The 260,909-nt window shown below is 45.0% G+C and overlaps 2 protein-coding genes and 2 long non-coding RNA genes across 17 annotated transcripts; 3 read left to right on the forward strand and 1 right to left on the reverse strand.

The window, feature by feature from the left end:
- Nucleotides 1-30,981: 30,981 nt before the first annotated feature.
- On the forward strand, nucleotides 30,982-183,892 carry MAP4K4 (mitogen-activated protein kinase kinase kinase kinase 4). 13 transcript variants are annotated; one of them, XM_035316117.1, is made up of 33 exons: nucleotides 30,982-31,420; nucleotides 31,781-31,846; nucleotides 100,458-100,514; nucleotides 125,935-126,060; nucleotides 126,852-126,962; nucleotides 129,895-129,985; nucleotides 131,560-131,690; nucleotides 134,070-134,124; nucleotides 136,006-136,084; nucleotides 138,085-138,260; nucleotides 138,949-139,021; nucleotides 139,490-139,700; nucleotides 146,937-147,098; nucleotides 149,216-149,302; nucleotides 149,977-150,219; nucleotides 153,510-153,671; nucleotides 155,681-155,911; nucleotides 156,828-156,934; nucleotides 157,873-158,024; nucleotides 158,722-158,819; nucleotides 159,159-159,167; nucleotides 160,137-160,312; nucleotides 160,778-160,898; nucleotides 162,101-162,292; nucleotides 164,649-164,766; nucleotides 165,044-165,211; nucleotides 168,956-169,099; nucleotides 173,570-173,704; nucleotides 177,130-177,230; nucleotides 177,969-178,118; nucleotides 178,411-178,570; nucleotides 180,347-180,486; nucleotides 180,633-183,892. In XM_035316117.1, the coding sequence occupies exons 1-33, from the start codon at nucleotides 31,364-31,366 to the stop codon at nucleotides 180,714-180,716; spliced, it is 4,173 nt and encodes a 1,390-aa protein (XP_035172008.1). In that variant the 5' UTR covers nucleotides 30,982-31,363; the 3' UTR covers nucleotides 180,717-183,892. The 13 variants fall into 13 exon arrangements, with proteins under 13 accessions (XP_035172008.1, XP_035172003.1, XP_035172016.1 ...); XM_035316112.1 differs by having other exon boundaries at nucleotides 30,983-31,420; nucleotides 165,041-165,211; XM_035316125.1 differs by having other exon boundaries at nucleotides 30,983-31,420; nucleotides 155,687-155,911; nucleotides 165,041-165,211.
- LOC118161269 lies at nucleotides 171,682-172,873 on the reverse strand. Its single transcript, XR_004747923.1, has 2 exons — nucleotides 172,763-172,873; nucleotides 171,682-171,975 (listed from the first exon to the last, which is right to left on the reverse strand). It is a non-coding gene; the product is annotated as an uncharacterized LOC118161269 (long non-coding RNA).
- Nucleotides 183,893-205,982: 22,090 nt separating the features above from the next.
- On the forward strand, nucleotides 205,983-218,495 carry IL1R2 (interleukin 1 receptor type 2). 2 transcript variants are annotated; one of them, XM_035316397.1, is made up of 9 exons: nucleotides 205,983-206,004; nucleotides 207,732-207,862; nucleotides 207,987-208,245; nucleotides 210,571-210,745; nucleotides 211,805-211,979; nucleotides 212,610-212,675; nucleotides 213,760-213,895; nucleotides 216,042-216,187; nucleotides 217,510-218,495. In XM_035316397.1, the coding sequence occupies exons 2-9, from the start codon at nucleotides 207,784-207,786 to the stop codon at nucleotides 217,635-217,637; spliced, it is 1,164 nt and encodes a 387-aa protein (XP_035172288.1). In that variant the 5' UTR covers nucleotides 205,983-206,004; nucleotides 207,732-207,783; the 3' UTR covers nucleotides 217,638-218,495. The 2 variants fall into 2 exon arrangements, with proteins under 2 accessions (XP_035172288.1, XP_035172278.1); XM_035316387.1 differs by lacking the exon at nucleotides 205,983-206,004 and adding an exon at nucleotides 206,022-206,168.
- Nucleotides 218,496-233,927: 15,432 nt separating this feature from the next.
- Nucleotides 233,928-253,756, forward strand: LOC118161274. The gene is made up of 3 exons (XR_004747924.1): nucleotides 233,928-234,081; nucleotides 234,433-234,591; nucleotides 253,231-253,756. It is a non-coding gene; the product is annotated as an uncharacterized LOC118161274 (long non-coding RNA).
- The last annotated feature ends 7,153 nt before the right edge of the window (nucleotides 253,757-260,909 follow it).

Below are 260,909 nucleotides of genomic sequence, written 5' to 3' on the forward strand. Positions count from 1 at the left end.
CACAGTCGGTGTAAAAATGAAACTTGACCGAGTGAAAATAATAAATAAATAATACGTCGAGTTGATCTCACTTCTGTATTACTTGTCAATGCAACACCCACTGCATACCTAAGCCCTACATATTGTTTTCCACACAGTTAATACTTACCCATGTCAAATGGGAAGGATCTCCAGCTGCAATCCGACTCCATGCTGGAACAAGATCTGGGGGGGATGTATCAGCATCCCTTTATTTTCTCCCTATCTGTGTAGGGAAGATGAGCAGGCAGAAGATGGGCAGGAGTGGTGTACCCTAGCAGCTGAACAGCTAAGGGACCACCATATCCCTTGCAGTTGTGCCTCAGATGCTCTCGACGAGTGAATGTTCACAACGTTTTCTCCCCTGACCCTTGGCTCACTCTGATGGGTTCTTTCATTTTAATTTTAATGGGAGGTCATGTTGAAGGGGGATCTCCACCCCACTTTTTCTGAAGTAATCTCCCACCTCTGAAACCTTCCACCATTGGGTGGACAAGTGGATGAGGGTTTGGAGCCTTAAATGGATCCGAATGGATGGAGTGGATCCTTGCCAATGGTTTGAATGGGTCCTTGCCATTTCTTTTTCCTCTTCCCCATTCCATCTTGGAAGGTGAAGCTCCCTTTCCTGAAGGTTGTTGAAGCCTGGCTGGGAATGTCCAGGAGCTTCCAGTTCTGCCAAGAAACTCCCATGAACAGGTGTCCTGCCTGATCAAGGCTCTGAAACATCACGGTAAACCACAACAGCAGCCATTGGCAAAGCTTTGTAGTGTTCTGCCTTGTACATCAGCTCCTTCACTGGGCTAAATGTGTGCCAACAATGGTCTGAGGAACATCATATTTTAGCAGGTAAAAAATGAAGGCCTATCTGTGGATTTAATTTTAATTTAATGCTTATATCTACATAAAAAGTCTTTGTTTTGTTTGCTTTTTAGTCTTGTGATTAATTATTATTGAAATTCTAACTTTCTTTGGGCCAAATTCTACTTTGAAAACAAAATTTAATCAAGAGTTACTTTGCTTAGTATTACTCTGCAGAGGTTTTATTGATCGATTCATTTTTTTCTTACGCAACAAATGAATGAAATAAGGGATGACTCTTAAATTAAAGAGTGGGTTATCACCTTCAGGGAGAAGTCAAAGGAATTAAGAAGAACTTCAAAAAAGGGATGGACGAACACATTTATGACAGAGGGGTTAGTGTTCACTGTCTGCTAGTTTGAAAGAAAGAAAGATCCTTTGTGTGACAAAGCTTTTTTGCTCTCCCAAAGCCCAATTTGTTAGCTATTAGTGCATGCTAGAAAACCTTAGTCCTTTGATAAAAGGGTGGGAAAGAGGCCATGCATGGTTAATCCTGAAATAATTTTTCATTATTAGTATTTTTTTATTTATAGCATTTAATAGTATTAAACGTGGTATTTTGCCCTGTCTGTTTTTGTTGGGTAGGTAGCTGCTCGTGTTCTGCCAGTTAATCCTGTTCTTTAGTGCATTTTAATTATAAAACAGCTAATACCGTGGGTGACTGCTCCTAATAAATTAAAAATATCTGGATAAATAGAGAGGTGGTGTTGTCTATTAGGTGCAATATCCGGGTTTGGTTGAAAACAGGAAAGTCTGCTCGAACTCCTAAAGCAGAAAGACTTTCCTGCAGTTCAATGAGAGTGGAAAGGACATGCCGTCAGCTCTAGCCGATATGCCTGAAGTATAAGGACATGGGGAGTTTTGTTCGGGGACAGGGGTAGTCAGCACACACAGCCTCATATTTTGTCTGTTTGGTCCTCATAAACACTGCCGTTAATTCTATGTGTGAAAAGCATTTTTCAGGCTTGCAAGAATTTACATTTTCAGCTCAGTGTGGTCTAAACACAGGCTCGGAGAAGAACAACCTATTTGTGCATTTCCCCAAAAGCGATGGTTCATGTGCCTCTGAAGCAGAACAGACAAAATGCCTAAGCTGTGTCCAGATTCAATGCTTGCCTCATCAGTGCTGCTGCTAGTCATACTGCCAAGTCACTGTGGCTTTTGATCCCTGCTGTTTGCACCAACTTCTGATACTCTGAAACAGAAGGGACCCGCCATGGTTTTTTAATCAGGCCCTTGCATTTGCCCTTTTGTTAGTATGTAGGACTCAGCAGCTCTCAGAGACAGATTTGAGCCAGTCTTTCTGGATGAAGTCTCTGCAAAATTTGGATTGCTTCACGTAGGAGCCTCCATGGAAACTGAGCTCTTTTGCAAGCCTGATCATCATTGTCTTGGCGCGACTTGATCTTTCTGCATCAGCGTAACCTTCCTCGGGACCTCTTCATTGGAGAGAGCACTGAGCTGAGGGGAAAAAAGGATCAGGACAAAATGTACTATAGTAACCCTTATTAATGAATGAATGCATACTCATGCATACTTCAGATATCCGCTTTGATATCCAAATACAATAGAGCTATAGACCAGGCTCAGATTTTGACCTTCAGTCTATTACCACTAGGGCATTTATTCATGAATTGGTTTCTTTAGCCTTCTGTTGTTTTCCTAAGCTGAGCTGAAGCAGCGAAGAAGCCTGGTAACCCCTGCTGTGCTGGAGGAGATTGTCCCCAACCAGTGGCGATGGTGTGAGACTGGTGCATCTGAGCACAACATGTGGCAATGCTTCCTGCCATTCTTTCTTCATTAACAGAGCCCAAGCTTTACTAAAAAGCTTTGGTGTTGGGGTAATGTTTACTTTTGCTGGGAAAAGACTCATTTTCAAGGGCTATATGGGGGATCTAAATAACATCCAGCCCATCTTGGCCATGTAATATGATATTTTGTTATGAAGCACAGGTTGCAGCCGAGACTGCAACAATTGGTGCAGAGAGCTACAGAGCTACCCCTTGAAAAGCCATTTCTGCTCAAGTGCAAGTCCCTATCTGCCTTTTATATCCGGGTTTATCTTTTACATTATGAAGTATATCTTTCTGCATGGTGATCAGTGTTCAAAGATTATTTGAAGGGAATGACACTTGGTTGTGCCATTTTGTTTGCTCAAGCCTTCAGAGCTCTTGAAATGCGAAGGTTTGGTTTTGTTCTGTTTGTCTCTCTCACACATAAATATACATATATATCAACTTGGCTGATGAAAGTTACTAGTGTGGAGGAATCAGTCCTAGGAATAGTGTCTTCAGCTACACCCAGGCTTCAGGGAACCTTTGTCAAGATGTACAAACTATTTTATTTTATTTTATTTTATTTTATTTTATTTTACTTTACTTTATTTTACTTTATTTTACTTTATTTTATTTATGTGCATATGAAAATGGTTTTAATGCCCCTGATTGGGTTCTCCTTCCTGTAGCAATTTTCTTTAGATTGTAAGCGGTTACCTTTGGGCATGCTTCTTGGTGAAAACTAAATGCAGGAGGACAGGTGAAAAAAGCTTTGTTACTATACTTTAACATTACAAGTATGGATCAGAGCATCTGGGGTCTAAGTCAGAAAGGTTGCTGCCACCTGTGAGCACCAGGCTCTTACCTGCTTTTAGTCCACAGAGAGGCGGCTGGATGCTGAACATCTGCTGACCTCTGCCCACCTGAGACAATATTGGTACCAAATAACTTGAGCTTTCCATGTGGATAGGGCTGCCACTCATTTACTCACAGCAGATGAGAGATGAGAGGACCTACTTGGCCTACCGAAATAATCATTTGACCTTCAAGCATTCTCTCGAGTGACATGCTCTGTCCTCTATTCCTTCCCAGCATGAACCATAGAAGCACTGATGTTGGAAAAGCCCTCCAAGATCATCTGGTCCAACCATCCCCTACCACCAATGTCACCCACTAAACCATGTCCCTAAGCACCACGTCCAACCTTGCTTTGAACACCCCCAGGGACGGTGACGCCACCACCTCCCTGGGCAACCTGTCCCAATGCCTGACAGCTCTTATCTGAGAGGAAAGACGGCTGCTCCATCCCATCTGGCCTTACTGACAGAGAATGGTCCTAGGCAGGTGTTGCTCATTTACTAGACGTCTGGCTGCTTCCACCCGTTGATCCAGCTACCATATGATATATAAAGGCAAAATTATTGTCTGCTGTTCTGAGAACTGCCATTGGAGTTAGTCACCTCTGAAGGGGACGTGGAGGCTTGCAGCAGCCTTGATAGGTTTAAGTTTGGCCATTTTTCAGCATCAGGCTGAATCTGACCCTCAGTCATTGAATGCAATCGAAGGGCAAGCTGCAAAACAATCAGTTCTGGGTCTGGAAAAATACTTCCCCGAGCAATGTTTTGGAATCATTTTGGTGTGGTACTGCCATCTTTGTTGGTTAACACTGCCTTTTTTTTTTTTTTTTTTCCCAATGAAACTGCTTTGCTTTAAGTAGAATTCAGAATTTCTCTTCTTTCTTAGAGAAAAAAAAAAAAAAAAGCGCTGATTTGTATTTTTTCCTCATCCAGGCTGCATTTGTTTGCACACAAGATGCCAGTAATGAAGGAGCCTACAAAATTTAGTTGGTGAAATCCTATCAGAGCTTGCGAGAAACAAAACAAACAAAAACGTCCCATCCAGTAAAAATGGCTGACTGATGCAAAAGGAAACACAGATGGAGGTAATGGGGTTTCAAAAGAGGAATTAGAGAAGATCTGAACAGAGGCTCGTAAATCTAGAGCAGTTGCACTTTGCCAAGAACTGCGGTGGGAAATCCTCATTACGGGAGGTATTTCCGTGCTGTGCTCACCCATGGGAGCCTTGCTGGGGCAGCCATGGGGAAAGCATTATCTGGTGGTGACGGCAAGACCCGGCAATCAGCATTCCTGAATCCTGTTGGACCGCGGCTGCTGACTCACGCGGCGGCCTTGGCTTAGTCACACAGTGCCAGATGCTTCAACCTGACCTTGTCAAGGCGCCGCCAACAAGGAAGCAAAACACACTCACCTTGGGCAACTCTTGCAAACAGGTCTTATCCTGCCACGCTCCAGCTTCCCCCGTGCCACTGGACGAGCAGTGCGGGGAAGAAAGAAACCTTGGGCCATGCCAGGCTGTTTTTGGGACAGGGGGAGAAGAAAATCCTGTGGTTCAGCAGATACCATGGTAAAGATGGGTGAGAAAGGAGGACACCGAGCCCCAGGGAGGGAGCGCCCTGAGGGGATGAAATAGCCGAATGCCACCCTGGTGTGTGAGCCAGCTCAGCCGGAGCACTTGTCTCCCTCTAGATGGAAGCTGGGTTTCAGTGTTCTTCCGAAGGGGGAAGAAGATGAGTGAACCTGGCAGTGGGCTGATGAACCTAGGAGGGCTGGAAAATTTGGGGATTTTTCAGTTTTGTTCCAACAGTTTCCCACCAGCAGGCAATTCAGAGTTGGGTTTTTCCTGAGGATTTCTCTGTGTAGCATCCCTTGTACCACCACCCCCAAACACTAGCCCTGGGCTGGACTAACAGAGATTTGGCTTAAAGCTGACCAGCAGAGCCTAAAAATGGAGCTAAGACCTGACTGGTTCATGGCAAGGACTGCAAGATCAGGCATTGAAGTTGCTCTTCTTCCTTCCCGGGCCGCAGCTCCCCGCACATCCCTGCAGTGTCTCCGGGTCAGATTTCCTTGTTTCACCACAGGAGATAGAAATCCTTCAGGAAAGAGACCTTACCTTTCCTCGTGGCCAGGCCCACTCTGTTTTAGCTTGTGTCCGTTCCTAAGGTGTTTCTCACGCCAGGTTGAAATTTAGCTTAGCTAAGAATACGTATGCTCTTTCACAGACTTTTCTGGCTAAAGCCCATGGTAAATATTTCCTCATACATCATTGTCACTAATCACATTACTGCCTCCAATATTTGTGCATAGAAAATTCAGCCTGTATTCTGGATTATTGAGAATCGTTCCTCAGTGCCAGTGGTGGGCTAGTTTTTGACTGCAGCTGCCCATATCCCATTGCTAGTAGTGATTCCTACCTGTCAGCTGCTGGGGAAGAATTTCAAAGAGGGGCAAATGAGAGACCATGCTGTAAAGTTTTAATCTTGGGATTGGACTCGGGCCACATCTCGTGCAGGGCTGTGTATACCTGCCATTAAATCACCCTGGGAGCTTGGCTGAAATAAGCAGCACAGATGCAAATGCAGCTGGTGAACCCTGTCCTGAGCCCCCTCCAGCTCCTCACAAGCTCCTCAAGGGCTGGAAAACACTGGAGGGTTTGTGGCTGCCCTTCCAGGCAGAGGAGATTAAACCACCCTAAGTGAGCCTTATGGTCCTTACTTTCTATGACTGTGACCCTTCAGTGACATCCAAAAAGAGGCTGATCTCAGAAACCTTGCATTTACAAGGCACTGGTTGTGCTAGCGGGGCTGCAGGAAGAGGGGATTAGAAATCTTTGAGGTGCTGGCTCAGCCTGGCTGCATACCACATTAAGTTGTCTTGAACCATTGAAAGTAATCAAGTCAGATGTTTGTTTCAGAGGTAGGTCTGCACTGGTAGGTTGTATCCTGGGCTGCATCAAGGGATACAGCTGGTCAAAGGAGGAGATTTACCCCCACTGCTCTGCTCTCATGAGGCCCCACCAGGAGTGCTGCGTTCAGCTCAGGGGCCCCCAGCACAAGGACATGGACCTATCCATGGACCTAGAGCAAGTCCAGAGGGGGGCAGATGATGATCAGGGGGCTGGAGCACCTCTCCTATGAAGAGAGGCTGAGGGATTTGTAGTTGTTCAGCCTGGAGAAGGCCTGAGGGAGACCTTACAGTGGCCTTCAAGTGCCTAAAGTGGACCTACAGGAAAGGGGAGGGACTCTGTCAGGGGGTGTAGTGATAGGACAAGGGGGAATGCCTTTAAACTAAAAAAAAATGTAGATTTAGATTAGATATAATGAAGAAATTCTTCCCTATGAGGGTGGTGAGGCCCTGGAACAGGCTGCCCAGAGAAGCTGTGGATGCCCCATCCCTGGAGGTGTTCAAGGCCAGGCTGGTTGGGGCCTTGGGCAACCTGGTCTGTGGGAGGTGTCCCTGCCCATGGCAGGGGGTTGGAAATAGAATGATATTCAAGGTCACTTCCAACCCAAACCATGCAATGATTCTTTGGACTGCAGGGCCTCCTCTGCACCATGATGGGGAGATGTGTGCCGACATGGCTGCCCAGGGAAGCGGTGGGTGTCCCACCCGTGGGGTCTTGCATCCCCAGGTGCCCTGTAAGGAACAAATCTCAATCTACAGGGGGGGATGTGTCAGCGCAGTAAGTGTCTCTCTTATTTGTGCTCTGTGACTCTTGGAAAACCAAACTAGTGGAATACGTTTGCCAATTTTAATCCCCGGATAGCGCAGCAAGCCCTTATTCCTTTGTGCTGCTTCCAGGCACAGCATCGCTTTGCTAAACATATTAAGTGCTAGAATTTTTGTACTCTCATGGTAGAAACAGATAAAAATAATACTTCTTATGAAGCTGGCCCATTTGAGTTGGTGAAATGTTGAAAATTCCCAGTTTTCTTTGAATAGATATGTTTAAAAGTATTGCCTAAATACTTTGGAACAGTGTTCAAACCATAGCTTGTTTGTGAAATATTTTATTTGACGTTTGTAAACTTTTTGATATCTGCAAGCTATTGAATTTAACTCCCATCTCATGTGGAGTGCTAAGCAACATGCTCCATCGTGGCAGGACTGAAACTTCCCTGCTGGCAAAGGGTGAGTCTTGTACCTCTGTGCTTCTTTTTGACCTTTCTGCAGGTTATTCGTGGTAAGTTCCTGAAGTATTTGCAGAATGGCTTCTAATCACTGACAGATAAACCATCGTGTTATATCGGAAGTTAGAGTAAATTTAATTTTACAGTTTTATTTACCGCGCATCTTTTATTCACTCTTTGAAAGGACCTAAAAGCTAAATTCCCCCTTCTGAAACTCTTGATGTGCGCATCTTCTGTCCCAGCCGGAGCTGTGTGTGTGTTACATAACAAGCTGTGTGGTCGAGTTCCTTTGAGGACATTTTCGTTTGGTACCACGCGTGCAAATTCTGCTGGAGTCAGTGCAGTGCACATCTGAGAGCTGAGTTTTGTCTCTTGCTTCAAACTGCCCAGACTGTCAGATGACCAAACAGCGTGAAGGGAAAGATGTCAGCGGTAAGCTGCGGTGCCATAAACGCGCTGGTATGCTGGAATGTGCCCTTATGGACACACAGCCACTCTCCAGCGATGAGGAAAGCTAGGGAAAGTGAGGACATTGAGAGAGAAGCTGGGAAAGAGATGTAGCAACTGAGGCTAGTGGGAGAGCGTGACTGTATCCGCTGTCAGAGTTTCAGTGCACCAAAGCCAGCGTGCCTCACCCCATAATGACACAGCTAAATGGAAAGATTTTGTTTCTTTTGTGTCTCCACCCAGTTAGATAAAGGTATAGCTAATGAAAGCTGGGTCACACCTGTCTCCTGGCATCTTTTCCTCTCTCATTACGTGTGTTACCTTCACAGATAAATTTATCTCAGAATAGAGATAAAGGGGGTTCTTTTTGTTTGTTTTCTGTTTTCTCTTTAATTTTAGAGGAAATGCTTCATATCTGAAAGGTACAGATTACGGCTACCTTTACTCTCTCTGACCTCAACCCTGGTGGCAGGATGTGAGCAGCTGAATCTGTGGCATTTGAACCATTAGAGAATAAATATGTAATAAAAACCTGGGGCAGCATAGAATATGGCCCTCTGAAAATAATCCATTAAAAGTCATGAAATAAAACCAGGGACACTGTAATTAATTTAAAGTAATAGAAAGCACATATGTTTTTGTTTTGAATATTTTTACAAATCTTTTTTTATTTTCCATATTATTATTTGAAGGAATTTTGATTTGCCTCAAAACACTTGTTAAAGTCACGGAAACTCTTCAGCGTTCAGTGTAGCTGGTTCCAGACCTGCACCTTTGGCCGATACCTTCCCTAGTGAAAAGCTCATTATTTCTAGTAGAAGACCCAAATCAGGATAACAGAGTTTGACGTGCAGGGCATTAGGGATGCAGACATGGCTCAGCTCGTTAATGAAAACCCAGGTTTCAGTTAAGCCCGGAATTGTCTTGAAGCAAAAATCCTCCTTGAACATGCTGTGCATCCAGACAGAATATGTTTTCGACTTCAGGACTCCAGCTGAGTGATAAACGTCCTAATGCTGAAACATTTACAGGTGCTTCATGCAACAGTGAGTAAATTACTACAGAATGAGTTTGGCTGGGGAGAAGTGACAGTACCTCTCTTCATTGCACAAGCTCCTCCGTCAGTCTGTCTGCTCAGGTTTCTGGAAATCTCCATGGTCTGATTCACTATTTCCTTACTGTTTGTTCTGAGACTGGGAGTAACTATGCAAACACGATGTTGATGCAATATTGTAGGGAGTATCTAGGCTAATCCCTTGCATTCAACTTCTGAACATGTTTGTTGTGAGCAAGGACTTGGATTCCTTACTCTCTTCTATCTTGGGCTGCTGGTGACCCTATGCAAAATGGAGCTATGTCCATCCCATGAAAAGAGTTTTACGTTTCTTTTCTAGCTGTAAATCACTACACCATGCATGAGGCGGTGAAGGAGATAAGTTCTGGTGTACAGTGGGTATGTTTGGAGAATTGGCATAAGAACAGAAATGACAAATTGACGATTCCTGAGAAGTCATCTGTGTCTTCTTGTGTTATCATTGAAATCACCTTGGATAATCAAGCTAACACCTTGGTTTTGCTATTAAAGGACAGATGCTTTCAGGGAGTTAATAGAATTTGCTTCCTCCTGGATTTGTTGCAATATGTCAGGAGATTTAATTGTCCTAACAGGACTTCTCTGGTGACTCAGGTATAGTTTGAAGGCCAGCATAGGAGCAAGGAAGATACTTTTAGAGATCTGTGCCACCTTTTTATGTGCATTTCAAACAGCATCCATCTCAACTAACTCTCAGTACCTTCAGCATAGACATCTACATCTGAGCTGCTCCTCTATGTCACATCCTAGTAAGTGTGAGAATCATCCAATCCATTTTAGATGGCTACTTTGCAAGGAGAAGAATCGCAAGCTAGGAAAGCCTGTGCCCCTCCATCAGCTGTGAAGGGATCCAGGAAACATGCTCAGATGCAGCAGGTTACAGCCAGTTTGGCCATGGGGCATCCCACCCTTTGTGGCTGAGCGAGAAGCAGGGTCTGATAGAAGAAGTAGCTTATTTACAGTAGCAGAATGCATGAAGGAAGAAAAACAAGCAGACCTTCGAGACCTGTTTTCCAGTTCCTGATTCTGCAGGGAGTGTTATGTTGTTTTTGGAGACGTTTATTAGGGAGGAGGATTTAATTTTTCCTTTAAGGACTGAGAAGTTTCTAAGAGCAGGGTGGATGGTGCTTGCAAGCCTTTTTAGGAAAGAAAAGGCCGGCTTCTGTCTCTCTGCAAACACTGCTACTTTTGGTTGCAAAGCAGCAGTACGGAGATCAGAAAGGTTTTCTGTTCCACCTCCCAAGTTAGTTCTACAAAGATACCAAATATTCTCTAGGAAAACTAGAAGGAAAAGCTAGAAGGTTGCATTTCTTGGCACTGACTTTTTCATATCAAATTGTAAGTGGATGTAGTGTTTTGGTACTGTCAAATGTGCATGATATGACACCTGGCCTGAAGGTAGGCAGGACAGAAGTCCAAAAGACTTGTTGGGATGCATCTGAGGGTGCTGAGGGAATCATTGCAAGGTTACTTTCTGCTGTCTTTGAAAGGCTGTGGTCACTGGGGAGGGTCTCCAACGACTGGAAAAAGGCAAATGTCACACCTGAAGGATAAGAAATAATTCAGGGAACTGGAGGTTGGTTAGCCTAATTTCAGGACTATGAGCAAATCTTCTGGAAGCCATGACTAGCCACAGGAAGGACAGGAAGGTAACTGGGAACAGTCAGTATGGGTTCAGCGAGGATAAATCATGCCTGACCAGCCTGATTTCCTTCTGTGAGATGACTGGGTCCGTGAACAAGGGGAGAGAGATGCACTTTAACAAAGAAGTTAAACATTACAGGCTCCGGCACTGACCCCCGAGGGAGGCCACTAGCAACCAGCTGCTGGTTGGACTTTGTAATTCTGACCACAAAGCTTTAAGCCCAGTGCTCCAGCCAGCTTTCCACCCACCTTATAGTCCACTCATTCAGCACACATTTCAGCAGTTTGGCTTTAAGGATCCTATGAGAGACTACAGTGAAAGCCCAGCTCAAGTCAAGAAGAAACTGGCACAGCTCGCAACAAAGGAAATCCCGATCAGATAAGAGAAATAACAAGTCCCACAGGGAGGGTGGTAAGTGCTGGAGCAGGTTGCCTAGAGAGACTCTGGAATGCCCGTCCTTGGAGATGCCCACAACACAGCTAAACAAGGCCCTGAGCAACCTGATCTGAGACAGCCCTGTTCTAAGGAGGGGATGGACCAGATGGGTGAGAGGCACCCAAGCAGGCCATCTCCAATCAAATTATTTTATGATCTATTCTGTGGTGTATGTGTTTACATGTAGGTGTACAGGAGGCTTTCAGAACCATGCCTGGCCTTGTGTGGGAGGCTAGTTTGTACCTTAATTCAGAACAGTCCTGCCTAGCTTTCTCCAAGAGAAGAGACAGCCCTCTGAGAACTGATGTTTTCATTCCTCATTCTGTTAAGCAGGTGTCACCAAAGCCACCACCGCATGCAGGGCTAATTACCACCTATTTGAGAAAAGGAATATGCATAAGGCTGAATGATCCTCCTTCGAGGTCAGGTGTGGAAGCTGTCTGGGCAGTGGGAAGGTGCCTGAGCTATCTGACAGAGGAAGGGCTCCAGCACGGAGCCGTCAGTCTGCTGCTCATCACCCCCAATACACATCACCATTTTGTGTGTGTTTGTTGTTCCCCCCACCATGCCTCTAAAAGACATTAGGAAACTATGAAAAATATTTCAACATGGTCTTGCCATGTAGAGGCAGCTAAAGAGAAATGGAAGCAAGGACAGACAAAAAAGGGAACAGAGGTGAGTCACAGCCAAAACCTTCTCTGTCCTCGAAATAGGAAACAAAACCCTTAAGGACTCAGACAGACATTAAATATTGTCATGACATCATCAGTGTCCAATCTAAGAAATGTATGTTAATATTGTCTTCAACATCATGGTAGAGATGTGAGTGGATAGGAAGACTCCACATCACGGGGCTACACCCCTGTGTGCTTTTTGCCATGTGTGCCCACCCTGGCTGGCTCTTCCTAAAGATACGTCAGGCAGGGTTCCTCTGACCCATTTTACAGCACACCCATCTACGCTGAGATTCCCTTTGTGGTCAGAGATGTATGTATTCCTAGGGCATAATTTCTCTCCTTGGATGCCATACCTTCAGAACAGATAATACAACTTCCTCGCAGTGCCTGTGCTTTCCAGCTACTAGAAAGGAAGAATATGAAAGAAAGGGTGTCAGGCTCAAATGCAGATCTCTGCACTATAAACATCAAGGGTGAAGATTCACTTTCCCCTGATGTTTGGGTATTACGATCCTGTGTGTTCACAGGTTTTAACTGCCCCGATCTGCCTCCTACAGCACCCCCAGACACACAGCCCGTGCCCCTTGTCCCAGGTGCTGCATGTGGGCTCTGACCCTGGCACCCAGCTATGTTGTAGGTGTGCCAGTGCCCCCCACCCCATCCCTGCTGACCCTGGCTTGCACCCTGGACTTCCCAGGCTGACTTTGTACCCACTCCTTGCCTGCTGCTGCCTGCTGAAGGGCTTGATTCAGGCACCATTGGACCATGAGCTGCTGCTCCAGAAGTCTCCCACATGTCCTCCACCAGCTCACTGGGGATGTCACAGCTACTCAAAGGGGTCTGAAAGGTGTCAGACACCCGGGGGCAGGCAAATGGATGGTGCCCCAGGTGTCTAAAGCATAAGTGTCTGTACGGGAGCAAGGTGTCTAAGCTCCTGTTAACAGTCAGTAGGGATCTAGACCACACAGCCAGTGGAGTCTGGAGAGGAATCTGGCTGACGAGGTGTCGAAGTCTACTTCATGAATAGCAAAGGGCCTTGCTTAGCTCCACTGAGCCAAGGGCTCAGTCTCCCTTGGCTGCTGTAGCAGTTTAGGCAGTACCTCACATCCAGGTAGTAACACTTAGGCAAGCTAAGTCCCACCCATGGTGACTAAAAAAAAAAAAAAGAATAAATAATTTATGAGAGGAGTATGAAAATGATCTGTCTTTGTGCTAAACGTTATGATTTTCATCCAAAGAGTATAGAAAGGCAAAAGCCTTGTAGATTTGTAAGATTCAGTCTCTGTCTCTTTACTTGCAAACACGCACTCCTCTGTATCATACTGTATTATGCTATGTTACATACATTCTCACAAAACAGATGCTTTCTTTATAGTCATGTGTACCTTTAAACACTCTCTGGAAGATCACGGATATACTCGTTGTACAAAAGATATTTTTGCTACCGTGAACTATAAATGTGAAAATATAAACAATAATTCTGAATATTTGCCTATGGCTTTCTGTATTTTTTAAATTCATTTCTACAATGAGTAAATGAAAGTATCAATAGTGCATAATAATGATTTTTTTTTTCAGTCTCATCTGCTCGGTTCTACAGTATTGTTATATCCTTGTCTGTTGCCATAGAAATGATTGATATGTCCAATCACAGCATTCTTGCCATACCCTTGCCTCCATATATTGTGTATCTTGCTCTTTAAACCAGACTCTCGCTTGGCTTTCTAACATTTCTGTTGTGCTTTGCAGGAAAAATAAATAAATAAATAAAGGGAAACTTTGGCATTCTGAAGGCTGTACCTAATCCAAACTACAAAGTTACATATATGAATAGTGTAAATCTGCATGATTTTACTGTAATTCTTGTGATATTTGGTGCTTTTATTAACCCCTGACTCCGGCAAGCAATGACATTGGAGAATCTTAGCATCTTTTCATGCAAAACAAATGTTTCTATTGTTTAAAACTTCATAGCCATGGAACTTGAAAAGGCAAAATCAAATTTAAAGAACTGCCGTTTTGGGTGTGTACTCATTTTAGAGGGAATAAATTACAATTTTTGCAGATTTGAGTTTCTCTCAAGCAGGAGAGAAAAATAACCACTCGAGCTATTCCTTGACACGATGCAATGAGTAGTGGTCAGATTGACCAATTTAATTTTGCTTCCCATGTTTTGAAATTTAGTAATATAGGCTGGCTGCTTCCAGACTCAGATGTCCATTCCACAGCAGTTTATCACCCTAAAAAGTACCCTTGGGCTGCCTTTGCTCAGTTTCTGCACAACTTCCCCTTCCCCCACAGCCGAGCCTGAGGGGATATGGCACCAGACAGACCTTCCTTTTCCCCTGATGCAGGACAATAAGCCTTTTTTTTTTCTTTTTTCTTTTAATTCCTTTGCTAAGAGCCCCATAAAGGCCCCAACACAGTCCCCATGTCTCCATTATACAGGAGAGAGGACTTTCTGTTCATTAAGGCATTTGCAACACATAAGTGTCTTCAGCTCCAAGCAAAGGAAACCAACAGCAGCTGGGTCTTGGCAGAGGGGGGCTGCATGGGTTTGATGGGCTTGTACCCCGATATCTGCTCTTGCATCAACACTCAGCACTTGGTCCACGTCCCAATGGATGCTTTTGGGAACAGGAATCCAGCCAGCAATGAAAAAGGTTTTCCATGCAATTTGGCCAAGGCATGGATGGGCCACAACGCTACCGATAAACCTCTTTCCTCTTTCCCCACCTCCTGCCTTTGTGGGGGCTTGTAGCCTGATGTTGTCTATCTGTTAGACCTTTTTCTATCCAATGCCACTAGGTGGCTCAATACCGAACCCTCAGCAGGCAACAACTTTCAGTGGGATGTATGGTGGGGGGGAGGAGGAATTTGGGATTTATCCTTGGGCGGTGAGCACCACCCTCATCGCTTCTGTAATTTTCAGATCTTGGTTGCAGATGCAGGAGGAGGGAAAGGGGCATCCCAGCAAAAGAATGAAATGGGAACAAGCTCGTTCTCATTTCTCACGTGAAATGAAACACGGGGAGTTTTCTCTTGATTTATTCCTTGAGAATTGGGACAAGTGGTAGCCTGAAGCCTGGTAGTCTGTAGTCTTCCCTGGGATACCAGTCACACTTTTTTTTTTTTTTTTCCTGATAAAATAAAAATGTGTATCTTTTTTTTTCCTTTTTTTTTTTTTTTTTTTTATTTTCTTTTTTCTTTTAAGCTCTATCAAAGGCAACTGTTACCATCATTAAGGGCTTATTTTGACCTGAGTTTGCCTTGAGAACATGTCATTGATGAGAGGTCTGCCCAACATGCTGGGGAGAGAGCTTTCACCAGCCCAGCACATGACAAGGCTGATCCCCACAAGCTTTTATGACTGCCGCTCTCCTGACCTCTTTTCCACGGATGCCCTGAAGGAACTGCCAACTCTCTGTTTTCTCACTTCCCTCCACGCCAAATCTCTGTGTTTTCCTCTCATCCCCATTTCCCCTTCTTCCATGGTGCTCCTTAGGTTGTTCTTCCCTTCCTGTGCAGGGCTTTACATATTTTCCTGAACCAGGAGCTCTGCACCCATCTCTTTTCCTCCTGTCCCAGACAGGGCAATTCCACATCCTGGCACGACTGTGTCCCTCTCCCCATTGCTCGGCCATACACCAGACCCATGGCTTGGTGCAAGGTGGTGGTGACAGCCTGGGCATCTGCCACCGCTCCCTCCTGCCTTCCTCCTGAGCTGCTCCAGCTGGCCAGCATGGTGCCAGAGGCTGCTCGGGGCAAGAGCAAGGGAAGCTGGGTTTGTCAGGGTGTCAGCACCTCAAAGGCAACGAGGAGGAGGGGGAAAGGCGAGGTGGAGGCATGGTTGAGCAAGAAGATGCGAGTGGGTGCCATCAGGCAGTTGTTTGAACTATAAACAATTGCAGAGGTGCTGGAAGCTGTAGCTATGCTAAACAGCTGGCCCATCCCCCTCCTCTGGCGTTACCGTTCCCCTTTCCTTCCCCTGCAGTCAACAGGGTTTTGGCCAGCGATACCTTCCCTGACATTTGGGATTTGATTAGAAAGCAATGTATATCCTGTGACACGCTGGGTAGGCGAGCACAGAAATGCTATCAAGTCAAGCGTGTGGTCTCACAAGCCCTGACAACAAGTCAAATATCCTCCTTCCTCCCCTCCCCCTTTCAGAGGCCCGGAAATCTCCCTATTTAGGGCCAGAGACAGCAAACCCAAGCAGCACCAAAGCTCACCGGGGCGAGCACTTGCCAGGGTCTGTGGTGCAGCGTGGGGAGGCATTGTCTGGTTTCTGCAAATGGAGCTTCTGATAACCATTGACAAATTAGGTGCTTGTCTCAAAGTGTAAAAATGTACTTCTCCTGAACTTTGCTTTTATTTGGAGAAAAGGGATGAAAAAATAATTCATAAGCCCCACCTAAAGCCTCTTCCCCAGAGTTGGCTCTCCCTCAGCTCCGATCCCCACAAACACTGCCTGCCTTCCCCCCAGAGGGCTCCTCCTGTCTTCCTCGTTTTTAGGGTGGAGGCTAATGAGCCTCCCCAGCCCGGGTAAGTCAGGATTAATTAACCTGCAGATCCCTGCAGGCTCCCAACACCTGCTAACTGAGAGAATCCAGCCAGTCTCTCACGGTGCTTTTCTGCACACAACCAGCTTTAGCACCTGGGATAAGGGAGGGTTACAAGCTCTGGCTTTGCCCGGATGCTTTTATAATGAAAAAAAAAAAAAAAAAAAAAAAAAGGCAGTGTTATTATTATCCTTATTCTTTTAATTTAGATCAGCAACCTCTTCCGCATGGGAGGGGGGCATCTGCTAGCAGGCAGCTCCGTGTCTTGCCATCAGCACCTTCCTGGGGCTGGGGAGGCGCTTGTAGCCAAGTTCTGCCTCTCTGCTAATGGGCACCTCTCCGTCCTGGCTGGTGGCTGCCATCTGTGGCACACGTTGTAGAGCATGTAGCCACTCATCGCGGGATGCAGTTATCTGATGCAATGGCTCTCTAGGGACTGATTTAGGACCACTATAGTAAGGAGAGTTGGAGCTAATTGGATTTTTTATTTTTTTTTTTTCTGAGCCGTGTTTCCAGATGTGACAGGGCAGCGTTGCTTTATTAACCCAGCCGTGCTCACCCACACTCCCTGTTACAGAGGAAGGGATTTCTTTTTTCCCTCGGTGTTGAATCGCAGCTTAGTGGGGGTGTTTCCTGCCGGTTTCTGAGCGCCAGCCAAGCGGCCTTCCTCGCCTGCTGGAATTTTACAGCAGGCACCGAGCTGGGCTGCCACCCTGCTGAATGCTGGCATTTAGTATTTCAGTGAATACTTTCTGTTATCTCCACTCGTAACTGATTCATTTCGGCGGACTGGGCAAACTAGAAATAAAAATTCCCGGCAACATTCTTCAGTGACTCATTCAGGTGTACAAAGCCTTTTCAAACGCACCCCGCTCCCCCACAGCCTACGGGACACCGGCGACTCGGTTGTGTGCAGAAGCATTAAGGCCGGGTTTTGCTGGCTGCCATCCCACCAGGGCCTTGGCCCGGCTACTTGTGAACTGCCACCAGCCGGCCCTCCCCGCCTCCTGCTCTGCCACTGTGCCTCCCTGCAGCCATTTTGTCACCCTCGTCTGGCGCTAACATGGAGCTGGTTGCCACTGGTGCTTTGGCCCAACAGCCACCGGGCCACAAGGGAGGAGACGGGCCCACCTGGCTGGGAAGAGGTTAAATAGTTCACTGTGGGCTGCCGTGGAGCAGCAGCCTCGCTTCATCTGCCAGTGCCGCTCGCTGGCTGTTTGTTCCTTTCCGCAACACCTCTCTGAGAGAGATGAAAGATAAAGGCCCAAGGGGAGGCAACATGACCTGCTGAAGGTCGTAATAAGCAAGCCTAGCTTCTCTCACCAGTTTTGCTTCAATTTTCTACCAAAACATCAAAGAAATGACATGTGTGTTGCACTTGTTTAGATATTCCTATGTGTAGGTAGCACACAGTGTGATCCATACACATACAGGGCAAAGCAGTGAGTGTCAGAGAGCAGACATTGCTTCCTGTCACAGCCATCGATCCTTGGCATTCTTCTGTCTGCCAGAAATAAGCGTTGCATCTTTATCTGTCCTGAAGATCGTTTAGAGAGGCTGAAGGCTTGCTAGCACTGTGCACAATGCCACCTCAAAGCCAGGCTGGGGAGTGCCCTCCAGGTCAGCAGGTTAAGCCGTGCTCTTCACAGTCCAGGCAAGGTTGGTGGGGGCCCTTCAAAGCCAAGTGGCTCCAGCGGACTCTACAGCTACCTGCGATCAACCATGGCAGTGGCCGTGATAAATGCAGCAGGAAAGACCACATGTAATGCCATCCACATCATTGTCAGAGGCTTCATTCCCTTGGGGGACCTTACACCTGTGGACACACCTGCTTGTGCCTGGCCACCATTTTTTTTTCCCATTGCTCCCTTTCATACTTTACCCCTCTTCCTTTTTCTCCCATCTGCCAGTACCAGGACAAATCTCCTTTTGTATGGAGAGCTAGCTGGCACCTCTTTGCCCCACACCCCATCACCTAATGACAATGACACATATATTTCTTCCTTCAGTAGCAGCTAATGGCTAGTACCAAAATAGTGGCTGTCCTTATGACCTCCCCACCTGCCTTTCCACTTACAGTTTCCTATGAAGTGTCCTTGCTAGTATGCTGTACTTGGCTTGCCTAAAGGCTGCAGGTCTTTAACTAGAAGACACGCTTCTGGCATCCCTGGGAACTGAATTAAAGTCGTGCTGGCAGCTGCCCTCTGCCCTTGTCTACTGCAATATCTCAAGATGATGCCAGCAGCCCCGTGGGCTGCTTTACAAAGAGGGTTGCCCGCAGGTCGAGAGAGGTGACTATTCCCATCTGTTCAGCCCCGGTGAACATCTGGAGTTCTGGGTCCAGGTCTGGGCTCCTCACCCAGTGCAACAGAGACAGGGACAGCAAGCCATAAAGATGATGAAGAGATGGGAGCATCTGACATATGAACAAAGGCTGAGAGAACTGGCACTGTTCAGCCTGGAGAAAAGATTACTCAGGGAGGATCTTACCCATGTGTACAGATACCTGATGGAGTGACTAAAGAAAATGGAATCAGACTTTCAGTGGTACCCAGGAAAAGGTACTACTAAAAGGGTACTACTGAGATACCCTTTCAAACAAGAGAAAATTGGCAGAAATGGAACTATAAGAAATACCATTTCAACATTAAAAAAAAAAAAAAAAAAAAAGAAAGTAACACCCACCTTCTTTACTGGAAGGGTGATCACACAGACAGGTTTTGGAGTCACCAACCTTGGAGATACTCAGAACCTGAGTACACGGTCCTGAGCAACTTGCATTAGGTGGCCCTGCTCTGAGTAGGGGTCAGCCTAGACAATTCCCAGAGGCTCATTTCAGCCTCAGCTGTTCTGTGATCCTGCTTGCTGATCCTCATGCCCTGCGGTCAGGTCTCTCTCCTCTTACTTGTATCATCCCCCAACCATCTTGATGGCGTGCTGTTTGGCACTCCTAGGGGAAATGACAAATTAACTCCTCTACAGCAGGTACTCAGAGACACCCGAGCAGCTGACAAATGCACACCTGATTTAGGAGGAGGGGAGAAAAAATGTCTTTGCATAGGGTGTAAATACTGACAATGCACGTGGGATTCATCTCATCTAACTCTGGACATTTACAGTATAACCACTTATGTTTGAGTTATGTATCTCAAGTCCCTTTTGACTCAATAAGAGAAATAGGCATTTCTAGAAAGTTATTTCTGTGACCTGTTTTACATGAGATGAATCATGCACAAGAAGTGCCTTTCTTTCTCTGCCATCAGCAGAGAATATATGAAGGTTAGATTTGGACTTCTATGCTGTGGATATCTTATGGCATTTAGGATGATTCCTACCTTTAATATTTGTGCAGAAGTCTATCTGTTATTGCCTAGAGTAAATTTTTACATACCACAAAATGCAGTCAAATTTGATTAATATATCTTTGCTTCAAAATAGGACTAAACAAACAGACAACTAAACAGGACAGGCAACCCACAGAGTGCTGGAGATTAAAAATTCATACAAGCAACTTAGAGGCAGAAAGGAACCCTTTCTTATTCCAACAGTGAGCACTTCAGGGGTGCAGCTCAAGGGCACTTTGAGTAACGGGACCTTACCTACTACTCTGGGCCAAAGCCAAGAGCCCCAAACCCAACTCTAGAGATTCCTTGTGTGGCTGGGCTCCTTAGCCCATGGTAGCCTAGGGAACTGCTTAGTTGCTCAGTCCATGTTGTTGCCTCAGGGGTCCGCAAAGAAACTTGTTACAAACTGCACTCAGGACAAGGTGTCTTGGTGAGGAGGTATCTTAGATTGTCCTTTGCAATTGTTAGCCTCATTTTTTATTTTTATTTTTTGCATACTTCCATCGGCAGGATAGGATCTTACTGGGACAGAAGATCTTCACCCCATCATGTTGCTGATTGAACTTCTTACAAGGACAAGCAGCAAGAAGATAACGTGCGTCCTTGGCAGTGATAGGCCCCATGCTGGCCTGCCAAATAATTGAAGGGCAGTGATAGATCACACAGCTTGTCTTGTCTCAGCTTTTGATGTACGTTGAGGCAACAGAGCATACAACTGTTGTCTCCTTGTGCACTGGCTAGCACACATCGGAGGATCAGAAGACTGATCAAGCTTGGCAGAGGTGGTTTATCTATGCAGTATGATGACTGCCCACACTATAAAAAGGCAAATAGCATAAGCACACAATATGTAAGCTGAGGTGGCGGTGTGCTGTGTGTGCGTACAGTGTGATCCTGGCTGCCTTGGACAGTCAGAGTTTGACCTTGAAGTTGCTGCAAGGGTTCTGTAAGACAGCGTAGCTGCAGATTTCATTAGGCAAGTCCTCTTTGGGCAGGACACTTAGCCCCGGGAGGTTTCAAGGGAAGTCTCAACTTTGAGATATCTGTATGTATTTTCAGTTGTTAGGATTGTAGATTGAGAAAGACTACAAAGTCCACTGCCAAAAAAAACCAACACATACAAAGAGTCAACAAAAACATCAGTCTGTCTCAAGTTAGGTACCTAAAACTAGCCCCAGCTTTTTAAAAACTTGTGACCTGTGATTTCTCAGCATTTGGATAAAGACAACAATCTTTTCTCCCTGAAGTGCTCTGAGATGTCAGATAACTATATAAGATCTAAGTGATATTAAACATAGATATAATCTGTTGTTCTGTAAAATGGAGTACACAAACATGTTGGAAACTGCTGTGTGATGCAGGAGAAGGTTTGATATTTAATTATTATGGTATTACCTTGCCAGTGTAAAATTTCATCATGAAAAAATTTCATCATGAAAAAATTATGAAGTATTTCCATCCAACGTTATTTTGGTGGTGAGAGGAAAGCGGCTTGGAAAAAATGCTTGGAATGCCTGACTCTAAGGTACTTGGCCCTTATTTAAAACTCTGTAATTCCACTACCTACTTAGTATTGTATTTTTAATGGTATGAAAATACATCTACATGTTATTTCCCAGCAGAGCTGAATGAATAAACAGCAAGGCTGGGCCTTTTTTTTATATATATATTTTTGTTCTCTTCTGCACAAGTGTCCACCGTGGTGGAGATGCAGATGAACCAAAGGGCCACTTCTGGTGCTGGCATGATTCCACGGAGGTTAAGAGCAATCCCGCCGCAGATATTTTTACCCCCAGTCTTGTCAAGATTCAAGTGCAAGGTAAAACTAGTTTGGTGAGCTCACGGTCATCCTCACTGAGCAGAATTTCAGGGCATGACAGTAGTGCAAAGATGTCCTTAGTCTCCTGGAGGAAATCAAGGACTTGACCAGCAAAGGGACTGCAGGTAGGGTCTGAGTACTTGTGGCAGTGTCCTGGGGGACTCTGCAAAACATTCTTCCCAAGTACATGGGAACTGATCCGGGAAACGCCCTGTTCAGAAGAGCATATTTGCATGCCGTTAACCTCCCCTGCCCTCTGTCCTGAAGCTGTCTTCTGCATCAGCACTTTCTCCGGTGGGGTACACCTTCCTCTCATCATCTGTCCCCCTGCATTTACACCTAGCACAAGTAACAGCTCCAGTCTGGGCTTCCAAGAGTAGGGAACAATCACAATCAAAGCAGGATAAAAACTTTTCAAGTGCTGTTGGGAAATCATGTGCTATTTTTCTAGTCTTCCTATAAATTTTCCTGTTTTTTCCATTTCAGAGCTACTTGAGCAGAGGGCAAATTGCCTGCTCACCATTGCCTAACAACATACTTGCTTCTGATGATGAATGCTTGGAGTAAATACGCCAGTCTTAAATGGGAGAAGTTGGTCAACAGAGCTTCCATGCAATTTCACAACAAGAGCTACACTCATTTGCAGCAGTTAAGTATCTCTCCCCTTGACTTCACTTTGCTACTTAAATGGGTAAATTACTTCCCAATTACGCAGGACTGTGCAGCTGAAAATCTTAAAAACTGGCATTGCATGAAAGAGCACTGACCAGCTGCATGGGATTCGTCTCACTAGCCTGAGCTGTTTTCAGTGCAGACTCCAGCATCCAAACTCCCCCTCTTTGTAGTCAGTGCTCTGTTTATTTCTGTCAGCTGTCAAAGGAAGCTTAGGCAATCAGCTCTGATAGACATCCAAAAATGCCTACCACATGTGTTAGGTGAAGCCCACAAGTTTTGTCTTGAGATGACAGCTCTCTGTAGACCCTCTTTATTCAAAGTGGTTCTTTAACGACCAGAGGACCCCTAAAACCCTCCACATTTCAGAAGATAAAATGACTGCATTGGTTACAAAGTTCTTTGCTTACAGGTTCACTGAGGAGCTTTACCAAACTGCTGTGTCACAGCATCCCTGGTATTTGGCTTTCTTAAAAACAGATCGCAGAGGGTAAATGTATTTTACAAAAGAGACACCTGGTTAATCAACAAGATCCAGAAGAAAAGAAAATGAATGGAAAATGCCCTTTCAGGTTAAGCTCTAGCTAAAATACTTAGCCTCACATCAAAACCTAGCAATGCCCCATAACATCCAGCCTTTCGCTATATTTTGATGACAGCATTTTGTTTAAAAAAAGTAATACCTGGAGGATTACCCTGTGTCAACCACCGTCCCAAGGGTGACTAACACTTTTCATTTCAACCATCTATTATGACCAGTGGGTGTCTTTTGTCAAATTATATGCTGCACTGTGGGGCCTGAAGGCTTTTTCTCTTCCCACAGACCTTTTGCTGGCATTTCTATTGACATGTCAGCAGCAGCTTCGTGAGAGCTTGGCTTTGGTGTCAGAGCTAACTCACAAAGTTTCCAGTGCCATTTCACCATCTCAGCCTCGCAGCACCCACGTGCTCCTCTTCACCACCATGGCCTCCTTGGTGACACCACTGAGTTGTCTGGGGGACCACACCAGAAATCAGAACTGGTTGACACTGGAAATCACTTATTTTGGGGAGTGTTATTTCTAACCTGCCTAAAACCCCTGGGTTTGCAGGGCTGAGCCACATACCTTGTTCTGGCAACAGGAGATGCCCACAGGGAGGGCAGTGCTCTGCAGTGTGAGGCCAACTGTAAGGCACCAAGGAAGGGAGGAGGGAACATTTTAAGTTAGCTCCACTGATAAAGCCAGAGTTTCATGAAAATATGGACTCTGTGGACCTCACGCTGTATAAAATGAAAGGGAAGCTAAACCAATTAAGCCTGTGTATTAATTCTGGAAATCCTTAGGTTATCATTTTTGTTCTGTTCAAGTTTCCTTCAACAGCACTGGGGTTTGTAATTTTTCATTTGAAAGGACAGCCAATTCTTTTTCTTTTTTTTTTTCTTTTTTTTTTTTCTTTTCCTCTTTTGCATTTTGGTGATAATTCACTCTTCAGTTTTAGAGTTCCTTTCAAAACGTAACTCCCTACTCATTTTAAAATGTAACTCTAAATAAAGCCCCTTCAGTATTCAAATAAAAGTTACCTGGAAACTGAAGAAGAAAGCTTCTTCACAGGGCAGCCTTCAGTAGCCTTCGTATTTGTTCAGAATATACACTTTATACTTTAATTTCAATTTCTATCATTTACCTCACTTGAGCCGCAGTCCTCAAAGATTTATGAATCCACAGGGAGTCTGCACAATTCACAAAGTTAAACGCAGGGATAAATTTGTAGGACTGAAGGCAGCTGTACTCAGACCAGGGGCACTGTAGGAATTTATGTCCTGACAGGGCTGAAGCCTGGTGCTGGTAGAGGTGCATTGGCTTCATCTGATACCGTGATGGCTTCTCTGATAGAACAGTCATTATGAGATCTGTGGGCTTTATCAGGCCGACTTGCTCTGGAGCACCTGTAAGCATACAATATTCTTCTTTCCCTTCGGATAGCCCAATGTACATAAATATTTCTGTGCCAGCTTTATGCTTTTTTACTGAGTTTAGGCCAACTACCCGGGGACTGACAGTACCCGCTCCAACTTCTGTTCCCCATGTGGGACCACATGGCTCCGTCTGAAATTTCTGAAGACATTTGAACACAGTAAGCTCATACAGGTTCAGTGCTTTGCATCATGCCATTGTGGCATCTCTGACTCAGCACATGGCACCTAAAGACTGTTCAGGGCCATGTCAAAACAAGGCCTAAGTTTATGAGGATTAATCTCCACCTATCTCCTCATGAGCCCGGTAGACTTGCAAACTTGACTTGAACTATGTTTGCGTAAGCTAGAGGCTTATGAAAGAGCAACCCTATCACCTCCATGCTCTCTGCTTTGCTTGTTTCTGGTCTTTCACCACACTGTGAGCACAGCTGAGCTGGGTGAAACAAAACAAAATTGGAAAAAATGGGCTATTTCTAGCTGCGATCTGTCTGTTCACGTGGCTCAGCGCGTAACGGTACCAGCACCATCACAAAAACAGTGCAATGGCAGGAATCAAAGAACAGGAGAAAAACTGCATGTGTGCTTGGAGAGGGCTTGGGAGACCCTTACACAGGCTCTGCCCATAGATAAATCCCTGCAGAGCCACAGCCACCGTCACGTTGGTAGAGCAGCTTTTCCTATTCTGAGGCACAGAAGTGGGGTGAGCAGGTTCTCTCTGTGCTCATCATCCCAAAGCATGGGCCACATAAACTGCGGGTGAGTATCCCCAGGTGCCCCTGGGTGAGGTAAGGGACATCAAGACGAACGTGAGGAGGGACAATGCTCCCTGAAGGGTTCTGACTCAGGCAGAGAGAAGTTTGGTCAAAGCCGCTACAGATCTGGCTCAGGGCCCTGTATAGGAGGTGAAATAAGTGCCACAGCTGGGTCATGGGAAGATAACTACAAGCCAGCTTAGCTGCGAGCACAGATAGCCTAAGACAGCAGCCACGCGGGGTAATTGCATGCTTTGTGTGATAGATAGCAGGACCAGAAACAGCTAGCTGGTTGAAACCCAGAGCACAGCCAGTGTCCAAAAATACACCCGGGATCGTCTCAATTAGCCCAGGCATGCAGCGGTATTTTTATGCAAGGTTTATGCATTTTTGCCTGCTTTAAGCCTGGCTTCAGGACTGACAATTCCTGGTCTGAGGTGAAGCGTGAGATCCCGGGCTGTGCTGCGAAGTCAGCCTGGGTAGATCAGTGAGGGATGTGGAGTCAGCGAAAGACGGCGGCGGCACGAAATCGCCCCTCCTTGTCCTGTTCTGTTTGAGGGATGGGAGCAGCCTCCCCGCGGAGGCTGCGGCTCCACGGGGTGTAAATCCTGTGTGGGCATGTTCAGAACCAGATTCAAAATGCCCCAGCTATGTGATGCAAATTGCTGAACTTTACTCTGCTGGTTCAGATCTGCTCACTGATTTCTCTGGAAGCACAGCCCTCCTGACGAACTCCATACCACTTCAACTATCAGCTCCCCATATCCTGTAGCTTGGATGGATCTACAGCTATAGATGTCCTATAGCTGTAGATGGACCAGATACCATCTTTCTTCTTCACAGCCAGCAGAAAAATGATATAAACACTGTGTTATGAGCCCTGGTTATTTTCATAAGAACAATGTTATACGCTCATTTGTGATCTGGATCAAGTCAGAGCTGCTGGGTGCCCCAGTGCTGCCTGTTATAATATTAATTATAACAGGACCAAGGTTACCTTGTCTCCCCAGGCTATACTGCAATGCCATTTGAGGTAACATTTTCACCTGAAAATAACTTTTAGGGCATAGTTTCATGATACCTAGATCTCTGGCAGTAACAGCTCTAGGAATTCCTGCTTTCACCTTGCTGCCCACCACTCCTTCAAAGCAGGGAGTTCATAGGAGGTGAAGCAAAACCTATAAAACTAGAGAGGGTGTTTTCCTTTTCAGCTCGGATTGGTCTGGCTATCAGACCACAACAGAGGGGAGCTGCACGGGCACAGCTGAAAGAGACGTGGATCCTGGCAGGGGCTGGGGAAAGGTGGGCACGTACAAAGCGCTGATAACAGTGCTGAGAGCAGCGGGCCTTCCCACCCACACAGAGCGGCCGGGGAAAGTGCTCTGCCCCTCCTCGCCACTTTTCCTGTGCTATTGAGGCAGCAGCCCCTGTGCTTCAGGTGTTCGTTCAATACACTGCCCCACCTGCTAACACACTTCGGGAATTGGGGGGACAGTGGTCGTCTCGATGCGCACAGCCAGCGGAAATCTGCTCCTTTTGGGGCCTGCACAACTTGGTGTCACCGACAGCTATGTCTACACATGCTTCCTGGTGCAGCTGCCAAAGCCTTGCCTGCACTGAGGGCTGAGGGTAACGCAGCCGTGACCCTCTGCCACCAGTTCGGCAGGCGGTGTGGGAGCCTGGGGAGGTGGGAAGCAGCACGACTGGGTGACGGAGCTGCGGGAACATGTCTGCCCACACGGCGTTGGGAGGCAGCACAAAAGAGCCTGGGCATGTCGGCGGTGCTCACACGGAGCGGCCTTCGCGTGGACCGGCGAGATAGTGGCGGTGGAAGCAGCAGGGGAGGAGAGGAGGGTGAGCTGGAGGAAGGCTGATTGCCTGGCATCCTTCTGCACATGACCTGTTCGCAGCTGGAGAAGAGGCAGGCTCTGAGGCCTGCCAGCCGGCCTCTGGTTTTGGGAGCCCGGCTGCAGCAGGAGGGCTGGGCTGTGCAAAGCCTTGCTCGGTGTCACTTGCTGCCCTGTGCCCTGCTATTCCTCAGGCTGGCTTCAGCCTCCAGCACGGATGTTCCTGGCCGAGATGAGAGCCATTTCTCTAAACAGTACAAAGGGGTACATGTCTCACACTTCGTGCTGTCGAGCAGGTCAAAATCATTCCCGCTTCCCAAATAGTGAAAGGGAGGGGAGGCAGGAAATGAGATGCCCCAAGGCTACGGGGTGAATCAGTAGCAGAAACAAAATGAAAATTCAGAACTTCCTGTCTCTTTACTCATCTCCTTGAATACTGTTGATGATTAAGCTCTTAAAACGTTAATGTAGTTGGTGACCTCTGGATCTCTGATCAGCGATCAGGACCCCAGTGTATTAAATGCGGAAAAGAATAAAACAAAGGCAACTTCAAAGAATTGGAAAAAATAGATGGCAAGGAATTTGCTTTGTGGCCAGAACATAAATGTTGGGCTTCCATTACCCCACAGTGCCTCTTCCAGAAAGGAAGGAAGTTTCTCTCGCTCTACCCCAACAACTCCACTGAGAGTTTTAATCGGCCTAAGCCACAGCTACCACCAAGAGGCAATGTGATGGTCACACTTCCTCCCCTGCACGTATTTTCTGCCCCTGTGCTGCCCTCCCTCTAGTCAACAACCGTTCAAAGAAGCATGCGATGAACCCCCAGCCTGGGGAACCGCTCAATACTAATATTAAAAATTCTTTTCCTTTCCTGGGCCAGCTTGACTATGAGTAAGAAGCCACTGCACAGCTGCATGAACGCTTATGCTGACACAAGGCACGAGGTGCCAGAGGGTAGGAACAAATGGCCGAGGGAACGGGAGGCTCACACTCCCTCCTTCAGGGATGCTGAAAGTGCTCAGGAAACTATAGCTCCTCTGCTCCTCTGCTGCTGTGAGCACAGAGAGCAGGAACTGGTGCAACTCTCTGAGGGTCACAGAAAACAGCACACCAGCCCTGCAGCTTTCTCCTGCTTTGTTCCCAAACAGATGGAGCTGACTCAGAGTTTTTAATGCTTGTACTTAGTTTGTCATTAGAAGACGCAGTCATATACTGCTGTGCAGGGTGACTATCTGCAGGATTTCACCCCCATTATGATTTTTGACGGTCGTGTCACTTGCCTGCTTCTGTGATGCTGGTTTAACCTTGTGAAGAAAAGCTAAAACAGACTGCTCATCTTCTTTCCAGTGGTTTTAGGTCTGCTCTTTTAACCTTTAGACTTTCTACGCTGGGCAAGTCCACTGTGCTGGTGAAGAGCATGATGAACATGACAAACATGTGAACAGTGGTTTTGGCCCAGCCAAAGAGACTTCTTCCTCAAGAAAGCAACTCTTTAATCCCTCGGCTTGTGTAGGAAGGAAAAGGAAGGTGAGGCTGTGTGGTACTTCTCCCTGGGAACTAGCAGGAAGAAGTCCCGTGGCATTAACTGATTTATGGAAACTATTTTTTCACTAAACTTAGGGGTTGTGACAAGAATTCACAAACTTTTCACTAGCAGTTCTGCTTCTTTACCAGTGTTCTGGCAGAATATTAAAGCAAACTAGCAAACAAAAGTCACTATATTAAAATATAAACTCAAAGCAGCAAGGAGCCACTATGGTGGAGCCACATCAGAGCAGTATTACTGAAAATGTGTATTTTGGCTCAGCTCTGCAGAACTCTGGCTGTATTTTTCATGGGCATGAGAAAGGTGCTACATATTGGGTTTGGAATCCAGGAGCACACAGAGACAGTGACTGGGATAGGGTTAGCTGTAAGGAAAGAGACTGCGGAGTTACAATAGACAATTCCATGGAAATGTCATTTCCACTCTCAACAACAGTGAAAAAGGGGAGTGTTGGGAATTACGAGGGAAGGACTGGAAACTAGGACATTGCCATGGCACTGCATGGGGCACCCAACATCAAGAACAGGGTGTGGAGATCCATTCCTCTGCCTTAAGAAAGACGGCTTAAGAAGCAGAAGTGGTTCAATGAAGGGCCAGTTTGAAATGGATGTTGTTCATGGCATCAGTAAAAAGATCAGAATTTGCTATAGGGCAAAAACTGAGGAGGACCACACCGGAAGCCTATAAAAATGAATGCAAAGGAGAAAATAAATAGGAAACAATCACAATTTTTTTTCCAACACAAGAACCAGCAGGGATTTCTTGCAAACTAGTAGAGAATGGTTCAAAGCCTATAAACAAAGATGGTCTTCAACATACCAAGCAGTTCATCTGTGGAACTCACTGCCAGAGGACACTGTCATAGCCTAAAGCATGTACATGTACGAATTCGCTAAGTAAACGGGCGACTGAATGGAAGAAGAAAATCATCACGGACTACCGAGTGCAGGGGAACCAAAGGCTGAGGAAGTCCCTGAGCAGCAAGAGCTGGCAGCTGGGAGGACGCCCCAGGGAAGTATCGCTGGACGGTTAAACTATTCCTGTGATCTTCCCTCGGCATTCACCACCGGCTACATTTGGAGACAAGATGTTGGGCCAGACGGACAGTGGGTTCGACCTGCCAAGGCTGCTCTCATGCATAGAGAGGCTGAGTTAAAGAAGCCAAGTAACACAGAGCAAGCCGTTGACAATAAATCTCCGTGGAGATCTAATTTTAAAACTTACTGTGCATCTCGACCCCATCCCACCGCTGCGTGCACGCACTCGGACGGACACAGCCCATCCGAAACCATCTGCCTTCCTTTGATTTCCCCTACCGAGAAAAAAACAGTTGCACGGTCTGGGCCTGGGTTTGCTTTCTTTGCAGCTCCAAGTGAAAACGAAGCACACCATTAAACTGTTATGGTAATTTCTCCTCACACTTTCTGCTCAACAGGTTTGCTTTGTTTGAAAAGCGCGTTTCTGTGATACTTACAGCCATGTATATGTAATTTTGTGGTTAGAGCCGAAGAGACAGGAAAACCTTGGTTCCCACAGGAAACACAACCCGACCTCTCGCAAGCAGGTAACACTTTTGCCGTATCAGTGCGATAAAGCACTTCAAGGAGAGCCGGATCCTGCCAAGGTTTACACCTGCGTGCGACTGCCTGATGGGGCTGGCAGGAGAGAGGGAGGTTAATGAGATACTTCCACGTGACGTGGTTTCTGCTGGAGGATCCTAGGCCTAGGACAGCCTCGGTGGCAAGAAATGGGGGACACAACGCCCCGTGGAGGGCTCGCTGCCTCTGCCACCCGAGGCTGCCGTTCTCCTCTGTGTCCCCAAAGCCCCCCAGGAGGCGGGGAGGTTGCCCTGGGGGTCTGGGGGCTCAGAGGCCGCCTCGCTCGGCCGGGGGGCGCAGGGCAGCCCCAGGGACGGGCAGCCCCGTCCAGCCGCGGCACCCCACAGCCCCGCCGCGGACACCCGTGGGTCGCCCGTGGCTAGCGCTGGCCGGGGGGCAGCGGGGCCGTCCCGGGCCGTCCCTCGCCGCCTCTCCGGGCGAATTTACCCAGAAGTGCTTTGGTGCGGGCGCGTTTCCGCCGGTTTTTCCTGTTGGAGAAGGGAAGGGGGAGCTGTTTTCTCTCTCTCCCTCGTCTCACAGTGTATTTTGTAGCCCTTTTCCCCTCCTCCTTCTCCTCCTCCTCCTCCTCCTCCTCCTCCTCCGCCCCGGCTATCTTTGTCTGCCTCGCAGCAAACCCCTCTCCAGCCCCGCCGCGGCGCTGGGCGTCAGCCCCACATGCGACAGCGGGGCCGGGGCTGCCACCGCCTGCCGGCGTGACCGGGCCGTGCCGAGCCGAGCCGAGCCGTGCCGGGCCGTGCCGAGCCGTGCCGGGCCGTGCCGTGCCATGCCCGGGCGCTGGGAGCACCGCGAGGCTGCCACCAGAGGCTGCCGGCCCCGGCGCCGCTCCTCCTGCCGCCGCCGCCGCGACATGGTGTGAGCCCCGGGGACCCAGCGGGACCCGCAGCCGGGCACCCAGCGACCGAGGAGCCCCACCGGGAGGCACCCCCTTCCCCCCCCCCCCTTCGCTCCTTCCCTCCCTTCCTCCCTCCTTCCCTTCCCCGCCTGCCTTCACCTCCCTCTCCCCCTCCTCCTCCTCCCACCATCCATCTATCTATCCATCATCCCCCCGCCAACCCCTCCCAATGCTGAAGAGTTTCAACCCGGCGGGGCTGGGGTGAAGAAGAAGGGAAGGGCAGGAGATAAAAAAGAAACAAACAAAAAAAAAAAAAAAGGGAAAAAAAAAAAAGGAGGAGAGGAGCCCCGCGCCATTCACGGCTTTTTATTTTTTATTTTTATTTTTTTCGGGAAGGAAAGAAGGGAGGGGGGGCGTCGCTGTTATTTAACGCCGAAAGGAAAAAAATAAAAGAAAAGAAGGAAGAGACGGGAAAATGGCGAACGATTCTCCTGCGAAAAGTCTGGTGGATATCGACCTTTCCTCCCTGCGGGTGAGCTCCGGGGCTGGGGGGCGGGCAGCGGCCGGGGGGGTCCCCCCGGGGCCGGCGGGGCCGGGGTGGGCGCTGCGGGGAGCGGGGCCGGGGTCGGGCTGCGTGGTGGGGCCGGGTCGGCGTGTGGGGAGCCCCCCGGGGGGGTGGTGGAAGGGTTTGTGGGGGGGTGAGCTCGGCCCTGGGCTGCTTTCCTTTGTTTGCATGCGTTGGCATGTGCGGGGAAAAGCAGGGCGCAACAGCTGCACGCCGCCAGCAGCACGCCTCGCTGGGGCTGTGGCAGCAGCCATCGGCCGGCCGAAACGTAACCCCGCTTCTGTTTTGCCTTCTCTCTGTCCGTCCCCCCCCGCCCCCCTTTTCCAGGACCCCGCTGGGATTTTCGAGCTGGTGGAAGTGGTTGGCAATGGCACGTACGGGCAAGTCTACAAGGTTTGTGGCGGAATTTTGCTCCTCGCTTGCCGGGGCCGGGCTCCCAGGCGCTGCCCGGGGTCTCTGACAGAAGCCTTGGCCTTGGCGTTGCTGCTGCCCGTGACGAGTTGGTCGGCCCCTCGGCGCCTGCTTCTCAAAAAGGGGCTTGAACGCCTCGCCGGGCACGCCCCTGGAATGATGGAGCAGCCCTGGTTGCCCCCAGAGAAAAGGCCGAGCCAAGGGGCCGCTGTCAGAGCGTGGCCAAGCCCTAGAAATAGCTCCTTGGGCTTATCCGAAATCGCTCGGGGAGCCCTCATGGGAAGTCGCTGCTGCTGCTGCGGCTCGAAACAAAGGCACCGGCCTTCCCCGAGGCTGTCACCCGGCTCCCTCGCTGGGAAACCCTCGGAGCGCCGAGGCTGCAGGGTCCGGGGCGAGCGGTGCTGCGTCGGGGCCCGCTGCTGGGTCCGGCGGGGGGCACGCAGGGTGGCGATCAGATAAGCAGGGAAGATTGTTTTGTGAAAATGAGAATCCCCAGAATAACCTGTTCGGCAAGTGGATGACTTTAAAAAATAGAAACGGGAGAGTGCCCATGTGGGTGTGAAACTAGGCTGCTGCCTTCTTTTTTTTTTTTTTTCTTTTTCCTTTCCCCTTTCCAGTGTTCAGTCAGTGGAACAAACAAATCTCGAGATTGCATGACTTTGCAGCGAGTGGCAGCTACCAGGATGACTAATTATTCACACAGCCTTAATACTTACAGACGGAAGGATCTTGCCTTAAACTGTAGAAAAGCAAGGAGAATTTGCGGTGGGAAGGCGAGATAACTGAAAGTAGCTCGATATCCCTAGCTGCTTGTTTTTTTTTTTGTGCTGATAAACAAGGCGGTGTAATTTTTAAGGCTTCCCTGACGGTGAGATGCTGCAGGGGCCACTAGCCGAAGCACTTTGGTGGGTCTTCTGCGAATGAAACACATGCCAGTTTGTTTTGAGGGCGTGAACCTCAGCCTTCGGGATGCAGCAGCCCAGCTCCGCAGCATGCATCTGGGCTGGGAGGGCAATGGCCAGGCTGCCCCGCTTGGCAAAGGGCTGCAAAACCCTGCACAGCTCCGAAAGTGGGTTGGGAGCTGCACTTTGACACCGCCCGCACTCGGCCATTTAATCTTTATTTTTTTTTTTTTCCTGCAATCCTTCTGCTCCAGAGCTTGCGTCACCTGAACCCTTCATAGGAAAAATCGCAGGGTGTGAATGTGTGACTTTATCCTCTCCTGTTAATTATTGCAATTTGGCGCATTGTTTCACGGCTTAACTTGCTAATGCTTTGGCTTAAGTAGCAAAGTCCTGGTTGCTTTAACTGTCTTGAGCCTGGAAATTGTGAATTTCGTTTCCTTAATGTGTGGGGCAGCTCTCACGGTGATGTTGCTGGAGGAGCAAACCTCAGCACACGTGCTTGTCGATTTGGAAAGGGCCAGGAGGTTTTGGGGGCAGCGGTGGGCAGCTTCTGTCTGGCCTGTGCCACCAGGCTTCCCTGCCTTCCTCCCGGTTTCGAAAGTGGCAGCACTGTTTCCTCTCGCTTTGTGACTGAAGGCGGGGGTGAAGGAAATGGCTGAGTGCTGCTCTGCTGTGGAAGCTGGCAGACCTTCCTGGGGGGGCAGGTGCAAAAGTCAGGATGCGCGCGGCCGCTTGGTGCGCGTCTGTGTTTGCTGTGGATGTGTTTGTACGTGAGGTGTGGACACCTAGCCGGGCTGGACATAACTTTCTTCTCGTGATTCAAACTCGGTTTTATTCTTAAAAAAAAAAATGCAGCTCTGAAATGAAAATGCCAGTAGGCCCTGCAGTAGCGTTTGACTATTCTCAGCCACCGTGCTGCTAGGAAAAATAACTCCAGAGCCACCAAAAGCTGCATGTGTGCACTCTGGGGGCTTCTGGAGGAGCTGAGGGAAAAAGAGAAAGCAACGCTTAACCTGCGTGTGCTCGCTGCCTTCCTCCCTCTCCCTCAAGCCCCTTTCCCTGGCAGCTCCCAGCCCCTCTCCGAGCCCTCCCGGCGCGATGGGCTGCCACCGGCGGGCATCGGCATCGGTGTCGGCATCGCCGGCATCGCCGCTGATGTCACCCGGGCGCTGGCAGCAGGATTGGCTGGCTACCTGCCACCGCGGGGAGAGGGCATGACGTTATCTCTGTGCTTATCTCTTTGTCTCGCCGCTCGGCACCCCGGGGGTGGCCCTGGCAGTGCCCCGGCCCCGCCAGGGGTCTCCTTCCCGGCGGCGGGCAGTGGGCTGCCTGCCCCGAGGTGCTGGGAAGCAGCACGTGGGGGTGGTTTTGCCTTTCTTTGCCCTGGTTGTGCTCGCTGCAGGTGGCTCAGACGTGTCTAGCTGCGTGTTTCTGTGTAGTTGGTAGCCGTTTATTAACTATGTGTATGTCTAGCTGTATGTATACACCTGCACGCCCACAGCAGATAGGAGGGCAGTCCTCGGCTGCTGCCTGGCACCTGGATGCAAGCAGAGCTGCTCCCTGACACAGCTGGCTTCTGCCCCGTGGCCTGTGCGGTGCTGAAAAATACTTAGTTTTGGGCTGCTCTGCTTCAAGTCCACAGAGCTGACATAATTTTCATCTTCATAACCCTGCTCATGTGTAAAGGAGCCTGGTGCTCCGTGAAGAACTTGTTATACAGAGGTGAATCAGGGCAAAAATGAGCTCCACGTGCCCGCAGGACAGGAGCAGCCCTTACGCAGCGCGGGGCAAGGGGGATGCTCAGTGTGTCCGCGGGCAAAGCAGCTCTCCTCAGCCGATCATTTCAAGACCTCGGCACCGAAAGCCCAGCCTGGAAGTGGTTTGCCCTTTTGGAGCCGGCGCAACACCCAGGACTGACAGCACAAAAGGAAGAGGCAAGCTTTCCCAAGCAGCATTTGCTTTAAGTTAGCCAGCAAGCGGTTAAACGTCGTGGGCTGCAGCGAGCGGAGTTAGCTTGGAGCTGCTGCAGCAGGGACCGGCCACAGACCCCTGATACCTCTGTGGTTTCAAGCAGAGCCTGTTGTAAATGCCAGGCTCCAACATTTGCAGGAGCGTGGGGAATTCTCCCCTCCTGGCTGGTCTGAGCATGGCTGGGTGCTCGGGGGCTGCTGTGCTCTGGCTGCTGGGTGCAGCTCCCCTTATGTGCACACTGCTGAGCTGGTGAGGCTCAGAACAGTGGTGCCGTGCAGCTGGGCTCTTCGTGCCTGTTGCTGCCTTGTGGAACAAAGGCAGTGAGTGCCTGCAGCGTCCTTTCGCCCTGAAGTCAGTCCCGCTTCATCAGGGCACTTCAGCGTGACTGCAACTTGCAGCTTGCCAAACAACGGGCTCTCTCACGAGCCCCTTTTTTCCATCTTTTGCAAAGAGTGAAGGAGCATTTTTAGCATTGCTGTGGTTAAATTGTATTTTTTTTCTCATGCAGCAGTAAGCTTCGTTCCCACAAAATGAAAACAGGTCTGAATTTTGCCTTGAGATAAGGTTCAAGCTGGGTGTTTGCTTCACTTTTTCCGCGTGCAGAAACGACCTGTGAATTAAAGGCATCGACTGATATTTTGCAGACCTTAAAACCTGTACCATCTGATCGTTCCCAGAGGTGCAGAGCTTATTAATTTTGCTGTTGAGACCGAGCCGTGTTTGCTCGCTCAGTCACTTTCTCTCTCTATTTTTCTTAGCGCGTGCGTGTGTGTTTTTAAGGCGGCCGATGCTTTCGGGTAGCTGTTCCGGGTGCGCTGGTAGGGCTCCCAGATAGACTCCGTGATTCAGAAGTGACTTGGGGGGGAATGATGCCTACCAGAAAGCTCAGAATTAGGGACGATGCTCCCAGCTGCCCCTAACGCAGGCCGGGGTGGCTCCCTAGGAGCCTTGTAATAGTTAATTCGCACTGAAGGCTCCTTTTGTTGATTTATGTAGCAGCCTTCCAAAAGTGCATGTAAATGATGCATATTGTCTAGCTGCTGGCTCATAAAAGGAAATGATGTAAGATGTGATCGTTTAAATGCTGATTTGAAAATAAATTAAAACTCGGATAAATGTTTTCCCACGCTGAGGGTGCTCTGTTTTTGCCTTGCTGGGCTTTCTGTCCTGCAAGGTGGCTGTGTTGGGGGGCAGGAGGAGAGGCCAGTGCTTGGTATTCTGCACAAAGGCAGCAGGTATTTTTTTTTTGCTCCCCTCTCCCTTGCTTTCTCTGGCTACTAAACGGCCATCATTGTGGCTTGAAATGATTTTGTTAAACACGAATACAATTCCAGTCTTACCGCTGTAAAGGCAAGCTGTGCTGAGGATCACTGAGGTCACTGGCTTTCAGGAGCTGGTCCAGGCCAGCTCACCGAACTACCAGCTGCTTCCCTTTCTCCTCTTCTTTCTCGTGGATTCTCTCCCAAAGTGGGAATTTACTCTTGGAGAAACCGGGAAGGACCAGAGGGTGGTTGGAATGAGAATGGAGAGTGGCATTTCTCTGGGTCCTGTGGTTAGCTGCGGCCCTTAACCCTCCCCCCCCCCCAACCTTACCCCAAATTTGCTGAACTTTTGATCGGTTCTCTATCACTCAAATCCTTCTTAATTAAATATACATAAGCTAGGCAGGTGGCCAGTGGGGATTACTGATATTTATTTTTATTAAAAAGAAAAAGAGAAAAGAAAGCAACCTGCCAATTGTGGGTAACCACGTGTCCCTCTCGTTCATCCTCCCCCGGTCCATCTGTCTGTTTGTCAAAATGTCTTTTTCTTGCACCTTGTGCTAAATCCAGTGGCAGGCTCTTGGGGCAGAGACCCTCTATTAATGTCGTTAGAAGGGGCCCTGGCACTTCGGACCTGGATGTGTGCAGCACTTTGAGGTGATCAGACTCAGTCCAGAGTCTAATGCTGACTCCTAGGAATTTATTATTATTATTTTCTCCTGTAGGAAGATTTTTCAGCTGACCTGGAGAAAATCACAACTGAAATTGTATTTTTTTTTTTGCCTCTGAGATAACCCCCTTCTGTCCTAGGGGCTGTTGTAGAGGAGTGTCCCCAAAGGGGATCCCATATTAGAAGAGGTGTTAATTTCCCTGCTTTCACTGTGTACGTTTTTGGGTATAAAATCTTTGGACCAGAAGGCTAGCTGACTTTTCTCATGTGGTCTAGTGTGTGTCTGTGTATACACACATCGTGTTCCAGTCGTTTTCCTTTCAAATGGTGCTTTCTGTTGCAAGCCTGGTTTTAGCCTGGTAGTGCGTGTACGTACGCTCTCGGGATATGTTTTCCTTGGAGGAAAGTGGCATTTTTGTTTTTCCCGTTTCACATTTCTGACTACGCTCTGGCTCCTCCAGAAGTGTTTCTCCTTGCCTTTGGCTGACGTTGGTATTTAAGCTCAATAGCATCGACTTGCACAATGTGAGCCTGACTGTAGTCAGAAGTTACAGTAAGATCCTTATCTACAGCGTTATTTTAGGTCCCCGTCCAACTCCCACTGGACTTGGTGGAAAGAATTCAACTCACTTGAACGAGACGTGGACTTGGGAGGGGATCTCAAAGCTTTGCACAGGGGTTTTCTTATCAAATACCTTTGGTTTGTAGCATTATGGGTCCCTGATTGTTTCTCAGATCGGCACAGGCTCAAAAAAAAAGATGCTGTTGGTTCTAAAAGTAATCAGCTGCAGGAAGGGGGAGGGAAAGAAATCAACTGTGCAAACTGCTTGGGAATCTTGAGGTAACTTTGAATGTAGGAGATGTGGAGATTTTAACATTGCATCTCAATGTTACTGTCAAAGTGTATTTCCTACCTTGGATGCAGCGTGAAACACTCGCACAGAGGCACGAAGTACGGCACTGATCACCGTGCAGAGCACTGTTAGTGCGCTGTCGTGAATCTCATGATGCCTCTTCCAAAACCCTTGGTCCTGGTCTCTGTCCTTCCCCGCACAAGGCTTGGCGTATCTCCGGCCGGGTAGCAGGGTGGCTCCTCAGCAGCCAGAACCTCTGCAGTTATCTGTTTTCAGCGTGAGAGCAAGGACAGAGCAGCTTTCTGGACAAGGAGTGATTACAGACTGGAGACACGATAGCCCTGCAGACCGAGCGGTCCCTTTGCCCTCCCGGGCTTTGCTGTCCCGCGGCCAAGTGAGAGATGCAGTTCTGAATGTGATAAGAGCTGCGATTTGACCTCAATGGCGTTGGATTTAATTTGCTGCTGATTGGGAAGGCTGGGAAAAGCACCACTGAAGAAGCCTGAAGCCCCGGTGACCAAGGAACGGAGATGCCCACGCTTCCAGAGGACCTTGCATCGGGATCAGATGGACGTACAGATGGAGCGGGCTTCTCTCTGTTTTCTGACGGGCGTTGACTTCTCCTGAGGGTTTTCCCATGTCCTCCTCCTGCTTGATCTTGCGTCACGCTGACAAGTAGAAGACCAAACGCATGGGAAAATCTGGAGCTGGGAGGAGACGGTGACACAGCTCAGAGAAAAGCAGCCCGGTTGAAGGTGAATTTACAGCGGGAATTGGATGGTGATGAAGGAGATGCTGGCTTAAACGTTGAGGATTAGTAGACAATTCATAGTTGTGGGAAACAAATGCAGCATGGAGGAACGTGCTTAATATAAGAAAAAGACAGCTTTGTTGTCAGTAGAAAGACATTGTAAGTGTACGTACATTTATGTATTATGAAAGAGATCAGTCTTACCCATGGCGATCGAGGAGTCTTCTGCTTTTGCTAGCCAGCCAAGCTTTGGACTTCTGCACGCCAGGAGAAGGTTTATTTACACACGTTTTTGTGCTGACGAGACCTGCCTCACCCCACCTAGCTGCGCTGTGTCCGTGTGCCAGAAGAAGAGATGTCTTTTGGGGGAGATGGTTCAACGCTCCTGGCGAAATGGTTCTTTCCCATGCACGCTGCACCTCCCTGGGTTGCTCTGCCACCGTAGCTGCTGTCATTGCAGGCATTCAAACAGGACACTGCAAGTGCCAACAAGCCCTGGGCAGCCTGTCTTGTAATAAAACCAGCTAATGTGGTAAAGCTCCGAACGTGGATGCAGTCCTACAGGTATTGTAGCGCTTATCTGGTGTGCCTCAGTCACCTCCCTTTGGAGCTGCCCCATCGCCTGCTGATAAGAGCAGCTCTCCGCGTGGGGACCACGGTGACTCAGGGGTTCGTGCCGGTGCCTGGCGGAGCTGCACGGGCTGGAGACGCACGCATCCTGGAGGCAGGTAGTGCTGCTGCTGCTCGAGGGGGTCCATGCTGGGCTGGGATCAGCAGCGCGACTGCTGGGCTGATGGTGGTGAGCCCCGGCCGCTCGTCGCCTTCCTCCTCTGCCCCCACGTGTCTCGAGTGCCCCCGTAACCCCAGGGGGCTGCTGGCAAGGTCCTGTTACCGCGTTACCTTTACCGTATCACTTAAGTAGGTAAAACAATGGCAGCAGCTTGACGTTCTTGCAACAAATCTGATGATTGTTAATAATTCGGGTACTGCCACCACAGTAGTCCTGCTCCTGCTGGTTTACCTCAAAAGCTGACGCAGTTTCTTTGGGATTTTTGCATTTGGAGCTGTTAAAGATTACTTGAAATCTTAAAAACACAACAGACAATTTTAGTTAAGCTTTGGTCGTTTCAATAGCTTCTTCCTAGGATTTTGTGAGAGTAGCTGTGGGGGATGACAGTGGATAAAAGTTCACTGTTCCAATTTAGACAATAAGCTCAAAACAAAATAAACCTTCTTCAAACCTGCCCCCTGCATTTGGAGCCATCTAATGGTTTGGGGTTATTTTGTTTTCAAAACCAGGAAAGAAAAGCTCAAGGTCCTTTGACCTTAACGTGTTACAGTACAGTGTTCTACGCCGTGCTTGTTTTTGTGTATCTTAAAAAGTCCGGGGCCCCACAAACACGATAGTAACTCATTATTATTATTATTATTTTTCTGTGCTTCCCAAGGCAAACTCTTTTGAATACCTAAAAGGAAGCACAGCTGCGCCCATCTCGCGAGGCTGTTGTCGAGAGGAAATACTTGCAGCTGAGTTATAGACCCTTACAGGTAGGGGTACAAAAGGAAAATCAAAAAGCTGAGGGAGCCTTCGCTGTAGTGCCACTAGCCTATGCCGCTGCCATAATCCAACCAGTTCTCGGGGGAATTGGCGCAGTGGTGTCTCAATGTAATGACGAGGTATTTCCTGAGTGGAAGCTCTAATTGAATTTCTTTTGTGCTTCCCCACGAGCAGATAGCGCCATGTGTCTCCAGTCATTTTACTGATAGGCAAAAAACACATTCAGTAGCGAGAGCTGCAGATGCACGTGTCCCGTTGTTCATTTACAGCTTGTTTCTGTGCTCTGGGCTTGGATTGTGTTGTAAAAGGTGCTTACGTTGGTGGGCTGCCTACTGGCTCTTCAATGAGCGTCTTGTCTGAACCTGAGCAGCATGCTCTAGGACTCGTAGTGGAGAGAAATAGGTCAGGTGGATGGTCTCTGGAGATCACCGACGTTGGGATGAGGTAAATTGCTATTTACATGACTCTGCCTGTGCCTGTTCATTGTAATGGGAACCTAGGGTGAGCGTCTCATGTAGAACTTGTAGATGGCTGAGGCTGGACCGATTGACCCTGCTCTATGCCATGCACGTGGTGGCTCCTGCTGTCTGCCTTCTTTGTGGGCTGTGTACAGTAGGAGTGAAGATGCCTTTGTAAGTGGATGCAGGAAAGTGAATGAACTGTAACCCCTCTTTCCCATCACTGGAAGGGAAGTGTCCCTTTTCCCAAAGGACTCGTACATAAGTGACCTATTTTTACATGCATTTACCGAGATGTGGATGTGCTTTTCCTCAGTATCTCCACGCTCTTATATGAAGACTAGGAACTCGAATATAGGCAGGTTCAGAAGAAGAGTCAATGAAAAAAAGCGGGCAATGCTTCGTGTTTTTCTCTGTGCCCTCAACTGTAAGCACCAGGATCTTTTCCATTTGGATAAATTACATTGTGTCAGAGAATGCATTTATTCCAAGTTACTGTTTTACAGGACAGAATTACAGAAATACTTGAACTCTTTTGATGATGTTGATAAGGGTTGTAATTAAGTGCCTGACATCCAAGCAGTGTTTTTCAAAGGTGTGCTACTTCTCTAAGGTATCCTTTCCCATCAAACCTGTTTTTTTTTTCGAACCCCGTTGTTGTATTGCTTCTCTGTATCTGTAAGCTTGCCTAGCAGAATTCAATCTGGTTGTGAATCTTATTTTTAAATCCCAATCTGTTGTAAATCCGAGTATCTTTTCTCTAATTATCACTTTCTTTTGGAGGCAATATTCTTCATGTTCCTTCAGCAGCTGCAGCAGACAGTCCCAGACTGTTTGAAATTTCATATTCCGTACCATTTGTTAAATCAAACCGTCAATGGTATGGAAATCTCCGTTACAAACACAGCTCTCCTGTGCTTCTTCCCTGATTCTCAAATCATCCGCTGTGCCATGCTTCTGAATGAGGGTGTGGGAGAGAAGCACCATGGGGAACTGATGCTGTTTACTCCCGGGAAATATGTGGCCGAGGTAGGATCCAAATCTCTGGATGTGAAGTTCCTCGCTTTAATCAGAAACGATCCTTTCTTTGCCATAATGATAGCTGAGGTCAGCTTTGATGCTAGCCCTGGCCAAAGAGAGGGAGGACTCTGGGTGTTGGCATCCTGGTCTCTTAATACCCCCCCAAGGATGGGGCTACATGTTCTTGGGCATTGAGCAGCAGGACTTCATGCTGAGAGCCTCGTGGTCCCCCTGTGTGTTTTACCCACGTTTTGCAGTAGGATTGCTATGTGCCATCCTACAGACGATGGGTTTATAGGTTTAAAAGACTTTTTGCAGGAAGCCCTGAGCTGAATTGCTTCCATTTAACTGTGTTGATGTCTGGAAAGGAGGTGGGGCAGGTATTAGGATATTTTACCATGACTAAACATCAGCGTTAATACCTTTAAAATTGGCATATTGATGTTTATGAGCAGATACCGCATTACAGTGATAGCTTCAGGGGCCTTCTGCTGTTTATGAGAGCTCTTGGTTGATTTAGAAAGCAAATAAATACAATTTGAAAGCCACCCTAACACAATCACGCATGCTAAACTGAAAATGCAAGGTGATGCTACACCCTAAGCCTATCCCGCACTCATTATTTTAGCAGATTAAGCGCTTAGCTCCCTCCTTTCTTCCATGTGAAACAAAATAAAACTCTCTGATCTTACCTTGGGGGTCCTGGAGAAGTCTTTGTATGGTGTCCCGTGTCTTCTAAGGGTTAAATTTTCTGGAGCGATGACAAGTGGATATCGAGGACATGTTTGAAGTCATGTGAAAGAAATGTGAGTTTCTAAATAACTTGAGTGTTAAAAGAGGTGGATGGGAAAAGCCTTCCTGAGCCTTTGTGGAAGTCTTATATGGCAAGGAATGAAAATCTTTAATATTGACCTAATTTTATTTGTATTTAAGATCAAAGAGCTCGTGTGAATGAGTTGCTTGTTTTATATGTCACTGGCTTTATGTTTTTATGAATGGCTGGAGGCAGTAAATCAGTCCTGAGTAATGCAACCTTTCCTTAGGTTTCCTCTGAGGTAATGGAAGAGTGCTCTGGTTTCCTCCTCAGGAATAAAAATATATTAGTTATTGACCAGACCTCTTTCTGGTTAAGTTGCTGAGTTTGAGATGCTTCCTCACGCACTGGGTGTGGCGGTAGCACTTTCTATGTGGTTTTGGGAAAGGAAAAGAGAAGTGGGCAAGGGAACCAGCTGCAGATCTAAGGCCTTGCTGCCTTCAAGGTAGCATCCAGGATGTGACTTTGCAGTGTCTTCTTCTTTTGCTGCTCTGTTATCTCCTAGCTTTTGATAACCTGAGTGCACAGTCAGTGTGTATTCATGCTGTAAGGAAATAGATTTTGTGTACGTATGGTGTTGTTGCACTGGGCTGTGTGGGAAAGGGGAAGCTTAAGAGAGGAGTTTTACTTTGTGCTCCCCAGTGGTAGGATTTCCTATTGCAGAAAGGCGAAGGGAAGGTTAGGTAGATACCTCAAACACCTTGGGAGGTATCTGGTTACTTCCCAGGTTACAGAGAGAAGCTTGCATGGCACAGAGCTGTGCTGAAAGCACCCTGTCTCTGTAACTCAGGAGAAGATGGGAAAAGGAAATGTGAACTGTGTGTCTCTAAAGACAGCATCATCTCAGTTCAAAGCTCCTTGGGAGTTTAGAAATGAAGCGAGTAGCCTTGGGTATTGAAATGTCACAATACTGTTAATATCAGCTCACTCTGCTGGGTGGATACACGTAAGAGAGGAGGAGCTGAAACTCTTACTGTGGGTGCTGTTGGCTGGTCTGAAATGGCGCGTGGTGTTTGTCAGGCAGCAGTCTGCTTTGCAGAGCCCGTGTCGGTGCCTGAAGAGCCTTCCTCACCTCCTCTGCTTGTGGCCGGTGTGCCTCGTGAGAGTGGGGGGTACCCAGTAATCAGGGAGTCTCATAAAGCCACTTGCACTGCTGAACTTTGTCAGGAACTGGCTTTTTATCAAGGCTAGCTGAGAAGTTGAGAGTGCGTTTTCCTTCCAAGAACTCTTGGTTTAAAGCTCCATTAATTGTATGTCAGTTACCATATGTGTTATGATAATAACGAAGAGTGGAAAGGACTAGATTTATTTTGGTAAACATTTCACCTAGTAAAAATTTAATAGCTCGTCCACCTTCGAAGGCTGTTCCTTTTTTTTTTTTTTTTTCCTGTGCAGATTGTGCTCTGGGTATCCGGCAGTAGTTCTCAGCATTTCCCAGACAGCCCAGCTCATAACCTGACCTTGCCACGCTGCTCTTGCAGGAGAGGGATGGGGCTGTGGAGGAATGCTCGGTCCCGGGTTTCTTTGCAAAGCACAGACTGGGTTTGCCTCTGCTGTGCCGGAGTCTGTGGGTTTCCTTTAATAGTGCCTACGGACAGCTTTGAAAGATGATAAAAACAGCATGCTGAAATGACTAGGGACTTGGGTCTGAATCACAGCCATCAGCAAAACCACCTAGTTTCGGGAACCTTTCTGTACGATGTCAGAAAAAGTCTTGTGAGGGCCTGAGCCAGACTTCTCTTCCACAAATACTCGACTTCAAGATTTGGATGTTTTGAGGGAAGCATTTTGAATGTTTTTGCTGTCGTAGACCTGCAGGAATAATATTCTTAACCGATTATGCAGACTGCCTCTAAATTCATAATTTAATGGGCGTAAATGTCATTTGGGAGAAAAACAAGTGTGATGGAATAAGGGTATAGTAGAGGTAATCCTTCTTATTGCAGTGTTTAGGTGTGTAAAAAGTATTCTTTCTAGAAATACCACTTTTCAGTAGTGCCTCATGTCTTAAACATTTAATCTTGCCTCCTAGGATGAATTTTCTTTTCTCTGTTTGTCTCTTTTCAAGAGGTTTGTCTCTCTTCGTGTGGCTTGTTTTGTTCTTCTCACCCTTCCCTCATACTCATCTGATGTGGGTGAGTTCCTCCTGCAGTGCTCCCTTCCTCTAAACTCTACACTCATCCTTTGCATTTCATTTCTTCCTCTAGGCTTGTCTGTGGCTTTCTTCTCTTTTTTTTTTTTTTGGTAGAAAAGTAACTAGCAAATAGAAGGGGTATAGTTACAACCGTGTGACCTCTGGTACTGGCTGCAGTTGTGCCAATATGAGGTTTGTTTGTATTTTCATTAATGTGTTTCTCCACGTACATTCTGTACCTCCTTTAGATCTTTTTTTTTCTTGTGGTTTCTTTTTACCCTGGCTTTCTGAAGAAATGAGGCTCAGTCGCTTTTAGCCTGTCCTCAACAATTTTTCAACCTCTGGGCTGACTTGAGCTGGTGACTTGGTATGAGGCGAAGGCCTAAAATCCTTACAAGTTACACAAAAAATAGGTGACTAGCTAGAAAGGAGTGAGAGAGCCTGGCTGCTCTTCTCTTTCTTGTGCTTTCTCAGGGGGAAAAGCCCATTAAAACCCTTCTTTACTGGAGATTGGGAAAACCTGTGCCAGGCTTCAGGCCCACCCCGCTCTCAGCACTGTCAGCCTGTGAGGAGGGGCAGTGGGGTCACAGTTTTTGCCCGTCAGCTGAGCCAAAAAGTGAAGGAGCTCAGCCTTCTGCTCCACATGGGTCAGGTGGCAGTGGCTGTCACCGAATTTGGGCTGGGGGTGTCACTGCGGCCTTTGTCCTTGCTGCTGGAGGACACAGGCCTTGGGCTCAGGCCTTGGGCTCCACCGGTGAGGGGCGGCAGGCCGGGGATGGCGATGCTCTCGCCCAGGTCTTGAGGCTGAAGGTTTGTAGGTGCTAAATGAAGGGCATCGAAAGTCTTTGTCTAGACAAGTCAGGCTGCTCCTGGCACATGCTAAGTCCGTGCAGTTAAAGCCTCGAGCCCTGGGTGTGTGCTAACCTTGGGCCTTAAATCCAGGGCTCGACGAGCCCCCTGAGCTGGTGGGGGACGAGCTGGGGATTTCTTTGCATTAGTCCCTGCTGCCATCTCAGCTGGTGCCTGCCTGCAAAACTCTTAAGGAGCAGCTGTAAAACGTGGATGTTCTTTCTCTTGTCAGCTCCTGTTTGAATAGGGGCTTTTTCATGACACATGCTTGTTTACTCATGTTTCTCTTTTAAGGAAAGCAGTTAAACCAGGCAATAACCACCAGCAATTCAGTGCTCCGTTAAGCATGTAATAAACCAAACCCCAGATCCCTCGGTCTCGAGCTGTCCTTTGTTTCGCGATTTTGGGGGAGGAGGGGAGGAAAGGCGGCACAGCAGCAGGACAAAAGGCTTGCCTGCGATGCTGTGCGGCTCGCCTGCTACGGGCACCGCCGTCCTTCCCTGCCGAAAAACAAGCTCACCATCAAAACCTCACCTTTGCTCTGCACCCACGATGCAAACCATCGATGGATTGCGAAAAGGAATCGCAGCTCGTCGGGGCTGGTGCCAGACGAAGCGCCGGTGGGCGGTCGCGGCGTGGTACGGAGATCTCCACTGATCCTCCCGAGCACAGCACGCACCTTACATCGGCTGCAAGGCTTGCTGTCATCTTCTGAATGTTTTTAATCCAGGCAGTCCTGCAGGCTCAATTCGGCACCATTTGCATCCATTGCTGAAGTACAAGCTTCTGCTGAATCACCGAGTAGACTTTTGGGGATATTTATTTATTTATTTATTTAAACAAAGCTATCTGATAGTAGTGCTAGTGCAGAGTGGGAACAAAGGATTTTTTTAAACCAGTTTGTGGATGGGTGTTTAGGGCAGGTGTCTTACAGAGTTATGGGAAACTCTAGATGTGAAAACAAACTCCAAACACAGGACCTAGTTCAGCTCTGAACTGCCCCTTTCAGCCTCCACACCTACCTCTGCAAATCAGTCTGCTCGTTTACAGAGAGAAAGGCTTCATGCTACTTCTGCGTGCTTCTGCAAAAAGCATTTCTAGAGGGGAGCTTTCTTACGCATATGCAGAAGAAATTTTAGCAAAACATTTCACTTTCTTGTGTCTTCAGACTTATGAAAATGAACTCAGTCATGACTTTTCAAAGTGTGGGTTGAAGCAAAAGCTCTGAAGGCATTTCACTGCTGATTCTGATGCAGCTGTTTGTTTAAGGCATCTCTTTCTAAGCTGGAGGTGGCTGTTAATTTTATTCAGGAGAGGAAAACGTTTGCATTGCTGAGCTGGATCCTCTGTAGCTCAGCTGATTCTTGTTCTCAGGCTGGGTGTGGCAGGCGAAAAAGACATTCTGTTAGGAGGATAAAACCAGGGAGGACTGCTTTATATTTTAATGCAACTAATTTTGAATAACCTTATCTAAACTGTACTAAAGTGCAACACATGCACGTTACCGGTACCCCCTGCCCTGCTTCGACTGCTCTGTTTTAAACCATTTTGGTGCTTCTGGCTTTCCAAAATTTGATGCAACTTCTGAATGCTCAGCTCCTTTAGGTATAAGGAAGTGCCTGGTGGCTCTATAAGCCCTGAATTGCAGTGTGTAAGAATGTAACTGGTACACAAATAGTAGAAAGGGAGTAGGTTGCCCCTATGGGGCTGATGCCAGCTTGGTGGTGGGCAGCTTCCCTGTAGACTGTCATTGCGAGCTAGCCTGTGCCATCGTCCCCGTGAGACAGTGTGGGGATCATGTCCTGGAGAAACGGTCCATTTAATTCATTGGGATGATGATAATGCTTGCTGAAGGAGCTTTAGATGTGGAGTGATTGCCCCCAGAGCCTGCAGATTTGCTACTGTTGTCGTTGTTGGTTATGCTTGGCCCCACAAATGTGGGCAGGGCATCCCGAGGTGAGCGGCTGGCAGAGCTGCAGGCGATGCTGGGCTTCAGTACTCACAGGGCACCGGCCTGCTGGGTTTGCCAGGTGAAGTGAAATTAGTTATCCAGGTTTTCCTTGCATTGTGGATGGATTTAGGCACGTAGAAGGGTGTGAATGAGCTTGTGCCACATTGCAAGCAGTGGGGGATGAAGAACAATAAGCTGATGTCCATCCCCTCTCCAACACTATGTGTGCTAATTGCTATTGTATCTTTATTCAGTCCTTCCAGTGCTGGATAATATTGCAGAGGTCCCCCCTGATAGTGACCAGCAACAAATTATGAAGATCACAACTCTTACTCCATCGTCTGCAATTTTGAGTGTATTCATGTAGCCTTTTTTTTCAGGAAAAACACAATTGCATGTATTGCTCAAGCTGTTTTTTAAGATTACCTCCTTCCCCCCAGCCCTTGCTCTGCAAGGAGGTGACAGTTGTGGGCGGATTGAGCCAAGTCTGTTTTTTAGGTATTAGGAGGTACTTAGAAGAGTTTCTGTGGAGAGCACCATCTGGACACACAGATTCATTTGTTGAGGAGCTGTGCTGATCCCAGAGGAAAATCGTTTGGGTGTGGTGTGTGTCTGTACCCTGGTATAGGCTGAAAAGGCATTCATGGAAGATATAAGCTGTTAGGTGGCTGCTGTGGGACTTTGTGTTCCTTTTAGAATTAACTGGGTGAAAAATTGCAGGAAGTTCAGGCAAGCGGGTCTGGTGCTGACCTCTTTAAGGCACTAACTAGACAAAGGGTTCTAATCGTTGCTAATCATTCTAATCATTTTGCTCCTATATAACAAATTCAGCAGTAATATAGCTGCGTAGGTACTTGGGGTTCACTCCCCCCACTGATCTGGATCCTGCTTATGCACGAATTGCTGCAAACGGGTTACGTTCTTGGGAAGAGTTTACATTTGAAATGAAAAAGCACATTTCCAGCTCGACCCCTGTGTTTGGATTGCCAGAGCAAACTCAAAAGGGAGACGCTTTTGCCCTTGGACGGGGATCCTGTTTGTCCTGCTCTGCTGAATTTAACCTGCTGTGTTTGATGCTGTCGGTGAGGGGACTGATTGCGGATCAGAGCGGGGGGACAGGGCGTTGGGGGGCATTGCACTGCTGGAGGTTCACATGGAGGCACCAGAAGGATTAAAGGGCGCGCTCTGAAAAGAGGCGCTTCGTGTCACTGATAAGTGGTGCAGAGCAGGCTGGGGGAGAGAAGGTTAATGCCCCTCTTACCCAGGGTCTGTTTAAAGAAGCCAGTCATTTAGCTAAAACATACATCTACAGTTCATTTCTGTTTAAACTGAAATTACCGAGCAAAGAAATGCATCCTGGGAGCAGATTAAGCCATATGCTAGGAAAGAAGCACATCTCTCTCAAGCTCGGGTGACAGTGGCATGCTTAAGGGTTTTCTGCATTAAATGTTTGATAAATCTGTAGTAGACTCGAATTCCGCTCACTTTTAATTACTTTTCATTTTTAAGCCTTGAGGATCCCGACGTTTTTCTTCATCTTGCTTTTTTTCTGCCCCCCGCCCCCACGGTGATCCTGTTTCATCTGGGAGGGAGCCCTTGGTTATAATGGGACACAGCCACGTCCCGGTGATGGGCAGAGCAATCCCTGGGGAGCTGGCGATAAGGCTCAATTTCTGACTCGGGGAGGTCCGGTGCCACGGGTAGCTCTGCGCCTGAAATTTATTGCATCAGAAATATTTGATTAACTGTATTGTATTAGCACAGGTTTTATTGCTACTTCTTATATGTTATTAAAAATCCCTTATTAAAAGGGCAGGCGTGTGTATTTGCTTCTAAAGAACCATGTCTTGCTCTGCTGTTGGCAGCAATTTGCCCTGGTGGTGGGTGACAGCAGCCAGTGCATTGAGGATGGTAGGTGGGGAGGAGTGAATGTGGGGGGGGGGCATTTACTCTCCCCTAAAATCCCTTTTTCTTTGATAGTTAATTCTTTAATTACTAGTCAGAGAATATTTGGTGGTTATTTGATTTTTTTTCGGCTTTGAAAGAGTTTGATGCCCTTTTCAGCAGGGTTCTGGCTGCTCCTCTCCCACAGAGGTGTAGTTGGAGGGTGTTTGCATGTAGCTGCCGTGCCTGTTTGCTTTCTCCTCGGCTGCGGGCGGAGCAAAGGTTGCAGCTTTCACCTGCTCGGCGCTGAGCAGCCCGGTTGTGTTTCCAGCTTTGGCATCAGCTCATCTTTCCAGGGAGCCGTGCACTCAGGTGATTTCTGCTGAGCAGATGCACCCATGTTGTCCCCACTTTGTAATTCACGCCAGGCAACGTGGTGGTGTTCGCAATACGCTGAATGGAGAGGGAGGTCAAGGGGAAAAAAACAAACACCATAAGCAGTTGGTTGTTGCTGTTTTAGGCAGCCTATTCTTGCTGCTGCTTTAGCACTCGTGCTTTGGTCCAGCAGACTCTGGACTGTGGAGGGTAAAAATAAATGTTTTGTAAGCATTGGTGTGCTGGGCAGAAAGTTTTGTTGTGAGGAATCAGCATGTCCCTGTGCAGAGCAGGGCTGCTAAAAATACTTTCACCCAGCTAGGGGTGCAGGCCGGGGGCTAGCTTGCAGTCTTTCCCCTGTTTTAACCAGATCTGCGGTTTGTCTCCTGAGAGACCTTCCCGATACCCTGTTAAGACCCTCTCTGGAGATGTTTTCTGCAATTTTATTCCCCACAATGATATCTGAGCTTTGAATGCCCTGTCCTTCAGAATATCTGATACATGGGAAATTAATCTTTCCCCAGTCTGTTTTCCATAAGGTTATAGGTATTTAAGAAATGCTGGAGACAGCTGAAACAAAAGACCTTACCAGACAGAAAATATAATACCAGCCACCTGACTGGCTCAGTCTTTCCTAGCTGCCTGCTAACAGCCCTCATTCCCCCATGTCTTCGGGCCTGGGCGAAGTGTCTCCTCTCCGTTTGCCAAGAGCTCAGTTGCGTATTCATCAACCGTAATAAAAATGTGTGCTCAAGATCAGGCAAGTGCCTCACGATCCTGGCCCAGTCTGAACGTCTCCGTGGTCTCGGCAGCTCTTCCTGGTGGCAGTGGTGGCCGGAGCAGTGCTTACCCTGTGGGTTTGGTCACTGTGGTACGGTCACACAGCTGATAAGGTGGTATCTGTGGCAGATTTTAAGCTGGCCACAGGTGAGCCTTAGGCTGACGGCAGGTTGGGAAGCTTAAGCTCAGGTGGAAGAGCCTGGTGGTGCCACCTTCCTCCGTCACCTGCCGGAGCTTGTCAGAACCTTGGCGTTGCCCAATGCCGGTTTAACTCCTTGTCAATTCATCTTTGTTATACAAGTCATCTGCTGACAAAACAAAGATCTGGGTCACTGCTCTTAAAATAGATGCAGCATTAAGCAAATTGCTCAAGCAAGCTCTCCTTTGCTCTGAGAAGGCAATGTCAACCCAACCTCACAGGGATACCCCTAACAAGCACATCCTCCTCCTGTCGAGGCCCTGTCAATTCAGCTACACTCGCTTTTTAAATGCAGTGTCCAGCTGTTTGCATAATGGTTGACTTTTTCTTTATTTTAATGCAGACACATGCATCAGTGTGAGCTTTTTTTGCAGGTGGTCCTTGCAAATCTTGTGTTTGTTTGTGGTTTGGTGCCTGGAGGTGCTGTGATTGGCACATTTAACTTCCTTCTGCAAGAGCTGTGATAAATTATGCCCATGTGAGCCGATTGTTGCCCTTGCTTTTAGTCAGAGTTCAGCGGTGCCAATTTTATCTTGATAAGAGTCATCCAGCAACCGCTTTGACCACACTGTGCCAAGCCCATGTACGGGTGTGCAACCAGTCAAGGTTGAATTACTCATGAAATCCGTTTTTAAGGTCGCAGCCAGCGCTCTGTGGACTCTCTGATCCCGGGTTTCTGGGGCTTCCTGCCCGACGTGCCTCTCTGTCAAAGCCCCGCGGGCTGCCTGGGCCTGGGCTGCAAAATGGCCGCGTCGTCTTCTGCTGGTCCTGTGGGGATCTCTTACTCTGAAGCGGGCTTCTGGGAATGCTGCTGGAAAATAACACAGTTTGAAAAAAGGGGAACAGGAAACTAGGCCGCTGGGGGTTCTTGCTCATCAGGGCCCACCTCTGTCTGTGTGCACTGTGGGCATGGACAGCACAATAGCCGGTGGCGTGATAAATCGGGAAGTCCAGGGAGAGTTTCCAGTTATGAGGCAAGCAGAGAGAAATGTGGTTTGGTGTCCCAGGAGTGGGTTCCCTGCTCGACCCCATGCCAGCCTGGGCTGGCGGTAGCAGAAAAATCCCTCTAATGATGGGGGGAGGCGGCAGTTTTCTACTAATTATATCATAGAAAATAAGGTATGATTTGGAAGGAGGGGTGGTTAGGCAGGGTGAGCCCCCAAATTCTTTCCCTTCTCTTTTTGACGTTACGTGCTGCCTGCTCCGTTTTCGCTCCGGGCAGTGTTGCAGGTAGTGCCTTGCTATCTTCTGGGACCATCAGCACAAATCGTGCACGTCTCGACAGCCACCTGTGGGTCAAGTGAAATGCTGGTGAGAATTGTGTGCAACGGAGCTGTAACAGGAGCTGAAGGCGTACCTTTGGGCTACAGAAAATGCCTCCTCCTGTGAGGACTCCACAGCCACATGAACACACATGAAGTATGGGGGATGCTGGCGGTGTTTCTGTAGTGTGTTAGCTAGAGCTCTTGGCTGGCTGGAAACGGGTCTGAGCTCTTCCCCTGAGATGTGATCCCTTATCTCCTGCCCCCTGAAGGCTGCTCCATCATCTGCTGTGCTGTGGGAAGGTTTTGGTGGAACCGACCCTGCTCTCTTCCTGAAACTTTAATACTTGAATGAACAGAGGGGGAGACCAGGAAGCTGGCACCTATTTCAGCCCCTTCCCCAACAGTGTAATTTCAGGAAAAGAGTGCCTCAGTGGCAAGGGAGGACAGGCCTTGCTGAACAGAGACATTCCTGCTGGTAGGTGCCAGTTTACCCCCAGCAAAGGACTGAGGGACAGAAGGAGCCAAATTCTTCTGTAAATACCCTGCTCAATGACAACATAAAGCTTGTTTGCCTCCTTTATCAGGCTTGCCAGTAGGCTGCAAGTCCAAACCGTCTCTTGTATATCAGCTAAGAACAAAATCATTTCCTTTCACAGACAGAAGGAAAATCAAGGAACACTGTGGTAAGTGTTAGTGATATTTCTCTGCCTTCCCATCCTCAGAAGCACATCCCAGTGATGTTTTTGTTGCCTGCTTTACTTGGCTTATCGGGAACAGTTTAAGAGGTGTTTTTAGTTGGGCAAGAGCTGGGTGTGCCGTATTATGTGTATATGGTGATGAAGTGTTGCTTTGTTTCCTTTTTCCTTCTAAACTGTTGTACCTCAGAGGAAGCGATAATGAGAAAACAGAAATGCCAGGCACTGACTTTAAACTGCCTACTCCAAGGGAGATTGCTGCTTTGAAAATGAACTCCTTTACCTTGACGTGCTGCCATTGGGGTTAATCCTGACCTGGAGCCTCGCGCTTGCCTTTTCATCTCACGTTCTGCCCAACTTCCAAATCATGGATCTAATCACCTTAAACAGAAATTAAAAATGCTAAACTGGGAGAAGGCTTTGTAACTGTTTTCCTAACGAGGCTATTGCTCGCCCTGGCTTAGCCTTTGTTGGTGATGTGCTGGGACCAGAAAATGCTGAGTTGTTGTTGGCCTGAAATCCCTAAGTCAGGGATTGAGGACCAACAGTGGTTTCAGGTTATTTTCACTCTTTCTATTCCAGCTGTTCTCAAGTTTTGTTGGGCTGAGCCCAGGACCAGACCAGAGTGACCTTCAGTGGCTGCTGAACTTCAGTTAGGAGCCGAGCGCTGGGTTTTGGCTTTGTGCTTTAAAATTTGGTTCGGGAAGGTCAACAGTTGGTAGAGAAGATGTTTGCACCAGGATGGCTGGTGTGTGGGCCCACATTCATTCACACAACAGTACTGAAGTACTATGGTAGGGTTTTTCAGCAGGACAATGCTTAGTTGTTGTATACATCAGTTCCACACCATGTTTTCAGAAATTAGGTTTCCATGTTAAACTTTACTTTTACAAAATTGCAGTAAATTGGGCCCCAAACTGTTTCTTTTTCTAAATCGGGGTGGTGGTGGGGGGGGTGTAAATATTTATGTGGGCTAGAAAATAGCAAAAAGCAAATCAGAGTTTGCTGGAATGGTCTTGTTCGTGTGGTGCTTTTAGCTATTCTTCTCCTCTTTGCTGGAAATATTGAGCAGCATCTTACCAAGGGTTTGAATGGTGAAATCCTGTGAGGTGCTAACTTTCAGTAAAAGTTTGCCTCTCTGCAATAGGTAAGACAAAAAAAGGAAGCCAAAAATGGTAGAAAGGTGGATGTCATGCAAAGAGGTGCGATTACTGTGTGGAATTAAAGCCACGTGTGGAATATTCCTATTCAGGCGTTTCATGCAACTCCTAAGAGCTCTCACTGCTGCATTGCTGCTTGGTGTTTTCTGAGTAGTTATCATGAATTTTTCAGGGTATGAGAGAACTGTGTGTGTTTTGCACATCAGAATAATATAAACTATGCATGTTAACATATTAAAGAGAGAATGCTAACTGCTCTGGCAGGCTGCTAGCTGCTTTAAAATCAGGATTTTGACATTTTTGCCCTTCCTCTCGCTTGGACATTTATGTGCATGTATTCATTGCTGGTCCTTGTCTCAATCAGAAGGTTTATGCAAGGCTCAATCAGGTTGATAAAAGGTGAAAAAGGATCCTGTCTAATACAGCTTATGGTGAAAGTGGCACAGTAAGTTCCCGGTGCCTGAACAGCAGTCCCCTGCTGCATCAAGGAGACCTGATTATACAACAGAACTAATCAGCTCGGGATGCTGCCATGAATTATGGGTTGGCTTAAGTGCTGCGATACACATTTCTGCCTTTATTGACAGTGGAGGCAAAACAGAAAAACAGAACAGAAAGCCGAGACGTTGACAGGGCTTATCTTCTCTAGGTCTCTCTCAGGGTTAAAGAAGAGTTTTGCTAATGTAATTGTAACCTGCCTCTTCTATCCAGGCTAGCAAGAATAAACCAGGTTATACTGGAGCTCTGCTGCATGATGTTACACAACTGTGCTTATTTAAATGTGGCTATTTTTGTGATGTGCACTGTACCTTAATAGGAGTCACGGATACAGGTTTTTGACCCACTGAAACAGAGCTGAACACAGAGGTGCAGTGCTTGTGAAGTTCCAGTGAAATCTGATAGTTTCCCAAAGTGTTTGCACTTAGTGCAGAGAAAAGGTGGAAACGTAAGGAATATGGAAAAAAAAATAAATCATACCTGCCTGGCGTATTTGTATGCCTTTTCATCCTATGAAGAGCCAGTGGTCTATTTCCCCTGTCCGTCCTTTCTTTGAATCTTATCTTGCTAAGCATGATGGTGTCATTTCGGCACCTTAGGTGCAGATCCTTCTCACTTCTGAATGTCAGACATCTGCAATTAATGTCTAAGGCTCACCTATTTACTCAGACATTGTTCCACCTAGAGCTGAGAGGGATAAACACTTCAGGATGATTCATCTGACCCATCTTAGACCCTGATCAGAAGGTGACTGGCTGAAGTTAGATGCCCTGTATTAGGACAGATGTTGTCCCTCCCTCTCCCCCTGTAATTTCACCAGCTCAGGTGGCTTTGTGCAGACGAGGAGGAGGAGGATTTCACAGCTGGTAGGTGAGGTGCGAAGGGCACTGTGCTGGGTACATGCTGGTTCAGACCAACTGGCTCTGGGAGATACAGTACGATACCGACTCAGGTATTCAGCTGTTTCTTAGATATGCAAATCCTCTCCCGTCTCATTTGGCTGGGAGAGCCGGGCGTCTGGGTCTCGGTCTGATGAGATTGTTTGTTTGTTTATCTGTACAGGGTTTTCAGCATATAAACTCCAAGTATGATTATAATAATAGATTGCTTGGTTATTTCACAAACAGTGTGCCCTCTGCTGTGATCAGCTACTGCACTCAGAGCCTACGTGCCTGTCCACAGCTTCCTGTCCTCTCGCCGTCTTTACATTCCGGTTGTTCCAGCTTTCTCTTCCTTGAAAACAGCTGAAGTTTTCAAACGTGCAAAAACCCTACAGGAACGCTACGAACGTGATCTAGTAAGGATCAAATTATTAATGTGTTCCCAAGAAGCAGCACACTGTTACCTTATTTCCGTGCAGGCTTGGAGCCGTGGGTTACATAGCACCTAGGAGGTGCGACTGGGGAAGAAAGCTGGTACTTGCCTTGCAAATCGATGCAATCTGAACAGGCTTAGAAGAGGGCGGAGAAAATTCAGTTTGTGAGATATTCATTGCAAAATGAGGTTGCCTGCTCTTGGGCTCGTGTTTAGTTTTTCTTCTAAGGTTTTACCCTTGCAGGGTTCGAGCCGCAAGCAGCAGCCCGGGCTGGAGGGAGGAGGGATGCTGGGCTTGGCCCCGCTGTCGAAACAAGCACTTGGGAAACCGGGGCTGGAGATTGACAATTTGCGAAAGCTGGTTTTAGGGCCTTTTAATACCTCATTAGAAGTGCTGAGTCCTCGCAACGCGAACTCACTCTGCTGGTTCAAATGTGTGCTTTCTTTATGCATTTATTTATTACTTAGGAACAGGTTATCTTCCCACTGACGGGGCTCGGTGCCCGTTTGTGTATCCACCTCCTCCTGCAGCTCCGGCCAACATGGGGACACGCGGCCGCGCGCCGGTGCCCGGTCTGGGGTGGGAAGAGCGCAGGACCTTGGCTGTGCTGCGGGTGTTGAAGGGTGTCAGGGAAAGGGGATGGTGCCCAGCTGGCACGGGTGTGCTGGCAGAGCCGTGCAGGGCTCATATCTTGCCCGGGGCCAGCCCTGATGGCACGCGCCCAGCAGAAACGGGGCTCTGCCTGTGCAGCTCACCCGCCTCTGAGAGCACGTCGCGGGCCCAGCTGCCTTGGCGGGGTGCTCCGTGTGTGGACGTGGCCCTGAGCACCTTCTGCTGGGGCCTGCTGCCAGCTTTAAAGCTAGAAAATCCACGAAACCTTGTTAAAAACGTCAGGCCGAAGCGTGACTGCAGGGAAGTCCCTGCAGTTTCACCTGTGCCGACAAGATGAACATCTAGGCCTCGTTGCACAAAGGACTGCTCAGCCCAAAGAAATGGTTCTTGGGGTTGCGATCGCGAGCACCCTGCAGCGATCTCAGAGTTACAGAATCATCTAGGTTGTAAGAGACCTCCAAGATCACCGAGTCCAACCTCTGACCTAACGCTAACAAGTCCTCCACTAAGCCATATCCCTAAGCTCTACATCGAAACATCTTTTAAAGACCTCCAGGGATGGTGACTCAACCACTTCCCTGGGCAGCCTATTCCAGTGACTAACAACCCTTTCAGTAAAGAAGTTCTTCCTAATATTCAACCTAAAACTCCCCTGGCGCAACTTTAGCCCATTCCCCCTCGTCCTGTCACCAGGCACGTGGGAGAATAGACCAACCCCCACCTCGCTACAGCCTCCCTTCAGGTACCTGTAGAGTGCAATAAGGTCACCCCTGAGCCTCCTCTTCTCCAGGCTGAACAACCCCAGCTCCCTCAGCTGCTCCTCGTAAGATTTCTTCTCCAGACCCCTCACCAGCTTCGTTATCTCATCTCATCTCCCCCAGATCAGTTCACGCTTTGAGTTTCGTCTTGAAATGGAATGTTATTGTTCCATGGCACCCTAATGCTTCAGAGCAAACGCCGTGTAGGCCGTGCCAGAGTAAGGCCAACCCCAAATCTATCTAGGTGACACCTTCTCTGCCCCCTTCCAAGAGCACTAGGAAGATTTATCTGCTCCCTCTTCCCCATCCTGTCCTGTGTCTGTGGGGTAGCGGATGTCCCAGCCAGCTCAGTACCAAATTCACTTTTTTTTTTGGTTGTTATTGTTGTTGTTTCTCGATGGGAGATTAAATCAACATGCAAAACCCACATCAGAAAACTGGTACATAATTTCGCTTTACCCCAAGGCTGTAGTAAGGGCGTGCGACGTTCTTTATAGGTTTTTCACTGAGATTGTATTTTGGCCGCGGAGCCCTTTTATTTGTTTGAACTGGGGATGCTCCCTCTTTCTGTTTACTGTTTTTTCCCCCGTGCAAGCCAAACATCCCTCAGGTGCGCAGCTGAGCAAGTGGCAGGTGGGTGGGACTGAAGGCAAGAGGAGGACAAGCGTATGCAGGAAAGGGCATATTCTGGATTCCTGCTGTGGAGATGAGTAATCGCTGTAGGTTAAAGCAAAACAGGAAAGCTGCAGATACCGTTCTGGCTTTTTCTGACATCCCCTTTCGCCCACCCGAGAGCTGCGTACCTTTTTGTTATTTAAGTTCTAAGCAGGTGAGCTTCAGAGTTGCAGGAAAAGAGGTGGGTTGTGGTTTTTGACAGTATGGGAAAAACTTTACAAATTATCGAAGCATTTTGTCTGTTTTTACCATCAGCTTTGAAAACGTATTACATAGCCAAGTACCAGATGCTGGATTACGTACGAGAAGGATAGTGTAGTATTCATTAAACAGGAGGCAAAGGAGTTTGTGTACCGCCTGGGTGTGAGGATATAAAATTCCTAGTTCGTTTTTCTAGGATTAAATTTGACTATGTAGTGTTTTGGGGAGGACAAGGCATAAATGGAGACTACTAGCATGATTGCACAGCCTGGCAGTGGCAAAAGCTTTGTGTATGAGACCATGAACAATGGCAGCAAATGCGATGCTATCGATTTTCTTCCCCGCAGTGTTTCATAAATACTGTGCAGTTTAACTCCGCTTTTAACCTTGCACACAGGTTGAATGGTGAGGCTTCTCACCCGTGTCAGATGGCTCACCCAGTGGAAAAAAAAAATCACAACAACCCTCCAGCCCAAATCCCATCAGTACATGAAAACGTGCCCATTTGCAGCCTGATTCCCCATGGCAGCAGGCAAGGTCTGGGTAGACCCCCGGGGTAGTCCCTGGAAGGTCTCGCAAAGCTCAGGGAGAGGAGCACGAGGGCTACGGGCTCCTGACCACTGACCACAACTTGGTTTTCACCAAACAGTTGCTATTTCATTGAATACTGCATCGGATATTCAAGTGGGTGAGCTTCACTCTTTCTTCGTATTTTTGAGATGTTCCCATTTTGCTGGATGTGCAGGTGTCTCATTTACATTCCTAGAAACACAGCCTTCGTGTTTTCTTTAAAGTCAAGGTTTCTGATCTGTTGTACTGACTTAGCTTAAGGCATCCTTGGCATCACTTTTGGCTTGCCTCTCTCAGAAGTATCTTCTAGAGTGGATTGTTTCACAATGCAGTAACTGTAGACGGTGACGTAGCTGTGATACTACCAAAAGGAAAGCAGTCAAAAAAGTACCTGTTTGAGCGAGGTTTCTCCTGCAGTATGCCATTAGTGAGCGTGTGTGTGCTCTTGCACATGGGTTTCTGTCTCGGTGTATCTGATTGGCACCTGCGTGTTGTGATGTGCCTCTCTGATACCTGACCTTTGTGTCGTTTCTGCTCACAATTTCGCAAATCTGGATTTGGTTAAGCGCTGCCCTCCCCTACCTGACTTACTAATTGCCCTTTCATATGACAGATCGGTGAGTACTGCTGAATGATGTGCTTGAGAGTAATAGCGGGAGAAGAGCCCGCGCTGATCTTGTCTGTAGGAGGAATGACTACCCCTCGTAAATAAGGTGACTAACACCCATGCAGGCAGACACACACGCACCACAGAAAAAAATCAAAAAAATCCCCCCAAAATCCCAGAAAAAGTTTGGAAACGTTCCCTTTTCTTTTATACGTCACACAACTTGCTTAGGGCAATGACCTTGTGCTACAAGTTTCAGACGAGGGACTCCTAAAGAGGTGGAGACAAAGCAGCTGTTGGGAGTTTCTGGTTGCCACACCATCATCCTCCCTGCTCTTCACCTGCACCTCATCTGTTTAGCAGCCCACTGAGCTGGAAGTGCTGTCTGTGACATTTGCATGTAGGTGCACTAACCTAGCTCAGAGGTTGCCCCCAAAATGAATTAGGTGCTGGGCCAAGAGTGTAAATGCAAGCATAGTGTTTGTTTTCCAGAGTACTCTTCATCTGAACTTTGGTGAATGATAAAGAGTTTTGTAAAAGGGCTTGAAGGCTCTCACAAAGGTAGGAGAAGGAAGGTTTCATTGTAGGATCAGCTAAAGGCCAAACAGGATAACCTGGAGTTGGTTTAAACGTTAGCTAAAATTATGCTCTGGCAGTTTGCAAATAACTCCCCCAGGTGCAACACTGGAAGGGATAACGTTTTGAAAAAGAATGTTTAGGGTTGTTGAGTCCTGACCTAATCTCTAATTAGAGGTATCTCAAAACGGTACGCCTCAAAGTGTAATCAGGGCATGTATGTGGGGGGCAGTTGTGATATATAAGATCTGTGTGTCAGAAACAGAAATGAGGGGAAAAAAAAACCCACAATGTGCAATTTTATGTCTTTGCGTTTTACACACGTGCCTGCTTCTACTTCTGCTTAAGCTCAAGTTATCAACGCCAGTGTCTAATTGCTAAAAGACCCTGGTATTGAATGTAGCTTTTAAGGTTGAGCTCTTCCAGGAGCCAATCTATTTCATTTTATGGTGGAAACATTTTAAGCAAAGACAAGTGCTGTGTATCTCTGTGTCTCTTTTTTTTGGGGGGGGACATTTTAGAGAGAAACTCAGTGCTAAGGTGAGTTAATTGTACCCGTCAAGGCTCTGGCAGGTTGCCGCTCTGTACCCAGCCGTCACAGTGTTGATGTTGGGATCCTTACCAAGCAGAAGTTCTGTCCCCATGGCATGCAGGCACACAACTCGGCTATTTGCTGAAAAACTGCTTTATTGACCCCGCCCTGTGGAAAAATACAGTACGTGCATGTTCTTTAGGCGACTGTTTGCCTTGCAGAGGGTCAACTACAAAACCCTTTCTGAAGTTATTCTCCTCAACACCCGTTTTCTGAAAGCCTCCTGAAGAATGGTGGGCTCAAGCCGTAGGGGTCTTGGTTTGTTGACCCCTCTGTCCTGAAGGAAATCTAACTTTAGGAAAAATACAGCTTAAATGCCTCAGCTATTTATTTTGCCCTTCCATTACACAGGCCTCCCCTCCCTCCTTAGGCTGGGGGGTCAGGCTGTGTGTGTGTGGGGCTGTGCTCTCGGGGGAAGGAACCCTGCTGCACTGGCACTTGTGGGCCTCCTTTCGGCTCTGCCCCCCTTATTGTTTTAACAATTAATCTTTCACCCGTTTATAATTTAAAACACTAATAAATACACGGCTCTCCTCCCCAAAATTCTCAGAAATCTCTGCAGCCTCCTGCTCGGTTACATATCTCCAAGCCTGCACAAATAAGTCCTCCGGTGGTATCTAGCCAAATTAAACCTTGAAGGGATGTGTTTGACCTTGGTTTGTGCAGTTACTGTACGTAACCCACTTGTCCCGAAGACTGTGAAGAATGTTGTCATTCACAACGTGAAAATAAATATTTGAAGATAGGTTTTGGTCTGCTCAATTTGCTCTGTCAGCATAAACAAAATCCCTCTCTTGTTTGCGTTGTAAGGGTCCTTATCGTAGCCTTTACAATACTAGCCTGTATGATCTGAAAACCTTTCATAGGTGTTTTTAAATTAAAAGTTAAAGCAGAAAACGAGCTAGAAGTGAAACTCACGCACTCCCGTTGTTGCTTACAATCCTTTCTTCCTCCTGTATCCCCGTTATAAATATATATTTTGCATATTCCCACAGCAAATGGGATGCTTGCTACCCACTCACTGTCTCAACCCCATGCCCCCATACCTTGCTTTCTGTGGAGGCTTTAATTTAAAATTGGATTTGTACTTTTCTATAGGCTGCTAAAGAAAACTTGGAAGGGTTTCTTTGTGGTGGAGCTCCCACCTTCCTTTGTAGCTGTGGAAATGAGTGGAAGACTTGTTTTGGTGACCTTGTGTATTTGCCTGAAAGCCTTTTTCATTCGTGAGTAGAGGGACAGGCTCAAAGAAGCGCAGTGGTGAGCCAAGGGAACCCTACTTCCCAGAGCAGGGCTTGTAGCAGAGGGAAAGGAGTAGAGGCCCAGATACCTGCTTTTAATTCCCTGTGTGTGCACCTGCTCCTGCAGACAGTGAGATGATTGTGAGATTCCTGGCTCGTGGGTTTGTGTTTGCATGCCCCTTTGTTTCTCAGTGCTGTCAAAGAAGTGTAAACCCTGGTTTTAGACCATTCCCCCTCCCATTAGGACCACGTAAGAATGGAAAGAGTGGTGTGCTGAATTTAGACAGGGCCAGGTTTGCTTGCCTGAGGCCGAACAGGGAATCATGCAATGAGCTCTACAGGAATAATCTCTTGCAGAGAAGATGGTTCCTCCAAGGATGGTTGGTGCAGGTTGCACATGGCGAGCCTGTCCTCGGTGCTGAGCTGTGTGTTCAGGTGTCCTGACACAGGACGACACCGTGCCGGCAGGACGGGGCTTGAAATGGTGTAGAAGGCATCACTGTCTCCCCAGAGAAAAGCTCTCCAACTAATAGTGCAAAAATTCTTCTAGAGTTCTGCTTTAGAGACAAAAGAGGACCAGAAGCCATTGACATTGGGGTCAGAATGCCAGGATTATTGTTCTCCTGCTTTCTCTTCTTCATTTCTAAAGCCAGGGCGTGAGGTTGGTGGTGATCCGCAGTATGTTTCTGCTTGTTTTCAAGGTGCTTCCAACAGCACTGTGCCTGCTGCTGTTGTTGCAGACCTTTAGGATTTTGTTTTGCTCCAGAGACCAGAGGAGAGCAATTGTCCTTATCAGGTTCTGTGCTGAGAATTCTCTGAAAGTCCGTGATGCATGCAGTGACCAGATCCATTTTTGATCTGATTAGCTTGATTATAGCTTGAGGTCGAGGAGCTGCAAACTGCCTGGAAGCCACTTAGCCATCCTTTGTTTGCCCTGGCTGCTTCAAGATCCTGTTGCTTATTCTGGGAGTGTTTCTCCTCCTTGGTCACCTGCCTGCTCGAACAGCATGTGCCCCATTTAGGTGAGATTGCAGCATTTGTGGAAAATGTAATTGTGACAAGCCTTAATATATTTAAACAGCTTTCTTTGAAACCTCTTTGTCGTCTTTGGGCTTTCTGGCAGGCTGACTGTGCCAGAGAGCAGACGTGTGGGGTCAGATTTCATGTTTTGGTTAATTTGTAGGTCATTTAGAGCGGAGGGTATTGCAGGGAAAAGGCAGCAGAGCTGTGTGAAAAACATGGGTTTTATCACCCGCTTCTCTTTTTTTAAGCTTACCCTGAGGAATTAGTTTGGGGAGTTTCTCTGGCAAATTTCAGACAAAAAGAGAAACGTCAGTTTACAACAACAACAACAAAACCTGTAATGTTTTGTTCAAGCCTACTTTTGTCAGATACAGCATGAGTTGGTGAGTAGTGCTGGTCTGTGTGGTTTAAGATGATTTTTTCCTCCTGAAGATGGAAAAAGGCTGAAGTATGAAAGCTCAAATTCTTGGTTTTGGTGGAAATTTTCACTCTCGAGTCTGACCTTGTTGTCAGCAGGAATGCCGGGAGCCCTGTGGCTTTAGTATGTGGGGGAAGATGTTGCTGAGGGCCTGTGAGTTTCTGCCGCCTCAGAAAAAAACCTTGTCTGCGGATAAGGGGAAATCTTTATTGTAGGTAATTATACAGGAATGTTTGACTTGCCTTAAAAGAAGGAGGCTGTGCTCAGTAGAAAGCTGTCTCCTGTGAAGTATTGTTTGAATGTAGGCACCAGCAGGCCGACCGTCAGCCGTGACGGGGTTTCTGTCTTTAGCTCAGGCCCTGCCTGTACAGCCCATGTCCTGAAAGTCACCGATTGCTCAATGAAGAGGTAAAACTGAAGTTGGCAGACCAGCTTTCTTATTCTTGTTGTCGTTTGTTTGTTTGAAAGTAAGTTTTAGGTTTTTTTTTTAAAGGTTTATGAGGAGGCAGCGTAACCCCTTCTCACCAATGGTACTTCCAGCTTCTCCTCAGCAGCAGCATCCTTTCCCTGGTGGTGTCCTACCTGGAGGCCATGCCCCTGATGGGACTGAGGCCTCAACAGGGGTCCCTAAGGTGAAGAAAACTCTGTAAAATCCCATCTGTCCTAATACAATCTCTGTTGTAGCCTTGCTCTGGCAGGAGTAAATTACAAATGTGATTCTTGATGGTGCAGGATGCCAAAGATACAGGCACTAAAGACAAAGGGTACCACCAGGTCTTTTCCATTCTGAGTTCAGATCATCTAGCTCCTGAGGTGTACAACACTGTGAATGACAGCTCCTTAAACCCTCACCTGATCTTTTTTTTTTTAATTCTTTTCACTGTCCAAGTAGAAGTAAGGCACAAAAAGTAAGACGAGGATAACGTTAGAGCAGTGATTCAGGAGAGGTTCTCTGTTCCCTCCGGTGCAATATTAACCTTGTAATAGTCTTTCGGGTAAACAAGCGCTGGGATCGGTTCAGAAGTCTGAAGTCTGATCGCTTTAGCCAAATCCGTGGTCAGAAACAATGACAGACAAGAGGATGGAGCCGGTGTTCGCTAAGCTGCTTTGTCTTCCCCGCGAAGGACGCCTGGTTAATCTGTTACCGCCGCGAGGTGCCCGCCTAGGTGCTCCTCACCGAGGTCGTGGAGGAGCTGCAGTGGGTTTACGGGGATCACCGGGCGGGATGAGTCTGAAACAGGAAAATCCCTGCTCGGTACAGACAGCTCCTCAAACAATTACATCAGGATGTCAGTGTCTGGTCAAAGCTGAACCATTAGCTTGCTAATGAGGAATACGCATTGTAGAGGGGCGAGGGGAAGTTTATGTGATACAGTGCTAGAGGCAGGCATTAAGAAGGAAAGGCTGACAAATTTGCCTTTAGTCAGCCAGGGGGGAAAGAGCCCTCGTTAATTAACAGATAGAGAAGAAACTGGTTGTGGGCTGCCTCTGTGGCACAAACCTTTTCCCAGGCACAGGCAGGTTAGCATCCCCACTCAGCTGCTGCTGGGGCATCTCCCCTCACTTCAGCAGTGATGAAACATAAGCTGTTTTTCACCTGCTTTAACTTTTTTTATTATTATTTATTGGCATGATGGGCAGAACCTGGGAGAACTCAAAAAGCAGTTTTTGGGACTGCAAGGTCTTGTTGGAGCCACTTGTGCTAGTGGCTTTTGTCCACATGGGTTTTGGGGCTGTGTCAAGACTCGAGAACAAACTGAGTGGAGAACACTTTGGCGTGCCTGCATACCATTTAAAGTACTTCTGTGTGTGGTTGTGATTTGCTTTCCCAGAAGAGTAAGTATTCATCCTGTTTCGCCTGCTAATTTTTTTCCTTTAGTGTAGTGGAGGCCCGAGTTTTCCAGAACTGAGAGGAAAAAAAAAAAACATGGATGCATTTACTTGAAGGAAGCCTCCAGCAGCCTGGTGCTTGTCTACATGGGGAAGTTAGTGCGCAGTAAGCTAGGGTGTGAATTGACAGCACGCTAGCTGCTCTGCACTAACTCCCCCTGTGGATGCTGAGTGTGCACTAAGAGCGCCCGTTGTGCAAGTTAATTCAGTCCGCTGAAAGAAAGTGTGCTAAAAATTCACACTGTGGCTCCCTTCACCCTGACTTTCCCATGTAGACAAGCCCTTAGTCAGCTGAGGATAAAAAGTCCTTGTTCAGAGTTCTGGCTTAGATTCTTTCTTTTTCTAAATTCATTTAATTTTTCTACCAGATTCAGTGCAGATTAGATTTTAATGGGGCTTTGTTGGCCTGGTGGCTGGTGAAGAGTCTCTGTACATTTAAGTCTGTGGGGAAGGAAGGAGCGACTTCTGATGGAGACCCAAAAATCTATCACAGGCGAGTGTAAAATGCTTCTGGACCAGGTGCAGCAAGGTGCATGTCCTCCAGAGCAGAAGGCAGGTTTGACTCAGCCTGAATGGAGTAACCAAAAGCTGGAAGAGCAGTGTGATGTGGAGGAATGTTCTTCCCCTTGCTTAGATGATCAGGAGCTATTTCTTCATTGAAGTGTAGTTTTGCAGAATCGTAGAATCACCTAGGTTGAAAGACCTTCAAGATCATCAAGTCCACCCATCAACCTGACCTATCAAGTCCCATCACTAAACCATGTCCCGAAGCACCACATCCAAATGTTTCTTAAATGTCTGCAGTTATGGGGACTCCACCACTTCCCTGGGCGGCCTGTTGCAGTGCCTAACCACCCTTTCCATGAAGAAATTCTTGCTAATATCCAATATAAACCTCCTCTTGCACAACATGAGAACAATTCCTCACGTCCTGTCACCTGAGAAAAGGCAAGGATACCCTTCTTGCTGCAACTTCCTTCTCAGGGAGTTGTAGAGAGTATCGAATGTGCTTAATCTTCAACTATTAGTGGGTCCCCCCAAAAAAATCTGGTACAGGTAGAGGTAGTAATCCTGTTCTTGATTTCCGAGATGTCAGGCTAGATAAGTGTCATGGAAATTACAGAACAAATTAAATTTGTTACAGGATGTACTTACTGGTGGTTATTTCCCTCATCACATTTCATTGTCTGGTATCTGTTTGTTTCCTCTTGGGAGGCAGAAAATGTGAGAAGGAAAATAGTACAATCTGGTACAAAATGTGGAGCCTTCGGTTGTTTTGTTTTTATCTATGGCCTAGCATGGGAAATTTTGGCTCTGTCCTACTGATTTTTTGGCTGTGTCCTACTAGGTTTTGGAGACATTGGGTGTTCTGATGACTTAAATGCAGGATCATGACTTTGAGTTTCTTCCTCTTCAGTGAGTGAGGAAGCAGGATAATGTACACGTCTTAAAATGAATGACCCTTTTTCAGTTCATCTCACTGCTAAAATAAGCCCTGTTGAGGGGTGAAATGGGCCAGGTACGGTGTTATGCCGTAGTGGCTCATCAGATGCATATCCTGGTTCGGTTGAGTTTCAGAGAAAGCTTTTTTTAGCTTGTCTGCCCCAGCCCTGATGGAGAGAGCCACCTCTTCCCTCTTTTTCCTGTCCAGTGCGTGCGCACTCGCATGCAATTCACCTGCATGTGGTTGTGTGGGATGCAGTCCCCTTCATCCAACACTTCCAAATGTGAAAGAGGGTGAGTAATTTGAGGGGTAAAAGAGTAACTCCAGGGCTGTCTCGATGTAAAGATCTTGTTCATGGACATGCACAGGGCCTTCTCGATGTAAAGATCTTGTTCATGGACATGCACAAACGCTCACTGAACTGCAGAAACCACAGGCTGAGTCCAGGGCTTCTTTGTATGGTACAGATCGTCCCCGTAGGCCCTCTGCGCTGTCGTAATGGTGTTCTGTCCTAACAGCTTAGAGGCACCGCCAGAGGGGATGGGGGGATTTATGTGGCTCTTCCCGATCCCTGTTTGTGCGGTGCTTAAAATCAAAGCAATTATATCATCCTCTTCTGTTCCTCAGCGCCTGTGTTGTCCTTGATGCAGCTTGTCATTAAAGTGCAGCAGTTACGGCGGTGGCTTCTGTTCGGTGTCCTGCCTGATGTGGCAGTGAGTTTCTAAAGCATGCTTTGGGCTCCCGCAGCAGAGATCGTGAGCAGGGAACATGGATGTGCCACCTCTTTGTGGTGTTTTGACTTAATTCTTCCTATCACTGCTTCTTGTCTGCTGCAGTGCATCAGCTAGTCGTTTGTCAGCCTGCAGGCACGTATTTCTTTATCTTATAGAGAGTTTATAAAACATGGGAAAAAGTTCCTGTAGGATTTGGAAGGAGTAAGTAAAGCCCCAACATCTCTATGCAAAGAAGCAAAAGCTGAGCTTTATATATAATTGTAGCATGTTGTTGAGGGATGTCTTTTGTTTAAGCTAAAAAAATTGCAATCTCTTCTTATGATTTCCCCTCTGAACTAAGTGATCTCATGCCCTATTTTTTTTCCTTGCCTGGTGTAACCTCACTTACATTCTTTTGAGCACTTTTTTTTTTTTATGCCCTGGCTGGTAATTTCCTTTCTTTTCTGGCATCCGTGGTGGGAATATGTCTCTGTCCAGACACTCCTCCCCTCGTTTCCATGTTTGGGAGACCCTTCTCCTATAAATGCTCCCAGTGCTGGCTCCTGGCCGTGCCAAGCAGCAAACAAAGCTGAACTTTAACAGTCCTCTGCCTTGCCAGCCGCTTGCCAGGCTCTGAATAGCGGTCGTGGAGACTGATGGGGCACTGTTCGCTTTCCACTTTTTTGCTCTTTGGCAAGGCGAGACGGGCCTCAGGGATTGTGCCCCTGCAGGCTGATGAAGACATTAGTCGCCTTCTTCTGCCCCGGGTTTGGGTTTGAGTGGCTCCCTTCATAGCTCCCGGGGCACAGGCGCGGGATTGTGCCGCTGCTGAAAGCTTGGGCTCTGTGGAGGTTGCGGGCAGTTGCGGTGGGATCCTTCCTGTTTTTCCTGGGCTAGGAGAAATACTCAGAGTGTGGTTTTTCTCTTTCAGCCCGAAAGGTCTGAACACAATTAAGCAGAATGACAAAAAGGAGCAAGGGACAGCCCTGCCGTGATGCCTGCAGCGTCTCAACATCCCCGCTGGTGGGCTGGGAGGTGGCTTGGGTGCAAGTAACCCGACTAATAAAGGACTTATTTCGGCCTTAATAAGCTTCTTGGACAGATGGATTCTGTTGGACAGATGGATGTAATCTGGAGAAATGATTACATGGCTTTTGTACTCATTAGCGCTTTTAGTCTTTGTATTTATGCGTTAATATTCTTTGGGGAGGTTGGTAAAAATGCTGGTGATGCAAACCTGTGCAGCACTGGGGCAATGTACCTTTATGCTGCCTTCCTCACACAGTGTATGGTGAACACATGTGCCTGTGTTTATAAACTCCATATTTTTATATGAGTTTTACATGGCTGAAGTGGAAACTTTTATTTTGATACAGCACCGAAGCCATGTGTCCTGAAGGTGCAGCTGTAAATGATTTCCCAAACAGGAATATTTTGCCTGCAGCTCGTGAGCAGCCACCTTCCTGAAGGAGTCTAGATAGTGGGGGAGATCAAAGTGGGGACTGTCCGTCTGTCCTGGTGCCCCCTGATAGTGGGACAGACAGCAAAGGAGACCAGAGGTACTCGGAGTGGAGCAGGAGGTGGTTTGAGGGAGAGCTGGCGTTAGGACAGGGCACGCTCATAAACACCACCTCTCCCAAGGCTCGGTGAAAGCAGAAGCACGGGGGAGAGAGAACATGCCAAACTTCATGTGTTCAGCCGTTTTATTTGTATTGACCGGAGTGAGAGGTGCTAAAGTTTAAGCAGTTAATTTTCCAGTTATGGATGGGTGCCCTTCCCAGCGCTGGACCGGCCGGGGGTGTTTGCAGTAGCCTGAGCATGATGAAACTTTAAGTGAAGTCAGAAACCCAAAACTTGCAGCGGAAACTTTCTTCGTATATTTAATTTATTGGCTTGACGGCTGGTGGAGAAGGGGTGGGGGCAGATGGAAAGGGAAGAACGATGTTCGTGAATTGTTCCTTGAATATGTGAGTGGGTGTTTTAATGGAACAAAAAGAAAACAGCAAAAGTTGATTTCACGGGGTTTATAAACGCACTGAGCTATAAACCGAAACGGTCTTGGCCAAATATTTATTTTATTTCTACTCAGCACTTCATTTTTCTTTAAGTGCTCTGCAAATACCGCCTCTCGTGGAGGATTACTCTGGTAGCCGTGACCCCCGTTCCCCGGGCTCTGAAGGAGCGGGATTAGCGCCGATGCCGGGGAGGCGGCAGGCCGGCTTCGGGCGGGGGCCTAGGCCAGGCAGCGGGAGCGCATGGAGCTGCCTTCGCTTTAGGTTTTCGTGCTAATGCTCAAGTGTTAGTGTTTAAAACACCTCTGTGCTCTGTCTGATGTACTTCATCCCTCATGTTTCCCTCAAGTGAGCTGCAATACGTGAGGTGGCTTCGGCTTCCCTCAGCACGTGGTAAGGCCAGCTGTGGCTGTCAGAGAGGCCTCCACCGGCCCCTTCCTCGCCCTGCCTGTGTGAAGCGAACACGGGGCTCTGGTTTTTGGCAGGGTCACAGGCTGCGTGTGCATGGCCTGGGCTTCCCCTCCTCCTTGTAGGCCAGAGCTGTGACTGCTGCCCTTTTCCAGAAGCTGTAGGGCCGGTCAGACAGCTGTTCAGGCAAACACAAAGCGCTAGGAAAATACCACAGACCTTTGGGGGTCTCTGATGGCCTGCTTGGTGCTTCCGTATCTAGACGTCCTTGAAGCTGGAAAAAAAAGAGGTGGAATAGAAGACTCCAACTAACAACGTGCTTGTGTTTGAGAATTCACAGTATTGAGAGGAAAAGTTGCTGGTGTAATGGGTGGTCGAGGCTGCAGGATGAAGACCTTTGGGCCGAATTCCTGCACTCACCTGGTTGGCAGAGCTGCCATCCCAGCCAGCAGCTGTGTTTGCCTTCTGAACTTGCTCATGATGCAACCTGAAACAGGAGGAAAGAGCCAAGCACCTCCCGGGGCACCGGCAGCTGAGCCCGGAGAGATGCTGCGGTGCTGCTGGAAGCACTTTGCTGGTGGCAGCTGGCAGGAGGGAAGGAGAGCCTTCACCAGCTGCCACTCTGATGTGGAGCAGTCAAAGCAGGCGTGCAGGTGGGTTTCAGTGGGGTGAATTTTGCTGCAGAGGCAGGGGTGGATGTCGGGCAGCCGGGACCAGTGAGACCTCCAGCCACCACAGTGCGACCGGCCAGAGCTCATCCATCTTGGCTGGGTTACGGAGCGTTTGGGTAATGTTGACGGAAATGAGGGAATATACTCCACCCCACAAAAATACATAAACACCAAGTTAGCACGCTGGTTTTGTTTGCTCAGGAGTTCTGAAGCGCACGGGAAAGGACTGTGGTGATACTTTATCATCGTGCCGACTTGCGGGGAGAATGGATGAGAGCTTGCGTGGAATTAAAAAAAACAGTCTCAGTGGAGCCAAAACTTGGCTCTGTGTATTGGATAGATCCAGCACAAAGACAAAGATTCCTGCCAGGGGTGTTGGGTTTTTTCCCCATTTTTTGGCGACTGTAAATCTGTCTGGCTTTGGCACTCCTCAAGACATACTGCTCTCACAGCATCACTGTTGTACGCTTGCGTTTTCTTCTGGCCTTTCAGAAATAATAATTCTTCAGGCCGATCTTGCTCTGAAGGGTAAGTACGCGGTTACTATCCAACTCTGCTCTTGACCGCATTGGCCAAATCCAAAATAATTCCCAGATTTAGTGAGATCAGAGTGGCAGCCCTGGGACTCGGAGGCGGGTTAGGGGTCACGTGCGAGCGTGCCGCGTGCTGGAGGGAGCTGGAGCTGCTCTTTTGAGAGGGCTGCGCTTAGCGCTCATAAGCTCTTTGCCCCCCGACCCGTTTGCTGTTTCGGGGATGACTGTACATTATCGCTCTCCCCTTGGAGATTATTTACAGTGGTTTAAGCTATGCCTATGGCCACAGGTTGAGGCTGTCAGTCAAGTGTTTTATTTGGGATGTCTTTGCAGCTTCAGAATAAAAGATAATCATTTTTATCCTGTTCTGGATCCTTTGGAACTGCACGCGCACACGAACCATCCTTGGAAACACCTTTTTGTGGCAGGCACCGTTAAGTGAATATTATAACTCCTGTTAAAAGCGGCAATTTTAGTCTCTTATTCCTCCTCCCTTATATTTCTCTTCCCAGCATTTAATCAGCTTAATTGCTCTGTAGCATGCCTTTGGGTTGGTGTACGTAGAGGGCTACCGTCTGAAGGGTTATTCTTTGTGTTTCGATGGATACGCCAGGGCATTGATACTGAGGAAATTATAGGCATGCTCTCAAGTTTACATTCACAAATCATTTCATTGACTGGGTGCCTAAAGGGACAAATTATTCCAATTTATTCGTTAGGTTTTTGTAATCCTAGATTTGAAGAGCTTCCTGTTTGAATTAGATGCATCACAAATGGGAGAAACCTGGATGCAGTTTATTTTATATACCAAAGAACTGAAAACAGTTGGGTTGGGATTAACTAGGGATAGCAGTAGTAAATCTTTTTACCCGTAGATTTCAGGCATCTTCTTGAGCGTATCTGTCACTTTGATCAGAAGTGACATGTGAATTGAGTCATAGACTTAGCCCCATCTAGCATTTGCATATAATACATTTTAATTACTTTTAAAATTGAAAAAAAAAAAGACAACAAAAACCAAACCACTTCATGATGACCTTTATTTTTACGCTAAGAGCATGTTTTATGTTTCTGTAGTAAGACTGCATTTTGGGTGTATGCTGCATGACATTTTAGGATTTTTTTTTCTATAAAAGGTTCAATATGTAGTTTTGTAAAAAATAAAAAATAATTAAAAAAAATGTAAAGGTCTTACCAGCAGACTAACCTAAGAAAAATTAAGCCAAGTGATAATGTCATTATTTTTTTTTTCCGGCATTCTTATGCCCTATCTCAGTTTTGAACAATGCTGCCTTTTGGTAAATGGTGAAGCTGATGACAGGTCGCTGAAGTATGACGACAAAGTCAGGCTTATATTTAGTGTATTTCATACTCAGAAAGTTCACCAAGTTCTTTTACAGGCTGATTTAAATGCATCTCTGAGATGCTCAGCCCGTGTTTGAAGTGGAAGGAGGAGCTTTTTAGAGGGGCAGAACGTGTAATCATGGAAAGTGAATAACAGCTTGTGATGATGGAGTTGAAACTGCTGGTGAGAATTTTTATAGTGGCATGTAGTTTATGTAACTAACCGAATTAAAATTTAACTGTGTGGGATTATCTTTACTCTTATGGAATACGTTTACTTAGGGAAAAAAAAAAAAAGAAAACAAACCCCAAACTAATCCAGCAATTTCACCGGGTGTGTTGCATTTGATCTTGTACCAATCTGCTGCTAATAGCATTTAAAAATACAAATTTAATCTTAATGCATACGTAATTCTCTCCTATTTCCACTTGCTTGATTCGCACTGCCGGAGGAGACCAGCAGCCGTGGGTTGTGCTTCTGCTCTTGGAGGGATGCTTGACACCAGTGTCAGCGCCCTGCTGAGCTCAGCTCCAAGAGGCTGGAGGCTGGCTGCCTGGGGCACTTGTAATGAGACTTAAAAAAGGGAATGGGAGCAGGGAAAAAAGTCTGCTTTTCACGTTGAGCTGTGCAGCTCCACGTAGACAACTTAAGTCTGGTAAAGGGAAAGCAGCAGAACTTTCCCCTCTGCTTAGTTGCTTCATGTCAGCGATGCATCCTTTGGTCCGCTCTTAGTGCTGGGCCTGACCTTTTAAGACACCAGTGAGCTGCTGTTCTTGTTGTGTAAGTGTATTTCCAAGTGAAAACTTGAGCATTTTCTACACAAAGATCTGCATGTATTTGGACTAGCCACACTTCTGTGTGGGGTCAGACTACAGGTCTGGCGAGTCTGGGCTGCAGTCTCGGGTAATTGGCAGTGATGGAGAAGAGAACGGAAAGAGGTACGTGCACGCTACAGAGAGAAAAGGAGACCTCCCCCATGGTGTATCCCAGCCTTTGGCAGCCGACAGTGTGTGTGTGTGTTGGGTGGGTGCTTTCTCTTTTTCTGGCTGAGGTCGCACCCCGTTCATCGTGCCTCACAGCTGTTACGGGATCCACCGTGGTTCTGCCTTCGGCTTTGGTGGTGGCGTCCTGCGGCCAAGAGCATGGCTGTGGGAAACAGTACTGGTGAAAGAGCGGTAGAAGCTCAATGTAGGGTAAACGGTTGCTTTCCCTTTGGAAGCTGGGCTGTTCAAAAGCGTGCTATCACCAAACTGGTATTTATTTTAATCTGTGAGTTGGACAAATACATTTCTCTGCCTTGTTAGGCTGTCAGAGGACTCTTGAAGTAAGGCCTGGAGCTCTCTGCCTTCTGCAGCCTCTGCTGGGATTCCCTTCCGAAACTGCCAAGAGTCCAGTTTTGGTGAAACATTTCTGTGTCTACTGTAGTTAGGAGAGAATCCTGATGAGTATTTTTCAGCTAGCAGGAGATTTGGGACTCAACTTAATGTTATTCCAGCTTTAAACACACACATATATATATAGCCATGAAAGGGGTCTCGCTCCTGATTTTCTGCAGTTAATTTCACACTTCTGAGCCAAGTATAAGATGAGTTTTATTAAGAATCAAATAAAGTGTTAGGCATTGCTAGCCTCATAGTGGCTGATAGCTCCTGTTGGCTGGAGCTTCTCAGCTCTAAGGGTGTTCACCAACCAAAGAGGGGCTGAGGCTGTCAGGGCCCTCTGGAGGCCACCAGCCCCAAGCCCTGCTCCAGCAGCCACCCAGCGCAGGCTGCCCAGGCCCATCTCCAGGCAGCTTTTGAAGGCCTCCAAGGAGGAGACCCCACGGCCTCTCTGGGCAGCCTGTGCCAGGGCTCCTCACCCGCACAGCACAGGAGTGCTGCCTGGGGCTCAGGGGGAGCCTCCTGGGGGCCAGTTTGTGCCCAGGGCCTCTGGTCCTGGCACTCGGCACATCTGTCAAGGGCCTGGCTTGGTTCACTCCATACCCTTCCCTTAGGTATTTACAGACATGGATGAGATCCCCTGAGCCTCCTCTTTGTCAGGCTGGGCAGTCCCAGCTTATGGGTTTAACCCATGTGAGCTGATTGCTGTAGTTTTCTAATTTGGCCTTCCCAACTTTATTCCGAGTTTATGGATTTCCTTGTAGATCCGCTTTCAAGATTTCATGTGTGGAGTTGGGTGCTTCAAACCATCTATCCTCTGTGCTATTTATAGAGGGAGGGAAGAACAAAGCCGAAGCTGCACAAATAAACATTTCACAGTGTATTCTTACATACGCAGACTCAGATGTGCATCAGATCAGTAGGGAGCAGGACTTGTTCTAATTATGTTGTCCACCAAGAAATAGCTCAGCAAATTTGAATAACCCAGGAAGGCAGGAACAAAAGGATGTGACTCATGCAGTTTGTCTTCCAGGGAGGCCAACTGAAAATGTGAAGGAAGAATGTGAAATTTCGTGTATGTTGCTGTTGGCATCTGTTTGGACCTACAGAATAAAAGAAAAATGCATTCAGATATCTGCTTCTGTACTCTAAATACTTGCAGCAGCTTTGGAAACTGGTATCTTACTGATAAAGAAGTTTTGGTTATATTACTTTGCTCTTTTTTAGCGAAGAGGAAGAATTATTGCAATTTCATGTGATAAATATTTTCAGAATATAGTAATCTGAAATGAATTATGGGATGCATTGAAGGTTTCCCAAAGTATGGAATGCATTTTTCATATTTTTCAGGGAGTGCGTAATCTTATTTTTTTTTCAGGATGGGGATATTAAAAAAGCCCTTTTTTCCACACCAGCAGTTGGTGACATAGTTTACGGAGCATGCAGAATATAAACAGATGAAAGTTATTTTTGATGTGTCATTGTCTCAGCAAGACAGGAATTGGCAGCACCGATGAAATGACAAGTACTTGGCTATGTCAGATTTACCACATGGCTGTCAGTCTAGCAATTAAAAAGAACTGGCAGGAGACGATTGCTGTGGCTAAGCAGAGGAGCTGATTTTCTGTTTCAGAGCCTGATTGTGCAAAATTTGACTCATTTTGTACTTTTGAGACCAGGTGACTTGCTCAAGTGAGATGCTCGGGCGTCTTGCAGGATCAGTCTCCTGAGGACCAGGTCTGCTGGGTGGCAGACCCTCCTGTGCTTGCTAGCACACACATGCGCGCATGCACACACGCATGCAAATGACATCAGGGTGATGCATTTTGAGCAAAAAGGGTATGGGCTCCATATTAATCCTTGAGGAAGAATCCTCCTTTCCCCTTTCAGCTCACAGGCCCAGGCTGATGTTATATTTGCTTTTTTGAGCATTGCTTCTAAGTAGCACTGGGGCTAAGGAAAATAAGTTTTTTTTTTTGTTTTGTTTTGTTTTCTTTTTACTGCTGTTGCTTTCTCTGTAATGGGGATCTAAAATAATGGACTGGCCTACTCGATGTGGACAAGGGATTTTGTCCCTTGAGTTAGCAAAATAACTGAAAAAAAAAAATAGTGAGGAGTATGATTTTTTGATGAATAGGGGAAATCTATGCCTAAATTTAGGAACTTTCTGTCCCGGTGGGTGGGTGTGTATGCTCCTGCAGCCACCTTACTTCTTGTTGGATGATGAAGGGGTAACACTGTTGCATGAAAGGTTTTCTTATTTTGGTGTCACAGTTTAAAGACTAATTGGGAAGATGCTTGCGCGCTGCGCAGGAGCCCTTAAAGGGCTCCTTGTGGACTTCCCAGCAAAGGCCTTTTGTTCTGCCGGTGGGCTCTGTTTCACTTCACGTGACCGCAGCAAGGGGATAAATAACGCCGGGACGTGTGCGAAGCAAAGGATTTACTTATCTGCACGCCCCCCCCATCTCCTCTACCCTCAGCCCGCTGTGGGCCCTTGGCTCGTTTGTGACTGAGTGGGATCCAGTGCTCTCCTCTGCGGCTCTGGGCGGCATGGGCTGGGGGCAGGAGGACGGCAAAGTCTCCGTCAGAGCCGAGGTGAAGTTCCCCAGAACCTAATGCCTCAGAAAGAGCTGTTCTCCAGCCATCTTTACCAATTTAATGAGCCCAGCTGATGCTTTGGTTAGGGCTTTTCTTTCCTTTCCCAACAGACTGCTGATACGCGTCCAGGAAAACCTCAGCACAAAACTCGATTTGTGGCCACAATGCTCTCCTCCTCCTCCTCCTCGTCCTCCTCCACTGGCCCAGCTTTGCTCAGCCCCGGCTGGCTGCAGGCGGAGGATGCCGACAGCCAGGTTCTTCCTCCTGTACGGATGCTGCGTGCCACTCCTGGCCGTCAGCGATCCACCCTGGCAAGCAGCTGCCCACCCACTGGTGATGCTCACCCTGTTTCAGAGGCGGTGTCGAGGGGGAGCGGAGCGGAGCATGCTCTTACCACGTGAAGCCATCTGTCTTTAATGACCTCTCCAGCCTGATTTTCTTTTTCTTTTTCCCCCCCCCTCTCAGCAGACAGGAAAATTTTCAGCCTTGTGCCTGACAGTTTCATGTTACAAATCCTCTCAGCTGGCTTCTAATTTTCTGGCCCACTCTGCTGTCCACCTTGGGCTGGCTGCAGGGAAGGTGGCAAACAGGGGCCGAGGCTCCACAGCTGCCCCACTGTGTCCGTCCCTCCTGTCCTCCTCCTGCTTTTCAGGCTCAGCCTTAGCTCCTGGTTGGCAGATGCAGAAACGAGGTGCCTGTGCCTATTCAAACCCAAACCCACTCCAGTATTTTGTGCTTCTCTGAACTATTTTGCACATATTTCAGTATCACGACAGGTTTTAATTCTCTCAGCTCCATCATGAATCTTTACAGAGGGAGCTATATTGCTGCACTTTCTTGACCTGTGTTCTCTGTACCTAGTGAAGGGAAGAGGAGGTAAAACACAACTTAACTGTTGGTTAGTGCAGGGCGTATTTTTCTTTTTTCTTTGTTTTGTACGTGCTTTGAGAAGAAAGCAGAGAGTGGCACTGGAACTTTCTGACTTTTTGGAGGCTGGGAACAATAGGCATGTGAAGGAAGTGTGAACTCCTGGCATCCTCTTTCCCAGTCTTCTGCTGGCAATCAGCAGAGCTTACAGCATCTTAAACAAGCTGACAAAATACATCTTCTAGGTTATGCATATGATTTTTTAAATCCTTTTTCTAAGAAACATCTTTGCCTTGTTTGAAGGAAAGAATGGGTAGACATCAGTGGTGAGCCTTTCCTGTGTTGTGTAAGTAAGTATACGTAAACAGATGTTATGGAAAGCTCCACAGCTTTTGAAGAAAAAAGGCCTCTTTTGGAAGTTTTTATACTTTTTATGAAGTTTAGTCAAAACTTGCTGTAAATTATGCTTTCCAAGTTTTCAGTTCTTAGATGAAGCTTTTGGGGTGGAAGCAGCCTACTGCCCCTGGACGTTGTATAAAAGTGCCGTCACAAGAGAAAATCCTGTAATTTTAACCTATGTGTAATTTTATATCTGGCCGGGAGGCCGTTGTTACAAATGCAGTATTACGCAGGATTATTTTTTTGGTGCTCTATAATTGTTACCGAAACTGCAAGTGTCAGGGACTCTGTGGTGGGGCTTGAAATAGCTCCTGGTGGTCCTTTTTTTTCTCCCCCCCCCGTCTCCGGCTATTACCACATCACACAGCACTGCCGAGGTCAGCACATTTTGGCATGTGTGGTCGTCTGTGTCCAGAGGAGGCTCTGGGAGGCGTGAGTATTCAGGGCTGAGCCCGGGGAGGTAAGAGCAAACTGCATTTTCTCAGCCTCCGGCTGGCCCAAGCCGGTGTTTAAGAGGCCTTGGCTTTCATTACGGGTAAATTCTATTAAGCATGCTCTTTTCACCGCTCTCTTCGTGTTATGGGAAGAGCGGATTTGTGCCAGAGAAAATAACTGGTTTTGGAGGGGAGCGGAGGAGGCCAACTGAAGTAAGGGTGGTTTTGTGTGTGCTTGGCTTTGAAACCTTTTCATCCCTCTCTTAGGTTTCTCAGTTCATTCCCACTGAGTGCTGGGCTCGAACTTTCAGATGTGACTTTTCACGTGCCCTCAGTTTTCGGGAGGGCTTACTGAAACCTAGATTTTTTAGAGTGCACACGGTACCTGTCTTCTTGTCTTCTGGAAACGTCTGGCTGCATCTTGTTCCTGGTGTTTTCTTTTTTAACTTGGAGGTAACATAGAATGTTACTGCAGGGCTGATGCTGACAAAAGCCATTGCCAGCTCGCTGTCCTACCGTTCCTCTGCGTGGAGGCAACGATGCCTGGGGGGATGCTTGTGGTGAGGGCACCAGTTGATGTTCTCTGTATCCCCAGCCTTCCTGTTGTGCTCTTGCTGGGGGATGTGACCTGTTTCCCTGTGTGGGTCTTACTTTTAGCCACCATTGCCCATCACAGCCTCTCACCGCTTAATTCTGTGCACCTGATAGCTGTGGTCAAGGAGGCTTTGGAGAGGAGCTGTGAGCTGGGTTGATGGGGAGAGGGGTAGGAAGAGGCAGAGGGCTCACAGGTCACGAGGAGGACCTGGTCCATTGCTCGAGCTGCGTGGCAGGAGGCAGCAGCCTTTATCCGTGCCATTTCTGCAGGTTGCCATGCTTCCAGCGGACGCTTTCCAAAACTGTTACTTATAATAGCTGCCTGGCCTTCCTTACAGGGGGAAAAAATCACCCAGCAGCTTAGAAGTCTGGCTATTGTAAAAGAAAATATGTTTGTGGCACGGCTGGGTAATTATCTCCTAGAGTGTGGTCTTATCTGTCCCCCGCTCTCAAAGGACCGATGATACCATCTCGGTGGCATTTCCTCAGGAAAGTTGGTGACTGCCCGATCCCCGTCACCACCCTGGCCCTGCTGGTGACGCCGGCCCCAGCTGCCGAGAAGGGAGCGTGAAATGGCGCTTCTTGCCACGGGGACAGGGACAAGGTGGCATTCACTGCCTCACGGGTCTCGGCCTCGCTCCTGAGCGCGGGTCAGTGCTTCAGGTCAGCCTGCTGACCTAACACACGCGGCTGTCTCCTGTGAGAGGCTGGCTGTGGCCAGTGATCGGCCTTCAGATGAGGGAGGTTTCCTTCAGCTTGAGGTAGAAGCCTTTTCTCCCTGGAAAGGGGGCTCGAGCCTTGCGTAAGAGCCCCAAGTTTCTGACCGCAGGCCTTAGGCGTAGGGCATGTGGCACTGACGTGTGTTGTCGTTTCTCTTTTTGCTTCCTTTTTAAATGTATCTTGTCCAAAGGGATTTGGAATTTGTTTTTGCTTTTCCTCCCAGGTACGGTTCGCCAGCTGCAAGCTGTTTTCCAGCTGATAAATGGAAACCAGTTGGAGTTTGTGGAAGGTGGGAGGGAGCACGGACCTGGTGCTGGAGGGGGGCAGCCGGGCCGGCATCTGCTCCTCACGGTGGCCACTCGCCTTGGGCTGGTGTCAGCCATGTCCCCAGGCCTGTGTCACCTGTGGACAACTGCCCAGGCCTCTTCTGAACGAGGTGTTAGTGCCGTTAGTTCCTCAGGACAGGAACTAACTTCACGCAGCTTGGCTGGAGCTACAAACAGAACAACCTTTTCCTAAGCACACCTCTGTTTTCAGGGCGAGGCAATAAACCTCTTGGAAAGGGCACTTTCACCACCCCTTCCTTTCTCTCTGAGGGTACCTTGAAGTTTTTTGTTTTCAAATCTCCTGATAATTACTGCAGCTGATGAAATCAACCATGACTTTTGCAAGCGTTCCTGTACATTTAGAGGAGTAACTTCTGGCAAACTAGACCTTTTGGTTTCCTTATGCATTAAAAAACGTGACTTGCTCTCCCCATAAGCAGCACCAACCTTTTTATTTCCCCAGCTTTAGCAGAAAGGATGAGGTCGAGCTAGGAGAAGAAGTCCCGTGTTGATCTGGCCAGGGTAAAAGAGCCTGCTTTCATAGAGACATGTTTTCAAAAGGCTTCAGTTACTCTTATATTGTCCCGAGCAGCAAGGATTTGTTTTCATAGCTGAGAGCAGAACAAATGGCTTTCTTTAAATGACCGTATTTTTAGTAAAAATGCGGGGAGTAGAGTAGTAATAAAATTGTCTGCAGCTGAGATAACATTTTATTTTATTTACTTGTCTGTGTTTTTTTTGCGAGTCAATAGCTAGTACAAGACATTGTCATTGCCTGAGCACGGTGAAGAGGCGAGGTGCTAATTGCTGTTCTCCAAGAAAAGGACAACAGCTGGAGAAGCTCCACTTTGTTGTTGAGCTCCTGGTCTTTATTAGCAGCCACTGATCTAATCTGGTTGCTTATCTGAGTGACACGGATTTGGTCCTTCTGTACCAAGTTATGAGATTGCCCATCCGTCCATCTGTCCCTCCACCCATCCTTGAAGCCCATAAATGGGATAACAGAAGCAAAAGTCGTGGAAGCAGGGCTCTGCCTCAGCCCTTCCAACTTACTTTCCAGTTTCTTGGCACTTTACTGAATACCCTATGAAACCTGCCTGGAGAAAGGTAGATATTTTTCTTCTCCTGACAGGATTCATTGCAGCTCCAGTCACACAGCGCAGCAGCAGTTAATTGGGAAGCTGTGCTGGAAGTGATGTCCTTGGCAGCAGAAAGTTTTTCTTGTTGAACTCCTTGGCATGGAAGTGGCTTTTAGCAACCCCGTACTCATGATCCTACTTCCTTAATTTATAAATATTAAATTAGAAGAATTAAGTGTCTTCTGATTTCAGCTAATGAAAGTGAAGTAAATCATGGTTATGGATGAACTGCTGTGTAAACTTGCTGCTGTAAAATACCCTGCCAAGTAGGATGCTGTAACAAAGTAAATCCTATAAGCCCAAAGCTTAATTATTGATTTGATTTAGGCATATATACAAGGGCTAAGAAAATACTATAAATTCAGCTTCTAGTGTAAGTTGTAATTCAAGTTGTAAAACAGTTTCTATTATGGGCCTCAAACTGGAGACCGTCAAAATAATTGATTTTTTTCCCCTGTTTTGGCCAAAAGTTTTCATCTGGCTCATTCTCCCAGGAGTTTGCTTTGAGCGTTTGTGCTAAGTGGTTTTGGTTGGGCCTTTGAAACTGGGAAGGTGGTGGGAGGAATTGGTTCCCCTCATCTGATTAAATTCTATCTTTTCTTTTATAGTGGGCTAGAGGAAAGGTTTTAAACTGGAGGAGAAACCGACGTTAGCAAGATTTTAACTATTGAGATGTGGAAATTTTCATGTATTCGGAGCAGTTCTTCAATAGAAGGACTGAGAACCAAAATCTCACAGTACTTTTTGAAAACCAAGGGTGTAAATAGTATTTAATATCCCCCAGACTGTGGCAAGCTGGATGAAATCCCATGTATGGCGAGACATGGCAGAGCTGATGCAGGTGGTCAGAGTTTTGGGCACACAAAATGTCCCTTGAGCCCTAAAAGAGGACGAGCAAACCTGAAGTGAGATGCAAGCTAGATTGTTTCAATATAAATTTCAAAGCAGGTTTTTAGGTTTTTTAAACACAGGTTTTAATTTTTTAAGCACCACGTCCTCTTTGTGAATACCATAACTGCATTTTGCCTTCACTTCAGAAAATTTTTAGCTGGGGTGCACGTGCTCTCCTGAATCAGGACGCCGGAGCATAAACTGTTTGGGCTGAGCGGTTTGTGTGTGTGGGTGGTTGAACAGTATCTGATACAATGACGCTTTGGTCGTGATTTGAGGCCCCTGAGTGGTACTGCAGCATAAATAAGAAATAAATTGTCGCTGAGCTTCACTCCCACGCCGAGCCTCTGTAAACCCATTCACTCCCAACGGGGCTGTTGTTCCAACTGTAATTAGCCTGCCGCGTGAGCATCCCCCAGGAACCAGACCTTGTTGGTGGCCGGCGGAGAAGCTGCAGCCGCATCTCCACACGATTTCTTCGGAGCCGTAGCCCTCTTAAGCCCCATACTGCCAATGGACAAGATCCCGTTGTGTTTGCTCTCAACTGAGCTGGTGACACAGCGCGTACCTTCGGTGATACAGGAACACCACCTGGCATTCCTCTAGATGGCTTGTACCTTGAAAATAACCTGCAGAACATCTGCACGCTGGGGTGTGTTTACTCGGGCTTCAGACCATCCGTATCAGCTGTGAAGTGTCTCCCATCTGTGCCTCTTCCTAGATGGCTTGATTTAATTTCTGGCTCGCTGCAGCTGTCTATCTGCGGGTCTGGTAGTCTGTCAGTTCCACCCATATAGCCAGGGCAGGCTCTCATTCAACCTCTGCTTCTTTTAATGGCTTTTTTTTTTTTTTTTTTTTTTTTTTTGAGGTTCAGGATCCTCTTAGTTCCTTCACATAGGAAAGATTGAATTGTGTGAACCTGATGGTAGGTGGTTGTTCTGCTAAAAAAAAATCACAACCAAACAACCAAAAAAACCCAACCAACCTGAAAAAGCCAACGCTTCTCTACACTTCTTTTTTTTTTCCAGTTAGCTTTATTTTTGCGATGAGTCTCCCCCTTGCTCTGTTTCGGGCGTTGGCATTTGGACATACTCACATCAAACAGATTACCTGGGGGGCATACAGCAGTTATTTATACTTGCACGTGTAACTTCGGCGTTCTCCACATCTCGCTGTGAGCTTGGAAAAGTCCCGTCTTCTTTCAAAATGCAGGAAATGCAGCTGTTTAAGAAAAATGGGCTAAAGCAGGTTATGGGTATCAGAACCAGCTCTGGGAGGAATGCGGCGAGGAACTGTGCTGGGACTTGGCATGTGGCTGTGCCATGAGGTCAGGCGTGCTGGCTGGAGTCTTGGTGACCCCGTCCGTTCTGCTGGATGACTAATCAAATAGATAGTTAAATGCCCCCCAGTCCGAGTTGTTAGTGGTCCTTTTCCAACAAAGAGAAGAATAACAGAATTTCAGCCCGCTGTGCTGCTCCCTACTGTGCTATAGTGCTGGCCTCGCAAAGGGTTTTATTTGAAACTTGGCGTAGGGAGAAGATAATTGGAACATTGCTCTTTTTTTTTTTTTTTACTGTTCGGGTAAATTCGTGATGCACTTGCCTTTAACCGATGCTCATTATAAGTAATCTTACAGACTGCCTCGCTAAGGGCACGATTATCCTGAACCGGACCCTAGTAATACCCTAATGAATTGAGGCCCACAGCGCACCAGGCAGAGGGTGAGCTGAGGCTCTCAGGAAGGCCGTGCCCAATGTCTGCCGCTGCTTGAGGAGGCAGGGAGGAGGGTGACAAGTCCCCCGTGTTGGATGTGCAGCTTTTTCTTCAAATAAATGCGACTCACGCAGCTGAAGGGAGGAGGAAGATGAGGAATTCTGGCTGTGGAAGGATCCACGGGGGTGGCTGTCCACACCAACGTGCTTGGTGGGCCTCAGCGATGACGTTGGATAAATCACGATGCCGGGAGTTGGGAATCCTTCCCTTCAGGGCAGGTCTTCAGGGGTCTCACCCTGCCCTGCAGAAATTGGCCTTTCAGGGGAGGTCCTAAACCTGCGGCAGGTTGTGGGGTGCAGGAGGGGGTCTCTGCAGGCTGAGGAGCCGTGCCGCATGGCCCCCGGCTGCTGCTCCTTTCTGGAACCTTCTTTCTTGGATCTGCAGGATTTTAAAATGACTTGGCATAGAGTGAGCCATCAGTTGAGGAGTGTGGGAGGAGTTGGCCTGTGTTAAAGGCAGTCTTTTCTCACCACCTCTGAAACACGGAGCCTTTGGAGGAGCTAGCGATTTTTAAATTTGGAAACGAGAACACCTTGGGTTTGAAAGTACACCAGCAGCACCCGCTCCGAGCGGGGCAAGGTGCAGAGGCGACGGTGCTGAAGTAGTGGAAATTTGTCCTGAAGGACAAAGTGTCTCTGCAAAGAGGGAATTCAGAAAATTATTTTATTTTGCCTTGCTTTCAGGCTTATAGATAAAGATCTGCATTTCCTCTGCATCAGCAAATCTTGGATTTACAGTCTCTTGAAGACTTCCAAATGATGTTGTTAATGTTTATTCAACAGATCTTTCTTTAATAAAATATCTACTTGTTTCAGAGGCTGTCTTAACCTGCTCATTCCCTTTTGCTGTACCGAAGGGCAGGGAAAGAATTAACGATAATTCTTCCTGTAAACCCTTTCTGCCTTTCCAAATCTAACATGGAAATCACTTAATATTTGGAAGCTGAAAGTTATAATGCGTATACTTCTTGAACAAACCACACCACCTCTTCAGGAGAAGATTTTTTTTTCCATGCGTTGGAGTAAGACTGAGAAATTAAGAAAGCTGGAGGGATCTCCTGTGACTTGAAGTAGTAACCAGTAGCCTGTTGGAATAGGCATGCCTCTTGTTTTCAGCCTGCCTGCCGATGTGCAGCGCTGTTCGAGGTATCGTCCCCCTATACTCAGCTTTGGTGAGGCCCCACCTCGAGTGCTGTGTTCAGCTTTGGGACCCTCAGTACAAGAAGGACATCGAGGCCCTGGAGCGTGTCCAGAGAAGGGCTACGACGCTGGTGAGGGGTCTGGAGCACAAGTCCTGTGAGGAGCGGCTGGGGGAACTGGGGCTGTTTAGTCTGGAGGAGAGGAGGCTCAGGGCAGACCTCATTGCTCTCTGCAACTGCCTGAATGGAAGGGGTGGGGGAGCTGGGGGTCACAGGTAGCTAGTGACAGAACTAGAGGGAATGGCCTCAAGTTGCACCAGGGGAGGTTTAGGTTGGAAACGAGGAGACATTTCTTCTCAGAAAGAGCAGTCAGGCATTGGGATGGGTTGTCCAGGGAGGTGGTGGAGTCACCGTCCCTGGGGGTGTTCAAGGGAAGGTTGGACGTGGTGCTTAGGGACATGGTCCAGTGGGTGACATTGGTGGTAGGGGGGTGGTTGGACCAGATGGTCTTGGAGCTCTTTTCCAACCCTTATGATTCTGTGATTCTGTGTCTTTCTAGGAAAGGTGGGAAGTGGTGCTTGCTGTTAAGCCACTGGTGTGTGTTTTGTTCTGGCCATGTCAAGGCATTCCCTGAAAGCCCAAGGGATTCCTCCCACTTCCAGGTGTCACCCACCTCCTCACTCCCTTCAAAGCCTGGGTGCACACACGTGGGAGGCAGCTATCGAGCTGCTGGGCCAGGGTAGAGGCGGGGATGGCTGGCGGTGGCGTTGCACCTCAGGGTGGTGGGATAGGATCTGGCACCTGGCAGTGTCCTGCTCCCGTCACCTCTGCTCCTCTTGGCCAAGTGCGGCCATCAAGTAGGAGCGTGGGCAAAGGAGCTTGCCTGAACCTGGTGGTGGAGATCCCCCGCAGAGCAGCTTGGGGTGTCTTCACTGAATGGTGGACTGCCTTAGAGCTGCCTCTCAAGGCTTGCTTTGAATGCACAAGTGTATCAGTGCCGCTTCCAAGGCATACCAGAACATCCTGCCTGGCCCCCAGCATCTGCTCCAAAAGGACACAGGTTCGCAGCAGGCCCTGTGCCGCTTTCTGCCTGCCCTGGGATGTCCCACCAGGCATCAATCTCCCATATTTAGACCTTGTGAACTGAACCGCAGGATGCCGGCAGTCCGGGCTCAGCCGATAGCAGGAGGAAAGGGAAGTCTGACTCCGTTTCCTCGGTTTTCCCTCAGCACTCGTGATCTCTTTACTTCTCTTCTGCGGCGTTGGCTGCTCTTGTCCTTATCTTGCGAGGCACCGACTGTGCCTGATGCTTCTGCTGGAAACATCGGCGGCTATTTCCTGGTCTAAAACGGCTGCTCAGTACAGAGGAGCTGCACTACTTTTGTAAGGCTCCAGTCCTGGTAATACTTACCTGTTCCTTAATATGGGATCTGTCTGTAGTAGCCCTTGCCCAGGAATATGTAAGCACATTTTAAAATAAATTGTCATGAATTATGCATGACAACACAACTATGAGGTTGGTTAGTATTTTTATAGATAAAACAAAACAAAAAAACAAACAAAAAAAAAAACAGAGGAAATTGATTTAGTTGTTCGAAATTGCACAGGAAGCTTATGGCTGGAGTGGAAATGTGTCATCTCCTTTCAGACCTCTCTTCTTTGCATGCATTCTCCCATCTCACGGTATTTTGAGGTGACAAACATTTGTTTGTAGTCTTGTGTCTCCTTCATTGTGCCTTAGCTTGCTCAGGCTAGCAACTTCCTCGTGAACTTTTCTTCCTTGGCTGGTTCTGGAGCTTCTAGTCATTTTGATGGGAAAGCTAGAAAAACTTAGCTGGGGTTGGGCTGAGGGCATCAACGACTGGAGTTCCTCCTGGGAATCAGCTCTCTCCTTGACCCTGGGAATGTTCACATCTACGCGTTGTCTTCCAACCCCAAACCCATTGCCCATGGGGGGACCTTTCTGATAGTTGTGAATTTTTCTGTAAGGAGAGGGTTAGAGCTTCCTGTCTGCTTCAACAGGAAAAAAGAGAGGGTTGGCACGTTTTGTCTTTTGGAGCACAGACAAGGTGCACGTGCATCTCTTTACCTCCTGGACGCTAAGGCTGCTTCCCCTGAGGAAGTGGAATGTGATAGAAGAAAGCCATCGCTTAATTTTTGTAGTAGCAGACTTTGCAAGACATGACTTGAAAAGGGTAGAAAGAAACATTTGCAAACTGAGAAGAGTCAGGGAAGTGGTTGTAAGGGTAGAAATATAGGTGTAGAGTGGGTCAGACTGTTGCTACATGCACGAGTTGGAGGAAAAATGCTAGCGATGCTGACTTCTAAATGCGCGTAGAAGTTTCTCCACAATTAATTTATATGTGCAGAGGTCCTCTGGCACAGCTGCTAGTTTCAAGAGTAGTTTGGCTGAAAGCCTCAGGTCCGTTACAGAGCTTTGCAAAAAACATTAAATAGATACTTGTTCCTTAAGTTCTAATTTTTTTCTTATAACTTTTCCTTTCAGGGGGCTTAACTATACCTGTTTTGTAGACTTGGGAAGCACCTGGCATGCTTTGGGCATTGAAGTGGACAAACAATACAGAAATGTGTTTTTTTTTTTTCCCTGTCTTTGAACATCACGGCATTTTTTTTTTAAACATACCGAGTTTGAGGTACCTGTATTTGAGTGTTGGCCTTGCAGTCACGGCTGAAGCGATGGGAAGTTCCAGCTGAGTGCAGTCCTGAAAACACCTGTGCCCAGCTGTGGTGGAAAGAAGTGCTGCTGTCTGTCACAAATGGCATCACTGAATGGGCAGGCCTTCTTGAAATCTAGCATTTTAATCTTTTATTACTCACACTTGTTTCCTGAGCTGGTCTGATACAGTGGCCTACTCTTGTGTGTTGGCTTTTGAGCAGTCGCAAGGCCTCTGTGAGGCCTGGTGGGTGGCACTGGAAGCAGTCTCTTTTCTTCTCTCTCTTTTTTTTTTTCTTTAGCTGTTCCTTCCAGCTTTCTGGGATGGATGTCACTTCTTTGTGTTGCGGTATATCCATTTGATGGATATATTTGTGTCTGGGAGTTTAGAGATCAGAAGGAAGCACTGGTTTCATTCCTGCTTGGCTTTTGGTTGCTTGACACTACTGCCTGATCCCGAAGGCAGCAGCTGTGTGAGTGTCACATTCGATCCAGTATCAGGTAATCTTGATTGAAGAAAGAAAGGCTTTGCTCATCTTTTGCAAGGCAATTCCAACCCGTGTAAATGAAATCCTACCTCTGCTTGAAGTTATTAGGTATCCTCAGTTGAGATCCTGTTCCCTGAGAATGGAGGAGTCTTCTCTGGGAGTGCTGAAGATCTGATGAAGAGATGAAAGATAAGGCTGTACTTGCTCCTACATGTCCTATCTCCACCTCTGTTGCTATTGACCCATCCACCAGTAAAATACTTTTTTTTCTTTTTCTTCAGTCTTTACCTCGTGTTTGAGGGCTCTTCCAAAGCCATAGCATGGCATGCTTCCCCAGAGAGGCTGTGCCAAGTGGGACGCACGGACCTCCGTCCTGGTTCCTCGCTGGGGATCACCCGTCCTCTCTGCCAGGTCTCTCCCATAGCACAGCCTGGAGAAATGCAGCCTGAAGGCCTCCTTTTCAAGTTAATTTCCTTGAAGAAATCAGACTTGAGTTAAGCATATCATGTATCTTCTAGTTTGTTTTCCTGGAATATCTTGGCACGGACTTGCCTGTGCTTTGAATGATTTCTGTCTTGAGGCAGAGGCAAAACCTGTCCTTAGTGAGTGTGTTCTTAGAGCTGAGTGTGTGTGTATACATTCAGGGGAGGGTCACAGGAGTACAACAAGTGAACTTTTGCCTGCAATGGGCATGAAAATGAAGACTGGAAAGCTGGAATAATCTACTTTGAATTCACACTAGGAGGTTTTCCTGGTCATTTTCAATAACTTCTCGTGTACCTAAAGATGGTTCTTGAACATTTCCATGTAGCAGGCAAGTAGACTGTTGGCTTTTTCTTTCTTGCTATTTCTTGTTGAATTTCACTCACCAGTTTCAATGCTAACTATAAATGCAAGTGGAAAACGGTATTATTACGTGGACTAAACCTGTCTTAGGCACTGGCTCATACATGTAATGGAGAAATGCTGTTTTTCTTCTTTTTCTTTCTGCTTTGGAATAGTTTCTCCTGCAATTCCTAAACTAACTGGAAGCAGTACGTTATCTGCTTTTAAATGTGTACATAAGATGGCTTGTAAGATACTGAAGCATTTAGTAAAAGATGAAAAAAAAGCCATCAAAATTAATTAAAATTAAGCACTTGCTTATTTTTCTCCTAAAGCAGAGTGTTAGCAGTTGCCAGTAATTTGCATGTGATTGTTTTCTCTGCCCCAACTGTTAGGTTGAGCACTTGGGAGCCCCTGCTCTGTGCTCCCTGCAGAAACCTGGGTGTTGCAGTTCCTCAGTTTTCATCTTTCCGATGTGCCTTGGATGATTTTACCTCTGATCCTCTCAGCCTTGCTTCTTTCTTGGCTGGATTTAGGTTTTGTGGCAAAAAAAAGAGAGCAGGAAGCCCCTGTAGCTTTCCACCTGTGGGAAGTATGAGCTCCTTCCCTTGTTCCTTCAGTACTGGGCACCTTTTATGCTTCTAGCTTTGAATTCTCATGTTTATTTGAACTCAAGCCCAGTGCAATATCAAATTAAGCTTCTGGGGTTTTCTGGATGGAAATTCATTGGAGGCTTTGGGCCTGGTTTTGTTTGTTTGTTTTCATTCCAGGCATCTCTGCTTGAGATGCACTGCAGCTGGACGAGGAGTAGAGTAGCACAAGAGCCCTCTTCTTTTTGCTCATTTTTGACTAAAGCATCCTCCTGGGCCCTGGTCCAGAGTAAGACCTTTGGGGCAGACCCGTGTGTCCACGGAGTCCTGGTTGTCCTCTGTCACGCTGTGTGTGTGGCTGCAGGGGGCTGCCCCTGGGGTGCCTTCAGGGGCATCTTCCCTTGGGAAGAGCTGGTTTGTAGGAGCCTGCTGTAGAAAGAGTCAAGCAGAGGTGAGTGCAGATGGAAAGAAAAGTTAGCTTTGGTGTATGTGTCTGTGTTTTTCACTTTCAGTGGAAGCAGAGCTTGGCACAGCTTTGTTGGAGCTGGGACTGGTGGGAACCACACAGGGCTGCGTGCACCTTGGTGTCTTCTCCCCAACCCTCCTTCCCTTGGTGCCGGATGGTTTCTGGATTCGGGCAGCATCCCTGGCTGGTGGAGCACCCTGGGCTAGCAGCGGAGACGTGCTGCTGGCTTTCTCTCCTCAGGGTCTCCTCACCCAGGGTCGGTGATGGGGGCTGGTGCTCAGGCGTAGAGCGTCGTGCCATAGTCTAGTCTGGAAAAAAAAATAAAAAAAGATGCTTGTGATTCATTTCCCCTTCATTCAGTGGTGTGTTTGGTGGGTCTGCCCCGTGTGTGTGGCAGAAGGACTCACCTGTGCACGTGTCTTCAGCCGCGGCCCGTGTTTGACGGCACGTTGTGCTGAATCTCATCTCCGACGTGCTTCTCCCAGCGGTCCGCTGGTTGGGTGGAATTGCAGCGTTAAGCATCACTCTCGCTCGGGTTTGGGAAGACAGGCCCGTAGACTTGTTGTGAATTCTCCTCTGACAGCAGTTGCAATAGCTGTGCATTGTGTAATTGAGCAATCAATTCTAGCATGCTATATTGATGTTTGGAGTGCAGACACATGATTATAATAAACCGGAATGCTCTTTCACTAATTAGACAAGTGGCTGTAAATTTAAAAGGCAAACTTTAAAAGCATTGGAACTTTCCGAAATCCAGTTTTATGACGATTTAAAAAACAATTACTTTGTTTTAGCTCTCCTCAGAGTGCTGTAATTTGGGACAGGCGCAGCTGGCACACGTCGACCCCCTCCCAAACCTCGGCAATCCAGTCCTGCTGGTGCTGCAGCTCTCAGCTCCAGCTCTCGGATGGATGGAAAGGGTTTGGGTTTCTTTCCCTGATGTGGGGAGAAGGGAGGAGGAGGAGTAGGGTAGCATCGCAGCTGATTTAATTTTGTTTTCAATACATGGCACTTAATTGGAAGATTGCTTAATTCTAGGAACTGCTGTTCTGCACCACCATACCACATAATGTATTTAGGTCATGGCTGTAGCATTTGGGCAGACTACCTGATTGTTGTTTAACATGACTGATTTCCAGATTCAAGTGGTGATTTGTGTAAATGGTAGGTAGCTTTTATGGCAGCAGTCCGCAGGGCTTCCTCTCTCAGGAGGTTTGTGTACACCCTAGGAAAGTGCAATGGGGCAAATGCCTTAAAACAATTGGAGGGCTCACGCTTTTAATTTCTAGTCCCCTTTCCGCTCCTTTTAATAAGGTTGGAAGTGGTGGAAAGGAATGGTAAGAAAGTAAGTGTGGCTACATCATTGTCATTCTGTGTATCTGTGTTTGTACAGACTTCAAAGACTAAGATCTGAGTTTGATTAACCAGTATTTTCACCTGTGAATCCCTAACCAGAAACTGTTCCCTTTTACTGGAGTTTTCTCAGTTGTTCCTGGTCCGGGTCCATCTCCGAGCCGTGGTGGCAGAGGTGACTGGTTATTTTGCAAAGATCCATGCAGCAGGAGGCAGCGTGCTGGCCCCAGCTGTGCTGCGAGCCAGATATGGCACGTTATGTCCCTCGCAGTCAGCCCTATCTGCTCTTGGAGACATCAGGGTATGGGCAGATACCTAAGATCTTTCACAATTACCTCTTTGGAAAACACCCATCTGAGTACGGAAACTTTGGGTGTGTAGGACACTCCTGAGATGGGGCTGGAACAGTTTTATCACTTCGCTGGGGCTGGGACTTGAGTCTGAAATGTTTACAGGCTCCTCTTCCCCTACCTGTATTTAGGGGAGATGAGCTGATGGGCCAGGCGATGGTCAGCCTGCTGTGGTCCTCAGGAGGTCTGGCCCATTGCCTGTTTCCTTTAGGTCATGCAGAAGAGATGGGGCTGTATTCCTTCTGCCTCTCCTCCCTGACATGAGCCTTGATGCCAGGATGCTTACAGGACTGTGTGTCCTGTGCTGGGGGTGTTTGGGGGTTCAGGCACCCCCACTGCCTTTCTCCATCCCTTCTGTGCTGCCTGTGAAGCGTGAGAGAGGCTTTGTTCGTGGCCACGTTGGCATAAACTGCCTGAACGTAACCAATTGCAGCCACCTACAAAATGGATTGATCGGCCTCCGCTGCTGAATGCTGGTATTTGCTCCTCTTCTGCAGTCTGGGGCAATACTGTGTTGTCTTCTTTGTTCCAGTTCACTGAACGGTTTGCAACCAAAATCTTGGCCTTTCTGACTAACAATTTTTACATTATGTCTAATGACAGTTCTGCTCTGGATTAGTGACTTGTGGTCGGCAGGAACAGATGGTTTTGGGTCATGAGACAAATACTACTTTTGTGCAGTGTCATGAGGAAAGATTTCTTTTTTTTCCCAAGTGCAATTGTTATTGGAAATGCTAAAAAGTCTGCAGTGAGTGTCCTACCTGCAGTTACAAGAGGCAACTGTATTTGGGACTAAAATCTGACAATTCCTTTTACACTGAACAAACTTGAGCTTAATCTGCGTTATATTTGTACCGTGAGTGCACTGTGGGGTGCCTGGGGACCAGTTTCAGTGGCAGAAGCCCAGTGTGCTTGTTTTACACGTCCTCCTTAGGAATTTCTTTTCCTTTTTGTTTGCCAGAGCTTGGTGTGCTAAGGCCCGTGGTGTGTTATTTCAGAGCAGCGAACGTGTTTTGACTGGTTTTTGCGAGGCACTTGGTGTGTTCTTGAGCACTTGGTAAAAAGTAATAATCGGAGAATGTGCAGGCTGCATTTACTTAATGAACACTGCTCTCATCCGTGGATTAGCCTGTAAGTTGAATACGTTGCATAATGGCTTTTCTGTGGAGTGGCCCTTTCAAATAATAAACATGGTGGCCACAGGCTTTGGGAGCGCAACTTAAATACTACTCAGGTGGCAACCCAGAGGAAGTGGTCTTCCTTTCGGTCCTTTCTTCCACACTCCCTCTTTCCCTAGATAAATAAATAATAGGATCAGAGACCGTCTGAGGCTGGCGTTTCATTGTTTGCGAGTCTGGTAAAGAAAGGGTTGTTAGTACAGGCTGGGGTTTCTGAGTCAGGCTCGAGTGCTGACAAAGCAGAAATAGCTTGAGGTCTGAAAATACTGCGTGAGGATTTGAAAATAGTTCATGTGGACACAAAGCTGTTTACAGATTGCTCTGGCTACCTGCCAGTTTCTCAAGGACAAGGTGTTTTTTTGCTTTGGAATCACAGATGTACTTGGCAGGATATCAGAAGATTAAAAAAAAAATCTGGAAAGAGCCTTACGATGCAAGTCCTCGTTTAATTAAAATACATATAACTTTAGGCTAAATGTGTGTTTTGCATCTTGCAAACAAGTTGGGAAAATATTTCTTAATTTGCTCATACATCCAGGGTCACAGTATAAAGCACAGTCCCTGTCTGTGTGGCTTCCACACTGGCTGGTTTGATGCTTTGCAAGAAAGCCTCCTCTTGTAGTGCTTCCCCAGCCTGTCTTGTGCCCTGGAAACTGCTTCAGCTTCAGCATTGGCTGCCTGGTAAATTATGGCTCCCTCCTCCATAACGACTAGGAGGTGTGACTGACAAGAAGTGGCACTGATCGTGTGTGTAATGACTGGTTAAAAATGAAAGAGGTACCTGCCCGTGTCTGCCCCAAGTGGGAAAAGCAAAATCCCTAAAACACAGAGTCCAGCACTTCGTTATTGTGCCTTGTGGAGCTGGAGGAGTACTGACAGTTGGACTGGAATTTCATTATTTTATATATATATATATATATAAAATTAAGTATTCATTAACTTTTCTCCTTTAGTTCAAATGTTGTGGAATTTTTTAAAGGTCATGGATGTAAAGTCTTTTGTTTTAGCCACGTTGAAAAAACCTCATTAAGCAATCTTGCCAGCTCTGTTCGTCTATACTGTTCTGCTGGGCTGGTAATAAATGAAAATAGTTCTCCTTTCCCTTGCACCTCTTTAACGTTAAGCTGTCCATTATAGCTTCAAATCCTATGCATAAAATGTATTTGTAGCATCTTAACACTGCAGCTGGGCGAAGGCTGGCCTCGTGGTGGGGACTCTGAATGGAGCAGTACGGTGGGCTGCTCCTCGTCAGGCAGGCTGAACCTACAGCAAGACCAAAACCGTATTAAAAATGGAAATGAAAGAAGTAGAGCCAACCTTTCTCCCTTTCCCTCCCTCCTTTTTTTTTTTTTTTTTTTCCCTTCATAATGAAGTTTTGTGCCTTCCAGAATAATCCCCTGGAAGAGCCAAACAAAAGTAGATCTTTGGGGCCATTTATTTTGTACCTACTGCTTACATTTTGTGCTTTTGTCCTAAGATCAGTGATCGGACCAACCAGCAAGCCCTGGAAAAGGCAGGTTTGAGTGTCCTAGCTCTGCAGCAGTGCTATTTGGAAGCGGCGATGTTTGCTGTGGGATGTCGCCTCCAGCTTCAGGTGGTGCCCACCCTGCCCCACCACAGGTGCTATCTCAGCAGCTTCCCACCAGCGAGCTGGGGGAATCGGGCCCAGGCTTGTCTGGCTTTGCAGAGGGCCTCACAAGGTGTAAATTGCTCCCTGGGGTCAGAAAGCTCAGATGTGCACGTCCAGCAGCGATGAGTTAAAAGTCGATGTGAATTCATTGCAAAAACAAACAAACACAGCCAAGCGGCCTGGGGCTCTACTCGTTCAGCTTATTTCCCTGTCACTCTGGAGAGGTGATCAGGCTGCTCTGCCTTTTGGCTGCCTCGGCTCTGAAGGCTCCTGCCTTGTTTTGAAGCCCCCCTCTGACCACGTGGGGACCTGGTGGGTCGCTTTGGGTGGAGGCAGCTAGTGGTGTGCCCCTGGTGGTGGGGAGCCACCTCTTCGTGAGGCGGCACCAGGTACTTGTGAACGTGAGGTGGCACCTGGGCCTGTGGTGATCCCCTTCGAGGTGATCAGCTCCAGGCCAGCTGTGGGGTGTCGGGTGATGGAAGGGACTGCCTGGGTGTAAAATGAAAGGTTGCGTGTGTCTGTAGCCTGTGTCAGTTTGTAGGCACACGCTTCGTTTTGATCCCAGTTCTTCTCTCAGCGTTCTCCTCTGCTTAGAGGCTTGTTTTCAGCTGTATTTGCCTGAAATAAATTGCTCTGCATGAGAGAGACTGTTGTGGGGGGTCACAAGAGACAAATCGGTGTTAGGAGGGTGGATTGAATGAATGCCGAAGCCTTAAGGTATGGCGAAGAACTGATCTGAGCGAGAAGTGGAAGCGGCAGGTTTTAGCTGATGTTTCCAGAGGAAGCCAAACGTGCTCTGAGCCAACTGTGGCTGTGTGGGAGGTATTCCTCTAGTCTGCCTTTTGTTTTGGAGTCTGTTTGGGTTTTGGGGTCGGGGGAGTGTTTTTTGCTGTCTTTCGATAACAACCCAGCTAAGTTCGGTAGGTGTGTTTAGAAACAGAATAAAGCACAAGGGAGAATAAGGTTAGAGACAGAGAAGCAGGTGGCAGCTCTTCTCTTTCTGGAGAGGGCAGAGGCTCTTACAAGATTTTTATTACAAGAGAAAATGGGCGATTGCTTTGTCTGGTGAAGGTCTCTGAATCTGGGCTATCCTGGTGGTGGCTGGAAGGAGGGGATGAAGACATGGAGAATTATTCCCAGAGCGGGTGTTTTCCAGGCTGGGGCCTCAAGCGGGTCAACTCGAGTGTCCCTGTGGAAGAAGCATGGCCTTTGGGGCACGAAGATGGATCTTTCAAAAACATCTCGGTGGAGTTAAAGTCGAGCCCCTGTGGAGAATGTGTGGTGGTTGTACTGGGGATGTTGCCAGAAGACCCCGGTTCATCGGCCTCTCCAGCTCGGTAGTGTGAGGGAGGCCTGCAGGCCCCATTTGCCGAGGAATGCTTTGTGCCACTTGAGGCAGGACACACGTAGCTCCGGGAGATGCTCCAGAGACCTGTCTGCCCCTGTGGTGCTCTTCCTTCCCTCTGCCATCCTGCTGGCCTGCGGGGTGAGGTGGGCATGGGGCAGGGGCCTGGGCCACGCCGTGACTCCGGGCTCTGCTGCTGACCTGCCGTGATCCTGGGAAAGTCAGATGGTGGCTCCCTGCCACCGTGTTCCCACCGTCCATTTTCTGCTTTCCTGTCCTTTTTGCCTATTTAGGCAATGAGCTGTTGGGAGGAGGAAGTGCCTGTGGTAATGTACATCCAGCGTCTTCGGGGTGGGAAAGCTACCACAAAACTAGTAACTGAGATAAAAAGTGCATAGGGCCCTCTTTTTTTCCCCTGCTTTAGCAGGGAACATCTTTTCCCTGTGTCCCTGGAAGTGCCTAACCAATAATAACTGTGTCTTTCATACTTCACAGAATGCGGTGCTATGCATGAGTAAATTGTCATTATTATTTCTTCAACAGACTGCTAGGGAGCCCGTGGATATCGAAAGCTGGATAGAGAGGGTGTTGGTTTCTATTTTGCTTTCCAGGCATTTGATGTCAAGAGCTAGACGGAGGGAAAACACAGAACCCTGTCCCGTCTTTTGACTTAAACAGTGGGAGTCTTTAATAGCTTCTGGTTGGTTTGGGTTTAGAAATCAGCTAACAGGAAAAAGGAACATTGGTTTTGGCTTTTTTTTTTTTTTTTTTCCTCTTCTCATGCATTTCTGCCAGGCCTTTGCACTGAGGTTGTTTGCTGATTTTTATTTTAGAAGGAGCTTCCATGTCAGATAAACTTTATCTCTCTTTTTTTTTGGTACAAATTTATCTCCATGGCTGGAGCCTGTAATTATTCAGCTTACAGAAGGCTTTATCAGTAGGAACAGTATTATTTTGGCTACAAATGCAATGAGGTAGTCTTGCTTGAGAACATTTGATTTTTATTTTATTTTCTATTAATTGAGGAGGTTGCTTTTGCTTTGTGCTGTTCTTTTTGCCCATCAAAATGCATGCTCTGTGTGCTCCACAAGCATTACTCTGGCTGCTTTTCACAGGGTAGACCCAGGATTTTTGGGGGTGTGGGAAGAAACGCCTCACAGAGTCTGGGTGTTCACAACTCAGGGTTGGTCGGTCTGAAACTCCCTGGGCTGGCAAGTGACAAGAAGAGCTGGTTGTGAACATGCACTGGGACAATACGGTATCGTTTACTGCACTGGGGTGTGCAACCTAAGAGCAGAGCATTGCTCCATGGCCTGTTGCCTCGGGCTGGTAGGAGCTCCGCGTCAACCAAATGAGAAGCAAATTGAAAAGTTAATTTTGGCACAGGGACATTGTACTCGGAGGTGCTGCAGTAGGACGTTTTCACTTGACGGCATGTTTAAATCTGGCCTGCTGCTTATGCGCACAGCGTAGCAACTGAAATGTGACTTAGTGGGGCTTGGCTGCTCCTCTCTTCATAATTGTCAGCATGGAATATGGGAGGCTAGCGAGGTTTTCCAAAGACCCTGTGGTATACAGTGCGCAGGATAATCCAAGCTTGCAAGTCATGAGTCATGCCTGCTGCCTTCCTTCCTTAACTTGTGCTGTTGCCCCGTGGTTTACTTTCGTGCCATTTAGCTGGGGAGCAGACTTCCAGGAACAGTCCCCCAAAAGGCACATTAATGCACGGGCCGGAAACTGTGTCAGTAGGAGAACTGCGTTGCTGTGCAATACGTATCTTGGATAATCGGGGGGGAGGAGGTAAATGAGCGGATAGCATTCCTTTGGCATTTCATTTGCATAGTTCTTTGATAACATTAAGGCATCTTAGGGGAAAAAAAGAAAAAAAAAACACTTAAACCAGCACATAACACTACGTGCCTTTGAACCTTTCCCAAACAAACAAAAAAATACAGTAATAACGTGTGCAGAGGAAGAAAGAGGCGAGAAGTAGGTGTACTAACTGACGTGGAGAGTGTGGGTAGGCTTGAAATTTATAATGTTCCGCAGATCTTGGCAGCCCACCAAGGATTCCCCTTGTCCCCTCTGCTATTCAAGATGCAGAAAGCCCACTGAGATGAGAAATAAACAGCGTATTGCTATCAGACGTGGCTGGGAATATGCTGAAGTAATGGAACAGTGCAACATCCAGTTAAATGTTGCAGGGTTGATGAGAAGAGCTGTGTTTCAAAATCCTCTGCATATTAATGAAAACTCTCGTCCCGCATGAGAAGAAACAGGACAAGGTTTTGGGGCAGCAGGCTCGGCTCCATTGACTTGCTCATCCCAGTTCTGTGTTTGCCCAACAGATCACTTAAAAATAGAAGGGAGCAGCAGTTACAAAAATATCTTTACATTCCTTCCTCGGGAGGCTAAGCAAGTGCTTTAGTATGAATAGATGCATGGAAAGAGGGAAGGGGCAGGGGAGGGTGTGTAAGAAGCAGCGAGCGCTTGGGAAATTCTGGTTAGTGAGCTCCTTAACATGGCTTAACCAGAGGGGATGCATTGGGACGCTCTTATCCGGGAGGGTGGTGGCTGAGTTCAGCTGGTGGGCACCCTGTGCGTGGGGTCGGGGTGCTGAGGGACGCCCTGCGGGGACACGGCTCCAAATAGCACTAAGGCAGGGGCATCGTGCATGCAAAGTGCTGTCCTGCCGGAGGGACAACCTCTCCAATTGCTGCCATGGTGCGTGGACGTGGCCGTGGCCTTGATGCCTGCTGTGTTCATGAGGTGCCCGGGGAGGTGGGCTCGAACACATTTTAACCCCCAGAGATGGAGTCCCGTGGGCTTCTCCCAGCTGTGATTTCCACGGTTCCTTCAACGTATTCAGCCACGTACACATTAATTATTATTTTTAAGGTGGAGAAAGTTTTCCTAAGCGAAAGCCGGCTACAAATATCAGAATACCAGTTTCCAAAGCAGGAATAGTTGGCCGTCTTAGGTTGCAAGTGAAATTATACCGGCGGGCTGAGAGTTTGACAAGTCTGTTCTTGAGCAGAGCGGTGAAGCAGATAAACAAACAAACAAAAGCTCCGCTCCTGCTTATATGTTGTGCCTGTGCTGCTTGCTTTCCCCCCCTCCTTCGAAGAAATGGTTTTAATAAAATGAATTTGACTTTGAAATGTCCTTTTACTTCTCCCATATAAATCAGTTTGTCACGCTGCACCCCCCAGTCATGTTGTAGATGCTTATGCGAGCGCTGCATACATTACGACAAAAGGGTATTTGGAGCAATTTTTAACGATAATTCTGAACTGACCGGGGTTTAAATTTGGCCTGAGATACCGAGAAGCCCACGTTTCCCACAGTCTGCAATTCCCCTGCCTTCCAGTCCCTCAGGAGGCTGCTGGAGGAGCTTTTCCCCTCCCCACCGCAGAGGCAGCAAAGTGAAACGCCAGCGCTGGCTGCGCCCCGCGCTTCGATAGCGGACGGCGGAAGCATCGGCAGGACCCCGAGAAGCTTTTCTATACTGGAGGGATGTCAGGGCTGCTGTGCATTACTCATCGGAGTGGGCTGCTCTCGCGGGGAGGAATGTCATCTCAAAAAGCTGCGAGGCTGAGCCCTGGGAAATCTCAGGCTCCTCGCTGGCAATTAGCTGGCCCAGCAGTAGTTCGAAGGTTTAAAGTGATAAATAGACTTTTTTTTTTCTGTGCTTTGTGAGCTTTTTTCCTCTGAGATGTCCTTGTTCCTCCCTTATCTTTAGTATGTTCTTCTTGTTCCTCGAGCTGCGCCTCTCTGTGTCCTTGGACCTTTTAATTCCCTCCCCAGAGCCGTGGAGAATAAGGGCAGAGCCGAGAGAGGAGGCATCTTTCTACCGCGGTCTAAGGCATTTTCCCCTCCTCCTTTGGCAGGATAGCAAGTCTCGAGGAGACCACCACAGGCTTTTGTCATTAGGCAGAGGTCCAGGGGGGGATGTTGGAGTTGCATCTCGCCAGGGCTCGCTGAAAGGCTCAAGAATTAGTAGGGTCGAGGTGAGGTCGATCTTGGCCCTTGCACACGTATGTTACGACCCTAATTTTGTTTCAAAATCCAACCTAGCTTGAGACCAAACTGTAAAACGAAACGCGTGCAATAAAGAGACTTTACAGAGCAGGCAGAAGCCTGAGTACAGTAATTTATTTATAGAAAGCACGTGGATCAGTTAATGAGGGGAGAGTGCAGCGCAACCCAAGTCGTAAAAGAAGCTGGAGGCTGTGATTTCTGCGGCATTTCGTCCGAGGTCTTGGGGATGCAGCAGCAGTGCTGGGCATTGCCTCTGTGGGGGGCACCGTAACGTGGGAGGGATCTCTCCAAATTGACGTGTGGTTTGGGGTGCTGAGCTTCTGGGGTGCCAGCCTTGAATAAAGTGAAGAGGTTTAGAAGTTGGCCCAAGCAAAAGGTACTATTAATGTCCATCAGCTGTAGAGGATGCTGTCTGTGTTACCATTCTTCATCTGCGGGTGAGGAATTCAGATGCATGAATTCAGTGGGCATTCCTCTTGCTGGAGAGCCGGCCTGATTTGGGGAAGGGCCTTTGGAGCTGAGGTTTGGGAAGGGTTTAGGATGTCAGGCTGTCTGTCGTGGGGCAGACTGCCCTGTGTCATGTGGATTGCTGGAAAACACTGGTACTGGAACAGTGCTAAATGCCTGCTTAGAATTAAAAAATAAATAAATAAAAGAATGGCTAATTGATATGGCCTCACCTCCTGTAAAAATATACTGGAGGAAAAAAGTTTTTTGTTGCAAGTCAGCTGAGCCGAGCTGCAGCTCAGCAGAGCTGGAAGGAGGCCGTCGTGCTCCCTTCTCCCAGCCGCGTGGTCCGCCCTGTGCCAGCTCTGGCTCTGCTCTGACTGCAGAGCAAACCGAGTTAATTTCCTGATCTGCATCCCCCCTCCTCCCCGCCCCGCAGTTTGCTTTTTCTGTGTTAACTTTCTGCCATTTTAGTGATCTAAATCAGCTTATCATATGATCTGGTGAGTGCCAGAATGAGTTCAGTGCTCATGGGAGAAATATGCGGCAGGAGGCTGGAGGGAGGCAGGGGAAGGGTAAGAGCTCCCCACTGCAGTAGCTGGGATCTGTTAATTCAGCTCAAGCTGTACTGAGAAACCCTACCCTTACGGTGGTGTAGCTGAAGGGAGAGGTCGTCTGCATCGGGAAGAGACAAAGAGAGCCGTTGCAGGTCTGATGCAGCACTTGAAGAAACACCACCATTTTTTCCCTTTTTTTAAGAGTTAAGGGCCAGAGTTAAGGCCAAAGAGTTAACTTTAGAGTTAACAAAGTTAACAAAGAGTTAACATTAAGAGTTAAGGCCAAATCCAAGAGAAAGGTCCTTTTTCAGCCACCCAGGGTATTTGCATTTACCCAGTCGTATACCACCCAGTTATCAGCCACCGGTGCATGGAAATGAAATATGTGGCACGTGGAGTTTAACTGTGCTGGCGTGTTAATAAATGATCATTACTATGAGCTCTGCTGAAGTAGACAGAAGAGAAGCTGCAAATGTAATCTGTCTGTGCTTAATCTCCATGATCATCCCTTTAATGTGAGAAAAAAAGAATGGGCTTTAAGACTTCTGTAAGAGTACTTCAAAAAGAAATTCTTTTTTTCAGCCATCTAGAGTGTTTGTTGCTGACGTACCAAAAGAGAAGGGTCCGTCACGGCTGGGGAAAACCCAGCAGCTGGAGCTCTCGTCCGAATGTTTTGCTCTGTGTGCGTTGAAGGGATGGATGGAATACTGATGCTGACTCTTCTCTCTCTTCTCCAGGGTCGACATGTCAAAACGGGTCAGTTGGCAGCCATCAAAGTCATGGACGTTACTGAGGTGAGTAGAGAAACATTCTGCTTTATTAGTAATGTGGGTGCAATTCAACAGCGAGGATGGCATATGGCTTACATCGGATTTATGTCGAAGGGCACGGTCCTTGCATGTGAACGCTTGCTCCCTGTTTGCAGGACCCGACCTCCCGAGCCCATCTGCCCTTTGTGAGATTTTTGCTTGTGTGCTGGGCCCTCTGGCCTTCACACGTGGCCTCGGCTGGTCCCAGGACACACCAGCACATGTAGCACTCCTCCTCCAGAACTTCTCAGAAAAAAGGCAGATTCCCCACTTCCCACTTTTTTTTTTTCTTTCACACGTAACACCTTGCTTCTGCATTACTGAAGAAGAAGATGAGGAGGCTGCTCGAGGGAGAGGACAGTAGTTTCCCTGGTACATGTGCAGCCTGAAAAGGGTGTGCATTTATTCAAAGGAAATGGGTCCAATAAAGTTCCCAGAAGCCTGAAAGCAGAAACATCTGCAGGAACGATGAGCAGATTGCTGGCAGAATTCAGCAGTGTAAAGTAGTAGTTGTAACTGACCCAGGGGGATTTACTGTGGAGCTTTAGATGAGAAAGACGGGAAATTAACCCAGCCAGAGAAATAAAAAATATATGCCCGTACTTGAAGCCTTAGCTGCCTTGTAGTTTATGCTGCTCAGAAAGCAAACAGTTTCAATTAAGTCTTCAAAACAGATCAGGAAAGCTCGAGTTTTCCCTGTTGGTTCCGTTTGTGTTTTACTACAGGGTTGCATCCCCAATTAACGTAACAGCTTCAGACTTAAAATCGAATGAGATCCCGTTGTGCGATCTCTGTAACTCCTGGCTGGTATTGCGGTTCTGCAGAGAGGTTGTGCGTCTTCAAACCCAGCGTCTTCTTTTGCTAAACTCCTCCATCTCCCCTAGGCCTTAGGGGAAAAATTATGTTAATGTGCACGCACTGCACAGAGCAGGGGGTCTTTGGCAGGCTGCTCATGTTAAGCAAAAACTCCTACGAGGATATCGCTGCAAAATGCTTTCTGTGTTGCTGGCGTGTGCAGGGACCTCAGCGAGTGAAAATGGACCTGGACACAAGCTGCAGGGGCGAGCGGCCGAGGGGTAACGGGTGACCAGGCAGGAGAGGGAGGGAAACAAGAAGGTGGGGATAGGTTAACTGGTAGGACGTGAGTCCTATCTCTGAATCTCCCTGTGATCGATGGGCACTGTGACGGCCGATCCCTAACTTAGGATGTTGTGTCTGCCAAGAGCTGGACATTCTTGCTTTGTCAGATGGCCTGATAACAATCAGCTTTCAGCTGGAGCTTCTCAGAGGCAGCCTTCATGAAGAGGCAGAGCCGTCTTGCAGAAGTTAACCTGTAGACAGACCAGGGAAGAAGGAAGGTGCGCTGGCATGAAGCGAATGCTCTTTGCACAGCAGACGTTGCCCTTCGTGCAGTGCTTTGAAGCACGGCAGCGTCCCGAAGCACGACGAAGGCTTCTTCCATAACATGAAGTCTGGCTGCGTTGCACGCTCCCTCTGTTTTTAATAGCGTGCATTAATCACAACCAGTTGTAATGGAGAGGTTGCACAGCAAAAGGAAAACAATTGAAAAATGCTGCGTGTAGTGTGGCTGAGCTCATGTTGCGGGAGGTGGCTTATGTTTTGAAACTCTCTGCAGTTTTTGGCCGGTTTTGAAAGTTGTATGTTGGCGCTGTCTATCTTCTATCTCACGAGCTCATGCTTTTTTAGGGGATGAGGGCAGTCAGAGGGGAGGAGTCGGGAGATGTTAGCCCCACGCAGCTTAAAAGTGTCGCCGTTCCTACCAGCGGAGCTCATGTGGTTTTGGTTCAAAGTAATGAGCCTGCCAAGGCCAAAAGTGTGGTGTAAATTCTTCCAAGTCGTGCTAAGTCAGCCCCCCTTTTAACACCAGGCACGGACGGCACAGTTGCGTGTACCGCTTCCTTGGTGGCAGATGAGAGAAGGCTCAGGAACAGCTCAAGTTGATGTTGCTGCCAAAGATGGCCATACGGTCAAGCCGTGGCTTGCTTTCCTCAAGGGATGTCTCCCTGAGCATCTCCTTTTGCTGGCAGGCAATGTGTAAAACAGCTCTATCATCGTCGTAGCTCACGGCAACTTAACGGGGATGGTAGGAGGAGAGAATTTGGGACAGAGGTGCAGCGGAGGTGTGAAGTGACTGCCACCGCCAGCACTGCTCTGAAAGAAATGCTGAAGGAACCACAGCCTCAAATTTACCTCCTCCACTGGCTTCAAGAGCTACATTTGCATGAGCTGCTCTCGTAGACTAACGGTAACTAACCGAGTATGTGCCTGTGGGGAGAGAGGCTCGAATGGAGACTCTTCTACAAAACTGAAATTGTGATTTTTTTGGTGAGCAGCTACTGCAGCTCCAGGTGATCCACGCCTCGCTACATGGTTTGCTGGCAGTGCTACGTCTTAATGCTCAAATACAAGCGGTGCAGTGGGTGATACCTGATTGTTTTGTCTAACCTGCGCGGAGAACACACAAGACTTTCTTTCTTTTCGGTTACCTCTGATCCAGTGCTTGCTTTGCCAAACGCTTAAAAAATTAGAAAGCCTAATGTGTTGGCAGGCTGCAGGGGCACGCCACAGATCTTCAGTTTTCGAGGCCCAATTCTGCGATTCCTGCGTTGCTCAGGATCACCAGGGTTACATCAGCTCTGGGCTGTAAAGCTTTGATTCCTCCAAACAGGAGGAATGTCCAAGTCAAAGCAAAGGCTTCCCTTAAAAAGTTTTGGTTGGCACGAAGAAAATGAGGTAGCGTAACCTCCAACTAGCAACGCTGGAAGGAACGTTACAGCTCAGACTGAACGTGGTGCTTTGGAAGTGCCCTCCATCCGTCCCAGCTTTTCTTGTGGTTTTCTCTTCAGCTTTTAATTTCGAGAAGAATGGTGGTAAGGATGAGAAAAGAGGAGGTGGGCTGAAGGTAGCAGCTTGATCTTTGAATATATTATGGCTAGTCAGTACTGCTGCCTGAAACGATGAGGGGTGTCGACGTGCAACTTCGCTGTCTCTTCCACTTCTCTCCTCTCTAAACAAATTAAGGAAAGCTCTGTAAGATCATTTAGATCTCTGCAGATCCACAGATCTACAGATCAAGCAATAAAAGATCTAGAAGATCTCAATGTCTACAAGCCTTCTTCCAGAATGGCATGCGTTTAGATCGTGTTCTCGCTTTCCGAGGGTGAAGCTGGAGCATGTAAGGGTGAAAAAATTCCACTGGAGCATGGAGCAAATAACAACAAAACACCAGCGTTCATCAATCAAAAGCTATTCTGTCGCTGGAGCGAGTTCAATGGCCTTAAAAGGGGAACAATATGAACCATCAGCATATACACACTTTCAAACCGATTTTCCCAAATGTACATATGAAGGCTGACTCTCGGGCTGCGGGCGTGCGGTGGGGGAGGCATTATTTGAGAGGTTCCTGCAGTCTGTCTTTAATCTTTATATGTAAGTGCCTCTGCTCCTTATGGGGCATTGTTTTGGAAAAGTCTGCGTTGAGTCAGTGCTGACCCCTTCCCAAAAGGCACTGGGTGACCGCGCTGCTAGATCTCCACGAGCTGCTCGCTGCATGCTGCTGTACACGCTGTAGGATACCAAGCGAGCCGTGACTGATGCTATCAGATGCAACACAAGTATGCTGTGAGATTTGGCAGCCGCTCTTCAGTTAGAAGAATCCATTTTCTCGTGAAGCAAAAAAAAACACAACACAACACATTTAAGACCTTCGCGAAGCTTACTTGGCAGATTTGCATGCATCTGAGCTTGTTAACTTGCATTACGCCCTGAACACACGGCTCGACTTTGTTTAACTCTTCGGGAGGCTTGCCGTGCAGCTGTGCCGCTGTTTCCACTGTCAGCCCTGTGTTCCACTTCCAGAGACGCTTTTCTGTTTGAAATCTTCGGTAGCTAATTTTGAGGGGAAAAAACACAACCGCTGCTTCTCTGTTTGTTGTAACCCCTGACGCTGCTGCTCCTTCCTCCTACCTCTTCCCACACACGCTCTTGGCATCCTTTGGGAAAGTTTTCCGCATGCCTGTTTAACAGCAGCATTTCTCAGCTCCTGTGCCCAGCGTTTCATGGCTTGTCCAGTCTAGTCTGGGTTAAAATTATGCTAAGTAAACAACTGGGTGCTGTGTCCCGCTGATTTATGGAAGAGGCCGCATCGCTTTTAGAGCTCGCCTGTCTTGCCCTTTCCGTAGGTGCTAGGCAGAAAAATGAACAACCCCAAACCAAAAGCTCCGGGCCTGCACAGAAACGTGGCGCATCTCCTGCGCCTGGACGGGAAAGGTGACCGGGATTATTCATTGCTGCCTGCCCAGCCCTGCTGGCTGCTTTCTGCTGTTGTAGGAGGCAAGTCCTCCCAGACGCCTGTCAGCCCGTATCTCATGGTCCGTATGGTGTTATAAACCGTGGCATCGTAAATGATCTTACCCGTTGCCCATAAAGCATGTCCTGAAAGCGGTCTGCAGAAAGACTGCAGCTAAGTAAAGATGTATGTGTGTGCCAGCACATGCAGGCAGACAAAATGAGGGGAAAACAAAAATAATAGCTATCTACATTTTTTTTGAAATGAAAAAAACAAAGATGGTCCATGGACCTTGATCTTTTTAAAGGAAAAAAATAGTTGATGCAGCACTCTGAAGGACAGGGAAACGTAGATCTTCACAGCATGTGCAGCGGAGCTGGGGCATGGCAGCCTGGAGGAGCTGGATATGGGCTCTTTTTTTTTAGTGTGGAGACAAGAGCACGCTGCTTTACCTGGCTTAGGGCAGCTTCCTGATAGAGACCAGTTTATCAGTCAGTGGCTGTACTTACTGTACTTACTGCTAGGTTAGCCAAAGCAAACCTGTAGCCAAAAGCCTTTGCTGCTTCTCACAATCTCGGTAGGAATTGGATCAGGGAGCCTAAAAACCCAGATGGTTCACGTGGGGAGTGCTTGCACCCTGGTTGCTTGTCCCCCAAACGTGAGGCACAGCCCTGCTGTGCGATATCTCCTAAAGCTGATTAAACTCTGATTTCTTCTAGGGATTAAGTTGAAAAGAAAAAAGGCAAAATTAAAAAGCTGCTGGGAACTTACTTTTACAGGTCAGAGGAAAACAGAGCTAAACAGAACGATGCCTTGAGCTGTAATACCTGGTCTGGGAGAAGGCTGGAAAGAGCTCAGGCTTACAGCCAGTGGGGCAGTCTTTTTGGAGCTGCAAAGAGTAGTTTTGGACATGATACAAGAAACCTCCCTGGAGCATTGCTGGCACCAGTTTGTATAAAGGGCAAACTTTTGCTCTGTTCATCCAAGTCCTGGGGTGGTTGGCGAGAGTGTCAGGCTGGAGGAGCTTACTTGGGAAGGGGAGGACGTCAGGCTTGGTGCTGCTGCAAGAGAGAGGCTGAATCGGGAGCTCCACGAGCTGTTTGAGGTGGGGCAGGAAGCCCTGGCTGTCATTAAGCAGCTTGGGAAACGACACACGACGGGTTGGCTGGAGGGAGCTTGTGTCTTGCACAGAGGCTCCAGCAAAGAGCAAGTTCACACTGGTACTGCTGGGCTGGGGGGAAGACTGGCAACAGAGGGGAGCCTTAAAAAAAAAAAAAAAAATCATAAAATGTTCGTACACGCGTGTTCCTCTGCCTGCTTTTTCCACCACATGGTTTCTTCTCAGTGCAAGATCCCTACCTGGGCTGGTGATTGCCTGCACAGTTTGCATGGCAGCACGGCACCTGTCCTCGCGGGTTCTTCTCTCTATTTTAACAAGCTTGTTTGGGAACCTGACTGTTTCAAGGCCGGGAGGAACAGATGTTTTCCTTTCGCCATAAAGATCCTTGAGGGCACCGTAGGCGCCTCACCAGCATCTATTACCTGTCAGCAGCAAAAGAGCTTTGACCGTGAGGGCTTAGTGCGGATCATTTAGTGCTCTTCCCATTGCGGGGTTTTATCGGAGGCTGGGAGCTGGCTTCAGACTCGGCTGATGGTGGATCGCTGCGTTAAGGAGGTGCAAAGAAAGCTGTGCTGTCTCTGCCTTCTCCTCATCTCCTCCTGCTTATGCCAGGTCTGAAAGGCTCCATCTTATCTAGCAGAAAACGTTTTCATCCTCTCCCATAAATGTACACTGCACAAATGACCTAACTGAGTTCGTGGCCTTATGAAGGGGACTTTGGAGAAGAATCTCCTTGTTTTAGGGAGGCAGCTTTAAAATTTTGCCTGCCTGGCTGTAGGAGAACCAGGTAACACCCAGCTGTAGCACAGACTGATGGTGGTCAGGATACTCTCCTTGGCTGAAGCGTGCCACTGGGGTCTGGTCAGCCTGTGAGAGCCTGTGGTTACACACCTGGAGCACAATGCAGCTGACTTCCACTGGCAGATGGGTGGGAGCACAGATACGTATTAAGGCTTCTCTGCACGTCTCGAGCTCTTTGGACAAGTCTGGACTTCTTCCTTGAAAACTTCTTTCCTTTGGTCTGACGGTGCAACTGCCCTGACGCGCTCAGAAGCAGAGGGTAAGTCACCTGGATGGGCTATGGAGGCCGTGCCATCATTTTGGTGAGCAGGACAGGTGCTTCAATTCCAGCTTTCGGGGACCGTTCAGCGATCCAAGCAGCCAATACTCACGCATTTAACAGTAAGGCAGTGCATCTTTTCCTCCAGTACTCGGTCGTGGTACCTGCAGCCATCTGGAGACCTGCTGTTAGCGTTGCCAACGAAGGCACTAATTAAAACGTGACTTCCACGTGCCTTGCAAGGGGCCGGCTGCTAGTGTCCGTACATGGGAAGCCCGGACCCTGATACCGGCTGTGGGGAAGGCTCACTGTGGTAGCACGCGGACGCTTTCCCAGCCACGATATTTAACCTGCAGGTCAGACCTGCACTGACACGAATGTGAGCAGCAGCCTGCGCAAGTCCCCGTGATGGAGCGCGTCTGCCGAGCCGGAGGGGGGCTCTGGGGCGGCCTCGACGCCAGCGTTTTGGCGCTGCCTTACTGAGCACCAAGCTCTGTTTGCGAGAGCTGTCTGGGGAGATTCGACTTGTGATGGGAAACAGAAATGTTTGGTGTGCAGATAACAGCAAAAAGCAGGGGGCTGCGTTTTGTATAATTTGTCAGACACACGGCGCAGCTCCATTTACCCCCGGTGAATCAGACGTATTGTCTGCTCAAGCAAAACAAGACAACGCTGTCAATACACTGCAAGAACATGTGTGCTCTTGTCAGTCTGGACAGGAAAAAAAACAACAAAACACAATGAAGATTGTGACAGAGCACTCTGCTTTAATTTTAGCAAGGCTCTAGGCTGAAGCTGGGGTCTGCGGCGTGTTCCTCCCTCCTGCACAGGCGGGCGGGAGAGCACAGGTCCAGCCCGAGCTCCTGCCTTTCAGGGGCGCACTTCAAATTTTGGCTTTAGGATCAAAGACATGAGAATTAATTTGGTGTTTGTGTTAAAGGGGAGATATCTGCTCGAAATGTAATCTTTCTTGACTGTGTTTAATTGTAGTTTCATAAACCCCACCTGCCTGGGGGCTCCTCCTGTTTCTCCTGTGACATTCCCTATTTTTATCTCGACTTCCTAAGGAAATGAAGCTTCTCCGCGATAGCGCGTGTGCGTCCTGCCTTCTTCTCCACCAAACGCCGTTTGAATCCACTGGCCGGCTTTGGCCAAGCCTAATGAGGGAGAAATTCCAAAGATATGAAGTCCTGACAAGTTATGGGAACATTGGCAGGCGGCGCGGAGAGGAGAGAGGGTGGAATTTACAGCCTCGGTGCTGGGAATGGCAGGCAGACCGTGGCCACTGTCTGTTATCAGTCGGCTGGCCACTGCTCTGTAGTAAATCAGGAGGAGGAGGTAGATAACTTTCTTCTCTTTTCGTCTTTCAAGAGAAAGTTTCAAGGCTTGGCTTTCAAGTGAGCACTGCAGCTAGACTTTGAAGTGTTTAAAATCTCCCTCTGCTTCTGTCTTTAGTTTATGGGTCTGCAAATAGGATGATTACCCTGTGCAATCCCTCCCTTTCTCTTGTGCTCTGTCTTTAACATGTGCGTTATGTGTGTATAAATATGAAATGGCCATGTTGTGCTCTGATGTTTAATGAGAGAGAAATGTTTGCTCGGAGTCCCTCGACAGCGCTCCTTTTGTGAGAGACAAAGTTTGAGTGATCGCGCGGGGAGTTGCTGGCTAAAATACGGTCTTAAAAAAAACAACACCCGGCTCCTAAACCTAGAGATTATGGCAGAAAGTGTTAATGTGCAAGGACGTGGGAATTTGTTGTACTCCGAGCTGACTTGTAAGCACGATTAACACCCCACTTGTGCCTGAGAGGAAGGCATTTTGTCCCCTGGTGCCCAATCCCTCACATATGCAACGGGAAGCACACGGCTGAGCTAAGTGTTAAAAGGGCCACAAGGATGCTGTGCGAACCAGTTTAGCTGATCGCTTTAGGAGAAGGTGCTCTTTGTCACCAGAGCCTGGAAACATCTCGAGTCCTTTTCCAACAAGGGGCTTGTGTACATTCCTGTAGATGGGGTTAATCCAAAAGGGATTAAAACCCACTGAGCGTGCTTTGTGGAGCCTCTCTGGCAGGGAACATTTTCTACAGCAAAACGAATCTGCAGAGGAGTTGTCACTGAGTTGCAGAGATTGGTGCTTCACAATGAACACACACGATTTGGGTTTGCTCTCCTGTCCTTGCCTTCTCTTTTCATAAAACCTTGCTTGGCTCAGGAGTAGGCTGATGGGAATCTGGCCAAGAAGGTATCTTGTTGTGCTGCTGATTCCCAGTTATTTTTCTCATCTGCAAGGGGTATTTGTGAGAACAGAGAGCTAGGTACAGAAGCAGCTGCCGTTCCTGAGTGGAGAGCACATTACCGTTGTAATGTACAGGCACACCACTGATGCAAAAGGCACGGTGAGAGCTCTACAGCCTGGTCTCTTGCACCTAGTTTTGCAGGATGATGGGGGTCTTCAGAAATGCCTTTCTCTCTGCCGAGTGGCAAGGTCAGCTCCAGAAACTAACTTTCTTTATTTTTTCATGTTGGTGGATGTATGAGGTGTTTCTCATATATTTTCCACTGCAGCTCTTTCTTCCCGAACTGAGCTTTAGCGTTTGATTCTAGTTTTACACGAGTTGCTAAGAAGTGCGTGGAAATCCCCGTGTAAATGCAGCAGCCCCTGTGCCTTCAGATAACTGTTCCGAGCCTGGCAAAGCGCCTTGGACGTGCATGTGGGAGCAAGGCCGGGGAGTGGATGTGATTCCTGAAAATGGGTTTCTCCTGTGGAATACTTTACCAAATGGAAATTTAATTGGGAAAACAGACCACAGGCAAAAGGGAGGGCAGGCATCCCGGCTGCTGGCTGCTTGCTTGGCTCCCCCTGCGCTAACCTGTCCTCCCGGCCGACCGCGGCTGCAGGCAGCAAGGCTGCGGTGATTCACTGCTTTGGAAACTGTGATGCAAAGGCAGCACCATTAAGGAGGGTTTTATTTGCCTCTTGCATATTTTACCCATAGCCTTTTACTCCAGCATTTACTTGGGTTTCCTCTCTTCTAGTCTGCAAGAAAAAACAATTTTTATCTTGGTTAGCTGTTTTGCAACCTGGAATTTTTCATTTTTTTTTAACCTCTCTGACACGTTGAAGCAATTTGTTTAAAGGCTTTATAAAGCCTTGAGTCCATTACAAAGCGATGGATTTGTGCTGATCTATACGGATCTTAGAGGGCTACATCATCGGAGAAGTCTCCACTACAATTCAAGCCCCTGAGGGTAAAGTTGGTTCCTCCTTCAGAGTTGCTGGTGCTGCTCCTCAGTTCTGGCTAAAACCATCTGGGAGGTGTACCTAGCCTTGATTTGCCGTTTGCTCTGTTCTTGTACAAATGGAGGCATCAGCATAGAAACTGCAAACTCATTCCCTTGCCCGGGCATACGAACATAAACAAACACCCCTATAAGTTAATGAAAGGATTTCTCCGGCTCGCAGGGAAAACAGGAGGAAGAGTTTGTTTTCTAGGTATTTAGGTATAGGCTTTCACGCAGTCCCAGGGTGGCTGAAGCTGGCAGGGACTCTCGGAGGTTACCTGGTCCAACCCCCTGCTCAAGCCACCTACAGCTGGCTGCCCAGGACCCCACTACAGCCATGGGGCCACTTGTACAGTGATGGCTTTGCGACAACTGGGAGGCAAACTGACTGTGGCTGCTTCCTGTGGACCTGGCTTCATCCTCCTCAGCCACCTGGGGTGGCTGCTGAGGGCTTGTTCGTAGTGCCCCACACCTGTGGGCTTAGGAGCGAAGAGCCAAGCTCTTCTGCAGGGATCCCCCCCTGCTCCGTTTCTTTCCACTGTGCAGCGGGCTATTTTTAGTTGGCTTGCTTGCCTCAGAAATTACTTCACTTCTTGCATTGGACCATTTCCATAACATTCATTGTGATTCTGAATTCCAGCATTCAGGATAAAGTCAGAGCAGAGAGTCGCTGGGTGGTGAGTCCGGCTCGATGGTGGAGCCAAAAAGCTGCGCTGAGGATGAGTGCCAGCTGCCCCTGAGCGCTGACCTGCAGGAGACTGGCCTCAGTGCCCCGCGTTTGGGACCGTGCCCTCTATTCACAGGGGAAGAACCTTGTTAACCCTGAGTTTCGTGGTGTTTTGGCTGGTGAATAGTAGAAGAAAACAATCCCTTAGCAGCTTAACCCAGGTAGCTGATTAGATCTACCTGTGAAAGACATCCGTTTGCTTCAAGTACAAAATCAAAAGCCCAGCCTGCCCTGCCCGGTGCAGTACCATTCCTAATTCACTGGATATTGCTCTGCCTTCCCCCAGATATTACTTAGGTATGACTTAAATCACAGGTTTCTTTGACAGCAGAGTGGTCCTGAGGTGCAGCAGACTGTACTGTGGGAAACAGTGCTCAGTGCTGCATATGATGCATCTAACGATTTGCTGCTCTGAGATGTGAAAAACAGCACAGCCAGTTCTGTTATAGTGTAATGTCGTGCAGCTGGTTGATAAAGCGGAAGAGTATAAATCACTGGGTTTAGGCAGAGCATTATACGGTCACACAGAAAGACCTTCTGACACAGCCGCAATCCCCGAGGCTGTGCTGGATCTGCAGGGGGGCTAACGCTCGCTGCCATTTAATAGTTTTTCTTAGAAAATAAACTGAAGATGCATTTTTTCTGCAGGTCTGCTCTGCAGCTCAATAATACGTGGGATGAATATGGCTGTAGAAACTCAAGAGTGTTCAGGAGCTGTATAGGAGACAGCAGAGATTGTGCCTATTGCTAAGGCACAATAGAGAGCAAAAAGTAATTTGAGGTTGAAAACAGTAATAATGACAGTATCAAGCCTACATCCTTGTGAGTTTCTACATTTTTTCCATGTTTTAGTTACCAACCAGTCATGATGGATTGCTGCCTCTTTCGTACTGGAGCCAGGTGCATAACCATTCACAAAGTACCCAGCTATCACCAGTGCAAGTAGCTACTCAGACCATATCCACGTCCAAGCAGTTGCAAACCCCCATGGCTTCAGAGCTGTTGGGTCCTCCTTGAGTCTGGCCGCCTGATCCGGACTGGCTGATGAGCAGTGATTTCTGGTGCAGTGGTGGTTTGTCCAAATCCTTGTCTAAATTTTCTCGTTGCACTGAGTGCTTGTGGGACTGCTGTGCTTTGGGCCGTCACTAGAGGGCTTCAGAGAGAGAAAGTGGTTTGCCTACTGGGTGATGGCCAGAGCCAGAAGTTTCTTCTGAAGGCTCATAGGCAGCAGCACAGCACTGACCTCTGAGCTAATGCTAGTAGCAGCTTGCTGCTGTTGAGTGGTGTTGAGTGTTTTTTGCATCTTCCACTCAGAGAAACTTGTTCCATCATTTTTTTTTTTTTCCTTTTTATCATTGTTTTTTATCATCTTCACAGCATGAATGGTGAAACAAGGCCTTACTGGGCCCTATGGGGGCCTACCTACTGGGAGGGAAACAGCAGAGGAACAGCGTTGCCGTGTCCCACACCTCCCCAAAGGGAAGAAGACATGCCACAGGGCTTGTCAGTGTGGCACATGCTTACTCTAAAGGCCAGCTCCACGGAAACGTGTTGTACAGAGCTGCTGGAAACTGGGTTGCCACTGTTGCTTTGCTATACGTGCTGCAGCCAGGTACGGCTGCTGGGGAAAAGCGTCCGGTAACTAACCGAAGGAGTGAGGGAATAAGGGCTGTATTGTATGAAAGACAACCTTAGCTGGCTGTCTTGCTTTGAAGATGTTTGCCAATAAGCTGGAGAGTTGCCCTCAGCCAAGCCCGCTTTCAGTGAGGAAGTTTTATAGGTCATGAAAAGAGGCAATGTCCCTTTTTCCACAGCGCCTTGCTTTTATTGAAGCAGTACACATGCACTGTCGTCATTTCTTGTGCCTCGGATCAGAGGCTTAGCATTCGCCCAAAGAGAGTTCCGAATTTCTTCGATTTCTCTCCGTGGCGTGTGAACCTTGGAGCACATAATGGCTGCAACTGAAAGCCAAATGCTGGCTCCGTGCTCCTGATCGCTCTGGCAGAAACTTTCAGATGCTTGGAGACTGCAGATGGAGCTGATCTGGGGACAGAGCTTTTCAAAAAAGAAAAGCAAAACGAAAACCAAAGCACCCACAACCTTTGAACTTCTCTTTTTTTAAATTACGTTTGGCTAACTTTCTAACAGGCTCCCCGTTCGTCCTTTTCCTGTTCTGCACCCCTGCCCCTCACTTTGGTAATTCACGCCAGCCGCCGCGCAGCTGAAGGCTTTCCTGAGAGGGGTGCCATTTGTTAGTCAACTGGCAAAGGCAAGCTTAGCCAATTTCACCAACGCTTTCTGTGAGGCTTTCCACTTCGACTGGGCTTTGGGGTTTGTGCTCGAGCCTGTTGCAGGGAAAACGCTTCGGGGAACCGCAGGAGAGGAGCCTCCAGCCGTGACGGGCTTTGTTTGGATGCCTGTAGTCTGGCAGAAGCTGACCTCCCCGACACATGGTCTTTCACTTAGCTGCCTTTCTCCGGCGATTGGAGAGGTCTGATTGCTGTGTGTGGGATTTCTTCTTCTTCCGCTATGCTTAGTAATGGTTCCAAACCGACCGGCGGCTCCGTTCCTTGGTGGCGGAGCTGGAGCTGGCACGTTTGCTGTGGTCTGTCCCTTTGTGCATGGCTTCATTGTCAGGCAGCTCCGCTCTGAGCAAATCCGGTGCCTTAAAGCACATCCTCCTGAATTTTGGAGCTCTGCACACAAGCCAGGTTTCCTCGTTCAGATGTAAATGGCCCCCGTCCCCACCCCCAGCTCTTTGGCTGGGCTAATTGCTCTTTGTTCGGTCTCAAATCAGTGTGATTAAGGAAAGATTTTTCAGACTGTCACTTCGTCATGTTACGGGACCAGCATAGTAAAAAGTTGTAATATCTGTTAGGGTGAGTACCCCGAGCATAGAATTACAGCCCTTTTCCTGCCTATGAATCATCTTCCCAAGAGACCCCGTGGTGATAGCGTTACTTTTGTTTTAAAGGAAAAGTCCCTGAGAAGGAGGCTATTTATTTATTCGGACAAGAGAGGCCGTCTGTTGGTTTTTGTGTCTTTTTTTTATGTGGAACTTTTGAATTCATCCTGGAGTAAGGCGCTGCTCCAGACACTAGCCATGAGCGTGGTTCCCATGCAGATGCCGGCAGGCTTGGCACGCTGGAGGCTGAGGAAGCTGAAATGCTAGCCTTTCCGAGGGAGGTCACATCATTCCTGCACAGGAGGATTTCAGCGAAGCGCGTTAGCTTGCAGTCAAGCTGCTGAGTGTCACTTTTTAACAGTGGCAATGAGGAGGAGGAATGAGCTGGTGTGACTTCATTTGAAGGATGCGAGTGCTGGAAAACGAGGGTGTGAAGCAGCCCGCTCGGGAAGCAGCTCTGCGGAGACGTGCGTGTGTTTTCTGCTGGTGTAAGGGCCAGCAGGCAGGCGGGCTGCAAGCCATCGCGATGTGGTGCTTGCAGGAGAGGATGCTGTTTGTCTCTGGGCATGCCGCGCAGGAGCGGGCTGCAAGGCTGAGCTGCCTATGGGGTGAAGAGAAGAAGAGAGCAAAGCTGGTTCAAGCAGAGCCACCTCGCACACATCCTCTTTCTGCCTGCCTTTTGTTTTGAACATGTGCAGTGCCCAGAAAGAGGAATAACCACCTGGCCAACCCAGCCACCCCTGCACCACAACACCCAGCTGGTGGTGCTCCCCCTCGCCCTGGGGATGGCCCCGTGTGCACCTCCGGCTTCCACCCTGCCTGGTTTTTGTTTCTGGGTGGGGTTCCCCCGGCCTCCTGGGTTTCTTTCAGAGGCTTTGTGGTTGATTTAGAGCCAGCCTGTGGAGGGGGTTTCAAGGTGGGGACTGGTGGGAGCCCCGCTTTTGCAGGGGGTGGCAGCAGGGGGATGCCAGGCTGGTGGCAGGGCTGGGAAGGGGGCCGTTGTCCTCCAACTCCAGCCACGCAGCCTTCCTCTGTAAGCTGGGGCTGCCAGGGTCTCAGCTCAAGAGAGAGAGCGCCTTGTGCTGGGATCGAGGGTGTTTGTTTTTAAATGGGGAGAGAGATGCCATAGCGGCTCTGATTTTTGAGGTGAAATACTGTTTAATAACCGCAAGCCTGTTCACAGCCCAGCAGCCGAAACAAACCTGTCCTGTAATATTAGGACCATTTATGTTTGCTCCAGTCCTATTTTCTTGGCTGTTAATCATGGTCTCTTTGTCACCTGCCCAGCTAAGGGTAAACATCTGGGGTGTAATATTTTCTGCCAACATTTATTGCTTTTATTTATCCCAGAGGAGGTAGAAGGAGTTTTCTTCTCGGGCAGGTAAATAATTAGCCGGCTATCAGCAGCTCCCTTGCTCGAGAGGGGGAGAAAGGGAGAGAGGGGGCCGTGACGCCCTGCCTGATAGATGGACATGAGCATCTTGTGGCTCTGTTCATTGTTAATTCACTCCTGCAGCACCGCTCAGCTGTGAGGTTTCCAGGCGTGCTTGGCAGCCCCGACAACAAAAACATCTGGTCCAAGAATATAGTTCCCTTCTGCTGGCAGCTGCATGAAAATGATTTTGTACGTAGTGGCACGGTGCCAAATGCACTTACTTGTACACCAAAGTGCACAGCCTTTATAGTGCTTTGGCAGTGCCGGGTGGTTTTAAATGCCCTGTGTAAGTCAGCATGAACCTACCAAAGAAAATCAAAACCTCAGCGAGCTCTTTTATAAAGAGTTCGCTTATCAAGCGTGGACGTACCTTCGTACCTGTCTAGCAGCTGCTCTCACCCAAATACGAAGGAAAAGCCTTTTGGTGACAGCCCCAGTTGTCACCTGTCCTCTGGGAGGGTTTGGCGCCAGCATGAAAGGAAACGTGCCCCTCGCAGACGTCCCCGAATTCAATTCCTCCCGTCGGCAGTCGCCTTTATTCGCCGCTGATAGAGGTTGTCTGTCTGCTCTCTTGTTTTAAGAAGGACCTCCTGTGTGCTGAAGAAAGCGTTAGCTGTGAATCGAGTCGTTTGTGTGTCTGCTGGTGAATTGTAATTTGAGTGATTGGAGCTAATAATTACAGAGTCATCATCATCATCTTGTCAGTCAGATGTAAATCGTTCTGTAATGGATTTCCTTTTTGAAAAAAAAAAAAGCTGTGATTTTGAGGGCAAATTTGTTTTAGAGGTACAATCTAACACACTTATCCCATCGATGAGATCCCCCCGAGCTTCCTCTTCTCCAGGCTGAGCAGCCCCGGCTCTCTCAGCGTCTCCTTGTAGGAGCCATGCTCCAGTCCCTTGATCATTTTGGTGGCCTCACGTTGGACTCTCGAGGCCCAGTCATCTTATCTCCAGGATTTTATTGTTCCGTGTGTGGTCACATTTTGTCCCAGATGTAAACGCTGGTCACCTCATCCCCTCAGAGCTTTGCCCTCCCGGTGCCGACCCGGCCTTGCCACGGGGCCTTTTTCACCGGTGTCACCTCAGGCGGGTTTCCCGGCCTCCCCTTTCCCCTCACAGCCTCTTGGGCCCCCCATACCCAGCTCCATTTTCTCCTATCGGCTCTGCCTCTCCTCCTGTGAGAGGAAAAAGTGCTTGGCGGGGCCTGGTCCTCGGCCCACTGCTGTCACTCGTCATGGCCGGCCCTGTCAGCCCGCAGGGCAGAGGAGGAGGCCGCGGGTTACCTGCGCAGGCTGAGCGGTGACTAACGCTGGACCAGGGGAGCTGAGGTGTTCAACCTTCGGGCAAAGATTACCCGAAATTAAGACTTGCAAGGGCTTGCGCGTTCTCACCGTGTCATTCAAGCCTGTTTGTAAGACACATGTACAGATCGGACGATTCATTTTATTCCTGTGTAATTTACATATTTTGGCTGGCTCACAAAAGAAACCTTGCGTTGAATAAGTCGGATCATGATCTCACACCAGTCCTTGCTTACGAGGAGTTTTTTGGAGGCTGTACCGTAGCCCAAAATTTGAAGTTTTCCTTTTGTGGATGTAAACCAGAGCCTATGTTAAAGGCGGCACGTACGACAGCCTTTAAACTTGGGTATGAGCTCCAAATCCAGCGTATTACGTTAGATGTGTGGGGATGAGACGGCTGTCTATTAGGTGGTGTTTTATCTGGCAGGTGTATCTCAGACAGACTTCTTTAAGAAAGAAGTGCTGAATCTATTTCTTCATAGCATGGGATCAGTGAAGTATTTCACGCGATACAGCTGGCTTGGTGGGCTGCAAAGAAAACTCAGTAATTCCGCTTTTAGGGCTTTCCTCAGTGCTCATTTTCTGACAAAATGCAGGGCTTTGTTAGTGCTGCACGCAGAGTTTTAAATATTTGGAAAGAAAAAACGCAGCCCTTGCAACATTTTAATGAGGAGGGTTTGCTTAATTAAAGCCTGGAAGACTTGGGGAATGCAGACAGCTGAAGGATCAGCAACATGCTATGAAGCTCTTCCACCTACCAGTTGATTCGGTTTCAAAAGCCAGAGTCGATAATAAACCTTGCAGTCTTCCAGCGCCTGTTCGCTGGCATTTAAGAAAATGGTTGATGTTACTAGTGGCCAAAGCCTGGACTCATTTGGTCTAATTTTAGGCACTTGATTGCTGTGCTGACGCTTGGTGCACTGGGTGCCCACAACGTAGTGTTGGGGGACAGGTCCGTGTGCCTGACCTGGGACTTGTCCTATAGAGGGGTGAATGTCACCAGCAGCACCTGGAGGTCAGAGCTACTTGCTTCATGGTTGCCAGCTGCTCACTGCTGGCTTTTGTGGGGGTGCTGGTTTGCAGTCTCCCATCTTCTAAAATCCTTTCTTAAAGCACAATTGATTTTGGAGTACCATCACTTGCCTGCTCCCTCTGTTTCACAGACCTGTGTGTTTTCTTCTGGCCTAAATGTTACATACTGAGCAACACAGAGCCCTTCATTGCTGTCAGGCATGTGATGGGGCTTCTGAATTTCTCTTGTCAGCTACTTCTCCAGCCCAATCTCTTTTTAATAAAGGATCTATGTGAAACAGCCCCGAGGAAGTGCCAAAGTGCGATTACTTTTCCTTGTTCTTTGTTCTGCTCTGTTTGGGTGTGCTTGGTGACAGCTTTTGGTTAAAAGATTGCAAAAGGATGGTGCTTTGTTTGTTTGTTTGTTTGCTTGTTTTAGACAAAATGAAAGAGGAGTTGTAAAAATCTCTCTTCCCCGCTCATCTGTAGATCTTGTTGGTCAGTTGGGTGTGAAGCAAAGGACTGATCTGTAAGGAAATAGTGTGTTCATTTAATTACAGGTTATCGTGACATATGTAATAGAAGAACATTTGTGTTAGGCCAAAACGGCCATTTTTAATGTATTTTACCCTCCCATCTTCAACTTCTGTTCATATTGTTTTCTGTTTGGTGTTCTATACATAGGAAGCACACTTTCAGTCGTTTCAGCCTCTTGTTTCCTCTCCTCTCCCAGAAGTTTGCCTTCTGCCCACTTTCCTCAAATTTTAGGCGTAGTTTCTAACCAGAACTTTAATTTCTTGTTGAGTCTCTTTGGCTGTATCAAATCCTTGGGACTTGGGAACCTTTATCAGGTCCAAGCTGTGACCCAGCAGTGTCTGGACTGCGTAACCAGGGAAGGATGTGTGTGTCAGTCCCCTCTGGGAGGATCTGCCATCTAGATCTTGGGGGGACAGCAGCCAAGTGGTAAGAAGAAACCTCCCTTGGCACTGTCACCCCCCACCAGAGATGCTGCTTTCCTTGGCATACTGAAATTGGAGGTAGAAAAGCCACGCGACTTTTTGTTCTGTGTATGAAAGTGTTTTCTCCCTGGCGTCCAAGTCTCCTTTTTTCCTTGAGCCCAGACCTTTGCATAAAGCAAACTGCTTTATTTCCTTTACACAAAGATTTATTTTTGATACCTCCTAGCAAGGGTTTAAATCTGAGGTTGGATGTGGAATTGTATGGCAACAGGCCTTTTAAGCATAAATAGTAGTAGTGGTACTAACCTTTAGTGGGGTACTAACCTTTCCCTGTTTCATGTGAGCTCTGGCAATGTCAGTACAAGGCTAGCTTGTTGCCTAACTTGTAAACAGTTCAGGCTTGATGAGGATGGATAATTGAATTTTATAGGTGAGATAAACATGCAGCCTGAGCAGGAATCTCTTCTAAGGAATCGTGACCAAGGATCAAGGGGCCAGCCTTGGAAATGGTTGCAGGGATTTGCCCTTAGGAGATGCCTCCCTTGGTTGCCTTCTGAAAAGCCTGTGGTGTCCTGGGGTTTTAGCGGGGGAGGTCAGCAGCGGTGCCTTCCCTGTGCCTTTATTCGGTGACCAGCAAAAGCACCAGGGGCACGTTGGGCAAGAAAGGAAATATTGTTGTCATCGTGATCGGGCAGGGGAGGTGGCTCGGGAGAGACAACAGGCAAGTATTGTCTTCACGTGGTTTTTGGCTCCTTCCTGTGCGCACGTGATTCCCTCTTGTGTGCCTGCACAATGCTGCTTCACAGGCTCCTTCAGGCAGCCCTGGGACCCTGCTGAAAAGCTCCCCGTCCCTCGTGCTTCTTTGTCCGGCTAACTTTATTGTTGCTTTATGGCTGCAGCCTCAGCAATGGCACCACCACAAACAATTTGGCTCATTTTCTCCCTTGTCTCGGAGGGTGCCTTAAGCATGCAGTAGAGAGGGTGTTGTGCCAAGGGGATACAAAGTGCCCTCTGTTTGGCAGGGGTTGGGAAGTGTGTTTTTAACCTGCTTGATGAAATCTTCTGGCCGAAGGTAACCAAACGTGGTCATAAGGACAGGCCTGTTCTCCCACCCTGTTCTCACAAATATAAGATTTTTTGACCCTTGAGAAGCATCCCCAGATGTCTTTTGCCACCTCACTGCTCAGGCAGGGCATTGCGGATCGGCTGCTTCTGGCAGCTTGGAGGCTCCTGTGCAGCTAACAGTGACAAGACGGGCTCCAGGAAGCTTGTAACCAGCAAAAACCATGGGGGGCTTTCTCTGCATGGGCTGCACACACGGACAAAGGGCAAAGTCGAGAGGCACCCTCACAGCAATGCTGGGGGGATGCTCAGCATCCCCGTTACTGCTTGCTGGATGCCTACTGCTCCTGGGGGATCGGTGGGCACGTGGCACGACAAACCCTTTTTTCCCAAGCATGAACAGCCTACAAGGAACAGCCGTGAAGGACCTTGCACGTGTGGTAGGACAGGCACAGCGAACACGGGGGGTGAAAAAGTAACGGAGGAAGGAGGCAGAAGGGAAATAAACTCGCATGAGGTCTTTAGCTTGAGGGTAACAAAGCTCAAAGGCTCTGTAAAACACTCCAGGACAGACGGGTTGTAGTAACAAAGTTGGAGGCTCTTGTAAGTAGGATTTAGGAGGCACTGCATATGGACTTGTTAAATGTTTACTGCATGTCTTGATTAAAGCCTTCGTTTGAACAGCTTAAGCCTTCCCTCCCAAGAAGCCTGTGCTTGGTGCTTTTTGAGGAACAATTTATATCCCATTCCCCGTTCTGACACCATTGCAGTGTTGGAAAGGATTACGTTTCTCTGTGTTGCGTTCTCAGCACCGCAAGCCCTTCTGCTCTGTGTGAACTTCCTACCTTGGCAGGCTCTGGCAGGGACTTGCCCAGCGTTTGGGATCTGTTTTATTGTGGTTAGGTTCCTCCCAAATTTGCAATCTCCTTCCCGTCTTGAAGGCGGTACCAGAGCTCCTGGGTGAAATACTGCGCTGTGTGCAGTACTGCCCCGGCTCCTCTTGCCAGAACGTCCCCCCCGTGTGTGAGAACTTTATTAACGACTGTATATATTACAGATTCCAGTACCAGAAAAGGTCACCTATTGTGCTAGGCACTATTCAGGCTCTCCCTGTTCTGGACGGATCCTGCTTCGGATGGACACAAGCCAGGCTTGGGGTGCGGGGAAGGAGGGAGGGGAGAGGATGTGACACACAAGGAGAATGGTGGTCTGTAAAAGCTGGTGTCATGAATTATCCGGGAAGATTTTTGTTTGCCTTTGGTGCCTCTTAGGAATTTTTTTGGAGGGTGGAGAGCAGAAATGAGAAGGGAGAGGAAGGGGAAAGGAAAATAAACTGGGTTTCTTGTGGGCCTCTCCTGTTATTTTGGTTTTTTATTTTTTGAACTTGCACATCATGGGGGAGATGGTGAAAGAAAGGATCTCTGGTGCCTCTGAAGGCAAAACAATTCCCTCTCCACCATCCTGGGGGCTGTGGTTTAGTGCTCCTTGCCTTTCCCCTCTCACAAAAGAGCTGGGCTGACGCTGCTCTGTACCTCTGTGCCTGCACGTGAATTCTCCAATAACCGAAGGATTCCCAAATCTCACAAGCTGCTGCTGGGGCTCGTGATTTGTAACCAGACGAGCTCGCTCTGACGTCCTGGGTATGGCGTAAGCAGCAGCTGTTCTGCAGGCAGTGCAGCCCTGGACAGGGGCTGGCAGAGCTTTGTGGTGGCATGGGAAAAAGCAAAGCAAAGAAGGCCTGGAGACTCCTTTTCCCCCTTTGCCTGCGTGTTTGGGTTTCCACTACTGGGGAGTGTTGTTAATTAAAACTCGCTAATAGCTTAAAATCATTGCGTGGCAGCTGTAGTGGGAGAACTGAGCAACTTGGCTGCCTCATTTCTTGAATCAAAAAGGAAGGTTACCAAGGGAACCCATTTGTATGGCCCTGCAAAGCGGTATAGGGCAGCACGTAAACTACCTGGGAGGGCAGATAATCTTGTTTGTACCTTCGTCATGAAACGTTGTTTGCTTTAACCCCTCCTGGCCACGTTTCCTCATCCATGTTACCCATCGTCTTACAGTAGGGTGTAAAAAACATTTTCTGAAATCGTCCTGGGTTTCTCCCCTCCCAGCAAGCCTGGCAAACAGCACGAGCTGCTGTTCACGGCAGCTCAAGAAGTCAGGCAGCTCTTCCGTCGAGGGGAGTGTGGATGGAAGGCCACCACAGGCATGCCCTGGGATGTTTCCTTGCTGTACCTTCAGGTTTTTGCCTTCCTCTCAGCTCCTGAAAGAACCTCCTTGTGCTCTGGAGCTTGGAAAGCAACACTGTTCTCTAAGACAGATTCCTCAAGGGATCTTATAGCAGTTTCAGAGCAGAGACGGGTCTTGCTTGCTCAGTCTCATGAGGTGCCCAGGCAATGATGCTTAGGGACTGATATAAAAGTAGGGCAGGCATGGAGTGTTTTCTTTTTTTACCTTTGCTTGTTTCTTATGTCTTTGAGAGCTGCTGTTCCCTCCTCTTCCCTCCCCAGCACGGTGTCCAGCAACGTGCTTATGAATTCCTCATCTTCCACAGATTAGTATAAACACACAGGATTTTCTTGCACTAATGGTGTGGGGGCTTACCTTAGGGAAACGTGCTGAAATTACGTCCAGTTTAATATTCCTCACTTCGGCCCGCCCTAGTGGCTTTTGTTTGAGGAGGAATTTCTCTGGTTAGCACTGCATTCACAGACATCACCACTTATGAAAAGCAGAAGTAATAAAAGCAAGCGGTGGATTCACCTGCACAAAAAGAATAACCACGTGTCTAGTAAGTGGCACCCTGAGGGAGAGGAGGCTTGGGGCCGCAGCACCCTGGAGCCACCAGGTGCCATGCCAGGAGGTGGCCAGCCTGCTCTTCGCTGCCTTTTAATGCAGGTGGGTGGAGAGGAGCCCAGCACTGGGCGGTGGGTGCACACGTGGGCGGTTTCTGCTCCCGCAGGTGGAGGCCTTTGGTGGAGGAGCATCGCCTTCAGAAATTCCTGGAGGTGCTGCCACGGCCGCTTAAGCACCGGAGGGAGACGTGGGGAAAGGGATAGGAAATCCACTCCAAGCCCCGTTGGCCCACGTGCCTCCCGCAGAAGTACAGCTTGCTGCGGAAATTGCCAGCAATCGGACGCGCAGTCACAGACAGACAGCGAGCGGAGAAGTAGAAAACCCTTGCACCAGCCCCATCGCAGGCCCAGACAAAGAGGGTTTCAGTGGGAGTTTGTATGCGCAGATAATGGCTTAAAGTGGTAATTGATGCCAGCTGCATAAAATCACGGGGAAGGGCCCACCAGCTGCCTCTCTCCTCCAAAGAGAAAAAAAAGGCTGCACTTTTGTATCCCTTCAGGAGAGCCCCGGTCCCTCTCCCCAGTCAGTTTTAATTCTTCCCTTTGTGATCCCGGCGCCTCCAGGGGGCTGTGTCAGCCTGCCTTGGAGGGAGGGGGTGAGGGAGCTTCCTTCCCCGTGTCCCTAAATAAATCCCAAACCAACTTGGGCCCGAGGGTGCCGCCAGGCTGCGGCCTGCTCGCCCCGCGGTGCACGTGTCCGCCAGGAGGGCTGTGCGGAAACGCTCTTATCCGGAGCGATTTTGGGGCGGGATGCATCTCGCCCTAATGCAAGACATCTGCGGGGCTGGAGTCTGGATCCTCGCCGATGACCTCATCCTGCTTTTGTGCCCGGGGGGGAGAAGTAAACACCGGCAGGGCGCGCGTTGTGCCGCCTCCCTCCGATGTCCGCCGTGGGGTGACATCGGTCGTACCCTGGAAAAAAAAACACTCCCGGATCTGCAACACAACAGTTCTGCTCTTTTTATTTTTAATATTTTTTAATTTTGCACACCGATTCCTGTACCACAGTGGTACTGCAGCATTCTCCGTGCTGATTAATCCTCACGGCCCTTCCTGCCGCCACAAAGTCCTCGGGACTTGGTGCCAGGGAGCTATCGATCCCCGCTAGCAGTGGACTCCTCCAAAGGCTGGCAAGTTACCTAATCCATTTTTTTTTGCAAGGGGGCATTCAGACCAGAGGTGAGATGCTCTCCTGAGCTGTGGACAACTGCTCTGTGACAGCTCAAGCAGTGGCTTAGCACCCTTATGTATCAGCCTTAGGTAGGGGAGATGCTTGGGGTTGCCGCAGGCCCTGGCGTGGGTGCCTTGACACAGCCCCAAGGAAGAATTGAAGGAGCAGCGACAGCCTGCAGGCTGCTGGGTCTCTCTGTGCCCTTGGGGTTGGTTTTCCTTTTTTTATTATTATTTTTTTTTGGTTTGCTTGCTCTTTTTTTTTTTCCTTCCCAAAAGGATCCTGTCTGAGCATTGTCATTCTGGCTGTTGCTATAACAGATAAGCAGGAGCAACCTTTAGGACATCCTGCCCATTGTATTGTCAGAGCTATTGTGTTCATGTGCTGAGGGTAGGAAATAATTTTCGTATAAAGGGTCGGTACAAAACAGCAGATTAATCCAATTACAGATAGTAATCTGCCAGGGATCAAGTCCCAAACTATTAAGTTCAGTCCTTTGCAGTTTTTTGCTTAAATTCAAAGCTCCGCCCGGTAGTTTCTCGTACAAGCACGTGCACTTCTCCCACTACTCCTTCGTCTTTTTTCTTGTTGTTTGCATATGGACTAAATAAAAATATCACCCAACAGCACCGACAGCAAGAAGCAGCTGAGGAAGCCCCGAGTTAGCTTTTGGCTCGTCGAGCTGTGCTCGTAACAGTGCTTTCTCCCAGGGCTGCTGTTCGCCGGGAGCTTTGATTTACAGGATTATTTAACTGTTTTGTTCCCTGTTCCAGAAACGCTTGGTATTTCACTTTAGAGAAGCTTCACGGGAAGATTTAAGAATAGTTTATCCCTGGTGCATTTGGGGAATTCTCTGGTGGTAATTTATGGGTGAGCAGCACGTCCCGGTAGTGGTGTCTTTGAAATACACCACGTTGCCTTTCGCTGAGGCCGTGCGCACCAGCGCCTCTAAGTAGTCAGCACGCAGTTAGTATTAACATCTGCATACGTCGTCAGTAGGATATTTGATTGCTAGCGTGCTGCAAATTGCAAGGAAGTTCACGGCTTAAAATGTTCCCGTGTAATCAGCTTTGACATTACGGGGTAATCAAAACACTCGCTGCCGCCTCGGCTGCCTGCCACCCTGGGGAACAGGGGGCGCAGCTTCTTCCTGAAATCAGCTGCAGGCAGGCACTCGTCTCCTGGGCCTGCAAGGCTGCATAAATGGGCAAATCAGCTGTCTTTGAATGAGCAGCCCCGAGTTGTGCTCAGTGAGGGCTCCCACTGCCCTTAGGTGAGCTGAGAGCAGTGGGGAGTGCACCGGTGGTGGGAGCAGGGTGGTGTCTGCTCCTGCCTCTCCCCTGTCTGCCGGCTTGCTGCTCGGACCTCGTCTCCAAATGCGTTGTCTCCAAAGAGCACGTGGGTCCTTCCATCTATTGCATCTGTCCCAGACAGCTCTTTGTTGTTTTTTTTTTTTTTTAAGCTGATCTCGTGTGTGGCGAGGACAACCTCCCTTCACCTGAGCTGCTCTCTGCTTGGCACTTCGCAGAGGAGGAGGAGCGGGGGGAAATCCTTCCTCTGCCTTTGTGTTGCGGCATCCTGTTTACCACTCGGGCTCCCGGCCGTCTTTTCCTGATGCACTTGCTCTTCCTCCGCTGAGCCGGAGGGAGGAGGAGGAGGAGGAAACCCGTGCACGAGGCAAACGCCTTGTCGGTGCAGGGAGGGGGACTCCTGCTCTCCATCTCTGCCTTCCTGCGGTGGGCTCCTGCCCTTCCCCACCAGTGGCATTGAAATAGGACGGGTTGAAATCTTCAAAGTTAGAGGAAAAAAAAATGAGAAAGATGGAGATAGTACTCCTCTGTCATAAACTCACAGCCTTTTCTGGTTTTCTGGTTCTCTGCGTTACGTAGAGTAAAAGCCTGTTGTGTACGTGTCTGGTTAAGGCACTATGGGCAGCAGGTTTTTAAACAGTTCCTATCCTGCTTTGTTGTTGGACAAAGTCCAGTGCACCCTTCGTTTGCCTCTTGCACTGCCGAAGCCTTGCGGAAGTACGGGTCTGTTTCAGACCATCTCCATAAACAGGATTTTGTTGGCATGAACCAGAGATGTGTTTACTGAGTGTGATGCTGTTATAAGTTCAACTCTTTAAAGCTACTTGTGTTAAAGAGAAGAGGAAGTAAGTCATGTACGTGGTGTATTAAACACGATTATTTTTTTTTCCCCCAAAGGATGAAGAAGAAGAAATCAAACTGGAGATTAATATGCTCAAGAAGTATTCTCATCACAGAAATATTGCAACTTATTATGGTGCTTTCATTAAGAAAAGTCCTCCAGGACACGATGACCAACTGTGGGTAAGCAAATATTTCTCAGGCACATTCATTAGCCTTTCCCTTTCGGATATCACTTGAGGATGACAGAAATATCATTATGCAAAGACAAACTAATAGAATTTGGTGCTTGCTGGAACGGATAGAGAGGTGAATCACACAGGCTAACATGATGGTTGAACCAGGATCTGATATTAGCAATGGATTTGTTCTTTAAGTACTTTTTTTCCCCACTTCCCAGATGGATAGTAGCATGTTTCATAGGAACAACACGGATGAGATGAACAGTAAGAATATGTGGCTGTAAAAATTAAGCTGCACTTGAAAATTTTACCCATTACATTTCTTATCCTATCTTGTCTATACCCTCTTAAGGACTGAAGTTTGGGTTTGAAATGGCAGTGTACAGGCACCAGTGCAAGTTCTGGTCTCCCATAAATAAGTGGGAATTATAGAATACGATGTGTTGCAACGGTGCGGTCAGCTTGATTCCTTCAGCATAGGATGTGCTCGTACTTCTGTTACTGCTAATGCATTTTGCATAGCTGAGCAAATCCAGATTCCCAGTATTAAATTACAGTGATTAAATCAGTCCTTGAAAATGTGGTAACTAATGTGAGACATACTCCATATATGTCTGACACACATTGGAGACATTTGTTTTGGATCCACTTTCCAGGCAGAGAGGTAAAATAAATGATACTTTGTGCTTGGTGAGGGTTTCCCAAATCAGTGCTGCAGCCTGATTATTTTGCTTCACTAGGCGGCTGGGAGCTGTGCTTAATGTTGGTTGCATGCTGGTATTTGTTTTGCAGCTTGTTATGGAGTTCTGTGGAGCAGGCTCTATCACAGACCTCGTGAAGAACACGAAGGGGAATACTCTGAAAGAAGACTGGATAGCATACATCTCCAGGGAGATTCTCAGGGTAAGGAAAGTAGTCCACTGCGCTTGAAAACACAGAGGCAATCTTGCAGATATAATCTAGCTCGTGGTTCTGCAAGAAGCTGTTTCTGATCAATCCTGTTAGCCAAATCATTGTCTGAAAAGTGTGTAGGAGTGGATGGATGTCTGCTCCGCGTCATTTAACTTCATCTCCTACGCTGGCAGAAAGGACAGGAGGTGCAGATCCTCGCAAACTGTGTGTGTCGTGCTGCACTGTAACAGCAGCCTTGCAGAGAGCAGCAATTTTTGGTCACGAGAAGCCAGCATATGAACCAGAGTCCTTACCTATTGCAGAAGCAGTGAAACAGCGCCCGTGTGCCTGTAAGATGCTTTTATTCTGGAAAAGATACAGGTCACAACAGTGCCATAACACGAGAGGGTACAGAATGGGCTATTCCAAATGTGCTTGCAGCCATCTTTCTCTGCTCCCAATCGAACCTGTGGAGGAAGGGAGCTGTTGGCTCAGGCCAGCCGTCAGGACTTCTGTGCGGCGATGCGCTCGCACGCTGCATGTTCCCGCAGTCTATCTCGAGCAGGCAGATACGTCAGACGTGCGGCTGTGCGCCGCAGAGTGCCAGCATACGGCTCTGCAAAAGTTTCTCAGGCAGAGGGATGCCACTTACTTACAGTTTTTCTGAAAGTGAAGCTTTAACTAGTTACGCCTCATATTTAATTTCCAGTTGGTACAGTTAAAGCGCTTTTTGAATTGGCATGTTTGCTGCACCAAGTCAATCTGGTACGATTTTCCTCGTGCTTCTTTGTAAAACAAATTGCCTCCTACCCATACCGTTACACAGCGTGTCTGTTCGATTGCCTCGTCGTAAATGAAGTTCTGAGGGCTTCATGTTAAAGGAAACCACCAGTGGCTCTCGCATAAATCAGTGCTGCTGTTGTCTGTGCTGCACATTGGCTCTGCCTTGATTTTTAAGATGATGGAGAGATATCATATGATTGTGGTCTCTTGCTCAAACTCCATCTGTTGGAGAGAGTTTGGCTGTTGAAGTTTCGGCTGGCACGTTTTAAGTTGTTGTTTACTAGGAGGAAGAAAAGTTACTGTCATGAATACCTCCTGATGGCTGCACTTCCAGTCAAATGGGTAGCATGCTTTAATGCGAGGAAAGCTAACTGCTGTAGTGCTGAGTGCTGATCTTACGCTTGACTTGAGAACAACTGTGCAGCCCTGGAGGTATTGCATGCTATCTTGCATTTATCCTAAGTTCTCCTTAGGTAAGGTGGTAGAGTCTCGCTTGCTGAGAAGATGAAAAAAGGTTTTCCTTCAGAAAAGAAATTACCTGCAAGCTGTTTTCTTGTTCTTGTGAGGCATTTGTAAAAGGAGACTTAGTTGTTTGCTAGCAGGAACTGGAATATCTAGAAAAAAGGAATGCTAAGTTCACATTGCAAGGGAGCATTGCAAAACCTGATTTGACACTGAACTCGTCAGTGATGGAAGCGAGAGGTTGTGTAACAAAGAGCTAAGTGAGCTAAGGTGCCAAGGTTTGTGCAGGTGGAGACACAAGTGAGAGTCTCCTGTGTGGTCGGAGCAGCCTCAGAGGACTCACCTGGGGTCTGCAGGAGATTCGAGACGTTGCCCCTCAGGCTCGTTCGTCCTAACCTCTCGAGAACCTGAGTGTATTTTTCCAGTAAGATTGGATTGTACCCTGGAGAGAACGTATGATTCATGTGATTATCTCTCTGGCTGGGGCAGCGCAGCGTAAGGCTTTAGAAAGTATCCTGTGCGAAGCTGTGGAAAAGCCTTCGTTCCTGTGAAGAATAGGACCACACTTTGTGTTAACAGCCAGCGGACGGTATCAAGGACATTACCCCTTCATTTCCTCAGTTTGTGACATATGCAGGGAGGAGCTGTGGATTATATTTTTTGTCATGCTCATTAACTGTTTCAAAAAAAGGAAAGAGCCCAATGGTTCTGTAGGCAAACTGGTAAACGATCGGTTAATGAAGAACATGTGTTAGAAAATATTTCTTTACAGCAAGCACTACTCTCTTAACCTTTTGCAGCTGTAAAGGTTCTATTGCTTTATTTTTCATAAAACATTAAAAGTCTACGAGGGCAGCACGAACAGGCAAGACGATCCCACCAGAGAGTACAGTTTTCCAAGCAGAGTGCCGAGGAGAAACCAAAACAGGCAGTTGCTAAGAGGGTTGCCTATTGTTCTACCAATTGCATTAGGGAGTAAAATGCAACATATGTCTTGCCCGTCCCTCCCTCCACATGGCTAACACTTTGGGGCATGCATCCAGGTGCTGTCTCAACAAAAAGCACCGTATGCCAGGAGGTTTTGTTTCCTTTGGAAAGTATAATCACTTTTTTTTTTTTTTTTCCTGAGGAACAATTATCTGGCTTCGTATTTCTGGAAGCTGGATAAGAGGACTCCAGCTTTGCACCACAGCTTTTGTTTGCTGTCGCTATTCCCTCACCCTCAAACATAAATGCTAGCCCATGACCATCCCACCTCCTTCTCAGGGGATGTATCTGCATGTTCGTGCTTCCTCCTTTCTCCCTCCTGCCCCCTTACTAGACTGAATTCCAGTTCCCTTAAGGGGGATTCTGTGCCCGTCGGATGTCACCGATGCGCACTGGCGCCAGTGTCATTTACAGTGTCACTGTGCTGAGACTTTCTGGTCACTGCACTTCCACCAAGTGACAGCTGAGACGTGCTTGCACAGTGCGTGTGCAGCATGGGCACAACCTGGGGCCTCGTTCCCTGCCTGGTTTACCGAAAGCTGAGCGGGTGGAGTGCTGCTACAAGGCTCCCGTGGATCGCAGTGCATGCGTCTGCTGAGCACAAGCCCACGCACCGAAGCACGGGCTGCGGGGCTGCGAGGCATGGATCGCCTGCTGCTGAGCAAAGAGCCTAACTCTGAGTGTCGTCTCCTTCCTCTTTTCCCTACTGCAGGGGTTGGCACATCTTCATGCCCACCACGTGATTCACAGGGATATCAAAGGGCAGAATGTGTTGTTAACAGAGAATGCAGAAGTGAAACTTGGTAAGTAGGCAAGCACGTCCGCTTCCCGATTCATCTAGCCTTTGTTTTTTCTTCTTACTGATGTTCCCAAATTAATTTTGTCCTTTAAGAGCCCTGCACCATGTTTATTAGCATGTACACTCTGCCACTGCTCTCATATGGATCGAGGCTCCATGTGCATTTCCCCCTGCCTCAGGAGACTGGAATGCAAGTAGTTGCATTTCATTCGAGGTTGTTGGCTTTCTTACCAGAATTGGTGAGTGGATGGCTTCATGTTGTCCTCCACGGAGTTGTGCGTGACATGGGTTGGTTCTGATTCCCTTTATTCTGGACTCAGGAGGTGATGAGAGTCATTTCTGCTTTTGGCTTGAACGACAACGGCACCTGCTGTTCAGGTTCTGGGCACAAAAATGTGGCCTGGGTGCCACTCTTGAGGGAGCAGTGGCATGCAGTTCAAAATGCAGTTCCAGCTCTGGCATGCCTGTTGAAAACCATGCTCATCCCATGCCTCTTTGCTCTGCAAGTGGACATCCTCCTTTTTCCCTTTTCTCTAATCTGTCTCTTCCAGTTTCTGAACACTTTAACCTTCTGTATTTGCATCACACTGCATTCACCACGTTTTTTTTTTTTTGGTTAAATATAGAGCCACGCTGAAGGCCTCCCACCCAGCCCACATCCCTTCTGTTTTGCATTACACCTTCCTGCAGCACGAGGCATAGGAAGATGTCCTGACTGCTGGAGGAGGAAGCTCTCTGGAGAGCTTTCCTCCTTCTGGTCCAAAGCGGAGCACAGTAGCTCCCGAACCATTGCTCCCACAGAGCTTGTCTCCACCAGTTTGTCTGTCTCTCTTAAATGATGGATTCTGTGAAGCTGCCACAGCCCTGCCTTCTAGAGCAGACACGGTTACTGGTACGGAGAAGCATCTATCACACTTGTGAATGTGATCACAGCAGTGGAACTGGGAGGGGGAGAAAGAGAAGGGAGGAAAAATCTCGTGTAACGAAATGGGCATCTCTGCGGCAGCCCATGTGCTTATGTGCTCAAAGTTAGCACCTCCTGAATAATCTTCATCTTTTGTTCCTGTTGACACATCTGCTCTATGCATCAGAGCAGAGAGCAGCTCGCTGAGCAACAAATTATTTTTGCTGTCCAATTTTAGAGCAAAAAAGGTGGACAGCCAAAAAAAGGAGACTTGTTCACATGTGGTTTTCCCATGGCGTGAAAGCAGAGTCTGCCTGTGTAGACAAAGGTTCTTGGCTTCACCAGCTAGGAAGGGGATGGTCCTTCCTCAGCCTCCAAGACAGTATTTTGTAGCCACACACTCCCTTCTGGGGAGGAGGTGATGCTGCACAGACAGGTTGGTCAGAGCTGCAGAAGTTGCCATACCACTGCTGTGTCTCCAGATGCTTGTGGCCTGAGCACACTGCAAGTGAAGCACGATGACTCGGCTGCCTCTGGATTAATCATCGTATTTCTCTTCAGCATGGTCCTCCCTTGTGGATCTTCCACCTGGTTTTATTTCCAAACCATCTTACAGAAGTAATCACGGCATTATTTCCCCCTCTGATTTTATTTTAACCTTTTCCCACCCGCAGTGGATTTTGGTGTGAGTGCTCAGCTGGACAGGACAGTTGGCAGGAGGAACACTTTCATTGGAACTCCGTACTGGATGGCTCCAGAAGTTATTGCCTGTGATGAAAATCCAGATGCTACATATGATTACAGAGTAAGAGAGCCCTGTTCACGGAAAAAAATACACAAATCAACACACAAAAACCTTACCTTTGCAGCATGAACACCTATGAATGATGGTAGTTTGTGCGATGTCTTATGCCTTGTAAGAGTCATTTGATTTTGTGAAGGTACGTTTTGCTACGGGAGTACGAGGTATGGATCGCTGCCAATTTCATGACCTTTAAAAGTTGCCGTGGCTTGTGTTGTCCTAGCTTCGAGGCAGAAGGAGTAGGACTTCAATGTACTGTAGGTACTCAGGGAAGGCAAAAAAAAGAGTTTGACTGGAGATGCTCGTGTTCTCAATTTGTATGTTTGTACTTTAAATTGTGCTTGAAAATGTCCCAGTTATTGTAATAATCCAGAACAATGCATTTGAGGTGTTGCCTTAAATAGAACCACTGTCTGGGGAGCTAGTGAAGTGCAGAAGGAGGTCTTTAAACTGTGCCTGTTCCTGATTTCAGGATACATGTACATGTAGATAAAAATGAATCCATTCGGCATTTCTCAACAGAGGTTATTTTTCACGTAGTTCGCCACACACGAAAGATTTAATTCCCGCAAAACCACTGTTGGCCTGATGGCATTTGCATTACCCATAAGAATATTATGTATTCGTATTTGAAGTTAAATTTCTCTGGTCAAAGCATCCTGTAACCTTAAGAGTACTTCTCAGCTTGCTCTTATAAAAGCACAAAGTAAGAAAAAAAAAAGAAAATAAGCTTTTAAAAAAATCTTCACTTAGATTAATGCAACTATTCCAACTTGTAACCGAGAAAGGCAATAAAGATATCGGAAAACCAGTGATTAGAGTCTTACAATGACTATCAGGTCCGAATATCAATTTGCTAGGACTGATAGTGGTGTTAGCTATCGGTACGGCTGTGTATGTGCAAATGTCTTAAAAAAACCAACACAGCACATTTGAATTGGTGCTTTTGTGCCTTTTGACTAATCGATCAGATTGGTCCTATTTCTGTTGATTTAATCACTTTGTACATCCAACAGCTCATTGTAATACAGATAATGCTTTAAATCTTTGCAGGTAGATTTATTAGGAAGGTGACTATTATGGTGTAGTAAAGAAGACCTATCTGTTGTATTTGTTAATGCAGTAGTGATGTGGGAAGGGTTGCCTTCTCTCTGAAAACACACGTATATTGCTCCCGGTGGAGCCTGTAGGGAGCTGAAGCAGTTGTCTTTCTATCATATTTTTATCTATTTATTTTTCTTCTTAGAAAATTCATGGTTGAAGCTTCTGTAAGACCAGGAGGCTGTGCAGTTCAGCTTAAATGGATAGGTTGGACCAAGAGAAATGACTGCTTGAAATCTTGAAATGATGGTTTGAAAGTGCAATTGCCAGACTATTAGGAATTCTCCTCTGCTTGTTGTACAGAAGAGCTTATTTGCTTTAATTTTCACTTTTTTTTTAAAAAAAATCAATATTATTACCAGAAATGATCACTGCTTTTCTCAAGAACAGATCTGTACGGTGGCTGTGCTCATTTCTGCAGCCTCCTCTGCTGTTTTGCCCAATAAGGTGCAGGAGTCTCTTGATTTTGCCCCTTGTCAGGACTCTTCCAGCTGTTGCCTGCACTTGAGGATCCTGGCTCTCATTCGGGAGCAAGTGCAGTTAACTGCTGGTCAGGGACATTATCCAGAGGTAATACCTTGGAAGGCTCCCACTGAAGGCCTCCTGGTTTCTCTTGACATCTCAAGCAACGATGAGGTGGTGGGGATGCAGAAAGTGCTTTGGCCACAAGCATTGCGCCAAAGAGGCTTCTTACAGTTTTAGCAGCGACGGCTCTTCCGCTATACACAACTATTATCTGATTATATTATTATTTAGCTATTATTGCCTAGAAAAAAGTTCAGGAATGAGTGTATTCAACTAATTTGTATTTAGACACTGAAAAAGACCTGACAAGTTTTGGGGTTTTGCTCCACAGTTTTTCATCTTTAATTTCCTTTGTCTTCTGTTTGGGGGAATACACACAGTGTTTTCTGTGGGTCTGTTACAAGGAAATGTTCAGCCCTTTGTAAGCAAGGGAACTGACAAATCTGTTGTTTGATAGACTCAGGTTTGGGGCAAATGTATTTCTTATTGTCCTCATGTAAATATATTCATGTGTTACTAGAGTCATTTGCATATTCTTTACGATGCACGTGCATTTGTGTATATATACATATATATATGTATGATACGAGAAGTGGCATTTTATGGAACACTTCAAGAAAAAAGTAGCTTATATTATTTAAATAGCCTTGGTATTTCATTACAGTTTCACCTTCAGTGCCTCTGCAAATAGTACTCTTGCTGTCTGAACGGGTAAATCTACCTCCTAACATATGGTCTCTGTCTCTTTTTGTGCAGAGCGACCTTTGGTCTTGTGGCATTACAGCCATCGAGATGGCAGAAGGAGCTCCCCGTAAGTGATACGTGTGCTTTTCCAGCAGGCTGATTAAGGCTGAAACGTATACTTAGGAGATGCTGGTCGTAATCTAAGCCTAGTTTTGAGGTTTCTGAAAGTGTCCTCATGTTATTTCTGTTCTCTTTGGTTTTGCCTGCCCTATAAATACAAAAGTCCCTAAATAGCAACACTTTTGATAAAGATAGGATAGTGCTTAAGCCCTACGGTGCAGACTGCAGTAATTTAATTTCTATAGCAGGAATATTTGGAAGGTAATCAAGTGTCAGACTTCCCTCCTATGGGTGGTATATTGTCTTTTGGAAGCGTGTCCCAGTTTGTGCAGGGGCTGGCCTGGGATGGTGAAACCTCAGCTGGGGAGAGGTGCAGTGGGGCCTCGAGAAATTCGACCTTAATGAAAAAAGCGCCTGTGGCAATCTTTTCCGTGTCGCCTTTCCAGCAGGATGGGTAATGCTAACATTGCTTCTCCTTTTGTTTCAACTCATCAGTGGGTGGTGTTGATCTTCCTTAGAAGTGACATGACTTAAAGTGTAAATGCATCTTCAGCACAGAGCATTGAACTTAATGCTCACTGCCTGAGAACACTCATGAGTTGATGTGGGTATTTTTGAGAGAGAAACATGCACAATTTTGGGTAGCTTCTTTTCCCTTCATATCTTTATTCCTTCTGAATATCAAGGCAAACAGCAGATACCTGCAAGGAGCACAGAGGGATTTAAAAGGAAAGAAGGCCTGATGTTTTTGTTTTAATGGTAACTTTTATGAAAGTCCTCAGTATACTGGCAAATATTTTTACTCCCACTCCCAGATGGAGATCGGGATGTAAAACTGGCAGCCTAAGGTACCCAAGAGTGAACTACAAAATAAATATATATTTTTTTTACATGTAAACAAACACCACCACCACCACACCATATCCCAGCTTGAAACCTCTGTCTTTGAAATGATGAAGTTGAAATGACATATTGACGTTTTACTAACTAAAAAAAAAAGGTCATTTCATTATCGCCTCTGTCAGATTGTTGTTGTTATTAATGCAAAATTTCTAAAATGAAGCGACGCGTTCTTGTTTTGGCTCATGTTCTAGGAGGTCTGATTTTTTTTTTTTTGTCCTAATTACATATTTGCATGAATGCCCATAGGAGAGCTGCTCCCAGGACACCTCAGCCAGCCTTGTGTTAACAGCATTTGAGCTACCAGTTGACCTCCTTTTTGCTTTTCCTTTTTGTTCAGAGCACTAGGTTGCCTGAGTGGCTGTCAATTAAAAGCTGCTTCAGTGGGTTTTGTAAGCTTGGAATTGGACAGAAATATTTCTTTCATTTCCAACCTGAAGCAGAGCTTGGCTCCTCATCATGTAAAATCACCAGAGGGGTGTTGGAGAAGTAAGCAAAGATGCAGTGTAACTTCTAAACAGCTCTTGCCTTGGTTTGTCCACTGGTATGTGGGGTCTGCCTCTTCCCTCAGAGGCAGCTGAAAAGCCCATCTCTAAGCATGGTGGTCTGGTAGGATCCACAGGCATCCAAGGAGCTTCTCCACCAAAGTTGTGGCCCCTTATCTCTGAATCCTGGATCCCTGTCACTTCAGTCTGTTTCTCCTGAATTTCTGCTGTGTGGAAAACATTACCTCTGCCTGCAGAGATTATTGAGGCTGAGATTGATGGTGCAAGGGGTCAAGCACAGAAAGATGATAAAAATGGAGGATTTGCTTCTAGAGTCCTTTCTTCCCTGCTCCGTGTCCGCTCTGTCTAATTCTATCTACTGTGTCTGCTGCATGTGGTGGGGATGGCAGGAATGTTTGTGGAAGCTGAAGCCATGGTATTGACAGAGAGCAGCTTAGCCAATGTCTGCATGTTTCTGTTCACTTTTGTTTTCTTTCCTCCAGCGCTGTGTGACATGCATCCCATGAGGGCGCTCTTTCTGATACCCAGAAACCCTCCCCCACGGTTAAAATCCAAGAAATGGTACGTATCAATTGCCTCTGGTTTGTGACTCCTGCTGTGGCGCGACGGTTTCTTGTGTCTCGCTGCATGCCGTTCTGTTACCGCACCCACAGAATGGTAGAGACTTGTTAGCTAAAATCAGTTGTTGTTTTCTCCCGTGCTATTGAATCAAAGCATAAAATAAAAAGTGTGTGTTGTTTATTTCGTTCTGTTTGTCCCAGAGAAGTTGTATCTCGAATTCTGCAAAAATAAAAACAAGCTTCTTTTTTCTTGGCAGAACAGCATCGGTATTAAGGTGACAAATGGAACCATATTTTAAAAAATAAACTCCCGCAGCACTCTTAATATGCAGTATGTTTTCTCAGATGTATCATAACACAGAAACAGAGCAGTACTATAGCGTTCTAGTTGCTAAGTTGAAAGGAGCTATTAAAACTAATGAAGGCTTTTACTATAATTATTGTAAACGATTGAAATTGAGTGTGTGCTTCTTGCCAGCTGAGAAAAATCCATTAGTATCGGAGGATTTCCTCACAGTTACTGGTTATGACTGGCACGTATGAAATGAAAAAAAACTCCCTAGAAAGAGGTTTTGTATAGATTGAATGTGATAGCAGGATGCTGTGATCCTGTCAAAATACTGAAGTGATTTGACTGCCTCCTCAAAGTCAACATAATACAGACTTGGCTTGCTTGCTGGGCTTGGTCTTTGCCTGGATTGACTTATTTGTGAACTTGTGCTGTCAGGGCATCCCTCTCCCTCTTGTACGTGCTTGCTGCATGTGTTAAAGGGATAGAGATGCATGTGCAGTATTTGCATGAACGTTTCATGAACCTTTTTATTAGGATTCATAACATTCTAGGTGTGAGGAATAACAGAAAGCAGCGAGGTTACCTTCAGTTGAGCCTCCTGGGTGACACTAGGGAAGTGAAGCGATGGGTGGAAACCATTGCTGGTTTTGCATTTAACCATTTAATGGAAGTGTTTGCTGCCAAGGCACAGGAGCAGTTTGAGAGCACCGAATAGTAAAAAAGTGAATCTGGCCAAAGCAAAGACTGCTGTGATTCAACTGTTCTTCATTTAGTGTAGTCAGTGGCAGGTTATGAGAGAACAGGCCAGATGATGAGAAATACAGCTGTGAATTTTGTCATTACTGGCATTTTGCAAGGCAGCTTGTTTGGTGACTTGTGTCTGGAGAGGTCCTCTTGCAAGAGTTCAAATTAAGTGCAAATTTAGAAAGATAGTGGTCCAGTTTGACAAACTTGCATACCCTGTCACTTCATGTGGTATGCAGGAAGAGCTCAGTTGAGTTTATGCCCTTCAAATTGTGCCAGTGAGAATTTGACCCCACGTGCTGGTGTTGAACAGCCAACATGGTTCAACACCCGCGTGTTGTTCCATGAGGATTTATTTGTGTGGCTCTTAAGGTGAAAATTAAAATAATCTTAAGTTCTCACAGACCTATCTCAGTGAGCCCAGGTGCACGTAAAAACAGTGTGGTGCTTCTTGCATTGGTGAAACGTTGGCAGCAGCTCTTGCGGCTGTCCTCCTGGCTCGTCTGAAGTAGACATGCCCTTGGATAGCATGGGCAGGTGGAGACACACCAGAGCTGCCCTGCCTGTGCTCCAAGCAAGCTGGATGCAAGCCAGCTCTGGCCCAGAAGCAGCAGAGCTGGGTTTGCATGATCTGCTTTCTCTAATACATCCTGCCTTTCAGGGCAGTTATGGCTGTGAAAGAGGGCACATTACTGCAGGGCTGTGCCAAAGCGCTGCAGGTATGTCAGCGTCGCCCTGTGTCCATCTAACCTGATGTTCAGCTGGAGGACGCTCAGCTCTGTTTTGGATGCACACTTTCAGACAGCACTTGTACTGTCCTCTGGGACTTGAGGCTCTTTGGAAGGAATTAAGGAATTCAAAGGAACTGGGCTTTGGGGGAGAATAGAAAAAAAATGTTTGAGCTGAGTTCTAGCTGTGATCTTAAGTTTTTTTTTTTTTTTTTTTCCCCCTTCACGTTTTCTCAGGTCAAAAAAGTTTTTCAGCTTTATAGAAGGCTGTCTAGTGAAGAATTACATGCAGAGACCTTCTACGGAACAACTGTTGAAACATCCGTTTATACGTGACCAACCAAATGAAAGGCAAGTTCGAATCCAGCTTAAGGACCATATAGACAGGACCAGGAAGAAGAGAGGAGAAAAAGGTATGCAGCTCCTAAAATTCCAGTCTTGCAGCTTATTAAAAATAGGTATTTGTGTCCTGCTTTTTCTTCTAAATCCGCACCCCTAGAAAAGTTCCAAACAACCCATACCCTTGAGAGGTTCTTTTTTCATTCATGTGTTTACTATCAGCAGACTTCTAGGTTTTGTTCTCTCCGTCTACAGAGAAAATATTGGTTGCAAGTGTCATATTTTCAGAGAATTTAAATTTACTCTCATCTAGGCTATGCCTCTTCCATGTCAGTGTTAAACAGTAGTCAGGAGGATATTGGCATGTATGCCTTCCCCTTTTTTGTTTTGTAGTAGGTTCATTCCTGGAATGATGCCATAATTCAGACTCACAGGAAATAACACATTACAAGACCTATGAAGCGAATGTCTTGGGCAGCCTGTACTCTTTATTCGGGTGGTGCCAAGGTTTTCCAGGTGTCTTGTCTAACATGGAAATCTTGGTGTCATTCAGGAAATGTGCTGAAAATCCACCGCAAAGCACTGCGCTGCTTTACATGTGTGGGAAGAGGGGCTTTGTATATGCAGAATGAATCCTAGGGTCTGAGATGGATCTTCTCACTGAAGGGGACAGGAACTGGTTCATTAAGGTGCTGCTGCAAGTCCCCGCTATCCTCAAATTAAAGATAAGCACTACCTGGACTGTTGTTTCTTTCCTGTTAGATGAGACGGAGTATGAATACAGTGGAAGTGAGGAAGAAGAGGAGGAAGTGCCTGAACAAGAAGGAGAGCCAAGGTAATAACTGTTGTTTGGAGGACTCTGGGCAGTTCATGCCAAGTAAGTCTAAAGCCCATGACCATAAATCAGGAGCACACTAAATTTCTGTCTTCTATTAAGTGTGTGCACAAGCCACACAAACCACCCGGAGGGTTTGAATACCTCTTCTATGACTGCTAAAGGTTTCAAAGCTCCCTCTCATATGGCTTACAGCCAGAGAGCTCTGAATGGAAGGAGATTTATGGCAAATGTGACTGGTCAGGGCCTCCAAAATGTCAGAGTTGGTCCTTATTTTGCTTGGCCTCATTTCACACCTTCCACTACTAGTGCGTATTTGATGTGCATCCAATGTCTTCATTCTGAAAGAAATGAGATTAAAATTTAACGTCACAATATATTTTATTAATGTTCCCCTGCTTTGGAAAAGGTATTTAATGGCCCATCAGGCTTTACTGTATGGGAGGCTTCAACTTCCTTTTGTTGCAGTTCCATTGTCAATGTGCCTGGAGAATCAACCCTCCGACGTGATTTCCTGAGGCTGCAGCAGGAAAACAAGGAACGGTCCGAGGCCCTTCGGAGGCAGCAGCTGCTGCAGGAGCAGCAGCTCCGCGAGCAGGAGGAGTACAAGAGGCAGCTGCTGGCAGAGAGGCAGAAGCGTATTGAGCAGCAAAAGGAGCAAAGGAGACGGCTGGAAGAGGTAGAGACGGGAGGCTGGTGCTCGGCGCCAAGAGCCCCTCTTCCACTTGTGTTTCCCATTCCCACACCCATTTAGAAAGAGTTCTGTAGCTCCCGCACATCTCAGGAAGGAAAACGTGCAAATCCACTGGCAAATGTAGAGCAAAACACTTAAATCCATGTTTGGCTACTTGAATATGAGCAGTGTTCCGAGGCATTGAATATCCAGCAGCTCCTATGGAGGCAACAGAAGCCAAAGCCTAGTTGTTTGAAGGTATCTGGGGGAAGGCTGGGCCTTGGTCTCTGTTCCAAAGAAGAGACATGTCTAGACTTTAGGTAGCTGTAGAGAACGAGAGACATTAATTATTCCCCCATGGATTTATTTATTTTTAATTGGGCAGTGCCTCAAGATGATTGGGGGGGGGCATGACATGCTTAGAATTTCACTTTAAAGCTTTCTCAAACATCTGTGTTTGGCACTCATTCATGGTAGGCAGAAACCTTTTTTCTCCCTGTATTACTCCTCTCACACATAGTACCATGATGACTAAAAGAAACAGAGAGTTATAAACGACTTAAAATCGGTGCTGAAATTATAGTTGTACAAAAACTGTTAATAACGAAATCATGCGTTTGTGATATGGCAGGTGTGCAGTATACAGTCTGAGAAGTAAAGGAGAAATGGAGATATAAAATACTGTTCTGTCATATTTTTCACCTTGTGCATGTTTATATCTACGTAGTATAATATTCACTATGAGCTTCAGAACTTTCAAAACGGTTCTTCAGCCAAAGCCGGGTATGAAAGCTGCAGTGAAACCAATCATCTGGCTCCTCAGGAAGTGCAGGGTCAGATTCCAGTCGTCCTTAAATGACCTCTCGTTTGAGTTGCTGTTTTTGCTGTTCACTTAGCAATGGTGGAAAAACTACACCCAGTCTGGTTTTCCAAATCCTTGTAATGTTTAATGAGGAGGCAACCAGGACCAAATGTTGATTTGCATCCTAACTTTAAATTTCACGTGACGCGTTTACATAACAAATAACAGAAAATTCCAAAGAGCTTTCAGGTCACGCTATGCTCCTTATCCCTCCTTTTCAATGTGCCAGTGCATTTAGTGCTGTTGTAAGAAGGGACTGGTAGCAAACGCTCAGCCACACATAGAACCAGGAGGAGGGACAAGGGGGAGGCTTATAAACTCCATTTCTCCTCTGTTTCTTCCCCACCCTTCTGAGATTGCCAAGATAAACATCATTGCTCATCCAGCTGTTTTTAGACTCTGGCTCTGTAGCGATGTTGCAGGGGGAGCAGATCATAAAAAGATGCAACGAAGAGAGAACAAGGGGCCAATGTGAAAATATTTTTTTATTAATATTGTCAAAGGTGGGCAAAAGTTGAGATACCACCTATCCTCTAAACTTCAGCTTAGTGAACAAGGTCTTTCAAATGCCTCTTTAATCTCTAGGGTTCTGCAGGGGTACTACAGGTGAGGAAGGGGATTACAATTAAATTATCTAGGTCATTTAACTTTAGTAGTTTCCTTTTAAAATTAAGGAGATATTGTTGCTAATAATGGAAATTAAGCAATATCCCTCTTTGCTGCACAGGGCTGAAAGTTTTTTGAGATGTTGCAGAATTCATCATTTAATGAGCAATTAAAAGAAAAGGCAGGTATCTGAAAGTTATGTTTAAAACAGTCCTGCTGCTTCTTAAAATACAGGGCAGCACTAACAGCTTTAGCAACCACGAGACAGCATGTAACGTAGGTTGATGTATTACTGAATAAGGTTACACAGTAAACCATGTAGAGTTTGAAAGAGAAAAGCTATTATCTTTTATTGAGCCTATAACCTCTGCTTGGTTCACTTAGAAGCATACCTGTGAATGACAAGCTTTTGCAGGTGGTGTTGGTGAATATTGTCCTTCAAGTGAATTAAACGAAGGTTCATAGTGAGCTTTAAAAAAATAACAAGACTCAATTTGTTGGATCTTCTGTTGGAAAAATGTGTGATCCCCAGTGATTCCTAACAAAGCAACAGCCAAAACAAGCTCTTTAAGATGGGGGAAGGGTGGTAGACACAAATTTAGATAAACATCAGTGTTGTGACACAATTGAAGGCCAAAATATTGAAATGTTGTCACTCTGTCCTTAACTCACCCACTGTTTTGATGAGGCTAGTAAACAATGAGAAGCTTGGTAATGTGAGTTAAGATTAGCATCAGGCATTGAATCTCGGGGTTTATATCAGATTGTTGATATTTTTACCAAGCATTGCTTTCTTGTAGTTTTTGCCTGTATACAGTAAGCATGTATTTTGGTATACCTATTTGACGTTCTTTGGGAAGAATTTTATGCATTAGATAATCTTGGACATGTTGCTTGCCCCCCTTCCGCCCCCCCCCCCCCCCGTTCCTAAATTAAAATTGAGGGCTTGTTCTTACAATGCTGGCCCAGAGCCTAGACAGTTTTGACTAAGACTGCAACAGGAACGGTGTTTAGGACATCTGCCAAATATAATTCTCAGCAGTGTAAGAGAAAAGATTACTTTTTAAAAGGCGTATGGGTGACTTTTAGAAGTTGTTACAGGGACCTTATAATTTGTGTATGACTTAGGAGGTGGAAATCATACACGGTCAAAGTGCAGAGAATGACTTGAAACATTTTGGAAAGGGGATTGCTCTTGCTCCTCCCCAACCTCCTTTAAAATGAGCATAAGGATTAATTGCATAACTATCAGCTCTATGACACACCTAGGTGGTTAAAACAAGAGATCGGAGCTGTTCTAGGCTGTTCTAACAGGTGTCTGTTTCTGTTCAGCAACACGGAGACACCATCGCTCAGTGTGATGCATGTGGAGAGGCATTTGAGTTTTACGTTGCAAAACTGAGTCTGGTGTGACAAATGCAGAATTAGCTGTGGTGGAATCCCATTTTTGTGGACCTCCGCAGTTTTGGACAACCTGATTAAATGATGTCTCTGCCCCTGGTTATGAGAACCTAAGATGGATGTTTTTGAGGTGATAGGGTATGGCTCCATTGGCAAGCAGTCCAGTCCAGTAGAAACAGATTTTGATTTACAGCACGGTAATTAGAGTGCTGAGGACCCAAAGACTTCACTACCTGTGTTTGAAGACAGGAGGAGTTGCTTTGGATTAGCCGAGGTCTAGACTGCCTGCTTGCTTGTGGTTGGAGTGCATCTGCCTTTTTAATTTCATCCAAAAGGAGTGGTTGGCACTATGAAACCTCTTTAAAATATGAAACAAAACCTGGTAAGAGGAGATGATTGGATGATTCACTTCAAAAGAGCATTCCTGATTTGAACTAAGATGGTAATGTACGTGTACCCGCAGGTCATTTCTGTCGGGGTTTGTTTCTTTTACATAAGGGCAGATTATTCATATCTACTTCATTTAAATAGCCTGCAGTTCGGACTGGTTCTGAGTAAGAAGTTCTACTCCTGACTTATCTCTACTGTGGGCAAAATAAAAGTCTCCTTATCAGTCTTAATAATCCTCTTCCTAAGCTGATACCAGCCTGCCTAGTTCTTTGTGAAAGAAATCATAAATGCATGTATTTATCAGCCTTCAGCTGAGTATAAGGGAGAGTAATAATATTCTATGAATATAAAAATAGGGGGGTCTATACTCATCTTAGGCAATTCGCTGGATGAACTGGGTCCCGGATTTGTTGGTATGTACCAACTGCATGTGTACTTGCATTGCCCCCTCCTGGTAAATCGTGCTCTACTGCATGGTCTTCCAGTTTGGAGGTGTAGGCTACCATTATGAGATCATCTTTAATGCACCCTGAAGCCAGATAAGGAGCCAGAGTATTTACACTCTATTTTCTAATTTTTTTTTTTCCTTGTTGGTATAGTAATGGTTTGTGAAGTGCAGAAATTTGAGGCTTGCGTGGGTTTCTGTCAAAAATCTGTTTTGGCATCTCTGAAATTGCTTTAAAGAGTTCCTGCCCTCACCTTCTGGGTAACAGTTACCTCTTTGAAAATAAGGTTTTCATCTGACACGTTTAAGTAAGTTGGTAATACTCTATCCAACTAAAGAAGATCTTTATGTGCATCCATAATTTCAGAGAATCGAGATCTCTTATTTGCTGTCTATCATTTATGTACAGGAACAGTGCTTTACGCCAGGACTTTTTGTATTGTGCCATAAGAATTACAGCATCTAACAACCAGACTTAAAGTCAGAAGTCCAGGCTCTATAAATAGAACTTGCACTTGTTTTAATTCAGCCTAAAAAATTTAGTGTTTTTTTCTGTCCCTCTCCCCTCCTTTGGGCAAGCAAAGGAAGACAGTGGGCAAGGCTTTTGGGGTATTTTGTGGAAGAGTTGCTAGAGGCAGTCAGGAAGGCGACATTGTTCTGGCAGAAACATTGTAGGAAGTCACCTAATGGGCTGCTCCTGAAGCCAGCTTGGGTCAACGACAGCTTGCAACTAACAAGCTTTGCCATTGCTTGTGACAAAAGGTAGAGTAGGACCTGAGAGATGCTTGTCACCGTAGGTCTCCTTTCCCTTGCTTGTTAAACGTAAGTTCCACTTCGTTAGCAGCCAGTCGTTCAATTCTCAGGTTTCAAGGCAGTGTCCAAAAGAAGTAGAACTGTTCTCCTACAGCTAGGGCTGGGAATAAGCAGGTCGTGCGGGGTGCTTGCCTGGGCTCATGCAATGCCAGGTGCCGTGCTTTCCATTCTCTTGGCAAGGGGCTGAAGGCGTTTCTGATCGGGAAGCTGGAAGTGATGCAGAGAAACCCTGTCTCTCTGTGTACTTTGGCACCTGGACAATGGCACGTTTATGATTTGGAGATTTGACTTAACCACACACTGGTGGCAGAGAATCTTTTTTTTATCCTTTGCTGGATAATAAATGTCTACTACAGGTGCTGAGCTAGCAGTCGTATCTAAAAGCTTTGTTTAAAGATCTCGTCTTTTAGCAACTGATATTTTTTTTCATGATGCCTTGGGAAATCAGCTCTCTCTTAGTCAATTTGTAATTTATTTTATATTGTTAAATTCAGTTATTTATATTTATTGCTGAGTACTTCTCCCTTGGTTCAAGAAGCGATGAATTTATAAGACCTAAACTCTTCCCATCTTCCTTGTAACAAGAATGATGCCATCACAAGATTTGCAGTGCATCCACTTGACAATGTCAACACAATGTTGTTAGACAGACAGGCTTCATATGTTTAAGAAGTGTTTGAGCTGATAAATGTGCATATTAACCAGTCAGCAGTGTGCTGTCTCTTGCAACCTCAGGGCGACAGAATTATTGTACTTCACATCTTAGTTTTCTTAAACAAAGAGCCTGTCAGACTTGATTAGCCAAGAGGCACCTGAATATATTGACTTAAATATAGAAATTGTTTGACACAGCTGTTTATATTCAGAAGTAAAAGTGCCTACTTAATCCTTTTAAAGAGCTTATAGAAATGAAGGAGGTGGAGCAGCGAAACCCATGAAATGTGCTGTGTTCCTAGCTGCCTTGCAGCACTTCTGCTATTTTTGTATCAACGTTCATTGAAGAGAGCTTGCTTAAACAAGAGAGAAAAGGCTGGTAGATGTGTTTACTTAGGAGACAAATAAGAGCAAGGAAGCTTTTCTATTTTTTTTTTTTTCTCTGAGAAGATACAGGAAACATGGGGGAGAAGAAAACTTGTGTCTTGTGACATGGGGAGGTGATGGTGAACCCAGGCTGACTTCATGGGCAAGGAAGGAAGGTGTCACAGTTACAGAGAGAGTATATTTGAACAGTGGTCTTCAAGCAGAGCATGTATTATCCAAAAGAGCAGCTAGTTAAAGAAAGTCATAAAGCAGCCCTTTTTATTCAAGTATTACCAATTCCTAACCCATGTGAGTTGTATCAGTGTTGATTCCAGAAGACAGAAAAAGCTGTTGAACTTTCAGTTACTTCATAGGCATGCAGGCTGTCATCCTGAGCAGAGCAAGTTCATCCCATGAAGAAACACAGGAAGCAAAGTCTGGCCTTTGCTCATTCAGTGAGCACACCTCTGAAATGCACACCAGTAACCATGGATTTATGAACCCAAATAAAGTCTTAATCTGAGAGCTCTTGCAAGGCTATTTGGGGTGCCTTAAATCTGCAAATCCATGGCAGCTTTGATTCAACAAAAGAATTGGTGGTTGTATTAATCTAAATGTAAAAAGGAATAACAAATGTAGGTTTTCATTGTGTTCTTTCATTTGGGATTAAATCTGAGTATGTTTTTTGTTGTTTTTTAAACGTCTTCTATGATTTTTAGCATATTGTAGAAATCTATAATGAAAGCAAAAGTAGAGAGATGGTTGAATGGGAGACAGCTGGGTCTTTTGACACTTTGGTAGTTGTGGGAGGCTGCCTGGGATTTCAAGGTAGGTGGACTAACTGGATGCTTCTGTAGAAGTGCAGGAAGAATTGGTCACGACTGTACAGGCATTTAAAATGTCTTCTCCAAACGTTATACATGGTTCTATCTGGACATAAATGAGTTGGTTCACGTTTTTTAGAGCTGTTTTCCATGTCCTTTTCAGACTTCAGCAGACAGGAGCAGCAGTTTGCATTTGGGTTATGTGTGGAAGCTTATCTGTGTAAGCATAAAAGCTTAGCTCAGCTCTTTTGTCTCTTTTACATGTAGGTGCTTTTGATGTTCTGGGAGGGGCTGAGATGCTGTTGGTCATTCTCTGTTGGGCAAAGTTTTGGGCAGTGCATTAAATTGAGCTTGATTGTTGATCCAACACCACCCAATTCTTTGCAGACTATGAGCTGGTCTTGAAGAGAAAAACTGCTTACCAAAAGCTCAGATGGTTGTTGTCTGAGCTTTGGTTGATTCAATGGGGCTAATAATTTCCTTCTGGCGACATGTGGATAAGGTGCTGAAGTCAAGAAAATAGTCCCTCTGATTTATACTTGAATTCAACAGTTACTCAAATACCGAGGTTTCATTTTCACAAAGCCTCTCTTTGTTTTGATGAGCAGAGGTGAGCTTCCACACCATGGTCGCCAAGAATTCAGTACATGATTTTGTGTGTGCATGAAAAAAACCAAGAGAGTAAGTGATGTTTTTAGGGATAGTTGTGTGCTAGGTAGAAGTTAGTTTCCTGATGGAACGCTTGCATAAAATGTTTTGTCACTCAGTTGCAGAGCTTGCCAGTCCTGGTGAATCCCTCTCTTCTCAGCTGAAAATAACCCCACCTCTTTCTTTGATAACAACAAAAGTAAAACTTTGTGGTTTCTTTTCCCTTTTTGTAGCAACAAAGAAGAGAACGGGAAGCTCGGAGGCAACAGGAGCGTGAGCAAAGGCGGAGGGAACAGGAAGAAAAAAGACGTCTGGAAGAAATGGAGAGGAGACGTAAGGAAGAGGAAGAGAGAAGAAGAGCAGAGGAGGAAAAGAGGAGGGTAGAAAGGGAGCAGGTGAGTCCATGATACATATATATATATGTAATAGATTAGTTTCTTCTAAGTTCAAATCTTATTTTTTTTTAAAAAAGTAAGACTAAATCAGTATAGAGACAGCCTTCTGCTGACATTTTCGTCTTTCTTGTCTCTGACAGCAAACGCACTAACATAGATTTGTAGGGCTTTTTGGAAAATTCTGGCAGCCTCAGTATTCCCTCAAAAAGAGCTCTTGTTATGGTACTTATTCTAAATTCAGCTCTTGCCTCTGAGCTTGACTAAAAACCAGCAGAATTGGCAAAATCATCAGTGGGGCTGAAAATCGTTTCTAGACTTGTCTTGCTGGGCCAGTGGTTCTTGCAGGACATGCCCCATCTTCAGGAAGCCTCTGAGAGAAAGGCTGTTCTGTTGCGTGTCAGCTTCTGGCACACAGAATTGGTCAGAAGCTCATCGTAAACTTTGAATATTCTGAATTTGAGGTGGAACCTTTGTGCTGCAGAGAGTTTTCCTTCCTAAAATTCATTTAGTTAAATATGTGATCTCTCCCTCTTACTCTATTTAAAATCAGCTATAATAACGTATGCCAATTCAGGCAGGAAATATATCTTAAGTTGTCAGTGTGCCCTTAATACATTGAAAGAACAGGTGAGAAACCTTTGAAACCATGTGAAATTCAGCTGCTATATTTATGCATGAAATCTGCATGTTCTAAAAATCCTTTAAAAACTCTAATCGGGGTCATAATCAGGGTAATAATTACACTGCATGTACTGCAAAATCCTGATCCCAAATAAAGAGCCCAAACTACTCTCCTGGAGGCTCGCTGTAAATTTCCCGTTACCTTCAGGAGTGTTAGTTTTGGCCTGACGTGCCTAATTTTTCTAACGTAAAGTCACGGTGTTTGTGATCGTTGGTGATCATGTTTCTGGGGAATTTTATTGTGTTTGTGTTCGTGTCAAAGATTTTTGAGTCAAAAGGAGAGAAGACTAACGAGTGGGAATAAATATGGAAAATCTCTAACTGCAGCACAGCAATTTGGTTTTGGGCAGACACCGGGTATTCCCCCAGCTGCTTTTTCAACTGTTGAAATGCTAATTACGCACAGTGCCGATAATGACACATGGTTCATTGGTGTGGTCAGACCGAACCACTGCAAATTTATTTTTTCTTTTGCGAGAAGACGTGTCCCTTCTTAGAATCGTTGTCACCCAAACCATGGCTCAGCCAGTGTGCGTACTGACGGTACAGTGTACATCATCAGTCCGTGGCAAGACTTCCTACAGCTCCCATCCCTGTATCACAGATCCATTACTTTCCCTATGCATACACTGTAAACGTGTGCGTGCGTGTGCGCTTGCGTGTGTGCGCATGCATCTGTTACATACCTCCATTAATTGCATGATAGGATGTTACCAGCTTGGGTTTTGGTGCTTCAGGGTCCGAGTCCATTGTAGGGGGGTCAGGTGAAGCGGTGGGTAACCGTCTCGGCCTGCTGAGGCTGCCAGGCGAGAGGCGGCTAGATCGCAAGAACGAGTTCGGTCTAATACTTGTTTCCTGGTGGATGTTTGTTTGTGCCATAACTCATCGCATAATTCAGCAAAGCTGGCGGCGTCTGCTCGGGAGAAGCTTGTGGTGAGGGCGGCAGGGGAGACGGCAGGGCAGGTCTGAGCTGCACTTGGCAGAGCCCCTTCTGGGGAAGCTTGCACCAGGTCTACCTACACTAAGCCTGGCTCTAGCTGTTGCTAACAGTTCATCGCACCAGTGCAACAAACTAATGTTTAATACAACTTGCATGTGACTTTGTGTTGGCTGTGTTGAGTCAGACTTGCTGTGTTTTAACTCTTCCAAAACCTTCGAGTGCATTTTGCTGCTTCTTGAAATCCCTTCCAAAATACATAAATGAGCTCTGGCCCGTGCCGGCAACATTTGCAGGAGTCCAAATTTCGGAACGGAAGGGGCCAAAATACGATGCTCGGTAGACAGGGCTCCCTAAATTGTTCTGCAGGCACTAATGCATCCTGAAGTGCGTTTCTCGTTAAAGCTGAACTGGGGAAGTAGCGTGTGGTGTGCCACCCAGGGGGTTCTGATGCATTCCTTTTGAATAAATTCATTGCTGGGTAATTTCTATGTGACAGGAGTATATCAGGCGACAGCTAGAAGAGGAGCAGCGGCACTTGGAAATTCTACAGCAGCAGCTGCTCCAGGAGCAGGCCATGTTACTGGTAAAGCACTGTATCTGTTTTGTTCAGTAGCTATAGGATCCATTTATCCGACCAGTCCTAGGCTTCCCTCAGTCAGGCACAGCTGCACTGACAGTATGACAACAAAGGAGCTTGATTAAAAGGCCATTTATGCTAGCGTCGTGGGCTGACAGGCACATATGAGAAGTGCTGTAAGGTCACACTGCTTTCTGGGCAGTAAGAGGAGGCTTTATGTTAAAGTGGAACAGTTCTGGTTTGGCGGTCGAGTTTCTGAACAGACCTTGGCATTCAGTGACGAACTAGAGTGCTTATGTTGCAGATCAAAAGCACACATGATATGTAAATCTACCCCTGGATACAATGGCCTAGTGTTGTTTTAAATCATTGTTTTATGAACTTACACTGGATTTAGTATAAATAACTCTTTTTTTTTTCTTTCAATAAAACCCAGTTTTGACATAACTCTCCAATCATGTGAAGCTTAGCAGTACACTCTCAACTTCCCCAACGTGAGACACGTGCCATTTGGTCCGACTTAGCTCATGGTTACACTTTAACAATGAAATAATTCCAAAAACAAAAAGAAAAAAAAAAGCAACAGCAACCAGAAAGGTGCATTTTTAACGGGATGGATAGGGACATGTCTACCATACATTCCATGTCATGTCTTGAATTACTCACGCGTTCTCTCAAAGGAATACAGATGGCGAGAGATGGAGGAGCATCGACAGGCGGAGCGACTCCAGCGCCAGTTGCAGCAGGAGCAAGCCTACCTCCTGTCGCTGCAGCACGATCACAGGAGGCAGCAGCAGCAGCAGCAACAGCAGCAACAGCAGCAGCAGCAGCAGCAGCAACAGCAGCAGCAAGAAAGAAATAAACAGAGCTATCATACCCCTGAGCCCAAACCCCACTATGAGCCTGCTGAAAGAGCGCGTGAGGTAAGTCCCGCACATGGCCAGGAATATGCTCTCTGCTCCTCTGTCCCTACCTCTTGGCATCATGGTGACTATGGTTCTGCTACAGGATGGTTGGAGACCAGGGTGTCACTCTTAAAGAGCAGAATATTCCTAATTTTTGGCCACTTTGTTTCCAAACCCAGGTACTTCTGAATATTTCTGCTATTATTGTAGGTCAGAGTGTTTAGGTGTAAAGGGTGGAAAGAAACTGTGAAATGCTGCAGACTAAGGGGAGCTGATATTGGAAGCATCGGGTCAGGTGGTCAATCTCATCTGCACTTTATCAGATGTTTTCACAGGAAGCACTGGTGCAGTTGTCAATCTGTGTCGCAGGCAGGGACTGAGGCCTGGAAATTGGGAGAGCACAAACCTGTGCGGGATGCTTACACACACCACCTGTAGGTGCTTTAGCCCATGCTCTTGGAAATTTGCTTCTCGTGAGCACAAACATGAATTTCATGAATTTCATTTCTGAAGTGGTAAGTATTCTCTGCTGAGATGACATCCCTGCCTTTGTGAAGCTCTGTGGTGCTGCCTTCTTGGACTTCGGGCACTCAGAAGTCAATCTGAAGTCATCAGAGTGCTGTTTGTCTCAGTGAGTGGTACCCTGACTTCATTGCTCCACGGTTAACATCGCTAAGCAAGTAATTGCCTCTGATGCATACTTGGCTCTTTTCCAGCAGTCTTGTTCTTGCGTTTCCCTTGAGCATCGTACTGCCCACAAACCACTAGACTGGGCAATACTGGTCAAAACTCTTAACGGCATTCATCACCAGCATGTGGGAACTAGGTAAATACATTTTGGAACAAGAACAAAAAAAAATCCTTGGGGCTATTGAACCTGATAAAATAGCTTTCAGTCCACCTTTGTCCAGTAGTGCTTCACTGCCTTTGAAGTACTGCTGTTTGGACTTGATGAGCACAAACTCATTTTCTCATAGATGCTATTGTCCCGGTTCTTCATAAACCACGTTGTGCTATCTCATCTGTTCCTCTTGGCTGAAGTATCTGGTATGTGTCTCTCTTCTGGAAGAAGTTCAGACTTGCACAGCATGTTGTGGTGCAAGTGTGGAACTGTTCTCCTCTCCTGTCCTGGTGCACAGTCCTGGCCCGCCTTGGTGAAAGCACAGTATCAGCCTAGAACTCCTTTCCAGCCTGCGGGTGGGCTTTGGAGGGGTGCAGAACCATCTCTGTTATCCATCTGTCATTTTCCTTTCAGAGCTGAAAAGGAGATAAACTCCTAAAGATTCAAAGACCTTAGAAAATTAGAAAGAATAAAGTGAAGGCAAATAAAAAGTTGTGTCAGTAGTCAAAAGTATGGCCATAATATCTCTGTGCCTGGCAGTTGGAGCAACACCAGTTAATATCAAAAAGCAGACATTAACTCTGATGTACTTCTGGACATAAAATAGTGAATTAGAGTGAGTATTCTGTGCCTCATACTTTCACAAAAACTCTGTCTAGAGAAAGTCTCCATCCACTGATGCTGACCATCTCGATGCTAAGCCAACATGGGCTATCTTCCCTGTTCTGGCAAATTGTGATGTTTTTTTTCTTTTTTCTTTTCTTTTCTTTTTTTTACCCGTTCCAGCTGCAATGAGGATATAAGGAAAATGACTTCTAAGATTGGCTCTGGGAAACAGAGGGAAGCTTAGAGCAAGAAATGAAATTTAATATTGTTTTCTGGTCCAGACAGTCAGATGACTGGAACAGGGACAGTTTCTATCAAGGGAATAACTGACTATCTCTTTCTCACATCTCTCCTGTTTTTAAGGACATGTGGCTGTTACAGTTTGTGTGCTTTGTGGAGGAAACCTCCTATCATTTACAGCTAGAGACATGAAAGCTTGTTCCTTCAGACAAAAAGACTTGGGGCTTTTCCTTATTCTATTCATAAGAAGGAGAATACCAAGAGGAGTCTGGCCTATTTTTATACTTTAGAGGATGGCTCTGTGAGGCTGACATGGTGGTGAAAATGATTGTATGCTGAAGATGCTTGACTCCATTCTTGTTGTTTTCCCCAAGACATGGTGTATTTTGTGTAGACCTGGCAGAAGCTTGTCTGGTTGCTCCCATAGGCAATCTGGTATTGTCCTCAAAGTCTGGAAAGCAGAGGCAGGTTCGGTTTGTAAAGCAGCCTAGCTAAAGAGTCCTGGAGACTTGCCTGTCTTCCAGCATGGATATATAAGTAGTCTCATCATGCCATTGCTGCTAGGGAACAGTTAGGAAATCACCCCAATGCTGGTTTCATGCTCCAGGCACAAGGGTTAAAGCAGATCTTATGAGCAGCATCTGAACAAACGACTCTCAGCCCCAGCTACCAGTTAGATCTTTCTTTGACACTGATAAAGTACTGGGAGTTTAGCATTCCTCAGCAGCAACTCTTCTGGCAGAAAGGCGCATGCTGCCGTGATTCCAGCAATTGATTGTTTTAGGAAATGGGAGGATATTTCCTTTCTGCCTGTAGCCTCCCTCTGTCTCTTTCCCTTCGTACCACTCGCTTTGTTCTCAATGCCATGGACTTGAAAGAGGTGACGTTTCTGCGTGGGGACCTTGCTTGATGTTTGTTTGAGGACTTGCTCTTTCTGACTTAATTTTCCTCTGGAAAAGCTCTCCAGGTTAGTGTACAGTCACTTCTACATGTCTCTGAGAACCAGAAATAAGTTGCGGGGGTTGTTCTCTGCAGTCTGAGGTCAGAGTGCAGTACTTAGATGTCATTTTGGGACTATCTGATAAGAGAGAGGATGAGCAGTCCTACAGTTTCGTATCTAAAGCTGAACTGCCTCCAGTATTACTGGATAGAGAAGCATACCCTCTTTCTTCTTGCACTGCCAAAGAGGCAAGCACAGGAAAGCAGATAAGCAAATAACTTCCCTTTGGTTTAGTAAGGTGGGTAACTGCAGTGAGGGAAATGTACTTTTCTATTAAAAAGTTGTTGTTTTCACTTATCCTTTTTGTTATCTATGTCTACTGATGGGTAGGAACTAGTCTAGGCATAAGGAAGTATCCTGATGGTCTCTCATTATATCCCTTCATGTTTTACTGCCCACTGTGACCTCTCTCCTAGTATGGATTCCCATGTGGCATACTTGCCATGTTGGGACAGTTCATTCTGTTTTACATTGCTGGTGAAAGCTGTGGGGAAAAAAATCCTGCCAAGACTGAAACATATTTGGTTTCTTCATGATAAAGGAAGGGAGGTAGTCACCTTCATATTTCAACTGTAGTTGGTTTCCTGATTCTAGACTTAACCTGCATTTATTTTGTCTTAGGTGGAGGAGAGATTTAGAAAAACGAATCAGGGCTCCCCTGAAGCACAGTCAAAGCAGATGGGCAAAGTGTTGGAGCCACCAGTGCCTTCAAGATCAGAGTCCTTTTCCAATGGAAACTCAGAGCCTGCTCAGCCTGCCCTGCAGAGGCCAATGGAGCCCCAAGTAAGTGCCCAGGAAAATATCGGTGAGCCTGAAGGAAGTGCAGAAGTCCCAACATGTTTCCTTCAGATTTGCAGATCTTGGCACATAGGAAGTCTTATGTAAAGAGTAGCACTGTTACACAAAACAGCTTATTCAGTAGATTATCTCTGTATGGTTTTGTTTATTGTATTGATAAACTGATGGATTTGTGTGTTTGTTTTCTTTCTTTTTTAATGACTACTGTTGCATTATCTTATCATCTGTGCAACAGTGGAATGGTTGCCTAAATACTGGTCATAGTTTCAGTATATTTCTACAGTTCAGAATCTGATCTGTGCAAAATATTTACTGCCAAAGAGGATGTTCAGGAAAGCAGTGAGCTGGCTTAGTCTTCTAAGATAATGGGGGAAAAAAAGCTAACTGGACAAATGATTTTAATAGAATGAGCACTGCTTCAAAGAGATCCCTGAAACATGAGTAAGAAAAGCAAGTTTGTTGTCAGTAGGCTTATGCTTGCTAAACAGGGTTCTGTACCACCCCTGGAGAATGAAAAAGAGGTTGAAACCACTGAGCGATGTGGTTGCTGTCATTCTGTAGTTTGCTAATGTTTGCTCCGAAGCTCAATAATCGTACCTCATGGAAATTATAGCACAAATTAAAAAAATAAAGTTAAAAAATTACAAATAAACCATATGTTCTAAGCAATTGAGATATGCTAAATTAAACAGTCTAGTTCTATATTAAGTTCCTCTGTTTCCATGCAGAATTTTCTTCTCCTACGTAAGACTGTTGATGACAGTGCAAACTAAACCCGTCTGTGATTGTGACTAGGCATTGAAACTCTTTTGGGCAGCAAGAGAATTTCAGCAGACAAGAGAGTGGGAGAAATCAGGACAGAACTTCATCTCTTACTCATTAATTCCTGGCTTTTATTCAAACCTCTATGATTATTTCAAAATATTGGACTTGCATCTTCATGCTCTCTGTGCCAGTTACTTTTAAAGTCTGATCTTCCACTCATATTAAGAATAATCAGGCACTTCAACAGCTGTGTGTATGAAAATTGAGGAAATAATAATCATATAAAAACAAATACAACCAGCCTACTGAAACTGAGGTTGAAAGTGAAATCTTGATTAATTACTAGGTGCAAAAGCAGTACGTTCCTCAGTTATGACACTTCCTCCTCCTTAGCTTCAGAAATTAAACTAGAAACATGGGTTTATGCACAAAGAAGGAGTAGCTGAAGGGTCAGTATGTATTTCAAAGGAAACCCCAATGGATTTGTAGCTCTGGAGTCACTGTTGTGCCTTCTTAGTGCATCTGTAATTGAATATGTGTGTGTGTACGTGTGTGCTTAGTTTGTGAATAAATATGTATATATGTACAGTGTATGGTACATATATGGTATATGTATAATATGCATTGTCCATATGTATACTATATACAATATACAATATATATTATGCCTTTTTATATATATATATATTGCAATGACTATAAAGGAATAAAGGCTTTTGTGTCACAACTGTTCTCCAAAAGTTTGGAACTGTATTTAGTTTCCAAATTTCCTAGATAACATAAATGTCTGTTGGTTTGCACACTTTATAGCATTCTTTAATTTTGCACATTTCTTCAATTGGATATCTGCCTCAAATTCCCCAACCCATCAGTGCTGCCATGAGACCTGTCCAAAGCCCACGGAAGACTGGGGAACAGATGATGACTCCTGTTTTGGGTGGCCTTTGGACCCAGGCTCATGGTGCAGATATTAGGTCCCCTTTTCTTCTGGGCACTAGTGTACGTGTATGTGGAGAGCGTATCTCACAAAATTGCATATGTGCTGTATTTTCAGTCTGTTACGTTCTTTGGGCGCTTGCCTTGCTTTAAAATGCATTGATTCCACCCCACGCTTACCTAATGCCATAACCAATTTGTCTCTGCCCACCCCACCTGCCTTTATTCTGTGTTAATTGGACAGCCAGTTATACTGAGCGCATTGAATGTTTTATGTTTTGTTTTCTTGTAAGGTACAGTGGTCCCATCTGGCATCTCTCAAGAACAATGTTTCCCCTGTCTCGCGATCCCATTCCTTCAGTGACCCTTCTCCCAAATTTGCTCATCACCATCTTCGTTCCCAGGACCCATATCCACCTTCACGCAGTGAAGTGCTAAATCAGAGTTCTGACTCTAAGTCGGAGGTACCCGACCCCACCCAAAAGGCTTGGGCTAGATCAGACAGTGACGAGGTGCCTCCAAGGGTAAGGAGTAGAAAGACAGATGTGTGCTATTTCTTTATGATGATGATTTTTTTTAAAGCATGTCATAGTCTGGGCACTGGGAAGACCATGCCCTTGTGCCAGTGTTAGTAACAGTATTTCAGAAGTCAGGTCACAATGCAGGTGTTAAGTCAACGGGTTAATGATAATCAACCTTCAGTACAATATTGAAGCTTTGTATAAAATTGGCAATTATTTATAGAATGCAGCTATTTCAGAGAGACAATTTATTATGCAAAGTTAACAAATCATTAGCATATTCCAGAAATAATTTAAAATATCCCTGAGGTTATTGCTCAGAGATAATTTTCTTCTTCATCTGTTAGCAACCCAAACTATGAATCATACAAGTACTAAAACTTGAGATGGAACTGAACAAAAAGGAAACATTCAATATTTCCTCCTCCTCTCCTCCGAAACCCCTTCCATCCACTGGGATTTGCTTCTTCCGAGTATATTCTTGCTCCCCCACCAGTCTTTGCCTTCTGCTGATCCATTCCTGGGCATTTGTTTGGTTCCCCTGAGCTTATTCTCCTAATTCTCATGCTGTTTCAGCAAATTGCTTTGCGCCTCCCCTGCTTCAGTCCAAATGCTGTATTCTTTTCAAGTGTCTCAGTAGTTGGAGGGTAGCGAGGTGTGTATGTGTTTGTGTGGTAGCTATTAAACACTACTTAATGTTAAGACTAAACTTGGAGTTCTCTTCAAAATCTGAACAGCATCCCAACTAAGGCTTTTGGGTTTGTGGGTATTTCTTTATTGCTTTTGGTTTTTGATGCTAACTCAGACATAGAATAAGTGTTGTTAAAATCTTAAGAATATATTCTGTATCAGGAGAGGTTTAATCTTCCTCTTCTTTCTCTCTTCTTCATGGGTTTAACTCAGCCTTTTTTCTCCCAAGGTACCCGTGAGAACAACGTCCCGATCACCAGTCCTGTCTCGTCGTGATTCTCCACTGCAGGGCAGTGGGCAGCAAAATAACCAAGCAGGTCAAAGAAACTCCACGAGGTTTGTAAGCCTACATGTCCTTGCCTTTCCTGTGTTGGAAGGAAAAGGCTCATGGGAAGACGGGCGTTTTTCAGACAGCTATTGGCATTGTTTTTTGGATGTGGAAGGAAGAAGGATTTGGATCCCCTTTTCGTAATGATGAATCTACATTTCCCCTGGTGTATCATGTGTGCCAACAAACACTGGCTAAATTTCCTCTTGCCTCTCCTTTGAGTTGCTTGTCCTACAGCTTTTGCAATAATTTCAAAATATCCTTAAGATTACTGAAAAAATGTGGCCATTCGTGAACATCGTGCCTTCGGTGCAACAGGTCATCTTGGGTTATTGTGGGGATTACTGGCAGCAGAAGTGTTTGTAACATATGAAGTGAAGAGGTCTCAGAAACTTTCCAGCCTCTCAGCCAGAACCAGACTTTGAGAGGCAGAAGAATCCCTGAGCTGTGATGCAGAACATCTGAGGTCAGGAAGGGGGAGAAAGGGGATGTTTCCTAAGCTCAACAAAGCCACGTGGACAGGTCACCCCGGATTTGGCATACTGGGCATGGGTGAGAGCATTCTGAGAGGGACAAGCTGTGTTGGCTTTTTGGCTTATGCCTGGGTAGCCAGGGTACTTCTGAGCCGATTCTAGACCTGTTGCATCCAGCCTGAGAGAACTTTCCACTTCGGGTTAGATACATAAGAATGGCAGGTAGCCAATTCCTAATAAAATGAATAGCTTAAACCCACTTAAACTTTTTATTTGACCACCCTAAATAAGGTAATAAGCGTTTCAAAGGGAGCCACTGCTTGGGTTGTGGTGTATCGTTGATGCCCTCAGCTCAGTGTTTTCTTTCAGATTGATTATTAGCAAAACACTGAGGAAGAATGAAATTTGAGTTTAGAAACAGGAATCTGAAACTGAAGTGTGTAACAAAGTCTTTCCTCCCTCCCCTGATACAGCAATATAGAGCCTCGTCTGCTGTGGGAAAGGGTGGAGAAGCTCGTACCAAGACCGGGCAGTGGCAGCTCTTCGGGTTCAAGCAACTCTGGCTCGCAGCCTGGCTCTCACCCCGGCTCTCAGAGTGGGTCTGGAGAGCGGTTCCGGATGAGATGTAAGTCCTTCCCCACCCACCATAACATCGGGTTTTAAACTTACTGACTGTGCAACACTCACTAATGGAGGATGGTAACCCTCACTGGGAAAGACCTTTGTGCATGCAGCACTGAGAGTTGGTTAGCTTCCAACACCTCTCTTTGCTATGCATGCCTGTTTGGGAAAGATGGATCGTGCAGAAGTCATCAAGAAAATGTGTTTCCTTGTCCTCTGACTCATGCTGAGTCACTGCTACACCTTTTGATGCTCGTTGTCTGTCACCTTGGTGGTTTTTGAAGGGGTGCAGTCTGCTAAGAATAGGTCTCAGATGGGGCACACTGAATGCCAGTACAGGCTTTTCAGCTTGTGGCTTCTGACAAATTAGGCAGTTTCAATCAACTGCAGAGCCAATCCCTTGTGCAAATGAGACAGCATTTGCAACCACTTTGATTTACAGTTGTGTGGCAGTTTGGTTTGGCTTCAGTCAGAGGTCAGCTGCACCTGTAGAGATCACAGCTTAGCAATATTTTTTTGCATAGTCTTTCGGGGAAAATGTAATAATGAACCAGTGAAACCAATGTCTCGCTCTCAAGCACTGCCTTGGTAGCCTTCTCACGTCTGTTTCCCATGCCAAAGTGGAATAAGAAAATGTATTTTACCTTCCTGGTGAATCCCTGTGTTGTTTTGTTTTCCTTTTGGGATCTTGGCACATGCAGCATCATCCAAATCAGAGGGTTCGCCATCACAGCGCCATGAAAGTGCACCTAAAAAGCCTGAAGAGAAAAAGGAAGTCTTCAGACCTATCAAGCCTGCTGTAAGTTGCAGCTGCTTTCCCCTGCCCCCCTACATGTTCAGGCGGGCCCACAAAATCCAGTGTGAGCTTTCATTCATGGTGTCATCGGGGGTGAACTTCAGCTTGAGCTGCAGTTTGTACCTGTGGGTCCAGCAGTACGTTCTGGGCAATGCAGTTGCTTTTACACATCACAATACCTTATACAATAAGATGTGCTCTGCCTTGGGAATTGATTTCTACTCTCTCATCTGCTTTCTTCCTAACCTTTCTCTTTCTTTCAATCCTGTGCTTCCTTGCTGTGGCTGGACCAATGATAATGCATTTGACCTGAATGTATCAATGCTGTGCTGAATGGTGCAGGGAGAAGTGGTAAGACTTTAAAATGTTATTTCCTCGGAAACATTTCTGATGTTTTCCTAATCTGGTTGGTGTTGCAGTTGATTACAGTTCTCTGTATGCAGGGGATCACCACAGGTTTTTGCAGTACTTCCAACTTCCCTTACAGCTTTTTTTTTCTTGCTATCATGATAAGGCACTAGCAGCCAAATCCCTCAGAGCTGCTATTTTAAAGAAACACAGAAGTTGGTCCTTCCTTCACTTCTAGTAGTACAATGTGTGAAGTACTTGCTCTAAACTGTATTCAGCTAAATAAATCATTGCTATACAATTGAGAGCAGCTTGCAGTGACTGCAAACCTGTTTTACCCACGCTCCAAGCTGCAGACAGAAAAGCGGCTTATGGCTGTACTGTTTGACAGTTGTGTGTGGCTGAGCCAGGGCTAATGAATCTGCCCTCTCGGGTGAACTCCTTAAGAGCATGTCCATGAAACTGGAAATGGATCAAAAGGTTTCAAGGTGATCATCTGTCTGCAACTGTCCAAATATGCTGTGCCTTGGGCAGATCAATAACTCTTTCTGCTATCTTGCTGCCCAGAGTTTCTTGTGGTGGACCGTATTAACCGGCAAAGTTAAGAAAAATGAACTGCAACAGTCAACCACTCTGTCAAAGCGGGTCTGGGTGCTTATTTACGTCTTTCATACCTTTATGGTATAGCGGGATAAGCTGAAGTCCTAATCAGAATAGTTTGGACTCAGAGTGTATGCATTTTTTTATAATATTGCATGGCCTTCTTAGGTTGACTTTCTAGGTGCTTTAGTTTATCAGAAAGCCTTGGTAACTGTCAGGAATGAATAAATCAAAGGAAACAATGCTGCTGGGGCTATGGAAACACAGTAGTGGACAAGTGAGCAACCTTGGGCACTGCTGATCCAGTGGGGCTGTCTTGCAAACTCTTCTTCTCTGACTGCAACCCCAATTTTATCCTCCCTCTCCCATCAGGATTTAACTGCATTGGCAAAAGAGTTGCGAGCAGTAGAGGATGTGCGGCCTCCACATAAAGTGACAGATTATTCATCCTCAAGTGAGGAGTCAGGGACAACGGATGAGGAAGATGATGATATGGAACAAGAAGGAGCAGATGAATCTACTTCTGGACCAGACGATGTCCGAGCAGTGTTAGTTCTGTGGTTTGCTTCTTTTGGTACCCTTAGGGAGTTGAAGTAAATGGATGTTGGGCATCTTGGCTTGTATATTAGTTAACAATGATCTATGAGCAAGGCATAGCAGCCTTGTATGCTCACAGTTTCAAACACTGAACGTAGTCTTTTCAACTCAAGCGGAGTGTTTAGGAGCTGGTTTATCAGATATGTCTCTTTAAGTCATTTCTGCAAATGGGAAATAAGTTTCTCAGCTCTTCCTTTCACTCTTCTCCTTTAGATTTGTAATAAAACAAGAAGCAGGGTTTAATGATTTTTTTTTTTTTAATTGACAGAGCAGCTTATGCAGGCAGGTTATGTAAATATTCCACTCTGGTCATGATCTTAAAATAATTTTGACTGTGCCTTGGCAGGGAGCTGTGAAATTTCGTTATGACACAAATGCTCTTATCTCATACTGATTATTTCTTGTCTGGCAAATAGGTCAACACTGAACTTGAGCAATGGTGAAACAGAGTCAGTGAAAACCATGATCGTCCACGACGATGTGGAGAGCGAACCTGCCTTGACTCCTTCTAAGGAGGGCACCTTAATTGTCCGACAGGTATTGCTTTTCCTTCCCTGCGCAGTGTTGCACCTTTTCTGTGCTCATTAACCCACTCGCTCATTCACCCATGCTGTTTCTACATTATATTCGTTGTTTGTATTATCAAGACACAGCTGTAGTGAATTTCAGATGAGCAAGATGTTTGATGCATGCAAAGAGGAGAGTAGCCCTTCACCCCTTGCTACTGTTTTGCATGCTTTCCAGTGACACCCATGGCAGCACCATGCAGAATACCTCAAAGTCTGTGGGAGAGAATGGTAGATAAGCTACAGGTGTGTGAAGCAGGTACCTGGAGCAAGGAAGTTTAGTTCAGTTTTACTGTAGAACAGAGTAGCTCTCAGGAGTGGGGCTGGGGGAGAGTCTGGGGGGAAGCGTTTAGTTTTTTTTAAAAAAAAAAAATCTTCCAAACCTGTAGTTGAGGACGTACAGACCACCCAGATCATTCTCTCTGTCAGACACACGCACACACACACACACACACACACACACAAATTCCTGTCACAGTTAATGTGGGAGAATGGAGAAGCAAAACAGGTGGCAAGGCAGAGAATGTGGACAGAGCTAGAGTGCTGTGTTGTTGCCTTTAATTCTGAAAATACTGCATTCTTCTGCCTGTGAAAGATAATGATTCCCTGCTTTTAAATGAGCTCATGTTAATGAGCATGTTAGCTTATAGGAGTTTCCTCGGTAATCACATTTTCTGAATTTCACAGCTGAATGCCAATTTCTTAATTGAGCCCTCTGGTTTGAAAATTAAGATTTCATGCTTATTGTTTTAAATAGTTAGCTGAAGGCATTCACCAGACACTCAATGCTCATATCTCTGTAGGATTTAAGTTAGTTTTAAACAAAACAATAGTGCAGAAATGCTCCCCCACCTCCAAAACTGTGCTTGTCTGCCTTGTGGTGGAAGACTTACTGGCACAGTTGCTCTTCTGTTCATTACTGGAACTGGCTGTGCAAGTCCACCACATGAACTAAGCTTTTGCCTGCCAGAAAGGGTGGAAATTTGCAGAATACTAGTAGCTCTGCCCACTTTCCCTTTCAATCCAGGCATCAAGGCATGGATTATCAGCTTATTTAAACACTAAATGTAAAAAAGGTAGGAAGAGAGCGAGGGAGAGAAGGAGAGAGGTTGTTAGGGATATAGGCCTTTAAGCAGCACTTGAGCAAGACAAGTCTGCCTGTTTTTTCTACAGAGTACAGTTGACAAAAAGCGTGCCAGCCATCATGAGAGCAATGGCTTTGCCGGTCGCATTCACCTCTTGCCAGATCTCTTACAGCAAAGCCATTCCTCCTCCACTTCCTCCACTTCCTCCTCCCCATCCTCCAGCCAGCCGACACCCACCATGTCCCCACAGACACCCCAGGACAAGCTAACTACTAATGAGGTATGTCTTACACCACAGCTGGCTGCTTTCGTAGGGTTATAGCAGCATTGCCTAGTAGCTAGTTTGCAAAGGAACTCCAGCCAATCTCCCCTGCTTTTTTTTTCTGTCACCTTTGTTCCCACCCCAAAATAACACATTTCAGTTCTGTGTAAAAAGCCCTTAACTCTAGAGCAGTCCCACGCCAAACTTGCCAGTTTACTATTTTTGCTTCCTCTTAGTGAGTCATTAATTGCATGGCATTTGTTTTAAACTAAACTTGACTGCTGTATTTTCTAGCCAATGCTCGTTATTTTTTTTTAATTCTGTTTTATTCTGGGAGCAGGCTAATTGCAAGCAGTGTGCCTCTTAAAAATTAGTGGTTGATTTTGGCTTTGTCAGTAGAGGCTGGGCTAGTAACTGTGCACGTATAAGGAGCTGCTTGTGGAAACTCACCCTTTGGGAGAGGAAGCTGCCACGGAGGGAATTGGCTCTTTAAAAACTTGCCACGTGGGCTTGGGTGAACATATCAGGTGTTGCCCGGGAGGGTTTTAAAATCCTTGGGTATTACAGTTCTGGAATAACGAGCGGGGAAAATGTTTGTGCTCTGAAACGCAGCTGTGTAAATATGACTGCTCTCCACCAGCGCTGCTCATGTCTGTTGGAGAAGCAAGGCTTTGCCACTGGGGAAGCTCCCTCCTGTTGTCCTGGGTCAGTCCCAGGGCACTGCTGGGAACGGTGCCTGCCCTTAGCCACCAAGGTGGGCAAGCCCAGCCCTTCACACATGTGTAGCCCCTTGCATCAGAGGAGATGCGCATGTGTGAACAAAGGGGATCATCCTCCCCTTACCACCTCCAGCAGTGAGCTGGGAACCCAGCGTGCTTGCTCTACTCCCATGGGGTGGCCATTCAAGGAGAGCCTCTGTATCCAAAAAGAGTGGTACAGGGGGAGGGAAGCTTTGTGGAAAGAAGCGGCTGCTTCTCGGGCTAGAGTCATCCTGCCATGTAGGTATGCAAGCACTGGGTTGAGAAGAATAGATTGCGGTGAGCTGGGTGGGCTCTTGGCAATGCACGTTTTTACCATGGGATGAAAAATGCCTCGAACAGGAGGGTGGGCGGGAGGGTTTCCTCCTGGAAATTCAGTTAGCATAATATTTCATTTTCAGCTATGCTTCGTTCGCCTTTGATCTTTGTGAAAGCATGCTTTTGTGGGTTAGAGAGATCAGTCGATTGATCCACAGATAGGCTTGCTCCTTACTTTGATCTAAGCAATAAATAAGCAGGGTTCAGTTAACTCAGTCTGGTAAGTGGAGGCAGTGGCAGCGGCTGGTGGTGAAGGAGCCTCTTGGTATTTAGCTGTGCAGGGGAGTGATATGCTCACAAGGACCCATCGCTATTTTTTTGTGCAGAGTAGAGGCTTAGAAAGATCAGAGGTTGAAGATCAGTTGACGATGATGAAGTCCGTAACTACATTTGCATAAAGCTGAGCAAAAACCCAGTACTGCTTGGTATAACTCACCACGTGCACACCCTGTGTATATATAATTTTTTTACGTGTCCCATTCTGCTTCAGCGTGCAATGTTGTCACTATAATACTAAACTGGCAAGGGTTTTTAAGTCGTTCCATTTCCACTTTTAACAGTTCATTGTTTCACTCGTCTTCTTCCTTTCTTTATGTTTTTTTCATGTTTAGACCACATAACTCAGCAAGCACCAGTGATTTTATCCACTACATATTCATAGCTTCATATCATCGTTTGCTACACCTTCCACACTAATGAGCCCCTTTGTTCGATACAGGTTTAATATTTTGCTTTGTCAAATAAAGGTGGAAGAACCTGCTGCAGCTTTCTGGCAAGAGGCTCAGGTTAAACAAAATAGGGAGAATGAACAGTAGTGGACAGTGAAAACATAAACCATCACAGAAGTGAATGCTTGATCGCAGATGGTTCTGATTTCGTTGCACAAGCCAAGAGATCAAATTTCCTAACTTACTTCATAACTAGCTCATTTTAGAACATGCTTCATAAGTACAAAAGTTGAACGTAGTGGACAGCTTGCAGATGAGGTAGTAGGCATACATTTAAGCAGATTTTGAAAAAAGAGACTTTCCCTCGCTTTGTGCCTGACTGTAGTGGCCACTCAAAAATCTTCGCCGGCAGCTGAGGTGATAGGGATGGAGACGTAGCTAATTGCATTTCACTGTAACATGTGCAGTGTGCATATGTTCAGGTGTGGTGCCTGCAGTGCATTATGTATCTGTAAATCAAGCTTGGGGAGGCTATGTAGCATAATTCTGTAGTGACTTCAAAATGTTGGTTGTTGTTATCCTTGCTTTTTATTGTCATTAATATTAATAAAGTTGAAATTTACATTGCAGACTCAGTCCGCTAGTAACACACTCCAGAAACACAAATCTTCCTCCTCCTTTACACCTTTTATAGACCCCAGATTACTACAGATTTCTCCATCTAGTGGGACAACTGTGACTTCTGTGGGTAAGTAAAGTAGCTGAAGACGACAATTGAAAAAGGGTTCAGTGACTTCAGTGGCTCTTTAAAGTACTACGAATGTACCATCATGCTTTTTATTTGATTTGCAGTGGATTGCATAGTTTTTCTTTTTCCATTTACATTTCTTACAAAAAAATAAAAAATAAAAAGGCTTGCCCAGTATTCTCAGTTACCGATTTGGGTTGTTTGGTGTAAGGAAGATATGGCCAGAGCTTATCAGACGAGGGATATTACATGCCCGTTACTTTTCTTTCTTCAGTAGGATTTTCTAGTGAAGCAATGAGATCAGAGGCAATAAGGCAAGACCCGACGCGGAAAGGATCAGTTGTCAATGTGAATCCTACAAATACGCGACCGCAGAGCGATACCCCAGAGATTCGCAAATACAAGAAGAGATTCAATTCTGAGATACTGTGCGCTGCCTTATGGGGTAAGAAAAACCTGTTACTCACTTGCCTCCTGCGGTGTTGAGGTGCAGACTTGCCAGTAGGACCTGCAGTCTTCAAGAACATCTCTCTGAAGACAGCTGTTTGTCTGAATTTATTCAGTGTTTGTTCACTTCTTTGCAATGCAAAAGCTGATTATTTTTATTATGTTTTTATAATACGTTGCTTCTGCTTCGATCTAAGTTCTCACTACTGTATCTATTCTTCAAATGACAGGGTTCGGACTTTATTCAGCCTACTGGCATGACCTTTTCAGCTCTCTCAGACCCCCACTAGTACGATTCCTGCAGCTTTTGGAAGCTTGTGGTGGTATTTGTGTTGTACATGTGATGCACATAGGGTATTCCATCTGAAAATTAATCGTCTTCTTGATGCTAATGTATTAACACAGCACTTGATGAAGATGTGTTTCGTAAGATGACTTTCCACCTCAGTCATCAGTTTATGTGGGAAGGAAGAAGGAAAATGGAAGGGTAGGAGGGACACTTCCCAGTGTGAGAGTTGCCTTCCTTTCTTTAAGGGTGGTTAGCACACAGAGAGGCTGGGTATGGGATGTCAGCTGCCCCTGTGTTTCTGGCCTACTTGTCACAAGGGCTAACTTACACCAGTATCAGACAATTAGTCAGGATCCCTCTCTGGTAAAAGGCGTAGGACAGTGCTTGTTGCCTGCTGCAATCTGGAATCGCTGCTGCAACACCAGGCTGAAAGCTCTTCTCCGCAGTGTAATTTCTCTGGCCAGGATCCATGGGGCCACCTGAATCTTTTCATTATCTAGATGTTAAGAGGTGATGATGCTTGTGTATATTGTGTAGCTGTTTATATAGTACTCTTAAAGTGGACACATTTTAAGGGCATATAACTTTAAAGACTGTGAAGAAGAGATTTATCCATTCCTCTGAGTCACATGGTGTGTGTACAGGAAGGACAGGGCACTTTTTTTGTTCACATTTTCACAGCTCTTTGAAAGGTTTTAGTTATCTTTTGAGCTTATTCCCAGCATTTCTTGTTTCTTGGAACAGCACTGTTGACCTAGCCTTCTTGCCTGCAAAGCCATGTCAGTTAGCCCTCTTCTGACACCTTATCTTCCAATCTGCATTTTTATTTTTTTCCAAAGTGAACTGGTAAGAATTTTTACCCCTGTGCTATTTCTGCATGTATTCATATGAATAATTCCCTGGTAAAACGAGGAGACTTGTGCAGGTGTAAACTTTCAGAGTCTGAGAGGGTGAAGGCAGAGGGAAGTTGTATGGGATCAGTAAAGATTACTCACAGTTCCTCTGATCTACCTTGTTTTGCCAATAGCAATTTGTGTTAATGGCTTTCTATTTCTTTGATCTAGGTATCTGACTGTTTCGATGATTTAAAATGTAGGTGTAAAATTCTAGAGGTGTTTTATAGCTGTAACAAAGCACTTACTTGTTGAACATTTAGAGCTAAACTGATGGTGGCATAAGCCTTGGTGCACGTGCTTATTTCTTGATAAGGTCTAGCTTCCTTTTCCCTTAAGCAAATGAAGGCAATTTATAGTGATGGTTCTTAGCAGCGAAGATGGGGCTTTGTTTTTTCTTTTCCTTTGGCTTTAGCAGTGGTAATGCCCTGGTATCTGGTAGGTTGTTGGTTGTGTTAGGCCCATGATGCTATTTTTTCTAGCAATGAGCGGAGGAGGTTGATGTTAATGACATGGATGCAGTATCACAATTTTTTTACACTCAGACTCTGCAGAGAGCCTATGTTTTTTCAGGAAGCATTTTCATTTGTTTGAAAAATTAGAACAACTTAATTGTAGGGTGGAGGTAGAAGAGCTTGGCTGGCTGTGAATAAAGACAATGTGTGCATTTTAAAATCCAGGCACAGCTTGCCACCAGCGTTGGTACCTCGTTAGTTTCATCTTGAAATGCACATAGCTGAGGGAAGGGGTTAGGGATGGGGTGCGGAGATCAGCTCGGAGCAGAAACAAGTGCCATGCAAAGGCAGCAGAGGAAGAGGGTGAGGTTGGAGGCAGAAGCGCTTGAGCCCTGATGCACAAAGAGGGGAAGAGACTGTGAGGGAGCAGTATGCATTTGGCTTTGTTTGAACTGTAAACCACACACACAAAAAAGCACAAATACATATCAAAGCTAAATCACAGCTTTAGTCGCTCTGTCCTGGAGGTGCAAGAAAGAGACCAAGTGCTGGGTGCTTCCTCGGCCAGTTTGGTGCTGCTGCACCCTGTGCCTCGCTCTCCCTTCCTCCACTTCCCAGTTTGAGGACGTGTCCCAGTTTGGGAGATGGGCAGTGTGAAATGCACCCGAGGCTTTGGGATGGGAAACAGCAGGTGCAGACCCCTGCGTGGGATGCAGAGGCAGGAGGGGGGCTTCAGCAGCTAAAGGAGGGCATGTAGGGTCGCAGACCAAGACTAGATCTCCCAGGGCAAGCTCTGTGCTGCCGGTGTCCATGGGCTCTCCTCCCTTTTATGAGGCAGAGAAACAGCAGAGCAGTAAGTTTGAGCAAAGAGGCTTGGTGCCCGTTGGGTTAGGGTGAACGTGCCCTCCCTCTTACAAACCTCCCCCACGCGTGGTAGCGAGGGCGATATTTAGGTAGCGTCCCTCGTGCCTCGGAGGTGGGCAGCCTTGATGAGCAATGCTGTATCTGAATGCTATGAGAAGGCATGTCACTCTGTAGGTACTGAGATGCAGGCTCCTGCGTTCCTGGGACACATCCTGCATTAGAAAGAGTTCAATATATAATCAGTTTGTACCTGACCTTCAGCACCAATTTAGCTGTATCTAGGGATTAATTGTCTGCCTAGGGAGTAAGGCACTAAGCAATGTAATTATCTCGCGTGAGTTTTTCTTTATTGTTTCATTAGTTTATCAGCTTAAGGATAACAAGTTTTACATTGGGATTGCAACATAGAAATGTAATGGAAATCAAACCGCTTGTTTCCCTGTACTGTATTTTACCTGTCTCTGCACAGTTTGTGGGGTCTGGGACTGAAACACTGTAATAATTATTGCAAATGGTTACGAATTCTAAGAGTGATAATGTATTAAAAGGTTCTTTTAAACCTTTTAATATATTTTATATATATACACTAAAAGAATGCAATTGATTTTAGATGCTAAGGTTCCGTGTACTCTTAAACAGGTTTACAGTGGATGCGCGGACTTTTTTGTATAAAGAAACTGATTACTTACTTTTTTTTTTAGTTTGTAGTTGCTCGACCTTTAGGAGAGATCCATCAAAACACAGGAGTAATACAGTTCCTCTAGTTTTAAGATTCAGATGGAAAAGGCTGTTGGGAAGTTGAGGACCAACCCTGTGCCTGTCTTTTTACAAGAGGGCTGCACCACCACAATCCGGCCCTCCCAACGGGGACCAAACTCCTCCCAGTGCTTTATTGCAATGCCCTTGTCTAAAGCCTGCAGTTACAGACCCCCTAATCAACAGTTAACACATCCTTCAGAATACGTAATCTTGGTAACCATGTCATGCCTCACCCCCCTTCTCCAGCGTTGGTGTACCTTTTTGTTTAGAAACTGGTGCTCCAGACAGTTCTTCTTGGTCTACCAGTCTCTTACTCTCTTGTGCACTGCAGTTCTGGTGTCAGCAGTCACTGAGTGCAGGTAACGTAGAGAGCCTTCTAGGTGTGGTTAGGCTTGCTTGAAACAAGACAGTTGCTATGTGAAGCATCAGAGTACGTGGAAAATCTGCCTACTAACTTGGATCTCTGTTTGTGTTTCATCTAGGAGTGAACTTGCTAGTGGGCACTGAAAGTGGTCTGATGCTGCTAGACAGAAGTGGTCAGGGGAAGGTTTATCCGCTCATCAATCGAAGAAGATTCCAGCAAATGGATGTACTTGAAGGGCTGAATGTCTTGGTGACAATTTCTGGTAAAGTTAACTATTCAACACGATTTTTCCTCCATCTGGTATGGCGCAGCAAAAAGCTTTTCTTGGCAGCTTGTGTGTTGAGGGGGAAGTCCTGACTTGACTGAAGTCAGTGGGTTTTCCATCATTTCACCTCTCTTGAGTCTACAGTTCCTGCGAGTGAATCATTTTCCCCACAACACCCTGTGCATGCTTGCCCCTGTCCTTCCTCCTTCTAAAATGTTGTACAGGTTTGGGGGAAACTTCTTGTTCTGTTCAGTGTTTGGGAGCTATGCATGAATGTTTTGTGCAGTTTGTAAAAATGACATTCTTTCCCTCTGCTGCAGTTATTTCAGCCTGGCATCTTTCTAAACAAAACATGATTTGCTACTGGGGTTGAAAGTCATCTTGTGTGTATAAATATGTAGAAAGAGAAATGCTCTTGCAAAGTAGATAAATAAGAATAACATGGAGAGAGAGTGTGTGTGTGTGTATGGCAGGGGGACTGCAGTGTGTGTGTGACGCTGGAATTACCAACATGAGGAGGCAGCTTGGTGCAGCTTTTGGCCTGGCCTCTCACTGTCACAACAGCAGACAGCTCAGCAATGGGAGAAGAAGGGCGGTGGTGATTGTTGTGTTTGTTTTGTGTGCGCTGATGGAAAATGTGTTTTATAAAGCTCGAGGTTCCAGACTCGTTGGCTCCAGAGAGTTATTGCATAAGGTTATTCTGCTGTTAAGCAACTTGATGTGGTGCACTGTTAATCTTTCTTCACAGGTGGCGTTGAGCCATTTACATTTCCTTTTGGTTTGGTTTGTTTGGGAAGTCAGTTGCGCATGTGAGAGAGGGAATGTTAAGTGAGGTTTCGCACAGTGGCCCCTGTGTTGTTCATTAAAGCCATTCAAAATTTTGTTGAGGCTCCAGAAGCCATCTGACTCTGCTGGAGGAGCTTTCTGGTTCTCCCGACTCTCTTACGAAAGGACACACACCTAGACAATTTAATGCATTAGCTGTGTTATGCTAATACAGGTGCACAGAGCTGTGTGCTGGTATCATCATGGAGCTTTGTTCCTGTTTAGAACAGCTGCACCCGTCTTGGCTTGTTGCATGCTCAGTTCTCAGCTACACTTACGCCATGAAATGTGTAAAAAGAAAAGATGAATCGAGGAACATTTTTTAAAAAAATGACCTGTTGTGTGTCCTTTTGATGCTTGACACTGTAAAAAATATAAGCTACTGGAAAGCATCATTTGATAGAGCTTACTCTATAGTATGCCTTATAAACAACACCACTGTATAACCCAACTTGGGTAAGATCTGGTAGTTTGAAGCATATCCTATACAGACGAGTGTCTGTGAATAAATCTGATGTGTAATTGTTCTAGGTTTATTTATGTTTGCTTCAGTTTCAATTCTAGTACCCTGACACATCCTTCTTCTTTGTTTCCTTCAAAACTATTACTTCCTCTGTTGAGACACGCTACATTAACCCTTAAGAAATCAGCCAATCTTTGCATCTGTTTTATGCCCCTGTCTCTGTCCCCATGTCCTGCGTTTTATGGGAGAGTACAGAAGAACAAGGCAGGAAAGAGGCATTTCTACCCAAGCAGGGCTCTCGCAGCTGTATGTTCTCTTGTTCCCTTGGCTTTTTTGGGAAGTGACGTGCTCGTGGTGGTGATACTTGAAAGGTGTTACCACACTGTGAGAAGTTGCAGTACATTAGGAAGCTGAGGGGATTGTCACCTAAAATTTGCTTCTAATGCACACTCCTTTGAGTTTGAAAGCCTGAACTCAATTTTTCCCACGACATTTATGTCTGAAATTCAAAGTCTTGACCACAAAGCTTTTGATACTGAGCTATTACAGCTGGTACAAGAAAACTTGTGGGTCAAAGCAGAGTAGCTAAACAGTTCTTTAGTTCATGATGTTGGGAGGCAAAAACATAGTTTTGGGTGCTCAGGGTAGTATACAGTGCTGAGAGTTATAAAGGTGCTGGAAGAGAGATTAACGACGTGCGTACAGAACATGCTCCATTTGTGGCTCCCCGAGGGTTTTTAAGCACAACCGGCTGACCGTGGCACTCAGGAAGGTAGGAAAGGTAGACGGAGTAGAAGAACTGGTTGGAATCTGCCTGCTTGGTAATTAAAAACCACACGACAATACAAACAAAAAATCCATATGGGAAAAGAGACTTTGCATTTGAAACGACGTCTGTGGGAGAAACAGAGCTGGGAGTTCTCACAGAAGTCACCGTCTGATCAATTTATTTAAAGCAGAGTTTTAAAGCAGAGTTTATTTAGAGCAGAGTTTTCTTTCTTATTTCATGGCAATAACAGACAAGAAAAAAAAAAGAATCAGATTTTTGAGGGCTGCTTAAGCTGGTGCAGATTTACAAGCAGAAGGATTTAACCCCCCTCCCGATATGAATATGAAGAGCAGCGTAACTTGTTGAAATAGATGCATAACAATGTTTATGTAACTAACTGGTTGTGCTCTTTTCATGTCAGCCTGCTGAAAGGCAGAGGAATTTCCTGTCTTGTGACTTTCCTTGTGGTCTGGACACTAAAACACAATAGGAACACACTGGAGATATTTTTATTTTTCTTTAATGTTTCTCATTGGAGAGAAATACCCTGGTGCTCATCATGTGAACCGGAAGAAAATTGCCACGTGCTGGGAAGTTCCCATGGGCACTGTTTGGTCTGAGTCTTAAGGTTTACTAAGTTACTGGGGAAGCTAAATGATGGAAATAGCTGGGAGAGAATTCGTCTCCTGGTAGATAGGGACTTGTGATGCCCCAGCCCTCTCAGCTGCTTTTCCCGAGGTGCCTGGCTCTGTCAGGGGTCCTCTGCCATCAGGGCAGGGGCTCGGTACCAGCTGCGGGATCCCAGGGAGGATCCAGCTAGGGACAGCAGGATGCTTTCAGTGCACAGGCTTCATGTCCTGCTGTAAGTAGTATCCCCTGATCCCCAGCTCCGAAATGAGATAGCTCAGCTAGCCATGAGCTGGCGCAGCAGTCAGTATGGTGCTAAATTTTCAAAATCAAGGTAAAGACAGTTGAACAGAACTGCCCCGCAGCTCAGTCTGGCTGTCAGGTGGCCCATCCTGCCAGGTGATGGCTTTCTGGTACTGCATCCCTTGGTAAGCCCAGCATTGACTGTGGTAAGGTCAGCTGTCTCCTCGGCTCCAGGGGCTGAGAAGCAGTGTCCATGGGCACAGGGCATCCTCATAGTGGCTGCTGAAGAGGTGGCATGGAGCCACTCCACTGGCAAGGTGGGTCCCTGTGAGCGTTTCCTATTTCCTTTCCTTGCACGGAGACCTTACGGAGTGGCTCCTACTCAGAGCAGGGTTCTCTCCTCCTTGCTTCCAGTCTCATCCCTGGGATTCTAGTGACTTTGGACAGCAACTGGAGGAAGGAGGATACAAGCTTTGCATATCTGCATTAGGGCCACCTTCTTACCAATTCACTGTATGTTTCGCTGGCAATTAGCTGTTAAAGAACCAACGATAAAATCACTTGTGAACCTTGCTCTGCATTTGAGGAGATGTTTTCATATTGCGAGTTAGATTCTGGGCTGTATTGTAATGACGGTGGGAGATGTAGTGTCAGCTGAAGGTAGATTCTCTCACCTGTGAAGAAGAAACACCCTTTGCAGCTTTCTGTGTGCAGCCAGATAAGTATTGCCAACCCCTGGAGCAGAAGGGCAAGTCTGTTTGTAAGGCAGCTATTGGCTTTATCAAGGGGTTGATTTTTTTGTGAGCCATTGGAAATTCTGTCACTGCAATCTCAGACACTGTTCAGCTGGTATAAAGCAGATAGATACTGAATTTGTTCTTTGGCATACTTTTCCTCCAATTAAATAGTAAACAATCTCAGTAAAACTTGACCAGTCTGTATCAGAGAGGATGATGTAAGTGATGGAAACGTCCTGGTCACTAACTGCAAAAAGGTTGTAATGTATAACCCTATCACCCCATTCTTCTTTGCTTTTTCTTCCTTCTTTCAAACCAGTCCCTACTCTCTTCTGGCTCTGTAGGTAATTTTGAGCCTCAAATTCTACCCTGCTCCTCTCTTAGAGTTTTGTGCAAAAAAAAAAAAAAGCCCTTGTTACTCAGCTATGTTTTGGGGTTTTTTCTTCATCTCCGTGCATGAATCTCTGGTGCTTTTGTTGTGGGATTATAACCTTTCTCAAGTAGAAGCTGTTTTTGTCCTAAGATTGAGACAGCCAAAGAGTTTATCATTTTCAGTTCATGTGGTATTGCCATGCATCTCTGTCATTGATTATCAGGAAAGCGCATTTTGGGGTGGAGTCTGGAGCAAAGCTGTTGTGGACATAAATACTGGGAGAGATCTCTGTGGTTGCAGCAGTTTCCCTTTCATTGTTACCTTGGCTTGTTCTGTGGGGCTTTCTGTTTGCTGGGGTAGGGTTGTTTCTTTGTGTGTGTGTACTTATCTCCCTGGGGAGATAAGCTAACCTTTCTCCCTTTGTGGCTAGGTAAGAAGAACAAGTTGCGAGTTTACTATTTGTCCTGGTTAAGAAATAAAATTCTTCACAATGATCCCGAAGTAGAAAAGAAACAGGGTTGGACGACGGTGGGCGACTTGGAAGGCTGTGTGCACTATAAAGTTGGTAAGTGGCAAACGAGGTAATCAAATTGTCGAGATAGAAGCTGGCTGTGAAAGAGAAGTGCAGTGCATGCAGCTTGTGGGTTTAAGATTTGTTTTTGTTGCTGGCTGTCTTCTTTATCCCTAAGGACAAACTTTCCTGGTGAAGTGTCAGAACAGATGGCAAGTTACTGTGGGTTAAACTGAATATGGGAGAGGTTTTGCAGTGGGTTGCTGGGCTGTGAACTGGAGCAAGCGCAGATCCCCCATCCGTCTCCTTCCCATGGTGGATGCATCTTCCAGGAGAAGGCTGACATGGACAGTGAGGGCTGGTGATGTTTCAGCACCTTTGTTAGACCCTTGGGGTGACAGAGGGACTCGTGTCAACCAACAGCCATTCTCTCTACCAACAGGTTTCCCTCTTATTTTACCGTGCTGAAATCAAATCTGGGAGCAGGGTGAATAACATCGCCTTTTTAATGTAGATTTTTAGGACTGGTGGAAAAAAAAAAAAAAAAAGAAGGAAAAAAAAGAAAAAGCGTGGGAGGAAAAAGCAAGCCCAGCTAGTGCACGAGCTTTGGGGAGGCATCTGGGAACAGAAGCATATGTTTAACTTCCAGATGATTCATTGATTCCCCTTAGCTCATGAACTTTCCTAATGCTGTCTCAGATCCTCTGCAATGCAGTTACGGGGTTACAGGGATGAAGTGTGTTTTCACTAGGCAGGTACCTTTTGAGTGGCCTTAAGTTGGTTAAATGGATTTGGCTGTGGAAACTTCCACCAAAACTAGTAAAGGCACATCGAGTTTTTGCCATATGCAGTGATCCTGCTGCCCTGCAGGTGGGGATATGAACTAAGAGCTCTTTCTCCTGCTTCAGTTTCACGATGAATCTTAATGGACCCTGGGTGCTGCATTTGATTTGTTTTTTTCCTAAGTGCCAGCTCAGTTCCTTTCAAGCTGTGTCAGTCGATGCAGAGCAGCAGCAGTCGGACTGAGCTCGGTCTCCTCCTGCCATACATGCGCTCTTGCAAAAACCTGCTCGTGGGGCGTCATCAATAGCTACCAGAGAAGTGACTGCGGAAGCTCGAGCTTGACCCCAGAAACAATTAATAACAATTAATACATCTCAAAATGTATTTTGAGATACTCAATACAAAAATAATAACAATTAATACATCTCTGGGATCACACCCCAGGGTGTCAGCAGCGTAATGAAGTGGCCTGTTAACAATACATTAACAGCTATTGAAAGGAGGCTTTCCAGCAGGGAAGTGTGAGAAACAAAGAGCATTCTCTTCCGGATGAAGAGTGATTTGTTGCAGCCTGGCCCTGAACTTCCCTCTGAACCAGAAACGTACAGTAGACTTCTTCAGGTGGTGAGAGGCCTCTTTGACAGCTGTGCCTCAGTTCCCAAGAAGGATGAGCCCTGCGAATAGTTGCGCCTGCAGTCTGGTGGCTGCCACCGAGGCAGCTGGCACTGGCTGCTTCCTTGTCTCTTTGATGCAACAGGGGTCTCAGACGTCAGGCTGAAGTGGTATTTATGGATCTTGGTCGCTTCAGGCAACTTTTGGCTCCTCTAAATGATAAATTGCTCTTTTGAAACTTCAAATTTGGGTGAATTCCCAGATAGCACCCAGAGCAAAGAGCGAAGATTATCAAAGGTTCCCTTTCACAGATAAGGTGGTTTTATTCAACACCCCCTTCTTCCCCAAGAAAATATTCCAAGAAGTCTCGCGAGCCAGACAAGACTGAACAAAAGCTCCATTTTTCAGTCAGTACAGCTGTGGAGGTTGAGAGGCTTTTTTTGTCTGCTGAAAAAGTGTCAAGTCCTCCAGCACTTATAGCTCAGTATTCTTGCTTTCCTGCAGAGTAAAAGGGAGCAAGTAGCAGCTTTGTCTCCCTGCTGCCTACCAACAGAGAACAACTACAGACTTGTACAATAGTCAGATACCTAAAAGACATGAAAATAGTTTTCATTAAAGAAGCGTTGTTCTCACAAGTCTGAGATTTTTCACTCCTGCCCTTTTTCAAAATCAGTTTTGGTTGGGAAGTAATAATGGCAGAAGGTGGAGGTGCAGGGAATTACTCATTGGTTTGAAAAATCATCAAATTCCCCTAAAACTTGAGGTAAAGAGAAAGAAGAAATCTCTTGAGCTTTCGAGGTGTCACCCAAATAATGCCTTTTTTTTCCCCTCTACTCCAAAAAGAGCACTAGAAACAGGTTAACAAACCTCAACATTTTGCAAGTCCTCACGATATCTTCCAGCACAAAGGCAGATGGCAGCTAGAAATACAGATCCAGCAGCACTACTTGAATGACTCTAGACTTTATGGGTCCTGTCCTGAAAAAAGTGAGAGTAAACGGAGCTTTTTTTGATGGTTACATTTGCCAACTGTTTGAGTGTGGCAACAGAGAGATATTTGAGAATTTGCAGATCAGCTATGTAATGACACATCATTATTTCTGATAAACTCTGTGATTTTTTTTCACATCTTTGCACTAACACTGCTTAGTAGCATTTTGTGGCTGAAAAGCAATGATTGCTGCATTTGTCTCTGCCAAAAAAAAAAAAAGGTTGCTAAATAATGAATAATGTTGCATCTTTTGTGGGAGAATCTGCTTTGGGGCTTTTGTTTCTGAAATGTTCTAGAGAAACTCCCGACTCCTTAACCCGTCTGAAAACTTTTCCATTCTTTAGGCAGAAGGTAAAATGTGCCACCAGAATTGTCATGAAGGTGACTTGAGCTCATATATTTTACTAGAGAATTAGGGTTAAGGCCAATTAGAGAAAGTTCAGTTGATATAACTTGTTTACTTTGCCAGCTACCTGTTTCCTTTAAGCCATCTGCTGAGGAAGAGGTTTTTGGCAGCCACTTAGTCTTTTTCTGTGAAGTTTTTGGTAACAGAACTTTTTGGCAATAAACAAATTAAAAAAAAACAACAACCGACAACAAAACAACAGTTGTCTTTTGTTTTTGAAATGGACTTATTTCATTATTTCTTAGCTTTTCATTTCAGTTCCTCCTTTTCCCTCCCTTTCTCTGGGGAATTTTTCCCTCGGCTCAAAATACCACTGCCACAGAGCTGTCATTGTGACTGCCAATAAACTCTACCGCAGCCATTGGCTTCCTTTATTGTAATTGTGCCTGACTGAAAACTGATTTCTGATGAGCAAGCACTGTCTAATGTGGAAAGAAAAGTGTAAATAAGTGTGTACTGACTAGGTAATTGAAGTGATGGGTTCACTTGCTGACAAGAGTAATGATTTTTGTGGAAGGAATGTGTCAAAATTCTCAGCTACATAGAATTAGCAATTCTAAAATGCAGTGTTACTGAAAACCTTGAAAGGTATTTAAGTAGGGAGAACTATTGTCATTTTCTGCTTCCTTAAAGTAACTGCAATGACTTTGGTATGATTACTGAATTAATTTTTGTTTCTAATTTCAGTAAAATATGAAAGAATCAAATTCTTGGTAATTGCATTGAAGAGTTCTGTGGAAGTCTATGCATGGGCACCAAAGCCATACCACAAATTTATGGCCTTTAAGGTAACAATATATTTCAGTCACATGTAAGATTTTCACCTACCAAGTTGCAGTTACCCCTTTTACAAAACTGGTCTGACATTTTGTCATGGCTGTGTTACAAGCTCTCTGGTAAATCTGCTCTGAACATGATAGTATATTTTCATTAAAGGGTGTGGGAGGTTGGCTCTGAGAGGCAGTGTACCTCTAACTCTGAAGTTGTAACCAACCATAAATTAATAATCAAAATGACACAATATCATAATGGTTTGTTTCCTCTCTATAAATAAACCATGAGGCCAAGAGAAGTGAACTGAGTTGAAACTTCTTCATGTGAGCATCATTAGCTGATGCTCAACATTATTGTATTTTGAATGCTGCGAGAATGAAGTTAGCTGACTCGGAGTAATTAGCAGGCTGATTTGCAATCAGTTAATGCCGGTTGTGCGGGTTGGAGTAAACACTACAGGAGTGTCAAATTGCCCCGGACTTCAGGGAAAGCAATCCTCACTAAAATGGAGCAGACCAACTAAATCAAACCCCAGGGAAAATAGCATATAATAATATGTGGTTGAAATATAACAGGGTGCTAAGTAAATCTCTCCTTGTCTGTGGAAGACACTAACACAACTGATCTGGTGAACGGAGGCCAGAGGCACGCTGGAGGAATAGACCTATAATATGTGCATTAAGAGCATATTTTTATAAAAACCCTTGTGGTTCTAAGCAATAAAGTAAATCTCACTGGTTATTGTCTTACAGTCATTTGGGGAATTGGTACATAAGCCATTGCTGGTGGATCTAACAGTAGAAGAAGGTCAGAGACTAAAAGTGATCTATGGCTCCTGTGCTGGCTTCCATGCTGTTGATGTGGATTCGGGATCGGTCTATGACATTTATCTACCAACACATGTAAGAGCTGTTCCTGGGCTGGAGTTTTTTTCTTTCCTTCTGGTTTCTCCCTCTCTCCCTTTCCTCAGATGACCAACATGTCTGTCTGTCCCTGTGGATCACTGCCAGCCACTGGCAGTGGAAAAGCAAGTAGAGAGGTCCAAGTGAATGTATCTCAGGGGCTTGTGTCTCACTCGCTGTCCTGTCCCCAGGGTCCATATGTCTCCTTGGCTGGGAGCTGCTCACTCGGGTCTGGTGTTGGTCAACATGGTGAGCATAAAATGACTTTGGCCTTACCTCTCTGTTTCTGTAGATCCAGAGCAGTATCCAACCTCATGCAATCATAATTCTCCCGAATACGGATGGAATGGAGCTACTGGTCTGCTACGAGGATGAAGGAGTTTATGTAAACACATATGGAAGGATCACCAAGGATGTGGTTCTGCAGTGGGGAGAAATGCCAACTTCAGTTGGTAAGTGCCCTGGGAGAATCAGATACAGTTTTGCCATAAGGGAGCATGAATGTGGGCAGAAGGAAAATGCATTGGGTTTGACTTCAGATTTAGAGGCAGCGCTGCTGTAATAGTGCTGGAAAACAGCTGCAGTAAGTGTAGAGGGTTCATATGGATCTGTTTTGTGTTGAGTTTTTTAGAACAAAATCCAAACAAACTTGTTGTGGAGTGCAGGAATAAAAAACTCATTTAATAAACACCAGGGCCTTTGCAAGTTGCCACGAAATTTTTGCTGCACAGCAGTAAATTTATGAAAACCCTTTAGTATAAAGGTATATAAAGAGGCAGACAGGTAGGATATTATTATGGGTGCTACTATGTTGATAACAGTCTGTATATCTGATTTGATGGGTTTATTTTAATTTACCTGCAGTTTGCTCATCTATCTTAGCATGGTACTGTAATCACAGTGCTGATATAGGGGCTTCTGCTATCTGTTCTGCTTTATTGCAGTGATGAGCATAGGACGGGCTGTGATTACACCTTCGTTTTTTGTGCAAACACATTGGGTTTACTTGCTTGGGAAGGGATGCATGTATTAGGAGGTTAGTGCTGATAGCTGATGGAGTAACACAAACAATAACGGAGGAGGAAATTTAAAGACGTTTCATACACTGCATATTCATTCTGCTGGTGATTAGCTCTTGACTAGATCCAAAAGCAAGCAGGTTATATTAAGTGGCAAATCGTAGAGGCTTTGGGAACTGGAGTGCCCGTGAAGTAAATAGCACTGAGGCAGTTGGCATCATCTGAACATCTCATCTGACAATTTCAATAAACTATTTGGCCCACTTACCACTCGTGACATCTGTAAAAGTAAATAAATATCCAGCACAGTGGTATGCATGATGGTAGAGATGTGCTCTGTACCGTAGTAGATAATTTGGTTTAATTTAAATGAAAATTAATATGAAACAATTATGATAAAAAGGAAAGTATTGTGAAATTAAATCTTACAAAAATTTCCATGCTAAGATCTATTGTTATTCTTTGTATTGTTCTATTAAGTATATTAAGTATGCATACAAATCAGAGGCAGCAGCTTATTCTCCACTAACTTCCCATACGTTAGCTTTGGCAGAATTCCTAAGACTATCCATCAAATTGCTTGTTGGATATACCTTTTCATAATGCTGGTGCCTTTCTCCTTTATTCAATTTTAACTGCTATCAAGAACAGATTTGTTTCCTCATTCTAATACTAATCTGTTTCCCCAGTGATACTCTGAGGCAAAATGCTTGATTTTTTGCTTTATTTATCCAAACTCCTTCAAGTCAGGGAAACAATACTCTGAGATGCTGAACTGATGCTGGGGATGTTCCAGATTGGATAGGCTTAGTCTATTTAAACATCGGGTTCTGTTTTCTCCCTGTCAACACCTAATTAACCTGTCTCCTTGCCAAACTTGGGAGAAAAAAGTCTGTGTAAAACTCAGTGTTCCTTCCATTTAATTGAAGGTTGGAAAGCTTCCATTGTGTCATAAATGCTCAGGCACGAGGTATGTTACTGACATGGAGAGCCCACGTGGAAATAATTTAAATTAAAAAAAAAGGTTTTTGGGGCATTGTGAAGAAGTTGAAGACCAAAATAGCACTCTGAGTGTGCGTGTCTACTTCCAGTACGTACAGGCAGGTCATTTCTAAGTAGAGTGTGTAAATATATTCCTCTGCTTTTTCAGTCTCCGTGCTTCCCTCTACCTGTTCTAATGGGCTGTGTTGTGTTGTTTTCTCCCCAAAGCGTATATTCGATCCAATCAGATCATGGGCTGGGGAGAAAAAGCGATCGAAATACGATCAGTGGAAACTGGACACTTGGACGGTGTGTTCATGCACAAAAGGGCACAAAGACTCAAGTTCTTATGTGAACGCAACGACAAGGTATGAGCCACCCCCGGTCCCAGTTTCTTGACAGGATGATGAACAGTACAGAGCCGTAACTGCACCGTAAATATCACGGGCAGTGAAAACAAATTGAAGCCTCTGCTGCTCTACCTGTTGAATTTCCCTCTCTCTTTTCTTTGCAGGTCTTCTTTGCCTCCGTGCGGTCAGGTGGAAGCAGTCAAGTCTATTTCATGACCCTTGGCAGGACTTCTCTTCTGAGCTGGTAGAAGCAGTGGGCTGTGGCGAGGGATTGCTGACATCCAGAGTCTGAGATCTTCATAACTCGGAATTATTTTCAACTGGAGTACAGACCTGCACTAATGCAGCAGCACTCTGTGTAAATGTGTGTGCAGGCATCACTGGTGTTAGGTTTCTTTTTGTTTTTCAACCGAGGCTGCAAGGCAGCTGGTGCTGTAAAGATATTGCCATCAGGTGCTACAAAGTCTTTGAGGTTTGGGATCATGCTAGAAAGCTACAGGTCTTTTTTTCCCTTCAGCTCCAGGATTCCTAGGCTTTGAAGGACTCTGTTTGTTAATATGGAAACAGAGGGGGGAAAAAAAAGGAAAAATAAACACAGATTTACCACGAACATGCTGTTGAGTGGACAGGAGGCAGGCAAGAGAAGGTGAGAAGTGGTGTAGAGAGTCAGACTGGCTGAAACAGAGGGCAGATCTAGTCTATCTAGTAATGTTAACAATGTATTTAATTGACATTTCTTTTTTGTAATGTGACAATATGTGGACAAAGAGGAAGGTGCAGGTTTTAAGAAGTTAATATTTATAAAATGTGAAAGACACAGTGACTAGGATAACTTCTTCTTGGGGACAGGGAGGGTGGGAAGGGGTTGGGGTGGAATTCTTGATTTTTTTTTTTTGTTTGTTTCTGCAGTTTTATTTTGGCCTGGCCAATAACTTTTAGTCATTTTCTGTGTACCAGGTATTGCCTGAAACATGTGCAGATGATAAAAAAAAAAAAAAAAGAAAAAAAAAAAAAAAAACCAAAAAAAAAAAAAAAAAAAAAAAAAAAAAAACATTCATTTTCTATAATGATTCTGTGTTAGGCCAGAACTTGGTTATGTCACAGTATTAGCACTGCCTCAGTTAAAGGTTTAATTTTTGTTTAAACCTAGAAGTGCAACAACAGTTTTACCACAGTCTGCACTCGCAGAACTAAAAAAAAAAAAAAAATAAGAAAAAAAGAAAAAAAAAGAAATAAAATCCAAACTACATATGTTTATTTTTTGTGCCTACCTCATTGTTTTTAATGCATAAAATAAAAGAGGTGGTTTAGTTTATACGTTTTTAGATGAAAACCATTAATGTCTAATTTAATCTTAATACCAAAACTACCAGATCGAAAGGTTTCTGACTGTTATCGTGTAGCAAGTTTCAGCAGGAGGAGAGAGTGGTCCATTGGGGCAATAGTGGTAGCGTTATGGCAGTGAGACACTGATTAATGTAATTTGCTTACTAAATTTGGAAAGCAAGCATTTTTTGGAACCAATTTCATCCTTACTAGAAGTCCGAATTTAGCCTAAAACCGGAGGTTTCACTCTTCTAACACGTGGGCTTAGTAACAGGCAGGTAAAATAACTAGGCTAGTTCTATAAACTGTTAAATGTTGTAGGAAACGTTTTGGGGCGGTGATGTTTTTCTTTTTTAAGAATGCAATGCACTAAAACTCTTTTAAGAATGTAGTTAATACTGCTTATTCATAAAAAAACAGCGTATACCTGTGTTTAGATGTAAGATCCCAGCTCTGGCTTTTTTCTTTCTTTTTTTTTGTTTTGTTTTTAAGTCAGTTTTATTTTATGAATAAGTTCTGACATTTGTAATAAATGTCTTGAGAGTAATAATTTGTTTAATGGCTACATGTTCATTACTTGAGAAACCTTGAGTGTATAATAATCTGTTGGTGATGTAATAATGCACAGTGTCATGATTCAGCCATTTTTTTGTTTGGTTTTTACTTTTTTTTATTATTATTATTATTCCTTTGGTGGGGTACTTTGTTGACAGCTGCCTTAAGCTGTTCATTCAGTGAACAGGCTCCCAGCGTTTCACGGGCTGTGTCTTCTGCTGCGTTTAACTTTCTCTCACGGCGTGACAGGTAGGGCTTCTTAAACACGTCTCCTTCAGTCAGACTCGACCGTTCGAGTGACTGGTCGGTGGCCAGCCGACAGCGCGCGCTGTGCAGAGCTGAGACTCGACCGACCCTTCTTGTGGTATCCAACCCGACTGCTGTAAACCCTGCAAACCCGAGCAGCGCTTCTGCTGAAGACTCTCCTGTGAACATCACAGACAGTTTAAGAGTGGTAAATGCATACCACAAGTGCATGTACACACACACACACATACACGCTCACACACCCCACACACCAAAAGAATCAAAACTCAAGAAAGCCTTACATTTGCTGGCAGAGGAGTACCTAGAAATATTTTTTTTAACTGTATGACTTTTGGATAGCGTTGAAGGTGAAGGATGTGTTCTTTTCATGCCTGGCACGCTCAGCCAGAAGAACGATCAACTTTTTTTTGTACTATAATGAACTAAAAGGGGACTCGGAGAAGCGACGTGGGTGTAATCACACAGCGGCCCCGTAGTGTAGCTTACCGAAGCTGGTTTGATCAAGTGTCAGTCTGCGTGATTTAATTCTTCCAGCGCTATGCGGTCCCAAACCAAGTTAGTCCTTGAAAGCTGATGCTATTCTCCCAGAGGAAGATGCTCCAGTACTGTAGGGATTCCCAGGTCACGGATACGTGCTGTTGAAGTTTGGAGGCTCCTGGGGGGAAACTCCTTCGGTCCGGCTGCTCGCGCGGCAGCCTTCGCCTCCGCAGAAGTGCCAGGACAGCAACATGGCAAGGTAAAAACAGTATTACAAAACCACTACATATACAGACATCGAACTCTTCAAACAGTGCTTTTGTAAGCAAAGAAGAAAAGAAAAGCTCCTAGATTTAGTTTTAAGCTTTAATAAGTAATAATTTTCTGTATCTTTAAGTCAAAGTAACCCTAACTTGTATGACTGCAGTGTTTTTATTTTTTATCTTATGCACATGTTATGTTGGAGAAAATGTTTACAAAAATGGTTTTGTTACACTAATGTGCATCACATATTTATGGTTTATTTGAAAGTGATTTTTGTGGGTTTTTTAGTTTTTCATAGTAGTAGTACACTTTTTGTGATTTATAACCCCAAACTCTGCTGATTATAAAGATGCTAAACAATAATACAAAATGACAAACTGCATTAAAATTACTAATCGTAGAGCTGCAAAGCAGACTGGTGACAAGTAAAACACTCAGCCTTTTTTTTGCAGTGCTATCTAACTTGTCTTCTGTGTATTATGGAAATTACTGTTTTTTCCCCGTTTTTCCTTAAATAAAGTCAAATTGACACCTATTGTATGTGGAAAGTATTTTGAGTATCTCCTGGCTGCAGAAGTCAAGCTGCATGATGCCTAGTTGCATGTATCATAAGAACAAAAGCCTTATTGTCGAATCTCATCGTTTTGTAGAGACTTTGACAGTAAACACGGGCTTTTTAGGGCTTTTTTTGTTGTTTTTCTTTTTACCCTTCAAGTCCTGTCTCCTGGTGCAGTTGCGCTTTTGAGAACTACAGTTTTCCTCTAAAAAGGAAAAAGAAAAGGTTAGGAATATTAGTAAGTGGCCAGTGGTTCAGAAGGAAGAAGTTCCCTCAAGGAGAGCCTGGAAGTGTTGCGAGTGTGCCCTCCCACCTCCGTCCAGACCTGATTTTTGGTGGCTGGGATCACTTACCGCTAACAGAGCACCGTGAGCTGTACTCCTGAGCGGGATTCACACATGGTATAAAAGCGCAGCTCCAACACAAATCAAAGCTTTCCATGTCCTAAGCCTTGACTACTGAGCAGGTTTGATACAACGCCACTGTTTGCGCTGGTGGGGTTCTTGTCGGCTTTTGCACGTGTTTTTCCACCATGGGCTGTGTCTGTTTTCTTGATAAGCAGTCGACGTTTCCTTCCGAACAGGCTGGTCTCTGCAGGAGGAGGAGGAAGCATGTGTGCCCGACCTCCCGCCTTTCTTCTCGCTTTCATCTTCGGGTGGCAAGGGCTGAAACATGTTTCGGGGTTTTGTGTGCTTCCTACCGACAAAGGTGTCTGAAATCCTTGAGCTCTGCAGCTTTCTGCCCCTGCAAGTACCAGATACCAGAGGGTGTCTGAACTTGGAAAGCTAGTGGGGCCAGCAAACTGCTTGTCCAGCTGCTGCTCAGAGCTGCTGGTCTTCTCCAGTCCTCCTGGACCTGCTGAAGACTTCCCTGAGTTGGAACATCCTCTGGCTAGTCGAGCACCTGAGGTAGCCAGCAAGACCTGAGCTGTTGCTCATCACAGGCAAAAGCAGGCAGTATGCACCTGAAACCAGCAGCCCCAGGGGGCTCTGTGGTGCGAGCTTCCCAGCGGGTGCTACAGAGGGAATGTGCAAAGCCTTCACCCTTCTGGGCAGAAATGCTCAATTGCAGTGATTTACGGGAAGAAGGAAAAAAATCAGCATTTGAGCAGCAGGTCTCGTTCTTCTGTGGGACTTGTGCAGGTGGCAGTGGTGAGGCGGGCCTCAGTGAGTTCCTCGTGAGGGCGGGAGGGAGGAACACGGAGCAGAAAAGAATAATATGCAGAAAAGCATCTGCATGTTTAAAACTGACAAGTGCAGCAGTAATGATCGACTGCAGCAGTCAGACCAGAGAAAGGAGTGACCGGACATCAGAAGGAGCACTTTTTTTTTTTTTTTTTTTTTTAATAAGCTTTTAATTATGTAAGTGGAAATAAGAGTAATGAAAGGTAAAGAACACTTAAACATGAGATTAAAGTTTTAAATGCTGCAAATTAGAAGAGAGGGGAGAAGCAGCCTCCTTTTTGTTGCTTTGCTGAAAGACACGATAGAGAATTAGGATTGTGTGGGACCTTAATGAAGGGGAAAGCTGAGTGTTGTGGGCTGCCTATTGTGCAGAGAGCTTGTTCCTCAGCTTGTGTCTGCACCATTGTCTGGGAGTACTGTAAAATTGAAAAAAAAATAAAAGTGGATGTTGGAGGAGAAACAATTGCAAATGGAAGAGAAGAGCCTGTGGGAGAGCGTATTGCATTCAACACAGAACTGTGCCACATGAAAAATGTCAAAGGCAACTAATTTGCTAATAGCAGGGCAAATGCATTCCCACTGCAGTCCAGTGCCCTGTCACCCATCTGCCTGCGAGCTGTAGCAGCTCAGCCCAGAGCTGTTTCTCTCCCCCAGGCACCTCCCCACATCGCTGCAGAAGTACCGGCGCTGACTTGTGGTGCTGCGCAAGCACCACACTTTTCCTCTGCTTTTCCTCTCCATGAAACCACGGGCAGCCCAGCCGGGACGCAGTCCTGGAAACTTAGCCATGAGAAGGCTCTTGCTTTGCCACGTGAGAAATGTGCCTGGTAGCCAGGCTCTCAGCTGCACGTGATGGGCATCCCTGGCCTGCTGGGACGCTGCGGGGCATTGAGGGGTGGAAGCTCAAAGAGCCTCGTGCGTGCGGAGCAGCTGTGAGAATCGCAGCTCTGCTCCGGGGGGGGGGGGCAAATTCGCTGCTGACTGCCAGCACCCAGATGTTGGCCTGTCTCTAACCCGTTAAAGCGGCAAAGGCTGGAAACAACTGTCAGATTTAGATTTTTCTCCTTTTTTTAAAACTTGTCAGTGTGGTGCTGTGCTGCTCAGACAGGTACGGCGAGGCAGGTTCCCGTGTCAGTGTGACCTGCTGTGGAAATTACAGGATGGGGGAAGCCAAGACCATCAGGCACCTGCAGCCACTTCGTTTGCGCTTCGTGATCGTCTGGCTCCATGCAGCATCTGCACCCATACAGGGTAAACACTGCTCTAGAAATACCGAAATACCAACAGCCTCACTCCTCCTTTTTTCTCTCTCTGGTTTATCCCGCTCTTGTTCTAGGCAATAATAAACTAGGGAGAGAAGGAGAGAGAAGGGCGTTTCATTGTTTAAGAAAATACATCCCTGCCTCAATAAAAATGTGCTCAGCCCAGCTGAGGAAGTTAGATTTCTTTTTTCCCCAGTTGTTAAATTATAACAGGAAATTGAGTTTAACATTTTATTCTCAGGCTCTGCTGGTTCCGTGGGGTAAGTCCTGCAGCATGGGAAAGTGAGATTAATTTGTTCCAACTGCTGTACACAGCTCAAATATTACTTGCCCTCCGTGTGAAATTTTTATTGCACAACCCCGTGTTTGTCATTTGACGCAATTTGTCCATTAAAAGGCAGTATCACACTCCAATTTTATTTTAATATTTGCATTTCCTGAGTAATTTTGTCCATACCGTGTTAGCCATGGGAAAAAAAAAAAAAATGCTATTTTGGCTGTGAAACAGCCATTGTAGTGAGGGGATTATAAAATACTGATTATAAAATACTGTTTGCCTAGGCTTTTATCACAGAGAGATTTCAGAGCCCCGTTGCAAGCTAGCAAGACTCTGGTTTTATGAACAGGCGAAGTTGAAAGACAGAAGAGAGTAAATTACATGCTTGGGAGCTTTTAGTGAGCTGGGGATAGAAGAAGAAAATTGAGGTTTTGGTTTGAAATCTTTCACCTCAACCATTAAACCCACTTAGCCCCCTTGGACAGTGCAATAGCAAGTTGCAGGGAAGGTGGTGCTTTGTAGCCTGGGGTTTGGGGTGCTCCTGCAGCAGCAGAGCACAGCGTGGAGAGCAGGGCACCCAACACAAGGAGCTGTGGTGGGCTGAGCTTTTCTGCTGCAGAGCTGGGGCAAGCAGGGGAGGAAAGGTCAGAAGGGAGAAGGGCCTCAGGATGGTCTTTGCATCAGATTTCGTAGTCCAGACTGAGCTGCTGATGAAGCTGTGCTGGGAGAAGCCAGGGCGCTGACTTCCCGCACCTTCAGCCCTTCTGGAGCTCCCGGTCCAGAAAGGAAACCGGGTTCCTGTGCTGAAGGTCCACTCTGAATTCTGCATTAACTTGTGTTTCTTTAACTGTAGCTTGTAACGTACCTCCTGTGATTTCATTTTTTAAAGGTCCAATCTCATACAGTTCCTCTCTCTTAATGCTTAAAATGCAGACTCCACAGAGTGGGTGGCTGGCAGAGCTGGGGCTGTGTCGCCCCAGAAGCTCTGTCCTACGAGCTGGCTCCCTGGAGTGCATTAAGACCCAAACCTACCTAAATCAAACCGCGAGGACTTCTGGAAAATCCACATGGAAATTTTCTCAATGTTTCAGTAATAAAATTAACTGAAAGATAAGAGGAGAGCATGAACCAGCGTAGAACATTAAAATGCAAAGTATGTAATTACAGACTCACAGTTGTAATGATTCTAATGGATATCAGAGACAAGTATAAAAGAAGAATAAATTATTTCAGGGCATAAAGAATCAGTTATGGGTAATTAAGCTGCAATTATCATTACTGTGCTGCTATGATAGTTTTTTTTTTTTTTAACTAATTTTTCTAAAATGGAGTAATGCAAGTTAAGCATGAATTCATCCTATTGTCTGCCATTCAAATAAAAACATATTTTTCCAGTGTTTTTCAAAATGTGCCAGTGGAAAGAATCTCAGTTTTCCACTAGCAAAACCACAGCTATTATTACTATTTATTTTTTTTAATGAAGTGATGTATTTCATATCACACAGCTGTTCAGTATATGAAGTGTGTAAACCATGCCTACCGTCAACCACGTCAACCAGCAATGAGCTTCAATGGAGCTCTTCACATGTTTAAGTTTAGGTGAATTGGTAAACTGGTAATTCAGGCCTCTAATTCAGAGCAAGGACAACACAGTTTAGCGTGGCAAGCAGTGTCCTTGGTTCAATCTATGGTGCTCAGATGGCTGAGCCTGGAAATGAGCTGCTGAAGAGTTTCAGTTTATGGTATTGAGATGAAATGTCATTGATGGCAATGAGCTTTAAAAGGCCCCTTGTAAAACATGGTAGGTGGCCAACTGGCTCGTGAGCATCTCCCTAGGAGCCAGGCGTGGTGTGCAAAGGGCCAGTGGTTCTGCTGATGGAATTGGAGACCTGGGACGGCCATGTCCTGCAAAGGATGAGCCGGTGAGGCGGTGGGCCACCTTCTCTTCCTGTTGAGGCACTGAAGGCTTTGCAGCTGGTGAGTAACTCCCTACTGGTACCAAATTACAAACTCAGAAGTTACACAAAACTCATATAGAAGTTAACTTTCCCTATATTGCACCGTAACCAGAGCAGAAGGGGATGAATTGTAGGTTTGCTCTTAGCAGCACTCTCTCTATGGATACCCCAAAGTAGTTAGGGCTACTTGCAGAGGGATTCCCCTGGATGCGTAAAACCTGGATGCCCTATAGCATCCTGGCTGGCTTTCAGCTGCTGCAGAGTGTTGGGGTTCTCAGGACAATGAGGTGTCTCAGGTGCCATGGCCATCGGGAAGGGAACTGCAAGCTGGTGTTAGGTACCTAAATCCCGTCAGATGTTTTAACATGTTTGTTGTGTGACGTCGGAGTCTTCAGTGTAGGGCTTGCCTGTTGCGTGTTTTTGTGTGCTGCCTTGCGTAACACAGCCAGCTGATGCTGTAATACAAATCTTTAGAAAAAAAAAAAAAAAGAGTATTTTAACAGTGCTAAAGATTGAAAAACACCAAGCTTTAATGTTCCAAACTTGAACTTAACCCAGACATCTTTTACTACTGTTGAGCATTTAATTAAATTTATATAGACTTTTCTTGAAGTGCCATGCTCACTCTACAACAGATGGTCCTCATGGGAGGGAGAAGTGCTCAAAAGCTCTTCATCCTCATTAATTAGTTCTGGAGCCTTATGTATATCGTACTTGGTGTCATCCAAAGTGCCCGTTTTCTCATTGTATCAACTTAATATGGTTCCCAAATCCTAATGAACCTCTCTACATTTAGTTGTTGTGTGTTATGGTTCTGATGTAAGAAGAACTGCAGTAATATTTTGTCTGGCTGGCCAGAGTTTCCACTCATGAGGTGCTCCTTGCCTTGCTGCCTGCCCCAGGTGAGCAGCTCCTGGTTACCTGCAGGCCACAGCACCCACAGGGTTCAACAGCAGACTGTAGCCAGTCACACACGTTTTGGATAGGTGCCTAAAAGTGATGTTTTTTGTCACAACAACTGAGATTTAGGCTTCTTCAGGTGCACTGTGCACAAGGGGAGAACAAGACCTTTGAGTGTAGCCAGCCACATCTCCAACTTGCTGAGGGAAAAGAGAGCTTCCAGTAGATGGCTGTTAATTAGAGAGGAGATAAGCTGGGTATTTCCTAAGCAAAAACAAGTTCCCGGTCAAACAAAGATATTCAGCCTGAAAAGGAGGAAAAATGCTGATTGTGCTGTGCTATAAACCCCGTGTCTTCAGTGGGTCCCAGATTTCTGGTGTCTGTTTCTCAAGCTTGTCTTAGGAAGATGATTTATTGACTGTCTTTAACAATGTGTCTTCTGCCTAAAAGTGCATACAGTGATGTTTTTGTGAAGACAGCGTGAAATCGATTTTTCCACACATTCCCCTTGGCAGGAAACTTACCCCTTGCAGTACGGGGTCTTTTAAAGATAGATTCATTGCACCACTTCATTGGGAGGTGGGCACCAGCCCCAGGCTGCGGCATATGGGGAAAAGGAATAGATTCCCTGCGCTCCTTGTTGCACATGTGCATGTGGCTATAAATCACGTGGAGCGTTATTCAGCACTGTTGTTCACGCTTTCACAGAGAGTGCCTCACAACTGTGTTTCCTAACTGAGATCAATCCAAGATATTGCTCCCCTGGGATCAGTTTGCAGCTCAGACTCATTGCAGCAGAACATTTCTTCCTGAAAGACCAGTCAGAGTAGATGATCTAGAGCATGACTAACAGTTCAAACTTTCCCTCATGTTTTCCAATCAGAAACGTTGCCTGGAAGTGAAATCTGTGAATCCGGAGTCTGCAGAAACATATGGATGGAGTGTTAACTGGAACAAATCTGGAATTTTCTGCTCCTCTCTAGAGTCAGTCACATTCCAGGTACCTCAGGACAATGAAAATTAATTTAGATAAACTGTGAGGTCAATGAAGAGCTGGTATCCCTCTACTGGTAGGGGTAGGCAATGAGCCCATCCCCTGCTCTGATTTTTGTGCCTCCCTCCAAGCCCACGATGCAGCAAGAGACTGCACTGCAGTTATTTCTAAATCGGCCTGTGAGCTCCTGTTGGCACTGAGACAAATGTGCAGACAGCCCCACAACCATCCCCGTGCCCAGGATCCACTGACTTCTGCTCCCACAGGATGGACAAACCTTCACCAGGCCCTGCGGATGGGGATGCCCAGCCACCAGCAAGCACACCTGGGCCTTTGCTGGCCCTCTTTGTGAGAGGTATTAAAGTGCTCCATGTTTCAGTTGTCTCCTCACGTGGCACTGCCACCGTGGGTGACCCGGGCTGGAGCGAGGGCCTTGCCTTTGCCCTCAGTGCCCTGAGGCCCCGTTCCCCCTCAGAGCTCAGCCACAGAGAATCGGAAGGGGAGAGTGTGGTCATGAAAGCAGTCAAAGTGCAGTTGTTGATCCCTTATTTCTATAAATAGGTGACCCTTTTGGTTTCGGTTTTATTTCTAGTCATGGGGAAAGGACCACATTCTCATTTCCATTGCCAAAATGTCTGGCTTCCAGGCCTCCTTCCCCTTCCTTTGTGATAACAGCACTGCACGGAGGAAGACACGATTTCCTGGTGGCTGGGAGATGTTTGCATGGCGAGACCAAAGAAATGAAAGCTCAGGTTCTTCTCCTGACATTTGTAGGGAAGGGAACAGAGATGTCAGGGACTGCAGGCTGGCTGAGCTGGGTCTGGATGCTGCCCATGGCTGTGGCCCTCAGCCTGAGGGTTCTGGTGAAGCTGGTGAGGCTGCCCAAAGCCCCATCCAGCCTGGTCCTGAACACCTCCAGGGATGGGGCATCCACAGCTTCTCTGTGAAACCTGTGCTAGGACCTCGCCAGCTTCTGTGCTTTCTTAATTGATTTGTCTCCAGAGTTCTTGTGCCATTCTAGCATAAGAGTGTCTGAAAGAGCAGCTATCCTACTTCTGTTTCTGTCCGAAGCAGTGTTCGTTTTGCAATGCAGTGGGCTGAAGCAATACTCTGGAGGTTTTTCAGTGAATGCAGCTAGCAAAAGTGCAGCTATGTGGTACTGGGATTGCATTTCTGCACTACAGTGTGTAACCGGGCTCTTATTCCAGTGACAACTGTCCTGAGATAGGATGACACTCCATCTTTTAATGAAGCAACTTTGGGCTAATATGGAAATTTGTTCAAATAACAGGATTTGCATGAAGGGATGAGGCTATGAAAGAGGTTTAGAACAGGCCAAATCCAATTCTGGCTTCTAAATTGGCCATCTGTTTGCAAAATATATAACAGCAAATGCTATAATTTCACGTACGTGACTTGGTTTCAAGTTGACTGTGGTAACTCTGAGGCTTGACTAATAGTTTTGTAATAGTCTTCTTCACTACTTACCCTGGAAAGCGTTTTCTGTGCTGACATTTCTCAGACATTGAATGAAAAGGAGTTCCTTTTGGACTTGAAATAGGGTGCTATTAAGCAAGCCCATTTTGCAAGCTCTAATCTCACTCTAGCAAACGCTATTCTCATACAGATGTGGCCATCAGAAAAGTACATCCAGTTTCCTTCCAGTAAGATATGTGCTGAGCCTGTACCTCTCAGCAAGGATGCCGAGTGCCTGCTGGCACGCAGGGTAGGCTCTTGTGGGAGCTTTGTGCAATGACAGTAAGTTGGGAGATGCTCAAAAATCTGAAGGGCGCAGAGGCACTAAATACTTTTTGAAGGTCATGATGTGTCAGAGATAAAATATAAAGCGTTTCTGTTTCCAGGTGTATAGCAGTGATGCTGCGCATGCAAGTACTGCTAATCACAGATGGGCAAATTCTGCTCTGCACGTTGCCAATATTTCACATTATTTGTCACTTTTTCACTTTTTTTTTTTTTTATTAGCTACATTAAGATAGTCAAGCCACAGTATAAAGAGGTTCACATCTCAGACAAAAAATGTTTTGCTGCTATTTCACAGAGAGACTTTTCAGCTGTGGAGAGCTGGGAGTTGCATGGGACTGGTGGTTTTGTTATCAGGGTGTATGGCATCTGTAGCTCATAGGTAGGAAGAGGCTGTGAATCTCATCTCGGAAAGCTTTAATGATGGCAGTATTTGTTCTTGGATTCATAAGATTTTTAACTTTTAAACCTACTATAAAAGGATGCCAAGATAAACAAAACTTCATTTGCCCATGGTTAGACAGCAGTTCCAGGAATTCTGGCATTTGGGATTTCTGTTGTGGTTTTCCTGGGGTAGAGGCTTGTTCTGGAAAGACCATTGAGGTTGCTGCTGTACTGAGACTTTGACGATTAACTCAGATAAACTAATAAATTGAATGTAGTGATCTCCTTACTGTATGCTTTTTAAAGACATATTGTGGCAGAATATCTTGAGAAAGAGCTGTCAACCATGCAAACCCACCTGTGGCTCCTGGTTAAAGCTCTTATTTTCCCCATCTTGTCTTTAAAGCACACGTGTAGCCAGGTAAGGGATTGATTGGCAGAGAACAGCCTCTAAAGGAGATGCTGGTTAAGGCTGTAGATATACTTTTAATTTCTCCTTTATGTTATTATTTTTGTCCTCTCTGATTTTTAATTATTATTATTAAATTATTATTATTATTAAATCAAAGTTTTTGTCTCACTGCTATCATACAAACATGTTATGAACCCATTTTGGTCTCCTTGTTAAGAGGTTAAAATTCTCACTTCACTACATTTAAAAGACTCAGGCTACTTCAGCTGAGCATGATTTGAGTGTCAGGTCAACCCATTTTGGAAGAGCGTAACATCTAATCCTGTTGAGGAAAGAGGCAAGTTCTTGATGCATTGACTGGATATGTTCTTCACAGAATAATATGGTACCCGAGCACTTGCTTTGGCTGAAAGTTTGGTAATTGTGTTTCTTCCTGACGTGAAACAGAAGGTTTGTAACCCATTTTGCTATCACTTACCAGAGGAGGTCTCCCAGCTACAATGATGTTGTATTGTGTTCTCTGCTAAGTCTCTGATCCCCAGGCATAGTAACTAGCATGTCTATCATTTCACAAGTACTATAAAAATACAAGCGTATAATTTCAAAAGTTAATTTTAAAATAGCCCAAGTGTAAATGTCATTTTTTTTCCACATAGATACACTGCACTTTTAAAATTGCTTTGACTTTTATAGTGTTTTATTATTATTATTTTATTGCAATAAAATTATTTTTAACCTTTCTTATTACATTTAAAAAAAACACTTTAGATGTTGCAGAAAAATGAAAATGCTGCCTTAAATGAACCTTGTCTTAGAAACCTAGGCTCTTCCTCATTTTAATAATGGGTCTGAACTGCCTAAGCCACACAACCAAATCTGGACTTGAGGAGCAAAACTGCTTGGCCTTGGTTGTCCAAGGATTCCTCCACTGGCTGGTGCCAGAGCTGAAACACATCTCTCTGAGGCAGCATCAGATTCAGATGTTTTCATTCCCCAATTTTGATGTTGTTTATGCCAAGTGTGTCAGTTTGGGTCATCTCTGTTTAACCTTTTTTTAATAGGTGGGTGGGTATGTGGTACATGAATGGATTTTTTCCCCTTCAGTCTGTGCTCATGGGTTGTGACTCAATGAAGCTGATGGCCTGAATCTTATCTATTTGATCACTGTTGGGAATTATTTTTTTAAAAAAAGTGATGCTTTTGAGACATATTTAAAGAAACTGTGGCATCCTTGAAGTGAACAGTGCGTGATATGAGAAAGGAGAGAAGGGAACAAGCATCTAAAAACAGAGCTTGTTAAGTTAGCTGTGTAAGTGGCATTATGCACAAACAGATGGGTGCCAGCTGTCTTTCTGGTAGAAACTGAGATTCTCTATGAACTGGGGAATGAGAATGTACATCAGCTGAGCACTGCTAACCTGGAGAATGAAAAAAAAACTGTAAAAACCTTCATGAAACCAAGATGACTTTTTTTTTTTTTTTTTTTTTTTTTTCCTCTGAAATAACTACGGCCATATTTGGTGTAAGGTGTATTTTTTTTATTATTATTATTAAATTAAGAAAATTATTCTTATTTGAATACTAATTCAAAAGGAAAAAATATTTCAGGTTGTAAGCGGCCAGTCTCTAGAGCTGCTGAAAAACCTCTAGATATATGATAAAATGAATATTTATTGTGTATCACAGATGGAGAAAGGAATTGTTATTTCTGGAGCCAGGATAAAGGATACATGACTTCTTTTTGTTGAAATGTTGATTAAATCTTTCATGAAAAGACAACTGGCAGTGGATCAAAAAGAAGTTCAATGCTGGCCATTAGAATTTATTTGTTTTGTATCACAAAAGAATTTATTTGTTTTGTATCACAAATTCAAACCTGACGAACTGGAGAGAAGAGTTGATTTAAAAAAAAAAAGGGGGGGATATTGTGATTAAAAAAAAAAAAAAAAAAGGAAAGAAATAAGAAAAAAAGAGTGAAGAGCCAGGAATGAAAGGAGAGGTAGGTTAAATACTGAAATGACCAATTGCTCCATGTGAGTGCTTCTCCAGCTTCTTTTCCTTCTGTGCGGGATCTCATAACAGAGTTAAATTTGTTGTGGTAGGATGCACAAGGTCATTGTTTCAATATTCATAACCTTAGCAGCAGGAGTCATTAGAGAGCAGGATATTCTTTCAACTCCAGCTGCTGAAAGGAAATATTATATAGGAAACTTGGTGTATAATTTTATCAATAATAATAGAATTGGAGAAATGTGGCTTGGAAGAATCCCACAGTATGGGACAAGTTTCTTGTCATATTTATTAGGGAGGGGTTAACACACAGGTGATGCTGGTCATGAAAGAAGTTTTCTAAGATGCAATATTTATTTAAAAATGAACATATACATCAACAGCCAACATTAAACTTTAAGACATGAGTTATTATAACAGCTATTTGGCCTGATATCTTCCAGGACATATTTCAAGAGGTAAATCCTCATTGTCCTCAGGTGCTTTCCTGCCACCTTGTTCTTCAGCATTGCTGACTTGCCTTGGTTGAAAATTGGATCGTGTCAACAGGGTAAGCTTTTTATTGCCAAGTGAGCAGCAAACTTGTCAGAATCGGGTTTGTAAAGAGGAAGCGAGTTTGAGCCTCTTGGTGTGTGGCAATTCTTCCGGAACAAGGCAGGTTACACGCAATCTGGGATGGCCCCGTGGAAAGCAAATCAATGAATACTTGCACGGAGATGTTGCCTAAGTAAACACAGTCACAGGGACTTATTTCACAAGAATTTCTTCCTATTACTTGAGTAGTAATAGGATGCTTTTTGTAAAGTGAACTCTAGGCACCTTAACTCTACCTTGTTCACCTAGAAAAATCTACAGCTTTATGACCCAGAGTGCAAAGCATCAGGTTTTGCTCAACATGGATGCAGGGGTTGAACTGTTTTCAACCGAGGCGTTGACCTTGGGTGCCTTTCTACATTTTCAGCTGTGTATTTGTGCTGGAGCTCCACATGGTTGCATGAGCAGTACACGTACGGTACGTGCTGTTCTGCAATCAGTGTCCATAGGCTTCGTTTCACCCTGTGCGTCCCACATGAATTCCGATTGCCTGTAAGTGCCGTGAGTTCTGGTCAGCCAACTCATCATGTATTTCTTCAGAGCTGTCCTGGATGCTTTCAGGATACAGGCACATATTCTGCACAGTCTCCTAGGATGTCTTGGACACATCACTGTCATTCCTGCACTCCACTGCTCCTAAAATGGGTGCCTTTTTAAAATTCTGCCTCATTGCATGGAAAAAACCTTGATGTACTTTGTAGTCATTGTACTCAGGCAAATAAGCTGGGTGAGAATCTGAACCTGAGGGTAGTGAGAAAGATGTAAGCAATCAATCAGCTTAATCCTACCTCTAGAGAAAGGTCAACCAGCAGTGCCCAGCTAGTGGTTGGGGGGGCAGTGTCAGAGGGATGGGGTTGCAGGGAAAGACCTTCATTACATCAAGCCCCACTTGCCTCAGGCTGTGGGAAGCGCTTGTTGCAATGGCCTGACAACATGAGAACCCCTGGCTGTAGACTTTGCTCTTTGCAACCTTGCTGTCTGTTGTTTGCTAACCCACTTGGTGGATGATGAGGATGATGGTGATGCATGATGGCTAATGTGCAGTGCCACCATGAAGTGCCTTTGCCCAGTATTAAGACTAACGGGAAGTTGTTAGTGACTAGGCATGGCTGGACTGCTGGGGCTGCATAGTGCTGGGCTCAACAAGTAGGAAGAGAATTAAGGGCATGAGAAAACATTGATACAGTCCTTTTAAAGTTTGTATTACGCATGCAAAAACTCTGGTGATCCTACCTCAAGAGGGGTATAAAATTACAAAATGTACACAGACGGGCAGCAGAAGTGACAGAGGACCTGGACCTGGATCCCTCTATGGCAAGGTTAAATACTTGATAGCACAGAGAAGAATTGGCAGCTGGAGGATATGAAAGGGCTAAAAGGCTGGGGTAGTATGGAAAAGGCAAATAGGGAATGTGTGATTGCCAATCCTCACACTACAAGCTCTAGAAGACATCCCCTGAAATTATCAAACAGTAGGTTTAAAATGTACAAAAAGGAATAGTATTATTCTGTCAAGAATATATTTAAACCACAGAACCCATTGCCATAGAGTGTGGTAGGGACTGAATGTATTCATGGATTCAAGAAATTCCTGGAAACCATCTGGCTTTGGGAACAGCCCTTTCTGGAAGCTCTGAAAGCCCTTAATTTCTGGTTGCCAGAAAATACAAGGGTGAAGGTCACATTAGACCTGCTGTGTTCTTGCATCTCCTTAAACATCTGTAGCAAGTTACTGTTAAGATCAGACAGCGTGCTACATGGACTTTCAGCATGACCAGTGACTGCTCTCATATTCCTATGGTTTTAGACTCCCCAGATGGCATGAATATTTCTCTGTGATGCTGCAAGCACTGAGCTGTGGCTGTTGGATGGCCTGTGAAGGGTCATAATCGTCTTTAATGGCATAGGATAATTAAGTCCAGCATCTCAATGTATGATCTGGTTATAGCAGCCTGGGCATGACTGATGAGGCACTGGGAGGAGGACAGAGGTCTGCAGAGAGGAGAGGAGTATTGAGGAGAGCAGGCTGAGACACGGACAAGAACACTTATCAGAGGCCCCAGGGACACGTGTGCCCTGTCTAGGAAAACTATTTTCTGAAATGGTCTTGATAATGTGCATAAAATACTACAGGGTTTGCAAATGCTGCATATTGTTGACTGTGAAGCAGCTGGACTCAAAGCAACTCAAGGTTACCCACTGCAGATCCTGAGTCAGGCTTAAGGCTTGCTGAAAGCACAGTCCTCTTAGTTCATTATTCCTCCTCTGTGTGAACATCTGATGAAAACCCCTCTTACAAAAACATACAAGTTGACACATTAGCAGAATCCTTTCTTCAAGGTGCTGCTTCTTCATCTTCTCAGAAAGCTCAACCTCAAGGGACAGCTCTGCCAGGCACTTTTCTTTGTTACTTTACAAGGTTTTGAAATGCTCATTGAAATGGGCTGTTAAAACTGGTGACTGGTTGTATTGTTAAGAAAACATTGCACATCTCCCTTTGGCAGACTGCAGTGCCAGAGAATTTCATACCTCTCTGCTGTTCCACCAAGACTTCATAAATAAATTTTGATTTGATGATATACTAGAAAGTTATTGTCTTCTGCTATAGTAGTGATGCTAGAAAGTGAAGAAGAAAATTAGTCCTAAGAGGCAAGTGGTCTGAGCAAGCTCTTGGAGTGGCATCTTGGATCCAATGGCTCCATGAGAGCCCCGTTACAAGAGAGAGCCCAGTTACAAGAGAGTACTCTAATAAACACGATATCAACAGTAGCTCATTAATGAATTTTGACCTGAAACAACACAGCACTGCTGCTGCCTGTAGCCAGCAGGTCAAGGGAGGTGATTCTCCCCCTATACTCTGCTCTCACGAGACCTCACATGGAGCCCTGTGTTCAGCTCTGGGGCCCCCAGCACAGAAGGACATGGACCTATTAGAGCAAGTCCAGAGGAAAGCCACAAGGATGATCAGGTGGCTGGAGCACCCCTCTCCTGTGGGGACAGGCTGAGGGAGTTGGGGTTGCTCAGCCTGGAGAAGGCCTTACAGCGGCCTTCCAGTACCAAAAGGAGTCCTACAGGAAAGCTGGGCAGCGACTCTTTGTCAGGGGATGTAGTGACAGGACAAAGGGTAATGGCTTAAATTTAAAAAAGGGAGATGTATATAAGATGTTAGGAAGAAATACTTGACTCAGAGGGTGTTGAGGCCCTGGCACAGGTTGCCCAGAGAAGCTGTGGATTCCCCTTCCCCAGAGATGTTCAAGGCCAGGCTGGATGGGGCTTTGGGCAACCTGGTCTGGTGGGGGGTGTCCCTGCCCATGGCAGGGGGGTTGGAGTTAGATTATGTTTAAGGTCTGTTCCAATCCAAACAATTCTGTGATTCTATGTTTCTACTGAATATTTTAATGATATAGAACTATATAACATAAATATATTTTAATGTAGTCTTCAGGTTTTGAAATGCATTTAAACATCACTAAAATGCTGTTAATTGTGTTATAATAACAACACTTTTTCTTGCTTGGGTTTAGCTGTAAAATAATTTCTAATTTCCCCAAACACTTGCCAGTTTGCTTCAGTTTCGGTCAGATTAGTCTGGAGTCCCTGGTTGAGCACAGCTAGCATCCTGTAGCAGGTCCACCTTGCATGGCACTGTGAAAAATCACAGCCAAGCAGGAAAAGAAATCCTGTAGGGCTTTCATTTCCACTGTTCTTTTGGGGATCTTTGTACTTGGAATGCAACCCTTTCCTCTCAGCAGGTGGCAGCCTCTGTATTTCACCATGCATTCTCTAAATATTTTTTAATCTCTTTATCTAGATAAATGTATATAGAGAAAGAGAGATCCTGAGTCTAAAAATTATCATTGGAGTGCCAAGGAGTAAGTTTTTTTTTTTTTTTTTTTTTTCCATGATTCTTTCAGTATTTCTCCTGGTTCTTTTAACATCCAAGAGATCCCATGAATTCTGTGTGGATGTGTAATTACAACCCACTCATCCCAGGCCGATATCATAAACATGTCATGAAGCAGGCAGCAGATCTGAACCTCTAAGGAGCAGCAAGACAGCCTGTGGCTGAGAGCTGTGTCCTTGCCATGCAGAGCTGGCCGGTTGCAGCTTCAGGGCAGCCCACGATGGTTAAAGTTTCCAAAGAGCACTGTCATAGCATAATGGCATTACATGGTTAAATTCAGTTCCCCATTTTTGTTTTGTTCCTGTAACTATGTTATCAAGCCAAGATCTGTATCAATTATTCATACACTCTGCTTGAAGCCACTCTCCCTGGCAAAGCTATTCACGAAAACTTGTACTTTAATCAAAACAGTGATCTGTAAAGGTTCTGACGTTTTTCAGCTTTCCGTGAAGACATAAGGAATGGCTCAACACTTCTGAGAAGGTCAGGTTAGATGACTTGTCCTTAAAGAAAGTGCAGGTTTCTGCCAGGTCCCCAGTAAAATAACTGCCCCTGAGGTAGCAGATCCTGGAAGCCATAGCCAGAAGGACCAACAGGGATCTCAGTTTTGCTGGGAGGCTCTGAATCAAGGGATGTTCTGGAGGGAAAACAAACAAACAAACACACCACCACACGCCACAAATAACATATTGTCTTGATTTTCCATCATGTGTAAAATCCTCACTAAGCCTTTAAAAATAATTGCTGAAATGACAACTCCCCTTTTCAGCTGCTGCAGAGCATGCTGGAGATGGCCTTAGCTCAGTGCAGTTGAAGTATGAAATCATCCTAAGATTAGTTTTGCTGCCCCTTGTATGTTTATACTCTTCTCATATAGTCAACCATCGTGAATACAACAGAACCCTCCAAGATCAACAAATGATAGCTGTTTTTATTAAAACAAACTTGTTCATTAACCTGAATTAATGGTACAAAATGGTATTTTATTTGGTTCTTCAGCGTACACGCACCAATTGGACAGATGAAAATCTGCAAGCAAATGTGATCTTGCAGCATCACTTTGGCTTGCTTTTGCATTTCTTCTTCAGGAGTGCAATGGTAACCTTGGGATTTGCTCTTTTTCTTCTGAATCGACTTGATTTCTCCCGTATTCAAATATTTTTTTTTATTATTTTTTTTTTCCTCCACCTGAGATCATTTATTTATGTTATTCATTTATTTGTAACCCTCTTTTCCATGATATCACCAATGCAGACTAAGTCTATCTTGTTTCATTTTTCTCTCAAGCAACTCTTGCTGTCAGCCAGAATTGTTGACCGTTGTGACATAAAACACAGGACAAGTACTGAGCAAAAATGAAAAATACAACTGAAACTTTGGCACCTTTATTTCCCTATCATCTGTGTTTTCATATGTTTTGCACTGTGACACCCCACCCCAGTCCCACAAAACTTTTTGTGAATGAATTACACATCCTGGTTGTGGAGTAGGAAAGAAATATCATGGGTAACTATATCCACTAAGAGTATTTAATCTTTCTGCTTCTTAAAACAAGTGCATACACTATACTTGTGTGTCAGAAGGATATTAAAACTAAAAGACTTACTGTCTGCATTAAATAAATGACTTCATCTTGGTGAGACAAAGATTTCATTCAGGAACATGTAATAAAAAAAATGAATGGTTAGTATTGCCCTCCGAGTGCACCTACAGTAACCACTACTACAGATCAACACCAGCTCAGTTTTTCCCTACTCTTAGAATATATGTTTGTCATTGTTTTTCAGAGCTAAAGTGACTTTTTACCAATTAAATTTAAGTTCAGGCAACAAGAACAGTAATCACAAACAAAAATCTCCGTCATCTGTTTTTCTTTGTTTAGCTTCTCAAATTCATTGTTTTCTGGATTGACTGCTCGAACCAGCCACCATAACTGATTTAGAAATCTTATTTTATTCCTGTTGTTCTGGCTCTTGTAGCTCTACATGACTTCATGCTCCTCATCTGGTCACAGTTCATCCCCTGCCTGCTGTTACCATGGGCTTTTCATAACCACTGCCATGTATTTAAATCCCCATACAGTTTTCAGATGCAAGTCCACAGAGTACATTATGTTACTTCATACATAAAAAAAGTGTTCGTGATTGCACGCGTCACATTTTGGAAGTGCAGGGAAAAAAAAGCTGCTCAGCAATTCAGGTTTTCTTTTGCTAGCTTTCAAACCACGTCCCCTACTGACTCACTGCCTGCGGTCTGAGATGATGCCACGGCTGTGGGAAGTGTCTGCTCGCTGTTTTCCTTGGCATCGTTTGCTCACGCTGGTCAGCCCCAACATGGTGAGTGGCTGTGCCTGTGCTGCAGCTTTGCTTAAAGCCTTGCACAGAGGTGTGGTAGGTAATGTATGCTATAGGTTTGCTTCATCCAAGCAGTGGGGACGGCTGATAGCTTGGGAAAATGTCAGAGCAGAGCTGCCAGTTGTGGCAGCCTCAGCTACCTGCTTCATCAGCCATCACCTGCAGAAACACAAAGGAGTACACATGCATCTGTGCTTGCATGGCCCCACTGATTTCACTCTCTGCACTGGTGAAACTGCCCTTTGACAGCCCTTGAACACAATTCAGCATACCAATATGTAAGTATATCCATGGGGAAAGGAAGTAAAGGGCCTTTTTTTCCCCACTCTTATTGTAATGTTTGAGAGGCTTTCAGATGTGGTGATGGTGAAACTGTCACTACTTAGCAACTTAGATTACCCTCTCCATTTCAGTGCACGGGAAGAGAGACAGCACTTCACTTCTTCAGCTCCCATCAACCTCAGCTTTGCAACAATCCACCTTCTCTGCTTACCCACATTGTGCCATATGTCATGTAGACTGTGCCCAAGGATGGTTTTCTCCCTTAAATAAAAAGCCAAAAAAACCTGCTTTTTTAGCAATCCTTTCTTTATTTCATTATCCTATGGCTGACAATTTGATCTGCTGCTGGCAGCCTGTGTGCAGTACTAGTGGGCAGGATGAAGCCCTTCCTGTGTCCCAGAAGGGGACTGCAAACACGGGTGTGTTGTGTACAGTGATGAGGATGGCCGAAGCAGGTTGAGGCTTCTCAGCCAACCCTCCTCTGTTGGCTCAGACTCCATTTGAGGGCAGAGGAGGCACTGGAGAGGATAAACACAACCTCCTGTTGCTTGAAGTCCTTCTGGCTTACTGCTGCTGGCTCTGGGCCTTTCTAGTCCTCACTTAGCCCGTTGGAGCCTGTTGACTTCTACAGTAAGGGTCCCCCCCCCCCCTCCCTTACCCTTCCAGCCCTGGCCTGTGTAATCAGTCTTCACAGCCCGTCGGGTTGCTTTTGCAGTGAAAGGAGCTGTTGAAAGCTCAGGAGCCCATGGGGCAGCAGGGAGGCAGCCTGCAACCGAGCTGTCACTGCTCTGGCAAGGCAAGCACCCCCTCGTGACAGCGTGTTTGTTTCTTGGCCCTTCTCTCCCTGTTTCTCCCATATACCAAATACAACTGGTATGCGACAGCACTTATTTCTCTGGAAAAGCTTGCAAATTCCTGTATTCTTGGCACCCATTGCACATCAGGCTAGTCCCTCTGCTCAGTCTTACTCTTTCTGTCCCTTTTATTTGGTTTCTCAGAGCTGGATAGCTTCTCTTCCCTCTCCGTTTCAGTGCTCCCCAAGAGCCCATCTGGGAACTATGCACAAGGACATTATAAATTATTAAAACCAGGTCTGCCCATATCAATAAGCCCAAGAACATGTGTTGGTGCAATAGCTGTGGTTTACTTTGCATCTTCTTGCCAGTTAGCTTTCAACATTCCATATTTCTTAATGTCTTGCCACCTTATTCTTATGTGAACAAGATAAATTTTCTCCTATTTTTAATCATGTGAAGCTGGCTCAGCCAAACTGAGTAACAGAACTAATTAGCAAAATCCATGTGAGTGCAGTCCCTGGATGCCAAACAGCATCAACCATAGAGCAGTTTGGATGAGTTCCCCCAGGAAAGACAGCAGAACCTGGGGGTCGCCAGAAAAACCTGTCACCTTTAACTGTCCCTTATTCAGATGGTCTTATCCCCGCTCCATGACACCTGAATTTCTGTCTCCCCTTCTATGAAATACAGATCATGAACAGACACACCTTGCTTGTGAAGGCCTTTTGAAACCCCTGTTGGAAGGGACTGCTAGAATGCTAAATATTATTTGAGATTTTATTATTATTATTATTATTATTATTATTGGGATGTCCTAAGAGAGAAAAATCCACCCAACAGCAGCAAGGTAGCTGCGTGCAACCCTGGTGTGGGAAACAGCTCTCTAGTGAGATGAGCAATGAGTGAGACATATGGGGAATAGCCTGGTCTTCAAGTCAGGAATTTCACAGCTCCGCTCCAGCATCTTGAGCAGTATAAATGAATCATCTGCACAACGAAACCACAGAACGACACCAGCTTCCCTAAAAGTGCCTCTATATTTATAGCTGCTGGACTTGTACATTTCTGTTTATAAATACTCAGTAATAACTAACCGCAAAGTGACATGGTCTTCTCAGCAGACAGCCCCTAAAAACATGCATTTCTTCCTGAGCTGTAGGAAACCAGGCTGTTGCACTTCCAGACATAATATTTTGACTTAAAATCCTGGTAGCGGCATGTGTGATCACAACGTTTTATGGGAAAAAAAAAAAAAAAAAAGAGTTGGTTAAAATCATTAATCCTTGTTAGGTGCATCTGAAGGCATCATACTGTCTGTCAACTGCACTGTTACTCTGTTGATATTTGGTTTTAGTCTAGTTTTCAAAAGCAGGACAGCACATATCATTGCATTATAAGCTCACTTTGAATCTCGTAGCCCAATTTATGTTTTCAGACCATCTGAATTTGTACAAGTGTGAGGAAAAGTGGTTGGCCATGACAGGAGGCCATGAGGGGAGAGCTGAAAGTGCTGCAGTGGAGGGGTTTGTGTGTGTGCTAAGGACACTTATCTCCAGAAGAGCGAGTGATGCTCATTCTGCTGCTCACTGAACAGCTTGCGATCAGATGGCTTCATTCAATAAACGCAATGAATGTGTGTGCAGCAGTTGGTAGGTGTGATCATTTCAAAGTCATTGAACCTCATTTCCTGCAGGTTTGCTCTTTTTTGAGCCTGGTAAATGTCTGGGTTCATGCGCTGGGAACTTGTTTGGCACCTGTGACCAGGGTTGCCATTCCCACCTCCGTTGCATACGTGAAAAGACTCCCATAGTAATAGTCTGGACTTGGACCTCAGATAACATTGGTCACCTTATCTGACAGTTCTTCTGTCTGGCATATGACACATCCCCAAAGATTGCAGTATGTCAATAGACGTCATAAGCTGTATGTTTCTTCTCCCTGTAGAAAATGGCAGCACGGTCTCAAAAACTGGCAATTTTCCCTCTCTTAAAAAATATTCTAAGGTCTCCAGTATAAATGGGAATGATAGTAGTTAAACAAAGAGTTCACAAATTATGTTAGGGATAAATTAATAAATGTTACATGAAGGGTTCATATATCCCTACTGCAAGCAACGGTTGCGTTGCTTTTATTTCTGAGTCACTACTTGGTTAGTGGCAGCACCAATAAGCCTTAACCTCAAGTTGGGATCCTGGTACTCCAGACCAGGGCTGCTCAGCTGAGGTTTGTGAAGTCCCGGGGAGGGGCATTTTTGTGAGGCCTGTGGGCAGGGAGCTGCATGCCAACGCCAGCCCTGGGAGGTCAGCAGGACACCACACAGTGCCTTCCTGGGTTAGCAGTGACGTGGTGCATGACAGCTGGTCCCTGAGGGACAACGAGGCTGGAAGAAGTCCTGGATTGCCCGCAGGAGGCATCACATGTCAGGGCAAGGCACGGAAAAAAACTGACTTGTGGTCCTGCTCCAGACTGAAGTCCTTCACATGACTGCCCTCTTCTAGACAGGCAGAGGTCAACATTACCACAGTTCAAAAACCATTTTTTCACCCTTCTGCTTGTGAACGTGGAGACCGTAGCATGCTTGCATCAGTTAATTCCTTATACCCCACTGTAAAGACAGCCTTCATGCAAAGCATGAAACTGAGACAGTTGTCATGGCAGGAAAGAGGAATAAACCCATTCGTGATTCACAGGCTATAAGAGGAATCACAAAAGAGGAAAAACCTGCCATGTTGTCCATACAAAAACTCACCAAACACATTATGTGAAGAGCACAATTGTTCAGCTGCTGACTGTGCTGCAGGACACTGTCTGTCACCCATGAGAAAGTTTGGGTTTTGGTAGAGCGTAAAATAGTCATGTGAAGACACGAGTGCATGTAAACTGCCATTCGTCAGAAAAAGGGAAATTTAGTCATATATTTAGCAGTCATTTCCCCTTTTTTTGGGAAACCCAAATGCATATTTTTGTTCTCGCCCTGTCTCTATTTCTCTCATCCCCGCTCTACGGAAGGAAAGAAAGGTGGGTCTAAAATGTCATTTGGTTTTGACACAAATTTGATTGGGCAACGAGCGATAAACTTCCGCTGTCTGTTGGGCTAAGCTCTATATAAGGATCTCACCAGCAATTTTCAGTGTTACATCTTTTCACGAGAAACTAATGGCTGAAAGGATGCAGAACCACAGGTAAGTGAAGCTTATGGACATCTGGGAATGAAAACTATCCCTAAAACCTCAGTGTGTGCAGGGGCTTACAGAAAATGCTGGATACAAAACTGAAGGGACCTCTGAACAAAATAACCAAGTATTTTTATCAGGCAACGGACCTGTAAAGATCCTTTTGCAGGGTATTACATGTGAGCCATTGGCACTGTTTATGCAGCAAAGGAAGACACTAGCTCCTGATCCATACGTAGCCATGGAAGGGGATACAGCTCCATGCCAATGTGCTGGAAACACTTGCATGAGTCATGGTACGGGAGCCAACCTGTTGTTATGAAACTGTATTTGTTGAGCAAGAGGCTGGCTTTGTAAAGATGACAATAAGCTGGAGATAAGGTATTACAGTCAAACTGTCAGATGCCAGGCAAATTTAGCCATTAGAACGTGGAGAAATTTGGATTAAAACCACATTATAAATATGAGCATGATGGGATATACAGAAGGTGCTTGCACGTAAGTACCTATGAACAGGAATGCATTATACTGGTTGAAATACATTTTTGGTCTTGGATAAAACTTGAAGCAGTTGTCTAGTCATTTAATATCCATCTTATGGGACAGTCATACTGTTAGGCTAATGTTAAATGTATGCAGTTTCATTTCTGTACATAATATGGAAAAAGTGTGCATTGTGTATGTGTACTGTATTTACGTATGTACCCAAATACGTATGTACAGCATAAACTGATGCCTATCTGTAGTAGATTTAATGCATTTCTGAACGCTGTACATAGATATAATATGTGATCAGTCAACTGAGTAACAGCAACTGAAATCTTGTGGCAGACTAGGAAGCAGCCGGTGATGTATGCAGATGCCGACTTGGCCATCCAGGTCAATACAGATGACAGCTAATGAACGACCAGCTGCAGATAGTTCAGTTTTCAGAGATGGTTATGGTGTCTACACTCTGTGTAGCTTGTGTACCAACTGCAAGGTGGCTGTGCATGAGTTAAAGTTGTTGTTCCCCCATTTGCTGGGGACACTGAGAGCTTGGCTCTGGTTATAGCAAGGTTTTGTGCTGTCTGGCCTATTTTGGTAGCCATAGAGGGGAAGATGGAGTCACACTGGATTTAATTAGGTATACAGCCTTGGCAGAAACCCGAAGGGAATGCTTAGAGAGCTGAATCTCTGCTGTATCTTCTTTCCTGGGCTTACCCAAACAAGCTAACCAACTTGAAGTGGCTGGCCCATGCCTCCGTCATATCTTATTGCTAAATACAGAGCTGTATTTCTCTACCCTTAGCTATTGCACCAAACAAAACAAAGCAAAACAAAAACATGGGGACAGCAGCATCTTGTGGCGTGTTGTTTGCATCTCCCAGAGTGAAAGGAAAATGACAGAAGAGACCTGTTTGTGCCAAGCCAGATGCCAAGCCATAAACTGGGGTGAAGATGCCCATATGTTCACTAAAGGAGAACCAAAGATCACCAGGCCTGGTGTTTGGAAAAGGGCAGTTAACTATGCTAGTGTTAATGTTGAGTATTTTAATTGTATCTTTTGTCTCCTAAAAATCTTACCTTCAGATTTCAAGACACTTTCCCTCGGTCTCCTTCTTCCTGTTTCCTCTGGAAAAAAATGCTTGGGCTCTTCTTTGTCCTGGTTACATGCACAGTGGGGGCCTCTGCTTTCAGGCTCCAGCAAGGGAAAAGCACAGGTAAGGGTATGTTCGTTTTTTTATCTTTTTTTTTTTTTTTTTTTTTTAATTTCCTGTCTCCCTCTCCCCTCTTTTTTAATGTGCCTGGCCAGCAGTAATGATCAAATGTCTCTGATTTATATAGAAAACTGCCCAGATCACATCATCTCTTTCCAACACTACTATGAACTGCATGGAGAACCTGTGGTTCTGAAATGCCCTTCCCCCAGATACAAACATCTGGATTTTTCTTCCTTGACCCATAATATCACATGGTACAAAAATGATTCAAAAACCATGATATCAGGAAGAGATGAAGATCCAAGAATCTGGGCAAAAGGAGACGCACTCTGGTTTTTACCAGCAAGGCAAGAAGACTCAGGAGTATATGTCTGTACAAGAAGGTAGGTACTTAAAATTCAGTGCACTGAAAAAGGTGACTGTGTCTAAAATATATCAGCTTGATTCTAAACACCATTTATCTTCAGAGTGGGTTTGGATAAGATCATTTCCTCACCAAGTTTATTAGAGAAAATACGTGGGAAGTTAGAACTTTTAAATATGTTGTTTCTCCTCTCTCTATATATACTGAAATCTTGATGCATCATGACATGGTATTGCTACTCTACAATCTCATAAGGAAATAGTGTATCTGAGAGTTTGCTCTAGCTTATTTTCAAGTCAGTCAGGGATGCAGCAAGCAGGGATGTGCTGCAGACAGGGAACACTGCAGAATGCAACTCATACATCACAGCTTTAGAGAAGCAAACAGTCTTGTTTGCGGTTTGGATTGCATTACAAAGCAGATACCAAGAGAGAGTGGCTCTGAGGTGGCTTCCTTCTTCCCTGTTCCTTTTCCCTGATCTTTACTTTTCTTCTTTTGCACATTTTAAAGCAGAATTTGATTACTTTGGCTTTGCTGGAATATGTCACTTGAGACCTGGTGTGTATTTACTGGGCTGGTACCAGACCTGCAATAATACAGCGGCTTGCAGCCAAGGCTGTTTTCAGTCTTACTGGTCATTTTTTTTCTGAGAGTTTATGGTCTGACAGCCTGCTGTACAGTTTCAAAAGAGGAACAAGGATCTGGACTTGTGGAGGAATGAGGAAGGCTAAAAACCACCAGTGCCATTTGGGCCTGAAATCCAGAAGGCTCCCGGGTCCTTGTCCTCCTTCCAGTCCACCTCCCAGTTCACCTCTCTCTGGGGCCCGTGAGGTCCATACACATCCCAGCAGCTGGAGCTGACTCTGCAGAGCACAGCTTCCTTGCAGAACAGCAGGCAGAAAGCAAATAAATAAATCACGTTCAACTTATTAGGCTGCCCTTTCTATGTGTTAGCAGGGAATGCAATGGTGGGGCAGGAGAGAAGACTTCAATAGTGTGGCCAGCATTAGAAAAGGTTGTAAATATAGAAGTCCTAGAGCAGAGCCTGAGACATGGAAATTCTGCTTTTTATCCCTTTTTTGGACACTTGTGCCTCAGTTCCTCAACACCTCAAAATGTGGCAGTGTTATCTGCAGCTATAGCACAATGCTGTGACACCTCTTTGAAAACGATATGCAGGGGTTGAGAGCATAGCTTCATTGTTAATGTTATTACAGGATTAACTGAGTACAAAAAAATGTACTTCCTTCTCATATCATCCCATCATCCCATCAAACAAGAACATGTCTTCAACAGTCTGTGAAATGACGCTGGAAAGGAAGTATCACAGATCTCTTAGTTCACTGAGAAGTAATTTGGGATTTGGGCATCCCACCGGTCCATAGGGGCAGTGAGCTCATCAGCCCACAGACACATGCCTGGTTTCACTGGCCCCCACAGGGGCTGAACTCTGTCCTGCGGGAAGGCAGAAGCAGGCTTTCACTGGCTGGAGAGGACACAGCTCAGGCATCAGCCTCCTCCAAGCGATTTGTGTGTTTTGGTCCTCCTTGTGACTGGAAGCGATTGCTACTTGGGGCTGGGAAGAAAAGCTAGATACTGTGCAACTTTCAAGCCTTCTTTTCTATGTAGACCAATATGTACTCACAGAAATGCCTACCAGCTGTACAATAGTAACTGCAGATGTATTTTCATACTCGCTTTAAACTTTTTATTTCTTCCTTACGTTGCAATCATTAGGGTTTTCACAGTCAAGACCTCTTCCAAGGAAATGGGTGGAGGGTTCGTGACACTCTTGCTATTATTTAGATGGACATATTGCCCCTCTGTGCAAAATCAAAGCCATGGCTTTAGCCTGAGGGTGTGCAGCAAACCTGGTGTACAAATGAGAAGAAAAAGCTTGAAACTCCGAGGCAGACATGTGTCAGCAACATGTTTAGATCGTGCCCAAAACCAGTACCAGTGATTCTCCAAGATCCCTCCTGGTATGATCTCCATCTTGGCATCCTAGAAAGGGCTAAGGAGGGAAACAGAGCTGGGAGAAATCAAAAGGCACAGACCAGAGGCTGTGTATCAAGGGATGGATGGCTGTGGAAGCAAGGGCAGCTCTCAGACCAGGCGGGGTGGTCTCCTCAGGTCTGGAAAGACAGGCATAGAGAGGAACACCCTGATCCAGCTCACATCCACTCAGTTACTGCAGAGAGTTTCAATGCCTGCTGTTACTGGCTTCAAACCAGCTCGAGCTCATGGCTGCCAGCTTTCAAGTTCACTCGCCATGGATTTGAAGGGTGTCACTTGGGCTCCCCTATCACTGGTGGGTACTCACATCTCCCTGCTCTGCCCACAGGAACAGCTCCTACTGTGTCGAGGTTTCCATCCACCTCACCGTTGTGGAGAAGACAGCTGCTCGGGACATCTCTTATATGCAGGTCCTCTTCACTTTTACCTCTGGAAAGATTGTTTGCCCTGACCTGTGGGAGTTTACTTTGAATAAAACCGGTCTGGAGCTCAAGTGGTACAAGGTAGAACTTTCTCTTTATTCCTAATCTCATCCCTTTTATAAGCAAACACTTATCTCCACTTTCTGTTTCTCCTGAACTCCATGTTGTTAAACTCACAGAATAATATAATGCAGATTACAGCATTTAGAGGTGCTGGGAACTGATTAATCACTCAAAGATTACAGTGGTTTCTTGCCTATCTTGTTAGTCTATGACTTTTCAAGTAGGAAGGTCTAGTTTTGCTGTAATGTTAAATATCCATCACCTGACCATGATCAGCTCTCCACTGCACAGCACGGGAGTCTTCTTATATTTTCCCCATACTTTTTTGTAGCTTTTATTTACACTCCCACTATGACCATATGCTCTGCCTCTTGAAGCTATCGCTGTTAACATAGGATGTCATTCCTGTGCTGGTTGCACACAGCCATGCCTATGGTGTGATAAATACCACGCCAGAAAAGTGTCTCTGCTCCGGCTTTCCTTCAGGAGCAGGCTGTAACTGAGGTACCTATGTGAAAGTCCTTCCCCACAACATGTTTCATGCCACAACTGTCAGAAAGAGCTATCCTGCCTTCATCGAGAAAGAACATAGATGCTCTTAGTGGGGCTCCAGCCCTTGCATGTTAGTGATACAGAGTGAGAATTTTTCACCATTTCAGAGATTGTGTAGGGCTGGTAATATTGTTGTAAAACCTGTGTGATTACTAACATCTATCTGTCTTAGATGAGTGTCATAGAATATAACTCTTATGAGGACATGTATGAAAAGTAATCACAGGAAAACCTTCCTGTTTACTGAAACGTATTTTTCTCAGAAGAATGTCTTAGCTGATTACTCTTAAGAGGACTCAGAAAATACCCTGGTATATTTTTCCATCTTAAAATGTGGCTTTACTGAAAAGTTATACATGCACATTATAGTTATATTAAAATGGCAATTCTTCACACTTCATAGAATGCCCCAGACCATTCTGGAGAGGGATGTGCATTTGAAGAACTTGATTTTTAGTGGGAAAGTGGAGCTGGGTGTAACCACACCTATGGGGAACATAATACCTGTTGTTGCCATTTCTCCAGGATGCCCTGCCTTTGGAAGACAACAGTGAAAAATTCGTGTTTCTGAAAGGCTCGAATTCCCTGATCTTCACATCTGTATTACCAACAGACGCTGGCTACTACACCTGCAAGATGTCTTTCCCCTATGAAGGTGTAACGTACGAGATCACCAGAACAATCAAGCTGCAGACAGTCGGTAAATACTGACCCTGAATGCAGCACTGCAGCTCTTTGCTAGTGAAGCTCAGGAGGGGAGCTCGCATCCAGCCCCTTGGTGCTGCTGGGAGGGAGAACAGGGGTGCTTGCTTTTGGAGGTGGTGCAGCAGCTTCCCACAGCACATCTGGCACATCTGGCACAGCTGTGCGGCTAGCTGCAGTGCTCGCCTATCTTCGGCAGCAGCCTTGAAGGAAGCAAAATCCAACCCTCGAGGTTCAATGGTGCGGGAGGTCACTGTGTACGATTTCGGGGGGCTTGGGGAAGAAAAGAGCCTCCATCCTCGCTGGGGTGGGGGAAGGCCGCTGCTTCGCACCGCCCGGCGGGCAGCAGAGGGCGGCCGTGCGACGGCGACGCGGGCGGCAGCCTCCGGGCTTGCCAAGGCTTCTGCCTAAATCCACTCCCCCGGGCTCCAAAGGGGCATCACAGAATCACTAAGGTTGGAAAAAACCTTCGAGATCACCTAGTCCAACTGTCCCCCTACCACCAATGTCACCCACTAACCTAGGTCCAACCACTCTGGGCGATGGAGCGCTGCTTTCCGCCGGTCCGGGTAATGCCCAGATTTTGTGTCGTGCTAGCACTGACTCTCTGTTCTCTCTCCCTGTCCAGAACAAGAAAAGAGAATTACCCCCCTAATCGTGTATCCAACTCAAAAGACAACATCAGCTGCTCTTGGTAAGGCTCAGTGCTATTTTTGGGAACACCTAAGGAGAGGAAAATTAGAGGAGGTTCCTTTAGTTCCTTTACAGTCCAATTTGTTGGTGTTTATTATTATAGTCCTTTTGATAGTGGTTATATCAGCTGAGAGGCAGTACTGTGGTAGTTTATTACTTATTGCCTACAGCTAGGTGCTATTTTCCTCACAGGAGAAGCTAAAGCAAAACTGCTGTAGATTTATCAACAAAGCATTAAAAGCATATTCACACCCTCGGATCTGCTGTTCAGAGCTCCCCCTTCACCAAGACCATTCCCTTCTCACTATTCCCTCAGACAGCTCTAGGTTTTCCAGTGGCTTTGAATGAGCCACCTCGCTCTTTTGGGATGAGACATTTTTCATTGCTTCCTAAAGTTTCAATTGAGCAGTTGTCATTGTTTAGAAAGCACCTTGACAGAAACTCATTTTTTTCTTTGAAGATTACGTTATGACAGTGCATTTCTGTTGCCTTTCCTCCTTTTAGAGAACAACAGGTATATTTTACACTAAGCTCTTTTAACTTGGATGCACTACACACAGTGGTCTTAATTTTTTATGCCACTTTTCTTTCTGTCAATGTACGACCAAGTCATTTTCTTTGCCTGTCTGCTCCACAGAGTGTATTATATCCATCCGATCACCATCAGTATGATAACAACATTGTATGAATATCGAGCCATGTGTTTTCCGTATAAATTAGCTATGCACTAGTGTGAAGGCTCTTTATCCTTAGCTCAGAGATACAATAAGTATAGAAAATTTTCTGATTTTTTGCATCATCACGATGGCTCTGGAGGTCCCGTCTTGTCTTTGCCTGCAGCATCTCCAAGGGAGCTTGCACTGCTGGTTAATGCAGTTGCTCTAGAGCAGTAAATCACACTGTGTCCTTTTTGCCTCCTGAGGAATATGTCTAGATCAAAAACAATCTGGGGCTTAACTTCAATTTTGAATGTAGCAGTGCTTGACATGTGTGGGAACTTGATCTCCCACCAGAGATGTTGGTTTTCACCAAGAGAAACTAGTTCTCAGAGTATATCTGAATGCTTTTTAATCTTTCACCAACAGGCTCCAAGATGACTCTCCCTTGTAAAGTGTTTGCTGGACCGAGCAGGCATATCTATACTGACGTGGAATGGTTAGCAAATGACACCATCATTGACGTGGTTTACAAGCAAAACAGAGTTACAGAGGGGGAACGACAGTAAGTCAGGCTAAAGTGTTTTCTTGTGGTTGTTGTCTTAACCTGCAGTGTTACAGTGGCTCTTAGATGAATGCCAGGTAGTGAAATGGGATATAGAGAGTCCAGAAGTAAAAGTCAGAGCTGAGAAAACAAAACAAAAAAGCCAAAACAAAATCAGCAGAATTTTTTTTTTTTTATTTGACTTTTTTATTTTTATCTCTGGATTTCATTCCTGTCATACTGTAAATGACCCAGCTCAGAGCCTTACACTTGAAGCACAGTTTCATGGGCATCTGAACTGATGTAAGAGCTGACTGCAGCGGAAAGCAATGGGCCTTGTTCCTTCCCAGTACTTCTCTTATCACTCTCTTGCCCGGTGCCAAGGAAATGGCACCATCCATCCCCCCACACCAGCTCTGGCATTCATGAGGTACTTCACTGAGCCTCTGAATGCACTGAGATAACAGAAAACTGCCCAGTGTGGCAGAAAAGTGGCCTTTCATGTTGTTTTTGAAATTACTGTTATTTTAATTATTGTTGGTTTTCCCCTTAGGGATGTTGTTTTTTTCTGTCAGTGACTTAAAAGTTAAACTGACTCACTGAGATGCCCAGTGAGTGCTAGAGCTGGCGCCAGAGAAGCACTGGGGGGGTGCTGGTGGGAGGGAAGGCAGGATATCCCACATCCTCTTGCCCTGATCCATTGTCTCTCCCCATCTTGAGCCGTTCTCTGAGTTGCCTCATAGCTGCATGCCTCAAGGCTTCTGCATTTTGCCTGTGCTGTTTAGTGGCCAAACTGGTCCCTCACCAGCTATGACATTCCCAAACAGCTCCTGGCTAGGGATTAAGACTTGGCATGTGCCAGAGACCATTGACAATGGGGCCTGGGGATGTGGCATGCCTGTTCTGAGGGGCAGGAGTGTTTAACAGTTATGGATGTGAGCTGTCTGCAACCACACAGCTTCAAATAAAAACCTGGCTGTGTTGAGTTTATTGCACAGTTACATCCAGAGGTAACACGATAATTCAGCTGGGTTCCTGAGTCTTCCTGTGTTTTGGTATTCCCCCCAGCTTGATTTAGAGCATTCATTCATGATGTTGTTCACATGGGTGAGTGAGAGAACTTTAAACGCATTGTCAGGAGACATAAGACATAATGTGGACCAGCCAGAGTCTCTTCAGGATTTAGAATAGAGCAGCACATGTGCTTTCTTAGTTAGACTTTTATTACTATTACTACCACCATCACTACCATTACTATTACTAATGTGACTATTAAATGTGACTATATAGTTGCACATGGAAAGAGGCCGTGCCAGCTCAGGGTCACACAGAGCCCATGGTATGTGAGATGTCTCAGCTCTGCTGGAAGCCCTTGGAAAGCCAGCAAGTCATATCAGGTCAAATACCACAGGGAAGATATATTTCCCACAGAAATTTGTGGCAAAGCACTCACTGCCGTGTTGCTACCTTCCTGCGGTACTGACCCCAGAGAAGTCCATTGCTGCAACACATAGCAGACTCATGAACAAGTCGTTGCAAAGCAGCCGGACAACTTCTCCAGCAGTGACTAAAAGGTATCAAGAGACAGTGTTTGCACCTAGAAAACCACTTTCAAATAGTTGCACTCATGAAACAATCAGGTTGAAGTAAGCTGGAAAATTTCTAGACAGTTTCTTGTACTGAAGTCTTGATTTGAGGTGGATGATAAGCAGGTATGGTGGCTCAGTTTGCTATGTGAGTGTTTGCAGATTTATGTTCTCCATGTGCATTCTTCCAGCTGATAGTAAGAATCTCAGAAACTAATAGCTGGTCATAATAAAGGAACCAGGGCCTTCCATGATGCTCTGTGGGGAGCTCAGTTATACACAACTCTGTTTGCATTTCTTCCCTCCCTTTTCTTTCTGTCTTTTTTTTTTTTTTTTTTTTTTTTTTTTCCAAGACAAATCTAGATACAAAAAACAGAGATACAAAAAAAAACAGAGAAAAAATATTCTGAAATATTCTGGGGTGTAGCAAGGGTACTGAGAGGAATGGAGACTCAAAGAGCTGGCAGAGCTGGTCTGGAAGCCACAAGTGTCCTGTAATGCAAAGGGGCTAGTTCAGAAATGAGCAAATATCCAATGCATTTTCTTGCAGAATTAACATTTGAGTTTTCTTTTTCTTCCAGAGAAACCATAGAAAATGGTGAGAACTTCATTGAAGTGCCACTGATTTTTGAATCTGTTGAAGAAGTGGATTTTTATACAGATTTTAAGTGTCTAGCACAGAACAGATTTGGATCCCAAGTGCTGCCAACAAGGGTCAAGCAGGAAGGTAATGAGCTAACTGCTTATTTGGGGGACAAACATTCTATAATTGTTATAATTATTCTAAAACTAAATTATCACCAAAGTCTTTTACACTTTCCAAGTTAGTATTGAGGTGGATTATTACCTGGGAAAAACTGATTGCCTTTTTCAGTTGCAGACCTAATATGCACAGTGTTTTAGAATAGTCTGTTCAGAATGAACACATTGTGGGTCAGTTATTGACATTTTCCACAGGCGAAAAGATCTGTGCTGGAATATATCTGTTCACTGGCTAGGGCTCAAATTTAGATACGCTTTGTGAAATGATGGCTCCAGTAAGACTACTGGCAAACTCTCATTGGGTGTAACAGGGCCAGATCTCCCCCAGTTCCTCAGAAAGTAGGGGAAAAAAAAAAGACAATAGCAGAATAAAGATCAGAGTGTTCTTTCTCCTCGTGCACAGACTGTTGCCAAAATAACAAGAGGTGTAAATTATGGTGGGTGTTGTTATTTTGGCTTCTAGTGATGGGAAGAGAAGACCTAAGCTTAGTGCAATTAATGTTGCAGTGTGATAGACCATTGGCTAAGAACCAGCTGTAAAAACAATGTGAAGCAATGCTAATTGTTTCTTTGCGTGACGTTGATGAATCACCAAAGTTTGCTCATATCATCATAGAAAGGAACATGAACATTTACAGTCTTCATTATGAGTTATAACTCATGACTCACTCCAGCATCCTATGATGAGGGGTTTGTACTCATTTAGCTAGATGATGTGCTTCTCGTGTCTTCTGTGAGCACACAGGTATTGCTAAAGGGGAGGCAGTCCATGAACCAGTGTAGGCCAGCATAATCCAAAATGGTCGGGACAGATGCTTGTCTTGGAAGCTAGGTGTATTTTGGGAAGAAGCTCACAGTCTTGGCTTGATCATTAGTAATTTATTGGGTGGTCTGTATGAGAAAGCTCTTCACAGAGCTTGAGAGCAGACTAGCTGTTATGTACTCCCTTTCCATGTGGTGCCTTTATTTCCTGCTTGGATTGTCGCTGTGTTAACCGAATTAAGATGGAAAGCACGTAGCCACTCTGAGCAGGGACTGGGAAGAGCCATGTGTACACAGGAGGACTGAACTTTAAATTCTCACCCTCTATTGTTTTCCAATATTTTCCTCCCACCTTGACAAACCCATTTCCCAGAGCACTGAATCCATAGACCTGTTCCTTTTGCAAATGGTCAACCCTGCTGGAAGGTTAATTTGCAGACATCCTTTTTATGTGATTTCTCCTCTTCCTCCTTGAACTTAGAGAATTAAATTTTCTGACAATATTTCATTTCTTTACTTTTCCAGCTGTTGGCTTGTCCTGGTACACTGCAGTGATTCCAGTTGCGTTGGCCTGTGTCATCTTAGGGGCGATATGCGTACACAAGTGCTGGAAGCAGAGAGCTGATAAAGGATACACAATAGCAAAGGTTTAAAATCTGCTTTATTCTCCAACTGCCAACATCAAAAAATTCAGCCTGGCTGACTTTCACATGACACACAGAGAGATGTTTCAGACTAGACATACTGCTTTCTCACTGGATGGATGTATATCAGCTTTTTTCTTCTTTTTCATATCTTCCAAAATCTGGTTAAATTAGAAATATAAGTTTGTGAAAAATGCTGCCTAGATGCAGGAAACCTACATCTATTATTTTGTACCTAGGCTGTGATTTGTAGCATTTTGAAACATGGTGTCCTAGGTACATGCCCTTGTTATGAGAAGGGTAAGGAAATGGAGATGGTCTCACCCTTTGTAAATTCAATAGACTTATCCTTTGAAAAAGGGAGGGGAAAAAAACACAACAACTAGAACCCAAAAAATAGAAGCTAAGAAAGCTTGCTCCAGATGAGCTTTTCCACACCAGAGTGATAGGATTTTTCCTTGTGCACCCAAACTCAATTTATTTTTCTTCAGTATACAAAACAGCTGTTTTTTTTTTTTTTTTTCTTCCATTTTCCAGAGCCAAATTCAGTTGTCAGGACAACTGTACTTCTACGAACTTTTCCACAGATTTTTTTTTTTTTTTTAACTACTTGGATTACTCTTTGCTTAAATGGGTGCATTCAGAATATCACTCTCCCAGAGATAACTACCTCAGCGTTACAGATAATTGTACACTGGAGAATTTGTTTCTGTTTTATCTACCAACATCTCATGGCTAGAGGCAGTTGTAACATGTTGTTATCTTTGCCAAGAAAAGAATTTGGAGGATGTTTTAGTGTTTTGAAAGTCATTTGACTAGTACTAATAAAGTTTTATTCCTGGAAGTGATTCAACAGATTACCAGTAATAAGGTGCAGCCTTGCCCTTCTGTGCTTCTAGCTTTTATTGCTGGCTGTCTCCTTCTCTCTGATATAAGTATAAAAGTCTGGAATAGATTCCTGTAAACAATGAGTCTGCACCAGTCTTAAACTGGTGTAGGTTTGGGAACCACGTATCCTCTGAATTGAAGTATGCAGTTTGATTAATCACGATGCAAAACGGTGCCTATTTAGTTTAGTCTAACTGGATTCAAATCTTGACATAAATCAGACGGGAGCAATAAATAAACAAGTAACCATGCTGTACTTTGAGGATCAAAATGAGTAGAATGCCTTGGTTGCTTCCTCTTCCAAGCAGATAGTGGAGAAACGGTTCCATCCTACATAGTGCATGTCTTCATCTGTGTAGAAGGGGAAGAGATCCAGCTTTAAGGTTTAGTTTGTTACAGATCCATAACTGACACCTCTCACAGACACTGAAGAAAAAGCTTTTTCTTTAGGAAAACCAGCCTGGAGGTTTTTTGAAAAAATCAGAAAACAAAATAATCAGGAAAATGTTGGCTCTAAAGAAACAACTTTGTAAACTAAGAATGTTAGAATTGTGTGTAGTCCCACAGACTAGAGAGATGAACTACTCTCAGACATCTGGGAGAAGCCATTGACAATCTCCTTTCCACCACCACTTACAGCTGGTTCTGAATTTAGCCCAAGAAATATTTGAAGAATTTTAAAGACTAGGATGTGGCTTGAATTAAGAAACCATTCAGTCTATTAGCAATGACCTTTGCAACTTGTGAAATTTAAGATAAAATCTCCCTTTATATATTCTAAATGTTTGCTGAGAAGATACAGGAGTTGAATTTTTGACATGGTTTGAGTCAATGGCAACCAGACAAGACAACAGGAATTATTGTTTCCAAGTGCAGGATGTTAAAGATGATGAGAAAAGATACATAGATTTTATGGGCAGATGCAAAAAAAAGGTGGCTGATTGTGTTGAAAAAAGTCAGCCCACTTGGATAGCTGTTCTTTGAAGGAATAAAAATACTGAGTGTAGCTGGAAGGAACATGAAAAAATGAGAAAGTTTTAGGTACATCAGGAATCCTCCTGATTTATTTTTATTTTTATATTTTATTTTTATTTTTATATTTTATTTTATATATTTTATTTTTTAAATTTTCAGAAATTGCTATTCTATAACTAGAGAACAAAATAGGTTTGCCAATAAGTGTAACCTTTCAAAATGTGGTTTGCTCTTCCCATCCATCTGTATCCTCCCAGAGCAGCAAGATAACACATCTGGCTGCAGGATTACGGTTGGATTTTACTAAGTAGTGGAAAAGAAATATAACTTTTTGTATATGTAGTATTAATGCCAAAAGAAAGTTAAATACCTCAGATCCTCCTCGACACTAGAGAAGGAGAAGGGAAAGTGAATATGAGATAAAAACTGGGCATGCAGAGAGCTGCTCCTACATACTCAGTGTTGTCTTGAATACAAGGGGAATGTAAAGAAACAAAGATTTACTCTTATGAAGTAAGTGATACCCAGTTCTCTAACTACTGGTACAGTAATTTTCTGAAGGCTTTCATGATAGCTAGACTTGTTCAAATAAACAACATAATGTAAATATTTTACAGGTAGATTTGTCCAAATGAACTACATGATGTAAAAGTTTTACATTGATTTTGTTTTGTTATAAGCAAGTGAAATACGTTCTACACTGTTCTTGTAAATACGACATGAAAAAAATGAAATAAACAAACAAAACACACAAAAGAAATCAAAGTGCTGGTGTCTGAGTTGGGTGGGAAGGAAGGCATGAGGTCGCTGATTGGGGGTGCTGTTTTCCAGCACTCTTCTGGAAAGTGCTCACCACTGGCAGCAGTGTCCCCTGCTCTGTGGGGCTGGGGGGGGCTCTGGGATGGGCTCCATCCTTCAGCTCCATCCTTCTGCTCTGGCCCTGCAGTGTTACCTTTTCACACCAAAAGGAAAATTAATGTGGGTGGACCAGGTTCCTTTCCTGATCGCTGCCACAGTCAAATCTGTCCCTGCTCTCCAGCCCCAGAAGGGTTTGAGAGGGGTTCTGGGTGATCATTCTCTCTCCAGCTACCAGCTTTTGAAGTATTGGCTCTCCTCACTGCCTTCTGGCGCTGGAAATGTAGGCTAACACAGACTGCTATTGTGGGAATGTGAATTTAGCACATGCTCCTTAAGCAGGGAGATTCATCTTATTCATCTTCCCAATGGTAACATTTTTGTTTCCTTTTTTTTTTCTTTTTTCTTTTTTTTTTTTTTTCTTTTTTTTTTTTTTTTAGTACAAATTAGAGTTCTAGTTGTCATCATACGTATAATTTTTTGGGAAGGTCTCTCCCAGGAAGTTCCCTCTGGTCTCAACATATTTTGAGGAGAAAATATCCTGAGTCTCAAGGCAAACTGAGGCTGAGGACTTAGTTGTAGCAGCTTACAATCAGACCTGAAAAACAAAACAAAACAGAACAAAACAGAACAGAAAACAAAACAAAACAAAACAAAACAAAGAAGGCCACTTCATGTCAAGGACTTGAATCTCTTAGTCACAATGTTCTTCTGCAGAAAAATTAATGACGCGAGGAAGACAAGGCCACCTCTTTTGTGGAACTGTGTGGGTCTGCAGCATTTGTCAGCAGAGCTCATCCATCCGCAACAGTTTCCAGAGGTTTCCAAGGAACCTCTTTTGAGGTTCCTTGGAGAGGTTTCCAAGGAACCTCTACAGAGGGGAAAACACTGGTGTGGCGTGGCCTTGGCATGAGTTATCTTCCAGGATAGCAGCAGCTTCTGCAGAAGTAGTTCTTTGCAGGAAAAGTGAGCTCAATTAACAGTTATTTTCTAGTCTTACTTAGCTTATGTGATCTTGATGTCAGCTGTTCCTCTAAGTAGACAGCATAACCGTTTGATCAAAGTAGCAATTAAAATAAAGTAAACATAATTTGGGGAGCACCATATAACTAGATCTGCTTGTTGTCAGGCAAAACCTTTGAATAAATGTGGGAGTAAATAAAATTAAAAATGAATTGTAAAGTGAATAAAAGTAGAAGTAAGAATTGGACCTGTGCACAGAGCTGATCTTGGCAGATCAAGGTTAGAAGGTTACAGATTTTGATTTTAGTAGCCGGGGAAGGAAGGCGTGCATGAGGAAAAGGAATAAACATGTCAAATACCATTGCCAGAAATAAAGCTTTGAATATGAGAATAGCTGATGAAAACATTTGATGATTATTCCAACTCAAGTTTGCAAAGCAAGAAACTCAGGAAAGCAAAACAAAACAAGGAATTGGTTTTGGAGCTGAGAGCTCCCTGCCCACTTTTAACCTTGGAGCTACTGAAAATAACCTGGGGTGGGGCAATTCTCATCCAGCCTTTGACCATCAGAAAGGAACATTGATGGTCATTGATGTTTCCTCTCCAGCTGGTGGAGGAAGAGTTTTCTCTGGTGTCTGAAATAAATGGGATGAATTGCCCTCTAGAGGTGCCTTTTTCCACCGGTTACAGAAGCTAAACAGCTAACTTCAAAACAGAGGTAGATCAATCCACCCAGTGTTAGTGGAAAGACTGATTGTGGACAACATGATTTCAGGTTAACACAGAGGTTATAGAAAGAAATGGATTTAAGCCCAGAGACATCCTTTCACACAGTCAAGGCTGCTTGCTGGGCCTTCTTGGGAAATGACTCTAGTGCTGGCAGCTCCCTGTGCAGAGAAAGGACACGGGCTCATGCTAAAGGAAAATACTGCCTAAGGTTGGGATGCAGGCACAAAGATAGGCGTTGTGGAACCCAACATGAAAAAAAGCAGGCTGAAAATGACTGGGCAATGTCTTGGAAAAATGTCTGTGGCTCATAGACAGCGATCCATGGCCTGGAGAAGAGCCATAGTTATTACAGGAAAAAAAGTGTGTGTGTGTGGGGGGGGGAGGGCTACAGTGTGTGGGGGGCTGAAGCAGAGTCTCAGCAGCAGGGGTGCCAGCCCTTCCACTCCTGCTGGAGAACACATGCTCCTAGCAGGCACTGCAAGGCAACAACCGTAGGCCAGAAAAAAATGCTGCTGTGTGCACCTGATATAGCATAAAACTCATCTGCTGCCAGTGGACGAACATGGGCAGCAGCAGATAAAGAAAACATGATAAATATGCATTACTTATTAGTCTGTTTTCATCTATTCATTACACTGGAACTCCTACTCTGTCGCAGCCTGTAGCTGGTATACATGGTGCCAAGGAGTTCAATAAGGCAGACCAAATAATAGCACGAGTCGGTTTTCCAGAAGGACATGTTGTTGTCTTCCTAAGATCCTCAAGGGAGAGCCAGATACCTAATAATAATGGGGAAGCTTTCAAAGCCTCCCAGAGACCCAAACTCACTTGTTAGAACTTGGGAAATTCACCAACTCCAAATCCTTAGCTGCAGAGTGCAGTTTAGCTCATTTGTGTGTCCCTCCTCCCAGTGTTAGTTTTTGGCACCAGCCTGAATTGTCCCAGAACCTGAATTTCTCTTATATGACCTATATATTTGCTTATCAGACCCAAGTCTGATACAAGTCATACCTACAAGTCTTGGTGGGCTCTGATTTCATTGTGGACAGTGCAACATCACCAGTTCTTCTGCCTGGCAGGGCTTAAATGGTGCTGTTCACTTCCAGCTTTAGAGGTCCTGTTTTGCCTTGAGGATTTGCCTTGCCTAGAGGATTCGTCCATCTGTTTAGTTTTGGGCTAAATGAATCATCTTGTTTGCTTGTTTTGGATCCTGAATGTACTTTGTCATAAGTGTTGGGGAGGCCAGACTATGACTGGAAATAGTCAATATCATGTTAGTTTACTTGGAAAATTAAAGACTCAACAACTTTGCGGCTTTCATGTTTGGGATGCAGCTGAACTAAGTAATTAGTATCATTACAAATATCCTCAATATGTTGCTACTGCTCTTTTCCTTTTGACTAGGACTTATCATAGCTGATTTCCAGCCAGCTTGAGGGCTCTCCAGAGGAGACAACCAGCAAACAACAGTGGTTTCTCAGCTCTCATTGGACAGTTTCTGGATGCTGGAGATGAGGACCGCTTTTCTGTAGTAGAGAGGAGCTATCAGCTCAGGGGACACACAGATGTCCTGCCTTTGACCACAACTATTAGTTTACCTGTTGAGTTTAATCCTGTAAAATGCCTGAGGATACACTGTAGAGAAAGGTCATAAATTCACTTCTTCACATTGTCAGAGCCCCACGTGTGACTGTTCCCTGTTAGGGAAGAATATATAAGCAAATCATGTTTATTTATTTTTTGCTTGTTTAATCACAGAGGCACAGTGTCACTTAGGAAATGTGGAACACATGGGTAAGATGGGTTGAAGAGGGTGGTTTCCTACGGGGGGGCTGTGAAGTGCTGCAAGGACCCTTGGAGGCTGGAGAACCTGTGCATGTAAATATTTCAGCTAATGAAGGAGAATGGGAAGAAAAATGCATAACCAAAATTATGTTGGCCGCTAATCACTTACACAGCAGTGGGGTCCTGAAAGAGCTTCTCAGCAGGAGTAAAGGAGAAGAAAAGAAATTACTTTTAACCTGGAGCTGGGTGCAGCTGCGAAGAGGATTTGATACGTGTGGCAGCAGGGGGTCTTTTTGCAAGGCCGCATCATGTCCTGCAGATTTGTGCTCTTTATTTCTGTATTGTAAAAAACAGGCTGGAGAGCTGCAGATACAAAATCCAATCTAAGAGTTTAATTATTGTGCAATTATTTCCTCAGCTAAATCTCCAGTGCCAAATTTATACAGCCCTTCCAAGCTCTTAAGGGCTGGAAGATCAAAAGAATTAAACACTACACACAGTTGCTGTACGTCTTTGTAGTCATGTCCAGAGTCCTAATCTGCTTTAAACTCTTCTTGGAGATGCCATTTGCCTTGGATAAAAGCCCTTAATGAATCTCGGATTTCCTACTGGAGTGCACAATCCAGTCTCTAAACAAAATTGTGTTGTTGAGGTGAGCTAGGGCTCTATATGACCCCAGTGCCTGTGCTATGCAGACAGGGGGAGCCCCTTAAACCCTGCTCTTCCTTTTTTCACTCTGTCTCACAGAGGTTACTTTCTGCTTGGTTTTTTACTGCTTAATGTCTGTTGCTGTAGCTTTCACACTTGGTCGTGCACTAGGAACCACTTTCCCTGGTGAGTGTACCAGGAGGTTCCTGCCTGGGGCCAGCAGCATCCCCCAGATAGTGCAAGCAAGCAGGTGTGAAGTCTCTGTTGGCAATGTCAAGGAGCAAAAAGTGCAGTAATGATAACTCACAGTAGCATACAGCCCTGGAAGAGGGCTTTAGGAGATAGAACCAGCTGTTGAAACATGACTGCAAGGGGCTCGACAGAAATCTCTGCAGCTTCTGGGATCACATTTCAGGATTATTACCTGTGCCTGGATTTTATTTTTATTTTTTTGTTTACCTTTAGTTATAAAAGCAGATGTTGATTTACCCAGATGTAACACTCACCTCCATGGTTAAGTCAGTAGTTCAAGTTTCTAATCATCTGTCTACCCAGTATGGGACACACTGGTTATCCAGAAGCAGCCTGAGACTTTGCATATACATCAGTCACCAGCTTCAAAATTTAGATTTGTGCTTGTAATATTTTACATTTGCATTCATTATTTTTCTTTCTGATTAAAAAAAAGTAATTAAGTGCTGATTCTACAATGGCTTTAAAAGCAGACCCATGGCACTTTAGGCATGTTATTCCTAAAAACAATTTCTTATGACGCAATACTCTGGGGAGGTCTGAGCATGTTACAGCTTGTTTGCACAGGCAAAACATTATTTACAGAGATTAGTCTTCATCCTCAGTCTCTCCAGGGAACCGGTCCAGTTTCAGCACTTTCATTTTTGTTTGTCTTCCTTCCATTTATTCTGTTTGTTACATGTATTTCAGCAAAGAGGATGCAACTTCAGGCAACTGTCCCTGGGGGCCATGGAGCCTTCACCTGTGGCTGAGGCCACTCTTACATGACAAGGTATGTGCAGGGGTAGGAATCCCTCTGAGTGGATGCTGCCCCCTTTTCTCCACCTTCCAGTGAAGAACAATCATGCAGGAAACCCAGCAGAAGCATGCAGGGCTCTTCAGCTCCCTCATGGAGATGGGCTAGAGGAACAAAGAGGTCAGTCCCAGTGCAGATCTCCTGAGAGCAGTAGTCCTTCTGCTTCCTCTCTTCCCTAGGCTTCTTGTTCAGGATAGGCAGAAAGAAAACTGCACTGTATCTTCTCACACCTCATCCTTTCCTCTGCTCTGTCAGGGGAAAGGAGGAGCAGGCACATATTGAGACCCAAGATCCTGCATGGGGAAAAACAGAGTGATCTTCACAGTGAATGGGTGGAGATCTGAATGGAGGTGCCAGGTCTTGGTATTTTGGCATGGTGCAGAACAGGACCTTGTAGCCCCAAATGTGGCAGCCTTGCAGACTCCTTCACCTCTCTGGAGCCCTGGGTTTCTGGGCACTCAATTCTTCCCTTCTAAACAAAGAAACTTGCTCAAACATTGAAAGAGAGAAACATTGGAGGGGAAGAAAACGGATTTAAAACCAAGTGGCCTGCCTGCATAGACTTATTGGGTCATAATGTCACTGAAATAAGTAGTTTTATTATTACTTTTCTTTATTATTATTATTAATTATTATTATTTAGGGAGAAGCACAACTCCTCCATCTCCCATTCTCTTAGAGAGTGCTCTCATCACAGTGGCCAGGCTGCCCTACCTTCCTGCCCTCCAGACCCTGCCTCTCATACTGCCTCCTGCAAGAAAGGGGAAAGTCCCATCACACCAGTGGCAAGTCTCTGCCTGTGTTATCTTCACTTCAGGCTATTTTGTTCTCATCAGTTGAAGTCCTAGGTGATGTAAAATCTGGCTGTTCCTCTGTGCACATGGCTGTTTGGATGCAGTCACTTTGGCTTCACACCCTACCACGGGATATATTTTCCTTAGGGTTGAGGCAGTTCAGATTAGCTCATGAGGTGGGAGCCTTTGACTCCTTGCCACACGTCTGATGTGAAATGGAGGACATATTTCAGTTTTTCAACACAAATCGAAATAAGTCGCTGAATCATGGATGCTTGTGACCATATACTGTCATTCAACCTTTCCACGTGTGATGAGTGTAGCTTCAAAGCATGTGATCAGAGACCACAAATTATTTGTGAATGACTATAAAATAATGTGAGCTGAGGCATATTTAATGTATTTTTATTTATTTATTTAAATGCAGATGTTGATAGTATTGTATTCTCAAACTTCTGCATTTCTCATGTCATTTAAATGCTTTAAGATTGATGACTCCAAGATTGTGTGGGAGAGCTAAATTTAGGTATTGAAACAAATGCCAAAGCTGTAACAAAACACAGCATGTTGTTAAGAAGTGACTAATGTAATTGCATCTTTTTCACTTGGTTTGAACTTGTTCCTTCAGGACAAATAGTTAACGTGTCTGTTTTCACTGGGGGGAAAAAAAGGGTGATTTTAAAGGTAGCACAGTTATTTTTTCCACATGTAAATTGTTTGCTCACCTTTTGACCTCCTTGCATTCAAAAAGCCATCAACTTTGCTTGTATTTGTGTTCAGGGACATAGCAGAATAAGACTAAAGCCTAACATTAGTGGAGAGCTTGGATATTATAGTTTGGTATGCCATTATCTTGGGGGACGTATGATTCCCTCTGAAGTATTTTAGACTTTTGCAACTTACTATTCAACAGCTTAATATGTTATTGGAATAAAAAAATGAACTGAAGCTATTTGCTTCACTCTCACAGGCCCCAGAAAGCTTTTCAAAACATACTAATACTCGAGTCTCCTGAATCTACTGCCTGGACCTTGGGACTCCCTCAGAGTTTAAAGGCAGCGTCTCAAACACTTGTTTTCAAAGCAATGTTTGCACTGTGGGCTTGGGGAATTACTTCCTATGAATTCATAACGAATACACAGAAGTGCAGGATGGAAGGGAAGAAAGCCTGTCCAAGAGTTCTCCCAGTTTTATCTAGATGAAATTTATGAAAATATTTATATATATATATAACTATGATCATATTGTACTGAAAAAGAAAAAGAAATCTCAGGAAAGCTTTAAGGTACTCAAAACTATTGTGTACCTGCAATATCATTATGTTTATCAGGGACATCGTCTACCAGGTGTCTATTCCATGAAACATGCGGCTAACCCTTCTTTCTTGAGTAAATCCAGTGTCTTTGCTGCATCATTGACAAGCAATATTTTAACAATCCATTTGGGTATCAAAGGGCAGACACAATATTAGTGATCACTCATTTATTTTTTATTTTTGTGACTTGTTGGTCTTTCCACAGGAGCTTTGTGGAAAAGCTGAGGATGAAATGTGATTTTCAAAGGCAACATTCATGTCATCAAAAAAAAAACAATCAATGTTCTTTTTCTCCCACCCCTAATTCATCCTTACCAGCTTCCAGATTCTGTGGTGAATGAGAGAAGAATCCCATCAAAAGCAACCTCCTGTGAAGTACAGCCCTGATTTGCTCCATGGCTTTGTCTATCCGGTGCCCTGCAAGCTGGGGAAAAGAATATAATGCACCATGTATTTAAAAAATGTATTATAATGTGTCTGAACCCTCTGTTCTCGTATTGCCTGATTTCAGAAGGCTTGATTTTGCAATCTTGTTCATGTTCTTTAAATATTGTTTTTAAGTGTGTTTATGCTTTCAAAAAAGAGCTTTTGTTTATTAAAAATCACAATGGTAAGTTGGATGTTAGTCAAGCCAGACCCAGCTAAAGTCAAAGGGATGGAGGATGTCAATTAATGAAATAGTAGAACAGCAAAAGAGCATATACCATTTACTGCAGATGGAAAAAGAAAAATAATGCCGTTCAAAATTAGGGGTTATGTTGTTATTTTTACTGTTTGCAACCAGTGTGACTATTTCTTCCTACCTCCCCTGACTCCTCCCCTACTGTTTGTGACTCCCTGTCTCGGTCCATGCTGACTGCACCCAGTCGCAGGCTCCACCCTGACATTTTTCACTTTCCTGTTATTGGGCTAGCTGTCTCTTGTAATTAGGCTACAGAGAGATACAATATGAAATCATGCCATATGTTCTCACTCAGTATCTCTTCACTGCTTTCCTGGCCTCACTTGAGAAGGAAAGCTTTTCCACAAGCATCTGCCAGCTGATGACTGCTTAAGCTGGAAAATAGCTCCCTAGTTCCCATAAAGAGGTACTTTTCCTTCCTTGTCTGGTGACAAACCTACACTTTTTCTAGGAAGGGTGTAAGCTAATGTTGGAGGCCATTAGGTTCTCAAGCTCTTTTTTTTGCAGAAACTCTTAAGCATTTTAAATCTTATCTTGCATCCTTCAGCGGCACACATACAGCACGTCTGCATATTCAGGGTACAGAGGAGAGACTGAGTTTGGCAGTGAGATACCTACCTCCTCTCATCTACATCTCAAGACAGAGCCCATCTGTCTTTCTCCATTCAGACTTGCACCATACCTACAAACTGAAACATTCTTTTTTTTTTTTTTCTTCAAATATGAATTTTGACTCCTTGAGCTTGCAGTGTGCCTACATTCTGCGCATCCTGCACCTCAGTTTGTAGAGTCAAGACAACTCCACCTCCTAATTTCCACCTTTTTCTAACACTCCAGGCCTGATTCTACGTGTCCTGAAAATTTCTCAAGTGCCTGTAATTAGGTGCTGGTATGTACACAGAAGTAGATTGATGTGAAGATAGGGCTGGGATGATATTCAGACACACGGACACATTTGACACCGAGGAGCAGCCTGAAAAGCTGGGCATTGAAACAGCTGCAGGTGTTGGTGGCTCCTGCCTTTGCCTAGCACATAGGATGAAAAAGTTCTCCTGGGAAAAAGAAAGACCACATCTAAGCTGATTTTTATAATGAGGAAAATGAATCTCAGTGCCAGAAATGTGCCACAATGAAACTGACTGCATGTGTCTGGATATAGAAACAATCATGTCCTGAGATTGTCGCTGTTCTGTTCTGCCCATGAACACCTACTCTAGGGGCAGGCTCATCCCCCAGCTCCTCCCTGAAGAGGTTGTCTGGCTCCCTCTCACCTGCCCTTCTTTCTCTCCTTCTCCCTGGATGCAAAGTATCTCCGTGTCCCTGGAAATGGGGAGAGTTTAGGAAGCATGGAAAGAAAAGATGGATTAGGAAATATGGCTCTACTTAAGTCTCCTCTGGTCCTTCACATGAAGAAATAGCCTAGTTGTGCCTAATTCTGCCAACATCTGGTTTTGAGAAGTCAGATTATTTATTAATAGCCACAGGTGTTAATCCTAGTTCTCACTTTTTGTACAATTTCTTTTGCATTTTAAATTCATTAGAGAGCTCCTTATGCAACCTTGTTCATCCTTGCCTATCTCCCAACCTTCCTTTGCAATGAGATAATCTAATGGTTTTGTAATTTATTTCAGCAGCTGGCAGCTTGTCTGTCTGTTCTCCTCTATTTCTTCTTTTTTTTTTTTTTTTTTTTTTTTTTTTTTTTTTTTTTTTAAAAAAAAACCTAGGAAAGCTTTAGATTTCCTGCCAAACAGATACTAGACTGATTGTGCTCTTCAGATCAAAGATTTTCTCAGTCTCCTGCAACTTGTGGTGATGATTTACTTGTGTAAGAAGTGTGGTATTTACATAATGATACAATTAGAGAGAATGGAAGAAATGTGAGAAATATAATTTGTGTTAGTTAATTTCCTGCTCACAGATTGTGTCAGAGACCTAAGTATGTTCCACATTACAAGAGCCTTTCAAAATAAACATTAAAAACACTCTAGTAGTTAATATCTTGTTTTGAACTATTGTTTACTCTTCCATTGTTTCAAATAAGAGACTACTTACTTTTGAATTTATTCCATTATATATATACATACACTATATATATATGTAAGATATGGTTTATCCTATATTCTTTGTGACTTTATTCTGCATTTTCATGCAATTCTTTCCTTTCTCTTTAAAATGTTACACTGTAAAATGTTTTAGTGTAATCTCCACACCTGGCAAAGTCTCCAGTTTATCCTAGAACGCCGATATACGAAGATAAAGGAGAGGCCGAGGACGGCACAAGAGAGGTCTGTAAATTCAGGCTGTCTACAATTCTTCTCAAGTCCAGAAAGAGATGGAAGGCAGACTTGTTCAGCATTTTTAGGCAAAAATAAAAATGGTAAAGAAGAGATTCGGTCTCACAGTAACGGCAGAGATAAGGATTTGCTGGTAGTAGCGCTCTGGACTATTCAAATATCTGCTGAGAAAGAAACAGATGAGGATACAGATGATCCATCAAGTTCTGGGAGTGTGTTAGTGGCAACTTTGTGTTGTAGATACAGAGGAAGTTAATAGATAATGGAGAGTAATTAAATGTGTTTGAAATTCAGTCCAGTCAGAGGGCAGACATTAATTTGAGTTATTGGAGACTACAAAACAATAGCATCATACATGAAGGAAGGAAGCATTGAATCAATGTAAGTCAGACAGGTAGCATTTCTTTGGAAGAAATTCCAAGGAATATCTAAGGAAAAAGAGCACATGTAAGAGATAAAAAGCTGATTAAAAATAAGGTGGGTATGCCAATACCAAAGCATACTAGTTCAGTTTTCTCTTTTCTAGGATAAGTGACTTAGTGTTAAAGAGAAAGCAGCAGCTGTGATTTATCTCAGATTTAATAAGGGGTTTGAGGATTGTCATAAGTAAACTAGGGAAATGTGGTTAAGATGATGGGAACGTAAGGCTGACACTCAGCTATTGGAAAAGCATATTCATGGAGTAATCACCAAAGAATTTCTGTCAAACAGGATATTTCAAGTCAATGTTGTAAATTTAATCCCTGGAAATGGTTTAATTCTGCTTAATCTTATTTAAGTTAGTAATGCTGGTGATAGACTAGGGAATAATGTAATTAATTCATATGTCAAATAAGTAAGATAGGGTGGAAACACATTGAAGATAAACAACAAAGGTCAAAGTTAAACTGATACGGGGGGGTAGTAGTACAAAACTGATAAAGATAAGCCCAAGAAGGGAAAATGTTAGTAAAAAAAACTTGGTGGTATTTGGGGAACTGATTAAGCAATAGAAGCTCTACAAGACATATGGAAGGCAAAGTCCAGCAGACATTTGCATGAGTCATTAATGCAAAACAGTTTCAACACAGACAATTTGTATTGATAAGTACTATCAGGGTTTTCTTATATATAACATGGGAGGTATTTACTCCACTCTATTCTTAGTGGGAATACCTCATCTGAGATTCAGGCTCTATCCAGTTGGAAACACATTTTGAGGAAGGTACACATAAATTAGTGACAATCCAGAACAGATATACATGAAGATGAGTTTTGGAAAATAAGATTTATTGGGAATAAATTAAATTTCCTAATGTTGGAGAAGGCTGAGGTGATATTGATAACAGACTTCCAAAATGGCAAGAAGACAGTGAACAGTTATTTTCCGTGTTCACTGGATTAGGACAAGCTGTCACAGCAGTGTCCCCAAGGGGTCCGTACTGGATCCAGTCCTGCTCAACTTATTCATCAGTGACCTGGATAATGGAATGGAGTGCACCTGCAGCAAGTTTGCTAATGGCACAAAACTGAGAGGAGTGACTTATACCCCAGAGGGCTGTGCTGTCACTCAGAGGGGCCTGGACAGGCTGAAGCACTGGGCGGTGAGGAACTTCACAAGGTTCAACAAAGGCAAGTGCAGGGTCCGGCACCTAAGGAGGAAGCAAGTTTTTCTAGTTTAAGCCCAGAAAGAGGCTATCATGTGGACAAATATGTAAAATATCCTTCAGTATGTTGCAGATCTACTGGCTTTGCTTCAGGACAAATACAGATTACATGACCTTGTGAAGCCCCTCCAAGCTACATCACAGCCTTTACCTCCAAGGTCCTCTGCAAGGGTTTGTGCGGTCTTTCCACAGGCAGCAATTTACCTGTGCATGAGTTTAACATGTCCAATCCTTTGTCAGGCTTCTTTCTGTAGCACCAATACAGAGCTGGCAGTCTACTTCAGTGTTATTTTTTTCTCTTTATGCACCTAAGTAAAGAAATTTTTGATTAGTTTTTACCCTATTAATCCATCTGAGCTTGGTATGCTGGAAACATTTCTTAAACAGAAAAGTTTAAGTGAGCAAAAAAGAGACTAAATCTGCAAGGGAGAGCCGAGTACATTACAGCAGCCCAAATTTCCCTTTTAGCTGTGGCTATGGATGGATATGTGGTTTAATATCTTCACAGAAAGGTCATGTTCACTTTTGGTAATGCATTCTGCATTTCACTGCTGAGTGGTTGAACACAGTGTGGCTTAAAATCCAGGAAGTACTTTGGAGAATTTAATGATGTTTGCAAATATAAATATGTAAAATTAATGTTAGCACCTTCTCTATGCTGCCTCTAGGTCTGTGGGCATTTTATTTAAATATTTAATTCATTTTTATTTTAGTTTTACAGAACAACTAACGGTGTCGTTATATAATCAACTTTGTCTTTTGCACTTCCAAACCCACCTTTGTTTAGGATATTTTTTTTTTTATTATTTTTTTTTTTCTGTGTAAGCTTCTAATGCATGTTATTTGTTTTAACTGGGAAAACACTTCAGTTTCTTCAGTGTGTGTGTGTGTGTGTGTGTGTGTGACTCATACAATGCTTGTTTTGGCTGCTGGAGTTTGGACGTCAGCACCAAGTTAATGAACAATTTAAGATACTGCCATTGACACTTTCATCAATCATGCAGCCCATCAAAGTTGCTCAAGGATTTTCTACACATTTGGCTTCTGCAAAGTTAAAGATTTTCTATTGAATTAAGCTTCTGCTTGTCCTGCTGTAACTTTGTAAAGGGTTTCAAATAAATATATTTACATATTCTGTTACATACACTGTAAATGTCCCGATATTACACAGTAGAAATGAAATGGAAAAGAAATTTAAAACTGTTTCAAAAAAAGAAAAATCTGAAATTCATAGCTCAGAACTACAAGGCCATAGCCAAAGTAGACATCTCTAACTTTTCTCATGGTTATGTAGCCATGAGAAATATCTTTGCTAGTTAGATAATTGCAGGAACTTTTTCTAATACAGTTAATTTTAATGCAAAGTCCCTTAATAAAATATATTTTTCTTATTTTAAAAAAATTATTTGTCTTGTGGGACTTTTACATACCAAAGTTGAAAACCAGCTGGAAAAAAAACTTGAATTATATTTTAGGGAGAAACACAATTAGTGTGAAGAGGAGGAGGAAGTTTTCCTCCCTTGCCCACCACCCTTCCTCAAGGGTCGTGTGGCAAAGGCTGCCCTGTGGCTATAAGATGGTACAAACCACAGGCTCCCATCTGAGCATAGATAAAAACGCCATGCCTTCAACCTGTGTGTTGGACTGACGGGCCAAAAGAGGCTGTTCTGGAAAAGTTCTGCAATGGGAAAACAGGAGATGGAGCCTATTCTCCCTGCACGTCCCTGAGGAACATACCATGGATGTACCAGTTGAAAGTACAGGACTTGGCATCCAGACAGGGCTGGGCTACGGAGCACTGAAATGCCTCTAAGGATTAGTCAAAGGCTGGGTGAGTTTTCCAGTAAGTGGCAGCTGAGCTTTGTCCTGTGTTCCCCCGCCAGCAGCAGTTGAAAGAACAAAGTGTGAGAACATGGAGCAATTTTTGTCTCACACATGCAGACGGCAGCAGAGTGTGCTGGGGAAGACCCCAGAGTTTTCATCAACTTTTCTCTTAAAAGTAATAATTGAAAAAAAAATCATGGCATAAGATTCAGTAGCAATTTTGCCAAAGACTTACTGTTGAGTGGGAATTTGGCCTGAGACTAATTGGCTCAGACCTGAAACTCAGTGGGATGAGAAGCTCGTTCTTCATTTCTGACAGCCTGAAACTATTCTTAAGTGTCTACATCTTCCTTTTCAGTTCATCCCTTTTCTGCTGATTGGTGCTGACCAAAACATGCCTGTCATTCAAGTACTGCTCTACCCCAGCCCTGCTTGACTCAGAAACTTCTTGGGTTCCTTTTTTCAGAAGCTGTGTTACTTTTGAAGGAGCTGAGACTGGGAGATGGCACTTTGACAGGTTTGGCATTAGTATGTAATTAAATACTTGTGATACAGCACACTTCACATTGTGCTAGTTGCAGCTAGGTGTCGGAAAAACAACCCTGCCCAAAGCAAAGAAGGACTTAGAGTGGAATAGAAAAACTATTTGGAAGCTTATGCCTGGAGCTGTGATCTGGAAAGAGGCAGTGCCTGGGGGAAAGGAAGACAGGCTGGCAGCAGGATGATTGGAGTACGGGTAACAATAGTTTTTCAGTCAGCACCTAGGGTGTTTGTTTGTTTGTTTTGTTGTGTGTTTGTTTGTTTGCTTAATATTGCCTAGCTTCAATGCCATTGCTCTTCAGACTATGGACTCAGTGGATACATGAGCTCAGAGACAGGTCAGGAAATACTTGCAGTTAATAAGGGCTGAAAATTTTGTCTTCCTGAAAACCAGCTGAAACATCTCCAGCAAAAACTGTGAACAAGTTTCCAGCTGAGCCTGGGATTCTCAAGAGCAATTGTGGATTGTTATTGTGGGCTCTAGTTTGCACAGGATCTATATATGCTAGAATCAGGGCTACCTTCTTTACAGAGTATGAATCAAAGGAGATACTCATTTTCCCTTATGATAATATGTATACTTCTGGGTGTCTTCAAACCAGTGAAACTCCAGTTTTCCATTGACATCTCCCTGCGAGCAATGGGAAACTTTCCAACAAAGTCAGGCAGAAGCAGATCAGGTCTGTAAGGAAAGGAAGCAGTGTGGGAGACATGCATGCTTCACTGGGATACGTGGCTCCTTCCTGTGTGAAGGGGAGCTGTGGACTTAGCCTGGCTTTCAAAAGTGAATTAAAAAAGCAAATAACATTTTTTTTTTTGGGGGCGCCGGGGGGGGAATTTTCCTGAAAAGCATTCAGGTTGTGACCTGTGACAGTTATTATTTTGGATGGATGTTTCTGATAAGTGTCTGTCTTTTCCAGTAAACCCATTTGCCCAAAATTCTTGCACAAAATGCTCAGAAAAAAAAACAAACTGGCCTCATGTTGGAGAACAGCTTGCCAAAGCAATTATTGCATAGGAAGGGTCTAAAGGTTTGTCTCAGTAATTAGCGTATTCAGTCAGCTACCAGAAAGCAAGTCTTGCTCGCTTTCACTGGAATTCAGTGTGAGCAGGTGCCACACTGAACGTGGATGGGACGCATAGTTTTTAGGGAATGATGCCTGAGGCATAAAGCAGGGTGCAATCCTATTCCCATTTGAAACAAGGGCAAAGCTGCCACCAACATCAGGCTCTTATTCTGTATGTGTATGCACAATGAAATCTGCACCATCAGCAGATTACATTATGAATGGGATATGTGACAATAAGTTTGCAGAAGAGCAAGCCTGCACTTGATTTCTGCTTCTGTAATGAGGGCTTGGCAGCTTCCCACTTTTCCTTACCAGCCTTTGACATATTTTTCTGCTAAGTTTCTTCTACATTTGTGTAGGTAAGCAAGAGAAAGAGTTATTTCTTCCTCAAGGACAAGTGACTGATGCTCCTGATAGGCTTTACCTGCTGTAACATGGGCTTATGCATGGTTTGCATGTTATTGCAAGCCAGAGCTTTGGTTTTGTTGTGGCTCATTTAAGGTCCTGATAGTCAATACTGGAAACAGCAAATCAGCCCTCACTACATTTTTTTTTCTTCTGTATGTCACTGTCAAATGAAATAAGTGGTAAAAATACAGAGAGGACTTTTTTGTTTTAACAGTCTCTGCAAAGGTACAAGAAGCTGACTTCAGCATTTATGCAATTAGGATTATTTTTTGGTAACATATTTAATGCAATGAGTAAGTATTGGTACAGTCAGGCTCAAATTAAAGCTGTTCTGACAGTATGTGCTTTAAAAATGGCAGAGAGAAAGGAAATTACTTAATTAGGTAACTTAATATAATAAGATGGCAAATTTTCCTTTACTATTGTAGGGGCCAGTGTAAGTGGAGAAGAGCAGGGCTTTCATTATTAAAACTTTAGCCACTGGAATATAACAATTTATCAATACTTAAGCTTATTTTTAAGATGAGTTAATTTTGGCGAAATTAATTTCCAGGAAGAACCTTCAGAGAGTTCATGTCTTTCTCCTGTCTCTGCTCTTCTTGTTTGTGTCCATGTTCAAGGAATTGCTAGGAATGTGTGGATTCCCACTGATCTTGTTTTGATTTCCTCCCAGTCTGTGCCGATAACACAGTCAGAAAGAGAAACATTTTCACAGCTCACTTGGCCTCTTCACCCTGAGAATTCATTCACAACCTGTAATATCTGGAATATTGCTGACACAAAACAGGAGCATCTTAATGGCAAGTGTGTACCAGCGTGAAACACCAGTACTTCTTGCAACACCAAACTTAGCACTTGTATGCATTTCAGCTGCAGGATAGATACAATTTACACTAGAGTGGTTTAATTATCACTGTGATCACTGAGCTCCAAGGTGCCATGGGAATGCAATTTCAGTGATACTTCTGATATTGCATATCACCTCTTTCTCTTGTCTGTCTAGCAAGAATTTCCTATGTGATCTGAAGTACAACAGAGCTGATCTCCAACTGAATCTGGGGTAAGTTGCAAAGTCTGATCATTTCTAGCTTCAAACTGCTTTCATTCTTCTGGAATGGAATCACAGAATCACAGAAGGCTTTGGGCTGGAAAGGACCTTAAAGACCATGCGGTTCCAACCCCCCTGCAGTGGGCAGGGATGCCACCCACCAGACCAGGTTGCTCAGGGCCCCATCTAGTCTGGCCTTGAACACCTCCAGGGATGGGGCATCCACAGCTTCTCTGGGCAAGTCGTTCTAGTGCTTCACCACCCTTGGAGTGAAGAGTTTCTTCCTAATAGATAATTCCAACCTACCATCTTTTAGTTTAAATTCATTACCCCATGTCCTATCACTACACTCCCTGACAAAGAGCCCCTCCCCATCTTTCCTGTAGGACCCCTTTAAGTACTGGGAGGTTGCTATAAGGCCCCCCCAGAGCCTTCTCTTCTCTAGGTTAAACCCCAGCCCACTCAGGGCCTCCTACAGGGGAGCCTGCAAGGGTGTGGCATCCTCATTCACTCCCACTGCTGACAGGAATGTTTTAGTCCACAATTTCCTTTGAGGGCTGTTAAGTAAAAATGATAGCATATTCCATCAGCTGACTTACACTGATTTAGGTAGCTGGTGCTGCTCACCTGCCAGGAGAGTGCTCAGGGGGATCCTACTGCCCAGAACTGGGACTTTCAGCATGTCGCTCACAAAAAGGTGGTGTGAACAGTAGCGAGGTGACAGACTTTGTGCCTGATACAAAATTGTTAGGCTAGTCAAATTAATTGAAACATGTTGGGAGAGCTATGGAAGGATCTTACTAAATCTTCTCACAGAACTGTCTGATAAAATAGAGATTTAAATTCAAATCTCTCGGTGAGTAACTTTAGGTGGTTATATCAAAGCAGGCACACCAGCATCTTGGAAAGAGCATATCTTTTAAGTCCTTTCATCACCAATGAAATATAGCACAGAGAAAGGTGCCGCACATGATGGTGGTATGGGCTAGCTTTGCTACAAGGCTCTGTAGCTTGGAAATGCCACGAGGTTCCTCTGAGTCACTAATAGTAATGGAGAAAGTGAGCAGGAAAAGATGTGTTCATGTTTTCTCACATAAGAAGAGTGAAGGTTACCTAGCTAAATTATTGAGGGGCAGATTAAAAAAGAGTAGCAGAGGTTTTTAATCACTTCAATAAGAGTGTGCCTTTACTGTTTAATGATTAAACTGCAGGTAATATTCATTGAATATTGTGGAGGCAACAAAAGATAAGAAGTTCAGAAAGTGACTAGACAAAGTGATAGAGGGAAAGTTAATTAGTCACTAGTGAATATGACAATCTTGGCACGACCTTTTGCAGACAGGATGCCAGAAACACTATTACTGGAAAATAGAAGAGTATGACAAATATAAACAAACTGTATTTGCCTTATTCATTTTAAGTTTTTACAAGTATTTGTAGCCAAAGTCATAAACATGAGATTGTCACAGGGGCTGGGTGGCACCTTCATTTGACCTTAGATCTCTCTTTGTCTGCCACATTGGCTCTAGCAAGTGACAGCTTCAGTTTTGTTAACCCATAAGCTGCCGTGCAGAAGAAATGATCTCACTTTAATCAGCAACTGCTTGAAAAAAGAGGATTAGCTTCACTGAAAAGAGATATAAAATCAGCATGACACCAAATAATGCCCTATCTGTGTACATCAACATAAAGGAAAATGGGAAGGTAGCACACTGGACAGAAGATATGAAAAGGTTTTGAATCTACTTTAAATATTAAAGCCATGAGTCTATGCCTAAACCAAACTGTTGTTCACTTACTCAGTGGACAAGTAAGAGAGTGAAGTTAAAACAACCTAATGTGTTACTTCCTGGTTATCATAGCATAACAAAGTCTTATGTTCTGCTGCTTCATAGAAACACGGCTGGCTTGGTTTCCTGTCTGGACTTCCTAAAGGATACAAGTCAGTAAATGATGCAGCATAATGAAGGGGTTATCATCTGAACAGGGCTTTCTTTTCTACTTTGGCTCTTTCCCAAACAAAGCAATAATTCTTAGGACTCATAAAAATGAGACGGTGTGCTGCCTGTGAGCTACAATATTGACACTGCACAAGTTTGTACACAGGACATTTTAATCTTTAACAAATAAAAGGGCTTCAGTCATGGACTCAGTCATGAGCATGTTTTAAAGGACCAGCCATAGCTCTGCGTGCTTCACTGGAAGTTAGACCTGTCAGCCAAGAAAGAAACAATGAAGTGAAGATATAGATCCTCTTCTGTTTGTGACAAGTAGATCTTAGCCTAAGGGAATGCTAGTCAAGCATTTGGTGTTTTTGTTAGTGTTTCTAAGCTGAAAAGTGTTTTTATGATGGTCTCTGACTTCTGTTTAGGACCTAAATCAAAGTCCTTGTAAAGCAGCAGAGTTCTCCTCTCGTTATAGACTTGGGATATGATCTGCAAACAATAAGTACAGATACACAAATCAACTTATTTTCTGCAGGGATTTCTCATCACTGTAAGTGTTATAATGGGAATACACATCTAATTGGCTCAAATGAACGTGCATGCTTTGTGTATAGGAAAAGGCATACTGAAGATAGTCTATATCATACTGATCATATTGAGGCGTGAATACCTGATAAATACGTGGACAGCTGGGATGATAGCATATATACTCCAGATATCTGCTGCGGTAAACTTAGCTGTCACTTCATAGAATCACAGAATATCCCAAGTTGGAAGGGACCTACAAAGATCACTGAGTTCAACATGCAGGTCCCTAAAGGGCCACCCAAAAAAATTAGACCATGTGTCTGAGAGCATTGTCCAAACACTTCTTGAATTCCATCAGGCTCAGTGCCAGGACCAGTGCCCCAGGGAACCTACCTCAGTGCCCGACCACCCTCTGGGTGCAGAACCTTTCCCTAACCCCCAGCCTGACCCTCCCCTGTCCCAGCTCCATGCCGTTCCCTCGGGTCCTGTCGCTGTCCCCAGAGAGCAGAGCTCAGCGCCTGCCCCTCCGCTCCCCCTGTGAGGGAGCTGCAGGCCACCATGAGGCCTCCCCTCAGCCTGCTCTGCTCTGGGCTGAGCAAACCAAGGGACCTCAGCTGCTCCTCAAACATCATGCACTCTAGGCCCTTCACCATCTTTGTCGCCCTCCTTTGGCTACAAAGGAGGCCCTCCTTAACAATTTTATATCATTTTTATACCGTGGCACCTGAAATTGCACACAGTACTCGAGGTGAGGCTGCACCAGCACAGAGCAGAGCAGGACAATCCCTTCCCTCGACTGGCTAGCAGTGTCATGCTTGATGCACCCTAGGGTATGGTTGGCCCTCCTGGCCACCAGGGCACACTGCTGGCTCATGTTCAGCTTGCTGTGGACCAAAACCTCCAGATCCCTCCTGCGGAGCGGATCTCCAGCATCTCATCCCCCAGGCTGTACATACAGCCGGGGTTGCCCCTTCCCAGGCGCACTTTCTTTTGTACTTCCACATAATGACAGCTGCAGACCAGCTTTTTTATTAAGATCATTGCTCTGAATGCATGGGAGATATTAATGTTGTTCTTGTTGTTGTCTTTTCTCCATCTGTACAGTGAAAACCAAACAAGACATGAGTCAACATGTCTTTATTAAATTAAAACAAGCACCTTAGTGAACAGAAAATGCAAGAGACCCATGTCTTTCAGAGAAATTGGACAAATGGACTCATGGGTGTTACAGAAAACATCTTACAGGAAAAGATTTAACATTAACTGTACCATGTTAAACCCCAAGTCATGAACTGGATAGCCCAGAGGAGTAGGTCTGCTTGAGCTCACATAGCCCATATTGTCAGCTCAGATTTACTCTCTTTTCTTTTAACTATAGACATATTAATATGTTTAAATTGTCATTATAGCATGACCTTGAAGCTGTGGCATTAAAATGCACAGAACAACCGGATGATACTACTGATATGAATTCAATTTCACAAGCAATTAAAACTTTATGTTTTGATTCTCAGTTTCCATCCAGTTACTCCACCTTAAGTGTGAAAGTATGAACTAATTCTTGTAGCATAATAACCACAATTTGGACAAATACTTGAACTCTTACTTAACTAAGCTTTTCAGGATCTCTCTAGGCTCAAAGGAGGCATGGGCTGTGTCACTCCTTCCAGTTCTGAATTTCTAGGCACTCATACTGAGAATCTGAATAGAGGAAGAATATCATTTTAGCCCTCAAAGTGAGGTTTATTTTCCACAGAAAATAATATATAGGGATCCTGCTATGTTCTGAGGTGTCTCCCTGGCATGGCATCTGCAGCTGGTTATGAGGACCCACTCAGCTCCTGAGTCCGGCAGCCTCAGGGACAACCCCAGGACAAAATGCAAGTTGAGTTATAGGTCTCTCTAGAAGCCATGCAAAATGATTATGGGAGGCAGTACACAAATGTGGTGGTAAGCTAGGTTTAAAATCATTTCATAAATTGTGATCTTCCCCACGGAAGTCAGTCTGCATTTCTCAGGAAACTTTAAATGCTTAGAGCTCCCAGTTGCCATGTTGCACAAAAGAGTTTCTGTTTCAAGAACCTTTTTATTGTTTTTTCCTGTGGCTTATGTGGTTCCGTTACTGTAATATCTTTACATTATACAATTATTCCTTATAAGACCTCAGGGTAGAAAGAAATGCTGCATCCTCAAGGTAATATGAAATACAGGGTGATGAGTAGTGTCTTAGCTTCCTCATGGGGTTTGCAGGTTTGCAGTTGAGTTTTCTATTCCAGCTTTGGGGTACTCATGATCCCTTAATCTCTTAAAACTTCAGAAATGACCTGTATTATCTCACTTGTGTTTTTTTTTTTTTTTTTTTTTTTTTTTTTTTTTTTTTTTTTTTACCTACTTGATTAACAAAAGTTCAGTACCCTGGAAGCTGCCTCTAACTGAAGGAGAAATTGATGATAGATATCCTTGATGCACTTCTGTTTGTTCATACTTTGCAATTTTTTATTTTTTATTTATTTATTTATTTATTTTTAATTTTCCTGACCACAAAAAGCTTTGCATAGGAAAAAGTACACTGAGTAAAGCTCAGTTTGGGATTTTCCTGTTACACAGTGACTGCTGGAATTATTATATTGGATTATTATATGAGTGAAAGGATGCTGTGTTTGTCTATTTGTCTAAGAAAATCTGTACAGTGGTTTGTAGACTCCAAACATTTTTAAAGCTGATAGTTGGTGTTTCCAGCCATACGTTGTGGTACCTTCATGGATTTTGTGGTTGTTTCTTAACAGTCTGAGTTCCACAAGCTATTCCCTCACATTTTATGCCTCACTGCTAGTGCTACAGTTTCTACATACTGTGTGAAATATGACCATGTAGTTGAAAGCATGACTAGTGTTTGCTAAATTTTCTCGCTTCCAAAACTCTACTTCTCTGCACCAGTCCTCTTTTCTGAAGAAGAGACATAAAGTAGGGCACAGAACTGTTGGAGTGCAGGAAGTAGTCTTTCTGTGCTGAAACTGCTGAGAATGGGTAAAAGACAAAAGCTACAGAAAGGGACAAGTTTCAGCCCCAAAGCCTGCTCTTTAGCAGGGCTTCCAGGCTTGGGGTGTCAAGCTGGCAAGGTTTAGAAATGGTGTGACCGCAGGGACATTCAGCAAGCATGGGTTTGAAGGCACATGGTGTTAGTAGAAGCTGAGGGGGATACTACAACACTTTTGCAAGTATAAGTGCATATATCCTTCTGAAAGTGGAGGCAGAGGGAAAGAGATCTTTTATGGACTCTGAAGCACTGAGCGCTCCCTCCATGTGGGCTGTGAATGTATTTTCACTAGCAGCTAATTTGCTGCAGACCCAGGATTGTGAAAGAGGGTGGAAAAGTTCCAAGAATGAATAATCAGAGCATTTCAAGCACACGCTGTCTAACAGGAAACTCCAAATCTGAGCCCTAAACAAAGTCTGGGGGAGGGAGAGACTAATATCATGAGTTTTTCTGCTAGGAGAAAAATGTGGTCAAAGTTTAGCTTCCAAAAGGAAAAAGAATGAACATAGCACAGTAACAATTCTCTGTTGTCCTCTTCTTCTCTGGGGGCTTTTGTGAGCAAAACCCATGTATATGTTCTAGGGAATACATGGGCATGGCAGCGCACTTAGGGCTTTTTTTTTTTTTTTCTTTTTTTTTTTCTTTCTTTCTTTTTCTGAATGATGTTCCAATGTTTTCAGAAGGAAAACCCTAAATCTTTGGATGAAGTTGGAAGAGATCTGATGAAGTACTAAATGTATGTAAGATATGAAAGAAAATACACAAGATGGAAAGTTGCAAAATGAGAAGCGAAGCACCTTGTGGACTTGTCCACTTGTTTTTATTAGGGATTTTGTTCTGGGGCTTTGCTGGTTCCTCAGTTTACCTGGATGTGCAGGCGTGGGAACAGAGATTCAAGCCCTATTGGTCCCGAAGAGTCTGCATGTTCTGTACATCCAGTTCTTGAGATTACTGTTTTCTTCTGAATGCCAGAGGGCTGCCTGCCCACCCGTGCACTGTCAGAGCTTCCCTCTTGCCTGTGTAGTCAAAGGGAGTCCAGTCATCACCTAGAGTTATTTTTAACCTTTAGTAAGGAAACTGCTAAATAAGTATGAAACATCGTGTGACGGAAAATGGAATAAATGGGGGAGGTTTTAAAAAGCGGGCTTATAATGATCATTTTCTGTAAGACATGTTTTCTTGGCCAGTCTTAGGCTATATTTAGATATACAGTTAATTATATAAACTATATATTAAAAACTATATTATTGATATAGTTTCTGCTCATATACTACAAACTTTTGTTAAAATTAAAGAGAGGGTTTACTCTGAAATGTTCAAATGAACACATGGTCTGTAAATCACAGTCCTTGTAAGGTGCTGGAATAGCTTTATTCTAGGGAAGATGATATTTCTGTCTCAGCCTGTAAAGATTTGGACAAAACCACTGCTCTTAGTGCTGGGGAGCTTGGCCATGGTGGTCAGTAGCTGAGTTTGTACAGGGCCTGGCTGAGGGCTCTTTTCAATGTGCTGAGTTCAGAGGAGACTCTGTTACTGTTCCTGCATCTTGTAAGCACCTTGAACGTGGCCTGAATTCAGGCTGTGGAGAAGTACTCCTTATTTTTTGGGAATACCTGAAGATGCCTGAACCCTTTCCAAAAGGACTTTTCTAGACAAGAAAGGTCCCAGGCTATCCTTTTTGTCTCATTTTAAAACAAAAGCAGATGGAGACCTCATACTCTGTTCTGGGAAGCTTGAGCCTGGTCACACTTCCTTTGGTCAAGGTCACACACATATTTCCTCTTGGGAATACCTGAAATTTAACTTTAAACATTCTCATATGACATTATCTCCTTCTCTAAAATAAATATACAAGTGTTTTCAAACAAATACTCAACAAACTTTCACAGTAGTGCACCACAGACAACGGACTGCAACAAAAGTTAGTTTTCAAGTATTGTGTATCACATAAATACTAATTAAAAAGGTGAAAGGTAAAAAAAAGATGTAAAAAATATAGGAAAAAATGTGAGGTAGAGAACAAACTGTTTTACAAGGGTTAGTTTCTTATCAGCAGGACTCTTGATCATTCAAAGATTTCAAAACTGTTTTATTTATAGATCTGACAAGGAGCAGATAGTGAAGAAAGCTTATTGTGCTAAACACATTCAAAACACTAGGCTCAACAAGAAAAATAATAAGCAAATGTTTCATAAGCTTGTCCTGCATATGCAGTAACTCATAATGTATAATTAGGTCATTTTTGTTGTAATCTGTATTAGCTCTGCATTAATATGAATTTCTTTTTAATTTAAATCAATGTACAAGAGGAAAAGTTAAAATTCATAGCCAGGTACAGAGCAGAATTAGGAGCAGATTTGTCCCTTCAGATGAAGAAATGCTATCGCTTACACTGCTCACATGATTAGTGTAGAGGATTTTGTGGATACAATTGTCAATATTTTAATCAGTGAAGTAAAAACAGGAGATGACCACGATTTATATATTCTTTCTGACTTGGTTTCCAGACTGCTACTCTATTAAGATGAATCAGAGTTGTTCAAGTTTCATTTACCTTACTGATCACAAACAGTAACTTGTGTCAGTCCAGCGACTCATTTCAGAGAGCTGCTTCAGGATCTAATTGGGGACATCACGGTCAGTCAAGATCCAGTATCTTGAACTTGTTATTTCTGTTGTATGTACATGCCAAATCAAAGGTTTGATATTGCAGAGGCAGCGTTGTACATGGCATTTCATTCAAATCTATTAAAATAAGAGAGCCTAGCATACCATCTAGCTGTGTGAGCAGACCAGAGACCACTGGATTACTTCCATCTCCTTGGGAAAAGGATTCATTGGTTTTGCTTTGTTTTGTTTCACAGTTTTCACGAGGAAGACATCAGCTCTCTTGGAAATAGACTGTCACATGCAGAGCAGAAGTATTATCTGGCATATTGCCTGGAAGTGAATTGATAATGTTTTCTCTCTAAATTTCTCTATTGAAAGGCTTCTGAATAGTACAAAATAAGTCTCTTTCATGTTCTGGTGTGCTTGTTTAAGATGTATAAAGCTCTTGGCAAGAGATTAGGAAGAAGTCAGGAGTTTTATCACTTCCTGACATTTTCATACCCATCCAAATAACTCCCTTCCTTTTCCATTTTTAAACAGGTTGTGGAATGACCTGACTCCCGTTTCCTTACCAGGCTGCAAGAAACACATTTTAAATTGTCTGCTATTTGAGTTTTCCTGTTTGTGACTTGTTTGTTACTTTCTCTGTTTAACACAGAGCATAATTGCTGTTCATTTCAACAAGAGCATGGCCATAGCTTCAACCACTACAAATTATCAGTCTCCAGAAGTCCTTTTGACATGCGTCAACCAAATTTCAAAAAGAAAAAGAGAGATCTTAAAAATTCCATATACAATATTGCTCTTTGATTTTAATTCTCTTGTATATGGAGGCACCTAAGGTAAAAGCCTTTGTCTGAAAGGCTATCTGATGTTGTTCAAAAATCCCTTCTGAGATAGGGAGTCTACATACATACATGCTTGTGAACAAAAGCAGCCCATAGGCACTGTCCCACAAGTGTCTCCTCCACCTGCACGCTCCCTGGTACACTTCTGCCTCGTACCAGCCAGCTTCTTCCCAGGAAATCCTTGGCTATGGTACAGGGACCAGCCCAGGCTAGGGATATTTCCCAGTTAGAAGTGAAGTTGAGAACACATTTTTGAAGGCAAAAAGAGCTACATGAAGAGAAACAGACAATCTGTTCTCTAGCCCATTAATTTATTTGTCCTGATATGACTGGATGTGCAGGTGTTGAGAATACTTTTTGTTTTTATTGTGAAAGCTGTATTGTTTTATGACAGAAAAGATAAAGGGACAGGGCAAAAACTTGGCAAAAGATGAGAAATACAGCTTTGAATCCTGCAACATGATTCTCCTTAGACTGGAAAAAAAGTGTAACTTCCAAGTTGCAATGCAGAAAAGGTTTTGCACTTGTCCTGTGTTCTAACACAGAACCATCCCCCAAACTCCATACCATTAATTAGCCCAGTGTCAACCTGCAGTAAGATAAAGCACAATCTGCTTCTCTCTCATGTACAGTAAGTTGATCCTTTGTAGCATTGATAAAGGATATGATAACTGTATTAATAGAATAGAATAGTTCAGTTGGAAGGAACTTTTGAAGACCATCTGGTCAATTAAGTTAGTCAAATCATGACCTCATTAAGATACACCCTTATTGAGGGTGTGCTAAAGTAGTCCAGTATTAGGCTACGAAAGCACAGAAGAGATTTTTGCTCAGCTTCCTCAGGTATTTACACAAACACCTGCTAGGAGGGCCATGCTTTGTCATCATTTACGTCTGTATTTTGTAGGCAGACTCTTCTTTTCTCACAAGGCTGAAGCAGGTTCTGGTTAAGGGTGAAGTGATGCCCATGTGGAGTTGCCTGCACTAAGAAGTGATGACATGCCTGGGAGCACACTTGTCAGGCAATCTGGGGACAGCTCCAGGCCTCCTCGTTGAGCTAGGGCCATGGAGCATGAGGAGAAAAGGAGCTCTGAGCCACTTCCCCTGTTTTTGAAGCTGTAAGAGGATTAACAAAAAACTTACAAGGGGAGTGAATGTTGTGACGATTTGGGAATTCTTTAGGCCCACTGGCAATTTTTGGCACCTAGGGAATTGTCCTCAAGTCAAATGTTATTGTTCACATCTAAAAATATGCGTAGCTTAAAACAGAGGAAAGTGGTTTGGCAGCATCTTCTCTTTTCTCCCCGCCATACTTGAACCAAAGAGATAAGACAGGAATCTCCTGCACGTCCTTTTATTGTTTTGCTTGTTTGGTTGGTTTGTTTTTTACAATTGGCTGGAAATGAGGGAGAGGAAGGCAAAGAGCCAACCCCATCTCAGGAAACTTCAAACAATCTTAACAGCTCACAATTTGATACACTTGGTGAAAATGACAATTTCCAACTTCTAAGAGATTTAAAAGTATTTCTAAATTATAAATTATGCACGGGTTAATAAACTCTAAGGCATGAAAGAGAGGAAAAGGATAAGGTGGGGAAGGAAAAGGGTGCATAAGAGATGGGGTGATGACAGGAGCTTCAAGTACATATTTCAAGATTTAGCCAAAACAAATTGAGTACTGGCAATGGTACTGCATGCTTTCAGTAGTGTCTATTATATTTTGGACTAATTCCTCACTGTTGAACAGCTGGATTTTATATTGGATGAAAATTATGTCACTTAATTAGCTAATGGTATTGTCTAAAGTGTCTTGCTGTAATTCTGGAAGAAAATTCTAGATTAAAATCACGATCATAGATTATGTTTTAATTATGCAACTTTGGTCTTATGCTACCCGATATACAAAGGAAGAGCTTTTGTACCTTTTTGAGAGGACTTTTGCTCTCCTCCTGGGTTCAGACCGAGTGATGCCATTTTTCACACTTATCTCTTGTAAAATTCAAGTAAGAAAACATTTGTACTTGAAATTAGCTCATCTGGTTATTCACCTTTGACCCACTCAACATGAACAATGTACCACAGTCTGATCCGTAAGACAAGAAAAAAAAAAAAAAAGCGTTTCACATCATGAAAACAAGGTCTGTTGTTTCTAGTAAAGACTGCGTGAAGAAAGCATTTATGCAAAAATACTGGCTTACTTAGTACTGTGTGGAAGAACAGTGTCCCGTTGAGCTATCTTCAATAGAAAGCACAGTCAAGCATCAAAGAAAGCAAGCTATATCATTAAAACGGGTATAACGTCAATTGTATTTAGGACAGTGATACATAAAAGCATAGCTCCTGTTTCCTAAATTGGGCCAACTACCATTGCTAATTGGGTCAGCTAACCACAAGGGCACATGCTTCATTTCCTCTTCAGGCATGTCATTTGGTGGCTTCTCAGAAAGTTACAGCTTGTGTACTTTACAGAAATACTTTGAAACACACTCCAGAATAATTTATGTTCCTTTTGCAGCCATTACCTTCCTTTTGTCCCATTTTCTGCACCTTGCCTTAGTTATCTCCCCTTTTCTATTATCTTAATATAAAATTTACTTTTTTCATCCTTCATGTGTTCATTTGTGACTTTATGAAATTATTATTTTTTACTAAGATGTCTCTCTCAGTAACTTCTTTAGAATGATTTTTGGTTTCTATCTATTATTGCTTATTTCTCTTCTGTGTTTTAATATGCTGATCTTAGAAAGCTATGCACACATGGCATTTCTCCATCCATGTTCTCAATTCTTTACCAGTTCAAATATACCTTTTCCCCTCTCCTTTTTCCATCAGGTTTGGCTACCTTGTCTAATCTGTTTAATCCAACCCCACTTGTTTTGGTCATTATGAGAAATTAGGAATATTGAAACCAAGATATCATAAAATACTCAGTGTTGATAGCTCATTAATTAAATACATTTGAGAAGTATGAAAAGGTGATAACAAATGTCAAAGTCCTGCTCTTGTAGGAAATGGAAATTTCCACAATACAGCATTGAGGAGAGTCTTACAAGGTTTAGCAATGACTGCTCTGAAGATTTTGGCCTTACTGAACCCACTCTATTGCTTTGTGGCTGTTGGTGCTGAATGCACAGAACAAGTCTGTGGATCAGTAACACCCTCCACTCTAGGAATAGAATTGGTCATTGCCCGATTAGATTAATTCGGCGTAAGGTTGGATTTGGAGCAAGTGGTTCATAGTCAGGTAAGCAGTGAGAAGAAATAACAGAAAAGAGAGTGAAGTGGGTAGGAAAGACAGTCTGATAAAAAGATGTTTTTGAGAGATGGAGATTGTTTAGACAGAGAAACTGGCATTAGCCTTTTTTGTAGGAAAAAAGAAACAACACAGTCAGAGTATGACAGGAGATGGATCTATATGGAGTGGGAGATGAAGAAGTGGGTGTGAGAGATGGATAGGATGGGGAGAGCAATTGCCAACAACCCCCAGAAATTCTGTTTGTGAGAGTGTATGTGAGGAATGGACTGTACATAGTGCCTAAATTCACTTGATGACCCTAAATAGCATCTCCCACAGCCAGACTGCTGAGCCAGGTGGGACATGGTGTGGTCCAGTTGGGCACTGCTTTCATTCTCAGATATTGTGTGCAGCTCTGAGCTTCATGATTTGAAAAAGATATTAAGATATGTGAATGAATCCAGAGGAGGGCAGCAAAGCAGGTGAAAGGGCTGGAAGGCACATGCTGTGAGGAGGCTGAGGACACCTGGTCTGTCCAGCCTGGAGAAAGGAGGCCAAGAGGTGAACTCAGTGCTCTCTGCAGTGTCCTGAGGAGGGGAAGCGCAGAGGGAGGTGCCGGGCACTGCTCCCTGAGCACCGGTGACAGGACACATGGGAACAACACAGAGCTGTGCTGGGGGGGGTCATTAGGAAAGATTCTCTAGTGTGAGGGTGGTCAAATGTTGGAACAGGCTTCCTAGAGAGGTGGTTGACGCCCCGTGCCTGCCAGTGTTCAATGCCCTTCACAAAATGCTTTAACTTCTGGATAGCCCTGATGTGGTCAGGCAGTTGGACTCAATGATCGTTGTAGGTTCCTTCCAAATGAATGGGTCTAGTCTAGTCTAGACTATTATCAAGAATAAGTTTATCAAGATCACAAAATGAATGACTCAAAATTATTTGTATCTTAAGGTTTCTTATGCATTTTTTCTGATGCATGTGCTACAATTATTTGTTGTACATTCTAGGAAGACCAGCTCTATTTGACAAGGAAGAAGATGTTCTGTTTTAATGATCATCTAGTCAGGACATTTTTTCTCCCTGGTAACTCAAGGAACATCTTCATAACACGTCTTGTCTTCTATTCAAGTCCAGATAAATATATAAATATTATAATATATATATATTATAAATATATAATCATATATTTATCATTATCAATATGTATTATAAATATATATTTTATAATCATAAAATATTTATTTCTATATATATTTATTTTTGGTGGTTACCTTTTATTTTTTATTTTTTTCCCCTAGCACTGACTTTTCAATCAAGCTATTTTACATAGCATCCTCATGCTGTAAATTCAGTCAGGACAAGGCTGTGTGTTGAATACAGGTTTTACTTTTTATTGCTGCCAACAAAACTGACAAAGAAAAAAAGGACATACCATGGCTCTGTAAAATTTACATGTGTCAGGCATCTTGTCATCAAGACACTAAATAATTTTGAACAATGAAAACTAGGAAAGGCCAAGGAAGGGTGAGATGTATCAAAGTTGGGGAATAGAAGTGTTTGCCATCTCTTCAGAATGGGGGATGCACAAGAAGTGTGAAAATCGGAATGAAAAGGAGCATCTGCTCACAGGTCCCAGCTGCTACTCAATGTATGGGTCACATTCACTTTGAGTATGTGGGACAGACCCAGGCTTCTCCAGGATATAGCACAGATATGAAATAACGTATCTATTGTAGATACCCTGTTTAATCTAGACAGCCAAGTATATTATCAGATGTCTGAAAATGTGGAACAAAAGAAATGATAAAATTTTCAATAGAAAACTTTTTTTTTTTTTTTTTTTTTTTTCCAATGGAAAACAACTTTGCAATACCTGTAAGTGCTGATGCTACTTTTATTCATTATCACTATTACAGTTCTTCCTTTTAGTGAGTGTTGCACGGAGAGGCAGGAAGCCTGGCAAACCACAGAAGTGTAAGCACAATGTGCTGGTACCGTCTGAGCAATGTTCCAGAAGCAGTCTAAGCTGCTGTAGGGCTGCACTGATTGATGCGATGTACTGTCTTTGGTGTAGCAGACATTACTGCCTTAGCTTCTAGCTGAAAAGCTCTTGAATTCAGAAAAGCAGAGTGTTCTAGTGATCTTGCAATTTCACATGTACGTTTACAGTGAGGAGCTGTTTTCCTTGTAGTCTGCTTTTTTATTATTATTATTATAGCTTTTCAAAAAATATTTGTAATCAATAAAACAATATTTTGAATCTAATAGATCTCCTTTGAAAACCATTAGTACTAAACAAAACTGGTGACCATTTCAGCACTGCAACAAGTATGGGTTCCCAAAAGCATTGCAGGAGGCTCCTTCAGCAACTTGCACTATCAGGATGAAAAAACTGTTTTTTAACAGCAGAACTGCTATCTAGCTTACCTCAGTGTAGGCTTTCCCAAGAATGCTTTTCAAAGACTCTTTCCAGTAGCAGCCATTGCAATCAAAACACACAGGGGAGAAGATATCTTTCATATGCATCTGACTTGTAAATAGAGCATGTTTTGGCCAGTTTTCTTTTAAGGTGTTATAATTGGTGTGCATTAGGCTGTGAAAAATGTGCCTCTACTTGCTTTAATGCCAGGAATAGAAACATAATCTTTGTCAGGGACATGGTGCTTGCATTTCTGTGAAGTGCTATGCAGATTTGGCCAATTTAGAAATTGCTACGTATTTCATCTCACCTGTGGCCATATTTGCTCAGTGTTAGAAGATAAGGCCTTTGCATATATATATATATATAATATTTAGGTTGTTCTATCTGTTTTCTGACTATGCTCTGGGAGCTCAGTTTCTGTGCCATGTGAAAGGAAGTGTTACGTTATTGCAACATCTTCTACGTAAGTCATTGACGCTATCCCTTTCCAGGATATCTAGAAAATTCTGGGTCCTAACCATTGCAGATATCAGTGTAAGGAATTTGACAAGGCAGCCTGTGACCACTCTTTTTAAAGCCAGCTGGGGCCATGGGCTAGTTTTTCACAGATATTAGGGTGCCTTTGAAAGCTACCCTAAGCAGTAGCTCCTTCAGAGTGGTCTATTAGGACCACCAGTTGACTCTGCTTTGGTTATTCCTTTTCTTCTACTACCGCCCCTTCTCTCTTCTGGCTTCCCTAATGGCTGGGATAGCCAGAAACGTTCACAATGTTGACAAAAGCAGGAACTTACCCAGCACGGAATCCCCTGGACGGGCAGGAAGCCTCCTCTGTGGTGCACAGCGCACGAACCAAGCTTCTTCCCCTCCCTGCCACTTACATTTATATATCGGTAAGCAATGTCACCAAGTTAGCATAAAAGTACGCATCAGATTTGAAATGTTTCAGTAAATTGAAACGTGTCCTTGAAAAGCTGATCTTGAAGAAATTAAAACAAACTTGGAGAAATTTCTACCAAGTGAAACAACACAGAAAAATCCCAGTTTTGTAACCTATTGGAGCTGTGTGCTTAACTTTCAAAGAAGAGAGAAAAGGTCTGCTCTGCAATAAGATATATGTCAGAGACAGCTCAGCTAATGTATGGATTTGTCTTCTTTCCTTTAGCTTTGTTCTTTCTTTTGCACTCCTTTGTGTCCTTTGCCTTATTCGCTCTGTCTCCCAAGTATGCTGTCATTCTGAAACCACGTGCTGCAAGGCTGCTGAGCAACATGGCACAAACACCTCACAAACGAAGGGTGGGGAAATAAAGGCAGGACTTACTGATGAATCACGTAAACAAAAATTATTGTTTCCAGCTTGCCTACATGTAGTGTGCATTCCCGCCCCCAGTGTATCCTGTTTAAGAAAATAAAATAACAATAATAAAAAACATGGGACTGTGGTCTGATTTCTCTTCCCTCCTTCAGGCTTCTTAAGAAGAGCAAGAAGCTGAAATCAGAAGGAAGCGAAGCTCACTCATCATCTGGCAGAGCAAGAGATGCTGGGAGAGTTCAGAGCTCAAAACTGCTTCTCCCATATGACCCAGGGATGGATGAGATGCTGCCTCCCATGATATCACCTTCCCAGCTCTCCAGAAAGTGGCTAGAGATCTGGTAGGGGTGGATGGGGTTGGAGGGAACCAATGGTTACAGTAAGTAGAACTTTTTTCTGCATCCCAAGCGAGAATTAAATAAAAGCCCAGATGCTTTTGTCCTTTTTAAATAATTTTCAAACTCTGCTTAGCACTCCCGAGAGGTTTATATCATCAGTTTAATAGCTTAGACTACTATCAGCTCAAGCTACTGGTTCGACTCCAGTTAAATGGTAGTGCCTAATTCAGGTTTTGTATCTCCTCTTGTGATCAGACTTTCTGGTCACCCACATTAAGATAATACCCCCTCAGATGGTGAATTAGCATCAGGTTTAGGTAGTGTCCCAAAGGAGAAAGTGTTGAAGTGGCTCGTGCCTTGCCTTCCGTTGTTCTCTGTATTCTGTGTTCTCTGGCTGTATTGCTCAATATCACAGGCTTGGACCTTTCCCATCTCATTACAACTTCTAGCTGGAGAAACATCAAGGCTGCTGCCACCAGTGGTGAATGAGGCGACTCTGAAGTCATTATTGTTTCTTCAAAAAGAGTTAAATCAGCAACAGGTCATTTCACAATAGCAGTAAAAGACAGCAGTTATTGTTCAGTGGAAGAAAGCAACATACTGACTGGTGGCTTAACAGGTTACATTCTCACCCAAAGTTTATTTGCAAGAGAAAACATAAAAAAACATTCCAAACAAATCTACGTCAATGACTTGATGTCCTTTAAGCCACTCTGGATCCTGTAAGTAAGGTTAGGCTCCCTCAAACAATAGTTGTTCCTGCTCTGTCCCCCGATTATTTAAAAGATTTTTAATGCTTCCTGCAGACAAATAGTAACACCCTGTTCCCCTAATCCATAGAGCTCTGTTGCCTTAAACAGAACAAGAAATGAACAAGAAATGGGAAAAATAACAAAGCTCCATGACACATTTCTCACTCTCTAGCTCCACTTGCATATAAAACCATGGTTAGCCTCTGAGTCAAAGCTATAGCTACTGTTTGTATCTCCCCACTCCCCTACTACAGCAGCCTGGTCACACCTGAATGACGGATTTTTATCTGGAATCTAGTTCTAACATTTGCCATAAACTTTTTAAAGCTCTTGGTTGTTCTTTTTGCAGGGGATCACAAGGAAGCTTTTCTTTACGTGCAAGCACTACCTTACTTTTACTTTACAATGGTGTTTCACTTCACTTTTCTCAGCCTTTCTTCAGAATATCTCCTCAGAAATCTGGCCACCAGCTTAAATATACGTTGGTCGTTTTAGCTTACTAGCTGGATTTCCTTCCCCAAATCCTCTTTACTTCCACTCTTTTCTCCCTGCTGATGTAAAGTTTTTACCATTCACATAGCATTATAGCATCTTTTTCAAAAGGCAGTCTCAGACTGTCCCTAGTACATGCAGGTCTTGTTCGATTTTCCTCTTCTCTTCTTTACACAAATTTGGCTATTCCAATGCACTTCAAAGGTCGAAGACAAAGGCTAGGACAGTCATATTTTCTATATAAATAAAATCATCAAAACATGAAGAGGCTACTATCTCAGAAGAGGGGGCTTGGAACAAACTGCATTGTTTCCCTTGGAAGACCACATGGAGAGCCCTCATGCATTGTGCTTGTCCTCCTTGTCCTCCTATAAAAATATTTCTTTGTAACACCCTTTACTTTTACTTGTATTCCCTTCTGTTTTGGGCAAAGGTGTACATTACATTGGCCAGTGCTTTGCATAACGAGACAAGACATGAGTAGGATATAATATTATAAAAATGATCATAACAGAGGCGACTACTTGGGCAAAAGGGTACACACAATATTTTTATTTTTACTCACTTACCAAGGTAGTCCTTAAGTATGGAAAAATGAAGAAATTGTAATGAAATTCAACACAAGAGCCCTCTGTGGCTGTGTGTCTGTTGAAAACAACAATATTGTGGGTTTTTCCCCTCTCTCTCTCTCTCTCTCTCTTTTTTTTTTTTTTTTTTTTAATTCCATCTCCAAAGTACCATTCAAAAGCTGTGGTCCAGTTGAGTTTTATACCAATAAAAACACACGGAATTAATGTCTCCAGGGGAGAAAGCATAACACTAGTGTGACCTGGGATTGCTTAACACCACTGTCTACATTTGCCAATTCATTTTTAAGGATTTCACTGACAGAAAACCAACTCATAAACTACTTGTGTATTCCACATTACTGTCTTTTGGCTGAGGAGTATGCTAGCTCTCCAGGCAAAGGAAAATTTTAGCGGAGAACAAACACAGCTACTGCAGATACTTTGGGAAGAAACAAGAAATTATTAGTTCAAAATGTAATGCAACTGCTGAGATAAATTGTCTTCTCTTCTGTAGCACGATCCAATAACAGGAACTATAATAAACAAATGAATTAAAAAATGCATAAAATGCATTATAGGTGCTGCAGGCTGTTCAGAAAGGTCTGAGGACAGGATTAATCTCCTCCCATGTAGACATCCGCTGCACAGATAGATGTCTATGGCTGAGCTAGTCACCTGGCTCTGTGCCTGGTGACAGGAGTGCAGTTTGTCTCATTTTCAGGCAGAGGGTGACCTCCCTGTGACTCCCGCTGGCCACAGCTGGAGCCTGTGCTGAGATGAACTCTATGTTCTGAGTGCTCGAGTGAGGCATTTTGAAAGCCCGAGGGACCTACGGACCAGAAGTCCCAAGGAGCTTGCCCTAAGGGAAGTTTATGTAGCACTGGGGAATAGGAAGAAAAAACAAGTATAGGAGTGTGGCAGTGGGACACCCGGACACCTTGACAATAAGGAAGTTGGAGACTGTTTTAATTTCTGCTGAGTGTTGTAAGACAAGGACAGGATTTAGGAGAAGCTGTTGTGCTGTAATGAATTGCTCTCCTTACAGTAAGATAAGAGAAAATTGCAAGGCTACTCTTAGAAGCTCTGAGCTAATGTTTGTGTTTGAAAGACATGTGGAAGGAAAAGGAAAGAAGCAAAAACCTCTGTTAGTGTTATGTGTTATGAATACTGCCAATGACTAAAAGCCTACTGAGAAAAAAATAGGCGTGTCCTGATTGATGTGCTACAATGAATGACAGAGATGCCACAGGGAGGGCCCTGTAACAGGTAAGCTTTGTTTATATACCGGAACTGCAATGAAGCTGTGCCTCATAGGCTTTAAATCTGTCCATGTTGATGATGAAACACTTTTGGTTACAGGCACTGGCACTCAGCAAAAGCTATGGCATGACACAGCCATAGCTGTCTTCCGCTATGAAAGTGTTTGTGTTCAGTTCTTTCCACATGTATCGCTAATTAGATGACTGAAATCCAGTTTCTCCTTCTTGTTTATAATCTGACTGTTTCTATTGTCCTTCCTCTTTTCCTTTGGCTACTCGTTTTGCAAGCTAGGTGGGTACAGGGTGGGCACAGTAACTGTGAAGAAAAATCTGTGTCAATAACTACATTTTGGACTTTATAACAAGTATTAAAGAATAGCAGATAGATGTTATTAATATAGAATATATAAAAATTCTGTTAATATAGTATTAATACAAACCCAATAATAAGAATAATTCATGAGCCATTCTCCCCAGGGAGCCTGAAAGTACCAAATTTTTTGAGTAAGGGAGCATGTTGTAATGCCGGTTGCATTCATCACCCCAGACTGTTTGGTCTTTTCCTAAAAGGTCTTTGCAATTAGGCTAGCACTGGATCTCTATTCAGTTTGTTCACAAAGCTTCTGAGGACTATTTAATTAAAAGCTACTAACAATGGCAGCACTAATTATTTGTTATGACACTTTAGCAAAGTCAATGGCTTAGGCTGGCAGAGTTAATTTTCTTCCTAATAGATGGTATGGTGCTCTGTTTTGGATTTATGATGACAAGGGTGTTGATAACACACTGATGTTTAGTTGTTGCAGAGCAGTGCTTACACAGAGCCAACAACTTTTCAGCTTCTCGTGGTGCCCTGCCAGCCAGGAGGCTGGGGGTGCACCAGGAGCAGGGAGGGGACACAGCCAGGAGAGCTGGCCCAGGCTGACCAAAGGGATATTCCATACCACATGGTGTCATGCTCAGCAATAAAAGCTGGGGGAAAGAAAGTGGAGTAGGGGATGTTCAGAGTGATGGCATTTGTCTTCTCAAGAAACTGTTACATGTGATGAGCCCTGCTTTTCTTGGAAGTGGCTGAACATCTCCCTGCAGACGGCACCTCATGAAAGAATTCCTGGTTTTGCTTTGCTTGTGCATGTAGCCTTGGCTTCATCTAGCAAACTGTCCTTATCTCTAAACAATTCTGTCCCCCATCCCACCCAGCGAAAGTGAGCAAGTGGCTGTGTTGTGCTTAGCTCCCTACCGAGGTGAAACCATAATAAGCAACAAAGTGAGAAAATAGAAAAATCAAAGCTTTTGAAACAACTCAGCGATGATGCCAGCATCTGGAAATGCATACAGCAGACAGAAAATTGACTGCATGGCAAAAATCAAAAAGAAGTCAAGTATTCTGCTGTGTCCCTGGAAGCATTTGAGGCAGCATTTAACACAGCGATTTATACTCAGCCAGTTAAAACTCAGCCCTATGTAAGACAATAAACTTTTCTCCAAAAGGAAAGGGTTCATGCTGCAGTCGTGGGAAATCAATTGCTGTTGAGTCCTAATTCGTTTATTTTGTCACATGCATTATCTTCCACACAGCTAGTACTTTGATTTTCTTGCATTTTTTTTTTCCTTCAAGAAATGTCATAGCTCAGGCAAAAATAGTTCATTATTTATTTTCCTATGTCTCCTGCTGTTTTGAGGCCACAGCTTTTACACGTGGTAGGAGAAAGCAACAGTAGTGTCACTTTAACCTGCTTCTGAGGCAACTAATCCTTTCTAATCTGGGGTGAAATTACCAATAAACCTTAGTGTCTCTTGGGACAGAGGTTTAACTTTTTCAAAGCTCAATCTACTTCAGGTTACTGCTCCCAAAGATTCTTTCAATCACCATATTTCAGAGTCTGCTCTAATTTTGTGCATCTTTTTTTGCACTCTCCTAGCAATTTAAAGAAAATTTATTTTGTGTATGCATTTCCTCAGGCCACTTTGTTGCTCCAGTTTGCTTGTTTTTGTTCATATAATTTTAGCGATATTCTAGCAAGGGACTAGATAACCTGATTATAGACATTCAGATATTGTACACTTTGTGCAGACTTTATTGTGTCCTGCCTCTTTCTGGCTGGGTAAAAAGGCTAAATTAAGGATGCTTTTGCTTGGAGTTCTAGGTTCCTTTTTAATCACATTGCCCTTTATTGTATAGTTTTTAAGAACAATTTTTGAGGGTACGTGGTACATAGGAAATTCCAAAAGCACAAGTTAAACAGCCGCTTCATAACAGCAGACAGATAGTAGTCATTACAGCTGGGGGTATTTCAAACTCGTGCTAGCTGTACATGAAGGATAAACTACTGCATCCATCTTAAAGACCTCATTGCAAATTAGTTGCAGCCATTTCAGTTGCACTTCTGCTGTCTTCAAGAGCTTTAACCCACAAAGCAGGATAAGATCTTGAGGTGGTTGTGTGTCAGAGATATAGTTGTGAAACTTGATTTTCATTTCACTGAGTCACCTACTGGCTAGTGAAGCCATCACTTTCTTTGGCTCTGGTGAGTTTTGTTACTGCCAGCATATGTGCTCCACCTCAAGGAAGTGGAGGGAGACCAATAATAACCCTGAAGTTATTCTGGGATATGCCTTGAGAGCTGCTTCAGTTCAGACCAGAACTAGTGAGTTAATGTCAGAAATACAGGCACTACTGATTTATTTAAGTGTAATTGGTAAAGCCAAAAAAGCAGGGTTTTGGACCTGCTTATTGTGCTGGGTTAAACTTGGCTTAAGCAGGTGCCCACCGAGCTGCTTTCTCACTTCCTCTCCTCAGCAGGAAGAGGGGAAAAGTATGATGAAAAAACTCATGGGTTGAGATAATGACAGGGAGATTGCTCACAAATTACCATCATGGGCAAAACTCTTAACTTTGGGAAGACTGATTTACATTATTGCCAGTTAATAACAACAGAGCAGAACAGTGAGAACTCAAAACAAAACAAAACAAAATTACCAAACTAAAAACGTCTTCTCCCCAAGTCCATCTTCTATCTAGGCTCAACTTCATTCCTGATCCTCCCCCCAGGCTTCGCAGGGGAACGGGGAATGGGGGCTGTGGTCAGTCCCTAAAGCTTCGTCTCCGCTGCTCCCTCACGGTCCCTCCCTGCCCCTGCTCCCCGTGGGGTCCCTCCCACGGGATGCCGTCCTTCCCCAGCTGAGCCTGCGGGGGCTGCCCACAGGCAGCAGCTCCTCAAGATCTGCTCTCACACAGCTCCATACCACGGGGTCCATCCCCCAGGAGCAAACTGCTCCAGCACAGGTCCCCCACGGGCGGCAGCTCCCCCCAGGCCCCCTGCTCCTGCGTGGGCTCCTCTCCACGGGCTGCAGCTCCGGCCCGGGGCCTGCTCCTGCGGGGGCTCTCCATGGGCCGCAGCCTCCTCCAGGCCACATCCACCTGCTCCACTGGGGGCTCCTCCACCCACGGGCTGCAGCGTGGAGATCTGCTCCGTGTGGGACCCATGGGCTGCAGGGGGACAGCCTGCTCCACCAGGGGCCTCTCCACAGCCCGCAGAAGAATCTGGAACCCCTGGAGCACCTTCTTCCCATCTTTGTTCTCTGACCATGTCTGCAGACTTGTCAATTCCACATTTTTCACACTCCTCTCTCTTACAGCTTTTGTGCAGTTTTTTTTTTTTTTTGTCTTTTCTTAAATATATTATCACAGAGGCCCACACAGCATGACTCCCTGGCTCATTCACTTAGTGTGAATGAACAAGACTATGGAGTATCTGCATGCTAAAGGCAAAAAGAAAAAATCACCAACAGTTCTCAGAGTTCTTCTCAGGAGACAGGGAAAACAGTCACAGAAAAGATAGGGCAGAAGCATCCTGTCATCCTGAAAAGACTTCCACAGTGATATGCATTTATAGGAGTGGATGGGAAGAGAACGGCGCTTCTAGCTCTTCTTTTATCCCTGGTCAAGCATTGCGATAGCAGTCACACCATTGCAGAGACCTCCTCCACTTCAAGTGCAGTTGCACATGGAAACATGTGGAACTGACGAAAAGTCTTCCAGCTCTTTTGAAAAGAAAACTTAAATACCTGTTTTTATTCTAAACAAGATTCCAATTACTAAAGCTGTCTTTTGAGATATGTAGTATGTTTGGGTTTTTCACATATGTAAAATGTCATTATGAGATCAGTTGCTCTAACCAGTACAAATTTGCTCCAAGCGCTAACAGATACGTGATCAAAAATGAAGCCTCTTTGCTTTGTGTAGAAATGCTGGACAGTGTGACTGAACAAGTCTGAACACATGAAAACATGCTTCAGATTACTGCCATGTGTACAAAGCAGGCTTGACGTGTCCTTGAAGTAGCACTAAAAGCACTATTATGAGCGTAATGTGATGTCTTTTTGCTTCAGTTGCTACTCTGTACTGCTTAGTCCCGGTTTGA

This window comes from Oxyura jamaicensis, chromosome 1 (assembly GCF_011077185.1).
Source record: "Oxyura jamaicensis isolate SHBP4307 breed ruddy duck chromosome 1, BPBGC_Ojam_1.0, whole genome shotgun sequence".
Taxonomy (NCBI): Eukaryota; Metazoa; Chordata; class Aves; order Anseriformes; family Anatidae; genus Oxyura; species Oxyura jamaicensis.

Coding starts and splice junctions, on each gene's coding strand:
- MAP4K4 (XM_035316112.1), top strand. CDS start 31,364: ATGGCGAACGATTCTCCTGCGAAAAGTCTGGTGGATATCGACCTTTCC. Junction 31,421..31,780: donor TCGACCTTTCCTCCCTGCGG/GTGAGCTCCGGG, acceptor CCCCTTTTCCAG/GACCCCGCTGGGATTTTCGA. Junction 153,672..155,680: donor AGAGGCCAATGGAGCCCCAA/GTAAGTGCCCAG, acceptor TTTTCTTGTAAG/GTACAGTGGTCCCATCTGGC.
- IL1R2 (XM_035316387.1), top strand. CDS start 206,143: ATGGCTGAAAGGATGCAGAACCACAG. Junction 208,246..210,570: donor GTATATGTCTGTACAAGAAG/GTAGGTACTTAA, acceptor CTCTGCCCACAG/GAACAGCTCCTACTGTGTCG. Junction 212,676..213,759: donor GACAACATCAGCTGCTCTTG/GTAAGGCTCAGT, acceptor TTTCACCAACAG/GCTCCAAGATGACTCTCCCT.